Below are 240,471 nucleotides of genomic sequence, written 5' to 3'. Positions count from 1 at the left end.
AAAGCTGACTATGTGAATTAAAAGCTTGAGAATGTACCCTAGAATTCAGAGGAGAAAGGATAAAGGATTAAAACTGTGAGAGAAAAGATGAGCTGTGATGTCTACAGTGTAGAGATCTAATATTTGTTTAATAGAAATTCCACAAGGAGAGAGAGAGGGAAAAAGCAAAATATCTGGTAGAAGAAATTGTCTCTGGGGCCAGCCTGGTGCGCTCCGCTTCAGCAGCCCAGGGTTTGCAGGTTCAAATCCCAGATGCAGACCGATGCACTGCTCATCAAGCCATCTGTGGCAGCATCCCATATACAAAATAGAGGAAGAAGGGCACAGATGTTAGCTCAGAGCCAATCTTCCTCAAAAAAAAAAAAAAAAGAAAGAAAGAAAAAAGAAAGAAATTGTCTCTGAACTGAAGACAGATTTGCATCTTCTACTCAAAATCCTAACTTTTCCAGTAAAATATGTTACCAAAAATCAACTTTAAAAAGACACAACATCTGAATGACCAATACCTGTGAAATTTTGTAGATTAACAAAGGAATTCTGTCCTGAGAAGCTCCATGCCTTGATAGTTAGATGGATGACTTCTATCAAACTTTAAAGGAGAGAATGGTACTATACTTTAAAAAAAAATACTGCAGTGAAGAATAGAGTGTGCTGCATTTCATGTGAGAAAGAGGAGGATACAAGAAAATACGGTTGTATCTGCTCATTTGTGCAAAAAGACATACAGGAAGGACAAACAAGAAATTAATAAGATTGGTTACCCACAGGGAGTGGATGGGAATTGTGTGGAAAGAATAGGAGACTAGGAATGGGGATGGAAGGGATGGGAGAAATGGCAATTCTCTGAGTACGCCTTTTTGTATGGTTCTTACTTTCAGAACCATGAGTGTTTCGTGTATCCCTGTCCCCAAAAACTAAATAATTAAATAAAATCCATCAGGATGTGATGGGAACTCAAAATGGAATACAAACAGTCACAAATGAACCTAGCTCATTTACAAACGAGGGATGTAACCATACTGAGAAGGGTGGAGACAAGAAGAACCAAACTGAGTAAATTAGGAAAACTGTATTTTGACTACATACTGTAAGGCTAAAGAACTGTCCACACACACCGTACTCTAGTTAGTAAACCTGTTTCTCACAGGGGTATGAGTTAGCAATTCTGAAACTCTTTTATGTGTTTACTAGGACTGAACAAATAAGTAAATGTGCTGTAAATAATGAGAGCCAAATTTCTTACTGTTGATGAAAGAAATTACAAATAAGGAAAAGTGGAAGACTTGAATGAATCTTGTGGTGTTAGACTGGAATCAGACATATCGGTGTGTATGCATGATTTTTAATAGATAGATACATAGATACACAGATACCAATATATGCGTATTTCCTAGCTCTGTCATCTGACAGGACCTGGAAGTAATGACATCCCAGCAGCAATGAGGACACTTAGCTCTCAGATCTTGGTAAAAAGGACCCAAGAAATAAAAAGAAACCAAGACTCCTTGGAAAAATGGCTGATTGAACAAGAACTGATTGAAATGGCTGATTGAAAGAACAAGATGAATCTAGAACATCTTATAGTACTAGAAAGTAATGAAGTGCTCAAATAATGATGGAGGTTGTCAAAAGAACATAGGAACCAACTTGAAGGGACTCTCAATGGCCAAATCCAGAATTATTTGAGTGATACAATAAATAATAATTGTTATGGATTACAGCCTATAGAATAAAATAAATATCCATAAGTCCATACTGATGTTAAAATTGAATGAATAAATACATGGAGAAGAGATAACCCTGCCTTAATGGTAGAATTCCAATGAATAAATGTACTAGAAATCACCATTTGGTAAACATCACAGTAATAATTTTCACAGGCAAGAATCATCAGTGGAGGCTAAATGTAGTGGGCAAATGTGTGATGATGAACGGGATATTTGCTTGGACTTAAAGTGGCTCCCCACAAGATACTCAGGTACAAAGGGAAAGATAGTAACTTTACAGTGGAGAAACCAGGCAGACTCCACGTTAACCAAGTGAAAAAAGTTAACAGTATCATAACGAGACATAGCAACATCATTTACCTCTCGATGTGATGCACTGACGAAGTTACAACATCGTTTTTGTAGCATTCTTGTCAAAAATGCTCTTCCTCAATCTAATCATGAGAAAACGAGACTCATGATCGGGACTAACCCAAATCGAAGGACATTCTATAACATCTTCAACAGTGTAAAGGTTGGGAAACACAAAGAAAGACTGAGGGGCTGTCACAGAGTGTTATACCACAATGAAATGCAGGAGGGATTCTGGATTGGGTCCTGGACCAGAAAAAGGACATTGGTGGGACAATTGGCAAAATTTAAATGAAGTCTGTAGATTCATTAATAATATATCAATATTAATTTCCTGATTTCAATAATCATACTATGTTATGTACTATGCTAATACTTGGGAAAGCTGGGTGAAAGTTTTATGAGAGCTCTACATTTGCAACTTTTTTTGTAATTCCAAAATATAAACTTTAAAAAGAAAAAATAAATGTCGCAAAACTTATGAACTTTTGAAAAACTTCCCGTTTTATTTTCTCTGTTACTAAATCTCAGAAAGAAAACCTCAGACCACTCTTCTCTATGATATAGATATAAAAATCTGAAATAAAATAGGTGCAAATTATATCCAGGCTTTAATTAAAATAGTAATATGCCGTGACAAAGTCGGATTTGTTCAAGGAATGCTGACATCCTGGATGGTCCTAAAGGGACTCAGATGTATGTGATGCCTTAATTGGACTGGTTGCCCACCAATATTGCAGTGTAAAAAGTCGGGGGCCTGGGAGGAGGGGTTTATGTGTGGGCACTGGGTTGCAAGATGAGGAGTGGTCTCCAGAGGAAGCTCCAGAAGGTCAACATAGGAGAGGCTTAGAGTCTGATTGGTCACCATTTTAAAATTTAGATTGGATGTTTTGGGAGGAGCTGATGGAAGTCAGGCCAACCTTCACCCCCACGCCTCCCAAGCCTGTCCCTTGGTGTTGCTGCTGATGGGGGTGTGACTGCTGTCCCAGGTTAGCCTCACAGGTTGGCATCTGAAGCTTATGGGGAAAGAGCTGTTTCCAATAGGGTCTTTGAGACCTGGGTCACAGCAGCAGCACAGCTGGGTGAGTGGGCGGGGGAGATGCACACTCTGATAGAAGCTGTGGAGAATGCTGGAGGCTGGAGCATGATCAGAAACTCAAATGTCTCCAAGAGCCAAACAGGTCAAACTCACAGACAGAACTGGTGAGATAGTGTTCCCTTACTATATTATGACACTTCATGACGGCACTATTTATACTCTGAGCCTCCTGAAACAAACCCTGTTGAAATTTCCATCCTCTTTTTTGAGTTCAATTAGGTTTTCTTTCCCCGCACAGCTTTTCTGTATCATTCTTACGATTTCTTTTCTGGTGGCATCTGACACTGTATTATTTCAACAGGCACACTTTGCCTATTCAACATGTAGGAATATTCTTCACTTCCTCCAAGAAACATACTTGCTCCCCTTTCTCTTGGAGCACATGACCCTCTTTTATTTTTTTCCACATTTGCTAGAGATATGATTACAAGAAATATTTCATTTTCACTTAATTCCATTACAGTCACGCACTGAATAACATTTCTGTCAACAATGCATCCCGTGTATGATGGTGGTCTCATAAGATAATTACCATGTAGCCTAGGTGTATAGTAGGCTGTACCATCTAGATGTGTGTAAGTTCACTCTATGATGTTTGCACAATGACAAAATTGCCTAAAGATGCAGTTCTCAGAATGTGTCCCCGTCGTTAAGTGACGCATGACTGTATAAGAAAAACAATTGCACAAATACAAAAACTGGCAACTGATCCTTGACCTTGATGTCTGGGAAACAATACGGTATGGAGACAGTAGGCTGTGGGAAGGTTGCAAACGAGAATACTTCTAAAGGGCACCCCCCCGGGGGCCCATCTCCAGCCCACTGAGGCCATGTGGGAATGCAGGACTTGTGTGGCCAGATTTTACAATTTTTAAAGAGAAACCAAAAAGTGAAATTTTTAATCTGAAATCTCATGGTTCTTAAATGCTGTAAACTAATTCAAAATAGTATTTTAAAGCCCTTTGCAGGCCAAACCAGACATGACCTACCGACTATGAGTTTGTGAGATGTGTTCTATATTATACAGGTGGGTCTGCACCAGTGAAACTTGAGTTATGGCTGTTAATGTGAACTAATTTGTTCCCAGTGGCTCAGGAGATACTTATTTATGCAAGGAGGGTCAATGTTAAAAGTTTATTAATGTTGTCTATCATGTGAATAGGACACAGGAGAAAAACCATATAATTATCTTAGTAAGATGTACCTTGATGAAAACTCTTAGTGACTAGGAATAAAAAGACTTTGTCAAGATGATAAATATATCTATCTCAATCCAACAAACAATATGATGCCTAGTGATGACCTGGAATGGTAGGCAAATATAGTCCCTAATAACAAAGACATTCCTATGAAAATGAGGAGCAAAACAAGAATGTCACACTGTGAATAGTGTCAACAATATTCTAAAATTCAAGGAAAAATAATGAGAAGAAAAATAAATCAGAGACATAAATTTGGGAAGGAAGAGTCAAGCTTATCATTATTTGCAAATGATATGATTGTCCACCTGGGAAACCCTAGCTAATGGACTGAGGAATGTTTAGAACTTATGAGAGTTCAGTAAAGTAGGTGGACACAAAAATAAATATTTGAAATTCAGTCGTTTCTATACACCAGCAATGACCAAATAGAAAATAGAGCTCATTCACCTCAGCAACAAAAATGCCCAGGAATAGGAAATTCAGGGGACCCAGAATAGTCAAAACAATCTTGAAAAAGAGGAACAAAGTTGAAGGACTCCAACTCCCTGATTTTAAAACTTACCGCAAAGCTACGGATAGACATAAATCAGTGGAATCAAACTGAGAGTTCAGAAATAAACTCTCACATTTACTGTCAACTGATTTTTTGACAAGGGTGCCAAGACAATTCAAAGGGGGAAAGAATTATTTTTTCCAAAATGATGCTGAGACAATTGGATATCCATATGAAAGAGAGTGAAGCTGGGTTCCTACCTCACACCACACACAGATATTAACTGAAAGATGGATCAAAGACCTAACTGTAAGAGTTAAAACTATGCTACTCTTAGAAGAAAACATAGGAGTAAATCTTCAAGACTTTGGATTAGGCTATGGTTTTTTTTAGCTAAGACATCAAAAGCACAAGCAACAAAAGAAAAAAATAGATAACGTGGACATCATCAAAATTAAAAACTTTTGTGCATCAAGGACGCCATCAAGAAACAAAAGACAGCCCAGATAATGGGAAAAAAAATTTGCAAATCTTATAAATGATAAGGGATTTGAATCTAGAGTATATAAAGAACTCCTATACCTCAATAAAAAAAAAATAACCCAGTTGAAAAATGGGCATAGGGCATAAATAGATGTATCTCCAAAGAAGATATACAAATGGCCACGAAGGATGTGAAAAATTGCTCCACGTCATTAGCTATCAGGGAGATGCAAACCAAAACCACAATGAAATACCACTTCATACCCACTATAATAAAAAAGACAGATAAGAAGTGTTGACAGGAATGTGGAGAATTCAGAACCCTCATACATACACTGCTGGTGGGAATGTAACATGGTGCGACTGCTGTGGAAAACAGTCTGGAAGTTCCTCAAAAGGTTAAACATAGAGTTACCAAATGATCCAGCAATTCCACTCCTGGGAATATACCCAAGAGAAGTGAAAATATATGTGCACACAGAAACTTATACACAAATATCCATAGCAGCATTGTTCATAACAGCCAAAAGGTGGAAACAACACAAATGTCCATCAACTAATGAATGGATAAATAAAATGTGTTATAGTCATACAATGGAATATTATTTGGCCATAAAGAGAAATGAGGTACTGATACATGCTACAACACAGATGAACCTTGAAAACATTATGTTAAGTAAAAGAAGCCAGTTACAAAGGACCTACAAAGGACCACATACTATATGATTCCATTTCTATGAAATGTTTAGAACAGGCAAATCGGTAGAGGCAAAAAAGTAGATTGGCAGTTACCTAGGGTTGGAGTAGTTGAAGGAAAATGAGGCAGTGAATGCTAATGGCTATGGGATTTCTTTTTGGGGTGGTGAAAATGTTCAAATATTGACTTTGATGATGATTGTACAGTTCTGACTATACTAAAAACTATTTAATTGTACACTTTAAATGGGTGAATTGTATGGTATATGAATTATATCTCAATAAAACCGTTATTTAAAAAAACTATACACTTTTTTTATAGGATACAAAAGAAGCCTTGCATCAAAAGAAAGACATTTCATGTTCTTGAATTGGAAAATGATATTATAAAAGGTAACCATTCTTCCCTAGTTGAGTATGTAAACATAATACAGTTTCAAGCAAAAGCCACATAAGACAGGTTGGGGGGCGGGGTGGTGGGGAGATTGACAAAAAGATTTTACATTTCATCATGAAAAATAATTGTGTGAGAATAGCCAAGAAACATTTTCAAAGGTTTAGTAATGAGGGAGGAGTTGCCATTTGAGATACGAAGATGTTCTATAAAGCCACAGAGTTAAAATACTGTGGTACTGATACAGAAACAAACACAGATATCTGAATGAATGTAATATGTGATAAAGAAGATAGGATCAATTATGCAATATATGGGCTAGGACAGCTAACTAACCATTAGGAGAAAACAGCAAGTGTGGTTTCTACCTTAAATGTTACACCACAAAAATTTCCTGACTAATTAAAGATCCGTATGTAAAAAATCAAATAAAGAGAAGTCTAGAAGAAAAAAGGAAATGTGTATATAATGTTGGAATTGTAGCTGGCCTTTTAAAGCATGACACCGAAATGAGAAATTATAAGGGAAAAGATTGATGTGAATATATAAAAGTAAAATGACTTCTGTATGTGAAAAATCACCATAAACACTGAATTAAAAGGCAGTGCCACACTAGGGCAAAATGTTTGCAACAAATAACAAAGGATACCATCTTTGATATAAAATATATTTTTTTACATTAAAAAATTTACATATCCAAAAGAAAAGTGGTCTGAACAGATAAGGAGACAATTCGCCAAAGATATACAAGTAGCCATGAGTATTTGAACAACGTTCAACTTTATAAGGAAAAATGTAAATTAAAACAATGAGATAGAAACTTCCATCTGACAGCTAGGCAAAGAGAAGAAAAATTATACTACCCAGAGTTTTCAAACATTTGGAGACCCAAAATCTCATAAACTGTTACTGTAAGTATAAATTTGGTATTGTGTATGGAAACATATTAAAATATATGTACTCTTTAACTCAGTAATTCTACTTCTAGGAGTTTATCTGAAGGAAAAAATAAATCATTCTTGTATGCACCAGAATATTAATCACCAGTTTGCTTATAATTATAAGGAATGAAAAATTATAAGCAACATTAATGTTTAAAAATAGGGAATTAGTTTTAAAATATGGTTAATCTATACAAGAATGAAATATTATGAGCAACTAAATAATAATATTATTATAGAAGAATATTTAATGACATGGAAAGGTACCCATGAAATATTATATTTAAAATGTAGTTTCAAAACAGTATGTAACTTTTTGAGCCAGAGATTCCATTTCTGGAATCAATCTTACAAAAAGTTTTATTTATGAGTGTGTGTGTGTGTGTGTGTGTGTACATACATACATAGACTTCTAGTTAAAATGGCAGACAGTACAGATAAAGGAAATATTTCCTCCCTTTTCAATAATACAGAAATGCTGGATAAAATCTAACAGCAAACAATTTAAATGTGAAGCCAAGTGGAAACCCAATAAAGTGACATGTCCCAGATGAACAACATACAACATACAACAAGCTCACACACACACACACACACACACACACACACACACAAAACAGCAAGAAAGGAGGAGAAAAGAAACACAGAAAAAGTGAGACAGATAAACACCAAGCTAACGTGGTAGAAACAAGCCAAAATATATCAATAATCATAACGAATGCAAGTGAAGTGACCTATTAACAGTCGGAGATTGTTGGATGGAAAAAACAAATAACATCCAATTACTTGCAGCTGATAAGAGGTATATCTGAGGTAGGAAGACACAGAAGCATTGAAAGTAAGAGGATGAAAAAAGAAATACCAAACAAATACTAACTAAAATAAAGGTGCTTCATTGTGTTAATTTCAGATTAAGATAGATTTAAGTATTATTAGAGGTAGAGATAGTCATTATATTGTGATACAACTTTAATTTACCAACAGATAAAACAAATATAAACTTTTGCAAAATTAATTTTAAAAATCTAAAAAATATATAAAGCAGTAATTAATAGAAGTACATGGAGAAATTGAGAAATCCACCATCATTGTGGGAGCTTTCAACAAGCCTCTCTGAATTATTAATACTGCGAAAGAAAAAATGTAGTAAAGCTGTAGAAAATTGGATCGAAAATAATTAAACTGGATTTTGATGAACATGTATAGAACCTTGCACCCAATAATTGAAAAAATCGTATTCTTTTCAAGTACACATGCAACAATGACAAAAATTAATCATGAGTGAAGCCACAAAGTAAGTCTTAACACATTTCAAAGAACTGATGTCATACAGACTACATTCCTGGACAACAGTGCCGTTAAGTTAGATGTCAATACAAAAAGAAGTTTAAAATTACCATAAGACTTGACACTTCTGAATATCCCCTTGGTCAGAGAAAAAAAAAATCACAAAGGAAAAATTTTTAGAATAATTAGAACTGAATGATAATGAAAATATTACATATCAAAACTTCTGGGATACAGAAAAAGTGGTAAAAGAAGGAAATTTATATCCTCTTAAATCCTAATCTGAGAAAAGAAGAAAAACTGAAAATTAATTAGCTAATTGTCTAATTTAAGAAGTTATAAAAAAGACTACAGAATAAGTCCCCACTCCATGCCCCAAGAAGGAGATAATAAAAATAAGAGCCAAAATTAACGAAATGGAAAACAAATATTCCACAGAGAGAACCAAATAAAGCCAAAAGATGGTTCTTTCAAAAGACCACACATATCTGGCACGTGTCTGGCAAGACATAAGAAATAGAGAGCACAAGTAAATAACACTAGGGGTGAAAAAGGAGATAACTACAAATACAATGCAGATTATGAAAATAATATAATATGATGAACAACTTTATGCTAATGCATTTTAAAACTTAGATAAAATGGGGATTTTTTTCCTAGTAAAAATAACAATAAAACCAACTCAAGAAGTAGAATGCCTAAAATTCCGTAATTTATTAAAACAATAATCAATAATTTATTCTATTTTATTTTATTGAGGTCACATTGGTTTATAACATTATATACACTTCATGTGTACATCATTACATTTTGACTTCTGTATAGACTGCGTTGTGCTCACCACCAAAAGTCTAGTTTCCGTCTGCTACTGTACATATGTGCCCCTTTACCCCTTTCACCCTCCCCCCTACCCACTTCCCCTCTGGTAACTACCAGTCTGTTCTCTGTGTTTACGTGTTTTTTGTTTGTTTATCTTCCACACATAAGTGAAATCATAAGGTATTTGTCCTTCTCTGTCTGTTTCTCTTAGCATAATACCCTCAAGGTCCATCTATGGTTGTTGAAAATGGCATGATTTCATCTTTTTTATGGCTGGGTAGTATTCCATTATTTATATATGTATACCATATCTCCTTTATCCATTCACCCATTGATGGGCACTTAGACTGCTTCCAAGTGTTGGCTATTGTGAATAATGCTACAATGAACATAAGGGTGCATATATCCTTTTAAATTAGTGTTTTCATATTCTTTGGATAAATACTCAGGAGTAGCTGGATCATATGGTATTTCCATTTTCCAACTTTTTGAGAAATCTCCATACTGTTTTCCATAGCAGCTGTACACTTTGCATTTCCACCAGCAGTGTATGAGGGTTCCCTTTTCTCCACATCTTTTCCAACACTTGTTATTTCTTGTCTTTTTAATAACTGCCATTCTGACAGGTGTGAGGTGATATCTCATTGCAGTTTTGATTTGCATTTCCCTAATACTTAGCGATATTGAACATCTTTTCAACTACCTGTTGGCAATCTGTATATCTTCTTTGGAAAAATGTCTGTTCATATCCTCTGCCCATTTTTTGATTGAGTTGTTCTTTTTGTTGTTGTTGAGTTGTACGAGTTCTTTATATATTTTGGAAATTAACCCCTTATCAGATCTATGATAAAATTTGCAAATATTTTCTCCCAGTTGGTGCGTTGTCTTTTCGTTTTAGTGATGGTTTCTTTTGCCATGCAGAAGTTTTTTAGTTTGATGTAGTCCCATTTGTTTATTTTTTCTTTTGTTTCCATTGCCTAAGGAGACATGATATTCAAAAGGATACTACTAAGACCAATGTCAAAGAGCATACTGCCTATATTTTCTTCTAGGAGTTTTATGGTTTCAGATCTTTAATCCATTTTGAGTTAATTTTTGTGTGTAGTGTAAGACAACAGTGTACTTTCATTCTTTTGCATGTGGCTGCCCAGTTTTCCCAACGCCATTTATTGAAGAGACTTTCCTTCCTCCACTGCATGTTCTTGGCTGCTTTGTCAAAGATCGGCTGTCCATAGATGTGTGGTTTTGTTGCTGGGCTTTCAATTCTGTTCCATTGATCTGTGGGTCTGTTTTTATGCCAGTACCATACTGTTTTGATGACTATAGCTTTGTAGTATATTTTGAAGTCAAGGGTTGTGAGGCCTCCAGCTTTGTTCTTTTTTCTCAGGATTGCTTTGGCTATTCTGGGTCTTTTGTTGTCCCATATAAATTTTAGGATTCTTTGTTCTATTTCCATGGAAAATGTCATTGGGATTCTGACTGAGATTGCATTGAATCTGTAGGTAATACGGACATGTTAACTATGTTTATTTTTCCAATCCTTGAGTGTAGAATATTTTTCTATTTCTTTAGGTCTTTGATTTCTTTCAATAATGTCTTATAATTTTCATTGTATAGGTCTTTCACCTCCTTGGTTAAATTTATTCCTAGATATTTTATTCTTTTTGTTGCGATTATAAATGGCATTGTATACTTGACTTCTCTTTCTGTTAGTTTACTATTAGTGTATAGAAATGCAACTTGTGGGAATTGATAGACGTAAACCCTCAATACTGGGCTATGTATTGGATGCAATGGATAGAGAAGGAGGTGCCACCAACTTGTTACTCCTCTTATTCTCCCACCCGGGCCCAAGGCAAGGTGCTATCACTGTCCAGCATTCTCCTCGGAGGTGGATGTAGCTGGCTGAGAATGCCCCTTCTTGGGCTGTGGTCAACTCTACAGGGTTCCCATCACAGCTCCTACATAGGGAATGTTGAAGGGCTTGGGTTGGGGCCACGGTTCAATTCCACCTTGGTCTGGAGCTCAGTCCCCTCTGCGAGTCCCGTTTCCTCTCCTGCCGGTACCCATCCCGCGTCTTCGAAGATGGGAGATTACTTCCCATTGGCTGCGTTACTCCTAAGACTTGCTCAGTAGATGGAATTGAGAATATTATTATTTTTTTATAAAGTCTTATTTTTTAGAGCAATTTTAAGTTTACAACAAAATTGAGAGGAAAGTACAGAGATTTCCCATATACTCCCTGCCCCACATATGCATAGCTTCCCCATTATTCCCCCATTATCAACATTGCTCACCAGAATGGTACTTTTTTTTTTTTTTTTTTTTTACCAAGGATGGACCGACACTGACACATCATAATCACCTAAAATCCATAGTTTACCTTAGGGTTCACTCTTGGTGTGGTACAGTCTATGGGTTTCAATAAATGTATAATGACATGTATCCATCATTATAATATTATACAGAGTGTTTTCCATGCCCTAAAATTCCTCTGTGCTCTATCTATTCATCTCTCCCTCTTCCCTGACCCCTGGCAATCATTGATCTTTTTATTCTCTCTGTAGTTTTGCCTTGGAGACATAATTTTTCTCTAAACTATTCAATCTTGTTTAAGGAGAAAAGTTTTGTAATGCCCATACTTTATTCTCATGGTACCTTCTTATCGACCAGTAACAGATTATCTCTAATTCATCTACCAGAACAGAACCCTGTCAACCTGAATTGCTCTAGTATTAGCCGGCCCGCCCATTTAGCTCCGAAGAATGTCTGAGCTTTAAATAACTCACTCCCTGCTGCTTCTCTCCTGGAGTGGGCTACGCGGAGGTGGGCATGCCATATAGAAAATGTCTACTGCTTCTCTGAAGGATGACTTCAGCTTCTATGACGTGTCCCCTTACAAGGGAATTTTGGGTACACCATGTGGTCTCTATTTAAGGTCAGACTGTAAAACGTACTCCACAAATTTGGGGAAAATCCCACTAGCTGTACCTAAATGACACCATAATGGACAAACAAAAACGTAATTTTGCTTCTTAGGTAACTCAGTATTGACTGAAATATTAGTTAGTATATTGGTTTGTCTGTTGTATCGGAGAGACCCAAAATGGTAGTGGCTTAAACAAGATAGAGGTTTATTTCTCTCTGATGTAACAGTCTGAGCATAAGTGATCCAGACTTTATATGACAGCTTCATAAGTCAGGAACCTACACTCCTTCTATCTTGTTGCCCTGCCCTCCTCAACATATAGCTGTCATCTCATGGTGCATTATGGCTGCTCTAGCAATTGCCATCACATCTGCATTCCAGCTAGTGAGAGGAGGAGAAAGGAAGAAGAAGGCATGCCTCTTCCTTTTAAAAACGTGATTTGGAAATTGCAGTCATCAACATTTACTTACATTCCATTGGCCAGATTGTAGTCTTATGGCCACACTTAGCTACAAGAGAATCTGAGAAATGTAATCTAAAATTTTTAAAAATTATGTTACTATAGAAGAAAGGAGAATGGATATGGAAGAACAATTATGAGTTTCATTCACATTTGAACTCTAATAGTTTGAGATCTTTCTGAATCTTCACTGTCAGATAAATGTTCTTTATCCCTTCTGTTAGAAGCATGGCTTCTAAGCCTTATTGAAAACCATTAATAAAAAATGGCATGCTATACAAAAAGTGGAATCAACCCACATGTCCATCTAGAGATGAATGGGTAAACAAAATGTGGTATATACATGCAATGGAATGTTATTCAGCTTAAAAAGGAATGAAATTCTGACACATGCTACAACATGGATGCACCTTGAAGACATCATGCTAAGTGAAATAAGCCAGACACAAAAGGACAGATACTGTATGGTTCCACTTATATGAGGTGCCCAGAGTAGTCAGATTCATAGAGACAGAATGTAGAGTGGAGGTTACCAGGGGCTGAGGGAAGAGGGAATGGGGAGTTAGTGTGTAATAGGTAAGTTTCGGATTAGGGAGATGAAAAAGTTGTGGAGATGATGGTGGTGATGGTTGCACAACAATGTGAATGTACTCAGTGCTACTGAGCTGTATATTTAAAAATGGTTAAAATGATAAATTTTATGTTATTTATATTTCACTACAATTTGAAAAATGGCATGCTCTAAAGAACAAAAAGCAGAGTTCTGTGGCATTTTAGGAGAGATGTCCTTACACATGAAGATCCTCAACACCCTTTGGGTGAGGTTCTTAAGCCAGTGGTGAATGCATCCATCTCTGTTATCATTCAGCTCACATTTTTCTACATTGTCATGAGACTCTAGCAGGACTTGCCAAAAATCAGATATGATATTGTTGTGCATTTTCTTGTGTTACCCGTTTAGTTAGTGAATCCACTAGCCCCTGGTGGTCCCCGGATCCTTTCCTGAGTGTTCACAAGCTGCCTCTTAAAGACATGTAGAGAACGTTGCTGGGGGCTGGCAGGCTCAGAGACTGCAGTTTCCAAGATTCTACTTTTTTTTATGTTCTCCAAAATTGGGACAGCCTTTATTAGTGTCTGTCTCTGTCTGTCTCACTCTCCGTCTTTCTCTCGTCCATCTTTCATTTTCTTCGATTCTTCAAAGATTATCAGTAGCAGTTCCCTTTCACAACCTCAAGTTTCTTTATGACTCTGAGATGTATTTAACCTCATCTTCAGTTCTCAACTCATTTTAAGCAGCGAACTCCCTATTTGACTTCAGAGCCCTCTGTGTCAGACTCTTCTCTTCTAGTCCTCCTCCCCACCTTGCTGGTGGGATCTAAATTCCAAGGCCCATGTGTCATTCACCAGCTGAAAATTTGGCAATGGCTGCACATGGCCCTTGAGTAAACCCTTAAGCACTTAGCTTGGCGTATAAGGCCATTCACAATCTGCCACTCCAGCCTGTGCAGCCTCATCTCCCAGCGCACCTCGTGTCACGCTTTATCCTCCAGTAGGGCTGAACGCCTGGCCAATCCCTAAAGGAACCGTGCTCGCTCACGCCTCTTGCCTCTGTCCGTTTTCCCACCACCATATCTGAATCCCGGGGCAGCTTCTCCTTCCTGAAGAGTCGTCTCGGGAGTTACCCTCTTGGAGAAGCTTTGCCAATTGACCTTCTCCCTCCTCCAAGTTCCTGTTGCACCTGTCCCATATTAACCTTCCCTGGGATGCCTCACCCATTGGGTAGTGTCTAGTTTGAAGGTTATTTTGAATGGTGCTGTTCTGAACTTTCTGGTGTGTGTCCTTTGAGCAAATACCTGGGAGTGGGATTGCGGTGTCGTGGGGGACACACGCGTTGTGCTTTAGTGAGTACTGATGAACAGTTTTCCATTCGGAAAGTGGCTGTTCCAGTTTACACTCCCACCTGCAGTCGTGAGGGTTCAAGGTTCTTCACTTCCTCACAAACAGTGTTTTCCACCTTTTTCATTTCAGGCATTCTGATGTGTGTTAGTGGTGTTGCACTGTGGTTTGAATTTGCATTTCCCGTATGACTAATGAAATTGAGCCTAATGTTTGTTGGCCATTTGTAGCTCCTTTTCTCTGAAGGGTCTATTCGAGTCTTTTGCCCATTTTTCTTTCGAGTTGTCTGTCTTCTTCATATTTTTTGTTGTTGGTCCTACCACATTACATGGTGACCTCTCAGGACCCCGTCTTCCCCTCTGATCATGAGCTCCTTGAGATTTCTGGACCCCCGGTGCCTAGTATGTCCCTCAAATGTATAGATGCTCAATACATATTTGCTGTTGACTACATAAACCATCTTTGATCCATACTTTCCAGTAGGATAATCATTCTCCTTGAGAAAAAAGATGGAGGAAATAGCCATCTAGCAGTTGGCTAGCAGAAATCTCCATACTGTTTTCCATAGTGGCTGCACTAGTTTGCATTCCCACCAGTAGAGTATGAGGGAGCCTGGTTCTCCACATCCTCTCCAACATTTGTTGTTTTTTGTCTTGGTAATTATAGCCATTCTAACAGGTGTAAGGTGATATCTCATTGTAGTTTTGATTTGCATTTCCCTGATAGTGATGTTGAACATCTTTTCATATGCCTGTTGGCCATCTATATATCTTCTTTGGAAAAATGTCTGTTCATATCCTCTGCCCGTTTTTTATTGGGTTGTTTGTTTTTTTGTTGATGAATTCTATGAGTTCTTTATATATTTTGGAGATTAACTCCTTGTTGGATATATGATTTGCAAATATTTTCTCCCTGTTGGCGGGTTGTCTTTTTGTTTTGTTCATGGTTTCCTTTGCCTTGCAGAAGCTCTTGAGTCTGATGAAGTCCCATTTGTTTATTTTTTCTTTTGTTTCCTTTGCCCGAGTAGATACGGTATTCAAAAAGATCCTTCTGGGCCAGCCCCGTGGCTTAGCAGTTAAGTGCGCGCGCTCCGCTGCTGGCAGCCCAGGTTAGGATCCCGGTTGCGCACCGATGCACCGCTTCTTCCGGCCATGCTGAGGCCGTGTCCCACATACAGCAACTAGAAGGATGTGCAGCTAAGACATACAACTATCTACTAGGGCTTTGGGGGGAAAATAAATAAATAAATAAAATCTTTAAAAAAAAAGAAAAGAAAGAAAAAAAAAAAAAGTCCTTCTAAGACTGATGTCCAAGAGTGTACTGCCTATATTTTCTTCTAGGAGTTTTATGGTTTCATGTCTTACCTTCAAGTCTTTAATCCATTTTGAGTTAATTTTTGTGTATGGCAAGAGATAATGGTCTACTTTCATTCTTTTGCATGTGGCTGTCCAGTTTTCCCAACATCATTTATTGAAGAGGCTTTCCTTTCTCCATTGTATGTTCTTAGCTTCTTTGTCAAAGATTAGCTGTTTGTATATGTGTGGTTTTATTTCTTGGCTTTCAATTCTGTTCCATTGATCTGTGTGTCTGTTTTTGTACTGGTACCACGCTGTCTTGATTACTATAGCTTTGTAGTATGTTTTGAAGTCAGGGATTGTGGTGCCTCCAGCTTTGTTCTCTTTTCTCAGGTTTACTTTAGCTATTCGGGGTCTTTTGTTGCCCCATATGAATTTTAGGATTCTTTGTTCTATTTCTGTGAAGAGTGTCATTGGGATTCTGATTGGGATTGCATTGAATCTGTAGATTGCTTTAGGTAGTATGGACATTTTAACTATGTTTATTCTTCCAATCCATGCGCATGGAATATCTTTCCATTTCTTTATGTCATCATCGATTTCTTCAATGACGTCTTGTAGTTTTCATTGTATAGGTCTTTCAGCTCCTTGGTTAAATTTAGTCCTAGATATTTTATTCTTTTTGTTGTGATTGTAAATGAGATTGTATTCTTGAGTTCTCTTTTTATTAGTTCATTATTAGAGTAAAGAAATGCAACTGATTTTTGTGAGTTGATTTTGTACCCTGCAACTTTTCTGTAGTTATTGAATATTTCTAACAGTTTTCTGGTGGATTCTTTAGGGTTTTCCATATACAAAATCATGTCGCCTGCAAACAGCAAGAGTTTCACTTCTTCCTTTCCAATTTGGATACCTTTTATTTCTTTCTCTTACCTAATTGCTCTGGCCAAAACCCCAGTACTATGTGGAATAAGATTGGGCACATTTGTCTTGTTTCTGTTCTCCGAGGGGTGGCTTTCAGTTTTTCCCCATTGAGTATGATGTTGGCTGTGGGTTTGTCATATATGGCTTTTATTATGTTGAGGTACTTTCCTTCTATACCCATTTTATTGAGAGTTTTTATCATAAATGAATGTTGGATCTTGTCAAATGCTTTCTCTGCATCTATTGAGATGATCATGTGCTTTTTATTCCTCATTTTGTTATTGTGGTGTATCACATTGATTGATTTGTGGATGTTGAACCATCCCTGCATCCCTGGTATAAATCCCACTTGATCATGGTATATGATCCTTTTAATGTATTGCTGTGTTCGATTTGCTAATATTTTATTGAGGATTTTTGCATTTATGTTCATCAGCAATATTGGCCTGTAATTTTCCTTCTTTGTGTTGTCCTTGCCTGGCTTTGGGATCGGGGTGATGTTGGCTTTGTAAAATGTGTTAGTAAGTGTTCTGTCTTCTTCAATTTTTTGGAATAGTTTGAGAAGGATAGGTATTAAAGCTTCTTCAAACGTTTGGTAGAATTCACCACAGAAGTGGTCTGGTCCTGGTCTTTTGTTTTGGGGGACGTTTTTGATTACTGTTTCAATCTCTTTACTTGTGATTGATCTATTCAGATTCTCTATTTCTTCCTGATTCAGTTTTGGGAGATTGTATGATTCTAAGAATTTATCCATTTCTTCTAGGTTATTCAATTTGTTGGTGTATAGCTTTTCATAGTATTCTCTTATAATCCTTTGTATTTCTGTGATATCCTTTGTAGTTTCTCCTCTTTGATTTCTAACTTTATTTATTTGAGTCTTCTCTCTTTTTTCTTAGCGAGCCTAACTAAGAGTTTGTCAATTTTGTTTATCTTTTCAAAGAACCAGCTCTTAGTTTCATTGATCCTTTCTATTGTCTTGTTAGTCTCTATTTCATTTATTTCTGCTCTGATTTTTATTTTATTTTTTATTTATTTATATTTTTTATTTTTTTGAGGAAGATTGGCCCTACACTAATATCTGTTGCCAATCTTCTTCTTTCTCCCCAAAGCCCCAGTTTATAGTTGTGTATCATAGTTGTAGAGTTGTAGCTCCTCTATGTGGGACACTGCCTTAGCATGGCTCGATGAGTGGTATGCAGGTCCACACCCAGGATCCGAACCGGCAACCCCTGGGCCACCAAAGTGAAACATGTGAACTCAACTGCTGTGCCACTGGGCCGGCCTCTCTGATTTTTATTATTTCCTTTCATCTACTGACTTTGGGCTTTGTTTTTTCTTCTTTTTCTAGTTCCTTTTAGGTGTAATGTTAGATTGTTTATTTGAGGTTTTTCTTATTTCTCAAGGTGGGCCTGTATTGCTATAAACTTCCCTCTTAGTACCGATTTTGCTGTATCCCATAAGTTTTGGTATGTTGCGTTTTCATTTTCACCTGTCTCCAGGTATTTTTTTATTTCTCCTTTGATTTCTTAATTGATTCAATAGTTATTCAGTAGCATGTTGTTTAGTCTCCACATATTTCTGACTTTTCCAGCTTTCTTCTTGTAGTTGATTTCTAGTTTCATAGCATTGTAGTTGGAAAAGATGCTTGATATAATTTCAATCTTCTTAAATTTATTGAGGCTTATTTTGTCTCCCAACATATGGTCTATCTTTGAGAAGGTTTCATGTGCACTTGAGAAGAATGTGTATTCTGCTGCTTTTGGATGGAATGTTCTATATATAGCTATTAAGTCCTTCTGGTCTAGTGTTTCATTTAAGGCCAATCCTTGTTGACTTTCTGTCTGGATGATCTATCCACTGATGTAAGTGGGGGTGTTAAAGTCCCCTACTATTATTGTGTTGCCATCAATTTCTCCCTTTAGGTTTGTTAATTGTTGCTTTATATTCTTTGGTGCTCCTATGTTTGGTGCATATATACTAATAAGTGTTATGTCTTCTTGGTGGAATGTCTCTTTTATCTTTATATAATGTCCATCTTTGTCTCTTATATCTTTTTGGCTTGAAGTCTATTTTGTCTGATATAGATATGGCTATGCTCGGTTTCTTTTGGTTGCCATTTGCTTGGAGTATCATCTTCCATCCCTTCATTCTGAACCTATGTTTGTCTTTAGAGCTGAGATGGGTCTCCTGGAGGCAGCATATTGTTGGATCTTGTTTTTTAATCTGTCCAGCCACTCTATGTCTTTTGATTGCTGAATTCAATCCATTTACATTTAGTGTGATTATTGATATATGAGGGCTTAATACTGTCATTTTACCTTTTGTTTTCTGGTTGTTCTATATTTCCATTGTTTCTTTTTCTTTGTATTTTTCTCTGTCATTTCAGTTTGGTGGTTTTCTGTGATGTTTTTCTCAGTTTCCTCTTTATTTATGATTTGTGGCTCTGCTCTGATTTTTTGTTTTGTGATTGCTACAAGGTTTGTATAAAAGATGTCATAGGGGCCAGTCCAGTGGAGCAAGCAGTTAAGTGCACGCGCTCCGCTGCAGTGAGCTGGGCTTTGCCGGTTCGGATCCCGGGCATGCACTGATGCACCGCTTCTTAAGCCATGCTGTGGCGGCATCCCATATAAAGTAGAGGAAGATGGGCACAGATGTTAGCCCAGGGCCAGTCTTCCTCAGCAAAAAAGAGGAGGATTGGCATCAGATGTTAGCTCAGGGCTGGTCTTCCTCACAAAAAAATAAAATAAAACAGTTCTCATAGATGAGATAGTCCTTTTTCTGCTGATAGCATCTTATCTCTATTAGCTTATGCAGGTTCGTCCTTTTCCTCTTCCCTTTCTATGTTTTTGTTGTCACAAATTATCCTTTTTTATTTTGTGAGTTTGTTACCAAATTGAAGTGGTTATAGTTATTTTTGATGCTTTCTTTCCCTTTAGCTTTTATTTTATAAATAAGTGTTTACTAACCTATTCTGACATAGAGTTGCAATTTCCTGATTGTGTCTGTCTTGACATGAGTACAGCCATGTTTGGCTGCTCCATTGACCTACAGCCACCAACACAAAAAGAAATATAAAAGCTGCTTTCTGCGTGGTGAAAACTGGCCCTTCTCCCACTGAGATAGTTGCAATGTGTAAAAATTTCAAGGCCCTTTGGACGCCACAGCCTGGGGCAGACTGGCCATCTGTGCCGGGCTGGGAGGATAACCAGGGTAAATAATGCATGTACATCACTGCCAGGCTGGGACGATATCCAGGAGGCTCAGTGCATGTACACCACTGATAACCATTTGTGCATGGGCACACTGACTGCTTGCTCTGTAAAAGCTCTGTAACCGCTTACTCTGGGAATTATTGATGATATAAAAAACTGCTGGAGACTGAGGCCCAGTGAGAGTTCCACCTGTGGAAGGGACACCTTGCCCAGGATGTGTGATCCCCGCCCAGCTGTGTCAATTGAAAGGACTCTCCCGGCAGTGGGGTGTGGATGTTGTGAGTAATTGATTTGTTGTGAAGTAATTGATTTGTTGTGAAGTAATTGATTTGTTGTGAATAATTGATCTGATGTGCTCTCTTTTCGGTCAACCTGGTGTTTCTCTTTCCAGCTGATTTGTGTCATTTCCCTTCAGTCCATGTGGATCTTTTCCCTTTCCAGTCTATCTGATGTTTTTCCCTCTCATTATATGATCTATTCGAATCTGCTGCTATCTCATTTCATGTGGATGTTTTCCCTTTCCAGTCAAGCTGATGTTTTTCCCTCTTAATATGTGACCTATTCAGATCTGTTTGTGGACTATCGCCTTTACTCTTCTCTATATAATAAAATATACCTTCAGTCCATTTGTTTGGAGTGGAAAGTTTCTTTTATGTCTCCAATCGAATCCCCCAAACCTCTCATAACAGTGTCTGTCTATTTATCACCTTGCTCAAAGCTTTGTAAACTGTTCCCTTCTTGTTTCAGGTAGGAGGGCTCATTTGAACCTTTCTTGTAAGGCGGGTCTAACGGTGATGGACTCACTCAGCTTTTGTTTGTCTGGGAAAGCCTTTATTTCTCCATCATACATTAAGGATAACTTTGCTGGATAGAGTATTCTCGGCTGAAAGTTTTTATCTTTCAGCATTTTGAATATATCATTCCACTCTCTCCCAGCCTGTAGAGTTTCTGATGAGAAATCCACTGATAGCCTGATGGGGGTTCCTTTGTAAGTTATTTTCTTCTCTCTGACACCCCTTAATATTCTTTCTTTTCTTCTCTCTGACATCCCTTAATATTCTTTCTTTGCCATTGACTTTTGACAGTTTTAATATTATATGCCTTGGAGAAGGTCTTTTTGCATTGAGATAATTAGGAGTTCTATTAGCTTCATGTACTTGTATATCCAGTTTCTTCCTCAGGTTTGGGAAGTTCTCAGCTATTATTTCTTTGAATTTGCTCTCTGCTCCTTTCTCCTTCTCTTCTCCTTCTGGAATGCTCATTATCCTTATATTGTTTTTTCTAATTGAGTCAGATATTTCTCATAGAATTTCTTCATTTTTTTTTTTACATCTTAGTTCTCTCTCCTCTTCTACCTAAATCATTTCTAGATTTCTGTCTTCAAGCTCACTAATTCTCTCTTTCATATGGTCTTCTCTATTTCCAATGCTATCTACTTTACTTTTCATCTTACTAATTGTGTTCTTCATATCCAGAATTTCTGTTTGTTTGTGTTTTTTTTTTTTTTTAGAGTTTCAATGTCTTTGGTGAAGTACTCCTGTTCATTAATTTTATTCTTGAGCTCATTGAACTGTCTTTCTGAGTTTTCTTGTAACTCATTGAGTTCTTCATGACAGTTATTTTGAATTCTGTCAGTTAGATCATGATCTTCTGTGTCTTCAAGTTTGGTTTCTGGAGAGTTGTCATTTTCTTTCTTTTCTACCATGTTACTGTAGTTCTTCATGGTACTTGATGAGTTGATCCTCTGCTGGTGCATTTGTGGTAGTAAACAGTTTTCTTTTTTTTAATTTAATTTAATTTATTTTTTCCCCCAAAAGCCCCAGTAGATAGTTGTATGTCATAGCTGCACATCCTTCTGGTTGCTGCATGTGGGACGCGGCCTCAGCATGGCTGGAGAAGCAGTGCGCACCTGGGATCCAAACCCAGGCCGCCAGCAGTGGAGCGTGCGCACCCAACCACTAAGCCACGGGGCCAGCCCAACAGTTTTCTTATTTGGGTAATGTTTTGGTTACTTTGGTTCTGAGCTGCTTCTGGTTGTATTTAAGAGCCTGCACTTTTCACCCTCCACTGCCTCTGCCAGAGGTGTTGTCAGTGCCCTCCTCGTGCTGCTTGTGCCTCCAAGGTTATTGGTGCCTTGCTGCTTATGATCTTGCTGCAATTGCAGGTGTCACCACTGGGGTCACTGGGCTGTGAGCACTTCTGCTGCTTCCAGGGTTGCCTGAGTCTTGTATTTCCCCCATTGGCTTTCTGAAGCCTCTCCACGGGCTGGGGTGCTGCTGCCCTGTGCACCACCTGTGCCCCTGTTCCCAGGTTGTCTGGGGGTGCTGGCAGCACTACTGCCAGGGGCGCTGGGTTCATAGGTGTTGCTGTTGCTGCCTGAGGTCTGGGGTCTTCTATGCAGCCCTCGCTGCTGGTAGAGCTGGTGTTGGGGGTGCTGCTACTGGGGGCTGGGTCACAGGTTCTGCTGCAGCTCCTGAGGCCTCAAGTCACAGGTGCCACCTGCCACTGCTGAGGGAGGGGCAGGGGCCAAGTCATGAGTGCCATTGCTGCTCGTGCAGCCTCTAGTCACTGGTGCACATCAGGGTGCTTTTTGAAACCACACATCAGGGCACCACCACCCCTGCTGGGGGTATCCATGTTTTGGATGCTGTCCCCCCTGCTGGAAAGACTGGGGTCGGAGTTACTGCTGCCTGGGGATGCGGAGGGGGCTTGTTCACTGGCACTACTGTGTTTCCTGGAGCCTCAAGTCATGGGTGCCACCCTCCACCACTGGGGGGCGGGGTGCAGGGGCTAAGCCACAAGTGTCATTGCTGCTCCTGCAGCTTCCGGTCACTGGGTACACTGGTGTGCTTTTTGAAACCTCAGGTCAGGGCACCACCACCCCAGCCAGAGGTATCCACATTTTGGATGCTGTGCCCACTGCTGGAAACACCAGTGCCACTGCCGGGGGGAGGTGAAGGGGGCTGGGTTGCTGGCACGGCTGTGTGTCCTGAAGCCTCAGGTAATGTGTGCCACCTGCCACTGCTGGGGGTGGCAGGGGCTAAGCTGTGAGTGCTCTGTATGCTCCTACAACCTCTGGCTGCCGGCGTGCAATGGTGTGCTCCTTAAAACCTCAAGTCAGGGCACCACCACCACTGCTGGGAGCATCCCTGTTTTGGATCACTGCTGCCAGGGGCAGGGGAGGGGGCTTCTCTCCTACTTCTGGTGCCTCCAGGAGTGCAAGTCCACCCACCTTCAGATGTGTAGATGCATGGGTCTCTCAGGCATTCTGGTGTGCTGTGCAGGGAGTCCTTTGTTGGTCAATGGATGTCCCATTGGTTGTAACTTAGAGGGGAGAGACAAAAGCAACAACTCACTCCACTATGATGCTGACATCACTGAAGCAGTAACTTAAAATCTTTTCACAAAGAAAATCTCAGGCCCAGGCCATTTTACAGGTGAGTTCTAGCAAACTCCCAAGGAAAAGATCATTCCAATCATGTACTAACCCTTTCAGACAATTGAAGGAGAAGGAATAGTTCTCAACTCATTTTATGAGGGCACCATAACCTTGATATCCAAACTCAAAAAAGATAGTAGAAGAAAGGAAAATTACAGGCAAATCTTATTTGTGAATCTAGATGCAGAGATATTAGGAGGCCAAAAATAAATTACATGTTATGACCACTTGAGTTTATCCCAGGAATGCGAGGGTAATTTGACATTAGAAAATTCTATGGTGTCGTTCATCATGTTAACAGTGTAAAAGGAGAAACATCGTGTAATTATCTGGTTGAATGCTGAGAAGGCATTTGGTAAAATTCTCAATTTATGAAAAAAAAAACCTCTTAGAAAACCAGGGATAGAACTTCCTTAACCTGAAGTAGGACATCTACTGAATACCTATAATAATTAAACAGATTTAGTGAGAAAATATTGGAAGCATCCTCTTTAAAATCAGGCACGAGCTACCACACAGATGAACCTTAAAAACTTTAAGTGAAAGTAGTTAGTTACAAAGGACCACATATTGTATGGTTCCATTTATTATGAAATGTCCAGAATAGGTGAATCCATAGAGACAGAAAGAAAATTGGTAGTTGCTTAGGGGCAGGGTGGTTGGGGGGAAATGGAGAGTGACTGCTGATGGGTATGGGGTTTCTTTTTGGGTGATGAAAATGTTGATTGTAGTGGTGGTTGCACCACTCTGAATATACTAAAAACCATTTCATTGTATACTTTAAATGGGTAAGTTGCCTGGTATGTGAATTTTATCTCAACAAAGCTGTTTTTGAAAGAGCAGTTAATGAGCCATGGGATGTTGTCAAGAGCAGTGAATTTGGAATAAAAACATCTGGATTCAAAAAAAGAATCAGGCACGAGACAAGGATGTGCAATATTACTGCTTCTATTCACCACTGTGTTAGAGATCTTAGCCAGAACATGAAGATAACATCAACAATGCAGTATGAAAGCACCATAAAGGAAGAAAAAAATGGTCATTGTTCACACATTATATGATTGTCAACATAGAAAACTAAAAAGAAGATGCAAAGAAATTAGTAGAAATAAGAATAAATGTTAATAAGATGCCTGGCTATAGGATCACTGTACAAAAATGGATTCTGTTGCTATATACCAGTAACTAACAAAAGACATGTTTTAAAAAAATTTACAACAGCAGCATAAGCAATAAGAATAAATGTAAAACATGTGCAAGGCAATACACAAAATGTTGTAAAACTTCACTGAAAGACATTTATGAGGACCTAATTATTTGGCAAGATATCCCATTTTCGTGGACAAAAAGTATTAGAAAGGTATCAGTTCTGTCCAAACTGATCTATAACATTCAAGCAATCCTGGAGAAGCACAACCAAAATAACAGGGTAAAGACGTTCAAAAATGTGTTCCATAAAAGCAACAAGAACACTGGCAGGGGAAAAAAAAAAACTATCGTCAACCTACAAAAACAGAAACCAGTTTAAGAGGTATAGCATTTATTTGGGATCAAAGAACTGCAATTTGGGGAGCACAGATTCAGGTAGAAACCCAAATAGTGTCCCAATTATAGGAGAGGGGCTCAGGGTTTTATGGGGAAAGGGGAGGAAGATGAAGTAAGTTGTAATAAAGAAGAGTTCATTGGTGCTGGATGAGGCAAGGCTGGGTTTATACTTCATAAATTGGTGAGTGATTCGGTCATCAGCAAAGTCCAGTTTCATCACTCCTTACAAACAGGATATTCTTGTCCTTACTGACTTCTTGGAATGGTGGTGGTTTGGTCAATAAAGAAAATGAGTGTGCAAGGCAATTCTCTGAAATGGCTCCTCTGGCTCTCTTTTGATATGGCTCCACTCATGTCCTCTTTCGCACTATCAAAATCAACTTTTTCAGAACTCTGGAAATTAACCAAAGGCTTGTGACAACCTGAGGAGCACTTATTCAAGAAAAGCAAGTGACTCTCAGTAATAACACTGAGCTTTGTGGCATTTTAACTTGCCCTGTTCCCATCTCCCTATCCCCATCTCTGGGGTAGACTTGAAAACCAGCAGCCTAGGAACCATGGTAACTGTGAAAACCAGCAGTCTTGCAGCCACTGGGGGAGTCAGAATGGGTCTGGGGCACCCCAAAAGGTCCCATCCCCCAAGAGCTCTCATATTTGATCTGTCTGGCAGCTCCCTAGAAAAGCCTCACTCACAGGGCTTGTTTTTATTTGACCTGACTCAGAGCTAGCTCTACTCCCAGGGCATTTGTTGAAAGCAATCAGCAGCAATTATTTAACCACACAGCTGCCTGAAGCAGCCATACCAGTAAGCACAGACAAAAGGCTGGCCAAAAAACTTAAAGGAAAATCTGGGGAATGAGCTATCTACAGGGGCCTTTGAAAAGCTCTGACATATTCCTGGTGATCTAGAAAGTCATGCACACATGCAGGGCTGTGTGTATGCTCAAGACCTGAGAAAGCCCTAGTCTTTCACCTCTGACTTTGAGGATCTGCTCAAGCAGGAAGTGAAAGATAAGGCAGAGTTGTAAATTGCCAGAGCTTTGGGGGTGTTGCCCAGCACACACACGAAGCCCCCTGGCAAAGGGTGGGATTCTTGTTAGTTTAAGGCATTTAAGGAAAGCTCTGTCTAATCATTAGCTGACCACCAAGCTAACCAAGCAGACTTCCGTGGCCATATGCAACAAACAATGCAGACTGTAGTATTACTCCAACAAGGTCGCTAAACAAATAGCAGCAGCAGCAGCAACAACTACAGTAAATGGCAACAATCAACCCTGCGGAGGAGGTGTGAATCTGATTTCCAGATTTAAAATGTCCTGTTTTCAACTAAAAATTATGACATTCAAAGAAACAGGAAAGAATGACCCACACACAGGAAATAAAACAGTCAATATAAACTGTCTCTGAGGAAGCCCAGGTGTTGGACTTACTAGACAAAGACTTTAAATCAGCCATTATAGGGGTCAGCCCCGTGGTGTAGCGGTTAAGTGCACGCGCTCTGCTGCGGGTGGCCCGGGTTCGGATCCCAGGCACGCACCGATTCACCGCTTGCCAGGCCATGCTGTGGCAGCGTCCCATATAAAGTCGGGGAAGATAGGCACAGATGTTAGCCCAGGGCCAGTCTTCCTCAGCAAAAAGAGGAGGATTGGCATGGATGTTAGCTCAGGACTGATCTTCCTCACACACAAAAAAAGCAGCCATTATTAATTTATTTAAAGACCTAAAGAAAAACACGTCTAAAGGATTGAAGGAGAGTATGAGAATGATGTCTTACCAAATTTGATGATGATTCAATGCAATCTCAAGAAAAATCCCAATAGAGTTGTAAATGGGACTTGGTAAGGTGTTTCTACATCGTCTGGGGAAGAGTAAGGGACTAAGAATATCCAAGACACTCCTTAGAAAGATGAATAAGTGGGTGGGCATACGTGGTGGTGCGTTATTTCCTTACAAGAGATAGACATGTATTATAAAGCTATGACTATGTGGTATTGGTGCAGGTATAGACAAATAGGTCAGTGGAAGCAGATCTACACATACGTGGAAATGTGATTTATAACAGAGATGGCATTACAGATCCATGAGGGTGGGGGAGCACATTGAATAAACTATGCTTGCACAATTGATTATCCATATAAAAATAAAATAGAATCCTTACTACTTTATACATAACAAAATTAATTGCACATGGATTATACTTTATCCAATTAGGGAAAATTTCCAGTTTTCTGAAAATTTTTATTCTGAACAAGTGTTAAATTTTATCAAATGCTTTTTCTGCATCTATTGAGACAATCATATGATATTTTTATCCTTCATTTTGTTAATATGGTGAATTACATTTATTTTTAAATAATTAACCAATTTTGTAATTCTGGAATACACTTCACGTTATCATAATGCATTATCTCATTTGTATGCTGCTGGGTTTAATTTGCTAATATTCTGTATAGAACTTTTGCATCTATATTCATGACAGAAATTGCCCTGTAATTTTCTCTTCTTATAATGTCTTTGTTAGGTTTTAGTATCAGGATCTACTGGCCTCATGAAAACAGTTAGAAACTGTTTCCTCATCCTGTACACTATGAATGAATTTATGTATAATTGGTATTATTTCTTCCTTAAATGTTTGAAAGAGTTTATCAGTAATGCCATCTGGGCCTAGAGTTTTCTTCATGGGATTAAAAAAATTGTTTACAGCTTTTTTTTTTTTTTTATAATTTTATTTATTTATTTTTTTTTTCCCCAAAGCCCCAGTAGATAGTTGTACGTCATAGCTGCACATCCCTCCAGTTGCTGCATGCGGGACGCAGCCTCAGCATGGCCGGAGGAGCGGTGCGTCGGTGCGCGCCCGGGACCCGAACCCGGGCCGCCAGCAGCGGAGCGCGCGCACCCAACCGCTAAGCCACAGGGCCGGCCCTGTTTACAGCTTTATTGAGGTATAATCAACATACAATAAAGTGTACATATATAAAGAGTACTATTTGAGAAGTTATGTCTATATGTGCAGATCCATGAAAATACATCACCACAATCAGAGTAATGAACATACTTGTCACTTCCAAGTTCCCATGTGCCCCTTTTTAGTCCCTTCCTCCCACCCATCCCCTGCCTCCAGGCAACCACTGATCTACTTTCTGTAATTGTAGATTAGTTTTCATTTTCTAGAATTTTAAATAAATGCAATCATACAGTATATACTCATCTTTTGTCTGTCTGAGGCGTTTTCCAACACCAACAACCAATTCTCTAATTCTCTGGGCACCAACTGGGTGTTCACCAATTCAATTCAATCCTGATGCTAACTACTTGGAGTTAGTACAGACCCCACAGCTTAAGGGCTCAGTCCCACAAGACTGGCCCCCACTTCAGATGCCGGTTGCAAGTCCCAGGGTTCCTGTACTTCTGACCAAGTACGAATTGGGAGTTCCCATCACCCCCTTCTAAGGTTTGATAATTTGCTAGAAAGGCTCACAGAACTCAGGAAGGCACTTTACTCATGTTGACCAGTTTATTATAAAGGATGCAACTCAAGAACAGTCAAATGGAAGAGATGCATAGGACAATGTGTGCGGGAGGAGTGGACAGAGCTTCCATGCCCTCCAAGAGCATCACTCTCCCAGTACCTCTATGTGTTCACCACCCTGGATGCTCATCAAATCCTGTTGTTCAAGAGTTTTTGTAGAGCTTAATCTCTAACACATCCCCTCCCCTTCCTGGAGGCTAGTGGGTGGGGCTGAAAGTTTCAGCCCTCTAATCACTTGGTCTTTCTGGCGATTAGCCCCATCCTGAGGCTATCTAGGGGCCCTACCCTAAGTCACCACATTAGCTTAAACTTGGGTGCGATCAAAAGGGGCTCATTATGAATAACAAAAGACACTCCTATCACTCAGGGAAGTCCAGGGTTTTAGGAGCTCTGTGACAGGAATCAGGAACAAAGGCTAAATATATTTCTTATTTAGCCACAGTCTAGGTTCTTTCACTCAACATAATTATTTTGAGATACATCCATTCTGTCGCACGTATTAAAAGTTCATCCCTTTTTATTGCTAAATAACATTTTATTGTATGGATTTGCTATAATTTATCCATTTACCTTTGATGGACATTTGGGTTTTTTTCAGTTTTTGACTATTACAAATAAATCTGCTGCAAACATTATGTACAAGTCTTTGTGTGGACATATGCTTTCACCTCTCTTGGGCAAATACCTAGGAGTGGAATGGCTGGATCATATGGTGGTGTATGTTTAACGTTTTAAGAAACTGCCCGTTTTCCAAACCGGTAGTATTAGTTTACATTCCCGTCAATAGGTATGAGTTCCAATTGTTCCACATCCTTGCCAACATTTGGTATTGTCTTTAAAAAAATATATTTTTAATTCATTTTAATATGTGTGTAGTGGTATTTAATTGTGGGTTTACTTTGCATTTCCCCAATGACTAATGGTATTCGACATCTTTTCCTGTGCTTACTTGCCATCTGTATATCTTTTTTGGTGAAATGTCTGTTCAAATATTTTTCCTACTTGGGAGTGTGTGTTTGTTTTCTTATTATTGAGTTTTGAGAGTTCTTTATATATTATAGATACAATTCCTTTACTAGTTATGTAGTTTGTAAAGATTTTCTCCTAGTCTACAGCTTTTCATTCTCTTATTAGTGTCTTTCAAAATGCAGAAGTTTTTAACTTTGATAAAGTTCAATTTATTAATTTTTATTTTATAAAAATTGGCTTTTGGTGTCATAGCTAAGAAATCTTTGCTTAATCTAAGAGCACAAAGATTTTTCTCCTTTCTTTTCTTCTAGGAGTTTTAAAGTTTAGGGTTTTGAATTTAGGCCTCTGATCCATTAGAGTTCGTTTTTGTGAGGTATGGATCCAAAGGTCTCTGTTTTTTTTGTTTTTTGTTTTTGTTTTTTTTACATATGGATATCCAATTGTTGACAAGTGCCTCTTTGTCAAAAATCAATTGACTGTTTATGTGTGGGACTATTTCTCAACTCTCAGTATTCTGTTTCATTGATCTATTTTTATGTCTTCATGCCAATACCACTCTGTCTTGATTACTGTAGTTTTATAATATCTTGAAATCAGATAGTGTAAATCCTCCAACTTTAAAGTTATTTTGTTATTCTCTATTCTTTGCATTTTCAGATAAATTTTAGAATCACTTTGTCAATTTATACCAAAAAGATGCCTACTGGGATTTCATTGACTCTATAGATCAATTTGGGCAGAATTGAAATCTTAGAAGTATTGATCATTTGATCCATGAACATGGTATATCTTTCTATTTACAGGCATACCTCTTCTTACTGTGCTTTGCTTTGTTGTGCTTTGCAGATACCGTGTTTTTTACAAGACCCTCCACCAGCAAAAAGATTACGACTTGCTGAAGGTTCAGATGATGGTTAGCATTTTTTAGCAATAAAGTATTTTTTAATTAAGGTATGTACATTGTTTTTTAGACATAATGCTATTGCACATTTAATAGACTACATATAGTGTAAATATGACTTTTATGTGCACTGGGAAATCAAAAAATTTGTGTGACTCACTTTGTTGTGATACTTACTTTATTGCTGTGGTCTGGAACCAAACCTGCAATATCTCCAAGATATGCCTGTGTTTAGGTCTTCTTTAATTTCTCTCAGCAATGTTTTGTAGTTTTCAGTATACAGATCTTTAATATTTTTATCAGATTTATGGCTGGGTATTTCATATTTTTTGATGCTATTGTAAAAGGTATTGTTTTTCATTTCCATTTCCAATTATTTATTGTTAGTCTATAGAGATACAGTTGATTTTGCATGATGATCTTATATCCTGAAACATTGCTAAACTCACTTATTAGTGCTAGTAGCTTTTTGTACAGTCTTTGGGATTTCTACATAGACAATCATGTTGTCTGTGAATAAATACTCTTTTACTTCTTTTCTTATCTTTTTTCCTTCTGTGCTACAGTCGTATATTTTCTGTTGAACCATGTTTGAATTTACCAATCCTGTCTCCTGCTGTTAAGGCCATGAGCTTTTTTTTTTTTTAATTATTATTATTTTTTACTCCCCAAAGCCCCAGTACATAGTTGTATATTATGGTTGTAATATACTTCTGGTTGTTCTATGTGAGCTGCTGCCACTGCATGGCGACTGACAGATAACTGGTGTGGTTTTGCGCCTGGGAACTGAACCTGGGCTGCTGAAGTGAAGTGTGCTGAACTTTAACCACTAGGCCATCCAGGCTGGCTCGAATTTTTAATTTCAAATATCATATTTCTTAATTCTAGAATGTCCACTTGATTCTTTTTTAGATCCAATTGCCCATGGAAATTCTCCATCTTTTCATTCATTCTGTCTGTCTTTTCTTCTGTTTCATTTAACATACTTGTAATAGTCATTTTAAAGTCCCTGTCTGCCTGCTCCAACATCAGGATCACCTGCCAGTGTGCTACTGTTGTGTGTTTTTTCTCTTGATTATTGGTCATGTTTTCCTGCCTCCATACATGTCACATTGATTTTTATTGTATGCTGGACAATGTTTACAGAAGAACCATGGGGACTGAAGTCTATGCTATTTTCTCCCAGTGAGGGTTTGCCCTTTCCTCTGTTAGGCACATAGGCTGAGGAGTTGACTATCTGAATCCAATCAGGAATGAGCTAGTTTGGGAATGGGTCCCAGCTTTAGTTCCACTCAGTCTACTTCTGCTTTCAGATGTCTCCAACAGACCTACCATGCATTTGTTGTATGTCCCTCTCTCCAGCAGGACCACAAGGCTGCAGGAGATTTCATGCTACCTTTCCAACTCAACTCCTCAGGCTCCACGCCACCTCAGCACTCAGCAGACACCCCACGGGGAAAATCAGCCTTCAGGTTGAGGACACGCTCGATTCCAGTCCATCAGGCCAGCCCATGCAACCACTAAAGCACTGCTGATTCTCTTTCTCTTATTAGAAGCCTCCTTCTATGGCAAGCATGATCCTCAGTCTGTACTCAGATTCAACTACTGTCCTTTGGAAGAAGAACGTTGTTGATCTTGGCTCACCTAAGAAGCATTCTTCTGGGCCGGCCCCGTGGCATAGCACTTAAGTGCGCAGTCTCCTTTGCTGGTGGCCCGGGTTCGGATCCTGGGCGCACACTGATGCACTGCTTGTCAGACCATGCTGTGGCGGCGTCCCATGTAAAGTGGAGGAAGATGGGCATGGATGTTAGCCCAGGGCCGGTCTTCCTCAGCAAAAAGCGGAGGATTGGCAGATGTTAGCTCAGGGCTGATCTTCCTCACACACAAAAAAAGAAGACACATTCTTCCTTTTCTGAAATTTTAGTTAATCTAATTCTCTTTGCTTCCACAGCTCCCTGATGTGTTTAGATATGTGACTTTTGTAATCTATCCAGTTGTTTCTAGTTTTTGCAACAGAAGCATACCACTACTTGCTACATCGTACTTGGAAGTAGAAGTCCCCATATGAATTAAACACGTAAATATGAAAAACAAAATTTTAAAACTTTGAAAAGAAAATATAGGAGAATATCTTTATGACCATGAGTTAAGCAAGGGTTTCTTAAACATGATACAAAAGTCTTCATCATAAAATAAGATTAAGATATTTAAACCACCTTAAAAATAATAATTTCTGTTAATTAAAAGACACCACAAAGAAAGTGAAAAGACAAACCTCAAACCTGGAGAATATATTTCCAACACATATCACTGACATTTAACATCCAGAATATATAAGATACTCTTATAAATCAATAAGTTAAAGAAAATATCTGAGTAGAAAATGGACAAAAGACATGAACTTGCATTTCACAGGGAAAAAAAAAGCATAGCCAATAAACACATGAGAAGATGCACCATCTTATTAGTAATTAGCAAATTAAAACTGCATAAGTGGGGATAGTGGTTACCTCTAGGAAAGAGAGAGGGTTATGATCAGAGAGAAGCCCATGGCATGCTTGTGGGGGAAGGGGGTAATATTTTATTTCTCGGTTGTAGTTACACATTTTATAATTATTTAAGCTGTGCACATATGCTGTATGTGCCCTTTTCTGAATGTACGTTGCATTTTACAATAAAAAAGGTTTTCAAAGTTCTTTAAAGGTAGACATCTTTTTTCTTTGTATCAGCATATGCAGTGATGTTACACACTTCTTAGATCTGGAAGCCATTTTCTCTCCTTAAGGTAATTCAACCTAGTTCTGCTAGACTCAACTCTGTCTCACCATACTATCATATGTTTCTCTCAAAAGGCAACCTCATCGCCAGCATTTGCCGACACTAGGGAGGAGCCCCATTGCCACCTTCATCTACTAACACCAGCAGGATTTGGAAATTTCAAATTTTGATGTCTCAACTCAAACCACTGCATCCCCTGCGCATCAGTCTAAGGCAAAAGCATAGTCGTCCTTCTCCCTCCACTCTCCTTGATCCCGGCTGTCTTGAATCCCACACCTGCACTGGGGGTCAGCAGCACCTACCTCAGCAGCAGAAGAGGATCTGATTAACCCAGGTCCTTCCCGAGCAGGTGTCCTTAACCGCTTTTATGTCAGGGCCCCTTTGGCAGTCCAGTGAAGCCTATGGACCCTGTTTCAGAATAATGTTTTAAACACATAAAATAAAATACATGGGACCAGAAAGGAATACAATTATACTGAATTACAGTTTTAACATACATAAAACAAATTGGAAATCTAGTAACATATGTTCTTCTTTATTAAGGTGTTAAATAACATGATCCAGTGGCAGATCTAATAGCCGGCATAATTTCAAAGTAGTGATAAACATAAACGATAGTTCAAGTTATCTGCAACAACCATAATGTGATATAAAAATACCTGTTAATTTGTTGCTGACAAAGTTACAGGTAACAGTTTGTTGACACTACTGTGATTTGTTGCATACATTCATTGTTAAAAGAAATGCTAAATTTCAGTGGGAGGTGAGTGAAAAATTAAGATGTGTATTTTTCGCCTTTAAGTTCAGTGACTCCAGGTTAAGAACCCTGAAGTGTGAATGGAGACTAGCTCCCACTAGGGGGTGCTGGTATTTTAGAAAGAGGAGTTTACTCCTCTAGCTGAGGGAGAGTGAGCTACCGGTGACAGTCTCCTGCCTTCTCCAGCAGGCTTCAGATCTCACAGCACCAGACCAACTCCTCCTCACCTTCCAACCACCTCCAAACCATCGCATGCATGCCCTGTTGACAGTGGAGGTAAAACTCTTGGTGTAATTGTCTGTAACTCACACAGTGGCTTCCTGGGGGTGAAGCATCTGTCAACCAGCACTCAGAAGGGTTTGCCAACATGGTAGGTGGCATTCAAGGCTGCCCAGTCTAGGTCCTTGGCTATAACAATAGTCCTGACTTCAGGCCAGTCAAGCCAGCAAGAACCCACAGGAATATCACAGGCTCTGGTTTCAGGCCAACTGCTTGGTGGCTCTGCCATCCTTCCTTCTGTGTCTGGTAGCCAGGGCTCACAGTAGCAGCTTCTGATGAAATCTAAGGAGAGCCACTAGCCTTCTAAGTGCTTTCTGTGAAACATGTCATTTAATCCACATAACAACCTTATTAACTCAGTACTATTATTATCTCCATTTTGGAGATGAAGAAATGGAGGCACAAAGGTTAAATAACTAGCCTAAAGTCACATGTTAATTAAGTGGCAGGACTAGGGTTTCTAACTCTGGTTGTCTGGAGTCTGCTTCTTACCACTCCGTTACACTGCCTCTCAAATGATTTCAAAGCTGATAAAGGCAAGATAAAGACTTTCCCAAACACAGAAAACCTGAGGGAGTTCATCACCACTAGATCTGCCTTAGAAGAAATGCTAGGAAGAGTTCTTCAAGATGAAACAAAAGGACACTAATTAGTAACATGAAAACATATGAAAATATACAACACACTGGTAAAAGTAAGTATACAGTCAGATTTAGAATAATACTGTAATATGGTGGTGTGTTAAGCAGTGAGTCTAATAAAAGTTAACTCTAATAAGAAATAATAAAAAAGTATTAAAAATGGCTATAGCTACAATAGTTTGTTAATGGGTACATAATATTAAAAGATGTAAATTGTCACATCAAAAACATAAAATGGGGCAGAAGTAAAAGGGTAGATTTTTTGTATGTGATCAAAGTCAAGTTGTTAACAGCTTAAAATACACTGTTATATCTGTAAGATGTTTCAAGTAAGCCTCAAGGTAACCACAAAACAATATCCTATAGTGGATACACATAAGATAAAGAGAAGGGAATCAAAGCATACTGCTACAGAAAATCATCAATTCACAAAGGAAGACAGCAAGAGAGAAGAAAGGAATAAAAGAACTACAAAACGACAAGAAAACAATTAAGAAGATGGCAATAGTTAAGTCCTTACCTATCAATAATTACTTTAAATGTAAATGGAGGGGCCAGCTCGGTGGCGTAGCGGTTAAGTTCACACGCTCCACTTTGGCAGCCTGGGGTTCATAGGTTTGGATCCTGGGCACGGACGTACACACCACTCATCAAGCCATGCTGTGGCAGGCTTCCCACATATAAAGTAGAGGAAGATGGGCATGGATGTTATCCCAGGGCCAATTTTCCTCAGCAAAAAGAGGAGGATTGGCAACAGATGTTAGCTCAAGGCTAATCTTCCTCACACACACACAAAAATGTAAATGGATTAAGTTCTCCAATCAAAAGGCATAGAGTGGCTGAATGGATTAAAAAAAAAAGACCCAACTATGTGCTTCCTACAAGGGACTCACTTCTGCTTCAAGGACACACATAGGCTCAAAGTTAAGGTATGGAAAAAGATAGTCCATGCAAATGGAAACCTAAAGAGAACAGGGATAGGCTTTAAGTCAAAAACTGTAACAAGAGAAAAAGAAGGTCATTATATTGATAAAGAGATTAATTCATCAAGAGGATATATAACAATTGTAAATATGTATGCAACCAACACCAGAGCATCTAGATATATTAAGCAAATATTAACAGATCTGAAAGGAGTAATAAGCAATACAATAATAGCAGGGGACTTCAATACCCCACTTTCAACAATGGATAGATCATCCAGACAGAAAATCAATAAAGAAACATTGGACTTGAATTATACTTAAAACCAAATAGACCTAACAGACATATATAGAACATTCCATTCAACAGCAGCAGAATACAAATTCTTCTCAAGTGCATATGGAACCTTCTCCAGAGGAGATCATATGTTAGGTCACAGAACAAGGCTTAGCAAATTTTAAAAGATTTAAATTATAAGAAGCATCTTTTCTGACCACAATGGTATGAAACTAGAAACCAATAACAGGAGGAAACTGGAAAATTCACAAATATGTGGAAATTAAGCAACACATTCCTAAACAACTAATGGGTCACAGATAAAATCAAAAGGAAAATCAAAAAATATCTTGAAACAAATGAAAATGGAAACACAGCATATCAAAACTGATGAGATGCAGCAAAAGCAGTTCTAGGAGGGAAGTTTATAGTGATAAGTGCCTACACTGAAAAAAAAAATCTCAAATAAACAACCTAACTTTACACTTCAAGGAACTAGAAAAACAAGAACAAATTAAGCCTAAAGTTTGCAGAAGGAAAGGGATAACAAAGATCAGAGCAGAAATAAATGAAATAGAGAAAGGAAAATAGAAAAGACCAACAAAGGGGCCAGCCTGGTGGCGCAAGTGGTTAAGTACGCATGCTCCACTGCGGCAGCCCGGGGTTCGCCAGTTCAGATCTGGGGCACGCACTGACGCACCGCTTGGCAAGCCATGCTGTGGCGGCGTCCCATATAAAGTGGAGGAAGATGGGCACAGATGTTAGCCCAGGGCCAGTCTTCATCAGCAAAAAAAAAAAAGGAGGATTGGCAGAGGTTAGCACAGGGCTGATCTCCTCACAAAAAAAAAAAAAAAAAAAAGACCAACAAAACTAAGAGTTGGTTTGTTAAGAAGATCAACAAAATTGACAAACTTTCAGCTAGACTTACCAAGAAAAAGAGAGAGCAGACTCAAATAAATAAAATTGTAAATGAAAGACTAGACATTACAACTGACACCACAGAAATACAAAGGATCATAAGAGACCATGATGGACAACTATACACAAAAAAATTGGACAACCGGGAAGAAATGGATAAATTTCTGGAAACATACAACCTACCAAGCCTGAATCATGATGAAATAGAAAATCTGAACAGACCATTGATAAGTAAGGAGATTGAATCAGCAATCAAAAACCTCTCAACAAGGAAAAGCCCAGGATCAGATGGCTTCATGGGTGAATTCTATCAAACATTTAAAGAAGAATCAATGCCAATTCTTCTCAAACTCTTCTGAAAAATTGAAGAGGAAGCAACACTCCCAAACTCACTTTATGAAGCCTGCATTACCCTGATAGCAAGGCCAGATAAGGATACTACAAGAAAAGAAAACTACAGACCCATATCCCTGATGAGTATAGATGAAAAAATTCTCAAGAAAATACTAGCAAACCAAATTCAACAGCACATTAAAAGGATCATACGCCATGATCAAGTGGGATTTACCCCCAGGTTGCAGGGGTAATTCAACATACACAAATCAATAAATGTGATACACCACATTGATAGAAAGACAAAAATCATATGATTATCTCAATAGATGCAGAAAAAGCTTTTGACAAAATTCGATGTCCTTTCATGATAAAACTCAACAAATTGAGTATAGAAGGAACATACTTCAATGTAACATAGGCCACATATGGGGGCCGGCTGGGTGGCGCAGTGGTTAAGTTCACATGTTCTGCTTTGGTGGCCCAGAGTTCACCGGTTCGGATCCTGGGCGTGGACCTACTCACCACTCATTAAGCCATGCTGAGGCAGCGTCCCACATAGGAGAGCTACAACCCTACAACTGTGATACACAAATATGTACTTGGGCTTTGGGGAGAGAAAAAGAAAAAAAGAGGAAGATTGGCAACAGATGTTAGCAAAAGGGTCAATCTTCCTAAAAAAAAAAAAAAAAAACAAAGGCCACCTATGACAAACCCACAGCTAACATCATACTTAATGCTAAAAGGTTGAAAGCTTTCCCTCCCAAGATGAGGAACAAGATAAGGATGCCCATTCTTACCATTTCTATTCAACATAGTACTGGAAGTCCTAGCCACAGCAATCAAGCAAGAAAAAGAAATAAAAGACATCCAAATCAGAAAGGAAGAAGTCTCTTGTATCTTGTATATAGAAAAAATCATAAAGACTCCACCAAAAAACTGTTAGAAATAATAAATTTAGTAAAGTTTCAGGATACAAAAAAAAAAAACCAAAAATGAAAATCAGCAGCATTTCTATATACTAACAATAAACTATCTGGAAAAGAAATTTTAAAAATCTCATTTACAATAACATCAAAAACAATAAAATACTTAGGAATAAATTTAACCAAGGAAGTGAAAGATCTAGACACAAAAAACTATAAGATAATGATACAAAACATTAAAGAAAATACAAATAAATGGAAAGATATCTGCAACTCATCAGTCAGAAGAGTTAATATTGTTAAAATATTCATACTACACAAAGCCATCTATAGATTCAATACAATCCCTATTAAAATTCTAATGGCATTTTTCACAGAAATAGAAAAATCATATGGAACCCCAAAAGACCCCAAATAGCCAAATCAATCTTGAAAAAGAATAAAGCTGGAAGCATCACACTTCCTGATTTCAAGCTGTATTACAAAGGCATCATTATCAAGAGTATGGTACTGGCATTAAAAACAGTCACATAAACCAATGGAACAGAATTGAGAGCCCAGAAATAAGCCCACACATATATAGTCAACTAATATTTGACAAGGGAGCCAAGAATACTCAATGGGAAAAGATAGTCTCTCAAATAAATGGTGCTGGGAAAACTGGATATTCACATGCAAAGGATGAAATTAGACCCCTATCTTACACCACTCACAAAAATTAACTCAAAATGATTAAGGACTTAAACATGAGACCTGAAACCATAAAATTCCTAGAAGAAAACATAGGGAAAAGCTCCTTAACTTGATCTTGGCAATGATTTTTTAAGATATGACACCAAAAGCACCAGCAAAGAAAGCAAAAATCAACAAGTGGGACTACATCAAACTAAAAAGCTTTTGCACAGCAAAAGAAACAATCAACAAAACACAAGGGCAACCTATAGGATACAATATTTGCGAGCCATCTATCTGATAAAGGGTTAATATCCAAAATATACAAGGAACTCATATGACTAAACAGCAAAAAAAAAAAACAAAAACAAAAAACCCAAACAATCAGATTAAAAAATAGGCAGAGGACTTGAACAGACATTTCTCCAAAGAAGACATACAAATGGCCAACAAGTACACGCTCAGCATCACTAATCATCAGGGAAATGCAAATTAAAACCACAATGAGATATCACTGCACACCTGTTAGAATGACTATTATCAAAAAGAAAAGAAATAAGTGTTGGCGAGGATGTGGAGAAAAGGGAACATTTGTGCAACGGTTGGCAGGAATATAAATTGGTGCAATCACTATGGAAAACAGTATGGAGGTTCCTCAAAAACTTAAAAATAGGAGTACCATGTCATCCAGCAATCCCACTTCTACGTATATATCCAAAGGAAATGAAATCACTATCTAGAAAAGATATCTGCGCTCCCATGTTCACATAGTATTAGTCACCGTAGTCAAGGCATGGAAACAACCTAAGTGTCCATCGATGGATGAATGGATAAAGGAAATGTGGTATATATACACGGAATATTGTGTATGGAACAATGGAATATTATTCAGCCATGAAAAAGAAGGAAATCTGGCCATTTGCAACAACACGGATGGACCATGAGGGCATTATGCTAAATGAAATAAGTCAGACAGAGGAAGACAAATATTGTATGATCTCACTTATCTGTGGTATCTAAAAACATTGAACTCATCGAAACAGAGTAGAATGGCCGTTGCCAGGGCCTGAGAGGTGGGAGAAATGTGGTGATGTTGGTCAAAGGGTACAAACTTTCAGTTAGCCTGAGGGTCTAAGGTACAGCATGGTGACTACAGATAACGGTGCTGTATTATATACTTAAAAGTTGCTATGAGAGTAGAGCTTTGCTACTCTTATCGTAACAACAATAACAACAAAATGGTAGTTATGTGAGGTGAAAGATGTGGTAACTAACCTTATGGTGGTAGTCATTTTGCAGTATATACGTGTTTCAAGTCATCACATAGTACACCTTAAACTTACACAAGGTTATATGTCAGTTATATCTCAACAAAGCTGACAAAAAATTAAAAAAAAAAAAAAAAGAAGGATACCGTTTCTGGAGTCAGATGACATGAGTCCAAATGCTGGCTCACATTCTAGCTGTGAGACTTTGGGACAATTAATCTCTGTGTGCCCCAGTTTCCTCATTTGTAAAATGGGGCTGATAGTACCTTATTTGATAGCATTGTGGGCATTAGCACTAATACCTGTAAAGCTCTTAGAATGGGCTGGGCACAGAGTAAGTGATCAATAAGTCTTGACTATTATTATGATTTTTTGACCACACCAAGCTGCTTCTGACTTAGGGCCTTCACCTGTGCTGTTCCCACTCCTGGAAGGCTCTTCCCCAGTATCTTCACCTGGCTAACACTTTCTCATCCCTCAGCTTTCAACATAAATGTCACTTCCTCAGTGCACCTGGAGTGCCAGCACCCCCGCCCACGCCAGCCTTTGTTATCCTCCCTCCCTCATATGGCTCCTGTATTTGTTGTAACGCTCATCTTAGTAGCAATCACATAGCTGTTCGTGTTATTGCTTATTGAATGTCTGTCTTTCCCGCCAGGCTGTAAGCCGGATGAGAACAGTGTCTGTGTCTGCCCACTTCCCACCGTACCCATAGTGCCTGGCATACAGGAGGCGGTCAATAAGTGCCTGTGCACTAGATAGACTGCATAGGCTTACAGCTGCTGGTGCATGATGCCTGGGTGAGGAGCCATCTGGACTGTTGTCTGAAGAGCAGAAATACACAGTCACAGGCTTCTGACCCTTTCGTTTGATGACGGGAAGGCTTCTGGGCCCTTCAGCCTCCCTTTTTAGACCAGAGTCTGGAAGGGAATTCTCGAGGCATCAGGACCTGTGTTGTCGAGGACCAGCTGGCCCTGAGACATCAATTGGCAGAGGTGATGGAATGTGTACAGAGACGCAGCTGCCCTGCTTGGGAGAGCTCCCGTCTTGGTTTGCTAAACCAGCTGAATTCCAGGAATACCAGCGGGGGATTGGGTCATCTCATACCTGCCTCTCAAGACAAAGAAGCTGAAAGTTGGGGTGGGAGGTGGGGAGGAGGTGTCATAACTGCCTAGAGAAAGGAAGAGCCAGATGCGCGGACCGGAAAAAGCCCCACAGCAGGTGGAGGTGGACATAATTAATGGAGCCCAGTGAGCAAGCCTGTACATGCCAACAAGTCAAAACCTTGTTCCAAGGAGCCCTGGTCTCACTAGCCCCATCCCTGAGGAAGCAGAGCAAGAATAGTTTGAGACTGACATGCCCAGCAAATGTACAGTGGGAAATTCTCATAAGCCTGGGGTTTGCTCAGAAGCCCTGGCCCCTGTGGCTAAAATCCGGATTCTGTCTGTGCTGATTGACTGCCCCGCTGGGTTTCAGGAAAAGCCTCAAAAAGACCACTGGGTTGTGCCCCAGATTGGCAGATGAGGCCGGCCTCTCTCGGGCCTCCCCTTTCTGGACAAAGAGCTAACATGAAGGGAGACACTCAGAGGAAAAGGCCCCATCCTACAGCCTCCCTCTCTGAAATGCCCTTTGAGTCCCAGCTCTAGTCCCAGACAAGTGTATTTGTCTGGATTAGAGAAAAGCAAATGCCTTTTACAAGTTGAGCCCTGAGCAGACCGAGTGCCAGCTTTGCTAGAAATGCCCAAAGCAATTTTGACCCTGGACCAGTGGTTCTCGATGGGGATGCTATTGTTCAAGTGAAAATTTTGGTGAAGTGGTTTTGGCTGTCACAGTAATTGGGGAACACTGCTACTATTTAGTCGTCAGGGACCAGAGGTGCCAGATACCTCCAGTGCTCATAGGCGACAGTCATGTACAACACGACTTTCCAGACAACTTTCAATGTCCCACTGGACATTCATAAAGATGAAAAATCATCTGTGCCCAGAGCCTAATTTTATTTTGTCTATAAACACAAGGAATTTGTTTTGTTTTTCTTGATTCACAATTTTAACATTTCCAGGAAGGCAAGTTGACCAAGAACTGTTGACCACTTGGGAAAATCATGTTGCCCAGGGCATCGCCACTCAGGGTGTTTGAATCGCCAGAGCAACATGCCTCTATCAGACATCATTTGTTACTGTGTCTTATTGATAATTCTACTCATAGATGTAAGCATTCCACTATTTCATTATGTCATCTAATGTAGTTGTGCCCAAGTATTTGCATATTGAAATGCATGTTATGTTACTATACATGACTTTATTTTTATTTCTTCATCATATTACTATCAGGGCATTATATTGATATACGGGAGGAAATTATGTGTCAGAAAACTATATCATCTATAAACTTCATTTCAGAGTAATAAGAGAGCGTGTTAGAAAATATTTGTGATAAAATGGAAGAGAGCGCTGTGGGAAAACTCACGCACGTGCTTCACCGCCGTGGCTGGCTGGCAGTACGTGAGCTGATGTGAAGCTAACCTTCTACCCAGACCATGCACACTTCATTTAGACATGCGCTGGTTCCTCTGGAGTGGAGAAAACTTTTTCCAGTGAGTGGCACTGATTAGAGAAATCTGCCACATTATACGTGATATTGCTATACATAGCTCACAGATAGAACCACAACCACTGCACTAGCAAACTATTTGCATCGTTTATCAAAGCCCTAAGTTAACTGTACCAGGGATCCAGGGGCCATTTTCTTTGCCCGAAGTGGTGCGCCTGCGCCACCTAGTGGGACACGGGAAAGTAGCAGGCCCGTGAGAGGTTAAGCACGTTAATTGGATAACAATAACAACTGAATAATATTATCAGCTAATACTTATGGTGTGCCTACCGCATGCTATCATTTTGTATATATTAACTTATTTAATCTTTGCACAATCCTTATGACGTAGGAACTGTTATCCCCATTTTGCCCTTGGGGAAACTGAAGCACAGGAAAGGTAAGTGACTTGACTATGTTCAAGTAGCTAGCAAGAGGCAGGGCTGGGATTTGAGCTCTGAAGGTCTGGCTCCACAGTTGCTGCTCTTAGTCACTGTGCTGTAGTCTTGTGAGTGGCTGCTCTCTTGGCAGACACTATTCTGAGAGTCGAAGACTGCGCGTCTGGAGGGCTACCTGCAGCCATTACCTCCAGGGCAGGAGGATTGTCAAGAGGGAAGAAGGAAAATAGAAAGTTAATACCTAGATGTTAGGACATGGTAAGATCCAGAAAATTCTTGCCTTTGCATGGGCCATGGAAATCTTTGTGCATAAGTGTGAGGAGGTGTTTCATTCTTTTGGCAGATTGTAGGGCCCTGAAATGGCTAAACCTCCGATTATGCTGTAAGCTTCATGACGGAAGAGCCCACATCTCCTTGTTCACTTCTATATCAGCGGTACTTACCCCACCTGACAGGCACTGAGTGCTTAACAAGTATTTTTTTATATAACCTCTATATTGAGATATAATTCACATACCATATGATTCATCTATTTAAAGTGTACAATGGTTTTTAGTATATTCACAGAGTTGTGCAACCATCACTACCATTTTTACCACCCCCAAAAGAAACCCCATTCCCATTAGCATTCACTCTCCATTATCCCCAACCCCCACCCCCAGCCCTAAGCAACCACTAATCTACTTTCTGTCTCTGTGGATTTGCCTATGCTGGACATTTCATAATAAATGGAACTATATAATATGTGGCCTTTGGTGACTGGCTGCTTTCACTTGGCATACTATTTTCAAGGTTCATCCATGTTGTAGCACTTATCAGTACCTTATTCCTTTTATGGCCGAATAATGTTGCATTATATAGACATGTCACATCTTATTTATCCATTCATCAGTTGATGGACATTTGGGTCATTGCTCCTTTTTGGCTATTATGAGTAATGCTACTACAAACACTTGTGTACAACTTTTTGTGTGGACGTATGTTTTCGTTTCTCTTAGGTATATACCTGGGAGTGGAATTGCTTGGTCGTATGGCAACTGTATGTTCAACCTTTTGAGGAACTGCCAGACCATGTTCCAATGGCTGCACCGTTTTTTTCCCATCCCCACCAGAAATGCATGAGGGTTCCAATTTCTCCACATCCTCGTCAACACTTGTTATTATCTGTCTTGTTTATTATAGCCATCCTAGTGGGCATGACGTGGGATCTCATTGTGGTGAGGCCATTGCATTTTGATCACAGAGTAATAGACTCCCAGACTGTTGGAGCTGGATGCGACCACAGCAATCATGTAGCCCTGTTTGTCCATCTTGCAGGAGAAGCAATGAGGGTGAGGGGAGAAGGCTGATCCAAAGTCACAATTGGTAAAGGAGGAAGTCGCAGAACCTAGATGCAAGGGTCTGAATGATGTTATTCTCTAAAACCTAGGAAAAGTTTCTGCAACTGTAAAAACCAGAAGAGGACAAATCAATAACTAATAACTGATAGTCACAATTACGTAGTTATGTTCACAGATCCTCTGTGTGTCTTAGCCACAGAGCAGACCAAGTACTCTCCATCCCTTCCGTTTAATGCTAACAACATCCCTATCTTGCAGAGTTGTAAGTGTGAATAAAGGGTTACGGATCTATATCCTATAGGATCCTATATCTAACTAGTGTCTGTGGGTAAGTTAACAGAGAGACATTCCTGGACATGCAAAGACTCAAAAGTCCACCATCCATGTGCCCTTCCCCCAAGGGTTACTCCAAGTAGCATTTCAGCTGTGTGAGAAATTAATCAAAATGAGGAACTCAGGAATGAGGAAGACACTTGTAGAAAAGAAATAGCAGTAAACACTGTAGACAGAAAAGCTGAGTTAATTACTGATGCAGTTTGAAATCTCAATACAAATGTCAAAAAATAATTTTTGAAAGAGAAGACACGATGTAAAATTTTAATAATCGCCTGAAGCTAGAAGTGTAGTTTATGCCTGCAAACCGGTACCCCGCAGCAGCGGTGAGCTCTGCGGAGGATCCCAGGTGCGGGCTGTGCGTGTGAACCGCCTTATTACCCTGAGCTCGCAGGAGGCACGCGGGAGAGAGGGCTGCTCTACGCTCTTCCCAGGCTGACACCTGCTTCTCCCCTGATGAATTGGAGTTCCTTCAACCTTGCCTCGGGCCCTCTGAAACTTTTCTGTTTCAGGAGTGTAAACGACACATCTCCTTAGTTTTAAGCGGCGACAGTTCTGTATGTGAGTGGTGATTGGGGGAGGCGTGTCACTCGCCATCTTTGATCAAGGGCTAGAGGGCTAGTTTAGCACGGTCCTAAGGCGCGTCCTGAGGTGATGACAGTGGGGACAGAATCGCACATCCTTGGACGAGACTTTTCAACCCTCTCCTCCCTCCCCCTCCCACCCCAGCACCTGGTCAGAAAATAGATTCCTCCAATCCCCTGGACAACCAAAACTTGAGTGGGTAGGATGGGTGGCTTTCTCTTGGGCATCCGTGCGTCCCAAATTGTACCCATCCTGTCCTCCTGGGCTTCTGGCTCAACTCCGCTGGATCAGGCGCCGCGGACGCGGAGTGGGAGCGAGTGGCTGGGGTTCTGCCCAGGGCGGGCTGGGAAGCAGGGTGGCCGCGGGGGTGAGGAGCCGCAATGGCCCGGCCGGCCTGACACCACCTGGCGGAGTCTTAGGGAAGAGTCTTAAAGGCGCGCGCTCCCCCGCGCCCGGCGCACTCCAGCGGGAGCCGCCGAGAGCTCGCCTCCCTCTCCCGCCCGGCGCCTCGGGAGGTAAGTGCGTCCGCCGAGCCGGAGTCGGGGCCCGGTGCCGGCGGCCCGGGACTGCCCCGTGCTCGGGAAGGTCCGGCTTGGACTGCGGTTGGAGGGCGGCGCCCAAGTTTTCTGAAGGCCTCAGGGCAGCTGGAGCGGCGCAGCTCCTGGGCGAGGATGGCACGAGTGGCCGCGGGCTGGGCCGTCTGGGGGCGGTCTCCCCCGGCGACGCTTCAGGGAGAGGCACCCGAGCGCGGCGCACGCCCGAGCCCCGGCCCCGCGCCCTGCGCACTTGGCGCGGTCTGGCCGCGGTCCCGGCGAGCCCCAGCCTGCTGAAGCCGCGACCCCGGCTCCGTGCCTTCCTGCCCGCCCGGGTCCCTTGTCGCTCGCTCGCCCCGCGGTCGCGCCCGGTCACGCCGGCAGGTCGCGCTCGGCGGCCGGCCAAGCCCGCCCCGGCCCCGCCGCGCCCGCGCCCCGGGCCACCCCGCCCGGCCTCTCGGCTGCGACCCTCGCCTTCCCCATCTCCAGCCGCTCGCTATTTTCACACCTCCCAGTGCCCCGGCCCCGGCGCCCGATTCAGTGCTTAGTAATTAATTTGGCGTTTCAGAATGGTCAGCGGGCTGGATAATGGGCGCATTCATCCCCCGGGCTAATCTGAACAGAGGTGGGAAGAAAGGCTTTCACAGACAGAAAATGCCATTCGCCGAGCGCTCAAAGGGGCTGTCACTCCCAGAATAAATCGCCGCCGCGCCCGCCGGCCTCTCTGGCTATTTCCATACAGCTCCGGCCCGCGCTGCGGACCCGCCGGCCTCGGCCTCGGCTCCCGGGAACCACTCAGTCGAGCGCCCTCGACGGGAAAGTCGGGCCAGAGCGAGACCCAGGCGGGGGCCGAGGGGAAACGGGGAGGCAGGGGGCTCGGGTTAAGGCCGCAGGGGACAAAGAGCTTGATTAGAAAATCAAATGCTAAACTGGAAGAAGGCGCAGCTAATTCAAGGCGTGGACGTTGGAGCTGGAGCTTGGGGAGCATCCGTCCAGAACCCCGCGTTTCGCAAAAGAGGAGGACTCGCAGCGCAGAGCCGTCCGTCCAGAATTGTAAATGGAATCTAACCAACCGGCACAGGTCGTAGAAACGGGCCCGGCTGGTGCAGTCCCGAGCCGCCCCAGAAGTTTCATTCCGGGTTCCCAGCGATGTCAGCTCTTTCGCCTGCCGGGCCAGGGTGGTGACACCGTGTCCTCTGCGGCCTCCTGCTAGTCACCCCTGCCCGGACCCGAGGGTCAGCCCGGGGGCATCAGCTGAGCGGCCGACGGCGGCTTTTCTCCGACCCCTTCTGTGTTGGGCATAAACGGCCTACGGAGTCTGAAAGCTGGGCTGTTTCCCCGGCGGCGCCCCTGCCCTCTGGCAGAGCGGGATCGTGCACTCCAGCCGCAGCCCTAACCCCGAGGACCGCGCACCGACAGCGCCACCAGGCGGGCCGTGGAGCCTGCAGGTGGGCAGGGCTGGCTTGGCTCTCTCCAGGGTGAAGCTCCAGGCGCCTGATTTTCCTGCCATCGGGGCTCGCCGCGTGTCCACCCTGCTGGGCAGATTTGGCCCTGAGCCCTTCCGCCCAGTGGGACCCTCCCGTCGGGGGAGGCGGAGCTGTGGCTCGAAGGTTGAGAGGCTGGAATGACAAGGGAAGAGCAGCTGGCGGGAAGGGGCGTGTCCGGAATGGCTAGATGGGTGTCCCGGGGTGTGTAGGGGAGAGCTGATCCCGTGCCCCTCACCAACTTCCAGTGGAAGTCGCTCCTTCCTTCTGAGTCTCAGGTTCCTTGTCTACAAAGCAAGGATGAATTGAGACCATGTTTGGCCCTCAGTGCAGGACCCCCAGGAAAAGGACCCCACACACCACTCACACCCCCACCCCCAGTCCTGCCCCGTACTCCCTGGCATCTCTCCAAGTCGTCGCCAGAACCTCTCCTTGGAGCTCTAGTGACTCCTGGAAGTTTTCCTAGGCTGCTGCCACCCACCATTGCTGCTTCTGGGTTCTGGTATCCAGCTCTCCTTGAAGCCACACATTCTAAGTAAGAGCCAAAAGGGGCCTTTCAAAGATTCTGGAGTCAGGGCCTGCCTGGTGGTATAGTGGTTAAGTTTGTGCGCTCCCCTTAGGCGGCCCCAGGGTTCCCGGGTTTGGATCCCGGCAGACCTGTACACTGCTCATCAAGCCATGCTGTGTCCGTGTCCCCACATACAAAATAGAGAAAGATTGGCACGGATGTTAGCTCAGGGCCAATCTTCCTCGTCAAAAAAAAAAAAAATATTCTGGAGCCATTGTACAGATGGTGATAATGGTGATACTGAGACCTGAAGTAGCTTGTCAGTGTCACCCAGCTAGTCAGAGGAATTGAACCAGAGTGGATTTCACTGCAGAGTCCTGAATCTCAGACTCTGGGCATCAGCCCCAGGCCCCACCCCCAGTGAGAGGTTCCCTAGGCCTGGGGAAGGGCCCAGAAATCTGCATTTTAGACAAACTTCCCAAAGCATTTTGATGCAGGTGGTACAGGCACTGTATTTAGGGAAACACATTCCCCAGCAGCCCCTTCTCCTCCAGGACCACCGGCCCTGCTTGCTTTCTGTGGGTCACATTTGATCAGCAGAACAGTCTTTTCTCTCTCCTACCCTCATTGGAGTCCCATAGTGGGTGGGGTCTACTTCTGGGAGATAGCTCGGGGTCCCCCCCAATGTGCAGCCTCTGAGGGAGCAGCTGTGGGTGAGCTGAGCCCCCCACCAGGTGAGGAATGGTCTGAGTGGGCCACAGGCTGACTGGATGTTGAGCCCCCAAACTTAGGGGCCTCCTCTTACCAACACGCTTTCACAGCTGGGCCTGACACTGCGCACCGCAGGCCCCACACGGACGGTACAAATGTGCCCAGAGGCCCCCCTTAACGAGGCAAACCCTGCCCACACTGGGGACAGAGCAGCCCGCCAGAGGGGATCCGTGCCAGCAATAACCCAGGTGTGAGCTGTGGCCCAGAATCCTCAACACCTGCCCCCTCGCCACTCGGGGGCTCAGAAGAGAGAAGGTGTGAGGGGGGGCAGGGGGAAGGCCTGGGAGAGTGGGAGAATGTGGGCGGGGGGAGGAGAAGCTGTTAGGAACAGAGAGGGGGGCCAGGGAGGGGACGAGTCCCTATTTATGTAAGCCGTTTGTAGCTGTGGATTGTAAAACTGGGCAGGATTCTCTGGAGTAATTCATAGTGTTTGGACAAGACAAACATTGTTCTGCTTTAAACAAACCTCCAGAAAGGTCAGCCTGGTTCATCCCTTTGCTGCGAGTCGCTGAGACTATCCAGATGATGAGAAAATCAGATCTCAGCTGAGGAGGCCCACGCAGGAGGCAGCTGCCTCCTGAGCCCTTTGGATCCAGGGTGAGGGCACCCAGCGCAGGGAGGGTCCTTGGCTCCCATTGAAAAGGGCTGGCTCCCCCTCTGCAGCCAGCAGATGTGGGGTGTGTGTGTGTGTGTGTGTGTGTGTGTGTGTGTGTATCACAGATTATGAGATTTTGATGATGCCAAGGATCATCCAAGTTCTAGAACAAGGCCACGTGACCTGCAGTGTGCGTCTTCATATGGATGAAGAATTGATGGGAAACAAAGATGCATGGTTGCAGAACCAAGTTAGACCAACTAATCTCATGCCCAGATATGCTCCTGGACACCAAGAGCTCCATTACCTACATATGCACACACTGGCTGGGCCCCTCTGTGCTCATTTAGCAAACAATTTTTGAGTGCCTACTACATGCCAAGCTCCGTGCTAGGTGTTGGGCATATAGTAGTGAGCAAGAAAGATGTCCTGCTCAGTCATGGGGCCTGTAGTCCCACTATCCTCCCCCTCCCTGTCTTCCCCAAGAAGAGAAACTTCTCACAATTTCCCTTCTAGCCTCTCCACCACCGCCATCACCTCAACAAGCTCCCTGGATGGGACCCAACATACCAGTTCCCAGACTGGGCCTGACAGCGAGTAGTGTTCTCGAAGTGTGAGTGCCATTATGATTGTGATTATGACTGTGATTGTGACTATGGTTGTGATGGGGATTATAAGACTCCACTCTTGAGGGATCTACCTGACCCCAAGCTGCAGTGGATACTTTTTATTGATACTTATTATTCATGCTTGTTGACTTATCAGCTAGTAATTGTTAATCAGTAAAGTATTGTTGATGCTTATTAACATAGAAATACAGTCTTTCTGTAGTGCTAGTTGTCACTGTCCGTACATGATCTCCAGTTGCCCAGGGCACTCTGTCATCTTCTCAAGAGGGTGGTGTCCTTGTGGTAACCATGGTAATGGGTGTGGCACTGGTTAGCTGCTTCCACACAACTTTATAAAAATTATAAAGTTTTTTTTATAATTTTTTTTTAGGGCTTTGGACACTTCAGGGTCTTTAGTATATGCTTTTTTACTCTGTACTCCTGATATCCATGGAAGAGAAGGAAGGAAGGAAGGAAGGAAGGAAGGAAGGAAGGAAGGAAGGAAGGAAGAGAGGGAGGAAGGGAGGGAGGAAAAGAGGGAGGGAGGGAGGGAAGGAGAAAGGAAGGAAGGGAAGAAGACAATATTATCCACATTTTTCAGAAGAGGAAGCTGATGTTCAGAGGTGAAATGACTTGCCCAATGTCTTAATTAGTCCAGGCTGCTATAACAGAATACCACAGAATGGGTGGCTTGAGCAACAAACATTTATTTCTCGCAGTTCTGGAGGCTGGGAAGTGCAAGGTCAAGGTGCTGGCTGATTCGGCTCCTAGAGAGCTCTCTTCCTGGTTTGCAGATGGCTGCCTTCTTGCTGTGTCTTCACAGGGTGGAGAGAGAGATCACGTTTCTCATATCCTTTCTTTTTTTCGAATTTAATTAAATTTAATTTTTAAAATTTAGATATAGGGGGCCAGCCCCGTGGCTTAGCCGTTAAGTGTGTGTGCTCTGCCACTGGTGGCCCGGGTTCGGATCCCGGGCGCACACCAACACACCGCTTCTCCTGCCATGCTGAGGCAGCGTCCCACATACAGCAACTAGAAGGATGTGCAACTATGACATACAACTAGCTACTGGGGCTTTGGGGAAAAAAAAAAGGAGGATGATTGGCAATAGATGTTAGCTCAGAGCTGGTCTTCCTCAGCAAAAAAAAAAAAAAAGAGGAGGATTGGCATGGATGTTAGCTCAGGGCTGATCTTCCTCACCAAAAAAAAATAAAATAAATAAAATAAAATAAAATTTAGATATAATTGGCATATAACATAATATTAGTCTCGTGTCTTTTCTTAAAAGGACACTAATCCCATCATGAGGGCTCCAACTTCTTGAACTGCCTCCCAAAGGCCCCACCTCCAAATACCATCACATTGGGGATTGGGGCTTCAATATATGAATTTGGGGGTGAGGGACACACTCATTCAGTCCATAGCACCCACCGTCCCTGAGGGGTAAAGGTCAGGGAGTGTGTAAGATTGGGGCACAATTCAAGCAGACTTCTTGGGCCTGCACCACCCTGCTTACCACCCAAGAAGCTGCCTGCAAACAGGGCTAGGATCGACGGCTCCTGGGAGACCCCATAAACAGGTCCTCAGCCAGAGGCTAGGAAGTAGCTCCCTAGGCTAGGTCCTAGCCTTGTGTCTACTAGGAGCTGGCATGCTGGCACTCCTTGCCTGATGTTAGCATCAGTGAGGGAGAGGTCCCCTCCTTCTCCCCAAATCCTAGTTTCCCTTACCACCTTATTCTGGTTGAAGAATCCACGCACTTACCCAATCTGTTTGGAATCAGTGGTCCATGTCTATTTTCATCCTGTACCACCTCTTGGAATTAAGTCCTCTAGATTTTCTCCTTGTGTGATGTGTAGACCAGTAATACCTCATTTTACTGATATTTGGGGAAAATAAGCCATTCCACATAATCGATTTTTGCAGTTAACAGAAGCTTACTCCTTTAAGCATAGAAACTTTATGTAATCATTTTTCCATCAAGATCGTGATTTTTTTTCCACCTAAGTTAACAGGATCGAATATAGCAGGTGTTCCCTAGGTTGGTTGAATCGGTAACCTGCAACCCACTTCGATGACTCACAGCCATCTTTAGGAACATCAGATCCTGGGCAATTTGCTCAGCCTGTCTGCCTCAGTTTCCTCACTCGTAAACTGGGGAACACTGGATGGACACTCTCTAAGGGCTGCTTCTATTCTCTCTAACTCCCCTGGTCTCTCATACGCAATGCCCTCGGGAATGTGGGTGGTTATAGGATCTGTCCCGAGTCCCTGGTGGTGGCTGGGATAGATTCTGTTAGCTGTCACTTCCCAGCACATCACTGTTCAGCACGCTCCCCAGGGATCCTGATCTGTGGTTCTCTGTGACCCTGCAAGAACAGAAGATACCTGCCCACAGCTTATAAACACTTCCAAGTGAAGAACTCTGGCGTCCCCGTGGACTGCAATCCTCGGATATCCTGGCTACTCCTCTCTCAAAGGCCCAGGAGACTACTGGCTTCCTTCTGGACTGTGTTTCGAATGATAAGGGTGCTGTGAGCCTGGCCTCCAGAAAAAGGAGTTTACAATACTGTAATACCAACTGCAAGCGCTTGGCAGGCTTGCGTTGGAGGCGCTGAACTCAGCATTGTGGGGGTAAAGAACAGAGACCTGGTCACAGCTTGTGAGAAGACGACCCCAAGGAAGACTCAGGATTGTTTCAAGACCAGAGTGTTGGTGTTCTCTCTTTCTGTTCCTTTTATTCACCTTGAGCTCACCTTTTGCGACTTGCAGGGCACCCTCTTAATTCCAACATATCTGGGATTTGTTGGGATATTAGGTTCCTGTGGCCACTGGAACAAATCCCCACAAACTTGGTGGCTGAAAACAACAGAAATTTATTCTCTTAGTTCTGGAGGCCAGAGGTTTGCAATCAGTATCACTGGATTGAAATCAGGGCTGTGCTCCCCCCACAGGCTCTGGAGGAGAATCAGCTCCTTGCTTTCACCTTCCGGTGGCTGCCGATATTCCTTGGTTTGTGGCCCCATCACTCTAATTTCTGCCTCTGTCTTCACATGGCCTTCTCCTCGTCTATCTTGTCAGCTCTCCCTCTGCCTCTCTCTTATAAGGACACTGGGATGGAATTTAGAGCCCACTGAGATAATCCATGATGATCTTCACGTCTCAAGATCCTTAACTTAATCACTTTTTTTTGCCGTATAAGGTAACATTCACAGTTTCCAGGGATTAAGACATGGATATCTTCTGGGGGGCATTTTTCAGCCTATCACAGCTGGTCACCACCATCAGTTGTCCATAATTCTGTGGTCTTTGATTAATTTTAACGAATTTGTAGTACACTCCTATTCTGTACCAGGTGGTCTATTAAACACTGGGGATTCAGAGGGAAAAGACTCAGATCCTCCCTCAAGAAGCTCATGGATTAGTCAGGGAAACAATATGATATTAAGAGCTATGAGAAAAGCAACTCCATGGCCTTGGAGGTACCCAGGATGGATGGTGAAGTGTTCAAATTGCTTATCAATGTCTGCAAGGCCCTGCATACACTGGCCTGTACCTACCTCTCTGATGTCATCTACTACCACTCCCCGTCTTGCTCACCAAGCCTCTACCAAGCTGGCTTCCTTCCAGTCCTTACACAATTCAAGCTCTGCCTCAGGACCTTTGCACTTGCTGTTTCCTCTGCCTGGAATATATGCTTGCCCCCCACCCCTCCACCATATCCCCACAGCTCTCTTCCTCCTTTGACTCTGCCCCACTGGATCCTTCTCAGAGAACCCACCTCCAAGTACCTCATCTAAAGTCCACCTCCCCTCCTGGCACTGTCTGTCCCCTCCTCTGCTTTGTGTTCCCAGCACATATTACAATCAAATTGCTCTTGTCCAGGCCATCTCCACCTCCAGAAGCATTTTGAGATGTGATGACTAGAAGTTCCCAGAAGATCCTAAATGCATCCTGTTTTTATTTCCAATTCTCTCTGAGAACGTATTTAGCTTTTTTGGGCTTAGTAGTGCATTGGGCTAAATTTCAAGTGGGTCAGAATGGGGTGGTGGGGGGTGCTCTTCTAGGGGTGATTTGTAAACGTGAGGAGCCGTTTTTCGGTTGACTGGTGTGCGTGTGGGGTGGGACCTACTGGCATTTAGTGGACAGGGGTCAGGGATGCTCAAGATCCTGTAGTGGGCAGGACCGTTCTGCCCAGTGAAGAATTTTCCAGCCCCAAATGCCAATGGCACCTCTGCAGAGAAACAATCTCCAGGGAACAGTTTGTACTTGAGTCCTAAAATAGTGTTCTTCAGCTGTAACTGACAACCTTTCACCCTATAAGAGTATTTCAAATTATTTCTCCCCAAATACAACACCTTCTGCTAAACCTGCCTGTGTTCCACAGCCCATTCACCCCACCTCCCGAGACCCTCCAATTCACCCCTTCCTCTTGGCATCACTACAGCGTCACCTCTAAATGTTGCAGTTTCACTAAGGGGACTGACCCCCTCCTTCAGATTTTGTGTAAATGTTCAATGAGCTGAGCCCCAACTCTGGGGTCAGGGGCCCCCAACTCTGGGGTCAGGGGCCCCCACTATTTTCTCTACCCAGGGACCTGTCCTTTTATTGGCACCCTTTGTTCCCTTCCCCCAAGGCCAGTCCTCCATCCGTGACAAAGCTCCCCCAACAGTGACCCATTTTCTTTATTTCAACAGTGTTCAGGGTGGGACCTTGTCAAAAGCTTTTTGCAAATGAAAATAAATTACATATGCTGGTTCCCCTTATCCACAGGCATTTTCACCCCTTCAAAGAGCTCTGGTAGATTAAAGGATTTGGCGGATTTGGGGTTTGTATGGGCTTCTATGCCCAACTCCTGAATCCTCAGCCAAGAAGCCTGCAACAGGGGAGGCCCGAGCTGAAGATGCAGGTAAACAACACGGAGGAAATGGACACATCTCCAGGAACCCCAACACACTCTACAGGCCTATTCTTCTGTGCTCTGAAACCTTTTCCAGAACAGTCACATCTCCTAAAACCCTGTCACGGGACCTGGGATCCCTTAAGCAGTCTCCATGAGGCTGAGCAGGTGAGCTGGGCTCTAGAAGCCTTGAAATGAGAGGATGCCCTTAATTCTTCCAGAGTGAGGGATCTGGGAGCCAGATCTGAGGATTATGAGTATTTAAAAAAGACAAAAAAAAACCACCTTAAACTATCATATATTGAGTATCTACTCTGTGCCAGCTTCTTTCCTTTCAGATACATATTTTTAATAACCCTAACAAGCCCATAAGGTAAGTGTGATGACCCCCATCTCACCGTGAGAAATCTGTTGCTCAGACGGGTAGAGCAACTTGCTCCAGGTCACACAATTAGGAAGTGGTGAATTGGAGCCAAGGTTTGTCTAAGTCAAGCTCTTTCCATTTCCGAAAGAAACACAATCAATCCAGGCCACACTGACCCTTTTGGAGACACCAGATGCCAGAATCACCTCTGCTGCTACAATTTCCAGCCTATGTCGGGAGTTCTGGGAACCAAATCATGTAATGTCTGTCCTTTCAACTGAACCAGACGTGCTCAGAAGCACAGCTGAGCCAGGTCATAGCTCAAACTTCCGGTAGCCCTGAGTCCCTTCCCCTATCTAGAGATGGCTGAGACCCATTTGTGTTGGAAAGCCCATCGTCAGCGAAGCCCATCTTGCCCATAGGTGCTGACTAAGAGCTCCAGACGTTGGAACCAGACCATTTTAGTTCAAACCCCTGCTCCTCTCCTTACCAGTGATGTGATCTTCAGCAAATTACTTCTCTGTGTCTCAGTTTCCTCTTCTGTAAAATGGAGATAATAATATGCCTATCTTGTAAGGTTGCTATGAGTATTATGAATTAATGATTGATAAAGTGCTCAGAAGGGTGCTTGGCACACAGTAAGCATTATATAAATGCTTGATTTAAAAAGCAAAACCCTTGGTCAAAGCCCAAGACTAAGGCCTCTCCGGTCTTCTCTTTTCTCCTAAGCCCTTACTCTCTTCCTGTCCTCCTTCCCTGCAAACCCCTAGCCTGTGCCATCTGGTATCCCCCATCCCTGGGATATGCCTCCCCTGCATCCTCGCCCTGTTCCCTAATTGCTCCCCCCACCTTCATGCTCACCGTACAGCCCGGCCCTCCCGTGAGGCCCCACTCACACTGCAGCCCTCTTCGGGGGGCTGTTCTTCTCCCACATCATACATACCCAACGCCCAGGAGCGGGGAGCTGTTGTCCTCCTCAATCCCCAATGTTCCTTCCATCTTCATTAAAACAACAACTCTACCCTGCTCCTTTAAGGCCAGAACCACTCAGCTATTCCTCCTTCCACATCTCATCCTTTGAATCACCTCCCCATCTTGGTCACTCTTCTCTTTCTTTGAAGACACTAGCACTTGGTTCGGTCTTCATCTCTGCCCCAAGCCCTGAAGCTGGTCCTGAGTGTCTTTACTACACAGGTGGACAGCCCATCGGGCACCTTGACCTCCGTATCTCCAGTCACCTTCACCTCTGCTTCCCAGCAGAAACCTTCCTCTTGTCCTCAGCCATCATCTAGACCTTTTCCACCTCCGATTCTCAATTCAGACATCCAGCTTTGGACCACGATTTCCTCAGTTATCCCCCACCACCTCTCTTCTTCTATCTTCCTGAATCTTCTAGACCAGCTCTGTCCGATGGAACTTTCTGTGGTGTTGGAAGTGCTCTCCATTAGTGCTATCCAAATCATGGGTAATTGAGGAACTGAGCATTAAATGTTATTTAATTTTAATCTATTCCACCTGAAATTGAAATAGCTACATGTGGCTACTGGCTACCACATTGAACAGCATAGCCTTACACATTTCCTCTTCCATCTGTGTCCTGTCTTCACTTCCTTCTCTCTTAAGCTTTGTCTCCAAGGTCCATCACATCAGCCGCCCTCTTCCCCTTGTCCTTCTGTCCCACCTCCTGGAACAAACTCTTAACTCTAGATGAATCCAATGATTCTGCTTTCTCTAGGTCTACACAGGGGGCTATTGAGCATTGCTGGGGGGGTGGGGGTCCTGTGACTTTGCTGGTTGACTTTCTTTCTCATAGAAGGTCGCCAACTTCAATAAGACCTTTATCTGCCCAGCAAGCATTATCTTCTTCTCTGTAATGACCCAATCAAGCCCTCTCCCCCATCCTCAAACCTCCAGTGCTCCCTCACTCTCAGCAGATGGTGTTGCTTCCTAGTCCACTGAAACAAGAGAAGCTTTCAGAGTGCCTGACCAACCAATTTTGCAAGGCTGGTTTTATCTGTCTCCAACTCTCCTGCTGCTCCTTCCTATCAACATTTAGGCGTGTTCAAATAGCCTTATCCTATAAACAACAACAGAAAATCCGAACCCTCCCTCAATCCCACGTCACCTTCCTCCTATCACCCTATCTCTTTCCGACCCCTTGTTTTCACACTTCTTGTAAGTTGTCTACACTTGCTATCTCCACTTTCTCACCTCCCCTTCACTCCATAACCTGAGGCAATCTGGCTTCTGTCCCCACCACTCCTCTGCCACTGCTAGTCAAGGTCACCAATGACTTCCTTGTAGTTTAATCCAAAGGACTCCTTTCAGATCTTATCTTGACCTTGAAGGCACGTGACAGTGCTCACTGCCCCTCCTTCCTTGAAACTCTAGGATACCCGAGTCTCCCGGTTTCTTCCTTCTACTCAGCTACTTCTAAGTTTCCTTGAAACTGCCACATTCTCCTCCTCCCGGGATGATCCTCGGGCTTCACAGGTAAGGCTGGGCGCCAAGAATGGCGGCTCCCCCTCCCGACGCATTCCTTGCAGAAACACCTGGGAATTTGCTTTCTCACCCAAGAGCCACACTATTGTGTTTTGAACTCCAGTTGGTACCGCGGATCCTGCTGCTCAGAGCCTGACATGCCTTTTTGGGTGTGTATTTATAACCCTCACTTTGAGAAGCTCTCACAACACTTGGACATCTGTTTTTTTCATTTGTCCCCTCAAAAGGCAGTATACTTGAGGAAGGGACACTGACAAATGAGAGGGCATTGGGAGAGGCTGCGGAGTGGTCAGAAAACAGTGTCGTATGAGAACTCGTTAAAAGAACTGAGAACACTTTGCCTAGGAGAGATAAAACAGAGGATGATAGAGAGCTGATTTCAAAAATATAAAGAGGCAGAGCCTTGGTCTGGGCCGCTGTGTGGGACTGGGATTGGACCAACTATACAAGTGACAGGGAGGTGGGTTTTGAACGGAGGTAGACAAGCGTTACTGTCTCCCAGAATGTTCCAGAACTCTAGGATACAAAGCGACAGTCTGCCCACCAGGCACTACTAACGAAGATAAGCTTAGAACTAAGTGACCACAATAAAAGTGGAAAGTGCCCCACCACGCGCGTGCCCCCAACACACACACCTGAGACCACTGTACTCAGCTGGCAACGTAGAGCAGCTGCACTCCAGGGAGGGCAACTTCCAACTTGCTGCCACGCCAGATCTATCATACGCCCTGCCGTCAGCAACAACAGTGGAGGAAGGCTTGGAGAGCACTCGGTGATCCAGTCTTGTAGATACCCCCAAATACACCCAAGTCCGGTGGGCAGTGAGCCGAGCACCCTGATTTGCCTCTTTGAGACCCCTCCTTGCCAGTCTCTTCCCGACTTGTGTGTGATGCCATCAGCTTAGACCGCGGGCCATCACAGCATCCGCCCCACGAGCTCATGGTGGTGGCTGTATGCGGGTATCATTTGCTCATCACCTCACACTGTGTCCCCTTTATGAGGCCCCCCAGGAGAAATTCCTGTCTGATTTTAGTACCAAGAACAGTTGTAATTCTCTTGAGTAATAGGTCTGTTTTTATCTCACGGACACTGAGAATTGTGTAACCGCCATGGTCTCCTTTTCATTTTGGCTGCGGGAAAGCTTAGGGACAAGTTTGTGGCCCACCCACAGGAGGTGAATAGGGCATTCCAGGGTGCATTTTAGCTTTATTCCCATCTCCACTTTGTCTTCCCTCTTGGTTTTTCTTTCTTCTCTTAGCATTCCTTTTTATTTTACTATACAAAATTGAGAACACACAAGCAAAAACAAATAAAAATCATCTGTAATCTCACTATCCAGAGATAACCACAATTAACAATGTTGTCTTTTTATGCATACTTTAAAAAAATAAAAATGAGAGTATACTGTGCACAGCACTTTTTGGGGCATAGTATTTTGTAATTTGCTTTTTTTCATTTTATAATATGTCATGAACATCTTTCCATGTAATTAAATGTTCTTCTTTAAAAAATTTTTAATTTCTATAAAGATCTAGCAATTTAATACTAAGAACTAAGACTTCTACATCCACTTACTATGTGCCTGGCTTTACGTATATTTACATATACATATATGTTAATGTACATTCATGTAGATTATAAAAGTACAATATGTATGCATACATATAATAAGCTATAATATTCCTATGTGTTAACTCATTTCCTGCTCACAACTCTATGAGGTAGATATTATTGTACCCCTTTTACAAATGAGGAAACCAAGGCACAGAAAGATGCAAAACTTGCTAATGTGACCCTCTGGCTCCAAAGCATGTGCCCCGAACTGCTGGGCCGCCTCTCATATACCCTAGGGATTTCACAGTCCACAACCGCTAAGCATTTTGTTTATCTCCTCTCACCTCACTTTCTAATTTATGTTATTTTGCCATGTTTTAAGTACTCTTGTAAGTTACCTGAAATCCTTTCTGCCACAAGGCAAGGCATAAATAAACAGTGTAGAGAGTGGTGAATGGCACAAGAAGACAGAGCTAAAACGCTACCCCAGGGGAGAGGATGAATACAGGCTGTCCTGCAACGGGAAGGATTTATTTCCTTGGGCTGTGGTGAACTCCCATCCCTGGAAAAGCTGGCCTGGGTGGCCATCTCTCAGGCAGGCTGGAGAAGGCGTTCTTCCAAGGAGACTGAGCTGGGCCAGATGAACCCTGAGGCCTCTTCTTAGATTCTCAAGAGTTTATGAAAATGCCAATAAGACAAAATAAGGCACTTAATGGAGACAATGCAGCAAGTCAGCCGTTGGGCCAGAACCAGGACCCTGGGCTGTCAATCCAGGTCCATCAGTAGATTACTCATCTCCAAGTAACAAACTAACAGCAGTTCACTTCCAAACTCTCAGGCCAGTGTATTCTTTCCCCAAAGCTCTTTGGCAGCTGCTGCAGGATGGTCAAAGGACACTCTCACTGTCCTCAGTCTTTTTAAGGTGGCAGAGAATGAGGCAAGAAGGAGAAGCTGGGTGGCCTGGAGGATGCCCCACGAGACGATAACTCCTGGGATTGTCCATTTGACAAATGTGAGGAGAGAAAGGTGCCCAGGTCTCTATTCCTGGATTTGATGTCTACTAGTTGGGAGATCTTGGGCAAGTTTCTTCACCTCCTGAGACCTCAGTTTCCTCATCTGCAAAATGGAGTTAATATCTACTTTGCAAAGCCGTTGTGGGGCTCCCATGAGATAGTATAGGGTATAGCACCCTTAAAAACGTGAGCCAGGAAGTACCCATAAGCCTGCCTCAGGGGATCTGGGGAGGGCTGGGCTGTCCCCAGCCTGAGGCCTGGCAGACCCCTCTGCGTCTGCGAGGGGCATTGGCCAGTGCCCAGGTGCTGTCGGCTTCTTTCCGCTTCAGTCTCCTGCCCCCACAGCTGCCCCCGGCATGAAAGGAGCCGCGTTCGGACAGACAGACCCACCACACGAAGACAACTATGCGAGGGTGGCGGGGGCGGGCAGCCGCTTCTCGCCAGACCCCAGGGACTTCGGGCAGGAGGAGCAAGCAGGCAGAGGTTGCATCCTCCTCCTCTTCCTCGCAATCCCGGGCTGTCTGCCGACAGGGCCACGGCCCTGTACGCGGTGCCACCAGGGCCATCGGGCTGGGTTAGAGGAAGGCCCGACCTCGGCGCAGCAAAGAAAACAAACACAGATGTGTTTGGCCGGGACCCGGAGGGAGAAAATCGTCCCCTCCCCCCGGCATGCGCGCTCCCCCGGGCGTGGGGCCGGCGGAAACCTGCGGGGCTCTCCGGGCGGCGCGGGGCCGGGGCGAGGCTGACATCCCCGGCCCGCCCCTCCTCCCTCCGCGGGGTGCGCGCCGGGCCCAGCCCCCTCTCCGGGGTTTCCCGGGGCGCTCTTCTCGCTTTCTCTTTGTCTCTGCTTCTCTTTCTCGCGCTTCCCGGGTCCCACCCGCTCGCGCTCTCGCTCTCTTCGCGTCCCGGGCCGGCTCCCTTTAACTTTCTTCTTTCCCGGGGTTAAAACTTCGCTCGCGAGCGGGCGGCTGCTCGCCGACGTTATTGGCCGGCGCCCCGCCCGGCGGCCCCGCCCCCCGCCCCCGCGCTCCCCTCCGCCCCCCACTCCCAGCGCGAGCGGCGGCGGCGGCGGCGGCGCCTTCGGGGGCGTGCGTGCGTGTGTGTGAGTGCGCGCCGGCGAGCGTGAGTGTGTGTGCGCCCCGGGCGCGGGCTGGGCAGCACTCTGACCGCGGCGGCAGCGGCGGGAGCCGGGCGGCCGCGTCGTCACTCGGGCGAGAGCGGCGGCCGGGCCGGGCCGGGCCGGGGCCGGGGCCGGGGCTGGGGCAGCGGCGGCCGCGCCGGGCATGGAGCTGGCAAGCCCGCGCTGAGGCAGGACGCGCCTGCAAGCAGCGAGCGAGAGGCTCTCCGCCGTCCGGCGCGCGGGCTCCCCGGCCGGGGCCAGGCAAACTTTTCTTTCTCTTTTGCCCTCTCCAGAGGTAAAGTCCCGAACGCGGACTCTCCAGCGGGGATGCGATCTGGGGCAGCGGAGAGGCACCCCTGGCTGCGGGAGGAAGGGGCGCGGGCTGTGCGGGGTTGGGGGCTTCCGCGCTCTCTTGCGCCCGAGACTTGGGGTGCTAGGCGGGGTGGCTGCAGACGGGCAGACGGGCGCGGGCATGCCCCTCGGGCGGCGTGGAGGCGGCAGTGGCGGGGAAGCCGAGCTCGCTGCTCGGCCGGGAAGAAGCGCGGGCGGTGCGGGTTTGGGGGCCCCGGGATTCGCCTGCTCCCGGGACTTTGGGGCGCGAGACGGGCAGTCGGCCGCGAGGTTGGTGCCGGGGAAGCCGGGCGTTCGCCCGCACGGCGGCTCGCCGCCGCGCCGGAGGGCAGAGGGCGCGGGGCGGGCTGGCTGAGCGCAGCTCCCCTCTCTCCGCAGGCGCCTTCTGCGGCGGGCGGACCGACTCCTCGGCGCGGCGGGGCCGGGGCAGGCTGGACGCAGCATGATGCGCGCAGTGTGGGAGGCGCTGGCGGCGCTGGCGGCGGTGGCGTGCCTGGTGGGCGCGGTGCGCGGCGGGCCCGGGCTCAGCATGTTCGCGGGCCAGGCGGCGCAGCCCGACCCCTGCTCGGACGAGAACGGCCACCCGCGCCGCTGCATCCCGGACTTTGTCAACGCGGCCTTCGGCAAGGACGTGCGCGTGTCCAGCACCTGCGGCCGGCCGCCGGCGCGCTACTGCGTGGTGAGCGAGCGCGGCGAGGAGCGGCTGCGCTCTTGCCACCTCTGCAACGCGTCCGACCCCAAGAAGGCGCACCCGCCCGCCTTCCTCACCGATCTCAACAACCCGCACAACCTGACGTGCTGGCAGTCCGAGAACTACCTGCAGTTCCCGCACAACGTCACGCTCACGCTGTCGCTCGGCAAGAAGTTCGAGGTGACCTACGTGAGCCTGCAGTTCTGCTCGCCACGGCCCGAGTCCATGGCCATCTACAAGTCCATGGACTACGGGCGCACGTGGGTGCCTTTCCAGTTCTACTCCACGCAGTGCCGCAAGATGTACAACCGGCCGCACCGCGCGCCCATCACCAAGCAGAACGAGCAGGAGGCCGTGTGCACCGACTCGCACACCGACATGCGCCCGCTCTCGGGCGGCCTCATCGCCTTCAGCACGCTGGACGGGCGGCCCTCGGCGCACGACTTCGACAACTCGCCGGTGCTGCAGGACTGGGTCACGGCCACCGACATCCGCGTGGCCTTCAGCCGCCTGCACACGTTCGGCGACGAGAACGAGGACGACTCGGAGCTGGCGCGCGACTCGTACTTCTACGCCGTGTCCGACCTGCAGGTGGGTGGCCGCTGCAAGTGCAACGGCCACGCGGCCCGCTGCGTGCGCGACCGTGACGACAGCCTGGTGTGCGACTGCAGGCACAACACCGCCGGCCCGGAGTGCGACCGCTGCAAGCCCTTCCACTACGACCGGCCCTGGCAGCGTGCCACCGCCCGCGAGGCCAACGAGTGCGTGGGTGAGTGGGGCGCGGCCGGGGCGCGGGCGGCGGGCGGCTGCTCCCGGGCCTCCCAGCCGCGGGTTCGCGGTCGGGAGCGCCGGCGGCAGCCGCACCCGAGGATCGCCCGCTGCGTGGGTGTTGCGGGAATTGTGGGAGGTGCGTTGCGGGATGTCCTGGACCCGGGAGGGCAGAGAGCGGGTCCACTTGCTCGCGTGGCGCTGGCCGTGGACGCTCGGGTTCTCGCCCAGTGCCCTCTGCGAAGCCGGGAAGAAGCGCCAGGAATGCTTCGGGGACAGAGTTTTGCACAAAATTTGCCAACTGGTCCCCCTAAGCCAGGATCCGAATGCAAACACTGATTGCCTTCCCCTCAGTTTGGCGAGACCCTAGGATCCACCTCCGCCCCGCGCCCCCTTGCCTAGGGCTGCAGCTGGGCGCTCTGTTGGGGACCCAGGCCGGGTTCCCGAGAAGTTACAGCTCCACAACCACAAATCCCATGGGAGATGGCAGCAGGATTTGCAGTTTGGGGCCAGTCCGGTACCTGATGAATATCAGTCCTGCGCCCTCCATTTGTCTTTTATGGTTTGAAAAAAAATTTTTTTTTTCTTTTGGACAGCGTGTTTGTGTTAGCGGGAGAATGGTGTGATTTAAATTAATTACTATCTATAGATGACAAAGGAGAGTTCAGTAATTATTTTAAACTAATTCAATCTTGGTCCAAAAAAGAAGTATACCCTATGTTTTTGTGAGCATCAGGATTTGGTGAAATTAAACAGTTTTGAATTATTGAAGGGCCCAGATTCTCGATTTTTACTGGGGTTTCAGTTCCTGAAAGAGAAATCTGACCAAATCGGCACTGATGAATACTGTTGGGTCAGAAATGAGACTTAAAAAAGGGAGACATTCTATTTCTGAGTTGTAGGGCTTTGCTTCTGTAGAAACTCTCAGGCATCAGTTTCTCCCCAGGAAAAAAAAAGAGGGGGAAGGTAGTAAGACAATACCTTACTTTTCCAGTATGAGATGTAAATTTCCAAATCCCACATTTTATTTTAATGAACATTATTTAATTCATAAATATGCCATTTGGTGTGCATCTTTTGTGAACATACGTATTTTTCCTCCCCCGCCCCTCAACCCCAAACAGCCAGTATGAGTGTCTTCAGTCGCTTCACCCTCTGAGGCCCGTTGCAAAGTCTGCTGGTCCCCACAAACACACATTTTGAGGTCTGGTTCTGATTAATTGTGTCACGTTGTTGTTGAGTAGTTTGTGCCTCATGACTGAGGATGCAGACTTTTGAGCAAGGGAATGGAAAACATGTCTTGGAGAGCCGGGTTGACACTGAGGCCCAGTCAGGCGTCCTGGTCTGCAGAGGGCTGTGCCTCCTGTTGCGTGGCGAAGCCTCCATTTTTGCACTCCATGTGTTCCGCTTTTGCAGACCTAATTGTTCTTCCTCCTCCTTTAAGGGACAGAACCGAATGCCAGTTTGAAGAGTCTTTTCGGGATTCCACAGTGAGATAGTAGTTACACCCCGACTTAGTGCTCTTTGAGAATAAAATTCCTTTGATCTGTTCAATTCCTTCAGAAATGTTGGTTTTTCCCATCTCTTCTTCTTCCCCCTCTCGTCTTTTCTTTTCTTCCTTTTGTTCCTAAAAACCTTTTATTGACATTTAAAGGGCCTCCCACAGTTTTGCTATCAGTTTTAGTTTGTATGTGCATGTGAAAGATAACTTCACATTGTCACCAACAGGGTCTAATTGGACAAACACAAGTGAATACGTTGAGGAGGATAAACTGGATGTTGTGGTAACACTTTACTGGCTTGAAAATTTGTCTTAGCATTGGTATTGTTCAAATTCATCACTCACCCCCATCTCTCCTGGTCACTGTGGATGTGGAGACGTAACTTGCATTTGTTATAACAGTGGTCATGCACTTGAAATAATCTCTATAGTTTAGGATTTTGTCTTTTGACCAAAGCACTAGCCATGTGCACAAATTGGATTGACTGCTTTTTTTTTTAGCCAAATTGAGCAATCAACATATTAACTAATGTAATTAGTAAGCCTTTTTGTTCAGAAGTTTAATTAGGCCTAATAAGTACATAATCTACATGACAAATAATCGGCTAACAATATTTTCGGTTTTCACTGAGGTTATTTTAATTCTCGGTAGTTAAAATATCTTTAAATCTTGCCAGTTATTCACTCATCTCATAAAAGCGAAGCCAATTCAACTATGTTAAAGTTATTTATAGTTTCCTTTTTGAATAGTTGTTCTGATACCTTGTAGATATAGCTGGGAACATCAGGTTGAAGTTCCCATAAAGTCTTAATTGAAGTCTTAGCGATTTTTCCATCATTCTGCAAAACAGAAAGCCAGCAAAGACAATTTAAAAGTGATTTACAATTAAAGGTTGAGCTTTTTATGAAAAGGCCCTGTAGCGGAGATATGTGAATGAATTAGTATTTGACAGGTGTTCTGAGACACTACAGGGCACTGTGCTAGGAAAAAGCATTAATAAATCCTTCAAACACTAACTTTTGTACTATCAGTGGCTCAGATTTTTTTCCCCAACATAATCCCATCTTGTGAATTTCACACTGTTGACATGTAAAGTCAAGCTACCCAGATTATTTACAACTAAGGCAAAGTAAAGAAGTATATATGTTTTTATTCCAAAAAGCAGTCGTGGTAAAAATGGAGCATTGTCACTGTGCTGTTCTCTTCTGTTTTTGCCTTTATAAAATAATGAGACATGATTTATAATAGACTAAAATGGCGTCCTTCCCCAGGTTAACCTCCCCTCAAAAAAACCCTAAAACTTTAAAAAACGTTGATGTTGTTTGACTAAATGGTTCTTCTACATAGGGTCGAGGTACTTTCAGATTACTAAGAAATGCATGTATCCTGTAGGTTTTCTTTGGTCAAGCTTTCTTTTTGGTGTTGTTTCCAGGTTGAGTTCTCTACGGAATAACTGTGAACTTTGTAGAGCCCAATTTTATTTTAAATCAATTTTGGATTTCTTCCGGGGGAAAAAAACACCCTCAAAACAATATGAAAGACAAGACTATGTATAACGTTACAGCCTCGACAGCTCTCGGTGGAATAACTAAATACTTTTTCCGCCCATATGTATCAGCAGTGTTCACATGCTTTTATACACATATGCATTGACATTCATCGTGTAAGGAAGCATCCATGCATGGTGGGAGTGTGTGTACATTCAAGGGAAAATGCATGAACAGTTTTAAACCACCTGGGTTGCTAGGCCCTTTTCTCCCCCCTTCCTTTTTTCAAAAGAGCATCTGAAGACCATATTGTGTTTCATAAATTATTGACATCAGTTTTAATCAGTGTCCCCCTGATGTTGGAGCTGTGTTAGTATTTAGTGCCTGACGAAGCATGCTGTTTAATCTTACTGTGGGGATGTCAGCATGAACCCCTGCCTGGTTTGTGACAGGGCGAGCTTATAAAAACTCGTTTTGCGACTCATTCTATGGCTTTGCATTGCCCAGCTGAAACCCGAAACCCACACAAAAGACGTCTCTGCAAGATGAGCACCGTGCTGGGCTGGCCTCCTATGGTCATGGGTACCTGCCACATAATGCTTGTAATGGTTTAAACATGGCTTTGGGAGGGGGTTCTTCATGCTGTAAATGGTTCTGGTGCTCAGGCCTACCATCATCCCCAGCAAGAGAGGGAGGTCATGTTGGTCGTGTTGCCGTAAGAAATCCAATGCCCCGCTAAAGACTCTTGCAAAATCATAAGGCTAAAATTATTTGTTGCCTAGTCCAGAGTCTGGCACAGAGCTGTAGATCAGTGAATGTTTTTATAGTCATAGTAATTATTATAATTATTGTTATTATGATGATTAGCCCTTGGGGGCTTATTTTTTGCCAAGCACTCACATTAATTTAGTCATTTGATCATCGTGACTACGCTAATAATAGGCACTACTATTATCCTTATTTTACAGATGAGGAAGCCGTAACCCAGAGACATTAGATAGTTTACACAAAGCCATGTAGCTAGTAGATGGTGGAGCTGGGACTCCAGCCTGAGGTTTATGCTTTGTTTTATGGCATCCTCTGAGCTGCCTCCCCACAGAATGGATGGATGGATGAGTGAATAAATGAATGGCAGTTACTCGTCCATGTATAGGAGAAAGGTTGGAACAGCTTATTTCCTGCTGAAACTGAAAGTGGTTCTCTAGTTGTGTTATGTTGTATTATGTTATATTATTTATTATATTCATGCATATGAATATATGTTAAATATGAAATTGTATACAAGAAGTTGTCCTTTATTTTAGCCATCAGGCGTAGTGGGAGCTGGGAGTTAGGAATGTAAGTGAAGAGCATTTAAATACTTTCTTGTGGGTTCTCAGCATCTGCAAGTGTCGCTGATGGCCAAGTCTTTCTTGATTTCAGGGCCCGTGATCTCTCTCAAAGGTGGTGGAACAGAGCTCGTAGTCAGAAAATCCTTAATAGTGCCTTCTCCTTTTGCCCTAGTGCTCAATATCCCATTGCTTCTCTGGAGCATATTGAAAAAAATCTAGAAAGTGGCTAAGAAGTGTTGTTATTAAAGAGAGGAGTTTAATGGCATGTCCTGGTTGTTGGCATGGTGCTGGTAGGTGCGGTTCGTGTGTGTCAGCCTCACAGGGCTGTCATTTATCTCTGTTGGCCCCATGGCAGCTGGAGTGAGGGTCTCTGCTGGGGTCCTCATTAGCTCCTGGTGGGCAGGGAGGCTGCCCCCCTGCTCTGCCCAGAGAAGGGACATGGAGCTATGTCAGGGTAAACCTTCTGGGGTGGGTCTGCGCATTTCCAGGCTCTGCCCAGCTCTCCTTTGGCCCTGTCCAAACTTCTCTCTGACCTCCTCCTCCTGTAGAAAGATGAGATCCTCGGAAAAGTATTTGAGACTTTATGTCCAGAGTAAATATTGGAAAGGCAGTGGGTTGAAATTCAGATGTTCCCTGGAAGGAATCCCCTCATTTTCTGCTCACAGCTGGTATCGATATTTCCTTCTTGAGATGAGTTGTGCTTTTCATTAAGTAAATTTTTTGTCTTGGGATTAAACCAACATTGTATTCTTAATAGACTTTTATGTTTACACTTCAAAAGTCCGCTGGGTTGTTATTCGTGTTATCTTGATGGCTTCTACAGTGTCTGCTATGCACACTGGCCTCACCAAAATAAATGGCTCTCTGGGGAATTGGATTATAAAACAGCCTTATCTGTTGATGCACAAGTACAGATATTTTGTGAGCCAGTATTTTTTTCTTCCTTTCAGAAGTGATAATCATACCTTGGGTTTCTGCAGTGCCTTTCATTAGCGGGAGACCGGAGGTCTCGGAGGGCTTTTGAAATGCTTAGGATTTAAGCCTAATACTTGCAGAGCAGCCTACAGCATTTTGCCTGTCGTCTGGAAAGACACATCAGCCCTTGTGGTCTCCACAGCCTTGGAAGGTGTGGCATTGATTTGGGCGGCCGGGGAGCTGCAGTTTAGAATGTCAGTGCGAGGTGGTTGTCAGGTTGCATTCTGAAGACAGACCACAAACCCCTACTAAGCGCCAGGCATTATACTAGATGCTTTCTGTGTGCTTTGTTGCAATTAATCAGATTGCCACAAGGAACGGAAGCTTTTCAAAAACAGATGTCCCTGCCACCAAAGGGCAGTTTTTGCACAAACAGAACTAAATGTGGACAGGTCTGCAGGGCACATCTTGGCTTATTCAGAGCTGCCGTTGCATACAGAGAGAACAGGGGTATCAGCAGCGCTTGTTTTGAAGGCTGATCACATAAAAGCCATGTCCTATTATAACAGGTCTGAGGGACGGCTATTCTGAATGGCGCCTGAAATAAGTGAGCTGCCTGGGACAGTCTTCCAGACACAGGGTTGTTTGCCTCCGTGCTGTCTGCTGTCCCCAGGTTTGGCTTGTGTAGCACAACATGGTGAGTTCAGTATTGCATTCCTGTATTTTTATTCCAAAAATGTGTCCCTATTGTAGACTGAGAGTTAGATTTTCATTTGCCTTTGAAACGTTGTATAATTTATGTGAGTTTCCCCCCTCGTCAGAAGGCAGAGACCCGTTCCAGTAGTCAGTCCTTTGCCTGTAGAGGTAATGCTCCCTTCCCTTCCCCGGTTCCTGGGAGGCCTTGGCTAGGTGTGTGTTCAGCCCTGACCACATTGTTTTGTTCCACTTCCACTCTCTGACAGAGAGAAGGGATTGTGGTCCAGTGACGGATGAGATGCAGAATGCCTCTCGTCTGAGCCTTTCTCTTCCAACACTTAAGCGCCTGCCCCAAGCCTCCTTCACGATGGACGTTTCTATCAGAGGTGTCTGCTCGCGCTCAGAGGGAAAGGGAACGTGTCGTTTGAGGGGACAGGTGTGCTGCCAAGGAGTGGAGAAGTGTGCTCTGCCTTTGCCTGCGTCGGGGCCGTCCCTGAAGATCCCTGAGCCTTTTGCCATCAGGATTAGTATATTCGCTGTAGGTAGGGTGAAATGAATTCATGTTGCAGTGCATTTATGCATATAAAGAAGATCCAGAGAAAAGATGTCTCTATAGATACGGTAGACTTACAGGTTATTTAAAGGGGTGGCTTTTCAGAGGTCAAAGTAAATTCTTTGGGTGAGAACCTTGAAAGACGGAAAGCAGCACCCTAGTTCCCTACATTGACTGATAACCGACGAATCTTCCCAACTCAGCCTGGGAGAAGGCACTGGATGTCTGTCTCTGTGGAGGATTCAGGACTAGCCTTTGTAAGGTATGTGCGGTATCAGCCCACTGCAGGTGGTTGAGTTCTAGTTGGGGGCCCATCCATGCCCCCGCCGAGCTGGTGCTCTTGCTAGATTTTCTGGATTTTCCCCAGGTCCTTTTCTGCCTACAGGTAAGAGAGTTTATTGGTTGTCATGTCCAATTTTCACATATTCCAGCGGTTCCACACCTAAGTTAGACAATCTGTGGGACCATAGGGACCTTTAAAGGGACTAGATTTGAATAACTGAGTCTTAAGTAACAAGGAAATGATATAGATCTCTTTTAGTTTCCCAAGTACCTGTATGTTGTGTTACCTTCCACATCTGATGGAATGTCCGAAGTGATGGACGCTTCCTGCCTGCCTGACTACTGTTGTCAGTGCTTTTGAGTTTATCTGTTCCTGCTTGGAGTGGCTGTGGTGAGTACTTAGCAAACGCACCACCACTCCCCCATTCTGAAACCAGGGCAGACATTGCTAATCACTCACAGCAGTCTTTTCTCCTAAGTCCAGAAATGGTGTTAGGGTATTAGAATTCTCCTCAATATAATACCCTTGGCAACCATAATTACTTAGAATTAGCTTACGAGATGAAAACTATAGGACATTTTTGGTCCCAGAAGACCTTGCCCCGCTCCCCTAGCCTGCAGGCAAAGAAGTGTCCTGTAAGTGGACGTGTCTGGAGCAGTCAGTGGTCAGGTGGCTCTGTTAGGTCTGGGGACATAAAGGAGTTGAGATCGATGCCCTCCCTGCAGGTAGAATACAGTTTTACTGGGGAAGTGTGCAGGTGAAAAGGTGAACACTTGTACACTTGTACGAAACCGTAAACACAGGTGGGCCCCCACAGTGGGGAGCTTTGCTGAGTGCCCGGGACGCAGGGGAGGTGCTGAGGGTTTTGAGAGGAAGTGGGTTTCAGATTTGGCTCCTGTACCACAGAAGGATTGGATTTTAGTCCACTTCACATTTTCCTCCTGCACGTGTTCTGTCCTAGTGTTTTTGTTTTCTTCTGTGCCCAGAGTGTGCGAGACCACAGTTCCCTGGAAAGAGTGGTTTTCTGGGAGTGTCAGCTCGGAAGTGCCCGTGCAGGTTCCTCTGGGCTGGGAGAACTCCAGAACTGCACCCAAACTCGAAGGAAATTCTGCCCCAGCCTGGGTCAGGGCCCTGATGCATGAGGCTTCCCGGGGCTCTTCCCACCCAAAACGTTGGGTCCTTGACCCCAAACCACATCCACATGGCGTTGAGAGCCGAGGACTCTGCACAGACCACTTCCCTCAGTGCACTGCTTCCATTCGGGCTGGCGCAGAAAGTGCCGAACAATAATGGCTCCAACCCCAGCATGAAAAAGGAAACACATTGTGTTTACAGATACAGAATTTGGCATCCGAAACATGAAAGTACCTTTGGGTTGGGCGCCCCAGGGCAGGGCTGTTGGACACCGGCCCCCCTGCTCTGAGTCCTGCGGCCAGCTTGTTTCCGCTCCCTGAAGCCAGACCTCAGAGGTGGGCAGGTTGGTCTCAGCCAACTCTTTATTCCCAGACCCAGCCCTGTCTCACTTCATGGCTCAGACCTGGAGAGAATTCACGGTGAGAAAGGCCTCGGCCTTCCCAGCTGCTACGAGGAAGGAAATTGCTTCTCACGCTGATCCACAGACATCAGTCCTTCTTAAACCACGTTTTGAGGCAGATTTGCCATCATGATACCAGAAATGCTAGGGAGGAATGGTACTGGGCATTTCCTTGTATTTCTCACCCCAGTTTATTATTGGAACCAGGGTTTGAGAGCTGGTTTTTTTGAATCAAAGATGTCTGCAGAAGAATATGATCCACATTTAAGTGAAAAGCAATTTCTGATTTTCCAGATCTGTAGAAAATATTTAGTTCTAAAATCAAGATCAAGGAGCACAGCATTCTATTTAGTATGAAATACCAAAATGTATGTATTGGAGGTTATGGTTGAGACAACTCATCTCCAGCTTCAGGTTTCCTGAGTGTAAGTCCGGCCTCCGCCTGCAGTGTGAGCTTGGACACGTTATTTGAGCTCTCTGGGCCTTCAGTGCCTTAGTGTCCTGGGGGCTCCACTCAAGACCATGTTGGTATATGAGGTGGCGTGGGTGGTGAGAGGAGCCCTTGCGTTGTGCCATGGAGGGGGCTCAGAGGAGGGGCACAGGAAGGGGAGACCCAGCCAGAGGTAGACTGGTCGTCCTGGACGTTGGGCTTCTATCAGCACCCATTTCTCTAGCCCTTACTATTGCCATGCTTCGTTCTAAGCACTTTACAGATGTTACCTCATTTAGTCCTCATAATGGCCTTATGAGGTGGGTTCTATTATTATTATTAGGTAAATTTCTTTATTGAAGTATAACATACAGAAAAGCACAGGAATCATAAGTGTACAGTTCAGAGACCTGTCACGATGTGAGTACACCTACATCACCAGCGCCCTCATCAAGAACATGCCAGCACCCCAGAAGCTGCCTGGTGCTCCCTTCGAGTCACCATGCCCCTTGCCCACCATATATTGGTTTTGACTGTTTTTGAACTTTATTTGAATGGAATCGTATTCTGGCTTCTTTTGTTCAGTATTACATTTGTGGTATTTACCCAGGAGTAGCAGTAGTTTTATTAGTTCTCATTGCTATATAGTGTTTTGTGGCATAATGTATCACAATTTATTTATCCATTCCATTTATGGTGGACATTTGTATTGTTTCCAGGTTTTAGCTATGAAAAATAATACTGCGCTGGCCTTACTTGTCCATGTCTTTTGATGGATATATGAATGCATTTCAGTTGGGTATGTATCTAGAAGTAGAATCACTGCGTCCTAGGGTATGTATCGGTTCAGCTCTAGTACATAGTGGTTACACATTTATAGAAAGTGGTTGTACAAATTTACATTTGTACACCATTTTACAGATGAAGAAACCAAGGCACATGGAGGATACGTAACTTGCCCAAGGTCACACAGCTGGCAGGTGGTGGAGCAGGAGTTAGTATCTAAGCAGTGTGGCTCTAGAGTCTTGCTTTTTCACCACTGTGCCTGGTAGCCTCTCATCTTTAATCTGTATATACCCTGTCAAGGAAAACTGTTAATACTGGGGGCAAAGGTGACTTCGGGCAAGTCTCACTCTCTTTTTTTTTTTGTGAGGAAGACCGGCCCTGAGCTGACATCTATTGGGCAAGTCACTTTACGTCTCTGGGCCTCAGTTTTTTTCTCTTATGTAAAATGAAGGGTCAGGCCCTGAAGACGACCTTCAGCTTTGATATTCTGTGTTCCGGTGGCATGCACCTCTTTCCTAAGGACTTTTCCGATCTACATTACCCACCCCCCTCCATTCCCATCTCAACCAGAAGAAGCTCTACAGCTTGAACGATGTATTTCCCATCCCCTCCATTCCATTGGGGTTCCCTCAAGAGACTGCTCAGGCTGTGACTGGGGGACCTCGCTTGGGCCTAACCTCCAAGACCACCGGGAATTTCCCACCTCTCGCTCACCAGCTCTTGCACTTGGGGAGGGGAAGACATGGGACCTGTTCCGTCTTTGCCCTCCAGCGTGTCAGCTAGCCAGTCATCTCTCTTTAAATCATGCATATTCAGCTGGATGAATGTTCACAAAGTCAACTCACCTGTGTAACTAGCTCAGCCATCAAGAAATAAAATATTTCCAGAGGCCTCCTTATGCCCTTCCAAATCACCGCTCCACAGTGTAACCACCGTCTTGACTTCTAACACCATGGATTTAGTTTTGCCTGTTCTTTAACTTTGCATAAAATCGTACTATATGTTCCCTTCAATATCTGTCTTCTTTTGCTCAGTATTATTTCCTTGTAAATATATACTTATCCTATACTCTTATATAAACATAACTTATCCTATAAAAATAACTTCTCCTATAGTCTTTTTTAGTTTGATAGATGATCTCAACTTCTTGGGGGTACTGAAGAAGATGAAGATAGATGATCTCAACTTCTTGGGGGTCTGCTTGTTTTGTCCGCTGACCTTTGCTCATTGTGAATGATTTCCTCACGTGTTTCATAATGTTTGACTATGAGCTTATCTTTATTTGGGGTTTTGTGGAAATCCTACTGGTCTTAGTTTTGGAAATATCCCTATCGAGTGATTTTGCCAGATGTCCTAGAGGTGTCATTGTCTTGAGACTGATTTTTCCATTAATTGATCATCTTGGAAATTCTTATATCAGATGAGGAGTATGCATTTGCCTCCAATCACTTCCAGGCCTGAGATTTCATTTTCCCACTAAGGACTTTTTCTTCCTTTACTCAAGAATTTTGCGTAGAGACCTACTTTGCTGTTACCTTAGATTGAGGGACAAAGATTTTTAGTCCCTCTTTCACTTAGGGTGCATTTGGAAGTCCCAGTAATTCACCTAGATTACTGCCACGGTGTCCTAACTAGCTCTCTGCCTCTACCCTTGTTCCCCAACCTCCAAGTCTGTTCTTACTGGTAGTTCCCTCTGCTCAGATATCTGAATGGAGGGCTTCCTCGACTCCTTCAAGTCTTTGATTAGTTGTCATTTCTTAGTGCAACCTTCCCTCACTATCCCATTTAATAGTATCCTAAAACAGCTTCCTCATCCATGTCTGTCTGTCTCTTTCTCACACACGCACACTCACACCCTCTTATACACTCACAGAGCCACACACACTCACACACAAACTTGATCACCCTTATTCTGCTTTACTGTCTCCTTTTTTTCCCCGTTCCACTTACCACCTTCTAACATACTATTTGATTCACTTATTTATTATGTTTATTCACTGTCTCCCCATACTCCCACTTGTTCCGTTCTAAAACTTGTTAGAATGTAAATTTACATAAGGACAGGAATCTTTGTTGCTTTGTCACTGGGCGCCTGGCATATACTAGGTGCTCATTAAATATTTGTTACAGGAAAGAGTGCAGGCTCTCATTTCTAACTCCTGGCCTTGTAAGATCCAAGGCCTCATCTCATATCTAAGTGTGCATGCTAAAACCCGAGTCCCGAGCCATTGAGGCCTATTTCCAGGTCTAATAACCAATATTTCTTTCCCCTCATCTCTCCCCTCCCTCTTTTCTCCTCACCACTCACACACACCCCATGATCACCATGGCCTCAATGTTTCTCTTAATACTGTGGCTTTCAGATGGTTATTTCCTAGCACCTGGGGATTTCCTTTTATTTCTTTTGAGATCTGCTATGCATTAAATATTTTTCAAAATTACATTTCATCTAGTATGTCTGGATATTTGCAGTGGTAGGGGTTTTGCATTAGCTCAGTGCCCCTTGTTGCCAGAACTCAAAGTCGTGTATTTTAATCTTTCTTCCATCTGGAATTAATTGTGACATATGGTGTGAGGTATGGATCTCCTTTTTTCCATCAAATATTTAGCCAGTTATTCAATGGAAACTATTGAAAAAAAATCATTCCTTCTCAGTAATTTGAGATGCTATATTTATTAAATGCTTAAGTATTGTGTAAACTTGGATCTGTTTTCTGGATTTTCCATTTTGTTTCACTGATCTGCCTATTTTCCTGCGACTTCCTGTCTGTTTGGATAGTGCATTTCACTATCTGGTAAGCTCGGTATTTACTCATTTTTTCTTTTTCATTGGTTCTTTTTCAGTTATTCTCATTATTGTTCATATTTGCGCGTGTATATGTGTATACGTATGTATTCACAGGCTTTACATGAGCTTGTCAGGTTTCAGCACAAATGCCTTTGGTAATTTGATGGCAGTGTTGTTAAAATGAACTTGGTGATCACTGATAATTTTATACTTTATAAGTTGTAACTGTATCGATATGACTGTTGTACTTAATGATTCGATTATTTAAATGTCTCCATTAGGGTCGTTAGGACATCAGAAGGGTAGGATGTAAGTCTGGATAAAATCACAAATTGTATGTTTCTCTGGTTCTTCCAGATAAATTTTTAAAGCAGTCTTATTGAGGTATAACTGAAATTCAATAAATTACACATATTTAAAGAGTATAATTTGGTAAGTTTGACATATGTATATACGTATGAAACCATTACCACAATCAAGATAAAGAACATATCCATCAGACCCAAGTGTTTCTTGATGCTCCTTGGTAATTCCCGCACCTCCTGCCCCTTCCACCATTATGCTTTCTATCACTTTATGTTAATTTGCTTTTTCTAGAGTTTTATATAAATGGAATCGTGTAGTATGTGTTCTTTTTTGTCTGGTTTCTTTCAGTCTGCATGATTATTTCAAGATTCATCCATGATGTTATGTGCATCGATAATTTACTCCTTTTTATTGCTGGCAGTATTCCGTTGTACGGATATACCACAATTTATAAATGATAGACATTTAGGTTGTTTCTGGTTTTGGGCTATTACAAGTAAAGCAGCTATGAACATTTCTGTGCATGTTTTTGCGTGGACATATGTTTTCATCTCTCTTGGGTAAATACCTAGGAATAGAATGGCTGGATCATATGGTAGGTGTATGTTAAACTTTTTAAGAAACTGCCAAACTGTTTTCCAAAATGGTTGTACCACTTTACATTCATATCAGTAGTGTATGAGAGTTCTAGTGTCTCCAGTTCCAGTGCCTCACCAGAATTTGATATAGTTAGTCTTTTTAATTTTAGCCATTCTAATAGGTATGTAGTAGATACTTTTACAAACTTAAGTCATACAATCCAGAAGCATCGAACATTTCCATTTATTCATGTCTTCTTTTATACCCTTCTTTAGAGTATATACATATCTTTGTTAGCCTCACACTTTTTTAAAAAAGTGTATTTCTATGTATTTATAATTTTAATTACTATTATGAAAGAGATTTTTTTTCCTTCTTATTTTATTTTTTACCTGGGTATTGCTGACATAAAGGAAAGCTATTGATTTTTATGTAAATATTTTGCAACCTAAAAATTTCCTGAACTCTTTTAAATTTAGTTCTCATAGTGTTTCAGTTAATTCTCTTCTCTTGGATTTTTTTTTCATGTTCAACTGTAATCTACAAATCATGAATATTTTAGCTCTTCTTTTCTAATACTTGTACTTTTATTTTTCTTGTCTTACTGCAGTGGATAGAACTTCAAAGTAATGGTATATAATAATGGTAAGATACACTCTTGTGTTGATCCTGACTTGAGTGAGAATGTTTCTAGAGTTTCATCATTAAGTATGTTATTTGTTACTAGTGTCAGATGGATATTCTTTATTGTGCTCTAAGGAATGACCTTTATTCCTGGTTTACTGGGAAGTTTGCTCCTTTTTGTTGTTATTTTAAATCAAGAATATGTGGAATGTTAATCCTTTAGATATCAATTAAAATGATCATACGATATTTCTGCCTTGGCTATTAATGTAATGAATTACATTAATTGATTTCTAAAATTTTTAACAGGTTTACTGAAATATAATTCACATACTGTAAATTCATAATTCACACACTGTAAATTCACCCATTTAAAGTATACAATTCAATGGTTTTTAGTATGTTTACGTAGTGATGCAGCCATCGCTAAAATTAATCCCAGAACATTTTTATTGTCCCCAAAAGAAACCTTGTACCCATTAGCTCTCACTTCCCATTCCTTCCCTCCCACCACCACCCCAGCTCTAGGCAACCACTAATCTAATTTCAATTTCTATAGATTTGCCTATTCTGGACATTTCATATAAATGGAATCATGCAATATGTGGCCTTGTGTGATTGACTTCTTTCAATTAGCATAATGTTTTCATGGTTCATCCGTGTAGTAGCATGTGTCAGCACTTTATTCCTTGTATGGCTGAATAATATTCTGTTGTATGAATATGCACATTTTATTTATTCATTCATCAGTTGATGGGCATTTGGGTTATTTCCCTTTTTTTGGCTACTATGGATAATGCTCCTATGAACATTGATGTACAGGTTTTTATATGGATGGTTTTCATTTCTCTTGGGTATATACCTCGGAGTGGAATTGCTGGGTCATATGGTAACTCTATGTTTAACTTTTTGATGAACTGCCAGACTGTTTTCCACAGCAGCTGTACCATTTTACATTCCCACCCACAATGTATGAGGGTTCCAATTTCTCCACATCCTCATCAGGACTTATTCTCTATCTTTTTGATTCTGGTGGGTGTAAAGTGGTATCTCATGTGGTTTTGTGATTTTCTAAGTTTGAATTATCCTAGCTTTCTTGGAATAAAGTCTATTTCATGATACATTACTCTTTGCTAATATTTTATTTTTGATTTTTATATTTGTTCAAAGATGAGATTTGTTTGAACTTTTTTCTCTTTATATTGCCTTTTGTATCAGGGCTGTTCTAGCCTTATAAAATGAAGTGAGAAGTTTTCGTTCTTTTTTGTGCTCTGGAGTAACTTAGATAGCATGAGAAATAGCTGTTCCCTAAAGATTTGCTAGAATTAGCCCATCTGGGCCCCATGCCATTTTTGGAAGTAGTTATTTGATAACCATTTCAGTTTCTTCCATGCTTAAATGTTTATTCAGGAATTTCTCAACTGCTTTTTGAGTCAAATTTGGTAATTTATTTTCCAAGAAAATAATCGTTTACCCAGATTTTCATTTTTTAAGCATAGTTGTATGTAGTAATCTCTAAAAATATTTTTTAAAATTTCCATATGTGGCTCTATCACCTTTCTAATTTTTAGTAGTGAATATTTATCCTCATGTTCTCTTTGCCTAGGTTTGTTTATTTTGACATTTTTGAAAGTGATGATAATAACAACTGATAATATCTATTGAATACTCACTGTATGCCAGGTGCCGTGCTAAGTACTTAGTATGCCCTGTCTAATTTTTAAAATCTTTATAACTCTGTGAGTTGAGTACTGTTATTCCCATTTTACAGGTGGTTGAGAAGTTCAAAAATTTAGTTTGCCTGATGTCACACAGCTACAAAGCCCAGAGCTGTAATTCAAACAGGATGGATCTGCTCTCAGAGCGGTGCTATTATCTACTATTTTAGGCTGCCACTTACTTTTGAATGCTTTTTATTGTTTCTCGTTTTCTAATTTCTAGTTTATTAATCTCTTAGTTAGGCTTTTTTTGTGGTCTTCCTAATTTTGTTAGTTGAGTGCTCAGATCAACTAATATTATTTTCTTATTCCTGTTTAGCAGTAAAACCATTTAAGGCAATGACTTTTCCTTTCTGGAGTAGCTTTGACCACTTCCCCTTAGTTTTGATTTGTACTGCTCTTGTTGTTGCTGTCTTTACAATGACTGTATCACTGTAGTTTTTTTTTTTTTTGTGAGGAAGATCAGCCCTGAGCTAACATCCATGCCAGTCTTCCTCTTTTTGCTGAGGAAGACTGGCCCTGGGATAACATCTGTGCCCATCTTCCTCCACTTTATATGGGACACCGCCACAGCATGGTCTGACAAGTGGTTCATCGGTGTGAGCCTGGGATCCGAACCCCGGGGCGCCAGCAGCAGAGCACGCGTAGTTAACCACACGGGGCCGACCCCCTGCATCACTGTAGTTTTGATATGCTTTTTACTACTGGAGTTATTTATGAATTGCATTTTCATTTCCAGGGGATTAGGTCCTTAAAATATGTATTTTGTTATTAATGTCCAATTTTATTTTATTGCAGCTGGTACAGTTTTGGGGGTGTGTGTGTGTATGTAAGATCATTTCAGTTGTTATTCCATGGGAACTGAAAGAGAACTCTATTTTTAGGGTACAGAGTTCAGCATATTTATGAAATCAGTCTTATTGGTTACATTCTTCAGATACTCTATATTCTTGTTTTTATTTTTTTTTACTTAGAGCAAAAACACAATATTAGTAGGAGGCTTTAGGAAGAAGGACCCGGCCACCTACTTCCAAAAAACTGGTCATGAACGCCCTGTGAATAGCAGCGGAGCATTGTCTGGTATCGCGCTGGATGATGAGAGGATGGCACAAAAAGACCGGGCAGGGTTCCGCTCTGCTGTCCACAGGGGCTCTAGGAGTCCGAATCAACTCCACGGCACTAACAACAACAGTGGGAGACTTTTAACGTATCACTCTCAGTATTTAACAAATTAAGTGACAAAGTCATCCAACCTTTTAAAAATTAAGAGATGTGCAAAAGCATATAATGCAAATGAACACAAAGTAAAAGCAGGGGTCACAAAATAGTGTCTGAAATGTAGGGTTCAAAGCAGAATGCATCAGATGGGACAAAGCTGGTTGATTTTATACAGATATCAGAAACAATGCACCGTTTCATGAACTTGAATGCCTATCACCTGGGCCTTGGTCTCCTCCTTGGTGAAAAGAGGGAGTTGGCAGATGACTTCTCAGTCCCTTCCAGCATTCCCATTCCATGATGATGGTTTTGGGGTTCCCTCCTAAGTGGTCCCAGGGAGAGAATTAACTGGGAATAAGGATTAGAAGCCAAGAAAAGGACAGGATGATTCTTAGCTGAAACTAGAGCAGTTTGGGCTGACAGCTGGGGCTGAGTTTATTGCTTTGGCTCATTCCTCTCTTTACATGAGCATCTGCCTCGTTGCCTTTTGGCCTGGCAAGGGAGATTTGCTGAAATAGAAGCCAGTCTGCAAGGACAAGATGGTGAGGCCACAAGAACTCGCTGACATGGGGTGCTACATCCCGTCATGAAATATGACCCCAAATGGCTTGGTTTGGCTCTGGAATACACCACCACCACCTCCAGGAGCTCTCATCTCTCCGAAAGAGCATTTCTGTAGGTGGCTTCCTATGGGAACAGGCAAGTTACCCAGTTCCATGCCTGCCTCTATTTCTCCTCATTCTCCTGCTAGGGGGTGATTAATTCATGGAAACGGATGGAGGGGATGCTGAAGAGAGATGTGTGTTTCGCAGGATACAGAACCATGAGAAAGGCTGAAAATTAATGAGCTAAGTATCTAATTTAAGAAGTTAGAAAAACAATTAACAGAATAAGCCAGAAGAAAGAGGGGGAGGAGATAAAAATAAGAGCAGAGGTCAATGAACTAGAAAACAAATATTCAAGAGAGGGATCAACCAAAGTCAAAAGTTGGTTGTTTGGAAAGACTAATAAGATAAACAAATATCGGGAAAAATTGGTCAAGAAAATAAAGAGAAGGCATGTATAAGCAACATTAGGAATGAAAAAGAGACATAACTAGAGATCTGGCAGAGACTAAAAATAAGGTTTTAGTATGAACAACTTTCTGCTAATAAATTTTAAAAGTGTAATCTCTAGCATTTTGATCAGACTCTTGGAGTTTTTCTCATAGAGCTGCCCATTGACAGTCTACATCAAAATCTTCTGTGGAACCAAACAAAAAACAGATAAATTGAACTTTGTCAAAGTTAAAGTTTGTGCTTCAAAGGACACTTGAGAAAATGAAAAGACAACCCGCAGAATGAGAGAAAATATTTACACATCGTATATCTGATAAAGGTCCAGAATATATAAAGACTATAATATATAAAGAAGTCTTACAACTCAACAACAAAAAGGCAAAATTAAATGTAAAAACAGGCAAAGAACTTGAATAGACATTTCTCCAAAGAAGATATACACATGGTCAATAAGCACATGAAAAGATTCTCAACATCATTAGCCATCAGAGAAATGTAAATCAAAACCACAATAAGATACCACTTCACACCCGTTAGGATGGCTGTAATCAAAAAGATAATAACAAGTGTTGAAAAGAATGTGGAAAAATTGGAATCCTCATGCATACACTGTTGGGGGGAACATAAAGTGATGTAGCCGCTTTAGAAAATAGTTCCTCTAAAGGTTAAACAGAGTTACCGTATGACCCAGCAGTCCACTCCTAGTATGTACTCAAGAGAAACCAAAATATACATCTACACAAAAACCTGTACACGAATGTTCATAGCGGCATTATTCATAATAGCCAAAAAGTGGAAAAAACCCAAATATCCATCAACTGATGAACGAATAAATAAATTTTGGTATATCCATACAATGGAATATCATTCAGCCATATAAAGAAATGGAGTACTGATACATGCTTAAACATGGATGTACCTTGAAAACTTCATGATAATTTAAAGCCAGTCACAGAAGACCACATACTCTATAACTTTACTTACATGAAATGTCCAGAATATGCAACAGGAAGCAGATTAATGGTTCCCGGAGACTGAAGGGACGTGTGAATGGAGAGTGACTTAAATGGATGTGGGGCTTCCTGGTGGGGTGATGAAAATGTTCTGGAATTAGATAGTGGTGATGTACAACCTTGTGAATACACTGAAAATCATGGAATTGTATACTTTTAAAGGGTAAATTGTATGGTATGTGAATTATATCTTTTTTTTTTTTCTTTTGGTGAGGAAGATTCACCCTGAGCTGACATCCATTGGCGGTCTTTCTCTCTCTCTTTTTTTTTTTTTGGTTGAGGAAGACTAGCCCTGAGCTAACATCTGTGCTAATTTTCCTCTCGTTTGTATGTGGGATGCCTCCACAGCATGGCTGATGAGTGGAGCAGGTCCGCACCGGGATCTGAACCCGTGAACCTGGGCTGCCAAAGCGGAGCATGCGGAGCTTTAATCACGCTGCCACGGGGCCGGCCCTGTGAATTGTATCTTAATTAAAAAAAACCTTGTGGGGAGTGGGAAATGCTTATTAAAATGTGTATTTTTGAGCCTTCCCCTGGCCTGATGAAGTCACATCTCTGGGGGTTGGGCTTAGAAATCTGTACTTTGGTTAATACTTTAGGTGAAACCAGCGCACAGAGAGGTTCAAGAATCACTGTCCACTTTTCCTTTTAGTAGAGTTCCAATTAATAAATGTAAAAAGAATGATGGAAATAGAAAATCACCGTTTGGAAAAAAAGTCCCAGGGAATCACAATGTCTGCTAAAGTGAGTGAGTGAAAGTATAATGAGAAATAGAAAATTTACATAGTGTCAAAGTGTCTCCCCACCATTTCAAAAGGGAAAAGAGTAACTTTGTATTGAAGAAACTAGGCAAACATCTCCTTTAGGTACTCAGAACTAACATAACCAGTAACAAGACATCATGGGCCCCCTGATATGATGCATTGAGAAGGGTACAACATCTCTTCTGTGGGGTCTTGCTAAAAATATATAATCTGAATCTAATCTTGAAGAAACATCAGATAGTCCCAAATGAGAGACATTCTACAAAATAACTAGCCAGTACTTTTCAGGCATCAGGGTCGTTAAAGATAAAGAAAGAATGAGGGCCATCACAGACTGGAGGAGAAAAAGGAGACGAGAGACCTAAATGCAATGTCAGATTCTGGATTGGATCCCTCCTGGACCAGGAAAGGACATTAGAGGGACAGCTGGACGAGGTTGAATAAGGTTTGTAGGTTAGACTGCCGTGTCCTGGTTTGATAGTTGTGGGATGGATGTGTAAGATATACACGGACACGTAAGATGGGTCTGAAGAGTACACGGGAATTCTTTGCACTGTTTTGCAACTTTTTTGTAAATCTAAGATTATTTCAGATTGATAAAGTAAAAAGAAATCACGATCCTAGAGCGTCATGATTTGCAGTTTGAAAGCCATGGGTGTAGCAGACAGAACTCTGGCTTTGGAGTCAGGCCTCAGCTGGATACCTGGCTCCATCACCTACCAGCTAGACTGTGAGCCTCTCAGCCTCAGTTTGTCCTCTGTGAAATGGGATTGATCACGTCTGTGTCCTAGGATTGTTGGAGGGTTAAATGAAATGATGTATGCAGAATGCTAAGTCCGTGCCTGGAAATGCCAGCCCTCCCCAGTGGTTCAGAGTTACTCTCCTCGCTCCTCACGAGCAGTCTCAAGCCCTCTCTCGCCTTGGAGACAGAGACTCAGTCCTCTGGGCTGTGCTGCTTTGGCCTGGCCAGGAGCCATCTGAGTACCCTGGCCTGGCCGCAGAGAAAAGGTGCATCTCGGGAGAGGGAGGATTTGACCGAGGTTGAGATGAGGAGAGCAGCCTGGCCTGGGAGCTTTCTCACAGGCTCTCCTTGGCAGGCCGCTTAAAGTTACACCAACTTCAAACAAAAAGAGTTTTCAGGCACCAAGGAAGGCTCAACCTGGCCAGTGCCAGGCCTGGCTTGGCGTTTGAATTCAGAAACCCAAGGCCTCAGAGCTCACAGACAGGCCAGACCTGTCCTGGTTGCTCTCCTGCCCCCCTCCAGGAGTGGCAAGACCCTGCGGCAGAGCTCCCCTCCCAGGCCTGCTCCCACTGTTGGCCCTGCGTCCAAATTAATTAGAGTTAAGGAAGAGCCAGTTCCCCCATGGCGTTTCTCCTGCTGACAGCTGAGCCTGGGCGATAGGCCCAAAGGTGGTGGTCCTTCCGCCTGCCTCCGCTTCTCACTCCTCCCTACTCTGCAGCGTGTGGGGGTATGTGCTGAGGTGCTTTTCTTAATGGATTATTTTAAAATTAAACAAAGCAGGTGGTGGTAGCTTCCCATCAGGTCAGGTACTTTAGGTAGTTTCTCCATCCATGTTTTTACATAGGCCCCTCCATGTTCTGTCACTCTGGTCCCCTGTGTGACCAGAGGGACACAAGAGGGTGAGCCAGAGTTAAAGGCACAATAATACAACATTGGAGTGACCGAGTGCATTTTACATGTGTTTTCCCTGTGACCTGGCAGTTCTGTCTCTCAGCGCTCACCCTGGAGAAACACACAGGTGCAGGAAAAGGCCGTGCAAGTGTGTTTGTCCCAGATTTACATAGATCTAGATTGATCTATCTATCTCTGTTATCGTTATTATTTTATTTCTATGGCTCTATTATATATATCTAATCTATATATATAAAATATATATCTCTGTCTCTATATCTGCATACACAGAGACAGAGAGGGAGGGAGAGAGAACAGCCTAAATGTCTACCAGTAAGGAAATGGCTAAACTGGTGTAGTCACACCAAAGAATATAATGCTGCAGATGAAATCATAAATCTGTGTGTGCGCCCACGGCCAGGACTCCACGATATACAGAGTGTGATACCACATCTGTATCAAAACCAGATCAGGCCTCATCCATCGCTGACACACAGTGCACCCCTGAGCAGAGGGCCTTCATCCTCCTCTTCTCTGTATTCCTGTCACAGGTCTGGCTCATTGGAGGCCCTCAGGAACTGCTATTGGAATAGCGTTGGTTTCAGGAAATATGTGACTTCATTGAGTTTGCTGTTATTATGTGGATTATTAATTTAATTCGTTAAATTAGTGAAGAACCAGGCGCAGAGTCGATTCTTTCTCAGTGCTGAATGGGACTGTGTAATTGGCAAACTACAGTCTGTGGGCCAAATTGTGCCTGTTGCCTGTATTGTAAATAAACTCTTATTGGAACACAGCCACGCCCGTTTGTTGACGGATTGTCTGTGGCCGCTTTCGGTACAACAGCCGAGTTGAATAGTTGCGACCGTGTGGTCTGCAAAGCCTAAAATAGTTATTATCTGGCCTTTACAGGAAAAGTTTGTTGAACCTTATCCTAAACCCTTCTCCCAGACCAGCTGAGTTCTTCCAATACCTGGGGATATTGGAAGGAATTGGCCCTCCCTGCTGCTGCGTGACTCAGTGGGGTTTGGAAAAGTTGTTTGTAAAAGCCGGGACTAGTGGTTTCTTTATTATCAATTACTCATTACAGAAGTCGCTGCATCCCCTTGCCTCTCCAACACACAAAGTCCTGCTGCAACGCCCTGTGGAATGTAGGTTCTCTGTGGTCCTGAGCCGTAGAACTCCTGAAATGCTCTGTTTCCTATGTAACCTGCCTCCCCAGCAGACTTGATTCCCCAAGGACAGTCCTCTGGCCGTTATCTGTGTCCCCAGGGTCTAGCCGAATGCTGGCACGTAGCAGGTGCTTAATAAATATACAGTGGGTAAATGCATCAGTGAAAAGTATTTAAAAAAGAGTCGTCTTTGGTCTCTTGCCCCTGGTGCTCCCTATTCAGAAAGCGTTCATCAGAAGTTAAGGAAATCTATGCACCTCAATGAAATGACCAGCTGTAAGAATGGCAGGCAAACCACTCAGGGGTCTGGTGGTTCGTGGGTGCAAAACACTCTAGAGGGAGTGTTTTGCCTCCCCTCACTGGGGGCTGATGAAGGTGGAAGTGAGCTGGGTGAGGCGTGGAGCAGGCCCATCTTGCCAGGAATGCCCGGGCCCCACCAGGTCCAGGGACACACGTACTCATCATGTCCTTCAAGGCTGCCGAGACACTTTTCCCAGGGACTGAGTGGTCACCCGTTTGCTTTGGCAGGGATCCCCGTCGGGTGCCTGACATCTGATTTTTAAGCCTCATATAGGAAGTGCGAGGCCTCCATGGGAAAGGAGAATCTACTCTAATGGGAACTAAGGGGCAGACAGGGCACACAGCTCTCTCTCCTGGAGAACCTAGCAACTGGGTTAGCGTTTCCAGAGGGTTTTTGTCTGATTCACAGGCTAATTTCAGCAGCAGGGTGATTATCTAGAACAATGTGCCACACAGAGTGACGTCTCTGACAAGCTGAGATGTTAACTTCAGGAGGAATCACTCATTCAGCCTGTCTAATGCCTGGAAGACAGAAGAGCCCAGGGTGCGGGTGCCGCCTGCCCAGGTTGGTCCCGCCTGCCTCACGGGGAAATGGCTTCTGCTTTCTCTTTGAACAAGGATGGAGGGCGAAGAAAGGGGGGTGGCGAGGGAAGGATTAAACTCCTGTTTGTTCCATAATGGGGATATTCATCTTGCCTTGTTGAGGGAGTCTTTCATTGCTATGAAAAAGTTTCCCCCATGCAGTATTTATCAAAAGGTGCCCTTATGAGGCAGAAAGAAAGGGGGGGAGAGAGAAATTCTTCAGAACAAGAGTCGGAGAACGAGAATACGTGCTAAATATCTGAAACGAGAGGGCAAGTTGAGTTTGGCGAGCGAGGAGGGAGATTATGCCAAGTGGCAGCGGGCTCAGGGGCTGCATTTCAGCCGAGCATCTCGCCCGGCCCTGTGGTCGCAGCTCGCGCTTCCGTCAGGAACAACCTCCAGCCGGGCAGCACAACAAGAGCTTTGGGATGCTAATGGCCCTTTAGGAATGCTAAATGGAGCATTTCTGTCTCAACAAAGGGGCAAAATGAGGGGAGAAAGGAATTTTAGTTTTGAAGTTTCCTTAGGGGAGGACTAAACAATGGTGGTTTAAATGGACAGTGTAAAAGTTTTATCTGTGTTATGGAAAAGAAGAATAAAGTGCACATGCCCTCTTGGCAGCGTCTTGGTTGTGTTAAATGGGTACCAAAGTGCATCAGTAGAGGCTGGACTGGAGTTTACTGGGTTTCAGCCCCTTCTGGGCAAAGGGCAGCAGGTTGAGTGGAGGACGGCTAGGTGGGTGCCTGTCTAATCTGAGCGCTTCTCCCTGCACTGCTGCATTCATTCAACCACTCTCCCATTCTTGCACTCATTCACTCAGTCCATTCATTCCCTCATTCATTTTCTCATTCATCTGCTCACTCATTCATTGCATTCATTCACTTATTCATTTATTCACTTAGTCACTCATTCATTCCACCAACCATCAGTTGCTGGACACCACTGTGTCCAGGCAGAGGTTTGAATGTTGCAAACACCACAGTGGACAAACAGGATCTCTCTCTTATGAAGCTGATGTTCTGTGGGGGAGGCAGACATTAAAGAAGTAAAGGATGGGAGGTAATAGCAGGTCGTGACTGGAGGGCAGCATTGGACAGGGCACCAGGGGAGGCCTCTCTGAAGAGGAGCATGAGATCTGAATGAGGAGAAGGAGCCAACCATGCAGAGATTGCAGGTAAGGCCATTCCAGGTCAAGAGAGCAAGGGCAGAGGTCCTGATGCGGGAAGGAGCTTGCCATGTTTGAGGAACAGAGAAAAGGCTCATGTGGAGGAGGTGGGGGAGGTGGTGGAGAGGAAGGCAGGAGGGCCGCATTAGGATGGGCTTTGTGGGCTCGGTAAGAAGGTTAGATTTTTTTTTTGGTGACGAAGATCAGCCCTGAGCTAACATCCATGCCAATCCTCCTGTTTTTGCTGAGGAAGACCGGCCCTGAGCTAACGTCTGTGCCCATCTTCCTCCACTTTATATGGGACGCCGCCACAGCATGGCTTGACAAGCGGTGCATCGGTGCGCGCCCGGGATCTGAACCTGGGCCGCCAGCAGCGGAGGGCGCACACTTAACCACTATGCCATGGGCCGGCTCTGAAGGTTAGATTTTCTTCTGAGGACCTTGGGAAGCTCTTGGAAGGATTTAGGTGTGGCCTGTGTGGCTGCTGGTGGATAACGCAGGGAAGGGCCTGGGCTGGGCTATGAGTTAGAGACCAGCCAGGGCATCTGGCCTGACGGCTCTGAAGCAGGGACTGCGCAGCCTGAGTTGCAGTGTGTGGGGTGGCGAGCGGTGGCCCGGGGCAGTTTGGGGCTGAGGAAGGACACTCTTGTACCATGGGGCACTGTCCAGAGGAGTGTGACATTCAAAACAGGCGAGCAATGGGCCGCCCCGTGGCTTAGCGGTTAAGTGTGCGCACTCCGCTGCTGGCAGCCCGGGTTTGGATCCCGGGCCCGCACCGACGCACCGCTTCTCGGGCCATGCTGAGGCTGCGTCCCACATACAGCAACTAGAAGGATGTGCAACTATGACGTACAACTATCTACTGGGGCTTTGGGGGGAAAAAAAGGAGGAGGATTGGCAATAGATGTTAGCTCAGAGCTGGTCTTCCTCAGCAAAAAAAAAAAAAAAAAAAACAGGCGAGCACTTAAACCCAGCTTGCTCAGGGTCCAGAAATAGGATTTCCAGCCTGAGATGAGGGGAAACAGCAGCGGCAGCAGTGGGCCAAGAGCCCTCAGGGCAGACTTGGTGGGAGTTTTGTCAGGCGTTGATGGAGGGAACCCTTTTGCTGAAAGTGTGAGGCAGGTGATCACACCTGCAGAGACTGGCCTGCAGCCCTGACCCTCCATTCACACCTCAGCAATTGTTTCCATCAAACGTCCCCTTGCCCTGCAGCGCACCCCCACTGGCCAGGAGGGAGGGGGCTGGGAGCACTTCCTGGAGCCTCAGAATATAATTTGGACACATTCTCTTCAGTGGGGTTTCATCAGTTTCGGGGTAGTGGGGATCAGGGAGAAATAAAATGATCAGCTCTCTGCTGTGGGAATACTCGGAATGCCTCTCCTCTGTACCCAGACTGCTGTTAATGAGTAAGCCGGGTCGGCGTGCCTCAAGACTCTCTGAGGCCAGTGAGGACGCTTTGACCCTTTGGGTCACTGGTGACATCAGAAAAGAGTGCTCCAGGCCAGTGAGCAGTGTGGAGAGAGCTGGCAGCAGGAAGGCAGGTGCTGGAATCCAGGAGAGGAGGCAGACTTGCCTGGGTTAGCAGCTCAGGGGACAGGAAAGAAGCGAGTCGGTCTTTTGAAGGAAGAACTGATAGGATTTGAGGCTCGTCCAGCATCAAGGATGAAGAGAAGCTGGAGAAACAGATAGTCAAGGGAAGGCGCTGCGCATGTGTGCTGTCTGGGTGCGCCACCCAGTCAGCACTCAGGCGGAGACTGAGATGCTGGAGGGCTTGCCTTCCTGCTTCGTCTGCTGTTCAGATGCTTTTTATCCTTGAGGTTCTTTCTTCATGCAAAATCTTATGTGGAAACTCAGTGGGGAAAATAGGTAAAGGTTGAGCTGTTCTGGCTGAAGGAGGCATTGGTGAAGCGGGGAGCTGGGGAGCATCATCCTCATCCCCCCAGGTTCCTGTTACCCACCCCCCCCAGGACCCTATGGCCCCAGGGGACACTGTTTGTAAAGAGAGGCCTGGGACCAAGTTAGACAACCTTTTATTTTTGACCTCCCTGAATTAACTATGTAAACCACAGGCAGTCGGATATGTTGGCTGAAATAACTTCATCACTTAATCCTCAATTTGACGTGTGACTGGTTGATTGCGCACAGATCCGTGGTGACCCCCGAGTCTGTTTCCTAGTGATCGCTCAGGGTTCTCACTGTCTTTGCTTCTGCTGTCCCTGCTGATCTGCTTTCCAGGGGCAGTACTGTGATCTGTCCGCCTCTTTCTTGGTGACCCCTTCTCGCTCTGCTTAACGCACCTTTGTCTTCCTGTTTTCATTGATTTCTCAGGTATTTTCCATTCCCTAATACTTTGGCTGCTGTTTCTTCCTTGTTTTTATAATTCATCTGCTGATCGCAGTTTACAAAACATCTCCATAAAGCCATCCGGTGGGAAGGCAGTATTGTTGACCCACAGTGCAAGCTCATTGACTGGCTTGCCAAGATCGGGTTTGAGAGGCCCCACGGAAGAAAATTTTCCAGAAAATTACACATGGCTCCTTTAAGTGCAACACTTTTTATATCATCTTAATCATTTTGAATAACAGTCTTCCTGAAATACACTTTATACTTATCTGCCTTCTTAAACAGAGCACCCCAAACATAATCTAGCTTTTTCTTAACGACTCATGTCATCTGTATGAACGTCAGTTATTGCATTATGTTTAGTGTAGTGTGCGGAAGTGTGCGGGACTCTGTCCTGGCTCTAAATGGCCCCAGATGGCCAACCAAGTCTTAAGAATTAGCACTGTATATTAAAAGCCTCACTTTTCCTACCCATAAAATGGGGATAATTATACCTATATTACAGGATTTTGAGGCCTACATAGGATACTCATTAAAAAAAGGGAGTTTAAAAAAAGAATGAAAAATGGCAATAGATGCTAAGGAGGCTAGATGTCTCCCATTGTGAGTTCTTTTACTTGTTTGACCTGATTTTGTTTTTTGAGCCTCAGGTATCAGGAACCAGCCTCTCTCCTTGTAGTGTTTGTCTTTAAGGAATTGAGGGAAAATGAGCATGAGAGAGGCTGTTGGTGTAGTGGTTTAAGAGCCCACATTTTGGAGTTAGACTGCCTGGGTTCTAATCCTGGCTCTGTCACTTCCTGGCCATGTGACTTTGAGCAAATTCTTTAATTTCTCTGCATCTCAGTTTACTCATCTGAAGAATGGAGATAATAATAGTACCTACCTCACAGGGCTATTATGAGCATTAAATAAGTTAATACATGTAAAGCTCTTAGCAAAATGCCTGGCACATAGTATGCCCTCTATATTATCATTCATTGTGATGCCTACGTACCCTGTGGCTGGCACAATGCTGGGGCCTGGGTATAATAGGAGGGTGTAATATGAAGGTGTCCAAGGTGTTTTTCCTGCTCACAAATAACCCTGGGGGAAAATGGAGCAGGTACAAATTGAGGAACTTGTGCAGGTATCTCAGGAAGATAAACATAAAGTTATCATATGACCCAGCAATTCCGCTCCTAGGTATATACCCCAAAGAATTGAAAGCAAAGAATCAAACAGAATCTTGTACACCAATGTTTATAACATTAGTCACAATAGCCAGAAAAGTGGAAATAACTCAAATGTCCATCAGTATTGAAAAATGGATAAACACAATGTGGTATATACGTATAATGGAATTTTATTCAGCTATAAAAAGGAATTAAGTATTGCTACATGTGACAATGTGGATGAACCATAAAAACATTGTGGTAAGTGAAAGAAGTCAGACACAAAAGGTTACATACTATACGACTCCATTTATGTGAAATGTTTGCCAGGATAGGCAAATCCATTGAGACAGAAAGCAGATTAGTAGTTTCCAGGCTGGAGGGAGGGAGAAATGGGGAGTGACTGCTTAATGGGTATGGGGTCTCCTTTGGGGGCGATGAAAATGTTTTGGCTCTAGATAGGGGTGATGATTGTCCAGCATTGTGAGCATACTAAATGTCACTGAATTGTACACTTTAAGTGGTTAATTTTACGTTATGCTAATTGCACCTCAATTAAAAAAAAGAAGAAATTTGTGCAGATGAGAAGACCCCAGAGGGCAAGTCTAAACCCCCAGGGCCGTGTGCAGCTGAGTGAGTGTGTCTGGGAGCATGGAGGGTCCAGGAGAGGAGTGGCGGGGTGGCAAGGATGATGTCGGTCAGAGGAAACTGGACACACTGCACTCGGGGTGCATGTGTGTAAATGTGTGTGTGCATATTTATATAAAATACTAGCCATTATGATTAGGGTAGGATATAGAAGGAAAAAAGTATATTTTATAACAGAAGATATGTTAAATTAATGGCACCAACAATAGGCTTCAGGACACGTGCAGCAGACAGCATGGGAAGTATAGTGCTCTTTGCAGAACACCAGGTTGTCTATCTGTTTTGTCCTTAGCTAGCCAGCACTCAAATGGGATAGCAAGGAGCAGGCAACAAAGGTTTAGGAGAAAGGTATAATTTAAAAAGCATAAAATTGAGAAAATCACTTACAGTTAGTTACTCTGCCACAATTACCTCAATTGAGTCACCTTAGGTTGTTTGCTTGGCGCTGGGGAAAGACCAGCATGTTCTTTTGTAGTGGTAGAACACTCTGGTCCAACCAGTAGAGCCCCATAGTTCCCAGGGAGGAGGAGAAGGCCTGGTGGAAGAGGTAGGGAAGGGCTCAGTCTTGGTTACTGGGTTCCCTTTCCTAGAAAATAGAGGACAAGTGGCAGTGAGGGAATGGACTGAGGAAGGTGACAGATTCTAGGCAAGTGAGTACAATGAGTGATGATGGCCCAGAGGGAAAGGGTGGAGCTGGCGTTTTCAGGGAACATCCAGTCAGTGAGAGGGTCTGGCCAGAACCTAGGCTTGGAATGGAAGAACACAAGGGGACGGAGTGGAGAGGTGGCACGGGCAAGATGGCAGCCTGGTTAAGGAAAGTGGTATTTTCATAGGCAAGTGGTTGTCACACTTTAGCATGCATTAGAGTCACAGATTGTTGGGGAGTGGGGCCCAAAAATTTGCATTTCTAGCAAGTTTCCAGGTGGTGCTGGTGCTGTTGCTTTGGGGACCACATTTGGAGAACCACTAATAGGCAATGGGGAACCAGGACCAGTTTGTAGTAGAGGACAAGCCTGATGGAATGGTGCAAATGGTGGCCGCTGGATATGGCTGTGAGAGCAATAACTCGTTAAATCAGGTGGTTTTGTTCCTCAGTCAATCTTATATCTCACTAGATCTCTGGATGCTCATCCTGCTAACAAAAAATCTTTGAGGCCATTGTCGTATTTTGACAACCACAGACTTTCTTGGTGTGAAGTTTCCCCAACTCCATATTAGAGGGCGTGGCCTAAAATACTTTTTATGCCCCTTCCTGGGCTGGAGAAGCCATCTAGAAAAATGTTGTTTCTGTGCTTGAAATATTGAGGTATTCAGGATGTTCTAATGAGTTATAGGGTCATTGAACAGAATATTTGAACTTGGATCTTTTCTGGAAATTTCAGGCTATATGATTATTGAGCCAGAATGTTTCTTGAGCTTTTGTACACGTCTTTTGAGACCCCTATCCAATATTCTCCTGCAGAAATATGGCTTCTCCAGGTGTGCATTGAACACTTGCTTCTTTGCAGCTAGCTGATTCTTTAGTTAAGGGAAAAACCCTTCTACCCTTGGTTTCAAAAGGTTTTGAAATGCTAATTCACAGCCATGAAATATTCTGACAGCCTGAAACGTTATTCAGGGCAATCAGGCACCTTGATTATTACAGAAGTGTGAAAGGTAAATTGCTGCTACCCAAGAAGTCACCCTGCTTTTCAAGAGAAAGCTCAGAAAAATAGCACATAAAATTATGTTCCGGCATTACATTTCGTGTATCACGTGACGAGGATACTGACACCCAGTGTGTCTGTAGGTGTGACAGTGTCAACTCATAGTAGAAATCGCACAGATTTGCCAGCATTGCCTTTACGTTAGAGGAAAAAATACAGGGTTGTGGCAGACATTTTCAGAGTTCATTACATGTCTATCTAAAATCTGAAAGCATGTCTTCTTGAGCTTCTACTTTTCCGTTTTCCACTGAGAAATCCTGCTCCAAAGATGAGACTATCAATACCTTTTTTTTTTTTAAAGGGAAGACTCTAGTTTTCATCCATCCTGTAGCCTTTTATAGATATCATTAATGACTTTTAAAGCTTTGTTGTATTTTTACCACAATAAACACAAAAATGTGTTTCTCCATGGTCTAAGCTTGAAAGCAGGATTTGGTCCGTAATCCAAAGGGTCCACACCTTGCTGTGAAGAGGTTAGCATGTGTGTTTAGCAGAGTACAGGTTCTCTTTTAGCCCATACTGATGCATGTCTCGAGGAAGGAGCCATTATCATAGCCCACTGCTTATGGGAATGAGAGAAATCCATCTTGAGCACTTTATCCAGGGTTGTCCAGTATGATTTATGTATTTTTTCAATCATTAAGTAAGCAATACAGAGCATCCTAGTTACAAGTTCCTTATTTGGCTATTTCTTCAAGATCTAGTGGGTAGTTGTAGTTCGTTGCTATCCTTGGAGGAATAGGAAAGGGGTTAGATTGTCTTCTAGGGATGTAGAAACCAAGTAAATGGGGAGGAAAATGAGTATATTGAGTAAATAGTCCTGTTTACTTTGCAGATTACAGTAACTGGTTAGGGCTGTTTGCATATATATATGCACATAAATCCGTGCATGCATTCATCCATCCATGTACCCATGGATCCATGCATCCGTCCATCCATTTCCTGCCCAGCCTTCTCTCCTGGCTACTCCTCCCTAACTGACCTCCACATTTAGGAGTCATCCTAGAGTTCTCTCCTCTCTTTGTTCTGTGCATTCTCTCTGTAGATGATCTCATCCTTTCTCTTGGCTTCACATAAAGCCGTGCAGAGCTTCTCAGTTTTACCTCTCCAGCCCCAGCCACTCTTCTGAGCTCCAAACCTGCAGCTCCCTATTTCTCACCTCCACTTAGAAATCTAATAGAGACCTCAGACTGCTCAGGCCGAATACCTAGGAGAGTTATCCCCAATTCCTCTTCCTCTCTCACTGTCCCCTGCTCCAAATCAGTTCGTCCCTGAGTCTGATCAGTACCATCCAAAATAGTTCTAATCAGTCTATTTCATGTTAGCTCTCAAGCTACCACCGAAGCCTCTTCCTTGCTCTCTTGCTTCCTCTAGTGCTCTGGTTTGATCCATTTCCACATTTGCAGCAGGGAAAACACAAACCCTCTGCTTTAAACCCTGAGTGGCTTCTGTTGCACCTCTGTCCAAACTCCTTCCCTGCTGATGTGGTGCCAGCTGCCCTTTGTAGGCAGCCCCACACTGCAGCCACTCTGGCCTCCCATCTTCAGACTCACTGAGCTCCAACCGCCGTTTTCTCTCTCTCTTTGGCTGTTTTTTTCTCATTCCTCAAGTTTCAGCTCAAATGCCTTACTCAGAGAGGTCTTCCCTGACTACTCAGTCCTAAGTAGTGACCCCACACACCGGGAGCGCCATATTGTCTTGTTTTCACCGTCTGACATGATTTTGTTTACATATTTGTTCACTCATTTGATGCCTGTCTCCTGACTCTAGACTGAAAGTGCCATTAGGGCAGCCACCAAGTCTGCTTTGAGATCCCTGTGCCCTAGTCCTGGGACCAGCCCTGGGTGCAGCGTATGAGCTCAATAAAAATCTGCACTGAATGAAAGAAAGAAGGCATGGGTAAGAATGAGCGGGACACCGTGCTGGGCTCCTGTCAGAGTGTGGACTGTGCTCCAGGGTAAGGGAAGTAAGTGGAAATTTAAACACTTTCCCATTTACTGACTAGTTCTAAGAAAGGCAGGAAAGCTTAATTTAAACAAATTATTATAATGAACAGAGTTGACCATAAATGCACAAACTGCTCACATATCATTTTGCTAATCCTAGCTTCTCTGCTAGAATATCTACCTTAGCCTGAGATTATACACACTCTACTGTGTCTGGAGAAAGGTTATAAAATATGTACCTGCAGAGAAATGCAGTAGAATGGACACCTCAATGTGGATGTATTCATAAGACATTTAGAAACATGGATAAAATGCAATAATATATTTTATTGTCTGATTAAGAAAATCACTAGTTGTGTTAAAGACATCATAGGCTTGCTGTTGCATTCTATGTGGGTCAAACGGAGGAAATTCAATAGCAAATATTCAGAATGGTCAAATTGACCCCATGGGTCATGTAAGTGGGTAGTATTGACAGTGGCACTGTTGGTAGGGACATGGACGTGGCAGTGACTCTTAAGGTCATTGAATGCACATTCAGTAGAGCGTGGGAGTGGAGTGTGAGGAAGGAATATGTGCTCTGAATTTTACTGTAAGCTGTAGAAGATAATAAATGTTTTGAGTCTTAGTTTCTTTGAGCCTCTTGCCACCATAGAATAACAGTTTTCATGATAATGAACACATTTGTCAGTGGATAAGGCACATTTATTTAACCACACTCTAGATGCATTCATTCACACACCCGTTGTGCATTGGAGCACTGCCACCCAAATTGCCTTCTTCTGTGATTCTGATTCTCCATCCCCATCTCTTACACAATCAAGTCCAAACTCCTTTGTCTGGAATTCAAGGCCATTCTCAGTCTCTCCCAAACTCCCATCTTTCTAACTTCTTCAGCTACCTCCCGTGTCCCCTTGGGTTTGTGCTGCACAAGTACCCTTGGGCCTGGGTCTGGAGTCTTCGAGGCATCTCTGCCTGTCTGGGCCCTCAAGAGGTGAGATGGGGGAAGGGGTTCCAGGCTTGGGGGATAAATGCCGAGTCCATTGCTCCTCTGCCAGGATGCTCCCTGCCCAGGTGCTGGATCCTCCAGCACAAACCCACACATTTGCTTCTGCCTCCAGAGAGCTCAGATTGGGTCTCATCAGAGACACTTAATAAAGTGTCTTGGCTTGGATAAATGAGTAAACAGCCAAGCTAAAAAGGGATTGATGAGCTTATGAAAGTACCTCTTTGGTGTGAATAGAGTCAGATTATGTTCCCTAGCTAAGGCCTTTTTTTTTTTTTTTTTTTATAGGCCTTTTCTCACTTTAGACCCTTGGGAGGGAACAGTGTGTCAAACTCAAGTTTTCAGCGGGAGATCTGAGATGCAGGAAGGGAGAGTGGCTGGGTGCCAAATCACATGGCAGCAATACACACTGACCCCTGGCTCTCTTCCTGGCCGATGCCCTGCATTCTGGACACGCCTCCACCCCTCCATGAGTGCAGGAATAGGCTCATCTGCTTTTCAAAGTAGGACGCTGAGTTTTCCTGTCTTTGCAAAGAGCCTCTGGCTTCCCAGCCTGGCTCCTTCCATGGTTTGTGAAGACTCAGTACCAAGAGCCCTGTGTTGATGAATTTCACAATCCTGTGGGAATTGTGGGCTGCTAAGACACTTTTCTCAACTGTTAAATTTGAACCTCTTAGACACCAAGATCTTACTTCCCTTCCCAGGAATTTTCCTATTAAAACATTTTAAAGGTCTTTACAGCTGGTTTACAGTTATGGGAATTTAAAAAAATGAGTGGAAATTAGGTTTTAGGGACATTTCTTTCTGGTCTTCTTTAAAGATCAGTTTAATTTCTGCTGTATTGGCATTGTTATTCCAAAGCAGAAGAATGAACATTTTTTTCTTTCATATTTCATAATTAAAAAGCCCTCAGCAGATTCTGTGTATAAACTATTTTAGTTTCAATATGTATTAATCACTTTCACTTTGTTAAAAACAAAATAATGGAGCCAAGGAGGTCATTTCCTTTTCAAGAAGATTTTGAGTCTTCTGAGCCACATCTTAAACTTTCCATATTCTCCACGTTGGAGGTCTTGTCTTCTCTGCATCTCAGGGACCTCGCTTCTTATCACCACACTGATATGAGGACAGAAGAGCCAAAAGGCGACTTGTGGGGGCCGGCCCTGTGGCTTAGTGGTTAAGTGCACACGCTCCGCTACTGGCGGCCTGGGTTCGTATCCCGGGCGCGCACCGACGCACCGCTTCTCCGGCCACGCTGAGGCTGCATCCCACATACAGCAACTAGAAGGATGTGCAACTATGCCATACAACTACTACTGGGACTTTGGGGAAAAAAAAAAAAGGCGGAGGATTGGCAATAGATGTTAGCTCAGAGCCGGTCTTCCTCAGCAAAAAGAGGAGGATTAGCATGGATGTTAGCTCAGGGCTGATCTTCCTCACAAAAAAAAAAAAAAAGAAGGCAACTTGAAGTAAGAATGTAAAGAGTCTGAGCAGAAGTGTTGCATGGGGCTTCCAGTGGCTCCTAAGGAAGAAAGACTGGTGAGGTTGAGCCCCCACCTTAAGAAAATGTTTGAACTTTTGATCCTTTATTTGTGGCCCTAATATGTCCCACCTTTGCCTCCCTTGGTGAGTGTACTGAGACCCTGTGTCATGGCACAGGCCAAATGAACTTCCTAAGGACCACCCTCCTGGGAAGAGATTGGTGGGTAACCCAGATACAAGTGGGCAGCCGTTTGGGAGAAAAGAGTGAGCTAGTCCAGCTGTGTTCCCAGACACGAGAGCTTTTATGGCCAGAGCGCGTTGGGAATCCTCCACTTGCATGTTTTTAGTAGGCTGTGTTGTCTAGTGGGCTAAGAGGTGGAATTTCTGTGCCAGAATGTCTAGTCTCAAACCCCACTTCTGTCACGTACTAACTGTGACGTTGGGCAGGTGTCTCAGCCACTCTATTGTGTCTGTTGGAGTGATAATAATGCCCTCATATGATTGCTGTGAGTTAAATGGGTGAGTTCAAGGGCCTAGGACAGTATTTGCTTCATAGCAAGTACTTAATAAATGTTATCTATGAGCTTTCTGGGTGGATTTTACTTAAGCCTCTGGGTAGGACGACTCAGAAAATTTCATCTGTGGTTGTTTCCTCCCTTCCAGCAAGGAAGTTTGTCCAAACTCACTTCACTATGTAGAGAGGTCAGGGAGACACAGGGAGTCGACAAAGAGCCATCCTGGCTCCTTTTGCCTGACCTCCCTGAAACTTTGGAAAAGTGCAGTGTGATGAAAAGATGGAATTAGAACCTAAATCACTTACCTCCTCATCCAGCGCTTTTACCACTAATCTGAGCTGCCACTGATTTGGGGCTCACTTTTAAGAGACGCGCTTTATGTATCACTTTGTGGGGGCTAGACCCACAATTGGGGCTTCCTGAGACTTCTGGGATACTCTGTTTCAGAATGTTCCTGCCATGTGTGACCGCCACGTTGCTTCCCACCAGCGCCCTTCTGTGGTCCCACGCTTCCCCCACTCCCCGCAGACCTCAGTTCCTCCGGCGTCTCGGAACTTTCCGTATTGAAGAAGAGCCACAAACCACTAAGGCTGTGGGGCTCAGGAACGCAGCTCTTTTTCACCTCCGTCAGCTGCCCGAGGGAGCCTGCTCCCCCTGGGGACATGGACGTAATTTTGATGTAGCACGGATTGACTGAACGCTGATGCCCTTGGACAGAGTGGTTTTCTTTAGTATTTCTCAAGTATTTAAAGGGAAGCCTCTGGAACCACCACATTAAGCTCCTGGTACAGTCCAAGGTTGCCCTAAGCCTGTTTTGATCGCTTCGAATATAACGATATCTCTTCACATTCTCAATAATTAGACTTGGTAATCTCTACTTTCTACTCTTTGACCTTTATCTTAAATTAAATTTTTATATGAAGTTGAAAAATAAAGCAAAAAACCCCCAAAGATGTGTTTGCAAAGACAAAAATGTATTAAAATTAATTATAGTTTCTATATTCAGTACTGTCACACCTCACGGAGGCCAAAGGATTTGGTTTAGATCTGACCCTGGGTCTAAGGGTGTGCCCACTTGCCCGCCTGGGTGGAGGGAGACCCCACACTACTGCCCTTCAGCCAGCAGCCTGGAATGGAGAGCTGGGGGGCAATGTGGCAGTCAGGTGGTGGCCGATTTCACTTGTATTGTTTTCCCGACACCCTAGAAAGGGACTTAAACTGCAAACATATGTCTCCAAAGTCACATCCAGGGTCTTGTTTCCCTGCAGAATTCCTAAGACACTCTGAGTCCCAGCTTGAGTTCTGGATGAATGTTGGGGTCTGCCCGAGTGATGGAGGTGCGAGAAGTTGCCTTATGTGGTATGGTGGTCCCTACGTGTCACAGCCCTTGGCAGATTCTATAGGTTCAGCATCCCTGTGGGGGGGCTGGAAAACCTGCGTGGGCCTTTGGGGGATCTGAGCAGACAGGCAACCCTGAGAGATGAGAGGGAAGCCAGGGCCTAGAAGTGGAGCTGCACCCTTCACAGAGCTGAGGTCTGCTGAGGTGTCTCTTGGCCCCAAGGGGAACACCTTCCTTGGTGACCCGTCGCTTCCTGGGTGTCTGCACCCTCACCCCAGCTTTCCAGCTTCACACCAGGCCCCTCCCGGTGGCCCTGGAGCCTGGGTTATTTGCTGTTTTTTCAAGCTAGCACCACACCCTTGGACTGTCTGCCAAGAAGGACCATTGTTCATGAGAATGCCTCGCTGGTTCCAGCTAACCCTTCGATGCACTGTTCTGGGGTTGTGCCCTGAATTATTCCTTGTCTTTTTTTAAGCCCCCATCCTCCTGACTCACTCTTGCCTTCTCTCAACATGGCCTTCTCATCAAGCCTCCTATTGTTGTCCAAAAAGCTTTGAGATGTGGGCAGGGGTGCAGAGGGGCAGCCCTTCAGGGAAATCTAAAGTGGCCGCTTGACCTGGTCTCCAAAGCGGCTCTGCCTGCCAGCCTCAGAGAGGAGGCAGGGAGGACCCCCAGCCCAGGCAGAGAAAGATGTCAGGTAATCTCAGCGGGGGGAGTGCAGGGTGCCATGGGAAGTGAGCGGAGGTGGGGGTGGGGTGGGAATAAGAGGGAGGCTAAGGAATGAAAACCAATATCTCTCCACCCGCCAGAATTGAGCTGATTAACCTGTAGAAATGGAGGCCCTGCCAAGCCCAACTTCCTTGTTTCCAGAAACCTTGGCACAGAGGCCCCGTTTCTGGCAGAGGCCCGTCCTCATCAGGGAACCAGCAAAGCAGCTGCTGCGATTTTCTTTTTCCTCTCATTTCTGGCAGTCCCGAATGGGACTGTTTACTTTTTTCTTCCCCTTTCCTTCTCCACCCTCCTGTAGCAGGGAGTTGGTTCTGGTTAATGTTGAAGATCATAACATGATTACCCCAAAGTCTCATGAAATTAAATCACTTTTCTTCAAAGAGAAAGGGGTGGGGGCACTGTCTGGCTGGTAGGCCGGCGAGGGACGAGCGGATATTGAAAGCAGGCTGGCAGCCGCACTGCACTCTGCGCTGGGGAGGCCCGGCGAGGAGGACGCAGCCGTGCACAGGGGCCCAGCTCTGCAGACAGTGGCTCGAGGAGTCCGGTGTCACACCTGGGCCCCAGACACCTGCCTTCGGGAACCTGGGTGGGGAGACTGAAGGTGCATGTGGGGTGGTTCAGAGAGCAGAATCCGAAAGTGAGTCATCTGGGAAGAAACTGAACTCTTAAAACAAGTCCCCGTGAGAGTTCTCCATCACCTCCTGCCCTGGGAGTTCTTCAGGTCGGGGCACACATTTTGGGGCAGCTTTCCCACCGGAACAGCCTGGGATGGAAATCTCAGTCTTCTCAAGGAAGTCAGTGGTAATGTCATTGATAGGCTAGGGGTGTGTGTGTGCACATTTATCTTGCTTTACATCAGATTTTCACGGACTCTTTAAATATTAAGGGTTGAGAGGACTCGAGATTATCCAGCATCCTACCCACCGCAGGAATCCCCTTTACACTTAGCCCTAACAAAGAATGCTCAGCCTCTGCTTCGTCCCCCCAGGGGCAGGTGTCCACTCTCTGGCAAGGCCAGTTCTTGGAGAGAGATTCTGGAAATTGCACCTCTTGATCCTGGTTGTGCCTTCTGGGAACATAGAGAACGGTAGTCCAGCCTGATCAGTGACTGGCACGTAGTAGGTGCTTGGAAAGCGCTTGCTGTGAACATGGCCGTGGCTTTCTCTTCTACGTGGCAGCCTGTTGAGATTCTCAGGTCTTCTTAGTGCAGCGGGCTCAGCCCCCCTTCTTTGGATCTTTTCCTGAGCTGGTTCCCCACCATTTTTCAACCATCTTGCAAGGGAAACAGACAAGAGGGAAGCCATTTGGAAATAGGACCTGGAAGACGTGTGATTCTTGCTGCCAGTGTCCCAGCATCCTGAGCTCTTTGTTTGGAGGACAGTGACCAGCCCGAGAGGCCCAGGAATCGATGGATATGTTGAGTGAAGACTTCAGGGAATTGGTCTGCTGGCACCGAGAGCCAGAGAGTACCACTTAGGCAACGAAGGGAGCATCCAAGAGAAGGCAGTGGTGCTGGCCGCTCGCGGCATCAAAATCAAACCAGCGAGGGAAGGAAACTTAGGTTAGCGCGAGTGGCGGCGTGTAAGTTCAGCAATGGCATTTTTCAGAGGGATTAGGGATGGGACTCGTCCAGCTCGCTCCTGTTGGAGCTTGGTGCCGTGACTCACTCTCATCAAGGGTCAGCGAGCGTCTCTTTGCGCGCGGCCTTGGGCTGAACTCCTCACCTGGCCAGCGTTTTCGAAAATGTGTGTCATTCCTTACAAGGCAGAGCCGTGGAGCGGGTGAGCGGGTGTGCAGATCAGTGGAAATTCATCTCCACCACTGGAAAAACAACTCCAAGTTCATGACTTGTTGGCTTCAGAGGTGTGACTGTAAAGGATGGAGCCGACTTTTTTGTTTTTCACAGAACAGACCCGAGTTGACAGGTCCAGATGAGTGTCCTGTCCACTTTCGTAGCCACCTTGGGAGGAGACACACTTCTTCCACTGGCCTGGAGAGCCGTTTTACCAGCCCCATGGGGGAAGGCCAGTTTCATTACTTTGCAGCCACAGTTAGTTTTTATCCAACAACAACATCACCCAGGCTTGATCCCTGAACCTGTTTGCCACTTTTGACACCCAAAAGTTGAGGCTGGATGTAAAAGTGCTGTCCTGATCCAGGGGCTGAGCTGCTGCCACCACCTGGGGTATTCAGAAGCCCTTGAGGACAGTTCTCTAAGACAAGTCCTGGAAATGTTTTGGGTGATGGTGGCACTATTGGAATAAATGAGCAGTCCTCACCTCGCCTTCCCCAACACCCGAGGGTCTTACTTGAAGGAATGTGTGGATGTGGATGTGGAATGTTCTGGCTTGTTAAAGTCAGCCTCACCGTGTTGTGGTCCGGCCTAGTTGGTTTGTGTACTGAGTCTCTTTGAGAGACAGTGTGGCACAGTGATTAATTAAGGGCATGGACTCTGGAGCTGGACTACCTGAGTTCAAATCCCAGCCCCACCACTTAATTATGTTACCACCTTGAGCAAGTTACCCAATCTCTATGTGCCTTAGTTTTTCCATCTGTAAACCAGGGCTCTATAGGAGTCCTATCTGGTTGCTGTTATGATGAATTGCCCTTGCTGGTGACAGGAATGAAAGGGGAGGGCCTTTCCCCCTCTAGGCCTTGGGAACCTCAGGGACTTCAGCCCTGTGGCTTCAAGCTAGGGCTGTGTGTGGCCCTGCTTCAGCGTGGCCCTGAGCCAGTCCCAGCACTGCAGGCAGGAGGCAGGACAGAAGTCAGGGGACAACATGCTTCCGTAGGTGGGGGCAACACCTTAGATTTGGTCAGTTGTTGGCAAACTCTCTTTTAGTTGACAGAATCCTACATGGAGCCTGTGTAGCTAGAGCAGAAGAAAGCAGAGTTGCTTAGGTGGAAGTTAGAGAGGCCCCCCAGGCTGGGCCAACCCTCCACCCCAGAGTAGTCCTTGAGGTGATGCCACCAAATCCTGGGGCCCCTTGAGGCTGGTCAAGAGATGAAGCTATTTCCCAGGGTCACTCAGCTGGCCTCACTCATGGGAGCTGACTGGAGAGCCTAACCCCCTGGAAGACACACGACCCCACTGTGTCCTTTAATTGTCATGACAACCACCACTTCTACTAACGAAAGGAGTTCCCATATCAAGGTGGAGTGGAATCCGCTGTCCACCCACCCTGCACGCACTGGCCGCAGCTGGGAACTACTTCCAGGCATAGTGATGGGAATGCTGGGACCCGTCCCCTTTCCTACTTCAGACTAGTTCATAGTTTCTTACCCTTCAGTGTGTTTAATAAATAATGAGAGTCCAAAGTGAATACACAGAGCCATGCGTTTTGTGCTATTATTGGCGGGTATTTTGACAATCAGTGATTTTCACCTCCCGTATGACTTTATCAACCACCTGCCACCATCCAGGGTCGGGTGTCCCTATGCTAGGAGTTGGGTGTCCTGGCTTCACACTGTCAGAGGTGCTTTCTTGCTAGGGGGCTCCCCTGCACTTATTCTAGGAAATCCAGTGTAGACCCATCATCATTTTCCCAAACAGTGGAGATGTAAAGTACCTTGACTCTTGAGTTTTATGTCATGAGTGTGAGTCTGAGTGTTTTGTTCACATTGCATAGAAGTCAGAGGCGAGGGGATACATTTTTGAAGCTGAAACCTTGGCCACACTGCTGCTTTTCCCTCTTTCCTGGAAATGCACCCTGCCCTGTTTTGCAGCAGGTTATGGTCAGACAGTTGGGTGAACGTAGGATTGGCTATGTTATCATTTTTCTTTCCTGTTTTGGGCATCTTGGAATTAACAAAAGAAGAGACAGAGAAAAGAACTGATAACAGCTGGAGATAAAATGTCTCCAAAATGTGGGCAACCAGCTCCAACTCTCCAGTTGGAAATGGAAAGATTAAAAAAAAAAAAAAGAAGGGAAAGAAAAGAAATGGAAGAAATGATGTAGATTTTGGCCAGGAAGAGGGACAAGGTTTGGGGCTACATGTTGTTTGAGGAGCAGGCCCAGGAGAACATAAGTTCAGATGTATTAGAGGTGAGAGGGAGGGCATCCAGAGGCAACAGGAGATTGGAGGTGGAGCACTGGGCTGGGAGTCAAAAGACTTGGTGTCCGATTAAGGCCATACCATGAGCTCATTGTAGCTCTTAGAGCAAGTCACTTTCTGAGCCTCAGTGTCCTCACCTATAAGATGGAGATAATAATCCCTAGCTCTCTCACAAGGTACTTGTGAAGACCAAATGAGCTAAGGCAAAGATGACATACTTTATTTATAAGATGCTGTGTGAACAACAACGACAACAACAACAATAATAATAATACAGTCATGCTCCATGTAATGATGTTTTGGTCAATGACAGACCACATATACGACAGAGGTCCCATAAGATTAGTTCCATATAACCTAGGTGTGTAGTAGGCTATACCATCTAGATTTGTCTAAGTACATTGTGTGATGTTTGCACATGATAAAATCTTCTGACGACACATTTCTCAGAACATATCCCCTATGCATGACTGTAAATACGATGTGTCTGGTGAGTAAGGAAAGGTTGGGAAGATGAACTTTAGCTGCTAGTAAAATATCCAGGAAGATTGGAAAGATGGTGGAGAAGTCACTGGTGGAGATTCAAGGCAGAAGAAATGATGTATAAACCACCCGTTTCTCTAATCTTAGACAAGGTATCCAAAACCTCAACCATGCGGGAAAGCTAAGAATCCCTCCGAGTGGGTGTGGCGGGGCTGAAGCTCGGTCATCGTCTGTTGGTCATCAGTATTTGTGGAGGCTCATGGGGCACTGGCTTCACGTTGGGAGAGTGAAGGTCATCCCAAGGAAGGTATTTTCCATAACAGGTTTTATTATCATTACTCAGTTGTGTTCCCATTCCCAGACAGTGGTTAAGCTCTGCTCGTCAACACCCAGTAGTCTGTTTGTTCTTTTGCCCTTCCATTGCTGCCTCCCTTCTTCTGTTTTACTTTGAACCTTTTCTTTGGAGTACATAGAAACTGACTTAGGAGGTCTGGGGTACATCTGGCTGGAAAGAAATTGCACATCTAGGGATGCTGCCGGTGGCTTCTATGGTCCTAATGGCTCCCCAGCTTCTCCCTCACACACACCAGCCTCGGTTCTTGGGAGAGAAGACCCACTGCAGAAAGCAGGGCCTGAAATGGCAAAGCAGCAGAAGTTTGATGGTATACAGCTCCTAGAATCCTTTGTGCAGCCTGGACCTGGGGTACTGATGGAAGGGCCTCCTCTGCAGATCCCCATCGCCATGCTGTAGGAGCAGAACCCTGCTCAAGGATAGTAGAGTCAGCAATCTTGGGGGCAGCAGGTGCCCAGGGGTTGAGCCCTGGTGGCTTGTGCTCCATCTCCTCCACCTCCTTCCTTTCTTCTCAGGACGAAACACTTCTTCCTGAGCTTTGGGCTTGTTCCTAGTCCTCTTAAGAAAGGATCTTGTGTGTTGAGGTAGGCTGGGGAGCTTATCTTCTCCTCCCCACTGCATTGATGGCTTTAGGGGTAAGCAATGTTTCTTTTTTCATGAACACCATCCCCTACTCCTAACACTCCTTCTAGCTGCTTCTGGGCACTGAAGGAGTGGTTCCCTAGGGAGCCATGATTCCTGGATCCCTGTGAGCTCCCACAGTACCTTCAGCGCACCATTGAAACTTTTTAACTGAGGTAACCAGTGACCTTGGTAGCTAAATCCAGTGGCCCTGCTTGACCTCTCTGAATCATTTGGCCACACGAACCAATCCTTCCCCTTTGAAATCCTCTTCACCCTTGGCTTCACAACCACAGTCTCTCCCCACATCCCAGCTCAGGCCTTGTCTCTTTCCCTCCTTGAATTTCTCTCCTTTTCCAGCCCCCGAAATGTGAGTACCTTCTGAGGTGAGCCCTGCCTCCCCCTTAGCCCTTTATACTTCTTGTCTCAAAGTCTCCATTTATCCTCAGAGTTGAGGTGTGAATGGTTCCAAATCATCCATCTATGTTCTAGTCTTTCTTGAAACATCAAATATTGTTATCTCAAACTTAGAACATTTGAAACCTCATTCATAGGGAAAAATGTACTTCCTCTGTGGTCTTCTCTGTTTAGGCCAAGAGTCCCATCTTGGTCTTTGACTTTTCAAGGAATCACCCGATCTTGTTGATTATCCCTTTGTAATGTCCCATTTGCACCTGTTCCTTTCCCCTCACGTTGCCAGCGTCCAAGCTCTATTCACCTAGAGACTTGACTACTCTCCCAGCAAGTCTCCTTACCTGTCCCCCTCCCCACCAAGCCCACCTGCCCCACAGATCCACACTCACTGTCATAAAGTACCTCCTTCCATCATAACACGTCAACGAGGAAGCAGACTTGCTGGCACAGAGGGAGTTCTAGGCTCAGGCCTGTGTTTCTCAACGTTTTTACTCCTTTGAGGAGAAGATTGATGACAGGCCGGTAAAGTTATGAATGGCAGGAAGCTGGGTTGTGTGGGGTGGGATAGCCATAGGGGAAGTCCTTTAATATCCCACAGTTGAAGGCAATAGTTGGCTGGATAATCAAATAAGTCAGATAAACATTTAAATATTTGATTTTAACTTAAGACATGTAAATGTACATCCACTTGCCAAGCTTTTGATGCAGGGCCAAGATATTTTATTTGAGTTTGAGTCTGCCGGTTGGGTTCTGTGTTCTTTCTTGCATAAACCTTGCCCGCAATACATCATCTCCAGTCTCCAGTTTCATTAAAATGAAATGATTCCTCAGAGGAGCTTGTGAAGTTATCTGAGTTCAGAATCTTATGTTTTTTATAACTTCTCCCCAGTCTTTTCCAACTATCTCCTCCACATCTCAGTTGACATCACTTCTTTTGTAAATTTAGCGACTTACTTTTGTTGAGTTTTTCCAGTTTAGTTTTCATAGAAACAGCAATGCTTTTCATGCTGTTTTTAATGGGCGGGGAACCTCCACAACTGCGTGGTGAGAGCAGCAGCCCTCGGGTCCACTGCAGAGAGCCTGGCCGCCGTGAGCAGCTCTCACTGTCTATGGACACTGGTCCGAGGGTTTCACAGAGAGGATGGAAAGTGTAAATTACTGTGGCGAGTGCAGTGTGTAGAGATTGGTCATGAAAGGTTTTGTTCTTAAAGTTTGGAGGACATAATCAACTAGAGCAACCTAATCAGATGAAAAATTTGGAGGATAAATCTAAAGTTTTTTCCATAGGTCCAAAAAATGAATGGCACCATTACAGTGTGATGGATACTTATATTATCAGAGATACTTAGGATTTTAGTTGAAGGGAAGACTTATATGAGTCCTCCATGGGATGTGGCTGCCGCAGGAAGCTAGTGTAGTCTTCGATCACTGATCATCTCCCCAATACCTGTTCCATCCCTCCTCCTCTGTGTACAGCCATGTGGCCCTTGGGGGATTGCCCGTGATTTGTCTGATCCATTCAGGATGACTCCATCCTCCTTTCCACATGATTGATCAACACATAGCATTTCCCCACCTATAGGAATTGGTTCAAGAATGGACGTGTGACCCAATTTGGTCTAATGAGGCATGAGAGGATGTTTACTGGAGGCTTCTGTAAGATAAGGTACCTAACTCTTCTGCAGGAGATTCTGGAAGCCAGCCCTCTCTCTTACCTTGGATGGTGTAGTGTGTGGATTCGAAGCTTAGAACTCCTGCATCCTTTTTGCCACTATGAGGGACACCCACCCTAGGATGATACTGGTACCACAAAGACCAAGAGGACAGATAGAAGAAACCAAGTCCTTGGTGACATCCCTGAATGAAACCAGCTCTACCTCCCGACCTTTCAGTTACCCAAACCCATTATATTCCCTTAAGCCATTTTGAGTTGAGTTTTCTGTTATTTGGCACATGGAGAATGTCAGTTGCCACAGAGATGAGAGCTCTTGCTTCCTGTAGGAGAGACACGTATGCTTGGAATATCGCATTTGTTTCTGGGCCCTGTTCTTTTAGAGGCACGTTGAGGAACTACAGAGTGGCTGATAAAGAGCTGCTAGGCTAGGGAAGAGAGATGGAATCCAGGTTTAAAAAGCATTTACAGTGGGGATGATGATCCTCTTGTATATGTAGATTCATAATAGCACTCCTTTAAATGGAAAGCTCACCACATACATTTTAAAAAGGTTACCGTTTTGTAGAAATGCAGAATTGCTAACTTTTCAGGAGCACAAATGTGCTTGTAGCCTCCATGAACATGCTGGGAATAGCAAGAGAAAATTTTCACAAAGGCACAGGATGATTTGAAGAAAAAGAAGCTGTTTTGTCTAGTCATTTTGTGGGAGGGAAACCCAAACCCCAAATGTCATCATTCCAGTGTAGAAAGAGCCACCAGAGTGTTGTTTTCACAAGATGCTGTCACAGGGTGGCCCTTGAGGGAGTGTGGAATGACTTGTTCGGGAGATTTCCATCTGGGGAGCAATATCCCTTGAATGTTGGCTCCTCTTTCCTGCCACACTATAGAGTGTTGGTGGAACGAGACCCCTGGACATGTTGCAGTTCATTCCACAGCCTTCCTATGGGCTTCTTTAGCTCTGGTTTTGTTCTTTGCAGTTCTTAACACTTCTTCTACTACTTAGAGCAATAGGAGTGAAACCAGCAGCTTCACTCTCTTGTCAGGATGCTACAGAAACAAACAAAAGAAATGAGCTGTGTGACTTGGTCGGAGACCTCCTGGTTAGCTGTAGGCTTAGTTTCTGTAACACAGAGACCGCAAAACACACTGGCTCAAGCAAAGTGGGTGTTTATTTCTCTTTCATTTAATAGCTTGGAGGTAGGGGGTGAGCCGGGGTGAGTAGGCATCTCTGCTCCATGATATCATCCAGGACAGGACCCAGCCTTCTGTCTTGTGGCTTCACCACCCTCTGGTGGAAGCTGGTCCCCCAGCATCCTGTCTCCCTCCCAGTCTGCCAGAAGAGTGCAGAGAGAGGAATTTCCTTTAAAGAAGTGATGTGGAAGTTGCGTGTATCATTTCCACTCATCTTCCATCACCTCAAACTTTGTCATATGGCCACACCTAGCTGCAGGTTATCCTGAGAAGTATTGTCTCTCGCTGGGTGGCCATGTGCCCGCATAACTAAAAGGAAGGGACAGAATGGATACTGGGGGCAGTCAGCTTCTCTGCTACAGAGCCTCAGTTCCTGCGTCTACAGAACAAGGTCCACAGGATCACTAATGGTCTCTCCAGCCCTTGTCTCAACCCCTCTAAGCCTTGGTACCTTCATCTGTGAAATGGAAATAACAGAAGTGCTAACCTCAATGACACACAGGAAAAGACTTTGCACAGCACCCACACATGGTTGTATACTCAAATCAGAGCTGCCGTTATGGCTGTTTTTATTCAGCCAATCAACAAATAGGTTTTGAGTGCCTACTATGTGTTCAAGGTGCTGGAGACTCAGCAGTGAACAAACCAGACAAAAGCACCAGGCCTTGGGGAACTCCCATCTAGTGGGAGGACAGCGATGCACACTCGGGAAGAATTGTCAATACTTCTAACTGCTCTCATCCCTAGCTCTCACTATTACCAAACGTGAGATTTCCAAGTCAGGGCTCTTTGCAAGAGCAGTTAGCGATAGAGCCTAGGTGAGATGCATTCCTGCTGATAATTTATTAAAGCTGTAATAAAAACCAGATAGCACCCCATTTGTACTCATTAAAAAATCACTATTTTCCCCATTCTTTTTTATGAGGACAATTTTTTTTTAATGGTAGCAAGTGGAAGTAGGTGTAGGGGGATAAGTTGTCATGGTATCTTCATAAATAAAAACAAGCTAACAAACAAACTTTAAAATCATTAAGCTAGTATTTCTTAAGCCTCTGTCTCCTGCTAGTCTCTGTGGTGGAGACCACCACGTGGGTCTTGCCCTCCAGAGACTCACACTCTAGAGGGGCATGCACGCCAGCAATTTCAGTATAGGGTGATAAGTGCCATAGGAGGGGTGAGAATAGGCACTGTGGAAGTAGGAAGAGGAGGCACCTGGGCCAGTGATGGGGCAGGATCAGGGAAGGCTTCCTGGAGGAAGTTAAAGCATCGTCAAACAAATCATCACACCACCACCTTCGTTATCACCATGGGTGTTACCTTTGTCATCATCATCACACTCAACTGTCATCGTCAGCATCATCACACTCAGTGTCATCATCACTGTCATCATCATCACTTTCATCACCACCACCATCATCATCACTGCCTTTGTCACCATCATCATCACCATCATCACACCAGTATTCATTGAGTACCTTCTGCGTTCCTGGCCCTGTGTGAAGCTCTTTGTACTCATTGTCTCATTTCGTTCTCACCAGGATTCTATGAAGTGGAGTTATTATTCTCATTTTAGACGTGAGGAAAATGAGGCTCATAAAGGTTAAGCAGCTTAACCAAGGTCACACAGTGAGTTTGTCATTGTCGGGATTCAAGCCCAGCTGTCTGCTCCAGAGCCTTATTTTACCCAGCACACTAGAGGAACCAGTGGGAGTTGGCCAGGTGGGTTGGGGTCAGGAGCATTCCAGGGAGTGGGAGTCACAGGCACAGGGCCTAGAGATGACAGAGAGCTGGGGGCAGTTGAGGACCCAGAGAGGCTCTGTGTGGCTGGGATGCTATGTGTGTGGGGGAGAGATGAGGCTGGATGGCAGGGCAGGGTCCCATCCACAAGCCCTTGTTGGCCAAGCCTAGCATTTGGACTTCATCTGATGACAACAGGAGGAAGATATTGAAGAGTTTCAAGCGAGAGGAGGAGCATGACTGGATTTGTCCTAGAGAAGAATCACCCTCGTTGCAAAGTGGACAGTGGAGCTGAGGAAGGGGAAACTGAGGCAGGGAGACAGCAGTTAGGGGGTGGTCTGAAGTCGACTCTTTCCCACATGTGAGTCTGGGGCTGAAAGAGGAAAGATGCCCCTCTGCACATGAAGTCGCCCTTAGGGTTCCCTCGAGGTGTTCTTCCCCTAAAATGCCTAGAGGATCATCAAGCTGGGGGTGCAGGGCTCATGGCTCTGCTTTCTCAGGACAGCTGCCTCTCCCTTTGTTTGGGGCTCTGGGCCTGTGCTGATTTGTACAACAGCTTTCAAATGAGCTCACGATCAGATGAAGAAAGCGATAGCTTTGCGTTTCATATATTTCCTTTTTGAAGGCTGAAGACAAGGTCCACATTAAGTCAGACTTGTGCTTCCTAAAGAGTTGACCCTTTTGAGGACTGTGACCTTGGGATAGGAGAGTGTAGATCCAGGTGCTCCTGAGTGCTTCTGTGTGGTGGCCACTTGACCCTTGAACCTGGTCCCAGGGTCCAGGGATAGTGCAGCATATCAGAGCCATTCCTCTCAAGGCTAAGGGTCTGGCCCAGGAGGTCAAGGCGTAGGAGTCCCTGAGGTCCCAGGATAATAAAGATGGCTCCTTGGGCATCCTGTCCCCAGGGAGCTTATAGTCTACTCAGGAGCAGATGTAGAAACACCAACTCCACCAGGAGCTGAGTGAAGCCACTCTGTCCCATGCTCCCTCTGCTGTCCCCTCCTTCCCTGAGGCTGCAGTGTGGCTTTCAGTGACTTTCCTGGAGAACGGGGCTGCTGCATCGGAGCTGTGGGCTGTAACGCTGGGCTGGGTGAGTGAGCCAGAACCCCAGCTCCACCAAGCTGGTGTTAGTGGTGAACAGCAGCCCCGATGGAGATGGGCAGGAGGAAAGGGGAACAGCTGAAGGCCATGTGGAGGGGGTCCTGAGGGTGCCCAGGTGGTGTCCGTCTGCAGGTTGGTCTCAGGGGTCCTTAGGCCACCTGTTCTGTGACTTGAAATTTCCCATCATCCTGGACTTGAAGATTTAGAGGAATCCCTAGTGAGTTGGGGTCAGGAGTTCTGGGTCCTAGGCCTGGCTTTATCACCGGCTCACTGGGGAATGTGGGGCCAACCCTCTCCTCTCTGGGCCTCAGTCTTCTACTTCAGAAACTAGAGGTTGGCCTTAGAAGTCCTCTGAGGTTCCTTCCAGTTGAGAGGCTATACGGTTCTCTGAAGTTCCTAGCACCCTAGCAACCAACACTGAATAGGTGCCCCAGTCAGAGGGGTGCATGGGCGCCGAGTCGGACTTCAGCGCCATTCCTGGGTGGGTTGCACCCTTGAGGACTGTCCTCAGGGCAGACCCGGAAGCCTGGAACACGTTCAAGTGTCACAGATGGAGGATTTTTCTGCTTCACTTATCTTCTTTGCAGGTTTTGGGTTTTCAGACAGGGCTGGCAGCTTGGCTGAGCCATGGTAACTGTTTCCGAGCTGGCTGGAAGCATAAGTGGAGGACCTCAGGGTTGAAAATCTGTTCTCCTTCCAGCGTCAAGGGTTTGAACGATTTCAAATCCAGAGGAAACAACCTCTCTCAGGGTTCCTTGTGGCCAGCCGTCATGAAACCCTCTCGCACCTGTTCACACTGCAAAGCATGATGTGTCTGAACTATTTAAATGGTTGGGTTTACCGATTAATTGCTCTGCAGCCCCATGCCTGGACCTTGGGTGGCCGCCATTGGAACGGTAGTGGTGGATGCAGAGTCAGGAGGCCTAGCTGAGACGGTCTCCTCCATCGTGGAGAACTGAGAAAACCAAGCACGAGGAGCTTGATTTGTGCTCTCTTTATTAAGTTAACACACATATTTCGGTTACTTTCCAATTTTTGCTTTTTATGCTTGATAAACACATTGGAACAGCGTTCTGGATGACGATAATTTCTTGTTGAGAACACGCACTGTAATGAAAGTTGTGCCGAAGTCTTTCTCAGATGCTCCGTCTTCCAGGTCCCTGGTGGGTTTCTCGCTGCTGGTTGAACCTAGATGTTAATTGCCCCTTCTGAGCACCCCTGCTCTGCCGCCTCCCTGGCTGCACAGCCCCCTGAACCTGGGTGCCCTCAGCCGCTCTGGGACCTTCTCCCTCTGCTCACCCCAAACACCACAGCCCTGGAGACCGGGCTTGTGTTCACAGCTGCAGCCGCTCGCGTGTGATCGTCTTTTTCCAGTCGGGGGTTTCATCTCCCTTTTATAACCTGGCTCCCGCCACCAGCCTCCTGCTGTTTCTGGCGAGCACTTGTTCGAGTGGCCAAATAGATTTTTTTTAACACTAACAAAGCTATCTGGACATAGCAGCATAGTTACTAAGCAAAATTGACACTGCTGCCTTCTGTGCCGAGAAATCCCGAAGTCCACGTGTCTGTCTGCCTGTCCTTTTGAGGCCCAGTGGGGAGATGGGCATTTGAGGATATGGGGGGACGTGCTGAGGCTGCTGGACAGGCCATGGGTTGTGAGCAGAGGATGGTGTTCACACCTGCCTCCTCCCAGCTTCAGGCGTGGATTCATCTTTTGGTAGGAACCAGGGGCCGGTACCCTACGCTGTCGATTTCTCTCCCTTTCCCAAGCATTTAAGGACTCTGTGACACTGAACGAGAAAGTCATTTAATGCCTCTGGCCATGGATTAGCAGAAAGAGGGCCGTATCGAGGCTGATTTATAAAGCCCGATGGTGTGGGAGGCAGCTGGTCTCGAGATCTTGCTGGGGCTGGCTTCTTGCTGCCTGCCTTCTCCGGCCGTCTCTGCTTGGGGACAGAAACCAGGCCAAGTGCCTGGGGAACATTTAGCTTTTTGTTGTGATGAGGGGAGAATTAGAAAGTCAAATGCTCCTATGAACTGGGAGCCAAGAGAAGGGGGCAGGGAGACTGGCCGGGCCTGGCAGAGTCTCAGCCACACTTGGGGTACTTGCCCATCTTGAAACTGCTGCAGGGAGGGAGGGGGTGACCAGGGGTTGGGGGGTGCTGTGGTTCCCACCATACTCTCCAATGGGACCCCTCAGCCCCAAGCCCAGTGGGGCGGAGCCACCCAAAGGGAGATGGGTTGAAAAAGTGCCAGCTTGAGAAGGGCACTGGATGCCAGGCGGAGTCAGCAGTGCCAAATTACAGGTCTCTGGAGTGTTGGTCATGTCTCACTTTCTGCAATAACACCTCATTTATTTAGCCTTATCAGAGAATGAGCTGTTTCTCCTAAGTGACTTTTCTAAAGAACTGAAGCTCCTCCCCTAAACTTTAAAAATGGAACTATTTTGTGTATCAAACCTTTTTATTTTTATTTTATTTTTTTGTGAGAAAGATCAGCCCTGAGCTAACATCCATGCTAATCCTCCTCTTTTTGCTGAGGAAGACCGGCCCTGAGCTATCTATTGCCAATCCTCCTCCTTTTTTTTTTTTTTCCCAAAGCCCCAGTAGATAGTTGTATGTCATAGTTGCATATCTTTCTAGTTGCTGTATGTGGGACGCGGCCTCAGCATGGCTGGAGAAGCGGTGCGTCAGTGCGCGCCCGGGGTCTGAACCCGGGCAGCCAGTAGCGGACTGCGCGCACTTAACCGCTAAGCCACCGGGCTGGCCCTCAAACCTTTTTAAAAAAATTGTGGTAAAATGCACATAACATAAAATTTACCATCTTAACCATTTTTAAGTGTACAGCTCATGTTAAGTACATTCACATTGTTGTGCAACCTTCACCACTATCATCTCCAGAACTTTTTTCATCTTCCTAAGCTGAAATTCTGTACCCATTTAACGCTAACTCCCTATTTCCCCTCTCTCCAGCCCCTGGCAACCACCATTCTACTGTCTGTCTCTATGAATTTGACTGCTCTATGTACCTCATATAAGTAGAATCATATAGTATTTGTCCTTTTGTGACTGGCTTATTTCACTTAGCATAATGTCTTCCAGGTTCATCCACGTTGTAGTGTGTGTCAGAATTTCCTTCTTTTTTAAGACTGAGTAATATTCAATTGTATGTATATACCACATTTTGTTTATCCATCCATCCATTGGTGGACACTTGGGTTGCTTCTGCCTTTATGGCTATTGTGAACAATGCTGCTGTAAATATGGGTGGACTCAAGCTTTCTTTTACAAATAACTTTCAAAAAATATTATTCTTATTTCAGAAGTATATTAATTTAAAAACATTTAGAAAATGCAGACAAATTAAAAGAAAAAAAATCACTCAAATCCCATTATCCAGAGAAACTTCTGGTGTATGTACTGTTTACATTTTGTTATATGCACTCCTGTTTTACTTTTTTATGTATATAAATTCGGTTTCTAAAAACACGATTTTATGTTCAGACATATACTATTTTGTAACCTGCTTTCTTAAACTTCCTGATATCTTGGTTCTCTTGCTGCAGCATAATTTTAATGATTGCTTAGCAGTTTAGTACATGAATGTACCACAAATCCTAACCAGTTTCCCACTATTTTTCCAATTTTCCTCTATTACCAACAGCACGTGAAGCATATCCTTGGAGGGAAACCTCTGTATACATGTTTAGTTCTTTCTTTGGGTTAGGTTCTTAGAATCACAGTTGGTGGGTTAGAGGGTATGTACATTTTATAATCTTTTGGGCCTTTTACACATGTTGGAAAATTGCTTGTCAGATGAATTTTACTTATTTGTATTTTCACCAGCAGCATGAAACAGTAGTGGTTTCCCCATATGCTCACTGATACTGAGGATTGTCATTTTAAAAAATCTTTGCCAATTCCAATGCTAAGAAATAGCATCTTGGTTTAAAAACTATGCATTTTTTAAACTTTTTTTTTTATATGTCAGCCATTTGTGTTCCTTCTCTTGGGAATTGCTTATTCATGACTTCTGTGTATTTTTCCATGGGGGATTAATATTTTCTTATTAATTTGTAAGAAATCTTTGTATATCAAGGATGTAAATTGTTTATTATATCAGTTGTAAACAATTTTACCCCAGTTTTCCCTTTGCTTCTCAGTTTTGCTTCTAGTGGTTGTTGATGTAAAAAATGCTTTTTATTTGCATGTAGAGACATTTCTAAGTGTTTTCTTAACTTCTGCCTTTGGTGTCATTCTTAGTGACCCGTGCTTCTCTAAGTTGTGATAGATATTCATCTACATTTTAGTTTATTCTAGCGCTTTCGTAGCTTAATTTTTCAGACTTAAATCTTGAATCTGTTCTTAAGATAATCTGATGTCTAATGTAAAGTACAGAATCCAATCTTATATTTTCCCAATATTGTCCATCCTTTTCCTACTGGTTCAAAATGTTCCCTGTCATGTGTTAATTCCCACATATTCTTGGTTCTGTTCCTGGAGTTCTTTCTGTCCAGTGATATGAACCTATGTTCTTTTGCCAGTTCCACACTGTTTTAATATTTTAATTATTTTAGGGCATGAATCCCATGATTACAAAATTTCTTGGCTGTTCTCTTGCTTTTTGTTTCCAAATGAACTTTGGAATGATTTGGTCAGGTTGGAAAAAATATTCCTCTGTGATTTTGATTGAAATTGCATTAAGTTTATAGATGATTGTTGAGGGAATTGGAGTCTTTATAACGCTGGGTCTTCTCATCTGGAACTTCAGTACGTCCATCAGACGTTCACATGGTTTCTCATGTAGGTCTCTGCACATTTCTTAAGTTTATACTTGGGAATTTTGAATTGTTTGCCAAGGTGAATAGTATCATTTTCCAATATATTTTCTAATTGTTTGCTGTTGGCATATGTAAAAGATATAGATTTTCCCATCGTTATTTAGTAATTGGCCTGCTCGCTGAACTGAGGGGCTGTCTTCCTGTGTTTTATCGGTTAGACTGTCATAGCATCTTCTCTCTCTTTCCAGCGTTTCTGCTGTTCGTTCTCTTTTCTTGTCTTGTTGCACCATCCTCAAGAACTTTAAATAGTGGGGATGATGGCAGGCATCCTTGTCTTAATTCTGACTCAAGTGGGAATGTCTCTAGTGTTTCAAATTTCTCTGCTTAAGGAATGTTAAATGCAACCTAATCTTATTTGATGTTTCAGAGGCATCGTTAATACGTAATTAAAAATCATTCTATAATTGAGTAATATCGCCAGGAATCAATGAGTGTTACATATCTATTTGACTTGTGGGTCCTGAATTTCTGTTTTTCTTTCACCCTCATTCTCTCTTTTGGATTATTGACTTACTGAAACTTTCCTGTATCTCTTCTCTTGTTCCCAAGCTGTCTGTTATCAATTATTCCTGCTGTCACTGGGTCTACTTCCAAAAGTTATCCCTCTCCCCTTCTTTTTTTTTTTAAATCATGGTTTTAATTGAAGTCGTAATCCACGAGCATGGAAAACATTTCAAGCACTACAAAAGTTAAAATTCAAAAGCAAAAAATTCAAACAATACAATAAAAAGTGTTTTCCTCTCACACTAAATGCTGTCACTGTGAAAAAGGCAACATGTTGTATCCTTCCAGATATGTTCGATGCATATACCAGGACATATATGAGTATATATCTTCGTATTTTTTTTTTACGCAAATAGAAGTTCACAACTCACACAATTAAGTGCTTTTTTTCACTTAATATATTGTGACAATCTTTCTAAATCAGCATGTATGGATCCCTTATTATGCTGTAGAATGCAGGTAACATTATTTATACAACCCCTGATGTACGTTAAGTTTTCCCAGTCTTTTGCTATAACAAAAACAGCTGCAGTGAACATCTATATAAATATAAGCCTTTGCTCTTTTTTTCTGATTTTCTACTCGTAATCTGTGTGCTCTGACCTCCTCAAGAAAGGGAATAGATGAACTATTCAACACTGAATGTAAACTGAGAGTAACTAGGTTCTGAATGAGGGTCTGACGATTCTGTTGAGCAAAGTGAATGGATTTATATTGTTTATTGCAACTGTAAGGTGGACGTTTTGCTCATTTTTTTGTTGTCATTTGGCATTGCTTACTTCTGAGTTTGCTGGATAAATGATCCCTCCCACCCCCATCCCCACAGTTGAGGTTGACGCCACCTGGCCGTGTGACCTGCATCTGCCACAGTTGTCACGTATTTATTCTCAGTTAGTTTTGTTAGCATCACGTGTAGGCAAGGTGAGCCTTACCTGGCCGTGCAGCATCCCCAGCGATGCAGCCAGGTGCCCCAGGAGGCACCCTGCAGTCTGGAGAGTTGCTAATCACAGTGAGCTGAACCAAATGAGGGGGAACCTGTGGAAGAGATCTTGAAGGAGGGCTGGGAAGAGTCATTGCAGAGTATCCCACCTGATGCAGCTGGTAGAAAGAGAGACTCTGGTGGTGCCATGGCCTCGGGCAGGAACCTCATCTGTGAGGACCACATGGCTCCAGGCACAGCCAGAAGCTGTCTTCACAGGACCTGGGCTGGACCAGGCCATGAGACGGTGCTGGACATTTCCAGCTCACCTGCACATGAAGAAAACAAGCCCCATTTGTAACTGGGCTGTGGACCGGGTTGGTTAGTGAGATGCTGCTGGGCATGAGGTCATGGGGAGATTAGGGTGTTTAGATTGATGAACGATTTTTCTCACTTGTCCTTAGGCAGGACAGCTTTAGTTAATCACTAATATTCATTTTCTTTCTGATTCCAAAAGCAATGTGTGTTAATTTGAGAAATTTAGGAAAATACAGAAGAATACAAAGAAAAAAATAATCTGAAATCCTACTATCTAGAGAAAACACTGATAACATTTCGGCATACATTCTTCTGGTGTTTTTTCCTATTCCTTTCTACATGGAATTTTTAAGCAATATAGAGTTATACATATTGTTTTGTAATCTAGACTTTTTTTTTTTTTGCTGAGGAAGATTCACCCTGAGCTAACATCTATTGCCAATCTTCCTCTTTTTGCATGAGGAAGATTCGCCCTGAGCTAACGTCTGTGCCAGTCTTCCTCTATTTTGGATGTGGGTCACTGCCACAGCATGGCCGCTGACGAGGGGTGTAGGTCTGCACTTGGGAACTGAACCCGGGCTGCCAAAGTGGAGCATGCCAAACTTAACCACTAGGCTCTGGGGCCAGCCTCTGTAATCTAGACTTTTTATTTGCTACATTGGAAGTGTTTCTTTCATGTTATTAAATATTCTATAACATTATTTCAATAGTATCATACAATCTTACCCTATGAGTATAGAATAATTTATTTAAAACCAAGTCCCTGTTGTTGGAAACTGAGGCTCTTTCCATTTCTCTCCCTCCCTCCCTTTCTTTCATTTTTGCTATTAAAAAAATTCTACAGTGAACATCCTAGATGTGTCTTTGTTAAATTCACAATTTCCTTATGATAAATTCCTACAGGTGAAATTTCTGAGTCAAAGAGTAAGCCTATTTTAAATTTAAATTTGCTCTCCAAAAGAATGAAAGCAATCATGTTTCTGCCAAAAATATATGAGAATGTCCTGAACTCTTGCCTATAATAGTTATTATTTAAAAAAATCATAGGCAAAATGATTATTTCATATAATATTTTTAAAAGTTGAACTGCTTTTTTCTGAATTTAAAATAATCCACATTATTTTAAACAAATTAAACAGTGTAGAAAAAATATAAAGAAGAAAAAGTTACCGAGTAATTCTTTCCCACCTAGAGATAATCACCACTAACGCTTTGATGAAAGTCTTTCAGGACATCTTGCTGTGTGAATTTTGCATACATTTTAGTCTAGGTCATTTAGTAACCTGCTTTTTCTGCTCAACAGTGTGTCATAAATGTCTGACCTGGGCAGTAATCGGCTCTCTGTATCATCGTTTTGCTGGCTTATTGTGTGGATTGCTAGAATTCATCAATTATGTTTGTGGGTTGTTGTTGATGTTGTTTTTTTAACCCAGAGGTTAATTTTTATGTCGTGTCAGTTAGTATCTTTCTTCATGGATTTTGCCTTTGTCGTTCTACTGTCAAACTGAAACTTTCTCTCACCAGTCTCTACTTCCCCAACCTCTTTGTTTTAGTTCATGCTGTTCCCCATCTGGAGGGCCTTTCCTACCCATTTCCAACTGTTGAGATCTCCCATCCGTTGCTCAGAGTCTATCTCAAACTCCCCTTCTTCCATGAAGCCTCTTTAATTCTCTATAACCAGACATTTCCTCACCATTAAATTCACAATGTCCTGCCTGCGTTATGTTGTTACCTTGCTTACATTTATCACGTTCTGCCTTGTATTGTAGTTATGTTCTTGTTGACTATAAGCGCTCTGAGGGCTAGGACCATCTTCCATGTCTGTGACCCCAAGCATCATCCAACTCAATGCTTGGTGCATAGCAGGGCCTCAGTACCTACTTGCTAAATTGAATCAGATTGACTTTGGGTGGGCCAAAGGATCAAGTCTAGCTCAGGGAGTTGGTTGCCATGACTCTTAAGCAAGACCAGACGTGGGTTACTCTCAGTTCTCTTACTGATTGCGGAATTCTCCGTATTTGTGGTATGTGTTCCAAAGAGGAACTTGTCGTTCCTAAGAATTGCACGTTTGTATTTGTTGGCTTTTTGCATCAGCCAGTGCCGACCCAGTAACATCTGGTACCCTTGGCAAAAGGCCTGGTCCTTGGGACACTGTTATGAGCCAACACAGTGATTGAGGAGCAGGCCAGCCATGTCTAATCCAGGCCAGGGGCCATGACAGCAACCTGGCCAGGTGAATGGAGAGTTGAGCTTTACCTTATGTAACACAGATCAAGCCTGGATTTCACCATGAGCCCTGGCTGGATGGGAGGCATGGGGCAGCCCAGCCATGGAAGGCATTGAGATCCCTGCTGTGTATTCTTGTTGGGTGTTTTTGACCTGTCCCTAAAAGATAAGAGTAAATAATAAACATGACAAAGGTACTCAACTTCATTAGTCATAAATGCAGATTAAAACCAGAAGGCGCTACCACTACATATCCAGCAGAATGGCTAAAATGAGCAAGAGAATATCAAGTATTGGTGAAATACTCTGCTGGCAGGAGTGGAAACTGGTACAACCATTTGGAAAACTGTTTGGCATTTTCGATTAAATCTGACATGTGCACACTGTAGGACCCAGCACTTCCACTCCTGGGTATGTGCCCATCAGAAATGTGTATACATGCTTTACTGAGATACATGTGTTAGAGTGTTCACAGCAACACTATCTATAATAGCCCCAAACTGGACACTAGCCATCAATGCCCACCAACAATAGAAAAGTCAATTGTGATATATCATTCAGTGAAATGCCGTACAGGAGTGAGTGTGAATAACCTACAACTACATGTCACAGTTGCTGAACCTCATAAACAACATGTTGAGTCAAAGAAGCCAGACACATACTATATGATTCCATCTGTGTAAAGTATAAAAACAAGCAAAGCTAATGTACGCTATTAGAGGTCAGGATATTGGTTATCCCGGTTGGGTGGGGGGGACTATGGGTGGGGCAACATGAGGGGGCTTCTGGGGAGCATGTTCTCGTTCTTGATCTGGGTGCTGATTACATGGATATGTTCAGTTTTTTGAAAATTCCATGAGCAGTACACTTATCTGAGCAATTTTCTGAAGAGCGTTATGTGAAGAAAAAGTAAAAAATCAACAGGATTTATACCCAAAAGAATTGAAAGCAGGGACTTGAAGAGATATTTGTACACCCATATTCATAGCAGCATTATTCAATAGCCAGAAGGTGGAAGCAACCCAAGTGTCCATTGACGGGTGAATGGATTAATAAAATGTGGTGTCTGCATACATTGGGATGTTATTCAGCCTTAAAAAGGAAGGAAATTTTGACACATGCTACAATGTGGAAAAACCTTGAAGACATTTTGCTAAGTAAAATAAACCAGACACAAGAGGACAAATACTGTGTGATTCCACTTATATGAGGTACCCAGAGTGGTCCGTAGACAGACAGTGGAAGAGTGGTGGCCAGGGCCTGGGAGGAGGCAGCGTGGGAAGTTATTGTTTAAGGGGTACAGAGTTTCAGTTTGGGAAGATGGAAAAGTTCTGGAGATAGATGGTGGTGATGGTTGCACAACACTGTAAATGCACTTAATGCCACAGAAACATACACTTAAAGATGGTTAAAATGGTAGATTTTATGTTGCATATATTTTACCATAATAAAAAAATAGATGATTGCAAATGATGATTGACAGTACAAAGCCGCTCTGCTGAGGTCCCAGTGAGAAGCTCCGACGGGAAGTGCTGCTGCTGAGCCCAGGAAGGGAGCTCCAAGCACAGAGGGACCTGGAGAACCTTCCGAGGTGGAGAGGGGCCGACGTGACCTTGGAGGTAGCAGTCGAGTCAGAACTGCCAGGCAAACAGGCTGACGTGGAGGAACTGGCACGTTTGAGGGTGCTTGTGCTAGCCAGAGTGACACTTCTCTCTGCTGCACAGCTGGGTCGAATGGTTGCCCCCACAACACCCCGGTCTGGCCCTTTTTTGAACTCGGTGCCATGTTCCCGGCATGTCCTGGAGACGGGGAGACTTCGGAGGAGGTGATCTGGCCTGTGGAAGGGCAGGATTTCCCACGTGGGCTTTATTCTGTGGAGTGAGAGGTTCAGACCACAGTCCTGACGTGACAGCCAGGGCCTGCTGCCCACAGGACATTTCAGAGTCAGAGCCAAATTCTTCCACACTACAGGGCCGGAGTGTGCCAGGCCCAGGCCCCAGATCACAGCGAGTGCCTCCAAGTGGGGCAGGGGCGGGGTGACCCAGTGACGGGTGACCCTTCGCCGTGGGAACAAAGGCCCTGCTGACCATGTGGGGCCAGCAAGAGACCCAGCACCTGGGGTCCTGGGGAAGCACCCTGTCCTTGGGGCCCACTGGGGACAGGACTCATGCTTCCTGTCTGGGCCAGAACCCTGGGGAGCTATGTGGTCAGGTGTTTTGTTTTGAGTGTCCAGTTTGGAATGGGAAGGCGTGGTGTTAATTAACTCTTTTACCAGCAGGGACAGGGTTCCCAGAAAAGCCTCCTGCTGACACCTGGACTTCTGGGGCCAGCCCCGGCAGGTCAGTTCAGGCCACTCTGTCTGCCCGGTCCTAGGAAATTGGCTCTTCCCTCTCTACCGTCCCACCCCAGGCATGTTCTTTAGACAGCCAGCTGCCTCTCTGGGCCTTTTCTGGAGTTATCTGGAGCCTGGTGTATGTGAATTGTGGCCCAGAAATGCTTAGGAACATTTTTAGGCTGAGAAGAGAATGTTCCCAGCTGGCAGGTGGATGTTGGAGGCATTAATTCAGAATAATTTTTCCTGCTGATGTGGTTTTGTTATAAATCTGTGGAGACGTGGGAATTCCTCAGTGTTCACGTTATCATCCCCGGCTTCTGTGTGGAGAGTGGGGTGGGGGCGAGGGTTCCACACTAAGGAGAAACAGGATTTGCTGCTAAAAGGTTTTTTTTTTTTTTTGGTTCTTTGGGATCTAGTCTGTCTCTCCGTCTGTCTGTCTGTCTCTCTGCTCATGCTGTTGATAACGAACAGCCAACCTATCACTAGTTCTTCAGGAACTGTGAGAATCATCTCTCCTCCAAACCCACAGGTCGGGTAGAGAAGGAGGGAGCCCAAAGATAGAGAGGAGTGGGTTGAAGAGAAGGAAAAAGAAAGGAATGAATGATGAGCAGATGGGCCCTAGTCTTCTGATCAAAGCATGCTCGTCTGGGGGTGGGGGAACCAAGAGATCATCTAGGCCAGTGGTTCCCAAGTGTGGTCTCAGGATGCATTAGCATCCCCTAGGAACTTGTTAGCAATGCAGATGTTGGACCCCACCTCAGATCTACTAAATGAGAGCCTGCATGTTAACAAGATTCTCCAGGTGATTCCTATGCACCTTGAAGACTGAGAAGCACTAAATGGGCCATACTTCCCGACCCAGAGATGTGAAGTGACTTGTCTGTGATCCCACAGGTGGTTAATTGCAGAAATGGGACTTCCTACCTGCCGTGTTGGTGGGATGGGGCAATAGTACCTGACTCTTGATACTAAGGATTTGTGCCTGGGTGAATCCATTTGTGTTTTATCTCTTGGGGACGGAAGTTTTGCATGAGCTGTGATTGTGGAAAGACGGTAGAACTAGAAGGTGGGGACCTGGCTCAGAGTTGACACACAGAGCTGAAGATCCTGAATGCTATGGGCTTGGTTCTGGACACTGATTTGCCATCTGGTTTCAAAACATACTTTGTCCTGTCATCATCATCATCACCACCACCACCATCATCATTATCCTCACAGCACTGACCCTTCACTGAGTGCTTACTGGGATCCATGCCCTGTGCTCAACACTCAGGTTACCTCCCTTGTCATGCCAACCACATGCTGATCTTATTTAAAACTGAGGAAACTGAGGCTCAGAAAAATAAGTAATGTGCTCATGGTCACTCATCTAGATAACAGAAGAGATGGAGTTGGGAGCGGGGTCCGTGTGAGTCCAGCATCACACTTGTTTACACTCTGGAGGTTAGGGAAAACTGCAGTACATTTTTGTATTTGTGACATTTTCCAAATTCTGTGATTCTGGGGCTGAAGTTATCCTGTAAGTGCCAAATTTGTTTAGTCGTTATTACCATATGTTAAAGTGTATTAAGACATTTTATAATGTAAACATTTTATAATGTCTGTATCGGTTTAAGTTTCCATATGCATTTTAATTGTATTTTAATTAAAGACTGAAATGGAAATTCTGTATATCTCAGCCAGTTGAGAGAAAAGAATCCTAAATGCTCAAATAAAATGTTATTTATGCTGTTACCAAAAAAAAAATTGTGAAGGACATGTGGGTACTATCTCCCTAGTTATGACTGTTTCTAGATTATACATTTTAAGAGAAAGAGAAAGTCAGTGGGTGGGTGGGAGCCCTGTGTGAACATGGAGACGTCGGATTAAATATACAGCTCATTCAACTGGGAATGGGACAAAGATACCCAGTGTCAGGCCGACTTTTCCCAACCTCTCCACAGGTTGGGGTCACTTTGGTGATTGGTTTATTGTATATTTTTAGCCTATGGTGGTGGGGGGTGGTTGGCAAACTATGGTCCATGAGCAAAACCAGCCAGCTGCCTGTTTTTGTAAATAAAGTTTTATTGGAACGCAGCCACACCCACTTGTTTGCATGTGTCCATGGCTGCTTTCACACTACAAAGGCAGAGTTGAGTTGTTATGACAGAAACTATATGGCCTGCAAAGGCAAAAGTGTTTACTATCTGGTCCTTTACAGTAAAGACGTTTGCCAAACCTTGGCCTAATATTATCTTTTTGGATGTTTCTTAAGTTTTCTTTCTGCTGTATGTTATAAATGCTTGAAACTCATTCCTTCACTGGTTCATTTATTCATCGAACATGGTTCGATCATAGTGGTAAGAAATCTTAACTCAGGAGGTGTGGGCTCACAAGAAAAAAAAATGGAATCAAAGACCATAGGCTTGGTAAAAGAAACATTTGATGAACTTGCATATGTCAGGGTTCTTAGCTGCAAATAACAGAATCCACTATCTCAAGCAGCAAAGGGATTTATTAAAGAGTTTAGATAACTCTCAGAATTGTTGGGAGGGCTGAAGAAATGACTCTGGTGGCCTTTCAGGAAGAAAGTCCCCAAACCATCCCCAGAACAAGCCACCGGGAGCTGCTGCCTCTGCTACAATCAGGAAGTTGCAGAACCTGGCAGTGGAGCCATTGCTGCCAGCTCCAGAACCACACCTCCCGGCACAGCCCACCCCATGAAGGGATGCCCCCTGCCCTCTGATTCCCATGAAAGCCTAGTTGGCAGAGACCAGATCACACACACAGCCTAGCTGCAAGGGAGTCTGGGAAGGTTTCTAGCTGGAAACATGGGCATTGATCAGACAATCCACAGCCATACAGCCACACCCTCAGAAGTTTTGCCTTGAAAGATAAATATAGAGTGTTCAGCTTGTTCACTTTTTATATTAAAATTTGGAACTTAAGACATTATTCAGTAAACATAGCAAATGAGACTGGCCCAGAGTGCCCAAGAAAGCAGGCCTAGGGTGGTAGGGAAGGTGTTCTCAGACCCATCTCCAGATCCCACCCATCCATCTTTCAGGGCTCCAGTGCCATCTCCTCCAGGAGGCCTTCCCAAGGTGGGAGCCTCTGTCCTCTGCATTCTCAGAACACTTTACCTTCCCACTCTCCAGGAAGTTATGATGTTATCCTTCATATGCTAGTTCTGTGCTTACGTGTTTTCCATGTCTTTCTTTTTGACTTTTTTTTTCAAATAAGAGAACATTGCTGATAGAGTACATTTGAAGTACCTTTCATTCTCCTGTTGAGTTCCATTGAACTCCCTTCTTCCCAGAGACAAATAGTATAGTCAATTTCTCTTTCCATATTTTTTCAACTTTTACTACATATATGTATCTATGCACAATACAGTTATGAGTTAATGAATTTATCTAAATGCTGTCTCACCAGATGTATCATTTTGTAGCTTGCTGTGTTTTTGAGATGGATCCATGTTGCTTCATAGGGCTCTACTTCATTCATTTTAAGGGTTATATGATATGACATTGTATAAACAAGCTACAATTTATCCATTTCCTATTGATGGCCATTCAGCCTTCTCCCAGTTTTTTCTTATTACAAACATTGCTGCAATAAGCAGCTTTGTCTGTCTTTCCTGGGGTCATGTGTGAGATTTTTCTAGCATAAACATCAAGAACCATATTGTTTGGCTATTTCCAACACTACTGCTGTCCAAGATGATTGCACCAATTCCCATCAGCTCTATGTGAAAGTTTTCATTTCTCCTATTTTAGTTAACACTTGATATTATCAGACTGATAATATCCATGTGCATATGCATTGTTTTAATTTGCATATGCCTGATTATTAGTGAAGTCGAGCAACTTTTAATATGTTTATTGGCTACTCAGGTTTCCTTTTCTGTAACATACATAGTGATAGCTATTGTGTGTGTGTGTGTGTGTGTGTGTTCTATTGGGTTGTCTTTTTCTTATTTATTTGTTGGAGTTCTTTATGTATTCTGGATACCAATCCTTTGTGGTATGTGGTGCCATTATTTTCTCCCAATCTCTCGTTGTCCTTTTTCCCTTCTGTCTTTTGTATCCTCTGACATGGTTTTGCTTCATACAAATGCTTGAATGAGGGCAGAATGATGCTTTGTCACCGGATGCCCCCTGACTCAGAACCTCAGCATGTATATTAGTGAGAAAACCCAAAATCCCTCTGGGTGCTCCCCCTTGGGGTGGGAAGAGCAGAATTTCTTTGCCTTCTTCCCATCTCCCACATCTTTCTCTGTCTAGGTGTATTAGTTTCCTAGGGCTGCTGTAACGAATTACCACAAACTGGGTGGCTTAACACAACAGAAATTTATTTTCTCACAGTTCAGGAGGCCAGAAGTTGGGAATCAAGGTGTTGGCAGGGTTGGTTCCTTTTGGAGGCTCTGAGGGAGAATTCGGTCCATGCCTCTCTCCTGGCTTCTAGTGGCTGCTGGCAGCCCTTTGTATTCCTTGACTTGTAGAGACGTCATTCCAGTCTCTGTCTCTGTCTTCACATGGCCTTCCCTTCTGTCTCTGTGTCTTCTCCTTTTCTGTTTCTTCTAAGGACACCCATCATGGGATTTAGGGCCCACCCTAAACCCAGGATGACCTCATATCAAGGTCCTTATCTTAATTCCATCTGCAAAGACCCTGTTTCTAAATAAGGTCACATTCACAGGCACTGGAATTAGAACGTGCACATATTTTGGGGGGCTATTCAACCCACTACATTAGGCAAACTCCACAAATCCCAGAGAACAACTAGTCTAAAAGCAGGTGTGAGTGTGTGTGTGTAGGGGAGATGCAGTGTTGGGAGGGTGTAGAGGAGAAAAAGTACATTCTGAGACAGGCAGTGTGTTCTGTGAGGTACCATTCCCATGCAGAGGAGTGGCCATTAGGCATTGTTAGGCATTGTTGGGCGTTGTAGTTTATCACATTTTTCATCTATTCAGAGTCCCAGAAAACAGGCAGTAGGTATAAAGGAAGATGCCCCTTTGGGTGAGCAGGAATAAGCCAGGCAGAACTTTGGAAATGGCCATTAACCTGTTCCCTGGCCGTGGAGCTGAGCAGGCAACTGTGCCCCTGCAAAAGTGGACCAAGATGGGACCAAAGGTGGGCTGCTCTGTCCATTAACAGATACTAACCTTACATAGATCCTGCCATTTTGAAGATAAGTACGGGGAAAACAAGCAGGACCCACAGAAAAAATAAAGCAGAACCAAGAAAAAAGAATAGTACCATTGACCCTCGTTATTTTTGGATTCCATATTTGTGAATTTACCTACTCACTAAAATTTATTTGAGGCCCCCAAAACAACACTCATGGCCCTTTCGCAGTCATTGTGTTAGGACCAGAACAGTGAAGAATTCGAGTCACCCGATGTGTACATTCCCAGCTGAAGTCAAACAGGGCCACACTCTGTCTTCTTGTTTCAGCTCTTAGACTGTCAACAAGTGTCCTTTTTGCAGTCCACTTGGTGCCATATTTTTTGAATTTTTGTTGGCGATTTTACTGTTTAAAATGGCCCACGAGGGGCTGGCCCAGTGGCATGGTGGTTAAGTTTGCGTGTTCTGCCTCGGTGGCCCAGGGTTCACGGGTTCAGATCCTGGGTGCAGACCTACATGCCGCTCATCAAGCCATGTGTGGCAGCATCCCACATACAAAATAGAGGAAGATTGGCAACAGATGTTAGCTGAGGGACAATCTTTGTCAAGCAAGAAGAGGAAGATTGGCAGCAGATGTTAGCAGGGCCAATCATCCTCACCAAAAAATAAATAAATAAAATAAAATAAAATGGCCCCCAAGTGTAGTGCTGAAGTACTGTCTGGTGTTCCTAAGCGCAAGAAGGCTGCAGTGTGCCTTACGGACAAAACGTGTGTTGGATAGGCTTCCTTCAGGCATGAGTTATGGTGCCGTTGTCCATGAGTTCAATGCTAATGAATCAATATATATTAAATAAGGTGTCTTCAAACAGAAGCACACATAAAACAAGGTTGAGTATTGATCAGTTTGTGAAAATGCTGTGACCAGAGGCTCAAAGGAACCTAACCCTGTGTTTCCCTTGGGAGCAGTGGTCAGTATTTGCTCACTGAGTGTTCCCAGCAACTTTATAGAATATAACTACTGTGAATAATGAGAATCAACCGCATCTGAGAGAGCCCACCTCTGAAAATGATTATATGGCAAGATCCAGGAGCAAATGTCAGGAAATTGTCACCCTCAAACCACAAGAAGCCACATTCTCTGTGCAACTGCAGCCAACATTCCTCAGTAGAGGATAGTCTGAGATTAAAAGACAGCAAGATAGGATGGAAGTGGAGATGGAATACAGGGAAAGATGACAAGAAAACTAAAAAGTTCATTGCAGGATCCAGATCCATATAGCACACAGTAAGAAGCAAAAAATGTGTCCAACGATAGATTAGTCAAACTCTAATGTAGCCATGAAGTGAAATATGTATGATGCAGCTATTAAGATAGCGTATATTATTTATTGACTTAAAAGGAGTAAAGGAAGAAAAGCAGGATTTAAAATAATATGAGCATATGATAAATTTTTCATTTCTTTTTTTTAAAAAAGTATACATGTATACTTAGAAAAAGGTCTGGATGATTATATTAAGGTGTTTAGGGTAGGATAAAAGTTACTTTTAGTATATAACGTGCATGTTTCTGTCGTGTTTGATTTTTTGCAAAAAATACATTGATGTATTACTTGAGTTAAAAAAATTAAAGTGAAGATAAGGAGGAAAAAGACGTTATTAATGTAAACTCTTGGGAAACACTCTTCCTCCTCTGCTCTCTCATAGCTCCCGGTTCCTACCTGACTGGCAGCCTTGATCACGTTGCTGTATCCGTTGTGTCTGTGTCCATCTCCCTCTTTAGACTGTGAACCACTTGAGGGCAGTCTTTGTATTTCTAGAACTCCACTCAGTGGGCAGGTCATGCGAGATGCTCCGGGCATTATTTTTGGGAGAATGATAGGCGTGCAGCAGGGAGCCGGTGCACCAGGCCTGGGGTGTGGCAGAGAGCTCTGCCCCCCGCATCCTCCTGCTCCCCTGGTCTGCCCCGACAGCTCTCCCCTCTGCCAGCCTGAGCTTCTTAAGGGTGGGAACAGTGGCACATGGGAGGGTCCAGTGAAAGTGGGAGAATGAAGAACTAATGAACTTGAGCTCATTCATTCGGGTGGGCCAGAGGTGTGTTGAGACTGATTCAGTAGTTCAGGACTTTTGTGAGAACGCTTTGAGTTTTGGATGCGAGTGTAGGAAGTGGAGACAGTCCTGCAGGATTCGCTAGAGGTCTACTCTGTTGACATCGGCTTAGCACATCTCCCCAGGGGCAGGCTGGGTATGCAGGCATCCTGCTGACCAGTTAAACGTTTTCCTTCTCAGAGCTGATGTCAGGAAAGGGAGCCGTGTCTCTGCTGAAATGGTGCCCTTGTCCACAGAGGTTCTTGGAGCTGGACAGATCCCGGCTGAAATCTGGAGAAGGATTTGATAAATGCTCTAAATGCTCCCAGTCGTGTGTGCCGGAGTTAATTTAAAAACCAGCTTCCCAAACACGGTCAGGAGGCCTCAGGAGGAGAGAAGGGAGGCAGGAGCGAGGTCTGTGCACTGACTCATCCTCCCCCCGGGGCGGTGACACACGGCTCTGACATTTCCCGCGGCCGCAGCCCCCAGAGACAGCAGGCCGCGGCGAGGTCTCGGGAGGCGCCGGAGCAGCCTCTGCCGGAGCTTGAATGGAGTTCACTGCTCTTGGCTGCCCTGTGTGCGCTGGCAGGGAGCCCGCGGGGCGAATAGGAGTGAGGTCCTCGCCATCTCCTAAGCCTCTGAGGAAGGGACCTTATGTCTCCCTCTCTGTGAACAGTCAAAGAATTTTCCTCTCATAAACAAAGCAAACATGAGCTGACGGGGTGGAGGCCCCAGGGACAGGCTGGGTGGCCCTTTCTTCAACCTCGCTGCGTTTGTTTCTCCAGGGGCCAGATTGTGGAAGCTTCCTAGAGCTGGAAAGCCGCCTGTGGGTCTCATCATCTTATTTGGTTAACCGAGCACATCGCTTCCTGGTGCTGGCGAGGGCTCTGTTGTTCTTGGAGAAGAGGCCTCCTGGGCCTCTTCAGACCCTTGTCCACCCAGGCAAGTAGCTCTGCAGAACACGCAACACAGAACGACGGAGCAGGTGCTCCTTGGCGAGGAGTGGTGTGGTGGGCAGTGTGGTGTGGTGGGCGGAGCCCCCACGAGGTCAGGAAGCAGCCCCGAGTTTGACCCACCCACCTACCCACCAACTAGCTGTGTGGCCTTTGGCAGGTCCTCCGCTTCACTGGGCCTGCGCTGCCCCATCTTTTGCTCCAGAAGGCCAAGCTGGATGATTTCTGGAGTCTCTACTAACTATTTGATTCCGTGAACCGTTAAAGGGACCGCTGTGATGGTGGGGGCTTCCACCCGAGGGCCCCCTCCTCCCCGTCCCGCTTTTTCTTCTGCATCTCTCGGGCTTCCTCCTTTTATTTCCAAAGCTGACATCCCAGGCCTTTCTGTGGAGCTGAGGAGGACGTTGCTTGCCTCAGCTTGAAAACCACGGCCAGAAAACGCTCCCATCCATCACGTTCTCATTGTCACTTCAGAAGGTCCCAGAAGGTCAGCTTCCAATTGCCTCTCAGTACAGAGTCTATTTGTATTGCTTGGGGACTGCCCTTTCACAGAACTCGTGGAAAAATGCCCCTTGTCCTCCCCAGAAAAGGTGATAAAAAATGTATTATTTTGAAGGTAGACAAGAAGTGGAATGTGGGAGAATATTCCCATATGCTAAAGTACAAGTCTGGGATATAAATATTTTTCAGTGTTGTTTGAGTACATATTTATTTTATTTATCGTTGATTGAGGATATCTTGTCTGCCTTCAGGAAGGATTTGTGGCTGAGGTACAAGTGGTGGCTTTTGATATGAAAATGTGTATTGTGACTCCCTGAATGGGGTGTGGGAGAGGGGCAGGGGTGGCCCCCGCCTGGCGGAGGAGGGTCCTCAGTGCGGGTCCAGCCCAGCCGGGAGCGACACCGGGGAAGCTGCGAGGCGTGAAAGGGTGCTTTTAGGAAAGTCTGGATCAGACATGATGTTATAGGAAAAAATGCAGCGTCTGAGGAAACAGCGCGTGAATAGAGAGGAAGCCGAGAGAGAGACGGGGCAGGGAGGCAGAGAGGACATAAAGCAGATTGTCATCGGGAGCGAGGAAAGCGGCTGCCTGGCAGCAGGGGCCGGGCGGCTGACTGGAGGAAAATGGCAGAGGACGCCGTGCTTCCTGAGGGAATGCCGAGCGTTGGGGTGGAACGGTTGTGGAGTGGCTGGTGATGCCAGGAGTTGGGCCTGCGCATTTCTGAAGTATGAGGACAGACACAGCCACTGGCCCTTGGTCTGTGCCCAGCGGGAGTGAGCTGTTGCCTTGAGAAGCCTTGCCTGTGCAAGGCTTGTGCCCCCCACCCTTGGCCCCCAAATCTTTGCCATGGGGGACAGGGTCCCCAGTAGGGGAAAGGGAGCCATCTGCCCTGAGACCCCCTTTGGAAAGGACTGAGAGGGTGGCATCTGCCCCCCTTTGTCCCAGGTGGAGAGGTGCAGGTGCCACAGCTCTGCTGCAAGCAGTTTCCAGCAGAGCCTGAGAGTGTGGACGGTGGGCCCATACTACCTGGCTTCAGATCCTGGCTCTGCCACTTTCCAAGGGGCCCCGGGGCAGCTTACTCTTTGTGCCTCAGTTTACTCACCTGTAAAAGGAGGTTAATGTCAGTGCCTACCTCAAAGCGGTGTGAGCATTAAGTTAATTCTTTTTTTTGTTTGTTTGTGAGGAAGATCAGCCCTGAGCTAACATCCGATGCCGATCCTCCTCTTTTTGCTGAGGAAGATTGGCCCTGGGCTAACACCTGTGCCCATCTTCCTCTACTTTATATGGGACGCCGCCACAGCATGGCTTGACAAGTGGTGCGTCAGTCCGTGCCTGGGATCTGAACCTGTGAACCCCGGCCCCCACAGCGAAACGTGCAAACTTAACCGTTACACCACCTGGCTGGCCCAAGTTAATTCTTTTTTCAAACAGCTTTATTGAGGTATAATTCACATATCATGTAATGCACCCATTTAAAGCATACGGTTCAGTGATTTTTAGTATATTCAGAGTTGTACAACTATCACCACAATCAGTTTTCATCACCCCAAAAAGAAAGATGTATTCATTAGCTGTCACTCCCCATTTCCTCCCATCCACCTACCCCCTTTCCCAGCCCTGGGCAACCACTAATCTACTTTTTGTCTCTTTAGATTTACTTATTCTGGGCACTTCATATAAATGGAATCATATACTATGTGGTCTTTTGTGACTGGCTTCTTTCATTTAGCATACTGATTTCCAGGTTCATCCACGTAGTAGTGTGTATTAGAACTTCATTCCTTTTTATGGCCAAGTAGTATTCCATTGTATGGATATACCATGTTTTATTTATCCCTTCATCAGTTGATGGACATTTGGGTTGCTGTCACTTTTTTGGCTGTTATTAATAATGCTGCTATGAACATTTGTATATAGGGTTTTGTGTGGGCATGTGCTTTCATTTCTCTTGGGTATATTCCCAGGAGTGGAATTGCTGGCTCGTGTGGTAACTCTGTGTTTAACTTTTTGAGGAACTGCCAAACTATTTCCCAAAGTGGCTGCACCATTTTACATTCCCACCGGGAATGCATGAGGGTTCTACTTGCTCTATACCCTCGCTAGCACTTGTTAATGTTGCCTTTTTGATTCTAGCCATCCTACTGGGTATGCAGTGGTATCTCATTGTGGTTTTTTTTTTTAAAGATTTTATTTATTCATTTTTTCCCCCCAAAGCCCCAGTAGATAGCCGTATGTCATAGGTTCACATCCTTCTAGTTGCTGTACGTGGGACTCGGCCTCGGGTTGGACGGAGAAGTGGTACCTTGGGGCGTGCCCGGGATCTGAACCCGGGCCACCAGCATCAGAGCGCGCGCACTTAACCGCTAAGCCACGGAGCCGGCCCTCTCATTGTGGTTTTGATTTGCATTTCCCTGATGGCTAATGATGTTAAGCCTCTTTTCGTGTGCTTATTGGCCATTTGTATATCTTCTTGGGAGACATGTCTTTTCATATCCTTTGCCCATTTTTAATTGGTAAGTTAGTTCTTAGAAGGGCTTGGAGGAAGGCCTTGCACATGGGAAGCGCTGTGTAAGTTACTGTCAGGGGGATTCCCCAGGACTTGGCATGCCAGACTTCTCGTCTACCTGTGGTAAGGATTCGGGGGACACTGCATAAATGGCCAAGTAGGCGGGAGTGGGTGGCTTTACGTTTTCTTCAAATATTCCCCCACTCGGGGAGAGGCTAGAACGTTTTCCACCCCACCACAGGCCAAATGCCCACCTGACCCTTTTCAATTTGGTTTTGCCCAAGTTGCTCTGGCGGGGCACCTGCCTGCCTACACCTGGCTGCCTTTGGTGACAACAGAATGTGGATTCTGTTCACCTGCAAACTTCCCAGAGGCTGCTGGTGGGGGTGTTGGCCAGTGTGCAGTGTTGATGAGGGCCCCATCAAGACACCCCAAGTCCTGCCTCTCCCCACCATCGCATCACAGTGACTTCGTCTTGTGCTGGGTTCACTCGCGCTTACATCATCCCCGTGTTGTTTTGTACCAGCTGCTTGCTGCCCAGGTGGCTGTTTGGTTCTGTAAGCTTTCCGTTTCATTTTCTTTTTGCTTAAAAATACTCAGATTTTTCCAAGAGTTGATCAGTCCTTGGCAATGATCGAACTCAGGTTGGGTTTGACCTCAGCATTTCAAGTACGTCTTTGCCTCTCCCTGGAGACCTGCTGTGAGCCTCAGAGAGGAGACGATCAGGAACCTTAAGGAGGAAGCCACTAGGCTGTACATCATCCCGGTGGTGGGACCAGGAGGGAGGTTGGCCCTGTTTCCACACAGGGCCATGTGGAGCGAGGAAAATTAGGATGCCAGTGGTCCAGATGGATGCAGAGAGCTGGATCACATAATTAAAATTCCCTTGAGGGGTGAGCAGGTCCTAGAGTGAACGAGCCCCCACAGCCAGCTTGTTAATAACCCCACTGGTGATAAGACCCCTGTCTCCTCCCAAAGGACGATTTTTCCTTCTTTTCCTCGAGGCCTTTTATATCAGGTCCTAGTTCCCTGCGGCTTTCACTTCTTTTCCCTTGAACAAGCCCCTCCCCGGCTGCGCCCTCACCTCGCTATGCAGAGTTAGTTAATTTTTCCTTCCGTAGGATAATATCTGGCAGTGGTGCCTCACCCTAATTTTGATTCCCTCCCCCGGCTCCTCTGTTAATCCGTGCCTGCTCCAAGCAGGCTTCCTCCGTGACTCTCCCCGCTCTGCTCAGGCACTCATTTTCTCTCTGGGACCTCTCGGCACTGCTGTGCATACCTGTGATTATTATTATTCCGGCACTGGGGGACTTTGTGCTCGCTCACGTGCGCTCTGCGGAGGCTCCGCTCCCTCCCCGACCCCTTCTTGTGCCCTTGAGCAGTGTGGTCCGCAGCATCCCCCGTCTGGTCAGCCACATCAGGGCCCCAGCCCAGGGCTGGCAACTCTGGTCGGGAACATGTTTTACGCTGGACGCTGCAGAACAGCTGCCCTTCTACCTCCACGGGACACCCTTCCCTCCACTGCCCCAGTCTCTTCTTCCCCAGGTGGTCACACCTCCTTCCTCAAGTCAACCCTCCTGTGACCTCTTCCAGACCTCTCACTGTCTCAGTCGCCTCCCCTGACACCCTCCAATTTGTCAGTGCCCCTCTGGATATGGGAAAGCTGGACTGTGACCCAGTCAGTTCCAAAGATGTGTTATCTTTCTCAGTCTGTATGCGTTTGGGGTCCTAGGGAGTTAGGTTCAGAATTAGATATATAGTTTTAGCATCAACACTCCCCCCAGACCCCAAAATCCCCTCAAGTTTGGTTCATAACCAGCAAATGGTGACTTGGATGGGAGGCTTTGGGTTTTGGGCAGTGGCTTTTATCTCCCAGTGATGCTCCTGACCCGACGGCAGGGATGCTGTGAGTGGGTCCAGGGAAGCGTTGCACACCGAGCAGTGGTGGGGTGGTCAAAGCGTAACACCAGCCCCCCAGTCTTGTGCTTTGTGTTGATTAAACTTGCTGTGTGTGTGTGTGTGTGTGTGTGTGTGTGTGTGTGTGTGTGTGTGAGGGAGGTCAGCGTTGAGCTAACATCCGTGCTAATCCTCCTCTTTTTGCTGAGGAAGACCGGCTCTGAGCTAACATCTATTGTCAATCCTCCTCCTTTTTTTTCCTTCCCCAAAGCCCCAGTAGATAGCTGCATGTCATAGTTGCACATCCTTTTAGTTGCTGTATGTGGGACGCGGCCTCAGCATGGCTGGAGAAGCAGTGCGTCAGTGCGCGCCTGGGATCCGAACCCAGGCCGCCAGTAGCGGAGCGCGCGCACCTAACCACTAAGCCACTGGCCTGGCACTGATTAAACTTTTTTATTGTTTTATTTTTCATCTTACAAAGGCAATGCCTGTTAGTTATAGAAAAATTGGAAGATAACAGACTAGGAAAAAAAGAAGAAAATGCAAGTAAGAGTTAATCCTGCCAGCCCTAAGTGGCTGTGTTAACACCCTGGAATGCCTATGGCCTTGTAGACCTTATTCTAGGTGTGTAGTTTCTGTACTATGTGGTCATACTACTTTCTACTGAATAGATTGTTGCTGTCTGTCCATGTTGCTGAATAGTCTTCTACTCTGTAGCTGTGCGTGGCGGTGTGGTATTGCGTCTGTGGATGTACCTTGACTCAATCAGGCATTTAAATGTGGATGTTTGGACTGTTTCTGGATTTTTTGCACTCTAAGCTTTGCTGTGTTGAGTGACCGTCTAAGTTGAGCTTTGTGCTGTTCTCAGTTTTCCCTTGGGATAAATCCTAGATGTGGAGCTGCTGGGTCAAAGCGTATGCACATGTTCAAGACTTCTGATCCATGCTGTGTCATGGCTCCCCCCAGTCACCCCGATTTACAGTGTGTGGCATGCTTGTCCTTACGTCCTCATGTGTATTGGGCACTAATTACTCGAAAAAATATTGGCCAACCTGGAAGACAAAAAGTGGTATTAATGACTGTCTTTGAAAACGAACAAGAAAGGATGAACATTTTTCATAGGTTTCTATTTTGTGGATTACCTATTGGGGCATTCATACATTTTTCTTGTAAGAATTCTTTATCTTTAATGAACTCTTTATATATTAAAGATTGTAACTTTTCGTCCATCTTATATCTTACAGATATTTCTCTCAGGTTGTTATTGATTTTATTGTTATTGAAATTTTAAAATTTGTGGTGCTTTTGGACATTTTATAAAGTTTGAAATTGTCATATAGTCAGATATGTTTTACTTTTTTTTTTTTTTTTTTTTGCTGAGGAACATTCGCCCTGAGCTAATGTCCATGCCAGTCTTCCTCTATTTTTTTGCATATGGGCTGCCAGCGCAGCATGGCCGCTAACAGAGCAGTGTAGGTCCATGCCTGGGAACCGAACCCAGGCCGCCAAAGCAGAGTGCACTGAACCTAACCGCTAGGCCCCCGGGGCTGGCCCTGTTTTACAGTTTTTGCTTTTAGTGTCATCCTTTGGAAAGGCCTTCTTGACCCCAAGATTATGTAACTGTTTACTTAGTTTTTCTTCCCGTAATTTTTGCAGGTTCACTTTCTACATATAAACTTTTAATCTGTCTGAAATACCTCGGTAGAAGGTCTGAAAGTGGAATATAACTGCTGTACATCTTGCATGGTAAGCCAGTTGCCTCAGCACCGCTTGTCGCCCAGTCTGTCCTTCTCTCTCCCGTTGTGTGATATACATAAGTCTTGTTTTAACGTTTCTCTCAGTTCTTATGCCAGTTCACAGTTTTGATTCTTGTGGCTCATGATACACTTTAAGGCTCTGGGAGGCTTTGTGAACGGCATGACACCACACAAAAACCAAAGGATTGTTCATGGTGTTGTTCCAAGTGTGTGAATATATTTGTGACCACTGTCTTCCTGGATGATAGTAAATAATCTTTACTTTTTTCTTTTTTTTTTTTTTTGCTGAGGAAGATTTGCCCTGAGCTAACATCCCTACCAATCTTCCTCTATTTTTAGTATGTGGGCTGCCAGCACAGCATGGCTGCTAACAGAGCAGTGTACGTCCATGCCCGGGAACCAAACCCGGGCTGCCAAAGCAGAGTATGCTGAACTTAGCCAGTAGGCCACTGGGGCTGGCCCTTAATCTTTACATTTTAAAGCTTTTCTTCAGGGATCCTGAGTACAGTGACTTTGTCCTTTGAGCCAGCGAGTGCTCAGGTCCGTCAGTAACATTTGGCGTGTCCCCTGCCCGGAAGCCTCGCTCTGTGCCCGATACCCAGGAAAGGCAGGTCTGCGTCAGCCCACGTCCCTCAGTTCCACCGCATCTCATAATCACATCCGTTTTTCTTAAAAATCAGCAACCCCGCTCTGCTGACTCATGTTCTCTGACTCCTAGATGCTTTTCTTCCATAATTGGGTGTACCGGGCACAATCCCCACTTCCCAAGGTGGGGAATTCGGGGTGGAAATGTGGTGGAGGGCACAGAGTTTGCCTGAGTGAGGGGCGTCCCTTCCTCGCTCCCCTCCCTGGGCTGTTGCCATGACAGTCGGCAGGACAGACACGTCTCCTGTGCTCTCCTCCCTCCAGCTTCTCTGCAGATTCCACTTCCTGAACTTGGAAGGAGCTTGTGGGTGGGAAGCCTGCTGGGTGGTCTGCCCAGACTTCCAAGAGATCCTCGGCCACACCTTGTGCAGGGCCTAATATGGGCCTGGGCCACCCTCAGACCTTGCCCAGCCGAGCCTGCTTTTCCGACAGTGATGCTGACGATGATACTGCTGCTGGGGAGGAGCCCGCTGATGACCAGGCAGTGGCCGGAGGACAAAGTAGAAATTCTGCAGAGGTCTCCTCTTCCCAGATGGTAGTTTCATTACTCAGCACCTGCCTGCTTTGTGCCTTAAACAGTGGTAGATGCTAGGGCGAGTTCAAAAACCTGCTTTTTCAGTGCTCGCCTTCATCCTGTTAGCTACGGCAGTAGAGCCAGGTGGGTAAGCTCTTGGGCCCAGGGACCTGACTACATTGGTTTGAACCTTGACTCTGCCCCTGCTATGATACTTGGACAACTGACTTAGCTTTTCTGTGCCTCAGTTTCCTCATCTGTAAAATGGGGATGATGCGCCACAGGGTTGATATGAGGATTAAGTGAGTTAGCATATGTGAACGTTTTACAGGGCCTGGCACATGCCACGTGTTTGCAGTTATTGTTGTTGTTGTGTACGTGCGTGTCTTTCCTGTACTTATAGCGTACTGCAAGCTCTGTGAGAGCCTTCTATCCTTTTTTGTATTTACGATTGCACAACTTTCCACAGAGTAGACGCTCAGTAAATATCTATTAATGATAATACTAATGTGAATTATTATTATCCCTTATTGTGCTGGGCTCGTTATCACATTATCTGATCTAATCTTCACAAAGCCTTTAAATTAGGTATTATGTCTGTTTTACAGACGAGAAACCTGAAGCTCGGGGAGTCTAAGTAACTTGCCAAAGGTTGTCCGGCTGGTGACAGGGCCAGAGCCATCTCCAGTCAGCCTGACTCCAAGGCAGAATCAGGACGAATGGATGGATGACAAATGGGGTGGAGACAAGGAAATACATTTGAAAGAATTAGGGAACAATATAGCATTTAAGGAATTTCATAGGATCTAGTGACGTGGATGTCCTAGAGGCAAAGGGCTAATGGCAGTCAGGAGGAGAGACAGTGGCCTTCAGGTTTGGTTTGTGAGGGAAATGAAAAGTGAGGGGTGTGGAAAGCGCTTGGCACGTGAAGGGGCTTAGACATGCAGTTTGGCCCCCGGGGGTGCCCTCGCCTGGCTCAGGGGCTGGGAGCTGCGGGGGCAGCGTTCCCAGAAGGAGGAGGGCTAGGAGATAGGCCCCACGGCTGGTGGAGGTCTGTGGTCAGAGGGGAATGGTGGGGTCACAGGAGGCAGCGCACACTGGGGAACATCCAGACGCATCGGGGAGTCGCGGCCTCGAGAGCATCACGCTGTGGAGGAACTCAGATATCAGCTAGAGGGGGCTTGTGTGTAGGCGGTGGGCAGACAGGATGGGTGTTGAGTGAGGAGCTGATGGGCTCCTTTGCACCTGGGGGGACAGGGCTGTGCAGCAGGCTGCCAGGTGTCCCATGTACATCCTGCGGAAGGGCCTGGAAAAGGCAGCCATGGGAAGAGCAGGTGGGAGGAGGGAGGCTGCGGAGCGGGAGACGGGCTCAGAGCAGTGGGCGGGGGCTTATCAGGGAGGCCAGGGAAGGCATGTGGTTTTATTCCAGCGTAAAGGGAACCTAAGGGTGTGTGTTGAGCTGAGGCGTGATATGATCCTGTTTATGTTTTCATAAGATCGCTCTGGCTGTGCTGGAGGAGGCAGAGGAGAGGCCAGGGGAGTTTCCAGGTGAGAGATGATGGAGGCTTGGGTGTAGAAGGGATGATGGAGAGAAGTGGGCACATTTGGGATCCATGTGGGAGGTAGTGCCACCAGAACTCGGTGGGTTGCTTGTGGGAGCAAAAGGAAAGAGAATGACTCGTGATTCTTTCTCAAGTGTTTGTGCAACTCTGGAGCTTGGTGCCACTTGTTGGAGGATGTGGGTCTCGTGGTGAAGGGCAAGAGCAGTGGTTTCTTTGTCCCCAGTTTGTGGCCCTGGGGAGCATGGTGCAGGCTGGAGAGTGAGATGTTCAGAGGGGGTGGCAGATGCAGAGGAGAAGGGACCAGATGCTGTTGCCTGATTTCTCTGGATGCACTCAGCCTCCTCTGGACGCACTTGGGGTCCTTAAAAACCACTGTGGGGTCAAGGGGCTGGAGAGGCAAGTACCAGGCTCCCAGACTTCCTGCAGCCCAGCCCTGGGGATAGTGGAAGGTCTCCTGAGAAAACGTGCCACCGCCAATGGTTTTATTAATGAGTGAGACATGAGTGGCTTGGGGTGGAGTTAATCTTGCCAGGGTTCAAGAAGAGAACGCTCAAGTTTCTCTAAGGCTACCCTGGCCTCTGCGGTCCAGGAGAGGGAGCTTCTGATCCGATCCACTCCCTCCAGAACTGCTTCTGTGGTTCACCCCGGGAGTGGGAGGGGATAGAAGGGGGTCCCGTGAGCATGATGCTTCTGGCAGTCAGCCCTGGATGGAGGGAGCCACTGGAGGGAGGTGCAGGTAAGGTGGCTCCCCTAGCCTGACATCTGTACTTGGCCCATGAATTTCACCTTGTCTGCAGTACAAAGCAGCGAGCATACCCCTCATCCTCTCCCACGTCTCTTGCCTCAGACTGCTGTTTTTGGACTAATTTTCTCTGTCTAAACCTAAGGCTGTACCTGGATGTTTTTCTTGGATTCAAATCTTGGGAGGAGGAAGAACCCAGGGTCCTTGGCATGCCTAGTCCCTTCAGTGTACTACTAAGGAGTCCTCTTACCTGTCCCGTGGGAACTCGAGAATGTTCCATCCCCGCCCCTTTCCCAGGGCTGCCTGGCTGAAGTTCACCTAAACCGAGTGCAGAGTCATGACCAAAATCAGAATCTTCCTGGAATTTCCAGGCATGGAGAGAACAGAAAGAAATGGTCCCTAGAGTTAAAAAAAATCCCATTTGATGTTTATCCGAGATGTTATGGAACAGAAGAAAGAGAATTTAAAAATGGACCGAGGGGCCTGCAGCCCCGGTCTAAGACGGTCCCTGTGTGCCCCGGGCCAAGGCCTCCTTTCTTTGCTTGCAAAACCAGGGGGCTGGCTCTGGGATCCCCAGCCCCTCTCAGCAGTAACACTATCCGATGCAGCGCTCGCTTTCATTACCTCGTCCAGCCAAAAGCGAGGGCTGAGATTAACACCCTCAATTACGTCTTTGCAGAGCTCAGACCTGAGGAAATTGAAAAACACTCCAGCCAGCGTGGAACTGGGTTTACAGTGGGTCCATTGGAGACGCCATTCAGGGGATCAGTGCTTGTGAGGCTTCAGACCGGCCGCGGAGCCCGGACCTCCTCCGGCCTCATTAAAAGGCACTTCACCTGGAAGGTCCCCGAGAGCCATCCCCGAGGAGGGAAGAGCAGAGTCAGGAGTGGAGGCAGAGCCGCCTGATGCAGTGGAAAGAATGCCGAATCGTGAGGTTCCGGGCTGCCTTCTGCTCTGTGCGTGCTGCTCACTAGTTACTTTCACTCCCCTGATCACTTTTGCCCTCCGGGAGAAAACGGTCCCTTCAAGCACCAGCATTCTGAGTGACCTAGTGAATTTCATCACCTCTAAGGCTCTTACGAGTCTAAGGTCATAGGATATGTTAAAAGGAAAGTATAGATGAAATCAGGAATCCCTCCAAACCAGGTCACTCTCGGCGTCTGCCTCCCCGAATCTCGTGGACTCTGAGTCACCAATGTCCTGTTTTCTACGCTGTCACCTCCCACGCTGCGGGTTTGGGTGCTCTTGAGCAGCCAGTGACTGTTGAGCCATCCCTGCTGCCCCATCGATGGTGGGTCCAGAGATGGCAACGTGTAGAAAAATGTGCACCTCAGGACTGATGAAATCTCTGTCTAATGAAAGAGTTCTTGGAAGCTGTGACTTCACTGGGCCAGCGATGATGTCTAGATCTCCTCCAGTGACCCAGCTGCTTGGGCATCGGTTCTAGAAGAAGGTGCCTTGTTTGTGAGCACGCTTTTGGCGTGCTGGTGCTCAGAGTCCCTGAGAAGTTATGTCTTTGTACCTGAAAGCCATCGAAGGCTTGCTCAGACACCCACAGGGGGAGCCTGGTGACTCCTGGTCAGGCTGGTCGATGGCTTTCTCTCCTGCTCTCTACCTTGACATGAGTCAGCCAACACGTTCAGATTTCTCACCTCTGGGAGGCAGGGTGTGGGCGTGGGAAGGGCAGAGCCTTTGGGGTGGGACAGACATGGGTTTCCTCCCAGCTGTGCCGTTCCCACAGGTCAGCTTTTCATGCACCTGTCCCCTTGGTTGTAAGATGGAGATAACTCCGAGGACTAAGGGAGGTGGCAGGGAGACCCATACCTTGCTCACTGGGACTGTGTGCACCCCTTCCCCTCCCTTTCCTAGGAGCTGGGGGAGGTGATCCATGATTGGACGAGTGGCTCAATGCACAGTCTAAGCCTGTCCAAGATCAGAAACAGCCAGTGCCAAGGCCCTGAGGCAAGAGTGTGCCTGGCAGGTTGGAGGAATAGCAAGGAGGCCATAATTGGAAGACACAGGGAAGACACACACTGGAGTTTCGGATCTTGTTTAGAGACCTCTCTGTCCCCCAAAGCTGCAGCTGGGATGATCCTCCAGCTGGCTGCCCCTCAAACTCAACCACCCAGGGCTGAATCTGTCTGTTACCTCAGACCTGCCCCCACTCTGGGTTTTCCCTTTGGTCCCTGACGTCTCTTGGATCTTAGAGACCTCAGGGCATCCCAGATGCCTCTTCCTTCATGTGCTGGTAAACAACCCCAGCTCTGCCTAGCCACCCGTCCGGTGGGTTCCCTCCTCTGTCCTCCATTGCCCCACCCGGATTCAGGCCCCCAGCCACACCTGAAGGACCTCCAGGCTCCGCACCATCCCAGCCAAGTTAGCAAGTCCCTGTGGCACAATGGTTGTTTGTATCCATCCTGAGTGTCAGGAGGGAGATAATCCTGATTATCTTAGCGTCTTGGCCTCTATTCTCTTGTTAATATTGGGGCTAGGCTTACATCTACCAGGGAGTTTTCTCTGTCCTCCCTCTGCCTGGGGCTGGGTTAGGTACCCCTCCCTCCCGGCCTCCTTTCCTGCGTGTTCCAATTATGGCCTCCTCACTATTCTTCCAACCTGCCGGGCACACTCTTGCCTCAGGACCTTTGCACTGGCTGTTTCTCCTGCAATGCTCTTCCCCTCTGTATCTACATGGCTCACTCCTTAACTTCTTTAAGGTCTTTACTCACATGTTGCCTCCTCGGTGAGGCCTCCATGACCACCCTATTTAAAACCACAACGCTCCTCTCTGACACCCGGCACCCCCGTCCTCCTTTCCTGCCTTATTTTTCTTCGTAACACTTACCATCCTCTTACACGCCGTACGATTTCCTGATGTGCCTTGTTGATTGGCTCTTCAGTGACTGGCGACAGGGATTTTTGTCTGTTTGCTCACTGCCGAGTCCCCTGTGCCTGGCACATAGGCTTTCAACAGATGTTTGCTGAACGAATAAATGAATGAATGAATGAAGTGCACTGACCCCATTTTTGAATGGTCCATTTTGGCCTCTCCCCCACTAGACTCCTCCTCCTTGAGTGTGGGGCTGTATTTTGTCTGTCTGTTTTGGCCATAGCGTTTCCTTGATTCCTTTGTGATGAATGCATGATTGTCTCGGCCTCCTCCTGAGTTCTCTCTCTAAATAGAATCTGCACATGTCACTCTGGTCTTCAAAAGGCTAGCTTTTGGGGTGCTTTCTCTGCAGCATGCACCCAATCCGTTATCATGTAGCCACGGCCTAAACACCTGCTTCCCCCGCCGCACCCCCTCCTGCCCCTGCTCACACTCTGGCTCCTTACTCCCTCCCTTTGTCCGCTCACAAGCCCCGTGCTTGTATGATTACACATGCCCACCTCCACGCCTGTGCTCCTGCCGTTCCCCCTGCCGGGAATGCCCGCACCCTTGGCCTCCCGGAAGACTCCTATGCATCCCTCACTTGCTTTGAACCCTTCTTCCCTGTGCACACCCTGTGTGTCCCTCCCCTCTGGCAGGTGCCTACTCCCCAGATTGTGCCTACCTCCTTGGCTAGAATGTGAACTTTTCAAGCCAGCCACCGCAGCCTGTGCTAGCACAGGGTCTGCCATGAGGTGACCTGCGTGTTTACTGAACCAGCGAGGAGGTGAAGGACACGTCCACACTGATAATACAGAGCTCCATTTGACGGAGGGTCGGGATGAGTGTGGTCCAGCCAGACAATGGAGTATTTTAAATGCCGTTGGTTAAGGGTTCTGGCCAAATCCCTCCACAGTTCGCTCACAGCCTGAGATGAGGTCTCCTGCCCCCTTAGCTGCTGACCACACGTTCACCACCGAGAGCCAGGCCAACTTCTCCCAAGCCCTGGGCATCTAACTGTTTAGCCCCCTTCTGCTCTCCTCCAGCGGCCTCCGAGACTGCACATGTCCAGTGGGGAGGTCAGCTGCCCCTGGGGGGGGTCCGAGGGATGCAGCTAATGGCATCCCCTGGAGGCCTCTGGGAAGGCAGGTGTAGGGCACTGTGCTGGCAGCTCCAGGTGTCTCTCCTCGCCCAACTCGCCCTTCAGGGAGGTGGTCTGGCTGCAGTGCTCGCCTGCTGGACCTGCTGAGCCGTGGCCAGGCGGTCAGGTGCCCTCTTGAGGATGGGCTATACAAGGACCTGGGCAGCCCAGCAGGGGCGGAGCCATCTCGCCTGCTCGCGCCCCAGGTGTTTGGCTGAGTCTGAGCCGGGACTCAGCAGGTTTCGTTTAGGCCTGTAGTGACTGTGGGGGTGTGAGAGCCGGGGCCCCTTGTTTCATTCTTGTCGGAGCTGAGAAGCAAGTGGGCTGGCCATGGTCTTCCATTCTGTGAAAGGTGCTTCCTAGTGAACGTTTAAAAGCCCCACCAATCGCAGAAACGGGGACTCTCGCTACAATACATTTGCCGGGACCCGTTTGTTCCTGGGGTGACGATAGCTCTCCTCTCTCCCTCTGATGACTGGTTTCTTGCCAGTTCCTCTTTAGTGATCACTGGGTGCGCCTCCCCTGCTCCCCATCTTCGTTGCACTGCTTGGGGTGCAGCCACCTCTCCCTCAGACCAGCCTCTCTGGATCTTATTTGAAGAACAAAGGTTGGCTGGGTCAGGGGGTCTCACTCCTTGTATGTTACCTGGGGAGCTTTTAAAATCTACCGATGCCAGGGCCTCACTCGCACTAATTAATCAGAGTCTCTAGGGGTGGGGAAACCACATGTTTTTTTTTTAAAGCTTTCCAGGTGAGTCTGATCTGCAACAAGAGTGGAGAGTCATGAGCAGAGATGGTGGCTCCGCTCTGAGAACCAGTTTCTTGGGGGCCAGCCCAGTGGCAAAGCGGTTAAGTTCCCACATTCTGCTTCGGCAGCCCAGGGTTCGCCAGTTCGGATCCTGGGCGCGGACCTACTCACTGCTCATCAAGCCGTGCTGAGGTGGTGTCCCACATAGAAGAGCTACAACTCTACAACTATGATACACAACTATGTACAGGGGCTTTGGGGATAAAAAAGAAAAAAAGAAAAAAAAAGAGGAAGATTGGCAAAAGATGTTAGCGCAGGGCCAATCTTCCTCAAAAAAAAAAAAAAAGAACCAGTTTCTCCTATGCAGCCCTTTGCTTTCAGGGGGTCCTGTTCTGTGCACAGATGCTCGTGCTCATTGCCCTGCCGGGACTGGTCCAGGTGGGAGGTGACTGTGCAGACGTAGCCGCTGCATCATGGCACCCAGAGCTTGAGCCTGAGGCCGGGGGTCTTCTTCACGGTGGCTGCTTGCTAGGTGTTTGCAAACCTGAAATGAACCTTGCCAAGACCACTCAGCCCTGTGTCCTGAGAGAGGTGAGCGCACTTGTTCCAGGACTTGATGGTCTAGTTTGGGAGGCCTGTCCCGGGGTTCCAGGCCCAGGGGGTGCTGCCTTCTGAATTGGAACCCCACCCATGTGCCCCCAGGGACCTCTAACTCCCATACCCTGAACCACACCCTCCTACCTCTCCACCTGGAAACTGGCATCCCCATCTACTCCGGGGCCCCAGTAAGGCATAATGTCCCCCAACTCCTGACTCTCCCCATCCTCTCCTCTCTGTCCCCACTCATTCAGCTTGGGTCTTCATCATTGCTCATCTTTGCCAGGTCTTCACATCTTTACCCTCATCGCCTGCCTGATCTGGTCTTTACTGGCCACCAGAAGGTCCCTGTCCTGCAGAAAGTGTGTGAGAGTAGCTGCCATCTGGGTCTGAATGTCCCTGGCCCCCAGCACAGCTTAGCCTACCTCTGTGCCTGCCTCCAGCCGCCACCCACATGCAGCCATCCCACCAACCAGACTGCGCTGATGTCCTCCTCACGCACGGCTGCTTCTGGCCTCTGAGCCTTTGCACGTCCTGCCGCTGTTCTTGGAAGACGCAGCTTGTCTCCTGCTCCCGGCGGTAGTTAGTTCATTAGCCACTCTCAGGGGTCTACTGCCTAGTCCTTTGTGACCCCTGAAGCAGAGGATTAGCTTGAGTCTCATGCTCCTTGGAGCCCATTGACTTTCTCCTGAATCGTAAAGGCCCAGGCACTGGTGGCTTCAGGTGGTGTTTGCGGAGCTCATTCTTTCTGTAGAGACTAGACTGGCTTCTTCTGGCGCCATCATCTCCTCTACAGAGTGAGGTTCTGTGGTTCCCTGGAGTCATCATGGTGGGGTCCTTGCCCTTAGACCCCCCTGGGGCATCTGATTTGGCTTCCAGAGTTTACAGGGTATTGGACTGGTTTTGCTTTTAGGAGACCAGAGTTCCAGCCCTGGGCCCACCCGGACTCAGACTGTGTGTGACTGAGTATAGACTGAGCTCAGCCCACACTCAGAGTGCCGTGTGGACACTCCCAGCCAAACACATCTGTGTCACCGCCCCACACCAACACGCCTGCACACACACTCTCCTGTCCTCCCCGCTCCCTCCTGCAGGCTCTGAGCCCACTGCCTCACATCTTCCTGTACTCTGACCCCTGCTGCTTTCTGGAATCTTCCTAGAGTCAGTCCCCACTGAGGAGAAGCTGTCACAGGCCGTGGAAGGGACGTGTCTCCCTGAAAAGAGGGGCACGAGGTTTCCCATCACCAGGCCAGCGGCCAGGGTCAGCAGAACAAGCTTCAGTCCTTCAGTCCTTACAAAACCAAACCAACCCGACCCAAACTTATTTTTATTCTGAAATGGTTAAGAATAGAGGATGATAACAGTTAAGAGAAGAGCACAGTGTAATGAATGCCTATGTGCCCGCCCCCCAGCTTTATCAAATTGCAACATTATGCTTTTTTTTTTTGCTTCAGCCTTTTTTATTTTTTAAGAGAAATTGGTCTTTATGAAGCTCCCATCCTCATCCCCACCCCAGTCTTGCAAACTGGGAATGTGCCCTCTGGAAAAAGGGGAAGGGCCCTGGAACCAGCCGGGCAAACCCTCACCCCTAGTCCCGCCACACACTCCTTACGGAATCTGGGGTTCTTCTGCGATGGGGCCCCAGCTCCATCCTCCTTTCCTTCCCCGCGTCCCTGCCCTGCACCTCACTTGTGGGCAGAAAGTGGGCAGATGGGGCCCCGATCTCTTCAGCGTGTGGATGGTAAGAAAAGATAAAATGGCTCCTTACTCAGGCCAATCTCTGTTCAGGGTCAGGAGAGAGGCAGCTGGTCCAGAATGCCCCATGTTGTTCTGTATTTTTCCTGTGCTACTTCCTCTGCCTGTTCCCCCTTCCTCCCCCCAGGCACCCAGCTCCTATCTAGCTTCAAGGCCTGGCTCAGAAGACACCTCCTCCACGAAGATTTCTCTCTGCCCCTGTCAGAAATGGTCTCTGCATTGTCTAAACCCTCTTTGCACATTATCAGTGCCTGGAATTTGAATTTCCTCCATGCGTTGTCCCCCCTTCCACCAGACTGTAGACTTGTGAGGCCTGCAACAGTGTCTTCTATTCATTTTGTATCCCCACTCCTTCCTCCCAGGTTGGTTATGATATGAAGCTGGAGTACAGTGAATGTTTGTTGAGTGAATATTTGTTTCCTCCTGTGTTCCAGCCCCTAGAGCAGAACCTATACATTGTGGGCACTGTAGGAAGATTTGTTGAATGAATGAACATATACACAGAGGGCCCTATCCCTGGGGCGGGCGTGTCTCTACTAGTAAGAGGTGGTGAGCATTTCAGGTGTCCGGGGCTGGACCTGGAGCTTTCTCCATGTCTGATTCTGGGAAGGAGGTGGTGTTTCAGGAAGCCCGTGTCTTTGCAGTCTGCTCAGGGCGGGCCCCACTGAAGTCCCACTAGTCCAGTCATGGAGAACTGAGCAACAGGACAGTCTCCACGTCCCTCCCCAGCCCAGCCTCCCCCGCTCCCCGCAGTGAGGCCACAGGGCCGGCTGGTTTGCAGGAATCCCGGTGAGTTTTTTCCCAGCGAGTGACTTTAAATCGTCTTTAAAATGATTGCTCAACTCAAAAACCCCTGCAGGCGGGTGTCTGGGGTGGTTTGGATCTGGCTCAGCTTTTCATTCCTTTCCCCAAATTGCTCATTATTTCATTTGCATAAATTTTAGTGGTGAGATATCGCCCTGGGCCGAGGAAGCTCAGATAGACCTCATAATGGGGCAGCAGAGGAGGGTGGCAGGGCCTCAGCCTCGCCCAGGCGCGCGTCTGCGATTTTCTCGGCTCTGTCCTCGGGAAGAGCGGCCGCGGAAGGGAGACAAGAACGCGCTGCTTCCAGGAGGCTCGACGCTAGACCCCAGCCCTGCCTGTCCCTGACCTCGACCTGTCCCCCTCTCTCGGCACGTTGTCACCAAAGGCTCTGCCTGGGAGACAGAGGCCAGACCGACCCTGGCTCCCACCTGGGCTCTGGCACCTCCTGGCCGTCAGTCAATCCATCCGCACCGACTTATTGAGCGCCCCCAGGTACTGACAGCCAGGCGCTGGGTGCTGCCACGGCAGACGAAGAAGCGAAAGACACAAGGAGATAAGACCCTTGCGCCGGGGGCAGTGTGGACAAGACAAGGCAGCTGTGTTAGGTGCCAGGCCAGGGGGATGGGCAGTCAGAGCTTTGGGGATGGGGGCATGGGAGGGAGAGGGGGAGAGAACTTGGGACCTGGGGGCTGAAGACCGGGACTTGAGGAGGGTCTTGAAGGTTGGCCAGGAGCCCTCTGGGGCTGAGCTTCCCACCCGGTGTGCCCCAGCTCACTGGTGGCTGGGAGCCCCAGGCAGGCCTCCCACAGTGCGCAGACCCGTCCAGGGCTGCAGTGCCCTCGGGTGTACCTGAGTGTGCTGTTTCTTGATGTGGCGTGTGGTGGAGGAGGTTGGGAAGGCTGCTCTGGGTGAAGTCTGTGGCCGCCATGGAAGGGGTTTAGTCAGAGGGGTCTTGGCGGGTGGGGTAGGTGGGCGGGGCTGGAGCACAGCTTGCGGTGGAGGGGAGTTGTGGGGCAACACTGGCACAGGGACTGGGGAGACATGTCCTTCAGGCTCTGTGGAGCCAGGACAGGTTTCCGATCAGACAAGGGGCCTGATGAAAGAGGCACTTGAGACCCCTCGATTGAGCAGTGGTGTGGGTACGGGAGGAAGGAGTGGGGCAGGAGCCCAGGCCTAATGCCACGTGGGTGGGAAGTGGGCAGAATGAGGGCAGAGGGAGACCCCACTGGGCAGCCCTGATCTCTCAGACCTGGCACCTCCCACCCACATTTATCAGCCTCTTCTGAGGCAGTGTACTGAGGAAAACCGGTTTTCACCAAATCCTGGCTTCAAGGTCTAAGGTGAGGCTGTTGCAAGGACAGACTTGGCCTTCACCTTGCAAGGTCCGGGTGGAGAGCTTGCTGGGACCTGACAGATTTCAGTTCCAAGAGAAAGGGTCCATGCTGCCCCTTAGGGCTTCAGTTTCCCAATGATTCGCTCACTTTTTCCAGAAACTCAGTCCATCTCATGTCTCTCAGTGTTTGCCAAGAACCTCCTAGGAGCCCAGCATGCTTCTATGTCCAGCAAGAGATTAGGGGAGAAATAAAACATGGCCCTCGTCTCAAGGACTAACCATAACCACATTCACTGGAATTTAAATTAAACATTTTTGGACCATGACACACAGTAAAAATATGTTTACCATTATGAATCATGACCTAAGACATCTATCTATCCATCCATCCATCCATCCATCCATCCATCCATCCAAAATAAAAGTTTAATCAACCCTTACCATGTGTGGTCCACTGTGATAATTTCTCTTTGCTTCTATTTTTTTAATGCTGTCCCTCAACCCATTAAACCAGTCTCATGACCCGTTGTTACCTTCGGTTTGTTAAGCACTGGCCACACTGGAGAGTTGAAGACAACACACTTACCCCGGTTAGCAGGCAGTCTAGGAGAGCGCATGCTTCTTAAAGAATCCATCTGGCGGTGTGGGCTGTACTGTTCTGGTTCACTGGAAAAGGGGGTTCATGGCCGTGGACTTTATGAAGAGCAGGACCTCTAGAGTGATGGTGGCATCGCATCCAGCTGAGTATCTGCACTCCCACTTCTGGCAGCATGGCGGAATTGATCCCCTGCCTCTGAAAACAATGAAAACAAAGTACAGGGTGAAATATTTAAAAAATAAACAAACAAAATCACAAACTTAAAAAAAAATCCACCACTGAGCTGGCAAGAGAGTAAAGGCATCTGTTGAGGCCCACAGAGTGAAAGTGGAATTATGGAGGTGAGCAGGTAAGGGAATTGGCTTTGGATGTGAGGGTGTATGTGAAACCCTTGCAACCTGGAGCCTTGGCTTCTGTGGGACTCGGGACCAGAGATAAAGGCAGGAAGTCTAATAGGTGAGGGCCACATACAGCTTAGACCCTAAAGGGCTACACTCTCAGTGTAAAGGCCCATGAGAAATAGACTTCATGGAGAGAAGGGGAGAGTGAGGAGACCAGCCTGTTTTGACCTTTGCGCTGGACGGAGGGGAAAAGGTGGTCTCCTGAGAATCGTAACCACGAGCCAGCCCTCGGGCAGGTTTAAAGTCCAATTCACGATCCCGTACAGGTCAAGGATGATGGTGACTTGGACTAGGGAAAGAAGTAGAGGGATATGGGAGAGATTTGGCAATTTAAAAGCAAATGGGACTTGGATAAGGGGTTGAGGGAGCAGGAGGTGACAAAGGTGACTGCTACATTTCCAGCTTGCACGTGTGGGTAGGTGAAAGCATCATGTCCTGGAAGACAACTGCATTTGGGAGGGAATATCATGACTTTGGTCTTGGACCGTGCTAAGTGTGAAGTGCCTTTGAGAGATCCGAGATGTGGGGTAGGCAGTTGGATACATGTGTCAGAAGCTCAAAGACTTCTGGACTGGAGATAGAAATCTGGGAGTCATTTCTCCCAAAGAAGATGATAATTGAATTGGGTGAGATTATCAAGGGAGATAGTCAAGTGAGAGGAGAGAAGGCCCGACTTCTCCTGGAAGAACTCCAGCTTTGATTAAGGGCAAGCCTGGAGGGGAGACAGGGCCGTAGGAGGAAAACCAGGCGTGGGCACTGCTATAAACATCAAAGGAAGAGAGGATTGCAGGGGAGATGTGGCAAATGCTCTCAAAACTGCTGAGAGTTGATAGGGGAGATGGAAGCATCGACTGGATTTGCAATATCGTGGTTGTGGGGGCCTTAGCGTGGGTGTTCTGGTGGGATAATGGGACGAAGAAGGCAGAGGGGGTAGACTGAAGAGTGAGCCGGAGGTGAGGCAATGGAGGAGCTGAGCTGGGAAGGCCAGGAGAGAGGGTGGCAGGAGGGGAGATGTGGGCTGGAGGGAGGGCTTTTAGAGAGGGGAGCAATTTGAGCATAACTGCCATTGGATGAGAGGACGAAGGGGGACAAGGGAGAGGCTGAGTATCTGAGAGAGAAGGGATGGGTGACGATTTATGGTTCCTGAAGAGGCACAAGGGGGTTGGGTCCAAGACACAGTGGAGGGACTGGCTCTACACAGGGGCAGGAAGGAGGGTGCCGGCCCTAATGAAGGTGGGTTTGAGGTTGGGAGCAGCAGGTGGTAGGAGTTCTTGGCTAACAGCTTCCATTTCCTCTGAGAAGTAGGAAGTGAAGCCAGAAACTGCAAGTGAGATGAGGAGGGAGATGGTAGGGCTGGGGCTTTAAAGAGGGCAGGAAGTGTTTAAAATAGGGAGACATTCCTACACGGAGTGGGAGAGAGAGCTGACAAGTCTTAAGGACCCATTCATACATTCATTCATTGACTTGACAAATATTACTGTATACCTACTATGTGCCAGGCACTGTTTTCTAGGCCCTGGGATATATCAGTGACCGAAAAAGACAAAAAACAAAAACAAAAACAAAAATCCCTCCCCTCATGGGGCTTACATTCTAGATGGGGGAAGCAGAATAAATGAATGACTATGTAATGTCTATGCTGTGAGATAATATAATAAGCAAAATCAATCTGTAAAGTACGTGTTGTATGCTGTGAGGTGATATGTGGTGTGGAGAAACTGAACCAGAGGAGAGAGGCGTGGGAGGGCTGGGGGGAGTTTGTGTTTTAAGGGGATGGTCAGGGCAGGTCTCATGAGAAAGGGACAGCTGAGCTACGACTTGAAGGCGATGAGGGAGTGAGTGTGACTGTCTGGGGAGACTCACGGTCATGGATTTATAGACATGTCCATCTTTCCTGTGGTGTGACTTTCTCCAGAAGGACTGGTGTCTGGATGGGAGTGGAGGAGAGCGGGCATCACAGTGATGCAAGGGCCACAGACCCAGGGGCCCTGGGCCTTGACTTAATTGTTTGAGTAGATGCTGGTGTGACCCAAGATGGTGGCAGGATGAGGAGTGGAGAGAAACCAGAGGTGTGGCCAGGGGACTGGGGGCAGTTGGACTGGCCTGAGCCTCAGATGGGGCAAGAGTCCCCCTGGAAGCTCAGTTTTCTTCAGCTGGAATGTGAGGGGTGCATGGGATCCCCTCTGAGAGCTCCACGAGCTCCACCACTCTGTAAATATCAGTTACTTTAATTTCCTGCAGCAGAGCCTATTGAGGTGTGCCGGGCAGCTTGCCCCTTCTCTACTGCCCTCACGTTGCATGCTACTTTTGTTTCTTACCTTGCCGGTTCTGCCTTCTACCTCACTGTCAAACTTCAGCTCCCCCTTCTTGCTGTGTTAGCATTCCGTGTAGACGAGGAGAATGGAGGATCTGGAGAAGGCCCCTTCTGATTGATTGATGCTATTTAGCATCAATCTTAGTGGAGAAAACTGGTGACCACCATTTTGGCTGCTCAGAGAGATTTTTTCTGCTTCTGTATCATTCTTGACTCTCTTCGAGACAGTTTAGGTTCTGGGAAGGAGCGATTGGGACGATGAGAATCCCTTAAAAGTCTGGGCTACTAGCCATGTCAGGTGAATTCTTAAACAGTCACACCTTAAACCGCGAGGGCCCGTAGAGATGAGCTGGCCTTGGTTTTCCCAGGGACGGAGGTCTCCCCAAGGTGGCACTGTTTGTGGCGTTCCCCTTGTAGAGCATCCTGAGTGGGTTGCTTTCTGCTCTTGTGTCTTTCTCCCTGTGAGGAACCCATCCAGGGCTAGATCTTCTTCGCATTCCTGGACGGTGTTGTCGGAATGATAATCGTGACTTCTGTTACTGGTCCCCTGTCTCAGCCGCTGTTAACAGGTGGGCACCATGATTGTCCTCATTCCCAGATAAGGAAACTGAGGACAGAGAGGTTAACAAACATGCCCGAGGTCAAGTACACTCTGCTGGTGTGTGACAGACTGGGTTTGAACTCATGCCTCAGCTCCAGGCTCACCCTCTTCACTGGTTTTACAAGCTTTATCTCATCTGATAAGGAAGTGCTTGTAATTACTCTTCCTTTAGAGGCAAAGCCCATGGGAGGGGTCGGGGACTGGCCCAGGTCACACAGGTGGAAGTTCTGCACAGGCCCCGGAGCCCCCTCTTAGCGCCTGGCGCTCCTGTCTCAGTGGCGTTTGCTGATGAAACAAGTGGAGGTAACCCTGTCCCGACTCTGGCCTAATGAATCTGCTATTGCAGCTTGTTTGAATTTGTGAGGTTAATTTGTTTTCCAGACAGAACCACAGACCAGTGTCCCTGCCTCCGTTCCAGTGTGTTCCGCCCCAGGGGTCCTGATGTCTGCCCCAGGCCGTCTTGAGCTAGGAGCTCCTGGTGAGAGAGGAGAACCGGTGGCTGGGCTGGGGAGGAGGAGAGGCCGGCAGTGCGGACATTGGTGCCGAGGCCGGTGGGCTCCCTGCTCCCCGGCTGGGGCAGGCGCATGAAATCCGAACTCTGGAGGGAAATTTACTGCACAATAAAGGAAGAATGGCCCGCTTTGGGGACAATTAAAGCCACATTACTGTGGAATTACAGAGGACGCCCAGGGAATTAGCCAAATCCAAAGCAGCCAGAAGCACCAGGGCCAAGAAATGTGGGGCGTTCACATGCGGGTACTTCCCCGCTTGTACAAGGAACCTGTCTGGTTCCCAAACCCCCTAATTTTAGGGCAAGAAAAAACATTTCCAAAGACTTTACCTGAGGGGAACTATTGTCATAAAACTACCTCCACCCAGCCCAGCTTGTGCCTTAAATAGTTCTGTTCTGGTTACAAAGCCAACCAAGTCACTGGTGGAGGTCTGGGAGGGAGGGCTAGACCCCACCATGTGCAGCTGGGAAGGGAGGAACGTGCCAGGATTCCGAGCCAGAGCCAAGGAGGTTCCAGTTCCAGCACCTTCTGTGGGCCGTGTGGGCTCAGCCCGGGGCCTCGATGTCCTCGCCTATAAAATGGGCAGGACAGTGCCTCCCTCACCCACTGTTTAGGAGAGTGTTAGGTAGATAAAGTATATAAAATTAGGCCCCTAGTGCCTCCATTTAAAAAATTTTATGGCTTCCTTTGGGGAAATGAAAAGTGTGGGGTGTTTAGAAGAGCACATGTGTTTATGCTAGTTTTCCGTCTGTGCCTCCTGTGGAGAGGAGGAGGGATGAGATTGGTTTCTGAAGTCACCAGTTGGGCAGCGTGAGCTGTCCGGGGTGGGGACCCCTCAGGAGGCCTCTGCCCCCTTTCGTGCACGTGCCTCACTTACCTCCGTGGCATCCTTGAGGGCGGAGGTGGGGGCCGTGGATGGGGAAACTGAGGATGTGAGGGGGAGGCAGCTAGTAAGGTGCCAGATGGGCGCTAGTGGTCCCTGCCTTCGGGGGGGAGTTTGTGAAGAGTAAATGGTGGGTGTCTGGTGCTTACCTCAGTGCAGAGAGACTGTGCCAGGCAGGTCGCCTGTCACTGCTCCGGTGGCTAAAGTGAGTCAAGATGGCCAGGTGTAAGCTGCTCTGTCTTTTTTTTTTTTTTTTTTTTTGGTGAGGAAGACTAGCCCTGAGCTAACATCTGTTGCCAATCCTCCTCCTTTTGTTGAGGAAGATTGGCCCTGGGCTATCATCCATGCCCATCTTCCTCTACTTTATATGGGACGCCACTACAGCATGGCTTGGCAAGCTGTGTGTAGGTCCATGCCCGGGATCCGAACCTGCGAACCCCAGGCTGGCGAAGCGGAGCACGCAAACTTAATCACTACACCGCCAGGCTGGCCCCAGCTGCTCTGTCTTTTGAGTAATGCTCTCAACTCCCACCTCCCACCCTCTGCTCCCCACTGCTTGCCCGTCTCATCTTTCAGGCTGGGGCCTGGCATTCGTTCTCTGACATCCCTTTCTCAGAGCACCCAGAAGTCCCTCATGCCTTCTGGACCATCAGAGCTCTAGCACAGACATTCCTACCTGCGTCGGGGGTGAGGCCTCAAGGAGGCGACAGCCTTTTGTATTAATACTTTGGCACTCAGTCCTGGCAAGCAGCAAGAGAGTTCAGTCACCTCTTGCCTCCCATCACCTTCTGAGGGTTAGCAGGGCTGGAGACCCCACGAGTCTTGAGACGCATCCGAGGACCCTCAGCAGCCGTGCCATCTGGGTGCTGAGACAGAGCAATGTAGCAGAAGCTCTCTGATTGTTAGTGAGCTGGGTGTTCGGCCACACTGCTGGCGCTCAGAATAATTTGGAGAAGGAGAGTGAAGGGGCTAACTTATCACTGGGCCCTCCACTTTCCTGTAAGGGCCAGTCCCTTGTTTGATTCTTGCCTGGGAGTTTCAGCATGACATAGCCAGCAAACCACTGGGGTGGCTTATCATCCCTAAATCCAGGGGAGATGTTCAAAACACTCAATAACTGGTACTTCCTGGCACCACCTGTCACAGAGATGCCAGCTGCATACAGCTGTAGTGGTACATTTCTGCAGAAGATCCATCTGCCCTAAAGCCTTTGAAACCCCGAAAGAGTGGTGGTTTTTTAGCTAAGGCACCACTGTCCTGCTGTCACTGCACTGGTCCAAAGGCTCTTTCAGAAGATGCTCAGCTGCAGAGCCATCATCTGTCTGTGAGGAAGAGGTGACCATCGTCCCCAGGCTGTTTTCCATAGCTGTAGCTGATAAACTGAGGCCATCATTCCAGAAGGACCATCTGGATTTGTTTTCTGCAAGTAAATCCCCCACATTTGCCCAGAGGGAAGTTCTTTTGCTGTTTCCTTCTGATGTGGACAGTCCTTCCCCCAGGGACTCAGGGTCCATTACAGACTGGAAGATTTCTTGGGACACCCCTTCCACTAACTCACGTGTAAGAATATTAAGGAGGCCAGTTAAGATTTTCAAAGGATCTCCCAGCCTAGAAGTGGAACAGTGTCTCCTCTAAGGCTCTCTGAGTTGGAGGGACTTGATTAGTCTAGTTCGATCTCCTCCTCAGAACTGGAATCTCCTGCACTGCATCCCTCTACTTGAATGCCTCCGGAAATGGCAAGATCACTCTCTCCCAGGGGTGGCCCATTCTATCCTTGGTCAATTGGAATTTGCCATTTCCCTGTCACTCCCTCTGTCCTATGGTAGACCACCTACATTCTTCAGTGACATGATGTTTAATTAAAGTCTTTAGTTGTAATCGCGTAAACACTTTACTGATACCTAAATCAATTAAACCTACTGGTTTGATTAAAATAACTGGACTCAGAATTGGGGTTCAAAGGTTGATCCATTCCACCACAAAGCATGTCTTGATGAAAATGACCTTTTTTGGGTAAAGAGTTTGGGCCATTCTGATCATAATTGCCTTTCTCCTTCTGTTTCTCCCTAAACGGCAGTGATGCCACATGAGATCTTTGCATGTGAAATTGGAGCATGCTGGGGAATACCGGGGCCCCTTGAGAGCCTGGTGGGGGCAGAGAGGTGGCCTGTCTGCTCAGTGTGGATGGTGGTGGCTGCAGCCAGGAGAACACTTTCTGAGTCATCAGGTGGGCAAGGTCTTTCCCTTCTCTCACATTTCTACGTGGTCTTGGGCACGGGATTCCTGTTCTCATTTAGCAGATGGAGAAAGGGAAGTGATTAAGGAAGGACAAGCTGGCGCTGACCAAACAACTGAAGAATCATATAACCCAGGGAGTTCTGAAAAGCCCGAACAGGCCTCTTCTCTCCTGGTCCTGTTGAATTGAGGGACCCTCTTAACCTCTTCTGGGACTTGGAGATGCTGAGAAGATTAGTGTTGTCTTTGGTGAAAACTGTCCTGCAAAATCACACATCTTAGGAAAAAAAGCACAAGTTTGATCGGGTCTGGAAGGTGTTGGAGATAGGATTGCCATGCAATACTTGCAGCCTACTTTTACTAAACAGTATTTGTTGGAATTCCAATTTAACTGGGCGTCCTGTATTTTTATTTGCTAAATCTGGCAGCCCTCGTTGGAGAGTGAATTAGGAAAATGAAAAGGCACGTTGGTGATGACCTTGAGTGGCCCACAGGACCTTGGTTTCAGCCTGTCCTCGGCCAAGAGCAAGACTCTCTATCTTGTGGGTTCACACGGCCCCGTGTGGAGTCTCGTATCCCTGGAGCAGCTTAGGCTACAGGTTACATGGTCTCTGGAGCTTACAGCGTGAGTCAAAGTTAACTGAAGAGTTGCGTTAAATAACTAGTCAAGAAGAGAGGGATGCTACCTGTGGGACAGTGGTGAAGGGAGTGGGGAAGTTGTCCCGGGAATTGCATGTTTTCCTGCCTGGTGTCAGGGAACAGAATCAACTACAAGTCATTAAACCTCCCTTGCTGCCAGCCTCTCCCACTGCCGCTAGAGTCCAGCCTTGTGTCTCCAGCCTTGCATGTGCCAGACTCGGTGATGGGACCCATTACAGATGGGAAATGACTCCAGGGGGCCAGGGGCCAGGCTTGGCTGGCGCGGCTGGCAAATCAACCTTTGTATGTCTGTTCAATAAAGCACAGGGAGTATGTGCACCACCTCTGGGGAAAGGGATTGGAAGGAAGCCCCTCTCCTGCTAGACAGGCATCTGGGCAGGGTGGACAAGCCACAGGCAGAGAGGATTTTGTGGCAATCAAAGCTGTGTGGGGAGCTTTGCTCAGACAGCCTTTCTACTTCAAGAGTTCTTGGCCTTCAGGGATGAATTCCAGGGTTTATCAAGCTTCTTTCTGTCCATGGTCATGCCACCCTCGCTGAGCTGAGGTCTGAATCAAGCGTGCCTCCTAACTAGTTCCAGCTCCTTGGCAAAGTCTCTGCCTGTTGGGGCCTCATTATTCCCATCTCTTCTATGACAAGAGGGCAAACTAGGAAACCCTGGAAGCCCACACCGGCCCCAAGATCCTGTTTTTGCCTTTGGAGCACAACATCCCCTGCCTTCTTTGGCTGCTAGATCTTGGGCATGGATGGGGGTGGGTTAGGGGTGTTCATACAGGATCCTATTATAAAGAAGAAGCAAGACCCCTAGTCTCTGGACCTCTATTTTGAAACCAGTACCCTTGAGGGCAAGAGAGTTTGCATCTTGTAGTTAGTGGGCTGCCACAGAAGGTTCCAGAACAGGGCAGTGACAAGGTGAGAGGAATGTTTGTAGAAGGATTTGGGGTGGAGGGTCAATTGGAGTTGGGAATGCCACACAGTGGGCCAGGGCTGAAGTCCCTGAGGGAGGTGGCCAGGCAGGGCCCACTGTCCGCCCGGCTGCCTGGGCGGGGCTCTGGAAGGGGAACGCAGAGGGAGGATCTGAGGAACTGGGCTGCAGACAAAGAATTGATGATTGCTCCGGGCTTACCAAAGCCTCCTTGGCATTTCCTCCACCGAGAGGGGCCTGCCTGCCGCAGGGCCGGGCGAAGAGGAGGATGTTTGTGAAGCAGGAGCCCTGAGATATTCCTCAGCAGCAGCGGAGGCCTGGGAGACGTTAGGAGGGATTGTTTCAAAGCCTTAGGGGAGGCGCAGCAGCCAAAAAAGGGCAGGGGAAAGAAAAGGCTAAGATGTTTACAGAGAAAAAAAGTCAGTGGAAAAAGTGACGGTGAGGTCAAGCTGATTTGGGGGATGGCCCTGCACAGTCCACTGGGGAGGGGCTGGTCACCCCACACAGCTGGAGAGAAAGCCACCAGGCCACGGCTGTGCTTTTGGGAGGGCGGGGCCTCTGACCCTGCTCCCCTCGATCCTGCTGTGGCCCCGATCCCAGCCCCACGAGATGCCCTCTCTGGTCCGTTGGCCATCAGCCTGTTCTCGGGGACCGTGTCATGGGCCGGTCTCCTTGGCCAGCTGGGGTTCACATTTCTGCTTGAAGAAGGAGGCAAGCCTCGCAGAGGTCGGATTTATCCCCGCCCCCCAGTTCCTTCTCCAGAAGCCCCAGAGGGTCGGGCTGGGTGGGGGCCACGGCACTCCCAGCAGCTCTTTGGTCTGACACCTTGACAAAGGGGCCGGGTCTTTCCCAAGCCCCACAGGTGTGAAGAGCTTGTCACCCTCCTGTTTGTTCAGCCCTGTGAGTGGCCTGGAGGACTGTTGACAGAGGGCCCCTTTGTGTGCAGACTCCGCTAAAGCTCTCTAAGCCCTCGACAAACACAGGCCACTTATCTCCCTGGACTTTATCAGGAACCATCTAAAGCCTGCCGTGGCCGCGGGAACGCCAGCCTCCCTGACTGACACCCCCACGGGTTTGAAAGCATTTCCCAGGTTTTTTTTTTTTTTTCCTTTTTCCTACCACCTTGATCCTCCTCTTGTCATTCTGTTTCTGTTATCAGAGATAAAGCATAGGTCCAGGGGTCAGAGATTTTGTTTTTTAAGTTGGAGCTTTAAAAAAAAACTGTTATGGCTCTGCAGGCCTTCTGTCTCCCAAGAGGAGGTGCCGTCCAAGAGACTTCGAGAGAGATCAGTGGGCTCCTCCCTGTGAGAACTTGGCTTCAGGGGGCTCCCGGGCACACCAGGGAAGTTCCCTATGGCTAACTGCCCTCCTGGAAATCCTCTCACCAGGCCCCCACCCTAGACCCCCACATGCCCAAAAGTGGACTACTTTTTTCTCCCTCAGAATGGTCTCCTCTGTCTCTGGTGGGTACCCTTGCCACGCCCTCTCCTTCTGAAGACCCAGGTGGTCACTGGTTCTGTCAGCTACTCCCCTTCTGAGGCTGTTCTCCTGCTGAAGGCCCCCATCACCTCCACCTTGAGCACGTGGAAGCCTGCAGACTGCCCCCTCAAGGCCATGGTATCATCATGCCCCATCTCTGATCCACCTGCTGGCTGGGGGTGGTTTTACTGCTCTTCCCACAGCCCTGCCACCTGCCGGCTCAGTCCCACCCCTGTGGCTTGTTCACGCCTGGAGCACTGCCCTCCTGAACTCCCAAGAACCTTCCCAAAAGCTTCCCTGCTGACATGAATCTGCCGCTTACCTCCCAGGAGTTTTGGTGACCTGCAGCTATAGACTTTTAGGGCCAGAAAAGAACTCAGAGATCGTCAAACCCAGTGTCCTCATTTTTCAGAGGGGAACATGGAGGCTCAGGGAGGCCAAGTGGGCTTTCCAGGGGCACACACTTGGGTGAGCCACAGAGCCAGGACTAGCTTCTAGGTCCCAGCCCTCCCAAATCAGTCCAGCTCTCTTTCCTCTCTTCTTTGCTGCCTTGTGGTGTTCTATCAATGGTGTGCATTTGATTTTACTTAATAATAATTACACTCATGTGTGTGCTCCTAAGAGGCTTCAGACATCTTTTGTCTCTTCTGCGTTATCTGGACCAGTGGTTCTCAAAGTTTGGCCCTCAGACAGACAGCATCAGCATCACCTGGGAACTTGTTAGCAGTGCACATTCTCAAGCCCCTCCTACAACCTACTGATCAGAAACCTGTGGGGGTGGGGCTCAGCTGTCTGCGTTTTGATAGGCAAGCCCTGTGATTCTGTGCACCCACGTTTGAGAACCATCACATGTTGGGTCTTGGGAGGGGGTTAGTGGCTACTGAATTGAAAACCTGTAAGGAAGACGGGGGACATAGTCTTGAGAGAGCTAAGTGCAGAGGATTCAACTCGACAGCAACTGTGCTTCCCGACTCAGGCTGGCATGTCGCAGGAGCGGCAGTGAGCAGTGAGCAGTCATGCAGAAGCAGGTCCTGTTGGGGATGTCATTGTGGCCCCATCTCATGTCTTGAGGTGCCACATCTTCCCTCACGTGTTTTCTGGGACCCCCGAGAGTCCCATAGAACATCCTCACCTCACTTGGGCTCTCTCATGTCCAGCGTGGACTGTTGACTCTCTTCTCTCACACAAGCGAGTTGTCCAGTTCTCCTGGCCATATCTAGGTGGTGCTTTTCAACAGTTTTTTAATTAAAATTGACACAAGGCACCCCTCAAATGATTGCAACCCATAGAACCTTGACTGGAACCAGACCGCTTCTGCGTGATGCTTCTGGTCTCTTAGCGGTTGCCCAGTCTCCTTGGCTCACCCCACTGGTCACCACTGTGCAGTATCTGGCTGGTTGATGCCTCTGGTGGCAAGCTTTAAGCCCTGTGTTCGGGGGCTGGGGTGGACTTGGAGTGAGGTGACAGTGGCAGCAGCATTCACCAGCCTTGTTCACAGCAGGCAGCTCCAAAGACTCCGTGAGGGTGAGGACCACGTCTGTCCTGCTTGCTGTTACATCCACAGCGTCTTGCCTTGTGCCCGGAACTCAGTAGGTGCTCTGTAAATTTTTGTTGAATGAATAAATACATCACGAGCTACTGGATTTGCCATTAACAAAGTGAAACCTGCAGTCTGGGCTGATTGTTTTATAAATTTATCTTAATGTATGATCATTTCTTTAAACTCAGCTCACCTATAGACATGAAAGAGTCTGGGCCCCAGAAATGCTTGGGTCAGTCCTGCCTCAGCGCCTTTCCCCAAAGGGGCCCTTTGAGAGCCCAGCTCAAGGTGTCCTCAGGTGCTGGAGGAGCCAGGTGTGTGGGGAGCGGTGACTGCTCAGCTGGGTCATTTCAGGAGAAGCTGAAAACTGGGCTCAGAGAAGACACCGCTGGGGGTAGAATACTTAAGATTTATCAACAAGGGTCAAACAATTTCTAAATAAATAGGATACCAAATAGAGTAGCAAAGTAATAAATAATAGGAAATACAAACTACCTCAGACTCTTAAAAACAGCTTTCAAATATTTTTATTATTCCAAACTAATCATTTAAGGAGTAGTCTCTTTTGAAACCAGACCCTGGCCCACTGCTCCATGTCAGACTCCCTGCCTTTGCCTTCCTGCGAGCTCTCTCTCAGGAAGTGGCTTATATTCCAACTGATTCCTTTTCAGTTTAGTTTCACTTCCACCAGCCTACGCTGGTCTGCAGAACAGCAGCAGCAGCATGGCCTGGGAGCTTGTTAGGAATGCAGACTCCCAGGCCTGCCCCAGCCCTCTTAAAACTGAATCTGCATTTGAACAGGTTGCCCAGGTGACAGTTGGAGCAGCGCTGGTGAGAGTATTCTGTCTGTGCTCTGATTCTCTTCTGAGACCTTACCCTCTCCACCTGTCCCTGGAAGGGCCCAGCAGACTGGCCTCTGTGACCCTCAGTGCCTCCAGTGCTCAGCACAGTTGGAAATCTAGACCTACCATGCGATTCCTAGACCGCTGTCTCTCTCCCTTCTGAGAGAGAAGCATCCTGAGGGCAGGACTCTGTCTTGTTGCCGCTGTGTCCCCTGCACCCACACCAGCACCTGGCCTTTTAAAGGCCTCAATCAGCATTTGCTGAAGGAGTGAAAGTCTGTCACTCCCTGGGCAGCATTCTAGGCTGCAGAGTTTGCTCATAGAGAATAGCATCTTAGACAGCAGTGAAGGGTATAAAACATCACATACCCTTGGAGTGGGGGCGTCACAATCTCCCTAACCCAGAGTTTCTCACACTTGGCACTACTGACATATGGGCCGGACAACTCTGTTGTGAGGGCTGGTCTGTGCATGGTGGGATATTTAGCAGCATCCCTGGTCGCTATCCCCTAGATGCCCATAGTACCTCCCTCCCTAATTGTGTGACAACCGAAAATATCTGTAGACATTGCTGAATGTCTGCTGGGGCAGAACTGCCCCCAGTTGAGAAACACTGCCCTAAGCCCCCACCCAGGGAAGTTGTGAACACTGTGTGCAGAGTAGATCTCATGGTCCTTACCCAGCAGGCACAGAGAAAATTAGCAAAGTCACTGGTGAGGGCAGCAGCACCCACCCCCAACCCTGCAAGTACCCATCATGCCCCAACCTGCCCCTGTGGCCTGGGCGTGTAGAAATGTGTCACTAATCATGGCGGATCTGAGAGCTGCTCTTACCAGATGCACTGGCAGCCCAGGGCTGGGGACCAGTTTCTTGCATACAAAACCCCCAGCCTATGGATGGTGCATATGTGGGCCGGTTATTTTGGACAGTTTAGCTGCAGATATGTACGTCTAAAATTCCTGTTATGCTGTAGAAATAACATGGGGCAGCCTTCTCAAAAGAACTGTCCTGGAAGGGAGGGAAGAATGTTGGGAGTGATCCTATGTGCTGGGAGGGCAGAGGAGGGCCCCTGGGCCGAGTGCCGAGGTCTAAGGAGGCCCATCGCCAAATGGCCTTCCCATTCCACTGAGACAACCCCTGAGCCGCATGAAGTTTGGGGGAGCCAGGGCTGGAGTCCCTGAGAGACAGGGCCAGGGTACGGCTTAACAATGTCTGCTAGATTCTTTCTGGGCCTGAGATAGCCCTGGTGGGATTGGGGGTTAGTTCATCAGGGTCTTTCAGGAGAAGGCCAACATCTGTATTTGGTAAACTCATCAAGCCAACGGATGCAGATTCAGACCCTTTTGTGTGCAAGGTTCTCCTCAGGGTCCTGGGAGGAGTCCAGGGCATCCTAGATGTAGGTTCTTCTCCTTAAAGCACTGCAGTTACTTGAGCAGACAGAAGCTACATCGATGAGTTACAGCATCAAGACAAAGTTTTAAGTAGTTCAAAGCAACAATAAAAGAAATGTCATGAATGTCACGAGTCCAGGCCTTGTCATGGTGTGGTCCAGACAGACCACACAATGCTCCATCTGTCCTACCTATCTATTTGTCCATCCGTCCATCCACCCGTGCACCCATCCATCCACTCACTATCCATCCATCCATCCACCCACCCATGCACCCATCCATCCATTCATGTACCCCTCTACCTGCCCACCCATCCATTTGTCTGTCTGTCTACTCATCCATCCATCCATCCACCCACCCACCCACCCATCCATCCATCCATCCCTCCATCCACACACCCACCCACCCACTCATCTATCCACTCATTCACTCATCCATCTACCCACTCATCTGCCCGCCCATCCATCCATCCATCCATCCACCCACCCATGCACCATCCATATACTCATCCACTTGTCCGTCCATCCATCCATCCATCCATCTATCCATCTTCTCTCTGACTTACTCACTTTTGTTCTCTCTCTCTCATTTGTACAATGAAAATGTATCAAGTTTTGTTCTGGGCTGGAGGATATAAGGGCAAATGCTGTTTCTGTCCTCAGGAACCAACACGGCTGAGGATAGTATTTGTCCCACTTTAAGAGCTTGCTGCTAACAGTGCTCATCTGCCCCTCTCTCCGTCAGACGGGGAGCCCTGGACAGTTGAGAGTGCGTTGTCCATCCCTGTCTCCCTTGTGGCCTCTGGCACAGGGCCTGGTGGGTAGCTGCAGTGCCTAAATGTGCGTTGAATTGAACTGGCCTGGAGGTGGTGAGGGGTTGGACGATTCAGGTTGTTGGGAGAGGTTCAGAAAAGCTTAAAGAATGGTGCTGACAGGCATATGTTAAAATAGGACTTCGAGGACCTTTCGGTGGGAGAGAAAATGGGACCCCATCTCTTGGGCCTCTTTCCCTGTCAGGTTTCTGGTTGGGGTGGGGGTGGGGGTGGGGCTTCTCCTCCTCCTACCTCCTGCCCCTTGTCGTGCCCCTGGGTCTGAAATGCAGCCATGTGATGTGTCGTTGGTGATCACCACATGACAGCTGAAGCAGGGCACAGAGCTTGGGGTCTAGACCAGACTAGCTCTCTCTGGGTGGCTGGGGGACCCCTGGACAGGACGCAGTGCCTCACAGGGCTCCCTGCCCCAGCCCGTGCAGGTTCCTCAGAAGTTGTGCTGCCCCCCACCTCCCCATGCTGATCTCTCTGTTCTCACAAAGCTGCCCTTTCCTTCCCGCCTTGAAATCTGATAATGAAACTAATACCCAATATTTTTGCCTCCAAGAGAGGCAGGAGATAAACAGGAAGGCACGGGGGATTAAGGTGTCTCTCGAGGAAGGGGCTGGGGACAGGCTGTGAGTTGGTTGACATCTCTGTGTGGAGCCGAGGGAGCCAGATGTGAGCTGCTTTGCCTGATGCATTTTTCCATTTGTGCAGAGAAAATAAAACAAAGAGAAAAGAAAACAAGCTGTAAAATACTTTGCAAAGACTGAGCGTGGGCAATCGCCACTGGTGTCCCCTGACAGCTCCCGGAGCAGGCGGAGGGAGGGGAGCCCTGCCTGTCGATGTTCAGCCTTGGAGTTTTCTTTTGTGTGACCCGTTGTTTGGGAAGAACCTTTTGTTGGTGTAAGGTGCATACGGAAGAGGGAAACCAGCGCAAGGTTCCCCTTGGGGCGGGGGAAGGGGGGTGCTGAGCTCCCAGGAGGGGCTCAGAGGCTTGCGCAGCCCCTTTGGGGGAATGGGGGAGGTGGAGCTTTCTTTATAGAGGAGGACACAAGATTAGCATCTGTCTCCAAGTAGGACCAGAAGATGCTCCTAGTGGGGTCTTTCCCGTTACAAGAGAGGCGTGAGGAAGTGAGACTCGGGTGCTCCTTCCAGATCCCTGTCCCCAGGCAGGTGTGCCAGGCCCTGTGACTTCCGTGCCAGTAGGAAAGATCCAGATTCTGGGCTGTGGTCTGGGCCCAGCTGTTCCTTCCAGTGATGTGGGTCCTTTCCTCTGGGGCAGTGGGCCAGGAACCAGAAGACCTGGGTTCCAGTCCTGGGCCCCCCATCTACTGGCTTGGTGGTCCTGGGCTGGCAGGTCCCTTAATCCTTCTGAGCAACCTTCATCACCCTTGTCCGGCTGAATGAGTCCAAAGGGACAGTGGACATGCGTATGTACACATGACAGTCCCCTGTGCTGGTGGGCAGGGCGAGGCTGCGCCTTCTTTCTTTGCACCTGGTGAGCTCAGCCCCAAGGGCTGGAGGTGCTGAGGGACACCTTGTGAGGCTCTCAGACATCATTCTCTGGTCTAATTTGGCTTCCAGCTGCTTCCAGACTTCAGGCATGAGCTCTTTTCTCTTGTATCGCCCATAGCACCTCCTCCTAAGCTCTTGTCCGTCTCTACTTGTAAACTGAGTGACTATTGGGTGTGTGATTTGGGGGGTGACTCTAGGAAGAACATTTAAAGAAGCTTTTCATAAGATCAGAGAGAAAAATTAACAGGCAAATATTTTTTTAAAATCAGAAAAGTAATATATGAATAAGAAACTGGTAAAACTATTTGCAGCTTGTATGGTAGAAAAGACAAGTGGTTTTTAATCCGTCGTATGTAAGAGCACTAGACATAGTGGGAAAAAAAAACACCTTATTTGAAAACTGGGCAAATGGCATGAACAGGCAATGCACAAAAAAGAAATATAAATAGAAAAACACACGGAGCAATGTCCAACCTCACTGGTAATCAGAGACATGCAAATTAAAATCATGTGTGCATGTGTGTTTTCCAGACAAATTGGCAAAGATTAAAAAAAAAAGAATGCTGATACCAAATGCATATTGTTATTCTTTTCAAGGGTGTGGTGAAATAGGAGCTCTCATATCCTGCTGGGAGGAGTGTGAGCTAGGACAGCCTTTCTTGAGGGCAATTTGGCAATTTGGATCCCGAGTTAAAAACATGTAGATCCAAAATTTAACCTAGCAATTCTGTCTTGAGAAATTGACTGGGCAACAGGCATCAGAGCAGAGTACAAATACATATGTTCAAAGGTAGTTACCACTGTGTTGTTTATAACAGTGAAAAACTGGAAATAGCCTAACTGCCCATCCTGGGGACGCCCTGCTTTTAAATGCACCCACTGCAGAGTCCAAGGAGCCCGTTACGTGTATCTGTACAGCAGAGGACTAGACAACCTTTCAAAATCAGGAAGAACGTGATCTGACATTAAAAAATGTTCATCATTATGAGAAAATAGGCTAGGAAGCAAGATGTACAAGTATGATCCATGTCTTAGGCAAGAATTAAATAGTTCCACAGCTGAGCAACTGTCAGTTAAAGCCGGGAAGGAAAGACCCCCGTGTTAACAGTGGTTGGTGGACATTTGAGCAGGTTTTTTTTTTCCTTTCTTTCTGCTTTTGTTTTTCCAGTGTCTGGTATTAAACGTATGTTTCTTTAGAAATTACATGAAAGGCGATTTAAACAAACTTAGCACAAAAGCAGGGCAAACCATGTTGAAGAGTGAGCAAGGTGAGGCCAGATCTAAGCTGGAGTTACCCTGGTTAGAGGCCCAGAGGAGCCAGATCACAGGCGTCAGCGTGCAGGATGAAGGCGGCCCGGTGGGGGCCGTGCTGGACGCCTGGGGAGCCCACAGCCCTGGAGCCTGAGCTGGGCTGGCAGGAGATGGGCCTGGAAGTGACACTGAAACTAAAACACGGAGGATGAGAAGGATGCAGGCAGATGAGGAGGGGGCTTGGGAGGCAAGGAACAGCATATGCAAAGCCACAGAGGGGGCAGGTGAGGGGTCCTCACACACGGCATGCTCTAGAAACTGAAAAAAGTTTGGCACAGCTGAAGTATCAGAGCGAGAAGGGGAAGCAGGACCAGCTATTCAGAGCCCCAGAGGCTGTGTTAAATGATGTAGATTTTATCCAGAAGAAAAGCGGGGAGCCACTGACAGATTTTAAGTAACAGTCATCCTCAGATTGGAGTGTAGGACTCCTGCTCTGCTTACAGTGTTGAGGCAGGATAGCTTGGAGAGGTCAGCTCAGGTGACAGGGGGGCCAAAGCCTGATGGGATGGAGAGGAATGAATGGACTTGGGGAGGTGCCTCTGGATCCAAGTGGAGACCCCAACGCAAAAGCTGTAAATATGGATTTGGGAGTCAGGAGCACAGAGGTGGTCACTGTCGTTGTGAGGGGTGAATGAGGCTGACCCGGCAGAGCGTCAAAGTGGAGGAAGGAGGGTGCTAAGGTCCTGAGGAGCATGAGACTGGGCAGGAGGAAAACCAGAGAGGAGGATGCTGAGGGTCCTAGAGGACCTAGAGGCCAGGAGTGTGGGCCACCACGCGATGGGAAGTTGTCCAAGTTGATACTGGAAGGAAGATAGTGCAGCAGGCCCCAAGCTCTCAGTGGCACAAGGAGGAGTGTACAGCCTGGTGGCCGGAGCTCAAGGGTGTGGGGAGTGTGCTGGGTAGACGTAGAGGCAAAGGTTGATGCCTTGAAACCAGTGCATGAGTCTGCTCCGGCTGCTGTAACAAAATAACACAGGCTGGGGCGCTTAACGCACAGACATTTATTTCTCACAGTTCTGGAAGCTGGAAGTCCAAGATCAAGGTGTCAGCAGGGTTGGTTTCTCCTGAGGCCCCTCTCCTTGGCTTGCAGATGGCCCCCTTCTCCGTGTCCTCACACAGTCTTCCCTCTGTGCGTGTGCACCCCTCGTGTCTCTCTGTGTCCAAACTTCCTCTTTTCATGAGGGCACAGTCAGAGTGGATTAGGGCCCACCCTCGTGGCCTCGTTTTAATGTAACCACCTCTTTAAATGTCCTGTCTCTAAGATAGATCCTCTCTAAGATATCTCCAAATACAGTCATGTCCTGAGGTTCTGGGGTTGGGGCTTCAGCGTATGAATGGGGGGAGGGACACGTCAGCCCATAACCGGCAGGATTTGGGCACAAGGGGAATGCCTGCTCCACCTCCCAACTGTGAGGCGGGTGTGTGATGGGTCGGAGGCGGGGAGAGTAAATGAACCATCTCCATGTGCGAGGGAGGCAGGACGTCGGCCGTGGTTCGGGTGCGGCTAGGTGGTCAATGCGTGCTTATGGATACAAACGGGGGAGCCAGGGCAAAGCTCCCCGAGAAAGGACTGCCTCCCATCCGCAGTGGAGAAGGTGGGGGGAGTGGGGGGGGACAGATTCTCCGGGGCCCCCGCCCTGATGCCTCTCTCTGCCTCCCCCGCAGCCTGCAACTGCAACCTGCACGCGCGGCGCTGCCGCTTCAACATGGAGCTCTACAAGCTGTCGGGGCGCAAGAGCGGGGGCGTCTGCCTCAACTGCCGCCACAACACGGCCGGCCGCCACTGCCACTACTGCAAGGAGGGCTACTACCGCGACATGGGCAAGCCCATCACCCACCGGAAGGCCTGCAAAGGTAGGCGGTGGGGGCGGGGCCTTGGGAACTCCAGCCTCCCTCTCTTCTCTCTGCCTTTTTCTATTTCTTTTTTCTAGTCCCCATACATATCGGCATTGACTGAGATCATCACTCACACACACACACACACACACACACACACACACACGCACGCGCGCACGCACGACCTCCCTGGTATTTGGAGGTGTAAGCCGAAACAAAGGGGCGATGGAGAAATGGATCCCAGGAGAAGAAAGGAGAAGGTGTGATTCCTGCGAGGGTGCAGGGCTCCGGGCCCCCGCCCCCGCCCCCTCCCGGCTTCTCGTCCCTCCGCACAGGTGTGCCGCATACCACAGGGCGGGGGTCATGTTCACCAGGCTTACCATCGGCACAAAGGAGTCTCTTTTACCAAAACCACGCGGACGTATTTCTTAGGATGTGTGCGCACGCCCCCCAAGCCTCCAGCACTCACACAGACACGCACAGTCCCAGTGAGGTCGGCAGCTTCAGGGGCAGGGTCTCAGAAGGAACATGAATCCACCTGCAAATAGCTTTACTTCTCAGGACAAAAAAACGGAGAGAAGAGCCTCTATTTTCGTTCACTGGAGCAAGCACTAATGTTTTAACTTTCCGCTGTTTGTTTTCTCCCCCTAACACAAATGAAGCAATGCAGATGACTCAGAGGAGCAGATGAAATGCCAGGGAATTTAGTGATGTTGAGGGAGAGAATGGGGGCCCCCCAGCCCACATTTACTTTTGGGAATTCCAGGAACCAGGGCTCTCCGGGTCCAGAACTTGGGGCCTGGAGCCAGGGCTTGCCATGAGCATGGCTTCCCAAGAAGATATTTATCTCTGAGGGTTCTTGGGCCACAGTCCAGCATGAACGGGGTCCTGACTTGGGCTAGTATAGACCCTGACAGGGAGAGACCCAAGCTTTGGCAGACTTAGGCCCAGACGATGAGCTACGGTAGAGAAACCCTTCTATGGCCGCTGTTCAGCTTTTGGATGAAGCCAGAGTATCATCTTCTTAACAGGAAATCCACCAGATGTTGGGCACTTGTGCTCAGGACCGATTACATAATTTGCAGGCCCCAGCGCAAAAGGAAAATATGGGGCTTCTTGTTCAGGAATTACTAAGAATATGAAAATGGCAACAGAAGCAGAGCTTCAACCAAGCACGTGCCCTTATGAAAGAGGGGCCCACAAAGCCGGCCCTGCTTGTGCAGAATGCTTTTCTCCAGAAAATACAGGTTCCCAGTCTGTCTCATCCAGGAGAAATCCCCTCCAAGTGAACGGGAATGAATAGAGTGGCTCCCAAGACACAAGCAAGCTCTCCTTCCAGATCTGTGGACCTAAGGCTGCCTCTGGTGGTTCTCAAGAGAAATTTAAGCATAAAGGTAGCTGGGCTATTTCCACATCAAAAAACAGCTGATCCAGGTGAGAATCCCCCAGGAGACTGAGCAGGGACTGAGAAGGTGGCCTGGGCAAAGGGACCAAGAAATGTCTGTAGTGGCAGGAAGGTGTGACCAGGGAGGGAGGGCTTTGGGTTTTCAGAGCACAAAGCTGGAAGGTCTCCAACTCCTTTGTCTATATCCAAGTGTTCATTGTCTTTCGTTTACAGAAGAAATTGAAGCGAGGGTCTTGTAAACAATTGGTTGCACATAGATTTCTTGGGGATTTGGCCAAGAAATTTTAATCAACAGGGGCCACTCAGGTGGGCCCGTGCGTGAGAAGTTCTGGGCTCTGTGTGGAAGGGCGATGATCATGTACTGTTGTGCTAGTTTCTGCTGTCAGAGCAGGAAAGACATGCCCCTTGAGAGGCAGGAAGGAGCAGGGCCTCGGTCATCTTGCCATGTGCCTCCCCTCCCTCTCCTCTGTTACTGTGTGGAGGGACAAGGGCCATGTGTGGCCTCTCACCACTTGGAGTGAGATGTCAGGAAGCTTAGGGTCCTAGGAACCTGCAGATCATTCTCCGGGGCTCTGCCACTCTGGTTAAGTGGCATGGGGACACCTGGCTTCCTTTGCTGGTTTCCAGGAGGGACAGATGCAGGCAGACAAGGGTATGGTCTTGTTTTATTATTTCAAATCCTGTGGGCAGTCTTGGTGGCTGTGTCTTCGCTGCCAGCCCTGGACAGCAGTAGCCCCCGGTCTTGGTGGGGACCCTGGGAGAAGAACCCAAGGAAGAGGAGAAATGTAAGGATGGATTCTGCTCGAAAGCACACTTGCAGATCCTGCTGGAGAAATGTGGTAGGAGGGTGGGGCTGTCAGTGCCTCCTGACTGGTGAGGAAAGACAGTGCCTCAGGGATCCTGCTACCTGACTGGTGAGGCAGAACACCACCTGGCCGCTCCTAACACTGATTGGTGAGGAAAAGCACTGCCTGAAGGGCCCTGCTTCCTGATTGGTGAGAAGACACTGCCTAAAAGCTCTGCTCTCTCATTGGTGAGCAAGAAGAATGTGACCTCAAAGGTCCTGCCATTTCATTGTTGAGGAAAGGCATCTCTTGAAGGTTCCAGATCTTGCTCCTCAGCTCTCCTTTTCCTGGTGTCACCTGCTTAGGGGATGTGGGAACTTTGAATTCTCAGTTCTCCCTCGGGACACTTCCCACCAAAGAGAGACCCTGAGACCTTGGTGGGAACCAGCCGTAGGAGGTCAGTCTCTGTCAGGGGGTTGTGTACCCTTGAGATCTTCAGACAGGGGTCTCTCTGTCATCCCGCACGGAGTCTGCTGTCTTGTCTTCCCAGGGCTAGACACTTTAAGGAAATGGTTCCTTTGGTGGAAACATCTGGCCCCAGCATTTTGATCTCTGATGATTTGCTCTCAGAAGCTTCCAGAATCTGGTAGTTGTGGAGCCACCCTCAGGCCCTCGCCTCCTGGGATTGACCTCAGGGAGCCCCCTCATAGCCCTCAGGGGAAGGCTGCACTTCTTTGCCCTGTTTCAGATGCATTTCACAGGGGAGCTGGGACAACTGGCAGTGGCTCTTGACTCAAGTTGGCAGTTGACCTGAGAGTGCTGCTTGGGAATGGCCATCAGGCTCTCTTTACCCCTGACTTCCCAGGGCCTGGGAGGAGCCCTGGGCAGGGGGCCCAGGCCACCCATATACACTGCTGGCGATTGGCTGCCTCCTGACCTTGTTAATTTAGAGGAGGGGTGGACCCAACAAGAACAGCTTGGAGCAAGGGCATTAGATTCCAAACGTTGTTATGCAGCCCCTCATTTGGGAAGTTTCATAGCAACAAATTTGTTGGGTTCTTTCTCCCCTCCCCTAGTTTAGAACCAAACCGGGGCTGGCAGGGCTAGTGCATACAAAGGGCCGTAATAAACATGCCCAGGGAACAGGCGGCTGCACTCTCTGGCTATTCAGCGCAATTTCACAGCACCGCGAAGGCCTCATTATGGCGTGGGCTGTTGTCCTATACAAAGTCAGATGAGATGAATTTCTCCCTTTTCTGCGCGGAATGGTTGGTGAATGATACTCGTCCTGGAATCTGTCAAAAGATAGGCGGTTTTGTTTACCATTTGTCTTCTTTATGGACTTGAGGGCTCTTTCTCTTTGGAGCCGGCAAAGAAGACGTTGCCATTTAACCATTTCAGCTGTGCCTCCATTTAAACGATATTAATTTATCATCTTCCCGAACCATCTGTGATGGATAAAGACATTCCAGGAGTCTCCCGTGAACTGAATTGCAATGAGAATTAAGAAATTAACCACCACATCTAGCGTCCCGCACAAAGGGCTTGGTTCCATCTCACTGCGCAGCCTGTTTCTTTCGCTCGCTGCCCTGCCCCCTACAAGTCCACAGTCGGCCTGGCTGAATGCAGGCTGCTAAGAAGGTGCCCGAGTCCTCCGAAGAGGCAGGCGGTCGCAGGGCAGAAGCACATGATGGTCCTCCCCATCTTTGCTAGCGTGTGCTGGCTGCTCCCATTCACCCCTGTTTCTCCTGGCCACTCTGCCAAGGGTTGGGGAGGAAGTGAGCACCTTCGGGCCACCCACTCTGGCCCCCTGACCACTGTGTGTGGCTCCCCATGTGTTTCTCACTCTAGATTCTCGACCTTCCCTTCAGGGCATCCTCACTGTACTTGTCTCTAACTTGCGCGGAGGTTCTCACCCTTGGCCACACTTTGGAATCACCTGGAGGTTTGAGAATACTGACGCCTGGGTCCTCCCTGCAGGGCTTCTGGTTTGATGAATGGGTCCAGAGGAGAGCTGGACTCTGGGAGGCTGAACAGCTCCCTACGGCTGAGAACCAGGGCAGTGGGAGAGTAAGAAGTGAGGACAGGGAGCTGCTATTGTGTTGAGAGAGGAAATACTCACGGGTGGCCTAGGTCCCAGGTTTAGTCTTTTGAGGGGAGAGACTTATTATCAATAAATTTAAATGTTTTTTATGGCTCTCTTGATGAAAACTGGTTGGTGGGGGGTGTGTTTAAAATTTAACAAAATTTAAATCTTGCCGGGCAAGGCTGGGAGCGTAGCTAGTATAGCCGTTGTCCAGATGAGATTGGATGGTCCTCACTGCTAGATTGTGTGTATGTGTGTGTGTGTGTGTGTGTGTGTGCGCACACGTCTAGATATGATCATTTGAGGGTTTAGTCACAGCACAGCTAAGAACCTGGGCCCCCAGCCCTTCCTAACTCTAAGGCGGTGTCCATGCAGCCTATGAAAGCCTGGAGGCCTCAGGAGTGCCCTTTCATTTTGTGGATCCCTTGTCGCATTTCCATTCCCTATCATCAGTTTGGGGGGTGCAGGGAAAAGGGCTGGTCATCTTAGGCAGGAAGGTGCCCAGTGGCTGGAGCAGCTCCCAGCTTAGAGGCAGAGACCACAACCCAAGAAGTGGACTCTGTTAGGGTGCAGCTAAGGCCAGCACCCACGGGGAGAAAGGCAGGAGAGAAAAATCCCCTGTGGAAGAGCTCCACTCCCACTGTGGCCTCTGTTGCAGCATCCTTTTCCTGTTCCCTGGGGAAAGTGGGGATCAGAAATCCTGATCTCCAGATTTGGCTCCAGGTTCAAAGCCTGTAGAGCATCAGGCAAGTCACATGACCTCCCTGGACCTCCGGCTCCTCATCTATGAAATCGTATTCAGATTTATGGTCTCGGAGTCCATATGGCTTTGACACGGCACGTTCCTCATGCTCTTTTTAAATAGTCAAAATTTTATGGATCCCTGATACAACAGGACAATGTCTTGTCAACGTCAAGTCTGTGACCCAGGAACTTGGAAGAGCTGGCAGAGCCAGGAAATTAGGTGGAAGTGGTTTTGTTCCAAGGTCTTTACAAATAAATAGTGTCACTGTGTCTCGGCCCTGCTCTGAAACAGGGTCTCTCAGGCCCAGCCCTTCGTCTCCTTCTCCTGGGCATCCTTGGCCAGTTTCTCCACCTCCCTGGGGTCAGGCCCCTTGCCTCTGAAGCCTGCTCCCATCCTGATGCCAGTCATTCCCAGAGGGCCCCCGGGGGTCCATGGTCTAGAGCAGAGAAGCCTCCTGGTCTTTGAGCCCTCTCCCTCCCCTCAATTAACGGAGGGCATTTTACTGGGGAAATAGCTTTTGCTACCAGGAGAGCAGCTGGTGGCCCCAGCCAACAGACTTGGGATGAATAGCTTTTAAAAGCATGGAACTTGGAGTTGTTGAGACCGGGATTCAAGCTCCACCTCCAGGCAGGGTACTTATGCTTTGGGGTAATCATAGTCCTCCTCCCTCTGAGGGTGGGGGTGTGGAGTAAATGAGGTGTAGAGGAGGTCCTGGCACAGGGCCTGTGCTCCACCATACGTGTCGGCTGCTGTGATCTCTGTACAAGGAGAGGAAGAGAGAGTAACCGGGACCCTGCCCTTGCCAGCATGCACACACAGCGAGGCCGTTCCTTTGGTTCTCTGGTTGCCTTAGTGCTTTCAGTGAGCGGTGATGCGTGGGCGAACCGGCCCCTCTCACTTGAAGGGCTCAGCCCCGATGTGGACTTGGAGGCCGATTCCCACAGGGCTGGGCAGGGCCCCAGGGATTTGCCCTAATGCTGTTGCACACTCTCCATAAAGGATTTACACACTTTGGGAGCAAAAATGACAAACGAGTCGACAGCAGAGATGAGAGCTCAGCAGCTGCATGTGGAGGCCCTGCGTGGAGAGGTGGGGATGGGCTGTGTGTGTCAAACGTGGTTCTGAAGATGCCGTTGAGAAAGACCCGGCAGCATCTGAGGGGCTCCTGACAGGCCTGGGGCTGGGAGCCGGATGCAGGGCCCTCGCTGGCCCGCTGCACAGGACCCAGGCACTCCAGCACCTCCCACACTGCGTTGTCCACCCCTGCCTGCCTGCCCCGAGCCTGTGTGGGCAGACACACACTCTCTCTCTCTCTGGGAACCATCTGTAGGACCTGTGCCTTTCGCCCCAGCTGTAAATCTGGTGCAGGAAGACTATAGTTAACTAGATCACGGAGGGTCAAGTAACCCAGTTTGGGATTACGGGGCTCTCTCCCCTTCCCCTTCCTGCTGTCTGCACCTTGATCGGAAAGTGGCAGGGGAAAGGAGAGGTCGTGCAACTTGAAACATTGATTCTTTTGTGGCTCCTTAGCAACTGCGGAGGAGGTTGACACAGACAGCTGAGACGAAGTCTGTGGATTATCTATGGATTTAAATTATCCTCGCTCCATCATTAGCATGGAGAATTTAGGAGTGGGGAGTGTACCTAGTTGAGGCTGCCGATGATATAGGATGTGAGGGGATTCTCTCTCCTGCTGGCCTCTCCCTCTTTCCTCCGGATTCACAGGGTAAATGGGAATCCTTTTCCCTGTGAAGAGGGCAGCAGATGCATCCTGAGTTGGTTCATTGATTCCGCAAGTATTCATTGAGCACCTGCTGCATGCAAGGATGGGTTACAGTGGTGACCAAGACAGACACGTTCCCTTGGAGCTTGCTTTCCGGTGGGAAGTGGAAAATAAATAAAGAAGAAGAAATAAGAAGATTATTATAGATTGTGGTCAGTTACATGGAGGAGATGAACGGGGTAGAAGGAAAGTGTAAGTCGGGGAGCCGCTCTAGCAGGTGGCCAGGGCGACCTCTCTGAGGACAGGACGTTTGAGATGAGCCCTGGAGTGTGAGGAGCAGACAGCTGTGGGGAAGCTGAAGGAAAAGCAGTCATCGAGTCTAGAAGCAGGAAAGGGCTAGTGGGCCCTGGGTCAGAAGGGAGGTGAGGCAGGGCAGGGTCAGCTCACGGGTGTGTGGAGAGGAGGTGGGCCCCGTTCTGAGAGCAGTGGAAGCCACTGCAGGGCGTTAAGGAGAGGGGAGGCTGGAGTGATGCGTATCCCTTACTTTTTAAGAAGCTTCTTCTGTAAGACGTGCCACAGATGGGAGAAAACATTTGCACATCACGTATCAGACTAAGGACTTGAATCCAGAATATGCAAAGAGCTCTTAAAACTCAACAATGGGAAAACAAACAACTCAATTAGAAATGGGCAAAATACTTGAACAGATACTTACCAAAGATATGTGGATGGCAAATCAATACAGGAACCATCGTTAGTCATTAGGGAAATGCACATTAAAACCACAGTGAGCTACCACTACACACCTAATGGAATGTTGAAAATAAAAAGTACTGACAGTGCCAAGCTGTGGTAAGGACGTGTGACAACTGGAACTCTTGTACCTTGCTGGCAGGAATTCAAAATGGCACAGCCACTCTGAAACATAGGTCAGCAGTTACTTATCAAGTTAGACATAGACCTGCCATAATACCCAGCAATCCCACTCCTAGGTATTTATCCTAGAGAAATGAAATCCATGTTGATAACAGCATTATTCATAATTGCCAAAAAGTGGAAACAACCCCAATGTGCTTCAGTGGGTGAATGGATGAACGAGCAGTGGTACGTCCGTACTGTGGAATACTACTCAGCAATGCAAAGGAACGAGCTGTTGAGTCGCATAGTAGCATGGACACATCTCACATGCATTTGGCTAAATGAAGGAGGCCAGTTTCAAAAGATTGCATACTGTACGATCCCATCCATACACACTGTACACCCGTACATTGTATGTATTGTACAGTTGCAGAATAAGATGTCTGAAAAGGTGAAGCCGTAGGGATGGAGAACAGATCCGTGGTTGCCAGGAGTAGGGGTGGGGGCTGACTGCAGAAGAGGAGCGTGAGGGAATTCTTGGGAGTGTTGGAATGTTCTGTATCCTGATTGTAGTGGTGGCTACAAGAATCTATGCACGTGATAAAACCCGTAGAACTGTACACCAAAAAAAGTGAATTTTACTCTGTGCAAGTAAAATAGTAATAGTAACAATAATAATAATGAAGCTGCTTCCACAGGGCTCTCTGACACTGTGTCTTTGGGCCTCCTTGTTCCCCATCTCCTATTCCTCACAGCTCTGAATTCACTTAGAGACCAGTCCCCTTGGGTCAGCACCGCCCCCTCCTCCCTCAGTCTGAGCCCCGCCCCGCTCATCCGCCTGCCTGGTGTCTTCCCCGCCCCCTTACCTTAGGTCCCCTCCATTCTGGAACGCCCTGACAGCCTTGGCCAGTTTTCACGTTTCTTTTCTTGTTTGTCGACCCTCCTCATCCTGTTTTGGGGAGTGGAGAAGACAAGTGCTGGACGTCACTTAGTGCCTCATGTCTGTCCTCTCCCCAGTGCCACCTCTAGGGGCTCCCATCAGACCTCCGCCGAGAGGCCCCACACACTTACGAGAGACGTGGGAAGCCTTCGGATCTGAACCTGAGTTGCTCTGAAGATGCTGCCCCTTCCTGTCTTCATGCACTACTTTTACGTGCACGGAGCATGCTCTGGTCCTCCTCCTCCTCCTTCCTCCTCTCTCCTCCTTCCTCCTCCACCCCCTTCCTTCTTCTTTTTCCTCTTCCTCCTTCTCCTCCTCCTCCCTGACCTCCCACAGCAGCCAGAGCTCAGCCTGGCCCACGTGGCAGGGCCAGTCCACAGGGCCCCACCTGCCCCTCCTTTTCTGTGGATGGCATCCAGGTACACAGACCAGTCTTACTCAAAGCAGAGAAGGATGTTGCACCCTAACCCAGCACCACAGGCAGACATGGACCTTTGGCATCAGCTGCAGGCCTTCCGGTCCCAGGCGGCCTCATGATTGGCTCTAGGTAGCAGCCCGGTTCACTGACAGCAATGGCCCAGGATTCAGGGCAAGGCGGTTTCTTGGCCTACTGTGCTTCTCCATGCCTTGGAGGCCTTGTGAGGTCTGGAAATGGTGTTTTCCCATCGGACCTGGCTGGGAGGGGCATGCCTCCGACACCTAATGTGTGGGCCCTTTCTTCTTAAAGGACTGGAATAGAGGGCTTGCCCTGCATACTAGGCAGGTGGGGCTGAGGCCACTCGTGGGGCAGGGCCCCTGGCAGACGCTCTTCCTGCAGGCTTTGCTTCTCTGACCCTGTGCCAGCTCCTGGTCAGCCTGCAGACCCATACCGCCTGAGGCCTATGTGGGCCGCACTTTGGAAAGGGCCCTCAGATTGATGTGTCTGTGAGAACTACTGTGGAATCAGAGTTGGGGTGGACTCGAGTAATCACAGGGACCCTCATAACTTCTCTGCCAGCTGCTGGGGTCTCGGGGGCCCCCAGAACTGCAGCCTTCCTGGAGGTTTCCCTCCCCCAGCAGAGGTGTGACTTCCACAGGGGTGCCAGGGCACGAAAGGGGCCCCCATGCTGGTCCAGTGGCAAGACAGTCTGCCTTCTCATGAGGCCAGGGACGGGCCTGGGGCAGAGCCCTTGGGAAGAGGACACTTACCTGAGGCTAAACACAGGGTGTGTGAACGTCCTCTGGTGGCCAGAATAATGTACCACACGCTGGGGAGCTTAAACAACGGACATTCATTTTTTCACAGTTCTGGAGGCTGGAAGTCCAAGATCGAGGTGTCAGCAGGGCTAATTCCTCCTGAGGCCTCATTCCTTGGCTTGCAGATGGCCATCTTCTCGCTGTGTCCCCACATGGCCTTCCCTCTCTGTGTGTCTGTGTCCTAATCTCCTCTTCTTACAAGGGCACCAGTCGTATTGGATTGGGGCCCTCCCTAGTGACCTCATTTTAACTTAATTACGTCTATAAAGACGTTATTTCCAAATATAGTCATGTTCTGATGCACTAGGGGTTAGGACTTCAACATATGAATTTGGAGAGATACACAGTTGAGCCCATAACAGAATGAAGCTGTCCTTCACGACTGGCCAGAGGCCTGGGTGGCAGTCGTGATGACGTCTGAAGCGAGGATCTGTGCCATGGTTGTTCCCTCTCCCCCCTCCTGCCTGGAGCTGCGCCAGTGGGTCTGGGCTCCAAGCTGGCTCCCCTCTCTTTCATAAGTGTGTGCCCTCGGATCGCTGCCATTTGAGGGTCCTGCCTGACCCCACGGAGCCCTGGAACCAGGTCCTCAAGAAGTGTAGGCAGACCCTCTGATAGGAACCCAGGATAGATGTCCACAAGCCACGGTGTGAGCTGCAGTGGAGAGGGGGCCAGCCTCAGGCGAGCGTCTCCTCCTGGTGGAGGCTGTGGGCCTTCAGGGGTCCAGGACAGAGAGAGTCAGAGGGAGCAGGAGAGGCAGCTCTTGGGACAGGACGCTGGGCTTCAGGACTGTCTGCCTTCCAGGTCACCTTCGCCAGGACTCTTAGAAACCCCTGGTGCCTTCTCTTAGCTGACAGACAAAACAGGTCTCAGCGAGGAGATTCTGGCACAATGCAGTGGGCAATGGTGTCGGCCTTAGACTGTTTAGTGGGAGTGTAGACCTCTGTCCTTACAGATGAGCCACCTGAGGCCCAGAGAGAATGAGGTGCTAACCTGGGGTCACACAGTGTTACTGGTGGGACAGGCCCAGACCTGAGTCTCCCGACGCCCATCTGAAACCGTTTTTGTGCCCTGAGCTGTCTGTTCCTGTCTGATGGTCCAGAGCAAGGGACAGTCTGCCTTCTCTGCACCAGGAGGCCTTCTAGCCCTCTGTGTTTGTGAGAAACCTAACCCTGCCTCCTTCTCAGGGCCTGGGCTTCCGTCTGGTCTCACCTTCCTCTTTATGGAAAAACTCTCGGGCAGGTTGTTTCCCATGACCAGGTGCTGCCTGCTCTGTGCAAACGGGGTGACCTCCTCTGAAAAAGGTGGCTGACTTCCAGGGAAACGGGAGTCACCCAACGGGCTTCCTGTGGCGGAAGACGTCCTGACCCAGACCACATTCTCAGAGTTAGGGGGGCTCCCTCTTCGTCCCCTCACCAGACCTCTACCAAGGGAAAGACCTCCACTTACCTCACTTCCACCTTCTCCCCAGCTCAGCCCACCCCCGCTCCCCTGCCCCCTATGGTTCTGTGTGTGTGTGTGTGCACGTGTGTGTGAGAGAGTTTGCAGGAACCTGTGTGTCTGTGTGTGTTTCAAGGGTAGGGACTGCAGCAGGATCCCTTTGGCTTTCTCTTTCTAACAGCCAGGGTTCGGGGCCTCCTTTGTAACCGGTGGGCTCAGACGCCCTTCCTGGGACATTGCCAGCCAGATTCTCTTGTCCCAGGCTGCAGAGGAGCCCAGGTTGGGGTGTTGTCATCCGTCAGTGCTCCCCACACCTGGAAGCTCACCCTTTTTCGCACAGGGGGTATAACTTGGGCCTTCCCTGTTCATGGGTTTTTGGGGAAAGCCCTTACTTTGGGGCTGTGTTGCTTGGAATTGAGAAGGAGCGTTATGGAGGTCTCTCGGTTAGGATTGCGTTTGGCTGCACAGAACAGAAAGCCTGTCTAGCCCTGGTTTCGGCAGGTAAGTGCGTATTTCTTCTGCAGAATGAGAGGTACAGAGCGGGCAGTCCAGAGAATGTTTGGGGCTGCGACAGTCCCTCAGAGGTCAGGCCCTTTCCCTCTCTCCGCCTGGTCTCCTTTTACCTGTGGGGTTCCTCGCCAGTCTGCAGTCTCCTCCTCTGTTCGGTCAAACTAATTTCACAGGCTGGCGTGAGGACCAGAGGGGACGACTGTATGAGCGCGCGGGTGTGCTAAGGTGTTCACAGGTGTCTACGCTGGAGGAATGTTCTGCATCTGATGATCGTCCCACCACCCTGGAGGTGACTTGAGCAGTTCTGAGGCCCCCCACCTTTTGGGACCCTGATGGCTTCTCTTCCTGGAACAGTGATTTGCTTGGAAACAGTCAGCCTGCTGCTTCTGTTAGACCAGACCAAGGGGCCAGTGGGTCAGATTCTTTGCAGAATCTTGGGAGAAAGATTTGGAATCCTAGCGGCAAAGCACCTCTCCATCAATCAAAGAATGGGCCCTTGGGACGTGCCTGCTCCACAAAGCAGAGATGGCCGCCCTGCCATCACTGAGGATGGCCCTCAGCTCCAGCCGACCTCAGCTGGCACCTGGCTCCTGACCAGGATGCCGGCCCGGTCAGCGGGGTGGTCACCAGCTGCAAGGGGTCGTAGGTGAGGGCGATGCTCAGTCCTCCCCCTGCTCCCCCCAGATTCTGCTCTGGGCCAGTTCCTGCCGCAGTCCTGGGCCGACGGTGGTGCCTGTTGGTGACTTGGCTCTGACCCTTCAGTAACCGAGCAACCTTTAGTGAACTCTTTCCAGCCAAGTGCAAGGATCCAGAAGTTACTGGTGCACAGCTGTGTTCCATCAGCACCGAGGGGAGGACTTCTTGGTATGAATCTCAACATCACCAGCAGGCTTGCAAAGCAGGCCGTGGGAGGTCAGCTGACATGAGCCTCCAGAGTCCACATCTGACTGGTGCCCACACCAGTGAAGGGGCTTGGGATGTGGGGTTCTGTGCTGTGGCCCTCTGCTTTCATATGGCCAGTTGACAGACGCTGCCCATGCTCACTCACCCTTCCCATCACAGGGATGGATTTAAGAGGCCGAAGGGAAAGGTCAGAGGTCTTCTCCAACCATTCCCTTCCTCACCGTCATCATCCACAGCTTGCATCAAGGCTGGGTCTTTTCTGAGTCAAAAAAAAAAGAAAGAAAAGAAAAAAACAAGAGGGAATGAACCTGAATTTAGGGTCGATTTCAGAGGGTTTACTACTCTAGGAACAAAAGAGTTTCCTACTATCTACAGGGACGGGACTGGAGTAGCACCACTGTCCTCCCGTGGATCCTGCAATGTGAGAAAGCCGCACACAGTCCTCCAGCTGCCTCCTTGGCGCCCAGGGCCTTCCATCTCGGGACTGCTGCCCCCTGTCCCCTCTAACCTGACAGGGAGACCCACGGCCAGGACCCCTACTCCGAGAGCTTCCAGAAGCTCTCACGTGTCCAGACACAACTTCGACAAACAATTCCTTACATTCCTCTCCTTTCTGCTCTGCACCTTCCCTCCCTTCTCTTCCTAATTGTCCTTGTTAGCTGCTCTGGGCCCAAGGCCGGCTGGGAGAGGCCACATTTTCATCTGCAGACTCGTGCCCTCACGCTGAGCGGTGCTGGCTGGGGAAGTCCTAATTTAGCTCTTTTAGGAGCTCTGCTCTCACTTAATTTCTTGGATATTTTTCACAGTTGGAGTAGAAGCACGTAGCAGCGTGTGGCACCAATTGAAATAGCTACAGGATGCCTTCCTGCAGACATGGCCCCACCCTCTCCAGGCTTCCCTGGGGAGGGTGAGGGGCAGAACGTTTAGAACATTTGCCTCTTCTGACTAGTCTTCCCTTCCCGGCCCACACTCCGAGTCCCCTGCTCGATTCAGGGAGGCGGGGACTCAGGCCCTGCGTCTGCTGGTGTCGCAGTTCTCGCCCAGGCGTCGCTGTGTTGTGGGTGTCTTAGCGCAGGCTGCTGTTAGAAAATGCCATAGACTGGGAGGCTTAGACAACAGACAGTTATTTCTCACAGTTCTGGAGGCAGGGAAGTCTAACATCCAGGTGCTGGGGTTCAGTTCTTGGTGAGGGCTCTCTCCCTGACTTGTAGACAGCCACCTTCTTGCTGTCTGTTCACATGGCCCTCCCTGCCCCCGCTCTATGGAGAGAGCTCTCTCTTCCTTTCCTTATAAGGGCACTGATCTCTTATGAGGGCCACACCCTCATGACATCATCTAAACCTAATTACCTCCCCAGGGCCCCACCTCCTACTACCATCACATTGGGGGTTACAGCTTCAACATATGAATTGGAGGGGCACATTCAGTCCCTAACAGTGGGATGTCCCCATAAAGTCCTCTGCTATTCCGTCACTGGTATTGGGTCCTTAGAACACAGGGAGGGAGCCTCAGGATGCAGCATGACAGGGTGGGCAACCCCAGCCCTCTAGTGCATCCCAAAGCAGGAGGAAGGGTGTGGGGACTGCTCTGGGGCAGCAGCCACTGGCCTGAGAATTGGGGCCTCACCTTACCTCCCAGCTTGGCTGTTCTCTTTCTGCAAGATGCTGGGGGTTCCTTCATCCCCCAGTCTTTGCACACTTAATCAGAGTGTTTAACTAGATGATCAATGTGGTCCTTCCTAGCGCCACAGTTTATGGGTTTGTGATCCAGAGGCCTGAGCCTCAGACCTCTTGGCTGCAGATCAGGGTGGGCGGGCAGAGCAGGGTCGGGGGCAGCAGCCTGGGAAGTCACACCTCCTGGTGACTCCCTCTGAGCTGGCAAACCCCAGGGCTCCATCAGGCCCCAAACCCAGTCCCTCCCACCCAGAGGGTCAGCAGGGAAGCCTGGGGGCCGGGGAGTGAGAGCTGTCCAGGGAAGATGTACCTCTGGATTCTGACTCCTCTGCTGTGATCAGCCTGGGGCCTTGCACTCCTGAGAAGTGTTTCAGCGTAGGCCTTCCTTCCGGGGCTCTGGAAGGGCTCCTCAGCCTCACTTCCCTGCTGTCGAAACAGTCCTTTCAAGTCAGTCCATTCTGATTTTCATTCCCCACTTCCAGGTAGGCAGATGGCCAGTTGTCAGAGCTCCTGGAATGTGCATGGGCTTGGCTGGGCCTGGCCCCCCATCCCTGCTCTTCCCCTGGGTAGGGAGGGACCCTGGGGAGGGTGTGCACTGGCTCCTCCCTGCCCTCTGACCCTCCTGTTGTGTGTTCTCCGCAGCCTGTGATTGCCACCCCGTGGGCGCCGCTGGCAAAACCTGTAACCAGACCACCGGCCAGTGTCCCTGCAAGGACGGCGTGACAGGCATCACCTGCAACCGCTGTGCCAAAGGCTACCAACAGAGCCGCTCTCCCATTGCCCCCTGCATAAGTACGTGCAGGGTGCCCTCCTTCTCAAGGCTTTATCTTGGGTGCGGGGCAGGGCGGGGGGACCCTTCCGGATGCTGGTCTCTGACGTCCAGTGGGTTTAGCGCTCACCAATACAGATCTCTGTGCTTAGCAGGACCAACCCAGTATGAGACCTCCAAGCCTGTGGGGTCTTGCAGAAGCAGCTAGGGGCTCAGCAGAACCAGCCTGCTGCTCTCTGTTCTGGCGAAGACTGAGTCTCCTGCTCCTGGAGGGAAGCAAGCCCCTCTCCCCAGCCCAGGTCCTAGTCCCATATTCCTCCTTGACCCTAAACCTGGGGGGCGGAGGGGTGCTGTACCAGGGGCTGCCATTGCTGCTGCTGCAGGAATTCCAGTATTCCCCTGCCCCTGGCAGATTCAGAACAGAAAGGACTGACAACACAAGGCCTTTGAGAGAAGCTGGGCAGGGCTCCCGTGCATGACACCCATGGCCCTTATGGAGGATGACAGTATCCCTGAGGGTCCTAGAGGCCCCATCAGGCCAGCAGTTAGCCCCTTACTTGCTGGAATTTGGGGAGGGGTGAGCAAGATGGCAGGGGTCCCTCAGGGGCCTTGGCTCAATCGAGTATTAATATTTTAAAACTGGTAGGATCGCGCAGGTGTTACAAGCGCAGAATTAGCCCTGGGTGGAAGTCAAGCCTGGTTGAGAGCTGGCCCTGGCCTCGGCCTTGTTGATTCCCCAGCTAAGTAGGCCCCCTAGGCACGAAGCCTGCTTCTTTAGAGCAGGGTTAGCACTCTGGCCCAGGGACTGGGTCCACCACCTGTCTTTCGGTGGCTCAGTGATTTTTTTTTACCATTTTTAATGATTGAAAAAAAATCAAAAGAGTAATATATCATGACGTGAAAATGATATGAAAAGTTCAGTGTCCATAAATAAGTTTCATGGGGACACAGCCACGCCCACTCATTTACGTGCTGCCTGTGTCTGCTTCAAGCTATAACGGTGGAATTGAGTAGTGGCCATAGAGACCATCTGACCTGCAGAGCCTAAAATACTTACTAGCTGGCCCTTTACAGGAGAGGTCTGCAGACCCTGGCTTTAGGGTTTTCAGCGTCCCTTACCTCTGGGTGAGTGATGCTTCTCTGGTCAGTCACGAGGGACTTGGAACAAGCTTAGACACAAGCAAGAGGCTGGGGGCCCCTCACCCTTGGGGTCCTTGAAGTGGCCCCCACAGACCTTACAGAGAACTTATCACACACACACCGGGCGAGAGCCTTTGACATTGCACACCTCACCTGACCGAGCTGGGGGTGGCCCTCACTTCCAGAACACATGGGGCTGTGTCGGTTGCAGCCGCTTTTCTGACCAGTTTCTAAATCAGGAGACGTTTCCGCAGGGTGTTTGCAGAGGTTCAGTAACAGCAAATAACCCAAACCTGAGCCTCGGGATATTGAGGTCATCATCCATCTAGGGCAGAGCAAGTTGAAAGGGTTTTCACGACAACATCTAATTGTCAAGGTCCTACAACTTGCAAGTTCCTTTTTTCCCGTCTGTCCAAAAAGCTGCCAAGTGAACACGTTTAGAGAGCTGGGAGGAAATCAGCACCGCCCCTGGGGTTCTGAAAACATGCGGGACGTAAAGGGCGTCAGGGGCCGGCTGGTTGCTCAGAAATGGCTGGAACCAACACTTCCAGTCGCCAAGGGGAAAGACCTTGAAATGGAGCTGAGGTTTCAGAATCAGACGGAAACCTCAGGAAACCAGCTCTCGCTTTCGCTTTCCGGCACGCTCTGTACCTTATCCTCACAATGGGCGGGCTGATGCTGGTGCTAGCCACCTGAAGACCTGCGTCTCCATCCTACAGGTGCCCACAGTGCCTGGGGCGCTTGTTCCTGTTTTGTTACATCTCTGGGAGCCACGGGCTCTCTGCGTACACCCGGGAGCCAAGCCTAAGGCGCTGGGGTTGGGCAGCCAGTGTGGCTCCGTGGCCATGGGCCCAGCCCCATTCGTGGACTTGCAGGGTTAGGCTGGGCTGCCCAGATGTTCCCTTCGGAATGTTTCTGCTGGGACCAGGTAGCTCCTGAGAGCTAAGAGCAGGCCTGGTGCGAGGTCTGCTTCTTAATGAGCTGCAGTGAGAGGGCTCCTGGGGGCCACTGTTGCTGATAAAATCACCCGTGAGCAAGCTTTGACTCCAGGTTGAAGGCTGTGTCTGTCCTCTGCCTGTTCCTTCCTGAAGGTGCAAAGGCTGGCCTCTGTGGGTGGCTCTCAGCTTTGCCCCCAGGACCGAGTATTCCATCCCCATCCACCAAACCTCAGGTCCCAGGTGGTCTAGAGTCTGGGGGTCCAAGGGAGGTCTTACCCTGAACAGTCGGATGGTGGCCAGAGTCAGCAGGTTTGTGGAGGCCTCTGTGACCCCATTTACGTGGTCACTCACCAGGGGAGGCGAGTCCCTGCCCCTCAGGGACTTTTGGTCTGTGGTTTGGCCTCGTCCAGAAAGAGGAAGCCAGAGCTGCTATGCCTTTCTCAGGCACTGGCTGAACCCCTCACCTTTTCGGAGCACAGGGTTGGAGCCAGGAGCTAGTAGGAGCTAATTGCCATTCTAGGTAGAAAAGGAATGATCCCAATAAAGTGCATGCTCATTACCCCCTACGATCTTCTGTATTGTCAGTCTGTTCTGCCCACTGAGAAAATGCCTTAGCTTATGAGATGTGAGCTCATGGGAACCTGAGCCAGGGGTGCAGACCCCTCTCTGCACGGGTAAGACACCTCCCGGCCCCCTCACATGCCACCCCTGCCATGGAATCCTTCGCCACCAATGAGTTGAGGTCAGAGGTCAGCGGGGCCCAGGCAGCCCTATCGTGATGAGCAGGGGGGCCTGGGGGAGCCCCTCTCAGCTGCCCCAGGGGCCCAGCCAAGTGGACGACACACAGACAGTAGAGGGTCGAGGGCAGCTGTCCATGCTGTCTGCTCGTCCTGCCTTCCCCCCACTCCTGTCCCTGACAGGTGGAGGGACAGCTTCCAAAGCAGAACAAGGCAGGGTGCCGGGACTCCCACGCCAGCTTTCTTCTCCCCCCGACTGTCCTCTTTTGGAGCTGCGGAGTGAGAAAGGGAGGGAGGGCCCAGGGAGGTCGGGAGGCGTCTGTGCTGTGCTCATTCTTTTCTAAGGTCAAAAATAACGTCTTCTTGCCTCGTTTCTCTTCCTCCCATCCTGAACCTCACAAAGAGATCCCGGTGGCACCGCCAACCACCGCAGCCAGCAGTGTGGAGGAGCCGGAAGGTAGGCTGTCCCCTTTGCTGCTTACGTCTTGCTTTTGCAGTGGGGTGGGGTGGGGTGGAGGGGAATTAGAGGGGCCAGACTCCTCTGAACCACCGTCGGGGTGCTGCTCAGCGTGAGTGGTACCCCAGGGCTAGATTGAGGAGGATGGAGCCACAGGACTTTTTTCTGTGACACTCCCTCCAAGAATAAAAGGGAAGGGGCATTTAATGGTGCCTAAGGGCTAGCCTCTCTCACAAGCCTGGGACCCTCAAAGCTGTGCTCCCCTTCCTCGTCCACCAAAGGTAAGAAGCTCCCTGCCAGCCCAACACCGTCCAACTGGGGGGCATGTAACTCCTTCCGGGGGCTGCGGAGAAGGAAAGAGATGGGCGGTGGGGATGAAAAGGCGTTCTTGAGCACAGGGGTCCACACAGAACTCAGGGGGGCCTGTGAACTGGGACGGGGGATAATCACATCCTCACTGTTCTCACCTCTAGCTGGAATTGAGTGTTTCCTCCATTGCCAAGGTGGGCCACAAACCATGCAGGGTTGGCAGCACTGGTGACTCAGCCACCAGCAGAAATCACAGCTGTTTTCACAGCACGGTAGAGTCGGTGCAGATATCACAAAATATTGTTTGCGCTCACTATTGCTTCAAAATTAAGGAAGTTACCAGACCCGCCGCCAGATCTTGATTTATAATCATTAATAAAGAAGCACATATATTACGTAACTGTACTGTAAATCTGGGTTTTTTAAAATATTTGGATAAGTATAGTTCAGTATTATTAGTTTCCTTTGTAGTTCTATGTATCTTATTTTTGCATTTAAAAATATTACTGTGAGAAAGGGTCCACGGGCCCCACCAGTCCTTGGTACAAGAAAGGTTACACAGCCCTGGCTTAGGGCACACAGAGGGCTCACAGCCTGGCTGAGAGCAGGCCAGGTGTGTACCCAGCGCCCTGGTCCTGGGGTCGCACAGGGCTCTTGTGTCCTGGTACTTGGAGGAGGAGTGGGAACGGGGCATAAAGAGTGACAGTAGGGCCCTGCATGCACATTGGTGCCAGCTCTGGGGACCCCTTTCCTCCTCTCCAGAGAGGACTGTCGGGAGTGTGGGAGGTCTGCACACCTGTGCCATCGCCTCAATATTTTAGAACAGACTCTGGATTTGGGGAGTATTGGCAGTGTGTGGGAACCTGGGAGAAAACAGATTCAGAACTTGCGTATGCAGTCAACAACCAGCCGTCAAAGAGGAGGGGACAGAGGACAGAGACTTTGTTGGGCAGAGTCTTCAGTCTCCTTTGGCTGAGCTGCAGGGGACACTTACAGGAGAAATAGCCACGAGAAGGGGTTGGAGGAAGCAGCGTCACGGGTCCCTGGGAGGCGGGGTGAGGAAGCTCTTTCTGTAAAAACACAATTCAAAGGAACATCCCAGAGCAGGTCAGCTCTAGGGCGGAGCAGTGTTGAAGCTGGAAGACACTTCATTTAATGGAGTCTTGGTTCTCGCTTCCTTGAAGTGACGTCAGTCCCATCAGAACTACCTGGACAAGCTCTCTGGGCTGTGGACGCAGCTCTCCAAGGGCAAGGCAGGGCTTCATGGTCTCTCTCCCACCTTCCATTATTCTAGTCCCTACAGCTTGACTGTGTGGGTTTCTTGCAGTGGTTTTGTCTTTTTCCCTTCCAAATCAGAAATGGGCAAATGGAAAAAAAAAATAGAAAGGAAAAAAAAACCCACTCCTGAGATTTCTTTACAGGCCACGAGAAGCTGGTAGCATGAAGCACAGAATGATCCGTTCAACCAGACAAGCTTCCTGAGCAACTACTTATAAACACGTGTAGCCCCCTCCTTTGAAAAGTCTTCCTTAGCATTTCTGGCTTAATTGACTTTTCTGACTCCTTTTGCTTTTGTTGCTGTTTATTTCCTTTCTTCCTACTGAACCTTTAAAAACATGATTCAGATGGACACAAGCAGTAAATAAACACGCTTACAAAGCACTCTCCTCACAGAGGGACCAAGTGAGCAGATGTGATACCTTGCTCACAGCTTTGGCCAGACCCTTTCTGACCTTCTCTGGTGATCCCCAGATGCCCAGCATCTCTGATGCTCTCTGGAGAACTGGGGCCATGCCCGGGCCATGAGCGCTGGACTCTGGGGCCTGCCACCACAGAGGCCGGCTTGCCTTGTCTCAGCAGGCTGCGACGCTGTGGGCAGGAGGCCAGGGGGGCCCCAGGAAGCAGGGCCTGGGAGCTCACTGCTTCCGAGCCTGTCGATTCTTGCAGTGTTTGAATAGGGAAGGCCTTTGTGCCAGGTTGCCTGAGAAAAGCTTATTTACTTTTGCCTGCCTAACGGAGGAGAATTAATAAACTAAGAATTTGTCCTGAAAGTGCATGGACATAACCTCACCCTGAACCCATCCCCTTGAAGGACCGGCTCACTCAGGGAATGCTGGCCACCTGCTCCTGAGCTGGCTGGTACCCGTCTTGGGGCAGTGACATGAGGAACGCCGTGCCCGTGGGAGATCTGGGGTCAGAGGGCCCGAGAGGGAAACAGGCTGGGAAGGAGATAGGGATCACCCACTCCAAACCCACTGCTTCTGGTTAGACCTCCACCCCCCGGGCTGAAAGAGGGCCACTGCCCTTACTCGCCCTCCAGCTCTGCGGTAGTTGTTGGTCTGCACACTGTGGGGTTTTGTGGAGGCCATTTGGTTCAGCGGGAGGAGCCCTGGTTTGGAGCCGGGAGGTCTGGGGTTGATTCTCCGCTGACTGTGAGGCTGTGGACAGCGCCAAGACTCCTCCTTTCTGCCTCCCTTGAAGCGTGAAGGGGTGGGACCAGTGTGCCTAGGGCCTTCCCTGCCCTGCTCCTCGAGGTGGGAATGGCCTCCTCCTGCTAAGCTTTCTTCCTCTTCAGAAATGCCTGCCCCTTCTCCTTCTGCCTCTGATGGTCAGCTTCTTACCCAGCCCCTTGTAGACGTCCCCATGGGCAGAGGCATGCTGGTGAATAGTTAACACCTGGCTGGGGCGGGGCCTAGTGTGTAGCATTTGCCACTTATTAAACGCTCCCTCCGGGCAGGTTTCAGGCCGTCGCGGGTGACGTCACTGAAGAGATGTGCACGGATTGGCTCTCAGAGCCCACGTGAACCCACTTCACCCACCACTGCCCTGGGCCTCCCCCGGAAATGGAGTGTAGACGCAGGAACAGAGAAATCAGTGGGAGGAAGGGCTGCCTCTCAACAGGATGAGAAGCTGTTGGTCTTTTGCTGGCCTCCTCAGTTTGAAGGGGCATGGCTGCCTTCTCAGTGGAAGCTGGACCCAGGATGGAGGTACAGGAGCGAGAAGCCAACTCCTGTGCTCCCCTACCCTCCAGCAGGGTCTGGGGTCCTCTTTCCAGGCCTGTCCTTCCATTGCACTCACCCCGTTTGGGGCCCTATGTGGGGCCTTCTGCTGACTGCTCCAGCGGCCCAGCCTAGGGGTAGGTGTGGCTTCCAGGCACCCTGGCAGCCCTCAGGGAGCCCAGAGAGAGAACTCTGTGGAACCTGGCAGCTGAACCCATGTGAGCAGCTCCAGGTGTGTGTTGGGGATGGGGGGTGACCTTAGAGATGTCACATCTAGTGGCCCCTCAGCACCTCCATTTTTTTTTTCCCCCCAAAGCCCCAGTAGATAGTTGTATGTCATAGTTGCACATCCTTCTAGTTGCTGTATGTGGGACGCGGCCTCAGCATGGCCGGAGAAGCAGTGCGTCGGTGCGCACCTGGGATCCGAACCCGGGCTGCCAGTAGCGGAGCGCATGCACTTAACCGCTAAGCCATGGGGCCGGCCCAGCACCTCCATTTTTTCATGGAAAAAAATTGGGTTTATATAGACCTGCAACCTGGGTAAGCTTGGATTATTCTCATTTTAGATTTTTGTTTTCCCAGATGGGGAATAGGTCGGGTGAGTATGGGACCAGGAGCTGGTGACTCTTGAATGCGGTATTGGCCAGGTGTTGGGGGCGGGACAGGAGAGAGGAAAGGGCACTGAATTGGGAGCCTGAGACCTAGGTTCTGCCAGATCTTGTTTCCTCCTCTGTGAAAGGGGGTAATGATAACCCTGCCTCTTGGGCTTGTTGTGGGGATTAAACAAGATGATCCCGTAAAGACTTTGACTCAGTGGTGGGCTTATCACAAGTGCTCAGTGATAAACCGATAGAACAACATGGGAAATACAAACACCACAGTGGACTGAGGGGTTGAGCTGAGTTAAAGTCTCTGCTTCTCCTCAGGAGGTAGGATTTGTGGTGGGAGTTGTTGGCACGTGGACAGGTGTGGAGAGTCAGCCAGATGAAGGGTTCTGGGGGAGACCTTGGGAGGGAACGGGGGGCTGCCCAAGGCAGGGGGCAGCTGAAGGAACTGCTCGGTGTCCTCGTCACAGCCTTCCCAGCAGCTGATGTTAGACCCTGAACTAGCAGAGAGTTCAAGACTGGAAATCAATTCACAGTCAAGTGCTTGACTTCACGATAGCCAGAGGTGGAAATAGCCCAAGTGTCCGTCGGTGGAAGAATGCATAAACACAATGTGGCATCTGCGTGCAGTGGAATTTCATCCAGACATAAAAAGGAATGAAGTACTGATACATGCTACAACATGGATGAACCTTGAAAACGCTGTGCTAAGTGAAAGAAGCCAGATGCAAAAGGCTACATAGTATATGATTCCATTTATATGAAATGCCCAGAATAAGCAGATCCAGAGACAGAAAGTGGATTAGTGGTTGGCAAGGACTGGGAGGAAGGAGGAATGGGGGTGACTATTTGATGGGTACAGGCTTTCCTTTTGGGGTGATGGAAAGTTCTGGATCTAACTAGTATTCAGTTCCATTTTAAAATGGCTAAAATGGTCAATTTTATGTATGTGTACTTAGAGTTTAAAAAAAAAGTCAGGTGCTTGAGTTCAGGGTCGAAGGGTGAAGTGAATGTGGTTTGTCTGGTTGGGGTGAGTGGAGAACAGGAGCCATGGACAGGGAGCTGGGGCATGGGCAGCAGTGGGGGACATGCTTATCTTCTTGGAAGGCTTTTGAGGGCAGGGGGTGTCTCTTAGCACCTCCCCACCCCATCTCCAAGCAGTAACAACTCAGCCAACATGGGGGAAATGGCGGTGTAGCTGGGATTCCAGCCAAGGTCTCCTGGCCTCGGAGTCTGTGAGTGGCGTTGACCACTGTGTCATTGTGCCTTTCAGGAGTTATGCTGGTTGGTCGATTTAGGGTAATTTTTTTTTATATTTCTGACCGTGATGTGGTAACATCCTACCAAGAGAGAAGACAGACTCGTGTTTGGTAGAGACAGAGGGGCAGCCAGTTAAAAGCCGCTGTCTTCTGCAGGTGCCAGTTAAAGTGGCTCTTGGGAGTGTGGTTGGTTGGCATGTGGGCTGGCGTGGCTGAGGCCACAGGATCCGGGCTTGGGAGAACCAGTTAGCAGAGCTCTGTCCCTTTGGTCACAAAGTGGCCTGAGTGAGACAGGGCAGATGAATCAGCTTATATGAGAAAACTGGTGGGGGTTTGGTGGGGGGGACCACGGTCCCTGCTTCATACAGCAGACAGCTCTTGCATCATAAAAACACGCCTGTAGAGAATCAGCTGAGAACTGTTGAGACTGGTAAGAGAATTCTGCAAGGAGGCCATTACAAAATTAACATTGAAAGGTCGGTAACTTTTCTGACGTATCAGCAATAACTGGTTACGAAACAGTGTCCGAGTGAGTGAGAGAGGAGATCTGACTGGATGTGTAGCCGTGGTAAGTGCTCAATGAATGCACATCATTTTTATGAGAATGGAAACAGAATCCCAATTAGAATAGCAGCAAAAACATCAAATACACAAAAATAAATGTAGCAATAAAACTACAGAATGCATATTTTAAAAAAGGATAAACCTGTGAGATACTGTGAAGAGCAGGAAAAAAATGGAAGGCCTTACCATGTTCTGGGAGGGCAAACTCAAAATTGTATAATGTCAGTTCTCCCTGAAATAATTTATAAGTTTAGCATAATTCTAGTCAAAATAAGAATTGGATAGGACATGATTGTAAAGTTCAGCTAGAAAAATAAATGAGCGAGAGTAACCAAGAATTTTTTTAAAGAAGAGTAATGAAGGGTGACTTGCCCTACCAGATATTTTAAAATATTGTAAACCGGGTATTTAAATTAGCGTGATACTGGCATAGGAATAGAGAAATCACGAAAGCTGGGTAGAAAGTCCAGAAATAGACTCAAATGTAAACATAAGAACTTGGTATATGGTAAAGCCGTGATTATGAACCAGTCAGGAAAAGGATGAATCAGTCAGTAGATGGTGCTGGGAAAACTGGCTATTTATTTTAAAATAATAATGAAATTAGATTTCTACTTCATGCTGTAAACCAACATAAATCCCAATGGATTAAATATTTATATATTTTTAATGAATCCTTAAAAGTTCTAGAAAAACATGTCAGTATCAATGTAATCTTGGGGTGAGGAAGGCTTTCTAGATATGATACAAAAGTCAGAAATCATAAAGGGAAAGATTTTAAGTAGATAAAAATAGAAAACTTGTGTACTTCAAAAAATCTCTATAAGCAACATAAAAGGCAAACTAAAAGCTGAGAAAAATATTTGTGACGTGGATGATCAAAGATTAATATCTTCAATAAATAAAGAGCTTTCACAATTCAATAAGAAAGAGAGATTCTAATACAACATTGGGTTGAGGAAATGAACTAGAAATTCAGAGATTTTGTACAAATTGCAGTAAGTATCTGGAGTATTACTTACTAGTAATAAAGAAATAACATCAACAAGAATACCACTTTTAAAAAACTTAATAAATTGGCACTATTTAGAAAACAAAAAGTAATTCCCAGTGTTGAGAAGGTTGGGGAAACAGGCGCTCACCTACTCTGGTGATGGGAGGGTAACTTGGTACCACTTTTATGAAGGTTGATTTGGCATCATGGATCAAAATGTGTCTTTGACCCCATGGTTTCACTTCTAGGAATTTAGCCTAAGGAAATAGTGTCATGTGCCAAGACTTAGCTACAAGGTTGCCTATCACAGCTCTGTTTATAATAAGGTAAGAGGGAAACAACCAAATATCTTTCAGTAGAGTTTTAGTTACTCAATGATGGAGTATCCATATAATTATGTTGTAGGAGAATATTTAAATATGAGATGAAAAGATACAATATATTGCCAAAGCAGGTTATACAACAGATTATATGTGGAGAGTCAACTTTGGTGAAAAGACTGGTTTACAGAGCATTTCAAATAAATTGTTTCGTTGTGCTCGTATATTTCTGTTGTTCTCAGCCAGGGGCTGTTTTGTCCCCAGGGGACATTTGGCCATTTCTGGAGACATTTTTGGTTATCACAACTGGGGGAGGTTGCTACTGGCATCTAGTGGGTAGAGGCCAGGGATGCCGCTAAACATCCTGCATTGCACAGGACAGCCCTACAACAAAGATTATCCGGCCTCAAATGCTGACCGCGCCGAGGCTGAGAAACCCTGGTATATTGGTGCAGGATAAACTCCATGTGTTCTCTCCGCAAGTATTAAGGACAGACGTTGCTGCGTCCTAGACAGGCCAGCTCATTTGTTAGTTATGCATCGTGTTGAAATGCATGCAGCTGAGGGTTTAGAAAGCTGTTTTCTCAAGTCAGCAAGCATTTCCTAAGTGATTGTAGGAAACGTTTGCTGGTCCTTTTTCGTGGTAAAATATAGCCCAACCTAAGATGAAATTTATCTCAAATTCTGAGTTTTACTATAAATTACTATATTTTGAATTATTGTGATTTAACTAATTGTTAGACTTCTATTATGAAAAATCTCGGAGAAGTAGAGAGAATGGAGTGGTGGACGCCCACATTCCTGTCACCTCGACTTCATGGTGAACATCTTGTCCCATTTGCTTCAACAGTTTCTTTGCTGAAATATTTTTAAAGCATTGTGACATTTCACTCCTAAATATTTCGGAATGCCATCTCTGGCATTACGATAACAACATTTTGCTGCGTCTTCTAAACACACCTCTAAATACACCTAGCAAAATTGACAAAAATTCTTTAATATCATCTGATGGCTAATCCATCTTCAGACTTTCTTGCTCGTCCCGCAAATGTCTTTTACAGCTGGTTTGCTCAATGGTTTAATTACTAAAGCATCGTATTTAGAAGTGCATCTGGTCCCCCAGGCGTGGGGCTGCTTTTTTTTAATTATTTTGTGAGGAAGATCAGCTCTGAGCTAACATCTATGCCAATCCTCCTCTTTTTGCTGAGGAAGACTGGCTCTGAGCTAACATCTATTGCCAATCCTCCTCCTCTTTTTCTTTTTCCTTTTTCTCCCCAAAGCCCCAGTAGATAGTTGTATGTCATAGCTGCACATCCTTCTAGTTGCTGTATGTGGGACGCGGCCTCAGCACGGCCGGAGAAGCTGTGCGTCGGTGCTCGCCCGGGATCCGAACCCGGACCGCCAGCAGCGGAGCGCGCGCACTCAACAGCTAAGCCACGGGGCCGGCCCCCCTGGGCTGCTTTTGAGGAGATAATGCATGTGAAGTGGCGTGTCGGATGAAAAGTGCTGCCCACGTGTTACGTGTTGTTATCATTAACTTCACGCTCTTCAAGCAGACACAGGGCCACGTCCACCCCGAACTTCGGGCTTTGGGGGCAGGAGTTGCGAGCTCTGAGCTTCCTTCGGGGGACTGTCCCTGAGGAAGGGACACGTCCACGGCAGAGGGGACAAGGGATTGAGACACCATCGTAAATCCTGCCACTCCTCTCCGTGGTGGGAGCAGAGGGTGCAGGAGCTCAAGGGCATTCAGCAGTGATTTAAGGTGCCCCTCTGGGACGAGGGTCTGAAGCAGGGTTTCTCAGCCCTGGCACTGTTGACAGCGGGCTGGGGAATTCTTCGTCGTGGGGGCTGTCCTTTGTATTTAGCATGTTGTGCAGCATCCCTGGCCTCCGCCCTCTGGACAGCTGTGACAATCAGATGTCTCCTGGGGCCAGAACAGCCTCTCGTTGAGAACTACTGGGTTAAACTTGGATTTCCTGACATCAGCCCAGTTCCCCATGACTCTGGTCCAGGAAAGGAAACCAGACGCTGAGCCAAGGGAACGTGGGACAGTGAGCGGGACCTGCTCACTCGGCCCTGGCTGGAGACCAGACTGGTCCTGTATGTATTAAGTTGGACCAAACGGAATTGTTGTTTTATTTAACCATTTGTGACCCACAAAAATGGCAGTTTCTCATGGTCCAAATTCTGTTGACATCCCTTGGCCAGGAGACCCTGCTCTGGGCAGCCCGCATGAAGCAGTCTCTCTGTCCGCTCCTTTCTCACTCTGTCTCACTCTGTCTCTGTCTTTGCTTTTCTCTGTCTTTCTGTCTCCTCTCCCTCTGTCTCTCTTCTCCACCACCTTCCTGAGTCCCTTTCCCTGGACTCCTTCCCTCCTCCTTCCTCTCTCCCCTTTTTGGGGCCAGCACAAAGGGCCAGGGCAGAGGTCAGGCTGAGAGTGAGCAGGGCGGGAGAGCACTGCCGCCCCCATCCCACTGCCAGGGGCCCCTGTCACCCCAGGGAGCACAAAGGAAGCCACTTGCATTGTGGGTTTCAGGGTGCCCATTGTTCCCCTGTGGCTGGGCCTTTGCAGGTGGAGCTGCCGACAGCATGGAGGAGGATAAAGGGATGAGCTGGGAGGCCAGGGGAGCAAGTGGGGGGCGGAATATTTAGCCCTTCTTGGGAGCTCTTCCCACTGGGAACTCAAGGGGGATGGCTGATGGGAATAGGACAAGTGACAGGTGTCAGTGAGAGAGAGGATTGGAATCCCCAGGACCCGCCCCATGTCACACAGATGTCACAGGGTCCTTTTTGGCGAAGGCTGGGGGTTGGGGCTGTGCAGGCTGCAGAGCTAGGCTGAGGCAGGGTGGATGCGGAGACCACCCCCCACCCCGGGCAGTCCCTGCCCAGAGCTGTGTCTGAGATCCCTTGGGAATTCCTGTCGAGGTCCTGAGCTGGGCACTGGTGGGAGGGGACCACAGTAACTGGGCTGTGCCAGGCACCCTGGCCTGAGGCCCTCAGCGCAGTCAGTCCTCTCTCCCTTCTGGATTGCTGTTAGGTGCGGCCCCAGCAGAATCTCAACAGCCACTGAACTGGATGGAATAAGTAAAGCCCTCTCCCCAGTGCCAGAGGTGGAGGTTGGGCAGCAGACGTAATGGTCCCTTGATTACTTAAATACCCTGCCAGATTTAAAACCACTCCAGACTCAAAGTCATGATAATACTAGTAATGTGTTATCATCAGCTTGGGCTGCCATGACAAATACCATAGACTGGGTGGCTTAAATAACAGAAATTTATTTTCTCACAGTTTTAGAGGCTGGAAGTCCAAGATCAGGGTGCCGGCATGGTCTGGTTCTGGTGAGGGCTCTCTTCCTGACTTGCAAATGGCCTCCTTTTCACTGTGTCCTGACTTGGGAGGGGGAGAGCTCTCTGTGTCTCTTCTTATAAGGGAACTACTCCCATCACCTCCATGACCTCATCTAACCCTAATCACCTCCCAAAGCTCCTCCTCAAAATACTGTCACATTGCAGGTTAGGGCTTCAGCATAGGGATTTTGGTGAGACATAATTCAGTCCATAGCATGTAATAACAGCACAACCTTAAATGCAATCATTTATTTAAGACCATGGATTTTAAGTATTTCGTGACCCTCCCCACCCCAATTAAAGTGTCCTGTAGGCTAGTTGACAGCTTTGGGCTCAGTCTTCTCAATGATCTATTTATCCCCCTCCCAGCTCAGAATCCCGGAGTCCCAGCTGAGCCCCGGGAAGGACTGGTTGGGAGGCTGACTATGATCACCCAGACCCCGCCCTCCATCCTCAATCCGTGCTTGCTCCGCAGCCGGGCAGGGCCTGGTGGGCAGAGCCACCCTTGTGTTCATAGTCACAGTGCCCAGGGGGCTGTCTTGGGGGCTGTTTCAGGGCTGAGTTGAGGGGACTGTTGGGGATTTGGATCAAGAAGGGTGCCCAGCCCCAGGGGAGGGAAGGAGAAGAGGAGAATGAACTGGGACATCGTCTGCCCACTAGCCAGGCTTCCTGCTGTGGACATATGACCTTTAGAGTTGGAAGGACCAACGTGGCCTCGAGGCTGGGAGGCTACCAGCTGCCTTCTACCATGGCTGGTAAGCTGCTCACCTTCCCTCAGCCCCACCCCCACCTTCCATTGAGCAAGTCTCTCCTCTCTGCTGCTCTGTCCCTCTGCTCCATATGCGTGGCGTAGGAAACAAGTCCCCACTCTGCCCCAAAGCGTGACCACACAGATCATGGACCTTGCATCTTTGACCCCTGGGGCAGAGCTTTAATTCAGTGAGAGCAGTGGGTCCACATCTCAGGAAGGGCAGTGGGGCACTGCGCCTTTCCCATTGCTTCCACTGGAGAGGTCAGCTTCTCCCTAGGGAGGAGGGTGGCAAGTGTCATTTGCGCTGTTCTGTGGTCTCTGCTCAAAAAGTGAAGTGTATTGGAGGACTGAGAAAAGGAGAGCGCTGTTTGGTTTGCAGAGATTGGAAATTAACCTGGAGTCTGAAACGAATTTATTTTGCATGAAGAGGTATCTGGAAATCGGTGGTGTGCGGGAGCCAGCATGCACCTGCTCACACTGGTTCACGAGAGCTGACTGTGGGCATCTCTTCCCAGCTCTGCGTTCAGGGCATCATGCTGGTAGTTTGAAGTTGGCCATGGTGGGGATATTTACACTGTGGAAATTGGCACATGCTACAAACCAAGGCTTTTTCTTCCCAGAGAGCTGGTGGTTAAACATTTCTCAGCATTTCTTCCTAAAGCCGTCCTGGGATTGGAATTTTGGATCTTGATGTCACAGGGACCCTGGAGATAGATCATCATCTGGCCTCCACATTTGACCGATGGGGAGACTGAGGCCAAGAGGAGGAGAGGGACTTGCCCTAGGTCGCACAGTGGGTTGATGGCAGAACTGAGGTGAGGACCCCGGTCTCTCAACTTTCCGCTCTCTCGTAGTGCCTCAAGCAGTCAGCTGTGGGGAGAAATCAGACCTGGGGGCTTAGAAAGATTCCTCTAAAGTTTTCCTGCAGGCTGTGACATCTTCACAGTAGCTTCCATCTTCACCAGGTGGAGAAACCTTTTTTTTTTTTTTTTTTTTTGTGAGGAGATCAGTCCTGTGCTAACATCCGCCAATCCTCCTCTTTTTTGCTGAGGAAGACGGCCCTGGGCTAACATCTGTGCCCATCTTCCTCCACTTTATATGGGACGCCGCCACAGCATGGCTTGCCAAGCAGTGCGTCGGTGCGCGCCCGGGATCCGAACCAGCGAACCCCGGGCCGCCGCAGCGGAACGCGCGCACTTAACCGCTTGCGCCACTGGGCCGGCCCCTGGAGAAACCTTTTTAGGCCGGATAGTCCGGGATTGTCCTGGCTCTGGACTTCATCCCAGTCCCTCTTCCTCTTTGTGGCAGATGTCTTGCTGTGGGTGGGGGAAGAGGTGGAGGGTCAGCCTTCGTTGGGGTTATCAGGGGCCCTGGTGTCTTGGATTGGGTTCTCTGGACCCTCAGGGGCCCCAAACAGAGATTCCTGGGCAGATGCTTTGTTCATTGAGGGGATGTTCTTAGGGGAAGCCGGGAAGGGAGAGAGGGAAGCAGGACAGGGCAGAGGAAGAAGCTGGGACAGCGTGTGGGTTCAGGAGAAGTTGAGCTTCAACCTGATCCCATGGGGAGCTCTGCAGGCTGGGTGGTTACTCCTGCCTGTGTAGTCAGCCACGGCTGCGCCCTGGGGAGGGCTGTATGTAGCCTTCCAGATGTTTCCAAGGAGAGCAGTTTCCATCAGCCAGGGGCAAGCCTTCAGAGAAAGTGCAAGTGTGAGCCATTGGCAGCCAGCACAGGGAGCAGAGTAAAGGGGCCCTGGGCCGGGCACCAGCCATATCTGCTCTACTGGTAAGTTATTTAGGGGAAGGCAAGTTTTACTGGGGTTCGGGGACCATCTGTGGATTTCTGTTTTGTTTGCTCTCCAACAGCCTTACACTGTAGGAAGACCTGGTGGTTATTCTCTGGGCCCCGTGTCCTCCTGCTGATAGCCAGCCAGTCACTCAGTAATGACAGTCTTCTATCTCTTGTATCTCTCTTTTCCACCATGCACACCTCTGCTGCTGCTGTCCTAGTTCAGACTCGTTCTACTTCTCACCAGCCTGTATTGGTCAGGGCAGGCAATGTGCTGTGATAAGCAGCCCTAACAGTCCGTTGCAGGTGTTCCTGGTGGTGGGGGCTCCCTTCCAAGCGGTGAGTTAGGGGCCCAGGTTCTTCCATCCTGGGGCTTTGCCAGCCCCCAGGGCCTTGGAGTCATCGCTGGTTTGGAAAGAGAGAGCATAGGGGAGCACGTAGGAGACTTTTCCAGGCTAGGCCTGAAAGTGCCATGCATCACTTCTACCCATGTCCCATTGGCCAGAGCTCAGTCACATGACTATGCCTAACCACAAGGGGTGCTGGGTAATGTAGTCTGTAAGCCCAGGAGGAAAATGAAGTGGTGTTTGAGAACTACATAGTCTTTGCCATAGACCTTTTTGTTCACTCTGCTGACTTCAGGGGCATGGTGCTGCGGTTACTGGCATCAGAAAGTGATGGTGAGCTTTGAGGGCCTCTTCTCTGTGTAGGAAGCAGTTTAGTCTGGTCTTGCCAGAGAGATGTGCATCGTGCCCAACAGCTGCCTAGGTTTGGGGCATGGGCCCACCCAGGGAACTGAGCAAAGACGACACTTGGGTTCCAAGGCATGACCTCACTGGCACTGGCTTAACCAGCTGGGCTAACCGGCCAACCAGCCAGCCGGGTGGACGCTACAGGGCTATAAGCATCCCACTCTTTCATGACCTTCCCAGGGAGCCCCGCTTAGCCTCCCCCTCTCCTGCTCGGCTGAATCACCCTTTAGTGTTGACAGCAACTCCAGGCTGTGTCTCCCGTTGGCTCTTGCTGGAGAAGCGTTATCGAGAGCCAACTGGATCCCCATCGGGACAGCTTTGTTTTCCCTGCCGAACACAAAATCTCCTGTTCACTCGGAGAGCCGACAAGGAGACCCTGTGGGGCTGGCCCGGTGGGAGCAGATACCAGTGAATGCAGCTCCCGAATGGCTTCAGCTTATTAAAGGCGAATACACAGGATAACTCTGCCCTCCGAGTGGGAGACAGAATGGAGGGCACAGAGCTGTTACAGCGGATTAGCAGCCGCAGACTGACGGAGGCAGGTGCAGCCTTTTCTGCAATTTGGAAGGGTTTATGAAATACTGATCCTGTGCTCTATAAATCCTCCCCTTGGCCTCGTCTGGACTACAGGCTGAAAATGGGGATTTCTTGTCCAGCCAGGCTTGGTATGGTTTTGAGTACTCCCCATCCCCCCAACTCCCAGCGTTCCTTGGGGATTCTGATCTGAGGATTTGTGCACTTGTCCGTTGATTAATTTTCTCTTCATTCATTCAGCCCTTGCACACTGACTGAGGGCCTGTGCTAGGTGCCAGGGTCACAGAAATGATAGAATGTGGAGCCCTGAGTTCAAGGGACCATGATTTATTATGCGGGAAAGATGCATAAATAGGTGATTCTAATTCAGACTGCTACCTGTTAGAGTAGAGCCGAGTGTAACGTGTCAGCAGATACCCATGTGGCCTTCTCTGGGCCTCACAGTGTCAGGCTTTGCTAAGAGCCTGCTGGGTCTGTTCTGCCCTCATTCAAAGCCTCAAGTCCAACATGGCTCTTCACCCCTCTGGATGGGCTACTGTCTCTTAGTGGCACCCATGGCAGATAAGGAGAATTAGTGGCATGGCTAGAAATTTGGGATCCTCTAGCAAAACGTCTAGAAAATCCATCTTGGATTTGCATGGCAGAATTTACATCTTGCAAAAAGCTTGGTGGGGCTGTATTTCTCTGGCTGTGATCCAGATGTGGTCTCAATGTCTTTCCTTCACAGAGATGGGGACCCCTCCCATCTGCCCCAGTCAGGTACCCCTCATCCAGCAGGTAGCTCATCTTCAGCAAGCAGAAATCTCTGTTTGTATTCTTCACCGGGGTTTACAGGACTCATCTCTGGTGCAAGAGTTGTGAACTTTGACGAAAGATTTTTTAACTTGTTCTGTGGTTCAAGGTATTATAGCAGGAGGGGAGCGAAGGGGATGGTTTGGACCCCAGGGCTGCCCTAAAGTCTGACCTTCCAAGGGAGGAGGCATGTGGGATCAGAAGGCTCTGGGGTAACTTGTCCCAGGGCCCAGTAGGTGTCCCCAGTTTCTAACAGGAGCTGGTGCTTGTGGGTGCTGGGAATGGAGCTAAATGGTGTCTCCCACACGCATGACCTCCCCTGTGGGCAAAAGCTGCTTAGTTGTTTGTCCCCCAGAATTGTCCTGGAAGCCTCTCCAGGAGCCTGTGTGTGAACTCCCTGCGGTGGGTCAGGGGCAGCACTGGGGGTCTGTGGGACCCACAGCCATGCCTAAACTCCTGAGGTCCATCATTCTCTCATTCCATTTCCCGCTGGTCTGTGGATGGTGGGTGGGAGCCCCGGAAACACAGACCCCAGGGTGCCCTCTATGGGAGACAATGTGGAGCAGCCATTGGAAACCCTGTGTCTGGGGAGTGCCTGGAGACAAGAGATGGCTAAGAAGTGGAAGACTGGTATAACAGATGAACTTGGCCTTTTTGTTAAAGCCTAGGATGTGTCTAGGCGGGGAGGGCAGGGTGGGGTGAGGTCCAGGGTATCCACTGGCCTCGTGGTGACCTTCAACCTCTAGGCGCTGCAGTGGCTCTTGGGGAGGGCAGCTGTGCCTCTGCCCGGAATGTGAAGACTCCTAGCACCTTCTGCGGGGGGGGCATTCGGGTCTGTGGTTACCTGGAGTATATCGAGAATTCTTTCCTTCCCCAAAGCAAACACAGTACCTTTGTTCTCCACCTGAGAAGGTCATGGAGTGTGGTCTTGACAGGGAGGACTTCAGGATCTGCTGCGGTTCTGGCATTGTTGTGGAATGAGCGGCCCCCATAAAAACAGTTTTCAGACACCTGAGGGGTCATTCGTGGAAATGCCATGCAACTTTTTCAAAAACCGTTTTGGATGGAAATCTTCCCCAAATGTGTCACCAGCTTTCCTGCCTTATTAAGCACTGCACATCGAACATGATTTCACCTTTCAGGATGCTACAGCCATTGCAAAAAGGGATTGTGCTGTAATGCAGTCATGAGCTCAGAGCTGTTGCAGCCGCTTTAGGACTGTTGGCCTCTATTCACAATGGCCCTTAGGTATTCTCCATCTGCTTTTCATAGTTTCATCGCTTCCTGCCTCTTCTTTGTCCTCTGTTTGCTGGCTGTTCCTTCTTCTTGCCAGTGGGTCAATCTCTGGAGGGTCCCCCCACCCTTTAAACATGTAGATCCTAATGTACTGTGTTCTAGGAATGGCGATAACAACATTTATTATCAGTGTTTGTAAATAAGGGATCATTAAGCAACCCATGAAGACCTGAGGGATTCCTTTGTGATAGCAATTTGGCTGCATAGACATCTTCCTTCCTGGTTCTCACTTGGACTCCAGGGAACTGAGATAAACAGATAAGTGGCCTCTAGTCAAGTAGGATTTTACAGTCATGAAGCATTTCCATACTCAGCGTAGATGTCCATAAAGTCAAGAGGAGGCAGCGTTCGTCTCCTCAATTCTCACAGCACAGAACTGAGCAACAGAGAGGTTAAGAAGAGGGACCAGCATGATGTCCTTGGAGTATGAAGGAACCAGGAAAGCTTGGGAGGGAGGGACCCTGTCTCCCAAAGTCTTGAGGGCTGATCTGTTGGTTAAACGGGTGGTAGGTGTGTGCTGGGCTGTTCCAGAAGGTGGAACTGAGGCTGTCTGGGGGGACTTACAGAAACAGGTGAGGCTCAGCTGAGGGAAGTCCTCCCCAACCCTAGGGTCGGTGGTGAGGCAGATACAGGCAACAGGGTGGCAATAGGAGGTGCAAGGGTGGACCAACCTTCAAGAACCCTTTCCACTCTAAAAAGGTGGATTCTATGGCCTGTGTCCACTCTGTTAGTCAGTGGCAGGTGACAAAATAAACCAGGGATTGCAAGAATGTGTCAGGTTTCCCACTGAGCAACAAGGAGCATCTCATTGTGTTCCGGGCTCCTTTGGGTGCTGAGGTTGATTAGTGATGTCTGCCATGAGCTTGGAGAGGGAACTGGTGGCCCATGTGCTGCCTATGTGCTTTTCCTGCCTCTGCACTTGCTCCCAATCGGTGTCTCCTCTGGCAACCCTCATTTTTTTTCTGGAGATAAGTTGCGCATCATCAGGCCTTTAAACTAGGCATCTCGGGGTTCATACCTGCTTTCCTCTTTTGCTTTCTCCTCTTCTCATTCGATAGTAAGGGCCAGAAGCTCATCTGCCATTTCAGTGGAGAACCGCTTCAGAAACAGTTGCAGGAAGAGAAATCTACTCCCTGGGTGTGGCAGCTTCTTGAATGTGGCCTCCCTGCTCCTTCCTTTCTCTGGCAGCCTGAGCCCACAGCCACCTTCCCTAGGGGCTTGGCTGGTGGAGGACACACAGGGGCATTGTGGTGGAAGCTGACTCTTTGGAAAGGGGTGTGTGGGAGGATGGATGGGGTGGGGGAGTTACACAGAGGTTCTGCCTGAGGACAGGAAGCCGAGAGGATGGTCCCTTGAGAAGGGGCAGCCTGTGCACCAGGTGGGGAGGCTAAGGGTCGTTGCTCAGTGGTCATCAGGTTGCCCATGGCTTTGGGGACAAAGACCCCTCTGGGTGGCCCTGACCTGGAGTGAAGGGCAGCTGGTGCTCGGGAAAGTGCCCCCACAGGCTGGTGACCTGGGACATGGAGCATTCCAGGTCTCAGTTTTCTCGTGTGTGATGGAAATGGCAGTGCTAATGCTACCGCCCAGCCTCCTTATAGGTCACTGAGCGGCTCAAATGGGGTTGTGGGTGGAAAGCGCTTGGTGAGGGCGGCCCAGGTGTGGACTCATCACCGTCCCAGGTGTTCCCGCTGGAGTCAGGCCCAACTCCAGTGGGGCTCGTGGATTAGACACAGCCGCCCTCTGAGGGTGAGGCGGGATCTGCAGGCCGGGAGCGGGGTGACCCCAAAGCCTGTGGGGCTGGGGCCATCTTCGAGGTAGAATTAATCCCCTCAGCATGGTTCACGCTGTCTGGGGAGGACTGAGGGTGGGCGGCCGAGGGTCAAGAGAAAATTCTGGATGTCCAGGAGCTGGTTCAGCCTGCTGAGGTCTCCCGCCTCCAGTCAGGAGGGCTTTCTGCGGCCCCAAAGGCTCTGGGCAAGAGGCTTTAATCTAATTACATGCTTTATTTGAGCCAATTTGTTTTCCAATCCATCTTGTTCAGCAAGAAGAAAGAGCCTGCTGGGGACTCACGGCACCCTCTTGTTCCGAGTGGAGAAGAGGGGCAGCTCTCCCACCTCACATGGCCAGTGCCGCCCCCGACCTCTCCCAGCCCGGCCACCCCACCCCAAACCAGGCTGCAGGCTGCCCTGCGCCGTGGGGAGGGGCCGGCCGGACAGCTGCCTCCGTCAGCTGAGGGAGGAAGCACCTTGCTTGCTGGTCCCCACCTGAGAGCCTGCCTAGCCCTGTCTCTGCACCAGGTGGCCCTGCAACAGGACGGGCGTCCAAGGCAGGCGACCCGGGAGGGGGGTGCTCCTTCTCGCGGGGTCAGCCCGGGCTCCGCGCCCTCCTGGCTCCTCCTGTAGGAGCTGCCCTCCGGCCCCATATTTTCAGTCTGCAAATATATTTTCATAATAAGGCAGTGGATTTAGAATCTGTGTTATTAAAGTCCAAACAAAACAGCGAAGCCCTTCAAACCTCCCCGGAGAGGGAAGATTTATCGGCTCCGGCCGCACTCCCCAGGCAAGCAGCCGCTCTCGCCAAGCTGTAGCTTTTTCTGTTTCCCAGCATTTTCCAAAATCGTCTTTTTCCGCCCTTCAGAATCCTGCTCGGGCCTTCGCCTTCCTGCTGTTGACGCACTCGCTCTCTGGGCGGGTCCCCTGCGGGGTCTGGTGTCGTCTGCCCTTGGGCCAGGAGAGTGCAGGAATGGCTGGGGCCGCGGGTCACTTGCCGGCCCCACGGCGGTGGCAGCTGAGCCGCCTCTTACTCGACAAATATTTATGAGAGCATGTGAGTGGCCCCGGCCCTGGGGAGAGAGCTGTGAACAGGGCAGCGGCCTCTGTCTTCAGGGAGGGAGGCAGACCATCAACAAACCAACCGAAAAACGTGGAACTGACTGTGACGGGTGCTGGAGGAACCAGAGCCCCTAAAGATGGGCTTGCTCTTCGGGAAAGCTGGAGGTCGGTCAGTACATACAGTACATTGAGTGAGAAATAAGAAAAATTTTTTTACGTTGGTGTGCCAAGAATACAATGAGATTGGTTTTCTTGTCATGGCTCCTAAATTATAGTAAAAATAATGATAGCTAACAGTTTTTAGTGCTTATCACGTCAGGCTTCATCACACTAGGACTTCAAAGATTACACACTCTTGCCTCCATTTAATAAATGAGGAATCTGAGGTTCAGAGAAGTGCAGTAATGTGCCCGAGGATACACAGCTTGAAAGGCGCAGAGCCAGCGTTTTGAGTTCCTCGACAGCTTACCTCCCCGGCATCCTGCAGCCCAGAGTTCCTCAGTACTCTGAGAGAGACCATTCTCCCCGGGGTGGTGGATCGTATCCTGGGGTCCAGGGAGAGACGGTCTGTCCAGCTGGCACTCCACACCCTGGAGAGCGGGCGAGGACCTGCAGAAAAGCCTCAGATTCAGAGCTCGAGGATGCTGCTCTTCAGATAGCAGCTGTGCATCCCAGCACAGGCCTCACGGCCTCCTGATTTCTGGTGCCGCTTCAGCCCACTCCGGCCCAAATCATGCCCTCTTTGTTGTCAAGGAGCTTAGCAGGTTAAAAAGGTACCTAAGCCCTTTACCCGGGCTTCTCACGGGCGTCACCCGGATAACCGTAGAGGAGGCTGTCTTTTGTGTGGGGAGCCTGTATTTGTGGGTTTGTCCAAGCAGTCTTGGTACCTCACAGGGCCAACTGCATTCAGCTTCTTTTATACTGCCATGATCGTGGTCACAAAGGGGGACCCAGAGTTAATGATCCAGTGGGTTCCATGAGCATCCAGTCGTGACCCACGCTGCGCCAGTGCTGGGAGCAAGGTCCGATTCACTGCAGGGAGAGGAGGCAGACCGACCATTCCGGACCGTGAGATGGGCGCTAAGAACATAGAGGGTGCCCAGCTGTGCTTGGGGGCTGAGAGGAAGGCCACACAGGTGACACAGGAATGGGTTCCGAGGACGGTCCCCAAGGGGAAAGGCATTGAAGGCCAAGGTGTGGTGGCTGAACCTGTGGATGGCAGCTGCGGGTCTCTGGCTTCTCCAGTACCCGTGGGGTTAGGTCCTGTTCTGTCCAGATATGCTGCAGAGAACAGGATTCAGCCACCATGCACTCGAATGGAGGAGAAGACGTGTTACATTGAGCAGAGGAAGTGTCCCGAGACCCTGGACCTTGGGCAAAGACAGGGTCCTGGCTGTGGGCCTGAAGCCTCTTCATCCGGGCCCCTTCTCTCTTGGCCTGCTGCCCGGCTCTGGGTCCACAGCCCAGAAGGGATCTTGGAGGCAGACATGCTCCTGTAGGGGGATGGCTCCCTTGCCCAGACCCCACCACGCCAGCCGGCTTCTTGGTGTGGATCAGTTTTATAGTTTCTGCTGAGGACTGGGGCCAGCTCGCTCCATCTCAGGTCTCAGCTCTCCTCCTCGCTCCCTGAGGCCCCACCTTTCCCGCTGCTCCGCCATCCTTCACCCTCCATTCACCGTCATTCAGCTGAGCCCTCTGAGGTTGCCTTGAGTCCATCACACCCAGTTGGCGGTGCCTTCTCATCCTTCAGATCCCAGCAGAAAGGTGGTCCCCTCGAGAGACCGTCTCTGACATCCCTCTCACGCACCACAGTTATTTCCTCCTCAATCCTATGAACGGGTAGGACAGCTATCATCACTACTAGCCCATTTCACTGAGGGGAAACTGAGGCTCGGAATGGCTTAGGGCCCAGATCATAGGGCTGGTGATGTGATCGTTTTCTACAAGAAACAACCGCTTTCCCTGGAGCCCTTCTTAGTTGACTTCCACTTGCGTCCTCGGGGCCAGAAGTGGGGACGTGGCCATGGTGAGCTTCCAGGGCGTCTTTGAGGAGGAGTATTTGAAGTTGGGAACATTGGGGTTTGCTCTTTGCAAAGAAAGGAGAATGGGTATTGGGGAGGCTGTAGCAGATCCGTCAGACCCAGGCCATCACAGCGGGTGACTCTCTGGGGGAAGGTCCAAGAAAGGAGGGCCCTGGGTGTGCCTTGCACGTGTGCGTGCCCCCCGGGAGCCACTGTCTGGGAAGCCCTGGGCGAAGATGGCCACGACTGGGGAAGAAGCAGAGAGAAAGGGAAGGGCTTCCCTGGGGAGCAGTGGGTGGGGGCCGGAGCAGTAGCAGCCCCGGCGCTGATCAGCTGAGCCTCAGCCGCTGCCTTGACACAGGAAGAGGCTCGAGCGCTCAGTTCGCCGGTGTAGAGCATGCACGTCCATACTTCTTCCTGTAGCCCTTCAGAAAGAACGAGGCTCGTGCAGCAGAATGACAAGTGGTTTCTTTATAAGGACAGGACAGAGTGGAGATCATGTCCCGGTAGCCTCAGGTGAGGTGGGGCCTAGGCAGCCCAGGGGACCCCTCCCTGATGGTAAGAGGGTGAAAGCCTCTCTTGACCCCATGCAGCCAAAGACCCCACACCCAGCAGCCCTGAGTGACCCAGACTTGGCTAGAACCCTCTGGTGGCTTTGTGTTACATTTAAAATAGAATCCAAACCGTATCCAGCCCCACACGGCTCCTCAGGCTAGTGTGACTCGTCTCTCTGCTCCTTTCCTCGTTCACTGTGTACAAGGCACCCCAGCCTTCATTCAGTCTCTGGGCCGTGCCAGGCTCAATCCTGCCTCAGGGCCTTTGCACAGGCTGTTCTTCCTGCTTGGAACCCTCTTCTCAGATCTTCTTGCCCCTGCCTCCTTCCCACTGTTTAGGTCTCAGTGTTGTGTCACATCCTCAAGGAGCTTTCCCTGACCACCTAGCTAGAGCAGTGCCCTCAGTCCCAACCATATTACCGTGCACACGGTTGGCTGACGACTCACTTTTCCTTTGTCCCTTGATATTAATGTTTGTGGATTTGGGAGAGGATGAAACTTCACACACACACACACGTACACGTGTACACCCCCCATCTCTTAGGAAAGATACAGCGCTTCCCAGCAGCAGAAGCCCCGTGGATTAGGAATACAGGTGTCACCTCATTGAATATGGATAACAGCTTGTTATAGGATCCCCCATAAGTAAGTGGTCCCCATCCTCACTGAAGAAGACACTCACCTCAGAATATTTTTAGTGTTCTTTTCTTTTTAATGTAAGAATGGTACATTCATTATAGTAAAATTAAAAATATAGATAAACCAAAGCAAGAATATAAAAACCAGCCACAGTCCTACCACCCAACATTTTGGTGCACAGTATATTCTTCTAGAATAAAATTCAAACCCCTGCTATAGTTGACAAGCCCCCAGGGACCCCCTCCAAACCACACAGCCTCATCTCTGGCTGGGACCCCCCAGCTCCAGGCTCCCCTCCTCTTGGTTCCTCGCTCCTGCCTGGCCCTTTCCTGCCCCGGGGTGCTTCCCAGGACTGACTCTGTGTCATCCTAAATCTCACCTCCTCAGACTGGCCTTCGTAGCTAAGCAGGTTCCCCGCCATCCTCACCAATGCACCTGCTCACTGTCTTCTTTTTATGACTGTCACTCTCTGGTGAGTGTGATTACACTGCTATTATTGACCTGTCCCCTCCTGCTGTAAGCCACCCTGACTGTTCCATTAGCCCCAGTGCACACCCACACCTCCCAGAGCTGGCTACGTGGGAGACGCTTAGTAAAACTTGTTAAGTGAATGAATGGGTGATAAATTCTTAGAAGTGGGGGTGCTGCATCAAAGAGTGTGCTTCTTTTCAGGGTTTTGACATTCGATGCCAGTTGCCGTCAGGAAAGTTTGTATTAATTTGCTCACCAGGCAAAGGTCCTATGTTCTTGCTGATTTAAGTTGTGTTTCTTTGATTATTTGAGATTGAACATTTTTACATCTTATCCCTTTTTTTTCCCCCTTCTTTCGTGAATTGCCTGTCCTTTGAATTTTAGGTTACTTGTCTTATTGATTTGGAAGAGTTCTTTATATATTAGACAGCAGTCCTTTGCTATATTGCAAACACTTTTGGCTTTTTTCCGGTCATTTGCCCCCTAGGTTGTGAGGCGCCTCATGCCCAGGTCCTCATGCCCAGCTCCTGTCCCAGGGGCTGCCTCGTTTTGGGGGTCCTTGCCTTTCTGCCCCAGAACCCAAAGTTAAAAGGCCGTTATGCTGTTGAGGCTAGGAGGGCTTGGAGGTCACAGAGTGGGTGAGTGAGACCAGCACAGGCTTGGAGAGAGGCGTGTGGGGGCTTAAGAGCTGCCTGTGGACCCCGGCTCTCCCAGAGAGTGTCTGTACCCTGGACTGGTGGGTGGGGGCGCTGAGAAGGTGGTCCCCTGGGGAGAGTTATTATGTCCCTGCAGCCTAGGACCGAGAGGCGAGAGTTGGCTTCGTGGGAGTGCCTCCTGCATCCTCACCACACCTCCCCTACGATGGCCATTATGAAACGCATGGACACCCACCATGTGTGACAATTGTACACATTAAAAACTGGACTCTCTGGGCTGAGGAGTTCCAAGAGACTTTGTGGCTTCAGGTCAGGTGGAGCCAAAGGACACTCTCTGGGCAGACAGGCCTCACCTGCCTTTTGTCACCTGCTGGTGGGCAGAGTGGCCCAGCCGAAATGGACGGAGCCAGCTGGGTGTCCCTCCTAGCCCCGCTCCCTTGAGCTCTTTTACCCCAGGCCAGGGGGAACCGGGAGCCCCTCCTCTGTGCCCGGCCAGTGGAGTCTGAAACTCACCAGCCCCAGGTCTCTGCTCTGGGATGGCCCATGGTGGCTGGGTGTCCCTCGCTCATTACCCCCACCGCCCCACCTTCTTCAGCCCGACAGCCCAGAAGCAGAGAGGCAGGGGTGCTGCTGAGAGCGGACCTTGGCCAGCTCCCCACGCTGCTCCAAGGGAGGCGCCAGATGCAGCGCCCCTGGCTGCAACCAGGGTATGCCGAGCCCCGCCTGCCATATGCTCAGAGATGAGCTTCGATCCGGCGAGCAGGCCTGCCCAGCAGGGTATTTGGCACCTGGGGCACAGCAGGCAGACCAGAGGGGCGAGCTACCCAAGGTGGAGGAAGAGGAGGGAGGGGCTCGGCCACTGGGATTGGGCCTGCAGGGCCCCCTCTTGGCTCTTGGCTGTGGGTTGGTCAGGGAGCAGGTGGAAGGAATAAAAGGGAGGGTCGGCTGCTCCCAGGAGGAGCCAGGATGCCAGCCAGCCAGGATGGGCCTGCTGCGAGTGCAGATGGCGGCCCCAGGTCTCAGCGGCTCTCCCCGGGACTGAGCACGTCCGACTGGGGAGCCAGGCGGTCCCCGTGTCCGTCCCTGGCAGCTCCTGTCTCTTTGGGGAGGAGGGTGGGAGTGGAGGGTGACCCTGGTACAGGGGCTCCTGCAGATCTTCCCGTATTTACCTGCGCCCTCCATTGGAGCCCCAAAGTTCCCTGAGAGAGTGGGGGCAGCGAAAGTGCCTGCCCCCCTCACTTGTCACTCCTGTGTGGAGCCGGCATGCTCGGCCCAGGCAGGCGGGGTCCCAGCCATTGGGTTCAGGGAGGGTGGGACCCTGTTGGGCACAAAATGTGGGGACTGATTGGTAAATGAGGTTGATCATCTGGTCTGCAGGGTCTCTGTGGTATAAGTCCAGGCTAGCTTTTTTAAGGGCAAACCACATGAAACTGCTTTTTTTAAAAGTTGAAAAATGATTGATTTTAGGAGCTGTCTTGTGGTTCATCCTAATAGTGTTCCATCTTGTTCTGTGCTTCTCACCAGAACAAAGAACCTGAAAAAGATGTGTCCTTTAAATGATTAGACGGACCCAGCCTCTGAAACTGTCTGTATCCAGAGAGTTCTTAACGATTATCTATTCAGATTTGATACCTCTTCTTGAGTTCAACTTGGTCATTTATGTTTTCCTAAAAAGTAATGCATTTCATTCCAGTGTCCAGGATTTCAGCCGAAGGCTGTATGCAGTAGCCCTGTGATTTATAAAATGTTCTTCAGATTGTGGTTATGCCCCTTGCTCATTGCTTCCTCACGTTGTGTCTGTTTTCTCTCTTTTATTCATAATTAGACATGACAGTGTTTTGTCTGTTTTTTGTTTTTTTTTTTGGTTGGGTTTTTTTTAGGTTGTTTTGGGGCTTTCCTGAGAATCAGTTCCTGGGTGTATTTATAACTTTTGAGGTTCTTCAGTGGTCTACGTTTTCAATTTCTACTTCTCTGGGTATTAATTCTTTCCTCCTGCTTTCTTCAGGTTTCATTTTGCTCATTTTCTAACTTCTAGAATTGCACGTGCTTCATTTATTTTTATTCTTTTCTCTTTAATAATAAGTACTATTTATTACATTGTGGTCAGGAAATGCGGCCTGTACAATTTCAGCCCCTTGGAATCAAGTTAGCATTCTTTTACTACTTATGTGTCTGTCTGTTCCCTTCGTACTTCTCACGGTTTTTGCTCAATATATTTCAGTAAGATGTTATTCCACACAAAACATTTTTTTGTTATTATGGGGTGAACTTCTTTGTTACCTAGTGACAAACTTAGGACTTCTTTAAAGAAGCTTACAACTTCTTTAAAAGTTGTAAGTGAAAAATATTGCTTCATTTAGTTATATCACTCTGGAACATTTAATATTTTTTAATCAGTTTTTCAATAGAGGAGTAGAATCCATTTACAGTCATTGTTTTGTTTTTATATAGTTGCTCTTCTGTGATCTTAATTTATCACAATTGCTTTTTATATATTCTACTTTTTCTGTTTTTTTTTTTTTCCTTTTGGCATATTACCTATAATTGATTTCCTGTCTTCTCTGGCATTTTGTGGTTATCTTTGGGTTTTTCAAAAGCACTGTTTGATCTAATAGTTCTTATTCGTCAGGGTCAAGCATGAAATAGCATCTTTTGCATTCTGCCTCCTCGAGACAAAGAGTTGTGTCCCCCCCCCCCATTCTGCTTGTTAGTTTTCGTTAATAGGATCTAAAGTTTCAGAGTAAATTTTTATAGTTATTTATACATATATGTATGTATACATAGTCTCATGGTTCCCTTTCAAACATTTTAAAAGTATTTTGACATTTGCTTTCAGTTTTAGAACCAAATTTGAAATCTCTGTGGTCACTGGTTTCGGTGTTCATTACCAGCGCATTCAGACCACAACTCTCCCCTCATAAACTCTCATTTTTGATTCATTTCATAGTTGGTTGGAAAACATGTTCAAGTATTTCTCTTGGAAAGGATACAGGATTGGAGTATTTTCTAAGCCCTTGCACACAAGAGAATGCCTTCTGTTTATTGTGGTCTGCATGCATATAAGACAGTCTAGCTAGGTATAAAATTCTTGGGTCACAAACTTTCCCTCCTCAAGACCTATAGACATTGCTCCTGGTCATCTGGCCAGCTTCCTGTTGTTGATTTTTAAACCATATATATCTTTTCCTCATCCTGGTATTTCGTATGTTTTGTAAAGATGTATCTGGGTGTCTCTCTTTTCCTTAAATTTTTTCCGAAAATTCAGAGAGCCCTTTCCTTGTGCATACGTAGGTCTGTCTTTAGCTCAGGAATCCCATCTTCGATTCTTGTCTCTATTCCATTTGGCCTCTTCTGCACTTCTTTTCCACTTTCCACTTTCTTTCTTATATCCTTATCATTTTCTCTTTATCTTTTTCCTCTAAATTTTATGAGAGTTTCTCCAATTTATTCTCCATGTTTCTGAATCAGTTTTCTACAGCATCATTTCTCTTTAATGCTTCCAAAGTGGATTTTAATTGTGCTACTGGGTTTTTAGGTTTTGGTTTTTCCAGCTCTTTCTCTTTTGCATCACCCTTTTTGTTTCATCATACAGCCTTTTCAGCTCAGCCTGGTCTTCCCTTATGGCTTTCTTCTCCTATTTCATAGAGGCTGTGTCTTCTTAGAATTTTTTTAGTCTGCCATGCCCATTTGGTTACGTATTGTCTATGGCTGTTTTTGAGCTACAGGGACAGAGTTTGAATAGTGATAGAGACCGTATGGCCTGCATAAGCCTAAAATATTTACTGTTCGGCACTTTACAAAAAAGTTTGCAGATCCCTGTACTAGCGTGACAGCTGGATTCCCATCTCAGCGCCAAGCTGGATGGCAGGGGAATGTGTGCAGCTCCATCTCCTAGTTCCTGCCAGCCTTTCCCTTGATTCTCTTCTGCTCCGTGGAGGTGGTATCCTTCTATCTCCACTGTCTGACTTCCTCATTCTCTGTATTAATGATTTAGATAAAAATGCAAGGTCAAATACCCACTGCAGACACTGCCGCTCCAGTCCCTACCCTTCCATAAGCCTCTCGTCCCTGGAGCAGGGCGCCACCACCGGTGCCCCCGCCCACTTCCTGCCCATTTGTTTTCTGGTTCTTGTCTCTCTGCCATCTTCCCTTTTTTCAGGATCCTTCTGCTCATCAGACAAAGAGCTGTGTCCTGAGGTAAAACCTGGACAGGTTTTGCTTGTTCCACCACCATCTGCCTTTCATTAATAGAGATTGCTCCCAGATTCCAGCACTGGGTCATCTATCAGTTGAATTTTTGGCATTAGTGTGAATTTTCATTTTTTTTCATTGTCTTTATAGCTATTTTGGAACAAAGCAAGGAGAGGCTATATGGGTGACTGCCAAGTAGATGCCATTTTGAAGGAGTCAAAGCTGCATTTTAAAGCTGTGGTTTGTCCATCTTGAAGCAGTCTGTGTAGCTTTGTGTGTGTTTGATAAAAGAGGAAAATATAGGAACATTTCCTTATCCAGGGACCACTTGTTCAGTGACCTCAGTTCTCTGGAATACAAGCAAAACAAAGAGTCCAGAAGCAGCCAGAGCTGCCGCAGTGTCCATGTTCTGGAGGTCATTCGCTTTACCCGAGGGACAGCGTTTAGTCTCTCATTCCGAGCCTATTTACCCATATTGTTTTTTTTTTTTTCCTGAGGAAGATTTGCCCTGAGCTGACATACACTGCCAATCTTCCTCTTTTTGTACGTGAGCCGCCACCACAGCATGGCCACTGACACACGAGTGCTGTAGGTCCACGCCCAGGAGCCGAACCCGGGCCGCCGAAGCAGAGCGTGCTGCACTTAACCACTAGGCCACCGGAGCTGGCCCTGTCTGTGTTTTACACACAGTTCTAACAAGCTGGGTCTTTCTGTTTTCCTAGCTCACAACTGAATTGGAATCAGCAAATCTGAAGGGAGTAGGGGACGTTTTACAACAACAGGCACACTGACCTGACAGGAATTTCTGGCTGACAGGAAGGAAAGACATAAGACCCACACACACAAAAAGCAAATGCAACTAGAACGTTCAGAGCTGGCACCATTTCCCGTGAGGGCAATCAGCTTGAGTTTCTCTGAGAGCACTCTCCAGTTTGAGTCAGCAGCCACCTATCTGGGCCTGTCCTCTGCTGAGCTGGGTGCTCTGTGCATGTCATGGGTGCAGAGCCCTGTCCCCACCTCCCACAGTGACAGCTGGTTCAGAGAGGGGTTTCTAACCCTGGCTGACCATTGGAATTACTTGAGGAACTTTAAAAATCTGGATACTTGGGCTTCCCCCTAAACCAATGAAGTCAGAATGTCTTGGGGGTGGGACTCAGGCATCATCGTTTTTTAAAGCTTCTGGGTAATTCCGCTGGATGGCCCAGGTTGAGAACCAGGGGGTTAGGAGCACAGGCTCTGCACAGACTGCCTCGTCTGTGAAATGGGGCTGATTGGCAGGGTGGGGAGCAGTGCTGCTTGCCTCGTTAGTGCTGCGTGCGTGGCTGCCGTTATGAGGGCAGACTCTTGGTATTCATGGGGCTGACTCTGATTTGTCAAGCAGGGTCTGGAGCTCGATCTAATTAGGCAGTAATGGATGCCGCACATTCTAGGACGATTTCTGTCCCAGGTGGATCCGTGGCTCTGACAAGAAGAGCTGTGCATGTTGCTAGGAGGAGAGTGACGGAGAGGGAAGGGCTGAAGGTGCAGGGGTAGGTGGTCGCAGGACTGGCTGCCTTCCCCTCCCCCACAGTGTAGGGCTCACTTGGGGCAGGCGCGCTGGACCCTTTCGGAGCTGCGGTCTCCCATCTGTGAGATGGGACTCGCAGTCCCTCCTCACGGGGTTGCTGTGAGGCTTTGGAGGAGCTGATTGGCTACAAGGCGCTCTCTGGACCTGGGGGCCACCTCAAGGCTGAGATGGAGGGACGTGTCTGGATCCGTGGGAGGAGGCAGGGCGTAGGTGATTTCCTACTGACCGGAATGCAAGTACCGCCATGGGCCAACGTCCTTCGTAAAAAATGACAAGAAAGAGAGGAGAGTAGATTTGAGACTGCCCTGTGATAACGTCACCCAGCGCCACTTGCATTCCACTTCGCTTCCCTAAGTGGAGAGGTCAGAGAGGGATTCTAGCCAGCTCGCTCGGGACCGCAAGGACGTACGCACGACCTGGGTTCAGCCAGCGCGGTGGCTCTGCTGTGCGCGTCATCTGTCCCTGAGCTGGCAGAGACGTGCAGGAGCAGCTGCTCCCCGCGGTGAAGTGCAGTGTGATGGTGGTGCCAGTGCCACTGACCTATGTGCTTGGCCGCCATCACCTCGCGTCTTGACCTCTCTGGCTTGGCCGCGGTAGAATGCAGGCCGCTTTCTCTGGATGACCCAGGCCCTGCCTTCCAGGAGGTCCCCACTCCAGTGACCAACCAGCCATCCAGCTGGCAGGAGGGACTGGCACTATAGCCTCTGGTGCCCCTGGCAGGGCATCCTAGGGGGAGTCCAAAGGTTCAGACTACAGGGAAGCAGGAAGGGGGGCTGTTTTCTTCCCATTTCCTGAGACTGGTTCCTAACTGGGTTCTCCGGGAAGCTGGCTCAGGAGGCAGCAGGGGGCTGCCAGGCCCGGGGCTCGCAGGGCAATGGGATGGAGCTGTTTCGACGTTAGCTGAGGCACCAGTCAGTGTGCCCCGGGACCTCAGAGGAGGCAGCCACCTCCCATGGGGCCAGAGGCTGACTCTGGAGTGATCTCTGAATATTCCCTGCGGATCTAAGTCATGGGTTGGGGACGCAGGTGGCACTGGGAGGCCTGACTTCCTGCCCTGGCTTTGTCCTGTGCTTCCTGTGCACAAATCACTCCTTACACCCAGGTTGGCCTTGGATTTCCCTTCTGCAGGATGAGGGGCTGGCACCTGCTCCTGGGGAGTCACCTGTGTGTGAGTGCGTCCCCTTCACCTTTCTGGTCCCCCTGTCTCCGCCCCTCACCAGGACACACACCCCTGCCCACTTCCACCACCCCATGCCATCTTTGTCATTGCTCCTAGAACAGGCTGGGCCAGGCCGGCCTGGCTGGTCTTCCTGCCAGCAGTCTGGGAGTGGCTGGAACATGGTGCTCCTCATCCCCAGCCCTGAGCTTAACACCCTCCTCGCTGTGCGGGGGAATCCGCTGTGTTCACTGAGACACAGCGTGGTGTAGCCGAGAGTGCAGTGATTCGTACATCTCAGGCCTGCCTTCAAGGCCTGGCCTTGGCGCTAGCTGTCAGTGCATTGGGCAGGCGGAGCAGTTTTCTTGTCTGCAGAATGGGAACAACACTCACACCTCAAAGCCTGGGTGTGAGAATTGACTGAGACCCAGCAGGTCGAGTTGTGGTGCAGGGCGGGCTGGAGGATTTCCCGGGCTTCTGTGCCAGGCCCCCACCATGCTAAGAGCGTCACACAGACCTCGTGGAGGAGCTGCGTCACCTCACCCAGAGAAGAGCAGAAAGAGTGGACAGGGAGAGGGCGCGGCTGGGCTGGGCTGACCCAGGCCACCCCCAAGAGAAGCAGGCCTGATGGCCGGCAGGCCCGGGGCCCTGCACGTCCTGCCCGGCTCACGCTCGGGCTCGGGGAAGCCCCCAAAGTCACACCCAGCAGACGCGGCCTGGCAGCCCTGCCTCTCAGCAGTAGGGCCCATTAGAACTGAACTCTTCTTCGGGGGGCATTTTATTTGCACACTCCAGTAGAGTGGACACCAAAGGGGTTTTCTAATGCTTCATGGGCTGCTAATTTCCTCCGTGACCTCTTTTGTTGGGGCCTGACCCCAGCCAGAGGCTCTGCGCCATGAAAGCCAGCGCCTGACACAGACCCGGGCGCGGGGTGACAATGAGGCCTCTATCGGCTTTAATCAGGCTCGGGTTGTGTCTTAAGAACTGGGGGAATTTGTGTGGCGCTCAGAAGCCCTGGGTGGCACAATACGGGAGCCCCCCGAATCCCTCATGGAGGCCAAGGGGGCTGCAGGCAGCGGCTAGAGGATTCGTCAGGCCAGAGGGGTGGGTCGGGCGGGGGCCCTTTGTCCCGAGCGCCGCTTTAGAAGGCCGGCTGCCCTGAATGCCTGCCCGCTCGGCCGGCCCATGGGTATCACGGGCCTCTGGGTATTTAGGGAGGAGGTGGCCTCCCGCTCGGCCCGCCAGCCTATTCATCGCCAGCCTAATTAGGTTTTGTCTGTGCTCTCCCCTCCCCTCTCCTGCAGACTGCGATTCCTACTGCAAGGCCTCCAAAGGGAAGCTGAAGATTAACATGAAAAAGTACTGCAAGAAGGACTACGGTGAGTGAGGGGGCGGGTGTCACGTGACCAGCCAGGAGCTGGGGTTGGGGTGCAGGTGGCCCTGGGTGGGTGCTGGTCGTGGAGTCCCTGTGACTGGACAGGACCCGAGCTGGGCGGATCCCACTCCCAGGAGTGTGTCATCTCTTACACCGCGGCCCTCGGAGGCAAGGGCCGTGAGGGGCCACAGGGCACGAGCACTGGGTTCTCCCCCTCGCCCCACGGGCAGGCGTCCAGGCCAGTGGGGCTGGCCTGGGGCTGGGATTCCCAGGGTGGCCTCTGGCCTTCACTCTGCCCCGGGGACTGTGTGGCCGCAGACCAGTCACTTGACCTCTCTGGTCTTCAGTGCCCTCAGGCATACTGTGGGCACTCAACCTGAGCAACCGCTGTTGTTCAAAGTGAGGTCCTCCAGGCATCAGGAAAGGGGGTGGGAGCTCGTGCTATGTTTAAAGTGCGGATTCCTGAAGCTGCCTTCTTCTGAGGGTCGACTCCACGAGGCTGAGGTGGGTCGGGGAATCTGCATTTTGAACGGCTCCCTGGTAATTCTGATGCACCTGAAGTTTGCACACAGCTGAAGGGGGGTCTCTGGGGGCCTTTTTCAGCTGGAAGCTGTGGGGCTGACAGCCCTGGGGGCCACCAGCAGAGATTCCCTGTCACCTGAGCCCTCAGGCTTCCTTCACTGGGAAGGGGGTGTCCCGTCCCCCCGCTCTCACTACGCACTGGGGACAGCGGGCCCCTGCACCCCTTCTCTGCGCTCTCCTTTCCCGCCTTCTGTGAGCGCTTCCTGAGCGTCTGCTCGAGCCAGCCCCGCCCCGTGGGAGGTGAGGAGCCAGCTTCGTGGTTTCTAGCCCCTGAGAGTGTCCGCGCTGGCCAGATACCACGTGACACAGGGTCAAGGTGACTGCGGTCACGGTGGGTGGGAGGCAGTCGGGGAGCCTGCAGGAAGAGGGGAGCCCTTAGCAGCCCACGGGCAGGTGTGTGTGGAGAGTGGAGGGGGTGCTTCAGAGCAGGAGAAGCGAAGAGAAGTTCCGAGAAGATGGTCAGATGTCCACTGGCAGAGCAGGGAAGGGCCCTGTGCGGAAACCAGGGCGTCCGTGTGGGTGGCCGAGGTCTCCGTCACCCGGCCAGGCAGTAGCCGCAGCCTGAACCCAGGCCTGGCTCTCTCCACCGTGGGGGCCCCCCGACATGCTCGGCCTGGCTGATTCGGGCTGGGCCTCCTTTCCCGGCCCCCGACAGTCCTCTCTGCCCTCCTCCCCACTCCAGCTGGATGTGGCCTGGTCTCGCCTGTCCACTCTCCAACTGCCCCCGCAGGTGAGTTCCCTGCCCGAGGCCTCAGTGGCCCTGCAGACCCCAGCCCCACCCTGGCCCTATCCGGCAAAGCCGAGTGGCCTCTTTGCTGCCCAGTGTTCCCAGTCTGCCCTGAGGATGCTCCTCCCTTGGGACCTGGGCGAGCCCAGCTGCCTGTCCGAGGCTCCGTTTCCTGGTCCGTAATGCGGAGGTGACGCACCTACTGTGCATGTGCGGGAAGCACCAGCTCAAGGCCAGGTGCCTGTTAGGCTCCCAGTAAAGCAGGACCTCGGCTCATCCACGGGGAGCCTGGTGGGAGGGGAGGAGGGAAGAAACGCACCTGGGAGAGGTGGGGTGAGAGGGAAGGCCCCCTGGTGAGGAGGCCTCATTGTCCATCCGGAACCCGTGCTCCATCCTCCTGCCCAGAGAGGGCAGGCAGCTGGCCTTGGAAGCCAGGCCCTGTGGGGATCCTAACTGGCCGGCTGTTTGGACCACACGTTAAGGATTTTTCCTTTAATAAAGACAATAGTCAGGACCTTTCAGCATCATAAAATGAATGATGAGGCCCAAATGATGGGGCACACACATACGCACCCACACCCCACGCTGAGGCGCCCTCCCCGAGCCGGCCGCACTGCCCGCAGGCCACCTGGCCTCCCACAGGACAAAGCTGGAGCCACTGGCAGGTTTTGCGGGTCAGTTCAGAAGTGGCCAGGCTGTGGATATCTCCACTCTAGTCCCCTCTGGGGCCCACAGGAAATTCCTAAAAGCCGCTTCAAAGTGCTTGCACCCTAGGGCAGTGCAGAAACTTCCAGCTCCGCTGGGAAGACAAACTTGGGGTGGTTTAAAGATAAAGGACGCGCTGTCTCCGAGCCAGAGCGACAGCCACGAGGAGAGGCCCCAGGTTGTTTTGGACGAAGCTTGTGTGGCCCCGAGCTCCAGGGCCTCGTCCTCCCCGGCCTTGGCCGTCTGTGTCTGCCGGGGACTGCGAGGTGGCAGTCCTGTGGGAAGAGGACCCAAGCCCGAAGGTTCTGCCGCACTCCCAGGCTTGGGGCCTGGGGGCGGAGCACAGGCGTCCGTGCAGGCCCAGAGAGCCCGGGGTTGCCGAGGTGCTGCTCCCCCTGCCCAGAGCAGGGTCCAGGGAGAAGGAATAAGTGGTCCCGCTTAGGGAGGAGTGATTTGATGACGGGCCTGAAGCATCCCTTCAGTGGGCGCTGTGGAGAGGGCCTGGAGAAGGGAAGAGCCAGCAGTCTTGCTGTGAGGTGTTGACCGCAGCCTGTGGAGAAGTTGGACTTTTATTTAAAAGTTCCAAAATGGTTCCTGTTTTCCACCTGATTCTGTTGACTCAGTCCTGTTTTGTTCTCTTCTGACCGCTTTTCCTCCGTTGGATTCTGCCTCCTCCACTGATCTTCCAGGGTGCACTCTGGCCCCCTTGGAGCTCTCCTGGCACCTCACCCACCAGCAGGCAGGTCCCCTCTCTGCTGAAGGGGCCTGATACCCTCTTTTTATAGACCCAGAGGGGCCCCCTGGACCCTCCCGGAGCCTCACCCCTGCTGTGGGCGCCTCTGGGCAACAGGGGCCTTCTCTCCTGGGGGTGCGGAGGGGTGGGGCCCAGACTCTGGCTTCCATTTGCCCTTTGCCCTCTGACCTGGCCCTTACTTTCCCCCACACGCGACTCCTTTGTGGGTTATCAGAGTGAAGCGGGTGTCAAAGGCGGCAGGCTTCAGTTCCCTCGTGTCACGGGTGGGGACCCTGGCCCAGTTGGCTGAGGTGGCCTGCCCAGTGGAGGTCCCGCCTCCCGCTCCTTCCACAGTGGCCTTCCCTGGGCTCCCCCGACACACACATCACGTTTAGCCCCAAGGCCAAGAGAAGTGAGAGACAGTCAGCGTGCCCACCTTCCCAGACTTCATCGCGGCCATCCCCGCTCCTGCCCCGACATGCGTTGCCCAGGCGCACTGCCCAGGTGCTCACGTTTCTGCCACAGAGCAAGACTTGAGGAGCAGCAGATGCAGGAGAGAGGTGGGATGCCCCCTCAGGGAGCCAACGAGGTGTGAAGCTGCTGTGCCATCAGCTTTAATGTCCTCCTAACCGTGCCCCCCGCCTGTTGCACTGAGGCTGGGACTGGCACTGCCCCTCCCATTCCCCCAAAGACCTTGGGGGGTGGTTCTGGTCCCCAGGACTGTCCCTGATACTCTTGGGGTCACCTAAAAGTTGGAGAGCATCGCCACCCTAGCTCGGTGTCTAGGCCTGTGTGTTTAGGCAGGAGGCAGGACAAAGAGGTGCCAGGAAGGGGACTTCAGGGGCTTCTGGAGAGAGCTCACAGAGCCCAGTGGGTGGGCGGGCAGGGCCCCGGGGAGGCTTGTTAAGGAAGGAGTGAGTGACGCCCACAGGGCTGGGGCAGGGGCCCTCGTGACGCCGAGGCCCACGGGTGCAGCAGCTGCCGGCCCGGCTCTGAGGCCAGGGGCCAGGTCTCAGGTCGGGCTCTGCGGGACCTTGTGGAGGATCTTCCCTGCATCCTGTTGGGACCCTGGACCCCTGGATGAAGTGTGAGTAGGGGTGTCCCTCCCACACCCGGGGCAGACCTGGGCCAGCCCAGGAGAAGGATGAGTAGGAAGAGGACAAGGAGGGGAGGAGGCGAGGCTGGCCAGAGCAGGCGGGCCGGGGAGGGAGGCTCAGAGGGGCTGCATAATCCCTGCTCTCTGACTGACACCCCGGCAGGGAGCCAATTAGGAAACAGATTTCCTTCACTTACAGCCGGGGCACTTGGATGTTCCAGAAGCTGCTAATTAGAACCTCGGGTTTGCTGCCCCTGCTGGGTGAAGAGCAGGCCCCAGACCCCCTTCCTCCTCTGAGGCCAGCTCACAGGAGTCTTGATGTGCTGTGGGAGAGCACGGATTTGGGGCTCCACCGACCCGGGCAGTGGTGTAGACCGGAGGCTGGGGGAGGCGGGGGCGATGAGAAACACCCTGGGGCGAGCCTGCCCTCTGTTCTCTCAGGCATGTTCCCAGTGAGAGTGGGCCCAGCCTGGGTGGGGTGGGGTGGGCACCAAGTAAGCAGGAAGGAATTGGGGTGGGGGAAGGCCTCAGGGTCAAGAGACCCCATGACAGGGAAGGGTGGCCGTTCCATTCCCATCTGTAGGGAAGGGGGCACTGGCCCCAGAGTCTGGAAACAGGTTCCTAATTTGCTGTGACTTTGCACAGGGAGCCTCACCAGCCTGGGCCTCAGTGTCCTCATCTGTCAAATGGAGGTGTGATCAAGGGGACGTGCCATCCTTCTAGATAAGACAGATCGTGGCCCCACCAGGCCAGGCGCCATCTCCAAGGGCAGGGGTCCATGGTGATGCTGTCTTTGCCATCCCCCCCTCTCCTGGGGCCACCTCAGTCCTCTGTTGCCCTCTAGGGGCCTCCAGCTCACCTTGCAAATGCTTGAAAAAGCGCCAGCAAGAAGGCCAAGTGTGGAGCAGTTGTTCACAGACGACGGGTTTTATTATTTTCAAGTGTATTCGCAGTTCCTGCCAACTTCTCAGGAAACCTAGCCTTGGAGGGGCCCTTCCTTTGTGAGAATGCTCGGAGTGTGACAGTGTGTGTGCATGTGTGTGCGAGCGTGTGCGTGTGCACCACAAAGTCTGCACCCCGTCGGGCTGCTCCGATGCAGGCAGAGCACATCCTTGCTCTGTGGCACATTTATGGGAAGCCCGGGCTCCAGAACCTTCTGCCAGTAGAGTCAAGGTGATGAGGATGACAGAATGACACTTTGCTCTGGGCATTTGTTGTGTGGGGACGTTGGGCAGGCCTGACCAGGGCCCTCTTGGCTGAGGCCTGACAAAGGTTCCAGGCCCGAATCCCCTCGGCCGGTGTGGGAAACACCGCGTGTAGCCTCCCTGCCAACCTGGTGTGGAAGGGGGCTCCGGGGGCCTGACTCTCCTGACCCCGTGACCTTCCCTGAGAACCCCTCACCCTGTCCAGCCCAGCCCTCCTGGCCTTGGCCCTGCCCCTCTCCCCTTCCCTTCTCTCCTCCCTTCCCCCTCCCTCCCCTGCACTCTGGCTTGTCCCTGTGCTCCTTTGGAGCCTCCACCATCCTGTCCTCACTCACCTCCTGTTTGCACAACCTCCCTCATCCCACAGCCGCTGTGCACACGTACACACATGCACATAGTCACAGCGGTGCATGTCCCAAGATGTCCTCCCTCACACACCCATCCCCGCCCCCGCCGTACACTCATTGAGTGCCTGCTGTGTGCCCCACCTTGTCCTGGGTGCTGAGCTTACAGAAATGGAGGAGACACAGGCTTAGCCCCGCAAGAGCTTACAGTACAGCCTAGAAGAGGAGATAGACACACAGACGAGAGCATAGAAGGCGGATTTGTGGACAGGGTCCAGCCTGAGGCGGGCATAAGCAGGGCACGGCCTGTCCTCCGGAGAGGGTGGGGAGGGAGGGCTTCCTGGAGGAAGGAGCCCCAGTAGCCAGTGTTCACTGGGCAAAGCAGGGCTCCCAGGCAGAGGGAGAAAGGCCTCTAAGCACAGACGCAGGCTGGGGCAGCGGGAGAAGAGCGAGTGTGGGGTGCGGGGTGCGGGGGACGAGAGAGGCTCGTGTGGGCCTCAAGGCCATGTCCGTGTCCATGTGCGGAAACCACCCTGACCCCCCAGAGCCAGTCCAGCTCACGCTGGTCCTCGGGGGGTCCTGCCTGCTCCCTGAGCTGTCCCCTCAGGTGGCCTGGGGGCTGCCGCCCGCCCCTTCCTTCTCCCTGGGATTGAGAAAGGGGGGAAGACAGCTCACATTCTGAAAGGTGAGATCATCTCACTTTTGCTAGTTCTTGGAAAAATTATTCGTTCCCAGAAATGTTTATTAGTCACCCCTTTTGTTGAAAGACGTTTTGGCACCACCAGATGGAAAAATCAAAATGCTTCTCACAGGATGACTTGTCTCAAGTATTCCTCCTGGATCCCACAGGGATCATTTCTGAGGATACAACTTGAGGGGGACGTTCTGTTGGCATCCGTGGGGAGAGGCTGGCTTCGCTGGGCTGTGTGTGTGCATGTGCATGCATGTGCGTGCTTTCTGGGGGGCCCCGTGGCGGAGGTGGGCCTGGAGACCTATGCGGAATTCTGATTTGTAGCTGCATCCCCTGTGTGCCCTGGTGCCTCCTGGGGCAGTGGAAACCCAGAAGAGCCCTTGCCAGGCCAGTGACTGTTCCCTCCCTGGCCAGGCCCTGGACCGGGTACCTCACAGCCTTCATTCTCATCCTCATTGAAGCCTCGAAAGCACCTGTGAGAGAGGGATGTTTATTTCTGTTAATGGGACGCTGAGACTCAACAAAATAAAATAACAGGCCCGAGATCAGGGGCTCTGTGGCCGAGGTCTTTCTCCTCCCCCAGGCCGGGGCCCTGGGCCTTTGGCAGCACAGGGTGGGCACAGCAGTCCCTTAGAAGGACCGTTGACTCTCGGCTCCTGATAAGCCTCAGAGGAGAGGCCACAAAGACATCTTCATGGGGAAGCAAGCAGGAGTGGTTGCCATGGTGTTGGGGGGACTGTCATGGTGGTGGGACTGTGGGAGATGGAGCCAGGGTGATGGGCCGGGATGTCAGTGATGGCAGAGGTGGGGTTGGCACAGCCCTTCTGGTGATGGGCGTGGCCGTGTGGTGGGAAGGTCATGGGCAGATCCACGTGGAGGCTGGGGAGACCAAGCCAGCAGGGGAGGTGGGCGTGGAGGTGATGCTGGGGGTGAGACTGACTGCAGGTTGCCGTGGCGCGGCTGTGGATGAGAGGCTGTGGCGCGGGTGGAGATGGCTCTTGTCTAGCCGCTCAGGCAGATGAGCAGGGGTGGGGAGAGTCTCCCACTCAGGCCTCTGTTCCTCCAGCCAGCCCTGGGGACACGGGGCCTCTCAGCAAACGATGGCCTCTCCCCCTCTTTACACCCCCTCCCCTTCCTTTCCTTGACCTTGGGGTCAATAACTTTCCTGATCAGGATCAGTCCCTTCACGTGCGGAGAACTGGACGGGTTATCAACCCCGTCCTAGGGACAGAGTTCCTGCGTCCACAGCATGCTGTGACTTCGGGGCTTGGGTGTGAGTACAGGTGTTAGAGGGGCACGCTGGGGGCTGCCCCCAAAGGGAGGGCCGCCTGCGGGGGCAGGTAGTGGCAGGGCCCCGGCTGGTGGTGATGGCTGGGGGAGGCCAGCTGCCCACCCGCCAGCATTGCTCCAGCTCCAGGAAGCAGGACACAGGGCAGCCAGCAGCACGTGGCATGGTGTTTCAGAGGCTCACTGACCCTTCTTTGGGGGTCACTGGCCCCCTGGGGATCCTCCGATTTCCCCAGCCAGATGTGACCTCCCTCCTCGCTCCCCCCAGGAGTGCCAGCCCCATATGGAGGCCAGATGTGGAGCTGGGTCCGCGTGAGTCAGCCTGAGGTCGTGGAATGCGGGTGACCACCAGGTTGGGCAGGGAGGGCCAGTGGCCCCAGTGACAGCTGATCTGCAGGGTGCTGCACGGACAGGGCCTCCTGCCGCCCTTCCCAGCACAGCGGCTCCCGTCCCCACAGATGGGGCCGCCAGAGCCTGGGCCTCCCACCATTGCAGGGCCGTGAGCTCCACAGGGGCCTGCCCGGGGGTCTGGGCAGCTTCCGGCCCTCATCTGTCCCCCTCCCTGGAGCTTCCTCCTGTCTTCTTTCCTCACTGTTTTCCCTCCTCTGAACATCCTGCTTTTAGGAAGAGGGGTGGGTAGGGAAGGCTCAAGGGGGCTGTGAAAACCATCTAGTGAAAGCTGTCACCTCCCATTTCACAGATGGTGACACTGGGGCTCAGAGTGGGGCTGGGGGAGGCAGGCATCTGTCCAAGGTGCCCGGAGAGCTGGCGCAGAGTCAGGGTGGGGGCCACCAGCCATGCGTCCCCTGCAGCCAGGCAGCCCGTGCCTTCTCCCTGCTCGCCAGGATCACAGAGCAGGGAGATCTCTCCTGGCCCAGCTAGGCTCTGGTGGGCATTTTCCCCGTCGGGGTGGGTGTGGTGGGTCCTGACACCTCCCCCGCAGCCCGGGCATTAGTGCCTTTGACGCCGAGGACCCCAGCACGCCAGTGGCTCTTGCCTGGGCTTCCTCTCCGTGACCCACCCCGCAGTCTACACACACCTGCCAGCTCCCCCTTCCTCGTGGGGCTCAGGCCTGAGACGGGAGATGCGGGGCAGGCCCTGGGCAGCACCCTGGTGAGCTGCAGAGGCGGGCGTGACTTAAGACCAGGAACACCTTTCCCAGTGCTCACTGGCACCTGAGCGGATTCCCCAGGTGAATGTGGCTGGCTTAGGGTCGCCTCTGGGCTGTGGCCTCCCCCAGCAGGGCTCTGGTGCTCTGGTCTGGATCCTGCTTTGGTTCCTGTTTCAGAGCCTTTTGGGGGGTCTCCTTGGGGAAGCAGGTTCCATCCTTTGAGGGTGGTTTGACTTTTAGGAGCTAGAGCCGAGTGCAGTCTTCAGGGGGTGCACGAGGGGACCAGAGTAGCTCCTGGATGCCCCCCCTTCTAGGACAGGACTCCAGGCACCGTGTTCTGGGAGCAGGCCGGAAGCACCAGCCCAGCTGCAGCGGAGCGGCTGCTCTGCACTCTCTTGCAGGGGGGCTTGCTGGAGGCTGGAGCCTTGCTGGGGAAGAGGTTGTGGACAGGGCTGTTGTCTGGGGGGGCCTCTCAGGCCATACTCCCACTGTGGGGTGCGTGCAAATTTGCAGACAGAAGCACCCTCTACACCAGGCTGTCTGTGAGCCCTTGAGGTCACAGGGCCTGGAGGGACCTGGGGGTGATGAGGGGGCCTGGACCGAGGCCACATCAGGAAGGCCGACCCTCTTGCCTTCCCCTCCTCCAGAGGCCGGGACCACCATTGATGCTGAGGGCACCAGCCTGGGGGGGTTGGGGGGGCCACTCATTGCTCGACCTGCCCAGCTGGGTGGTTCCCAGCAGCAAAGCCAGCAGGCCTGCCCTGACCATTGCCCTCTGTGTGTGGGGGCCCAGGTCAGGGAACCAGATTGGGCTGCTCCAGCCAGCATGGGAGGCAGGTGTGGCTAGTGGGGCATCTCAGGAGGCTGTGTGAGGCCCTCCGGGAAGGGGAGCCTTGGTCATCCTCCAGGATGACATTCTGGCAGCTCTGACCATGCTTGTGGTGGGTGGGGGATGAGCACTGGATCAGGAGTCAGCCAGGCTGTTCAGTTCCTCCTGACTGGCAGAGGGAGGCAGCCTAAGGCTTCCTCCCGGGGCAGTGGGCTCTCTCTCCCTCGGGCTGCTTGGCAGGAGGGACCAGCCCCCGTTATGAGGGCACCCAGCTGGGGCAGGGCAGGGCCCAGGTCCACTCTGCTACCTGACCCTCTTGCAAAGCAGGGTGGCTGTCCCCTGATCTCGTCTCGCTTGCGAGCTGGGGGTGCAGATGGCGAGGCTAGACCATGACCAGGTCCAGGGAACGGGGCTGACGTCTTCCCAAGTTTGGCTCTCTGATTCCCAGATCTCTTGATGTCCCCCTCCTCCGAGGATCCCTGTGCAATCAGATGGTCTCAGGCACCCAATCCTTCTCCCTCCCAAGAAAAGAGCCTAAGCACAAGGACCTGGCAGGGGAAACTGAGGCAGCCTCCACATTGCTATTGGTTCCGAGAGAGGGAGGCATGCCATTACTTGTTTGGCTGAGGGGGCAAAGGGGGAACCTTCAGCCAGCCCTAAGTTGGGTGTCCCTACCTTAATCAAGGTCTGGGGTAGGGCCTTGGGGGAGTGGCAGGAGGTGCCAGCCCCAAGATTCCTGAGGATTCCCGGGGGGCGGATGGTGGCCGGGTCCAGCCACAGTGAGCCTACTGCCTTCCACCTCATTTAATGAAAACTGGGTGGAGGGGGCTGCCGTGACACCCCGTCCTGGCTGTGTCGGCCCTGCCCGCCTGCCCTGCACCCCCGTTCGGCACGCTTCGCTCCGTTTGCTTGCCCTCCCCCGCCAGCAGGGTAGCACCCTAGAACCAAGGCTTGGCCCTGCTCAGGGGTGTCTGTCCTTCCCAGGGGACTGGGAGCCATGTGGTCAGAGCTGCATTTTATGAAGCAGCTGCAGCTCGGGACACACTTTCTATCCGGGGAGATTTATGGGGCTGCGAGGTTTTAATGGTTTCTGTGGGGTTAGTGTCCTCCCCCGTTCGTCCTGGCCGCTGTTTCTGAGGCAGATGAGTGACAAGCCTTCCCTAGCTGGACCGGCCCAACAGGATGGTATGGCTGGGCGGGGGGAGGCCAGGGGCTGACCACCCAAGCCTCCCTGGGAGGGGCAGCTGCTGGGAAGCCCGTAAATCTAGGAGACCTCCCTGCAGAGGTGTCCCAGCGCTCGGGGCCTGTACTGCGGCCACTCCCCCAGGCCTGGCCCCCGCAGGTTGTCTGTCTCTGGCTGGGCCGGCAGATGAATGGGCAACAACTGTATACTCCTCACTGACCCAGCAGCTTTCCTAGAACCTGGCCCGGGCGGGCGGGAGCTTTGATTCCAGCAGGAGGTCCCCAAAACCTGCAAGTGGGGGCATCAGTCAGCTCGGAGCCAGCTCCTGCCATTAACTGTCCAAGGTGGTGGCAGTGCCAGGTCCTCGGAGGGCCCAGAGCTGGAGAGGGAGGGGGGAGGCAGGCTTTGAATGGACAGGGGCTCCGGACAGAGGACAGGGCTGCCGTAGGGCAGCGAGTCCCCCTTTGGAGGAATCCAAGTGCAGGATGGGACCTGGAGCTTCCCACTCCTCAGGTCGCCTTTGATGGCCTGGTAATTTCCCAGCGTTAGGGCTCTGTAGAGGTTGAGGCACCCTGGGAAGCATGGCCAGAGGTCTGCTCCTATGGAAGGACACACCTGCACTGTGGCCAGGGATGCGGCCAGCAGCAGCCAAGAGGACCCCCAGGGCTGGGCAGGGCACCCAGCCTGCCCAGGGCCTGCCTCCTAGGCCCCTGCCCCTTGGCCAGAAGCCACCCAGCTCTGGCACCGGCTGTTCTTGCTGACGTTGGCCTCCATGGGCCTGGCCCTCAGGCCCTCTTCTCGCCCCCGTGGGGTCACGGCCAGCCTCCAGAGCCAGGTGCAGGCCTCTGCCGAGGGACAGAGGAGCCTGTTTCCCCCAGCCAGAGCGGCAGGCTTGAATTAGAGCAGGGGGGTTCGGTCCTCGTAGCCCTGCTCTGGTGGCTAAGGAGGGTTCCTTGACGAAAGTCCTTCCTGGGAGCCACGGAATTGCTGCCCGGCCTGCCTGCAGGGTTTACTGCACAGAGATATGAGGCAGCCCAGGCACGCCAAGGCCAGGGACGAAGTGCAGCTTGGCCCCTAGGACCTGGAGGCTGACTCCTGCTCTCTGGAGACTGCGCAGAGGCGCGCTCCTTGCTTTTCCGTGGGCGTCTGCTCCATCCTGCAGACGCGCCTCCTCTGAGGCTTGCTTGGGGGCGCTCGTGGGTGCAACAGCTCTGCTGGGCTTTCTGGAGCCAGCCTCCCCTGTCCCACACCCCGATGCCTGCTGCTGCCCAAGAGCAGAGCCCCGGGGCAAGCACAGCAGCTACCCAGCCTGAGCCCTCATTTTGTGGGTGAGCAAGGGCTCCGGGGAAGAGGGGTGGACCGTTCACGGTGTGGACCCCGAGTGGGGCTGCTGACTCCTTGGAGAGGGGCCCGAAGCACCAGCAGGCTGGGGGCCGGGCTGCCCTTCCCAGCCAGCGTCTGCCGCAGCCACTGCCTTCTCTCCAGACAGAGAAGGGCACTCTGGCTTCACGCTGGGGACCCTCTTCCTGCAAACTAGTCTCTACTTTAAGGGGTCTCAGAGCGCCTCTTATCGCCCTGGTCTGATCTCATGGTCTGCCTTTCCGAGGGTCATCTCATCACCCTCATTTCCGAACACAGGATGGGGGATCCTCACCGGACCCCATGTTCTGGCCTCATTGAGGTCAGTTTAGGACGACATCAGTACGAAAGTAGGGCTTAGGCATGCTATGGGCTGAGGCTAACTGGCCGGGTGTGTGTGTCATGTGGGTGTCAGGGGCCCGCCCTCGGGGGCAGTGGCCCTAGGATGGGCAGAGCTGCCCACAGCCACTGTGCCCAGCTCCCAGCTGGGCAATGCCCCGGGCGCCCAGGAGACCCCAGTCATTCCCGGCTCCCAGCCAGCAGGGCGGCCGGAGGTGGCGCTGTCCCGTGCAGAGCCGTGCCGAGCGCGTTCCCTGAGCGTGCAGAGCGGGTCTGCCTGAGGGCCCTGCTTCAGTGTGGATTGTGCATATGTTCAGCTGTTGTGCGCGGCAGGGCCTTGGCCCGTGCACTGCGTGTGCAGCTCATACTTGGTGGGCTGTGTAATGTGGGAGGCGTTGCCAAGGGCAGCGGAAATGTGGAGTCTTTCCAGCATAATCACATGAGTCCTGCCACCACCCTCCCCTGCCCCTGCCCCCAGCCTGTGCCGTCCCACGTCGTGGCCAGGGAGCTGCCGGGGTGGGAGGAGGACAGGGGCCAGTGCTTTGTCCCAGCTGACCAGTGTCCACTGCTTTGGCCCCTGGATGCTCGAGGACAGCAAGGTGTCCGGGGGCAGGTACCCCCTTGGGGCTGCCTCCTCAGTGTTAAGCGCGCCCCCTTCAGGCCTGCGCTGGCCGTGCCTGGGGAAGTGGGGTGCCTTTGGATGCCCTGCCTGGTGTTCCAGGGCATTCCTTGAGGGGACGGGGAGCTCCAGGCCAGGGAAGGTGGGGCAGGCGCCGAGTCCTCTGCTGTGAAGGGCCGCATTCTTGCGGGGCCAGGGAGCAAGGAGGGCCAGCCCCGGCCTGAGCTTGCCCAGCCCGCTCTCTTCCCGGCGCAGCTGGGAGGTCCCGCCAGTTCTGCCCTCCCACCTGGCCCTGAGCTGAGGCCCAGCGTCCCCAGAGTCCTCGGTTCCAATGGCATGAGTCTGCTTGGGCTGTCAGAATAAAGTCCCACAGACTGGGGGCTTGAACAACAGACATTTATTTCTCACCGTTCTGGAGGCTGGCAGTTCAAGATCAAGGTGTTGCAGGGTTGGTGTCTTCTGAGGCCTCTCTCCTTGGCTCGAAGATGGCCGTCTTCTCGCTGTGTCTCCACGTGGTATTCCCTCTGTGTGTGTCTCTGTTCTGATCTCCTCTTCTTAGGACACCAGTCATACTGGAGGGCCCTCTCTAATAACTTTATCTTAATTACCTCTTTAAAGACCCTATCTCCAAATACTGTCACATTCTCAGGTACCGGGCGTTAGGGCTTCAACATACCAATTTTGGAGGGGACACGGTTCAGCCCATAACACCGATAGATGCTCAGTGCCTGGGATCAAAGCTGCGTTCTCCAGGAGCCCCAGCCACAGGCACCTTCTGCAGCATCCTTATCGGGCCACCTCTGCCCACCCGGCTGGGGTGACATTGTGGCTGGGCCAAGGGTCTGAGGTCCCACAAAGGGAGACAGCCGCATCCTGAAGGAGGCTCATTCTGTATTCAGCTCAGTCCTGAGGAGAGGAAACCCGGGCTCTTAGGGATGCCAGGGGTGGCTCCCCCATTGCTGAGGTGAGGGGCACTCAGTTACCACGGTGACCTCTGTCTGCACAGTCAGACACACTCGGCCCAGCCACTTCTCCGGGCTGGAGGGCTCCTCCACCCCCAGAGTTCACACTGAGTGTTGAGTCCCTTGGTGACAAACACATGGAAACGGTTGCCATGGCAGCCATTCTTTGGAGCCCTCAGACTGGAGTGCAAAGTTCAAGATGCCCAGGAACAGCTGAAATGAAAATATGGGAAAATCTGCCACTTCCCTCACTCCAGAAGGATGAGTCGGATGGTGTTTGATGCTCCCTGGGCCCAGCCATCCCTGCCCCTCCCCATCACCCTGGGCCCAGCATGAGCACAAGAGGGGAGCAGGGAGGGCCCTGGGATGAAGGTGGCCGAGTGGCCCCCAGAGACCTTGAGAGAGGCCAGCCAGCACGGGAGGCCAGGCCGAGCTGTGGGTGGGCCCAGGGCCTGCAGCTGAGTGGGCAGGTGATGACTGCTTGGCATCCCCGGGGACATGTCCTCGTGGCTGCTGGAGCCAGCGATCCTGCCTGTGTCTCAGTTTCTTCTCCTGAATCTGGAGAGGCAAACTCCTGCTTCTTTCCCAGGAGGGCTCACGTCCACTCAGGATGGGGACGATGGTTGAATTCCCCTTGAATGGAGGTTGGTGCAGCAGAGGCCTCTTCATTTATCCTCTGGAATGACTCTGGGTGCCCCCAGCAGTTCCTAAGTAGGCCCCATGGGGCTCTGGTGACCTGAGATGCACAAGCCAAAGGGTTCTGCAGTCAGAGTTGTTTGGGAAACCAAGACACATGCATACACACACACACACACAAAATTTGTAGATTAAAGGCTCTGAAAAGTCCTGCAGTAACGAAACCTGTTGACTTCGTTTAACCCGGTATTTCACAAACGTATTTGAACAAAGTTCCCCCATTTTTTTTAAAAAACACATTTCCTCCTATTTTATAACACCTGGTAATATCCTGCAGAAATGACATTTGTTAACATTGACTAGGGCACTGATTCTCAGTGAGTTCCCTGGATAGGCAGCATCACCACCACCTGGGAATTTGTGAGAAATGCATATTCTGGGGCCCCCTCCAGATCTATTGAATCAGAAGCTCTGGGGTGGGGCCCAGCCATGGGTGTTTGACAAGCCCCCCAGGGGGATTCTGATGCATGCTCCAGTTTGAGAACCCCTACGCTAGGGGAAACACTAGCAGGGAATTGGAAGAAAGGGGAATGGCCTTGGGGCTTTGCGGGGGGGGGGGGGGGGCAGCCTGGCAGGGATGGGAGGTGGGCTGTACAAGGACCCCAGACTCTGCTGTGGCCCCCTTGAAGGGCAGGTTCAGGGTGCTCTGCACCTGGGCGCTGAGATCCCATTAGGGTTTCTGAGATTGGGTCAAGGGCAAGGTTGTGTGTCTGGAGGTGTCATGAGGCTTGGTGGTCAGTGACTGGGGCCTTGGGAAATGCCCAGCAGGGCCACCTGAGGAGGTGCCCCCCCAGCCTGTGAGGAGTGGCCAGCACTTCTCCGAGGGCATCTGTCCTGGGCAGGTGGTCAGTTCCTACAGGCTTCCTCTGGCCTTCGTGGATCCTAAGAGGAGGCTTGTCCCCAAAGGCAGTGCTGAGTGGCACCTTCAAAATAGGCAGGAGGTGAGGCTTCGTGGAGCACTGGCCCTGGCCCAGGTATCAGCAGGTGGGGTTCCACGTTCAGCTTTGCCGCCACCCACCCATCACCCCGTGGGGTACCCTGTGCAGTCACTTTTCAGCTCTGGGCCTCCTCTTCCTTCTCCATCAAAAGGCTGCCCCATCCTCGGCCTCAGAGAGGGTGGGGGCAGGCCGGGCCGACCTGGCCACAGGAACTGGGGGCCCAGGCGGCACTCCCCGGCCTGTGGCCCAGCGGCCTGCCTGTGCTTCCTTGCAGCCGTCCAGATCCACATCCTGAAGGCGGACAAGGCGGGGGACTGGTGGAAGTTCACGGTGAACATCATCTCCGTGTACAAGCAGGGCACGAGCCGCATCCGCCGCGGTGACCAGAGCCTGTGGATCCGCTCGCGGGACATCGCCTGCAAGTGCCCCAAAATCAAGCCCCTCAAGAAGTACCTGCTGCTGGGCAACGCGGAGGACTCGCCCGACCAGAGCGGCATCGTGGCCGACAAGAGCAGCCTGGTGATCCAGTGGCGGGACACGTGGGCGCGGCGGCTGCGCAAGTTCCAGCAGCGCGAGAAGAAGGGCAAGTGCAAGAAGGCCTAGCGCGGAGGCGGCGGCGCGCCGGGCGGGCGGGCGGGCGGGGCGCGAGGGGCGGCGCGTCACCGCGGCGGCGTGGACTTGGCCCGCGACGCCTTTCCGCGGCGGGGGCGGGGCCGCGGCCGCGCGGGGCGGGGCGCTCGGCGGCCCCTCCCCTGCTGCCCCGCCCCCAGCCCCTCTGCGCGCCCCGGGCGGGAGCCGCGCGCGGGGTGGCGTGCGCCGCGGGCCGGGCCCTGGTGAGATGAGGACGAGACTTAGCTACCTCACGGGCTCCTTCCAGAGCAGAGACTGCTGCCCTGGGCCCGGCGGGGGCGCCGTGGAGGGGCGGGCCGCCTGACCCGGACCCGGGGGACGGGAGGGCGCAGAACCGCGCAGGGGGCGCCGCACCCGCGGCGCGTCGATGGTGATGGAGAAGGGGACGTGAGGAGAACTGTGAATTCTCAGGCCCGCAGCCTGGGCGGGGGACAGAGCAAGGCCGGCCAGACCACCACCCCCAAAACGAAAATTCCCTCCTTTTCCCTCTACCCTCCTTTGGGAATTCCCACAGGCCCCCTGGCTGTGACAACTTGGGCCCCATCGGGAGGGTCCTGGCTAGCATTTGGGGGAGATGGAAGCAGCGTGTCCAGTCAGCACTCCCCGTGCGGCCTGGTCTCCACTGCCACCTGCTGCATGGTCCTCCGGGGTGAGGTCTTGGGATGGGGTCCGGGGTTTGCCATCTGTGGAGCCTGAGGAGTAGAAGCCCCTGCCGGTGCCTGCCCCACCTAGCTGGGGCTTGGGTGCTGGCCCAGGCAGAGGGCAGTGGGCCCAAGGACACCCCTGAGAAGCCCAAGCCGGGTGGTCACTGCCTCATCCTGGAGCTGCCTGTTGGAGGAGGCATTGCGAAGGCAGAACCTCCCAGAGAGTTTCCTTTTTGGAAACTTGGAACCAGCCCCTTTATGACATTTTCCAGGGGAGGGGGAAGGGGCACTGGCTGGGTTTACAGCAGTGACACTATTTGTGTAATGACATCAGCTCCCACAAGGCTCCTCAGCAGTGTCAACAGCTGGGAAGGGCATGGAATGCAGGCTGCAGAGGCCGTCGGGCCTGGCTGGGGATAGGGGCTTGCTTGGGTTGGGACCGGGTTTGCTGGCTCAGCGAGGTGCCCAGAGCCATGCAGGCAGGGGCAGGAATGACCAGGTGCCTGCGTACCCAGGAAGCCATGACCACTTCCTGTTGCTCCTGGCTCTGCAAGGGAGGGGAGAGAGGCTGCTAGGTTGAGAAAGCCTGCTGCAGCCCCCCACCCTGGGACTGGCCCCCACAGAGAGGCTGCTAGGTTGAGAAAGCCTGCTGCAGCCCCCCACCCTGGGACTGGCCCCCACAGAGAGGCTGCTAGGTTGAGAAAGCCTGCTGCAGCCCCCCACCCTGGGACTGCCCCCCACAGCTGTCCTGGTCTAGCCTGGGCAGCACCTGGCCAGCTCCTTTCTAGCTGGCCCCTTTGTGGAGGCCTCCCATGCCCCCCGGTGTGGCCAGGCCCCCTCTCCAAAACTTCCTAGAGATGCCGTCCCCAAGCAGACAGCCCCCGACCCTTGTCCAGTTGCCTCTCACAGGGCCCATTCCTGTGCCCTGGGCCCTCTGCCTCCCTCCTCCTGAGCTCTCCGCACTGCCCAGGGGCCTCTGGCCTGTCCTCGCAGCCAGCACACTGCGTTAGAGGCCTGGCCCCCCTCAGTCAGGAAATTGGTGTCATTTCCCCTGGCGGAGTTTGGCTGCTCAAAAGGGTCACACCAAGTATCCTCGTGGTCTCGCCTCCCCCCGCCTCCCCGACTTTGGGCTGCGCCCCGGCGGCCATTACTGAGCACCTGCTCTGGGCGGGCACTTTACCCACGTGATCTCGTATTGTCCTCATGACAACCCTGGGAGCCAGGGGTTCGCACCCCATTTTCACCAGCGAGGAAACTGAAGCACATGTGCCCAGGGTCACCAGGCAAATAAGTGGCAGAGCTGGATTCCGACTCCAGAGCCGTGCTGCCCCCCCGCTGCGCGCTAGCTCTAACGCCCACCCCCTCAGTTCCTGAAGCAGGCTGCCAGGGGTGCTCCTGGGTGAGGTCCCGCTGAGACTCTGGCCCTGGCCACTGCGTCTAGCCTGGAGAGTGGAGGGAGGGGGGACACAACAGCACCTTCAGAGGTGGCAGCAAGAGTGGTGGGTGAGGCCGGGTGTACACTCGCCACAGGCAGCCCCGGAAACCCCAGGTTCCAGGAAGGCAAGGAAGGCAGGCCTTGGCTGAGCCTAAGACTTCAGAGGAAGGACGTTTGGCTGCCTGGGGGGTGTTTGGAGGGATTCCAGGAGAGACTGGCAGAGATGCTCACTGGAGCAGGGAGAAGGCAGAACTGCCCTAGGAAGGGGTAATTGTCTTCCCTGAATCCGGGCCCAAGGCCAGGAGCATGGGGACCACTCTCCAGTCAGCCAGCCCTCCTCTGATGTCCAGCGTGGTTTGCAGAGCACCACATTGGCATCTTGGAGGCCTCGGCATTTGCTGGCCCACAGTCATCAAAAGGCACTGGGCTAGGGCAGTTGTCCTGTCTGTTTATCCTGGCCTGGCTTCTCTGCCCAGCCCAGAAGAGCCGTAGCAGCCCCACCACTTCCCACCCTGGGTCTGAGTCTCACCCCATGTCCACTGAGGGGTCTACACTGGTGGTATCTGAGGTCCCAGCTCTGGAGCCAGTGGCCTGCCAAGCAACAATGCATCTTGCTTTCAGTTCAGCCAGCCTCCAGCCTCCAGCCTCACCCTCCTGCTCAGCACCCGGAGAGCAGAGGCTGTCCCATCCACCCTGGCCCCTGGGGAAAGTGCCAGGGCAGCCAGATCAGCCAGGTCGGGGTGAGGACACTGTTGGGACTTCAGTCATCGCAGGCTGCCTTCCCCATCTCACAGGCCCAGCCAGAACCCAGCCCCCCGCTCCTCTGAATCCAGCCACCAACTTCAGCAATGAGGACCCATCCTTGGGGAAGCACCCCACTTCCACCTCTGCCCCTCCCCAGGGGGAGCTGGGAATAGGAATTGAGGTGTTCTGGTTTGTACAGTTAGGAAGGGGTGTAAAATGGAACTAGATTTTGATTTTGAAGAGTGTATTAACCAGAGTTGTGATATGTAGGTGTTTGAAGAAAAACATACCAGATTAATCTTTTTTTTTTAAAAAAAAAAAAACATTCCCCAGTTGTCCTTTTTCTTACCTGCTGGGTGGTCTGGAACCCCTGCGAGTGGAGAGCCTGCTTTGCTGACACACAATAACGCTAAGATTGGGGTGGAGGGAAGCGGGGGAGGATGTGGGGCGGCCCCCGGGACTCCCTGCAGGCTGTGGCTTCTGTCCTGAGAAGGCGGGGTAGGAGGCTGCATCTTCAGGTTCTGACAAATGGGAAGGACACCTACAGTCCAAGTCAGGGAGGCTGGGAGCTGCCCCAAGGCCCCAGCGACCTCCTGGAACTCTGCCTCCACAGTAGCATGCAGGAAATGGGTACAGGCTTTCTGGGGTTTTCCCCAAGGTTGGAACCAGACTGATATCAAGGAGACCTTGAGAGAT

At 48.7% G+C, this 240,471-nt stretch overlaps 1 protein-coding gene across 1 annotated transcript; it reads left to right on the top strand.

The window, feature by feature from the left end:
• Nucleotides 1–61,556: 61,556 nt before the first annotated feature.
• Nucleotides 61,557–236,946, top strand: NTN1 (netrin 1). The gene is made up of 7 exons (XM_058559727.1): nt 61,557–61,855; nt 62,290–63,371; nt 170,639–170,827; nt 185,753–185,902; nt 189,098–189,151; nt 220,849–220,923; nt 236,597–236,946. The coding sequence occupies exons 2-7, from the start codon at nt 62,354–62,356 to the stop codon at nt 236,923–236,925; spliced, it is 1,815 nt and encodes a 604-aa protein (XP_058415710.1). The 5' UTR covers nt 61,557–61,855; nt 62,290–62,353; the 3' UTR covers nt 236,926–236,946.
• The last annotated feature ends 3,525 nt before the right edge of the window (nt 236,947–240,471 follow it).

This window comes from Diceros bicornis, chromosome 18 (assembly GCF_020826845.1).
Source record: "Diceros bicornis minor isolate mBicDic1 chromosome 18, mDicBic1.mat.cur, whole genome shotgun sequence".
Lineage (NCBI taxonomy): Eukaryota > Metazoa > Chordata > Mammalia > Perissodactyla > Rhinocerotidae > Diceros > Diceros bicornis.
Note: the sequence above shows the minus strand (reverse complement) of the source record. Positions and strands in the feature narration are given on the sequence as shown.

What these genes read in the sequence shown, in the direction of transcription:
- NTN1 (XM_058559727.1), top strand. Translation starts at nt 62,354, where the DNA reads ATGATGCGCGCAGTGTGGGAGGCGCTGGCGGCGCTGGCGGCGGTGGCG. An exon ending in TCCCATTGCCCCCTGCATAA is followed by an intron (nt 185,903 to 189,097) that starts GTACGTGCAGGG and finishes AACCTCACAAAG; the next exon opens with AGATCCCGGTGGCACCGCCA. An exon ending in GTACTGCAAGAAGGACTACG is followed by an intron (nt 220,924 to 236,596) that starts GTGAGTGAGGGG and finishes GCTTCCTTGCAG; the next exon opens with CCGTCCAGATCCACATCCTG.